This window comes from Xiphophorus maculatus, chromosome 9 (genome assembly GCF_002775205.1).
Source record: "Xiphophorus maculatus strain JP 163 A chromosome 9, X_maculatus-5.0-male, whole genome shotgun sequence".
Lineage (NCBI taxonomy): Eukaryota > Metazoa > Chordata > Actinopteri > Cyprinodontiformes > Poeciliidae > Xiphophorus > Xiphophorus maculatus.
Genome location: NC_036451.1, coordinates 17,931,939 through 18,190,463, shown reverse-complemented (window position 1 = coordinate 18,190,463; position 258,525 = coordinate 17,931,939). Strand labels below are relative to the sequence as shown.

General features: G+C 38.5%; 5 protein-coding genes across 6 annotated transcripts; 2 read left to right on the top strand and 3 right to left on the bottom strand.

Annotated features, from left to right (window-relative positions):
- The first annotated feature begins 3,932 nt into the window (after positions 1-3,932).
- On the top strand, positions 3,933-30,279 carry rgl1 (ral guanine nucleotide dissociation stimulator like 1). 2 transcript variants are annotated; one of them, XM_014471065.2, is made up of 18 exons: positions 3,933-4,385; positions 18,800-18,910; positions 22,712-22,920; positions 23,041-23,100; positions 23,189-23,379; positions 23,505-23,629; positions 24,477-24,692; positions 24,778-24,881; positions 25,069-25,153; positions 25,282-25,371; positions 25,898-25,984; positions 26,188-26,220; positions 26,331-26,452; positions 26,718-26,807; positions 26,926-27,112; positions 28,011-28,262; positions 28,371-28,485; positions 28,675-30,279. In XM_014471065.2, exons 1-18 carry the CDS (start codon positions 4,224-4,226, stop codon positions 28,860-28,862), a joined length of 2,427 nt encoding a protein of 808 aa, XP_014326551.1. In that variant the 5' UTR covers positions 3,933-4,223; the 3' UTR covers positions 28,863-30,279. The 2 variants fall into 2 exon arrangements, with proteins under 2 accessions (XP_014326551.1, XP_023195816.1); XM_023340048.1 differs by lacking the exon at positions 3,933-4,385 and adding an exon at positions 15,207-15,441.
- A 1,970-nt stretch (positions 30,280-32,249) lies between these two features.
- LOC102230086 (protein ABHD17A-like) lies at positions 32,250-41,974 on the bottom strand. The gene is made up of 5 exons (XM_005795620.2): positions 41,212-41,974; positions 39,428-39,792; positions 37,893-38,087; positions 36,910-37,089; positions 32,250-34,643 (listed from the first exon to the last, which is right to left on the bottom strand). The coding sequence occupies exons 2-5, from the start codon at positions 39,784-39,786 to the stop codon at positions 34,418-34,420; spliced, it is 960 nt and encodes a 319-aa protein (XP_005795677.1). The 5' UTR covers positions 39,787-39,792; positions 41,212-41,974; the 3' UTR covers positions 32,250-34,417.
- A 3,555-nt stretch (positions 41,975-45,529) lies between these two features.
- On the bottom strand, positions 45,530-57,144 carry LOC102230349 (AN1-type zinc finger protein 5-like). Its single transcript, XM_005795621.3, has 6 exons — positions 57,024-57,144; positions 55,714-55,912; positions 55,316-55,427; positions 52,902-53,044; positions 51,147-51,254; positions 45,530-49,080 (listed from the first exon to the last, which is right to left on the bottom strand). Exons 2-6 carry the CDS (start codon positions 55,871-55,873, stop codon positions 48,932-48,934), a joined length of 672 nt encoding a protein of 223 aa, XP_005795678.1. The 5' UTR covers positions 55,874-55,912; positions 57,024-57,144; the 3' UTR covers positions 45,530-48,931.
- Positions 57,145-59,109: 1,965 nt separating this feature from the next.
- On the bottom strand, positions 59,110-69,037 carry LOC102237500 (perilipin-2-like). Its single transcript, XM_005795734.2, has 8 exons — positions 68,902-69,037; positions 64,286-64,375; positions 63,871-64,066; positions 63,418-63,500; positions 62,295-62,526; positions 60,968-61,308; positions 60,376-60,594; positions 59,110-59,687 (listed from the first exon to the last, which is right to left on the bottom strand). The coding sequence occupies exons 2-8, from the start codon at positions 64,352-64,354 to the stop codon at positions 59,547-59,549; spliced, it is 1,281 nt and encodes a 426-aa protein (XP_005795791.1). The 5' UTR covers positions 64,355-64,375; positions 68,902-69,037; the 3' UTR covers positions 59,110-59,546.
- A 15,465-nt stretch (positions 69,038-84,502) lies between these two features.
- On the top strand, positions 84,503-257,181 carry sema6b (semaphorin 6B). The gene is made up of 17 exons (XM_005795735.2): positions 84,503-85,319; positions 164,009-164,136; positions 167,362-167,476; positions 175,232-175,292; positions 175,416-175,478; positions 187,727-187,825; positions 189,763-189,853; positions 192,390-192,509; positions 193,043-193,131; positions 193,899-194,116; positions 201,386-201,517; positions 202,819-202,968; positions 204,600-204,779; positions 209,309-209,449; positions 213,383-213,460; positions 220,042-220,100; positions 248,278-257,181. Exons 2-17 carry the CDS (start codon positions 164,028-164,030, stop codon positions 249,183-249,185), a joined length of 2,613 nt encoding a protein of 870 aa, XP_005795792.1. The 5' UTR covers positions 84,503-85,319; positions 164,009-164,027; the 3' UTR covers positions 249,186-257,181.
- The last annotated feature ends 1,344 nt before the right edge of the window (positions 257,182-258,525 follow it).

Genomic DNA, 258,525 nt, shown 5'->3' with positions numbered 1-258,525 from the left:
AATTTCATTTACATCTTTCTTTTTACCCTTCTGTAAAAGCTAAATCTGTGAACTGTAAAACTAACAGATCGCAACAACTTTCTTCACTTAAACTGTGGATCCCTGCATCTTCTCTAAAGCAACCACTGGCTTCCCCGATGAATTATCTTCTGCCCTTGCTGTAAGTTTTAGTGGACAACAGCATCTCCACTAAAACTTTTTCCATCTTTAGAGCTCTGTTCAACCCACTTTCAGTGTGGTTTAAAATTCTGATCCACCTTTAAATTCTTGCACAACTTTATTCCTGAGCAGTTTGGTGTGTCGGTCTTTATGATGCTGTTTAGTCTCTAATATTCTCTAATTTATTTCTCAGACCTTACAAAAACACAATAGAGATTAAATTACACAGTTTCTCTTTACTAACACTGAAGACCACTTTTTAGTCTGAATTAGATTCAGTACCAAAACGTTTGAATACTTTATATTTGTAAGAAAAACAAAAAAGACAATTACGTCCTACTTTGTGTTTGTCTCTTACATAAAATACCAATAAAATATATTTGAATGTGTTACATATTATAGCCTCAATTATTTTTTAAGTTTGAGAGAGAAAATGGGAGAAAGACAGACAAAATTCATGTTTGTGTTGATCCAAGCTGTGAAGAACTTCAGTGCACAATATGTGTAAGAGAGCTTTGGCTTCCCAGCTGTGTGAACTGATGCTGGCCACACTGAAACTGTCAGCATCTCACATCTCAATGGAGAAAAGGAAGACAAATCCAGATGCACAGAGAAAGGTAAGAAGGGAGGTCTGAAATATAAGATTTAACAAGAAAGTCAAGAATGTTCTAATCTTGGTTCCTCCCATTTTGTAAATATGCTTTAGTAAATCCAATCTACCATTTGAGTCCAGATCACTAAACGGGAGAATACAAAGTCAAGACTTTGGAAAATAAAACTCTGCAATGCTGAAGAAACTGTGGAAGAAAAGTCAGTGAGAGCTTCACTGGAAGTCAGACAGCAAGTTGACAGGACAGCATGTTTACTCATCCTTCCTGCTCGTCATGTTCTCTTTCACTTCCAGCCCTCACACAGATTCATGGCAAAAAGCCTCACTCACTTCCTCCGCCTACTTCAGCTGAGCCTGATTTATCCGGTTTGATTAGAGAGGCATTTCAATGCTGTATGTTTCGTTTCAGTTTTTTGCATTCTCAATCTCAAACCATGAATCACGGCTAAATAAAAACATAGCTTAGCTTGAGTCTCATTAAATTTATGAGTAACATACTGTACATACAGAGGAATTTTGCCAGACTGAGTCACACAAATGTTGAGTCACAGCTGGACCCTGTTCAAGTCCCAGTGAGGCTACCTGGTGCCACTGCAGCGGATGTGTCAGCAGGTAATCTTAACAGCAAAAAAAAAGATTGTTAAAGTAAAATGTGATTACAAGTACAGCGACAAGAATAGAAAAAAATGCCCTGATGATTGAAGTGCCGCTGTTGTGATAAAAAAAACGTACAGAGAAATCTTTTCTTTCCATATCAGTAAAACCTCACTTATGTCACCAACATTTTGGGAAATATTTTAGTTTATCTTGCCACCTCACGCTCTACGCAAAGGGATAGAATGAAACTAAAAACTTCTAACAGATTGACAACAAACAGATTTATTGTCTAATAAAAACAATTTGGACATCTTTTCATGCAAGTATTTGATTTATTACTTTTACATTTCTCTGTTAGACATACTACTTGAAAAAAAAGAAACACGGTGATTCAACAGATCAGAAAATTACTGAAAGGTTAATCTATCACTATAACTTAATTGACTAAGTGAACAACTTACACTGGATAATTACAAACTGATGTTTTAAAGACTTTATTTTTGTTAATTATGATGATTTTCTGCATACGGCATAGTAAAATAAAAACATTTAGAAATTGGTTTTTTATGCAGGTTTTTATTATTTTATGTCTCCTGTCTTGTCATTTTATGTTTTTTGTTATGTCATTTTATTACTTTGGGTGTACAGCACTTTAGTCAGCTGCTATTGTTTTTGTTAACATGTCATAGAAATGAATTGAATATTAGCTTTTTCAAGACATATTTTTAAATCTGACAAACTAGACTCAGTATGATGCATATTCTAATGTGTTGAATATGACTGTGCACTGATAAACTATGCAACTAAATTTCTAAATGTCTTAATTATCATTGTTATGACTCTGAGTTTTGAGCTTAGTCATTTGGTTTTCAGTTTTATGTTATTGTCATCTTTCTGTACATTTTGGTCATTTCAGCATTTTAGTTTTAGTTAGTTTGCCAGACCTCGGTGTTTCCTTGAATATTTCTTCTCCGTCAGTAAATTATTTTCTCTCCTAAGCAAGTAGTGAAATTACTCACCTCTTCCTCAATTCAGTAATCACAAGCCCTTTCTTCTAGATTTCTGCTTTTTTCCACTCTTCTCTGGATTCTCTTCATGTTCAATGTGATTTATGGATCCTCCCAGGTCATCTGATTTAGTCTACATTCATAAATAACCTTAAACTAACCACTCCTGCCTCCTGTCACATATTAAAACACTCTTATGCAGGAGGAACATAAACATTTAATTACTGAAGATAAATAATAACACACATTTAACTAATACGCAATTAAACATTTTTACTAGTTTGCTCAGTTTCTTTTAACAGAGGAAGTCTGTCAGCGAATGTGGAAAATATAAATATATTTTTGGCTTAACTATTAATGAAAAGACTAAGCTGAGCAGAAGTGTCTTTAGTCAAACTTGTGACAACTGCTGATCACAAGAAATCTGAAATGAAATGAGGTGAAACCACTCTCAGTTTGTATAATTTAAAGGATTAAGGACAACAGTTTTAGTTTAAACAAACCCCTTTTTGTAGTAGCATGGCAAATGAATGTAGGGAAAATCTTAAACAGAAAGAGTGTGGCCATACAAGACGTCTTGAACGGAGCAAACTGGAGCTTGTGGAGGTTGTTTTGGAGGTAGCGTCTCTTTTGTGTGAGGGGAATCAACTTCGGCGCCGTAATAAGAACCAGCCAAGTGTAAAACACAGAAAAGAGGATTATCTGGGACCAGGCACAGCTCCGAGTCTCTCCCACACACAAACACTTAAACACACAGAAGACTCACCAGTTAATGTTGTACAAGGTGTGATGAAAGTTGCTTCCTACCGGTGAAAGCGTTAGTATAAAATCAAACCTTGCGTCCTGTTTTCGCAGTAAATAAACAGCCAGTGAAAAAACAGTAAAGCCAAACCAGCTATTTATTGCAAAAACGCACGTTTTCAGCTCAGATCAATGAATGGAAGAGAATAAATGAAAACAAAGAAGGCAACGTCGGGTTTTAGTCCCCATAAGGTCTACATATGGAGCGTGTAACTCCACACATGAACTTTTCTCTCTCTGTTCATGATCGTTACATGTTTCTGACCTTTGTGCTGCTAATCAGACTCTAAATAATTCATAACTTTGTGAGGAAGCATCACACCTAAACACATTAGCGTTTAATGTAAAGCCCCCTTTCTTTAGTCATTTGTCAGATAAAATTAGCTCATTTTAATCAGATTTGATTGCAAGAGCATATGTGAACATATCAAAAATACTTTCATAAACCTAAACTCTGCTTGGTGGCTTAAAGTTTGATCAGCGATAGCTGAGCCAGCTCTCTTTTTAAGTAGTTACCATTGTTGTTCATTCTTAGAAACTCTCCTCTAACATCCTTCCCTTTATCCCAGCTTTCCTGCCATTCTTTGCTTTTTTTTCTTCACATTCAAACTCTCCTTGGTCCCTGGTCTGTTTTTTTTATTATTATTTTAAGGCGGGGAGGCAGGGCCACCGAGCTATAACTCCTCCCCCTCTTGTGATGAATGCAGGAGGTGAAAACAGAAAGAGAGACAATAGACTTTAATCACTCGTGGTGCAGAGCTGTTGGCACACTGAACTCCATGTGTGGTGAGAAGTAAGAAGGAAAGAAAAAAAAAAAGCAGAAGAGAGTAAGACGAAAATTTAGAGAAACCCTTGCCAATCATCAGCGGCTACACTGAGAGGAGGACTGACTTATCTGGCAAGAAACTTGTTCGTCCCTAAGGATTTGCATCTTCTCCATTCTGATTTCCAGCCAGTGAAGAAGACCAAAAGCTCATTCCACTCTGCCTTCAAGACTGGAGAATGCCTTTCCATCCCTATCATCCCTGCTGCTGAAGCAGGTGGCTGCCATGATCTCCCACTGCCCTCTGGCCACCCTACTGTCTCTGCCCATCAGCGCCCAGCTAAACCACTGTCCCGACCTGGATAGCACCTTACTGCTGGAGGGGGAGGGAGGTGTCACTCTGCAGAGGTACCAGCCTCGCTCCCCAGAGAGCAGCCCTCACCACTGGGTCAGTACCGCACCTGTTGTCCACATAAACCAAGAACGATTGTGTCTATTGAAATCTTGTTTCCATTTCTGGGAAAGCACAGATCCTTCCTGTCTCCTTAAACAATCTGGCAGACGTTACCAGCTGTACGACTGCCTTGTGTTGTTGCTCGGTATGTGTGACGTGTTGCAGTTTATGCTTTCTATTGTTTTGTTTTATGTTTGTGTGGGTTTTTTTTATGTAGATAGGAAATTTCCTAGAATGTGGGGAGTAAAACATGAATATCTGAAAAAGAAGCTTGGAATTGAAAGCATTTAAAGTTATGCAGTGAGGGTCAGCGATATCAGCTGTGTTTGTAACTTCTTCAAGGTCTGTTTGGTTAGAAGAGCTCGGTGACTTTGAGAAAGTGAAGGACAGTGATGGGAAAGATATCCTAGAAAGAAAAACAAAAACAAAAAAACTATCAGTAGGCACATCTTGCTTAGTTATACTAAAATTAAATTTAATTTGCTAGAAAAATCTTAATTAACTGCATAAAAATCACTAAGCAGCTGACTTGGGGAGTATCAGCCCGTCTCTTGGCTCCTTCTTGATGGCATTTAATGCATTGAATTGACAAGTCACAGTGCAATAATTCACACTCTACAGAAATCTTTGGTGGCACAGACTGACGGACAGCTGGATTCTTATAAATCAGTGATTCATTTTTACCATAACCACCGTTTATTACATGTTTTGTGTGTTTTGGGTGTTGCGTCTTGCTGACTGACTTCACTTTTTCTCCAAATCTATTCTTAGCATGATAAGTGTTGACCAGTTGCCGAGACTAACATAAATGCTGCTAATGCTATTTTCAGAGCTATCATACATGCCTTTTTTAATACTTTAACAGAAATCAACCTGCAGAGAAACACCAGATTATCGATAATTGTGTGCATGAACACACCGTTTTCCATGACCGCATAGACTTTTTCTAAGTGAAGAGGGTGAAATCTGAAAACTGCTGGAAGGCCTTTAATTATTATCTGATGAGTATCCTTTTGATTGGAGAAAAAATGAATGAATTAATTTTTGTAACATCCATGTAATTATCAGAGAAACAAACCTTTTCATGTCTGAAAGAAGAACCCTGCCTGCTTCACACATCAACGAAAGCTCAAACGATGCAGCCTATGACTAAATATGTGATTTAGAAACTAAAAAATATTTTAGACTTTTAAAAAGTAAGAACTGCCATCATGAGAAACAAAGTAGATTTGTTTTTGAATTTAAATGTACTGTAGCAAATTTAATTGCTATTAAAACTGTCAATCATCACCAACTGAGACTCTGCGATTGGGCGTCACAAATAGCCCCAGAAACTGTGTATGATTAAGCTCATACAGAAAAGCTGAAGCATAAGTATATTTTAATTTTAAAACTAAACTCAGTCTAGACCTTTAAAGAAGGAATAAATTTTTTTGTGACTCTTGTTACTCGGAGAACTAATGAGGGATTTTCTGACAAAAGGTTTATCAATACGTGTTAAAAAAGAAAGAAATAAAGAAAATCACCACATCATAGTTTGCCAAATTTTACTGACATTTTGCAACCAAATTTTGCCATTCCATCTTTCCTACTTGTTATATCATACTTCCTTTTTGTCCTTTTTCATACCTACGTACATTATTTATGGTGTATGGGTTTGTGTTTTTCGTATTGTTAAGTATTCCTGTGAATTATGAAGATAAATAGTCATAAAAATGCTCAAATCTCATTAAAATGTGTAGCATTGTCAGGAAACATTGTTTTGCAAAGTATGCCAATTTATTTTGCTTTCACAACCATTTGGACCAGTTTTCATGAAATATGACAGATCATAATCTCTGATCAATTCAAAAATAACTCTGATGAAGTTCCCACTGGCAGCTAATGTTTATTGGAGTCACACAACCACATGTCCTCACAGCAGGCTGATCAGAGTATAGAAAACTACGAATGGGCAGGAAATATCCCCCTGCCGGGGACAAACTCAGACATTGTCTGTATTGACAGCTCCAAATGTTATATTTTTTATTTTGCAACTAAAAAAGTGATGGGAGGGGAAGCTTTTAAAAGTTTGATGGTTTTGCACTACTGAAACACGGTAGAGCTGAATCTGTAGTTCTTTCGCTCCTTCCTCAATGTAGATAGGATCGCAGTCTCGCTGTGATGCGCATATAAGTGTTTTTAAGTTCAGTAGGTCATCCTCCTCGCTGCCTATCTAACATCCTGGCCGAAATGCGGCCCCATCACAGAGCCCTGTTTCCTCCAATTGTTTCAGTGGATGATGAGAGTGGAGGTTAGCTGGCAGGCCCCCTCTAAAGGCTCAGATTACTTGCATGAACTCTGCTGTACGAGGCTCATCCCTGTGACTGTTTTCACTGTGTTGACTTATCATCGCCTCCTCAGCTGGAATGACATTTTGACAGCATGATTATTGAGAGAGCTTAGCTCTTTCCATAAAGTTATGCAAGGATCCAACAGAGCTGTTAGCGGTGTTAATACATTAGCGCCAATTGAAAAATCCAACGCTCTTCTTCTCCACCAAATGGATCACATTTTGTGATTTAAAAGGCACTTTTATGAGTTTACCCTCTGCCCGGTGCTGACGCAGATTACTTTGACTTTACAGGTGTCAGGTGTTTGCCGCCCTCCTCTCTCACCTTTGCCTCCTTGCAGGAGGTTATGAAACTGTGCGACCGACAGAGCCAGTGACTTGCTCTAGTTTTCTCTCTGTAATCTCCACGCCGTGCTGTTGGAGAAAACTGTCAAGTCCACAGTTCAGGTCAGAGACAAAGAAAGAGTGCTGAGGCGTCAGTCATTATCAGAACCAATGTCGGTTCACGCAAACTGCTGGATACATTGATTCAGTAACTTGAGAACTTGAAAGCAACGGGTTTTCCGATACCAGATGCTTTGCAATTAACCAAATAACATTGTCTTGCCTCACACTTCTAACTTCATTTTAAAGCCCCAGAATTTTTTTTTTTTTTACCCACTTAAAGGGCGATGTAATTAAGCCACAAGCCCATCAATAAAAGCTCCAGCAGAGGGAATATCCTCTCCCCCCTCAGCCCTGTTGGTGCATAACATCCAGCAGGGCAGTTCAACAACCTCAGCTGGCCTGTTAACGGAAACACAGAAGTTACTTTATGCAAAGAAAATGAGGAGAAAAGGGAAGAAGGGAAATGACAGAGAATTTTGATGATTCTGTGTTTTCCATTGAAAGAAAATAAGAAAGCTGACTTGGCGCTCCTTCTTCCCCTTTTCTGTCTTGTTGCACCGGGAAGAGCACGTTTCATGCCGGAGCGTTGTGACGTCTCAGTGTTTCCAGTTTTGATGTTTTGGCTCTTTCTGCTCATCATGTGTTTTGATGACTTGTCAACGATTTCAACACTCCAAGCAGGGTTCATTCATCCAGATGCGACTGGTTTACGTAACCTTTGACCTGGTTGTTTCTCAGTTTTGACACTAATACAATGAAGAATAATTGGGACCGTGTCAAAGTTAGGCAGAAACTTCCTTTTGGTCAACTCATTAGGCAAAACTATTTATACACGTTAAACTTTTCCACATATTGCTGAGCAAACTTCACAGAACTATAAATTTGTTTATTTTTTTTATCTTTTTAGCCCTGTAGAAACGTCTTTTGTCTTTTCCGCTTTATTTTTAAGTTTCTGCCAGTTCTAGTTAGAGAACAATGTAATTCAGCTCCAGATACGACAATAAATCATGAACTACTACTCATGAGCTTACTTTTACCTCTTAGTAAAACACCTTAAGCTCAGTCAGATGGAGAACATCTATAAACATCACTTTTTAAGTCTTGCCACAGATTCTCACTTATATTTACAGATCTGTTTTACCAGCTGTATTTGCCTCAATATAAACCATTGGTTGCATTTTTAGTGCTTAATCCATCAATCCATATTCCACTATTCAACTTTGACCAGTTTGCCTGCACCTCAGGAAGTAAAGGTGCACAATGAAGCCACCATCCTGCTTCATTGTGTAATGTGTGAGGATGTGTCATTTTTATAGAAGCACCATTTTATGGATGTATTCTGATCTGGGCATTTTCTTTTTCTTTTTTGGTGAAAGAAATACGTAAAAGAAAGGGGGAAAAAACTAACAAGAAAAATATCTCAAAAACATTCATGATAAATCAATTTACTTTAGTATCATCACAATATAACACTTTCAGCGTGAATCACTTGAAGAAATGTAATAAATTAATTCCATAAAAAAACGGAAAACCTGCATATCTGTATTTAAAAATAATGGTTCATTCTATATCAGTTTTGGCCAAAGTTATTAGGAGAATTGAGGACAGTCCAAAGAGCCACATGTGGCTCCGCAGCCGCAGGTTGCAGACCTCTGCAGTCTCTCCATTTTGACATGATGGACTGAAAGGTGTTTCCTGGAAATGTAAGAATTTTTCATTTTTAACCTAACCCTGGATTAAACATCTCCACAGGTTACTCATTCAGTTTTCTTTGCTGTTTGTTCTTCATGATGATCCTGATGTCACTATTGTTCTCTAATAAACCTCTGAGGCTTTCACAGGATTTATTCTCATAAAAAACAGTCATCAGCTGGACTCTGTTTATTATTTTTGTGACTTCTGGAGGTAGCTGGTTGCGGACAACGTTTGCAAGGGATGCAAACATCCATTTCAAGTTGCGAGACAGTCAAGGTTTTTTTTTCTGGAAATATCTGTTGTTTCTCATGTTTCGAACTGCACCACTGACAAAACATGACCTTCTTAATCAGTTGAACACTTTAGATGCTGTTTATTCTCTTAAGTGACCTCCTGCTTGTGAAGCTGTCTCTGCGCCTGCAGCTCGGCAGAGGTCGCGATCCTGGACCTAATTAGTTCATATAACAGGTCTTGGTGTGAAAAGTCAATGCTGCTGACACTGTCGCTGTCCCCCTTATGTTGTCTCGGAGTAGCAAAACAATAGCAGCTCGCTTAACTGGGGCAGAAATTCATTGCACCATATGGTAGTGCTAGTGTTCTAGATGGTGGCACGTGCAACTAAGTATATGTGTGTATTTCATGGGTTGATAGCTACATAAAATGATCTGGGTGTGTGTGTGAGTGTGTGTTGGGTTGGGGGGATTTATGGTTAGGTGTCCCCTCCCAAACACATGCACACACTTAATTCTCTCTTTTCCCGCTCAGGCAGCACATGCAGCTTTAGCCAGGACGCATGACTGGGATCAAGCTGCCACTGCTAAGTTTCTTCTTTTTTTTTTTTGTTGCTCAGGACTTGTGCAGTGCTCTTTTTAATGTGACTGGTCAGCATTCAGTCAGTGCCCGTGTCAGCAAATGCCCATGAGTAAAATACTGTCCCTGCATCATAAAAAGGATGTAAACAGAAAAATACAGTGCAGGAAATCCAGCCATGCATTAGTTTCATTTAGCTTTATATGCTGTTAAACTTTACAGTGTGTCACATTTTGGTCAACGCTATGGTAACGGCTGTGTTGTTGAAGTGTGTTTCTGTGCCACAGTTGAATTACTGCCCTCTTTCCGTTGCATTGTGGCCTCTGTGCTTGGCTGCAGTTTCATTTCCTACAGTGATCATGAGCTGAGTAAACAAACTGCATCATAACATTAAAGAAAAACCCCAGAACTCCACGATGCTTAATGTAAAAAAAAAAAAAAAAAAAAGTTTTAGCACGTTTCCTCCTGCTACATTTGTGTGTTGCTGTGGTTTTCCAGTGTTTTGAGTTTTACAGTGGCAGCGGTCGTCACTGGCTTGCTGCTTGTTTGATTGACGCCGTGTGTTATTATTATTATTTTTGTTGCGAAGGTGACAACTTCGGGTCTGCATCTACTTGCTGGGCAACAGATGGTCCAGCTCTCATTAGCTGACGGGGTCAGACAGACAGACATCCAAGCCAGTTCAGGCCGATTCATTCCAGGCTTAGCAGGGCTTAGATTCAAGGGGGGTCAAGGCTCGAGGGCACATGCGGGGGAAGGGTTTTCTGGAACCATTTAGTGTTTTTTCTTTTTTTGGCAATTCCTCTAAATACAAAAAATAAAATAAAATAAAACCCTCTAAACTTATCACCATCTGAATCACTCTTGAATCCTCCTAGGTTTTCAGCCCACGCAGAGTCTGAAAAACTTTCAGTTTTATTTAAGCTCAACCTTATTTGGCAGCTGTAAGAATAATGCAACACCTGGACTTAACATTTTTCCTTTAAGAGCGCTTGCATGTTGAGCTCGGAGGAGGAGCAGGAGAAGAAGAGAGGAGTGTGTGTTGGGGGGGTTGGGGGGGATGTCTGCAGTTTTGGACTTTACTGGAAAGGAATGATGTCACCCAACCAGAGACAGCTCAACAACAACCCAGACAAAAGATCTAAGGGGAGTAATAGAGACGTGACATAAGAGAGCAGAGGAGAGAGAGAGGCAGACTGAGCTTTAATGCAACTCCTTCAACAAAAGGTTCATTCGACCGAGACTGGAGGAGAAGGAAATAAAGGACTCAAATCCAGATAGTCTCAACTTTTAATATGCAGCGTTTTATTTATTCATGCACTCTCACTACCGCTGATTATCTTTCACTTAAATTCCCCATTTCAGCTTTAATTGTCTCATTTGTAAGGTCTGTGAAGCTAAGACACATCACTGCGACCCTGAGTTATAACTCGAGTGCTCTTTTTCTCTTCCCTCCCGGCCTGCCTGCTCTCACTAAAATCTCTGCTGACTCTGGATAAACACTTTGGTTCTTAAACTCTGCCCTCTGCTGGGAGGCATGCTTTAGAAACCCAAAGTCATCAACCACACGCAAACATTCAACCAAAAGCAAAAGCATCATGCATATTCCTTTGAATACACACACCCAGGCACACAGGATTTAAACGATTTGAAAGCAGATATTATTTCAGGAGTGTGCATCGTTTTGAGATTTAATAGATTTCCCCTGACAGACACTTCCATTCTCTCTTACCGTGTCGCTTTCCTGTTTGAAATTAAGGAATTATTTGTTCTCTCCAAGCCAGGGAGAGATTGTCCAGTTGCGTCACTCTTGTCTTCCGGTCAGCGTGGTTCTTCTCAGTTTCTGTTTGAGCTGTGAACTCCTCGGTCTCTCACTCCCAAACTTGAGATAATGTTCCTTCAAGCTAATCTCGACAGTGTGCTGCACTTTGTCTGATACATGACCCCCTTATCTCGTATATAAACAGAGATGCTACAAACGCAGCTCAGGATTCTCACAGTTGCTGTCTTTATCTTGCTGTCAAGCATCCCTCTCTTTTGCTGCGACTACCTGCTCCGTGCCTCTTTTGGGTCTCCTTTGCTTCCCCCTCATTGGTCAGTTTTTATGGCCTCGCTTCAGGCCAGCAGAAAGACTCCCCAGCCAGTCAAGGTATGAGGACAGCAGCCTCGCTGGAGTCAGGAGGCTGAGGGCAGGAAGCGGGAGATTTCCTGGAATGTGCGTTTTTTCCCCCCACTGTGGTGCAATAACAGCACTCGCAGTGCTCCTCCTGTTTTTGTCCCCTTTCTGTGGGTATTGTAGCTTACGGTGCTGTCTGTGGAGCACAGGAGAGAGCGCTTGAGAGGCTGGATAATGGCAGGACTCCTTTGATGAGGAATTTTAAGAAAGGATCCGCTCTGGTCAAGGACTTTCCTGAGTGGAATTACGTCACTAGGCATCCACAGAAAGGAAAACCTGGACAGGGAAATGGTCTGAATTACAATGCTGGACTACTGCTGGGGTTTAAACATCCAACCTCACTGAACCCTTTGGCTTTTAGCAGTTACAGACAGACTGAAACAAATTTATAGAGAGAAGTTGCATAATATTGAATTTTCCGTCCACTCATTTTTACTGTAAAAACAGTGCTGAAGGAAGAGGATGAAGACAAAAAGAAAACAATACATTTATAAATCCAATCTTATATGTTCTCCTTTTGACTGATGTAGGGATTCTTTTATAGTTTTCGTTTTATCAACCTTTTGGAGAGTCCCACAACCTTTAAACCTCAAAGACCTGAAGCACCTTTTTCCATTCTATTTGAGAAAACTAAAATGGAGGGTGCTTGGGTTCGACATCAGTCCGGTACACCAATCGGTGTGCGGCACCAATGACCTACCTTATGACAAATACGACCCAGAGGAATGTCGAAATTTTAGGCAAAATGATTCAGCCTAACTTTATTAAACTAAAATGACAGAAAACCTATTATTTAGTCACCACCGTAGCTTTGTAGTTGAAAGAGGTTTATGTTTGTTTAGATCCTATTGAAGGGTCTTTCAACTACAAAGCTACGGTGGTGACTAAATAATAGGTTGATTTAGGATTTTTTGGTGGAGTATTTAACTATAGTAATTTATCTGCAGCAATCTGAAAGCAAATTGTCTCTTGAAGAAAACAACATTTTGTTGCCAGAGACTCTGATTCATACTACTGTATTTTAATGCTGCTTATGTTAGCCTAGAAATGTTTTTTTTGTTGTTGTTTTTATCTCTGTAACAAACATTTTGTTTCTCTTTACAACTTGTTTCACCCAGGTATCCCCTTACTTCCCCACAAAATATTCCTGTGGTCTGGAACAGCTTACAATCAGAAACTACAACACTGGTGATCAGAAGCAGACAATAGTTGTTCAGTTGAGAAAATAGCAAAAGTGTAAATAGTTTTAAATTATATGAGTTGTAAAAAATAAAAAAGCAGTTATTGTGAGCTAATTTGGCTTTGAGTTTTAGTAACTGTAAATCCAGCTACAGTTTTTAAGTGCTCCTGGTTTGAGCAGCAGCTAAGATTTCTGCAAGTTGCGTGTAAAATATTAAGTCATCATACGTCCTACATGTCAGAGAAGCTGAACCAATCCCTTACTCAACAATAGCAACTCATAATAACAATAAAAGCAATAATAATGTCCTAAAATCTGACAACAATCCTATATAGTGCGTCATGAACCTGAGGAGAAAAGGTTGTGTGTTGTTCCCAAGTTGAAGGATGCACAGACTCATGTGATCATCCATTACACAGTTGCAGCCGTCACATTTGTCCAATGCCTTGTTTTCTGTGGACATGTGACATTAGTCCCGCTGTGAGACCAACACTCCTAACCCCTGGGACTGGGCCAAAGGTCTTCTGGGGTTGCAACCTTCCCACTGCCCCTCTGGGCTTCCCAGAGTTCCCCAGACCCGAGCGGACACCGGGGGCAACTTGGCCTGGGAATTGGACACAGGCCAGATTTGCAGTGCAATGAGGAAACAGAGAGAAGAGAAACTGATGCTGGTTGATACCACACATGGAGAACGACTGATGGAGATGTACAGCAGGCTTCTCTGACCTCTTGGTGACCTTTGAGTCAAGATGTTTGGGAGTACTGGTGGGCACCTCGTGTGTACGAAGATGGGTGATGGTGTGTTATAGTCACTGACGCTGAGTGTGACGTTTAGGTTGTGTACTGACGCGATGAAGGTCAAGATGGGAGGGTATTCCAGTCTTATAAACTGAATATTAAAATTATAGACAATGCATCATAATGTAATTCAAGCCTTCACAACCTCAGATCAATCAGTCAACTTTAGATAGATTGGGTTACAGTGTGGTGAGTCAACTTTTTTTGCCACACAGGAAACTTGATATAGACACACAGTGAATTAAAAGTTCCTCAGTAGTTTAATACTTTAAAATATAAAGTCGAATTTTGGAAACTTAAGGCAACAGGAACAAAAACTGTTTCTTTTTTTCCCAGGAATTTTCCTTTGTCATTTATCAGCTCATGATAAATTTATGGGTCTACTTGCTCACATTTGCTTCATGTCTGCGATACAAAAAGACCCCTCACGAGCTCAGAGCTTGATTCACATCTTCCCGTTTACTCACACAAGTGGGCCGTTTGAGTACGTGTGGAGACACATTCACAGTGGAACAGTACTGCCCGTCCTGACACACTAAACCCATTCTCCTCCTGCTGCCATCGACAATGCACAGTACCAGTGACGGCATCCACCGCTTTCCTTGTATTGTCCCACACAGGGGCCGAGGGGCTGCAGATGTTCCACACACAAGGCGGCTGTTGGGTGGAAGATAATAATCTATGTGTAGATTATTTGCACCATTTGTGTTTGAAACGTCAACTTAAACTGAGGGTGTGGTAGAGTTAGTCGGTTGAACTGTTACCTCAACAGGTAAAACATTATGAATAATGTCTTATTAACCAGGACCTGCAGCTACTTTTAACTCTAGTCTAATATTAAATCAGCTGCAAAAGCATGAAAGGTTTTCTGTAGTATGGGTGTCTCTATTTTCATGAAAAGCGTTACTACACTCTACTGTGCACAACAGCTGCAGCATGGAGAGACTTTTAATGGCATAAATAAAGGCACAGGTAGCGATAAATGGAGGAAAATTTGATCCTCGACGTTCATCACAACTTGAGCATTATCTGCATCATCAAGTCTGACATAGGCTATATTACTTTTTTTTTTTTTGCTTTTGTTTATATATTATTGATTTTGCAACTACTTTTTTTCCATGATCCATGCTCAGCATCCAATAGCAATGAGATATTCCAAAAAACGTACTCATTGAAATTGTGTTTTTTTTTTTCCCCTCCCTCATTTTCCATAAGCACCCCTTTTGTTTTCGAAAATAACTGGAGGGGAAATCCAAATGATTGGACATGAACATTTCCTTCTAACTCGCAAAGAAACAGGTTAACAGTGAAATTGCGCGAGCAGAAATCACAGCTCCGAGTGCGCACATTGCTGTCAGTCTGATGAAAGTCAGACAAAAAAGGAGGAGGAGTTTAAACCGGACTGTTGTGAGTAGAGCAGGAGGAGGAGGTCGGTCATTCAGTGGAAGAAGGGAGTGCTTGCTGACAGACCAGAGAAGCAGGAGTCTGACTTTAGAGAGAAACGTGTGGAGGAATAAAAACACTTTTAAAGGATTTTTATTTCAAAAGCGGAGCACTTTTTCTTTTTTCTTTTTTGTTTTTCCCCCCTGATTGGATTGTTCTGGAGAGCTGATGCTGTCCCCGGATCATGAAAGAAACGCTAACCATGAAGTTTGCCTGGAAAACTAAAATGGTAAAAACAAACAAGAAAAAAACAGGCTGCATTAGTTTTTCAGTCTGTGCTGTGTTATGTGCGGTTTAGAAAGCAGGGGGAGAGTTGGGTTAGGTTATAGAGTTGGTGGTTTGGCGGAGGAGGAGGAGGAGGAGGAGGAGGGGTGCATATGCTCGGGAAAGCTGTTGATAACGGGAGAAAGAAGAAAGAGGAGGAGGAAGAGAGTGAATATGGGGGCTGGGGGGCGCAGATGAACACTTTTGCTTTTATTGTGCTTTAAACCCAGTTTAACCCACATGGAGCTGCTGCGTAAAAATGAGGCGCAGACTTTGGAAAAGCGACCTCTGATGTAGCCTAAAATCCCCGACCCGTCTGCTGACGCCTGCATAATGATGGATATGAAAACTTTTGTTTGGTTATCCACAGTGCGACAGAGACAGGGAACAATTGGCGCAGCCCCCGGGGGCCAAAAACAGCCTCTCCACAGGTCCCAGCTGCGTCCTGGAAAGAATAACATGCAGGAGATCAGCGCCGCAGATTTAACACAACTGTTGTTTTATTGTGGGTATTGTCTCAAACCATCGGATAATGATGGATCGCTGTTTTTGAGAAGAGATGCTAATGTGTACCTCTCTGTATGATATGTCCGGATTTTTCAAGTGAGGTTCTCTGATTCAGCTATTAACAGAAAATATCTTATCTACATTATAACGCCCTTGGTATGTTCATTTAGTATAGAGTTTTGCTGAACCTGGAACCTGAAAGCTAACAACTGACTGAGATCAAATCTGACTTTTAAAGCCTCAAAACAACGGTGGAAACATTTTTATTTTATAAACTATTACATTTGCGTTGAATTCACTTAGAAGCCTATAAATCTTTGCATTAATGTTAGTTGGAGGTTGTGCACCATCACTGATGCTCCTGTGTGAAACAACAACTGAAAATGATAAATGTAAAATATCCTTGGTCAGAATAACTTTCTGATATGAAATAAAGTGGTGTAAATATACCATAAATAAAGTTTATTTCACCACTTTATATATATATATATATATATGTATATATATCGTAGAGGTCAAAGTACATGGTATTGTATTGAATTTTACACCTAGTCCCTTATGGTTTGTTTCTGGTGAATGTTGCACACAGGACAATTATTTGTGGCGCGCCACAAATACCAGCTATGGTTTTTAAATAATAATTGCTTTCTTTGTAGCTAACCACCAACCTTGAGAATGATTTAAAAGTTTGCATAAAAGTGCTGGCATAGAGGGGGTTTTTTGAGTTGTTTTAAGAAGTCAATCTTCACCACTCTCAGGCTGTTAGCTTCAACTTCTGAGTTCAGCTTATCTAGATTAATGATGTGGGATCTTTATACTTTCAAAATGAATTTAATGAGAACAGCAAGAACATCCCCTGAAGGCAGAATTACAATTTCAGGGTCGCGGCTGCTTGTTTAGCATTCAATATGGCTGCTGGTCACATAAAATGTAGCAAATGTTGCAGGTAGCAGCTATTTATTAGCACTTTGTGTCTCATTAAAAGCACGAACATACATAGTGCTGTGTAGTATCTATTTATCGGCATGTTCTTTTAATGTTTGAGTATGTAAAATAGAGAGAAATATCCATTTTTTATTTCCATTTTTATTGATAGTCAATGCTGAAGCAAATAGCAATCCCGCTCACTTCATGACTTTCAACTAGAAAATGCTCAAATCGAGCTCAGATTCAAGCTCCAACTCCAAAGACAAATCAAACCCACCATTACACTAAATGAAGTCATCAGGAGAGTTGAGTCATAACTGTTTGATACTATCCTCATATTTTCTAACAAAGAGCTCACCTCTCTGTTGGGTTTGATCACTTGCAGCCTCTGTAAATTCTATCTACACTGTCGCTGTTGTCGAATAGCTACACGTGTAAATGGAAATGTTTTGGTTTCCATTTGTGTACAAAACTCCAGGAATGCTGCCTCAAAATGAGCCTTCAAACATGTCGCACCAAAACACACCTCCATCATGAAAAAACAGTCGGCGTGTGTGTGTGTGCAGGACTGTGAGCTCAGCGGGACCAAGACCTCCCGCTATTGTTTTGGGAGTGTGTGGACTGCATGAGTCATCCACTGATGTATTTATCTGTCTCTGCGCCAGTCGGCCGGACAGCCAGAAGCGGGTCAGGGCAGTCGCGAGGGCGGGGACATATTTCTGACTGTCAGACGAGAAGCAGATTGCTTGTTTGCAAATCATTTGTACTCTTTCTCTTATCTTTTGTGTGTGTGTGTGTGTGTGTGTGCGTGTGTGTGTGTGTGTGTGTGTGTGTGTGTCTGCTTTTTCACTTTCACATCCCCATGTTTCTGCTAAAACCCAAACACAGCCCAGTCATGGGCCTCCTAGACCGACCATTGAGCCTGTTAAAGGCAACATTGACCCTTGATCCCTTTACCCGCTGGCCCTCTGTTTGGGGAGTAGAAGCGGACTTTGCCACAGAGTTGTGTAAATGAGAGCGGGAAGGATCTTGGCTGGTGTTGACTTTGTATTCTTAAGGATTTCTTCAGAAAGTGCAGCGAGCTGATTGTTTATATCTGGCCAGTGCTTCTCCTTCGTAGCCAGCCCTGCCTTTGTTTTTGTCTCCGTATGCTGATGCCTCAGCAGATCTCTCTCCAAGCAGGAGTTTTGCATTATGACTCCTCTCTGCTCGCTCTGTGTTCTTATGCACTCTCGTGTTTGGAATTAATTTACATGCAGATACAAACATATCATTCTTTGGCGACAAGACCAGAACAAATCTATTTAGTCTTAGCGCTCTTTTCCTTCAGCGCACATTTGCAACCACGCTCCTTTGAGCTTCGCCAAACAGGCGTCTGCGTCGGCAAAGAGGAAAAGTGAGAATCTAGGTGTTTGTTCTGGAGAGTTGACTCGCTTAGCCTGTTATCTTCTGTCTGTCTGAGCTCTGAGGAAAGCAATCCAAGCCAGATTTCAACTCCAGAGACAGGCGGTGAAAGAGATGGATGTGGAATAAAAGAGGGAGTAAAGAAAAAGGGAGGGAGGCCTGGCAGGCTGCTGCGCTGGTGGGGGCTGGGGGGAGTGTGGTCCTTCTTTATGTTTTACTGCACTCCTCTCTCCCTACTTCCTTTCACTTTATGCTGTGTTTGTTTGTTTTTTTTTTTGTTCAACCTTCTGCTTCTTTTTCTTGCACCAGTCTCTAAAGAGTCAAGTCCTGCTTTTTTTGGTTTTTTTAAAGTCATCGTATTGACATTTGTGCAAGTGAGGCTGCTGCCGCTGCTGCTACTGGAAGCTGTTTTATCTCTTAATCCTCAACATGAGGTCCCTCCTCTCCTGCAAGAAGTTCAATAATATTTTTCCTCTTCTTTTCAGAGCTCGGTGCAGGACTGGGGGGAGGAAGTTGAGGAAGGAGCTGTCTACAATGTGACACTGAAGAGGGTTCAGATTCAACAGGCGGCCAACAAGGGAGCAAGATGGCTGGGGGTGAGTCTGACATGAGGGGTTGCATCTGGTCAAGCTTTTCCAGTGTCGGGTCAAGTCGTGCCTTTACCAGTTTATGCGGTCATTTTGTTCCCTCTTACCTTCATTTTGCACCCGAATCAGGCTGATTTTTTTGGGTAATTTTGATCAATCCAAAAATGTACATATATCATAAATTGCTCAGATCTCGTAAATTGTTACATTTAATTTTATGTTATTTTCTAAAGATACTTTTGTTTTAATGTTGTTCCGATGCCATTCGTGCCAGTTAACTCTTACAAAATATGAAAGCTTATGACCCCTGACCAGAAGGAAACTTTATGTTTTCTTGGAGTCTCAAAATCACATTTCCTACTATGCCGTAACCTTGTACGTAGCCAATAGATATCAGCTTCTCTTTCTCTGTAAGTGAGCATTTTCCATGAATTGTGGAAAAAAAAGAGGCATGAAATTCCCTCTCTTATGTATAATTTAATTTAGCTGTGTAATATATCTTTCTGTTAAACCCTTTTTCCATTTATTTTGGCTCTGGGCATTGTTTGGGCCAGTCTACTCTTATGAAACATGACAGGTTACGACCTCTGATAAGGGCATAACATCTCTAAGTGACCTTCTACTAACACCTATACTGCAGTCATATAACCGCATTCTTTACAGTAGACTTTGACTAGATCGTAAAAATATGACCTTATATAATCGGTCGTGAGCGCCGGCTCAAAACAAACCTTAGCAGACACATGAACTCCTGATGCTTTCCTTCCTTCCCGGCTTTCTGCTGCAAAAATGTAAAACCCGGGTTTTTGTTTTGCTATATTGAACTGCCATACATTTGATTATATACAGATGGTTTGCTGAAGCTATCTGTTGTTGAGTTTAAAACCAGAACGCCTCGACTGACCCTTTTTGTTTAAATCAGCCGTTTGACACCACTGTTATTGTTTTAACGTTTTAAGCCTGCTTAACTTAGGCAACACCTTTCAGCTGCTGGCTAAGAAAGAAAAAAAAAAAGCAACAGTTTCACTCGACTTGGACTGTTTTGCTAGAGCATGTGATTTCCTGACTTGTCCAGCTCCTGGTAAAGCTGCTTGTTTCTCAGCACGGGGAAACGCGTTCTACCAAATGCTGGTACGGAGGAAAAAACAGAGTATTAAACGCTTTTCCAGAGAATATGAGGCAGTGCTGTTTTCCTCTGCTATTATGCCCTGCATAATAAGATGCTGTGGACTGCATTATTATGCAGCACAGAGGGGACAAATTATAGGGCATTAGCTTGCTTTAGGCGTTTTCACAGAGTTTCTGTTTGACATAAATCAGAGTCTTGTATTTTGTCCCATTGGTGTTTTGTTTTTTTTGCATGGGACATGTTGGGGAACTTGGTGAGTAAGCTGCACAATAACACAAAAGCCCTGCAGCTATAAGGGCCTATTGATATATCGACAGTGGCGCGAGGCACCTACTGCTGTGCTGCAGCTAATTAAAACAAAGCGGGTGTTTTGATCAGTGCCAGCTACCGAACACGGACAGCAGGAGAAAATTCCAGCTGACACATCAGCACACTCCCTGGAAGTTATTGATTGTCAGCGAAGGAGAAAGCAGCTCTAACGAGTTCAGTTGCATTTACAGGATTTCAAACGGGCAAATCTTGTTTATTTTCATGCACTGCGATTTGTGACGTTTAAGACTCTGTGTGACCCAGCGGTGACTCAACTCGCATAGATAGAAATCTTACTTGTTACACGTTTAGGCTCTTATCAGAGGGGAGTGGTGGGAGAGGTTTGCTCTGCCGCTGTCCTCCTCTGTGTCTGGAGGGCGGGTGGAGGAGGGGCTTCACTGTGATTAAAAGCAGATCGGAGCGTTTCCTGTTGCAGCGCTCTAACTTCACCAAGGTCTCCCTCCTCTCAGTGCGCATATGTGCCACCCTCCCACAGTCTCTCCCTGCCTGTTTTTTCGCTCGATTCCCCTTCGGACACAATAGTCGGACACATCTGGAGAAACTGGGATTAAAAATAGGTCACGGCTATCGTTGCTGTTTCCTCCTTATTCTTTGGTTATCAGAGATGGATTGATTTTTTTATCTCGGACTATAATTTGTAACCTTGTGTCTTATTGACATGTCATGCTCTTGTTTTTCTGAACACGACAGAAAAATATGTCATGAGTAAAACTCGCAACCAGAAAATACATGTTCACTGTTTCCTATAGTGCTAAATTTAGACAGTATCATTATTGTCTGAGGCATTGTAGTACAGAGCATGCTAATAAAAAAATAAAAATAAAAAATGTATTTCATTAAATACTCCAGATATCAGCACAATATGTAGCAGTAGTATTATAATAACTTGTTGTGAGATCATGATAAGGCACTTATTGGTGCAAAGATAAAGGGATGGTTGTTCATCCCTTTGCTGGTTTTTATGACAATTTCATATTGTTTTGCAGCCATTTTGTACACATTTTAACCATAAGCTACAAATTTGTTTTCCTTTGTACTTAAGCATCTTCATATACAGCATAAAAGTGATAATGAAAATGTCAAAATCAGAATTATAGATAAATGTAATGGTTCCTTATATTGCTAGAACTTTTTATTGAACCCTATTTAGACTTTTCTTGGTTTTGATCCCTCTAATTATGTCTATTTCCGAAATGTGAGACATGACCTCTGATTGAAGTCAAAATAGCTCGATGGAGTTACCTCCAGCTGGTAGATGTTTTTAGCGGAGTCCTTTTACCCCATTTGCTTCCAGTCGACTATGAGAAAACTATTAAAAATCGCTTTACATCTGTGACTTTGGACGGTGCAGGACGTCCTCCTGGGGTAAAAAATGATAAATGGTTGGTACAAAACGTCCTGTGGTTCAACTTTGAACCCAAAAAAGTTGGTTACAATGTAACCAAGGCAACAATGCTAAATAATAACAAGAGGGGGGGGAGAGACCTGCACTTGAATTTACTTCAGCATGATTTTTTTTTTTCTCTTCAATTTCTTTTGCATAATTTATTTAATGTTCCATTTTTTGTCATTTTAATCATCTATCTTAAAATAAATAATTGCATGTTTTATTAATATGTATATTAATTTCTGTCACTTCCTTCTTTGCTTTTTTTTCTTTCATTATGTCTTTTTATTTATTTATTTTGTCCTTTTCATATCCCGGGCTCAGCTTTTTCACATCGGTATCCATATTTGATGTTGAAGTTGGGTTTGGTGAAAAATCTCCAACTTTCCAACTCAAAACGTCTGGAGATATTCGCCTCAAATTTTCAGTCTTTAAACTTTGTTACAAAAATGAGCAGGTTTGGAGATAAGCAGATAAAATTAGAAATCTAAAATGTTCACAAAATCTATTGGCATAATAGTTACAAATTCAGATTTTTTAAAGTTTTCACCAGGTTCATTCCAATGTGTGGCACACTGTAAAAAAAACAGCCTTCCTCGACTACGTAGTGAAAAGCAGCGGCTACAATACTCTAAAACGTAGACGGAGGAATGTTAAAAGGAAATGCAAAAAATAAATAAACTTGCGGGGAAAAGAGCGAGGAGAAAACACAAGAAGGAAACAACGCACAAATAAAGGACTAATGGGTTCAAATGCTGAAAGAAAAACTGTCATGGAAATACTTTTATGGTGAAGATATAGACTGTTTGTTGGAGTTTTCCTGCAGAAAATAGTAAATTATTCAACCTAAAGTAAGATTTTCTGATATCCTTGTTCCACCTGAGAGTGACCAAAGCAAGACGCATGTAGCAGGTGTTTGAATGTGTTCTGGTGCCGCAGTCTGAAGGTGTTTGTTTGTGTTTAGGCGGAGGGCGATCGCCTGCCTCCCGGCCACACGGTGAGCCAGCTGGAAACCTGCAAAATCCGCAGCATCCGCGCTGGGACTCTGGAGCGCCTGGTGGAGACGTTGCTGACGGCTTTCGGAGACAACGACCTCACCTACACCTCCATCTTTCTCTCCACCTACAGAGCCTTTGCCAGCACCCAGACTGTCCTGCAGCTGCTGCTGGACAGGTAGGGCGGACACATTTTTTTTCCTTCATTTTTTATCTACATAAAAAAAATGAAGAACATGATATACGTGATTGTGAATGGCTGCAAGTTTAAATTGAGTTTTTTTTTTTTTTCTGGCAGGTATGGGAGTGTGGAAGAAAATCATCAGGAAGGCACTGAAAGCAGTGAAGCCATTAGAAAGTGAGACTCAGTTTTAATACGTCACAGTCAGTTCCAGCTGAGCTCCTATTGGCATCAGTCACTAATTACACACTCTGTGCACCGATAGCGCCCTGGCTTCTATCCTGCGTGCCTGGTTGGACCAGTGTCCCGAGGACTTCCAGGAGCCTCCGGACTACCCCTCCCTCCACAGGCTGATGGAGTACCTGCGCAAAGCTCTGCCGGGTTCAGAGGCTCTCCGACGTGCCGAGGGTTTGCTGGAGCAGCTGCAGGGTCAGGCCAACATGGACGAAACAGATGGTATCTGTGTTTTTTTGTTTTGTTTTGTTTGGGTTTTTTTTCCCCCAATTATGTTTAATTTCCTCTCTGCTTTTCATTAATTTATTTGGAGTCTAATAATTTATCTATTTTTTGTCTGTTTTTAGTTGGTTTCCAGGGAAACAGCTCCTTCTGCCTCGGGGAGGAAGAAGAGGTGGAAATCGAGGTCCAGGAGGACTTCCTGTCATTTGAGGCTGATCTGGTGGCCGAGCAGCTGACCTACATGGACGCGGTAAGAGGACGCAGAAGAAATGGAAACATTGCACATCTCTACGATGCTTTTCCTCTGAAATATCCCTCCAGTTACAGCCATCGTTAGAGTGTTGAATCAGATTATGTTTCTGACTCAACATAATCAGAAAATTTCAGAAATATTTTAATGTAATGTGCCCACAAAAAAAACTTTGGAATTTCATACATTTGCTTCAAATCAAAAACTTGAAAAAAAATTTGATTGATGTGCCCTAGTCAAGTCAGAGAAGCTCATTTTATTACGTAGATCTGAAAAATTTTTGTTACCATTTCTGAAACCAAATCACGTGTAACAAAAAAGCAAATTAAAAAGCCTCACAGAAACGTATCTTGTTCAGATATTTTAAGAAAATATTTTCTTAAAAAATAAGAAAATACTTTTTGATTTTTAAAAAAATAAGAAATGTGTAGATGTATTTCTCTCTATATATAAAGTGAAAGTTTTGCTCGGCTTTCAATTCTGGCCCCCTTTTTCACATACTTTCCCGCCAACTCTTTGACACCTTACTTTGACAAGTAAAAGTAAATGAATAAAAACTTTGGGACTTGACAAAAAGAAAGGAACAACAAAGGGAAAAGTTAGAAACTTGTTCAAATACCTATATAATCTCATTTGCACAAGTTGTGCAAGCAAACGTTGAGCTGTTAGAGCACCAAATATCCATTAGTGCCACATATACTGGCTAATTTGTGTTCATATTTATTGAGAAATTACTCAAGCTACTTAAACTTATGCTGCTCTTGTATGAAAATTCAGCTACTTCTGCGCTGGACTCACCACACCTCCGGCCATACTCAGCAGCAGTTTCTGTATCTTTTCTTTCCAGCTGTTGTTTAAGAAGGTCGTCCCCCACCACTGCCTGGGCTCCATCTGGTCCCAGAGGGACAAGAAGGACAACAAGCACAGCGCGCCCACCATCCGCGCGACCATCACCCAGTTCAACGCCATCGCCGCCTGCGTGGTGAACACGGTGCTGAAGCACAGACAGCTCAGACCGCATGTCAGGGCCAGGGTCATCCAGCGCTGGATAGACATCGCCCAGGTCAGGAAAAGTTCCAGAAGCATCCCAGGTACAGACGAAAAGTGGTGAGCCACGTTGTGACCGTTTGTTTGGTGTCTCGGCGCAGGAGTGCAGGATACGCAAAAACTTCTCATCCCTGAGAGCGATTGTGTCGGCACTGCAGTCCAACCCTTTGTACAGATTGAAGAGAGTATGGGCCTGTGTTCACAAGTAAGCATTCAGCGTCTCAAGTGTGCATAATAATCTATTTTAAACAAATCAGACTTTTGGCAGAACTTCCTGGAAGCAAGTTACTGCGTTTTTTATTTATTTATTTGTTTTGGGGATTTTTTTGCACGTGTAGTTTAGCATCTGTTTCTGATCCTGGTTGCTGAAATAAGCCTGTGTTTTGATGCAGAGACAGCATGCAGACATTTGAGGAGCTCTCAGACATTTTCTCTGACCACAACAACTACCTGACCAGCAGAGAGCTGCTCATGAGGGTAAGTCGGATCTAGATTGCCTCCCACCGACCCAGCTAAATTCTAAAATGCATTCCTATTTGACTCGCGTCAAACTTCAGGTGAAAACCTTTTTCATTTCTTTTTTTTTTTTTTTCATTCATTCACAGGAAGGTACTTCAAAGTTTGCCAGTTTGGAGAGTTGTGCCAAAGATCACCAAAAACGCACCCACAAGAGACTGCAGCTGCAGAAGGAAATGGTGAGAGAATCCCTGGTGAAGTTCAGAAACAACAATCAGACAAATGGATTTTTTTTGTCCCTTTTCAAAAGCGGCTGACACGAAAAGAAAAATGCAAACAACACATTCTTCCTGAGCAATGTAGTGAAAGGAGAATTCTTGCCTCTCCAGGATGCTGAAGCCACATACTTAGCTTTGTTTATGCAATGCACTGTGTGCTGTACGCACATTAAGTCGGGGCTGTAATTTACAGGCCTGCCTCGCCATCTGTCAACAGCTCAGTGTAAATTAAAGCTGCAAGCAGCAAAATCAAACATTTCCAGCAGCATCAGGGAGAGAGCTAAGAAAGAAGACTAATGCGCCGTTACAGAAGCCACAGATTGCTTTCTGTCTGTTCACTTTCTACAAATTAACTGACGTTTGTCAAATTTGAGAGTTTTTTTTTCTCTCAAATATTAAGAATACATATAACCAATATTACAAGATCAAATGCAATATCTTATTTACTGTTAAAGTGACCAAAAAAACAAAAAATATTTTTCCACAGGGCGCAATGCAAGGGACAATACCGTACTTGGGGACGTTTCTGACTGATCTGACCATGCTGGACACAGCCCTGCCAGACATTGTGGAGGTAAATAAAACAAAATCCACCAGCAGGTTTAGACCCTCGACTGTTTGCTGTGAGTGAACAGAACCTTCCAGATGTGATGTTGGTGCCTGTGTTGCTGCTGTACCAATCGACGAGCTCCACCTAACGCTGTTTGTCTGAGCGGTCGCCGATATGTGATGCCCCCAGGTTCTGACCGTAAGCTCTCTGTGTCTTTGTGTCCACAGGGGGGCCTGTTCAACTTTGAGAAGAGACGCAGGGTGAGGGATCCACCTATTTATTGGCTGACATAAAAGATCCAAATGGCTTTTCTGATGTGAGGCATTTTTCCGCCTTTGATGACCATCCCTCTGTCCTTCTGTCTCTGCAGGAGTTTGAGGTGATCGCCCAGATCAAGCTGCTCCAGTCGGCCTGTAACAGCTACTGCCTGACTGCAGACCAGGCCTTCCTCCGCTGGTTTAAGAACCAACCTCAACTCAGTGAGGAGGAGAGGTACTGCTGCTTATCTCTCACAGTGTATCTTGTGTCCTTGACTAATGTGTCAACAATCAAATTGGTGCGTGAGCTATGGTCTGTTGGATCTATTGCTCATGCTCAAAAACACACGATGAGCTTCTTTCTCCCTGTTTTCTACCATTTCTTCACTCCCCACTGATCTATTGTGTTGATTTTGTCTTTTGTTTCTCCTCTCTGCCTGGCAGCGCACACAGCTTATTAAAGTTTTATGATATTCAAGGTTTATTGCTCTGTCTTACAGCTACGCCTTGTCTTGTGAGATCGAAGGGCTTGGCGACAGCAGCCCGACTTTACCCAAACCTCGAAAGAGCATGGTGAAGAGAATCAGCCTGTGAGTTCACTCACAAAACAGATGAATGACCAAAGATCTGAGGGGGTCAGGGGTTACAGTCACATCTAAACATATCTTTCTTTTACTAAGATATAATTCCCATTCCTCCACTGGGCAGATTGTTTCTTGGGCCAGACAGCAGCACACCCAGTTCACCAGTCAGAGAGACGTCGCGCTCGCCTCCTGCTGGCAGCTCGGGAGAGAGCATGGACTCGGTCAGCGTGTCGTCCAACGACTCCAGCAGTCCATCTGACAACGAGGGGCTCGCCAGTCCGACTCACAACGCCGACTCCAGTCAAAACAAGGTGAGTTACAACCGAACTGGATGTCAGAAATAGAACAAAATAGGAATATCCGTTACTGTCCCACCGAGGGCAAATGAAAGGTACGGTAAGTGGAAGAGTGCATATTCACACAACATAAAAGATAAGAATGAGATACAGTACAGCAACGGTAAATTTAAAACATGAGAATCAAACTGTACAGTTTTTCAAAAAGCTTACTCAGATTAAGAGAAATATGCAAAGGAGTTGTGTAATTCAGAGAAAAAAACAAGATGTGAGTGTTAATTTTGTGCATAAAAAGCAGACTATTTACAAGAAGTGGGGAAAAAACTGCAAACAATAATATACTACAAATAACAGCACAAATGTTATTTAAAATTAGATACAATTGTAAATAATAGGAGGGATGCAAACATTTATCGAGGTCAGTGTGCAAATGAACAAAAACTTAGAATAATTAGACATGTTTCATGTGGAGTATAAAAATGGCATTAGTGGAAATCTGCTAGTGATTGTTAAAGTTTGCAGTCAACTTTTTCTTAGAGACATTTTTCAAGAACATAAATTCTAACTATTAGTAAGAAACAAAAAAAAAACCACATCACCCCTCCGAAAAGAAAAAGATAGAGTTATTTCTTATCATTTCCATGAATGTATGACTTTGTTATCTGACACTGTTTTGCATTTAAAGTAAAAAGCTGGTGCAACACATTGCTGAGCTGGATGTCATGATTCTGTGCTTACTGGAAGGAGGAAAGGGAAAGGAAACAAACAGAAAAGAAAATAGAATGCAACTTTCTAATGAGTTAACTATCTTTACTTTTTAAAACTTGCGAAAGTATCACTTTGTTTCAGTTGTTCTCTCTTCAGCTGCTGCCTCAAATAACATTCGTACATGACCACGGCTGTCTCTCCTCAGCTCTCAGAGTCATCGTCCTGCACCTCGCTGCACTCCATGGACACCAGCTCATCGACCGCCAGCGGCTCCATGACTCCAGCCTCGCCCTCGCTGCCTGGGCGTCCCGGCACCCACAGGCGGTGCATCTCCCTCACGCCCATGTCCCCCTGCTCCCTGAGCCAGAGCCCGGCGTACAACACCCAAGCCCAGGACGCGTGCATCATCAGAGTCAGCCTGGAGCACGGCAACGGCAATCTGTACAAGAGCATTCTGGTGAGCAAAAAACACAGGGTTTGTGTTTTCAAAAGAAAACAGCTCGGCATTTTGAGGCAATCTGCGATGAAGCAGGCGTAACCTGATATGTTTGTTGTTGTTAAATAGCTGACCAGTCAGGACAAGACCCCAGCTGTGATAGCTAGAGCCATGGCGAAGCACAACCTGGAGGTGGAGCCAGAGGAAGGATTTGAGCTGGTGCAGGTCATCTCTGAGGAGAAAGGTAAAAACATGGCTGCCAAAAAGTGTAATTTAAAGGCAAACAAATTCACACACACAAAAAAAAACAAAGATTTCAACTTTAGTGACATTTTATATTCTCCGCTGATTATTTGACCTTGCTCTCATTTAGAAATACATCACTGACAGCTTCTTAAAACTAAGTGTTTGTCTTCTCTTTAATGTCTTTCAGAGCTGGTGATTCCTGACAACGCCAACGTCTTTTACGCCATGAACACCTCAGCCAACTTCGACTTCCTGCTGCGCGCTCGAGGCTCGGCCGGTCGACCCGTGCAGCTGAGGAGCCGCTGCAGCTCCACTCTTCCTCGCGCTCAGCATCGCTCCAGCCTCTCGGTCAGACTCAGCAAAGTCACGCTGTGACCTCCCTCTGGTCCTCCCTCGGCCTCTTCGCTAATCCAAGCCACTTTGGATCGTAGCAGTGGGAGAATTTATTAATAAACTAAGAGCTCTGAGTTATTTAATATGGACCAGATGCATCTCAGTGAGCTCTCCGAGACTGTTTTCAAACTCTTCCCATTTGGGTCTCATCACAAACTGTGCCATCATCACCTTGTCAGCCTTGATGTACAACTGTGCAACTGTGCAACAGTGACCCCAAGTGGCCTCTGACAGATTTTTGCACAGGCGGGGAGCAGCAAAACTCCCCGACCTCCAACAGTATTGTGAAAATGAGTTATCTGTGTAGATGAAGCTTTAATGTTCTTTGAACGGAAATGAAACAGCAAGTTTCTGGTGTTCAGTCCTGTTTGACTTTGTTAATAATGACTGAATGGACCTTCAACAGTATTCTGAACCATATTAGCTGACTGAAAGATATTTAACGTCAGTGTTTTTTCCCCAGTTGGGCATCTTGAACAGCCCTTGTCTGGCTTGTGCACAGTGTGCACAGTGTATGTGTGTACATATATATGTGTATATGTTTGTGTGTATGCGTTCACCCTCCCCTGCCCCAGCTCTTCCCTCTTATTGTGAGCTGTGTGACGAATGCTGTGCTGGTGCATTCTGATTGGTTCCTGTACTTGGTTTTATCAAGTCATTGGCAAATACTGAAAAGGCCTTACATGCCCTGTCTTCAGGGTGAAGAGGTACAATTAGTGCTGCTTTCTGATGCAGATTTATCTTTTCGCATGAAAAAAGGAAAAAAAAGGTGTGAGGACCGAAAATGAATTTAACATCCTACTGAAAGAGAAAGCAGATAAATGTCTCAGACTGACGCCAGTTGACAGATGTCAGTGTTATGTGAATCTGAAGGATGAATGAACCACTCTGTAAGTGGTTTTACTCCCTCTTTCCTGAATGAGTTCATGTTTTTGCTCGGGTTTTTTTAATGTTTTTGTATTGTTTTTTTTTTCATTCAGAATTGTATTCACCAATGTGAGGGTAACAAGAGATCTTCAACACGAGTGTTAATGAACTCAAATTGTTATAAAAGACCATCTGTGCCAGATTTAACTTTGACTAATTCAGAAGGACACTTTATTTTATTATCCATCTGTGTCATAAAAACTCTTCCGATCTGCAGGCCAGGCCAGTTTTCCCTTCAGACTAAATCAGATCAGCATCGGCAGGCGCCTACAGGGTCGCGGTCATAATACGACGCTGACCAGTCTGACCAGTTATACTCCAGCAGCGCACAGTTGGGACTTGTGTCGCCGTGCCAGACTGTTTCATGCAACACTTCACTTTGAGATGTTTTCCGAAAAACCCATCCTCATTTCCTGTTCTCCACTGCCAAAGATTCTTATTCTACATGAATAAATTATTGTTGTTATTATCAAACTTGTCTTCGACGTTTGATTTTGAGATACAAATATTTTGAGCACATCTCTCTGAGCACATCACAGCATATTTATCGTCTTGTGATGCCCGGCGCTCTCGTTCCTGTTTGGAATAATAATGTGCTGTTCTGCAGGATAAGCCACGGATATTTATTGGAGTGGAGGACATTTCTGCTGACTTGACTGCAGCAGTCAGGGCCTCTTTCCTGAATCTGTGTTTGCTCAGATCAACTTTGTAAAGCCTGTTGTATATATTTAACAGCAAAATGTTACAGTATCGACAGACAACTGTAGACCAGCTAAGTACTGGCTCACTCTTGTGATTGTGGTCATTCTTTGAATGGTGGTTTCTTGTTTCCTTTCCAAAGCATTAGGTGTATTTTAGCTGAGCAGACTATCATTTTCTTGACTTCTGAATCTCTCCAATCAACTATTAAGTCAAAGTATGTTGTTCTGAACAAAGTCTGAACTGACCCATCTGCAGGGACAAGACTTTCTGCCTTCATCCTGTTTGACACTTGTTTGTTTCAAGCCAGTTTGTTTATAGAACGAAATGATTCACTGTTTGTTCTCCACTGTTATAATTTAACCAAAATCTCTTTAAATTAATGATTCAGTCACAGAGAGCAGCATGCATTTGTCGACTGTTGGGTTTTTATTTCTCCTATTAGCAATTTATTTTCTATATTTCTACCAAAAACAGTGACTGATCTGATTTGTGATGTTGCAATGCTATTCATTTGAACCCAACTGTATGTTATATGTTAATCTGGAGATATATAGATCACAACATCTGGATTAAAAAAAAAAACCTTCTTGGAGTCCATTTTGGCACATTAGGTGGTGCTGGTGGAGAGGAAGAGGAATGCTTGAGATGAGGCCGTGGGCTAGCATCAGTCAAGCAGCATCGCTGACACACCGTAAATATGATTTGTCGGTCCGGGCGGATATTTATTACTGGCATTTGGCAGAAGCTGCTCTGTCCTTGAATGTTCACCGAGTGAATCCGAGCAGAAACGTCAACCCACAGCAGAAAACAGCCAACAGGAATAAACTCAAGATCAGGGGAATACGGCATAAATCTGTGAACAGGCACCATTGCAGGAAGGATATTGAAAAATCTTGCTTGCATACAAAAACGGGGAGGTTTCTCCCGTCTCTGCATCACTTACTAGTTAGATTTGAATACGGTAAGGCTTCAGGGAATCCTCTGCACTTTAAATGCCAATTTGGTGCATATGAGTTTCTCCCTGAATGCAAAACCAGCTTTTAGACAGACAACTGCTGTGATCTGTGAATGGCAGCGAGCTGATTATCTCTGTCACAGGTCAATGGAACATGGATGATAATCTGTCTTTCTTGTGCCTTCCGCCAGCAGCTGTCAGACTGCTTCGTCTGACTCCTCCGTTGTTATGGCTTGGCATCGTTCAGCAAGAAGGCGCGTCCGTGTCAAAAGGTTGCAGATTTGTTTTCGTCTGCAGCGGGTCAGCCTGCACTCGCTGTGCCTTGTACGCGGGGGGACATGCCACTGCAGTTGCACTTGGTCTGAGCAGAAGAAGGAGAGTAGCTGGAGCTGACCCTCCATCTGTCTCCGTTTCCCACAGCTCTCACCGTGACAGCAGACAGAGGGGAGGCCGGGACGCACCACAGTCCTTGTACAGGTTTAAATAACAAAACCTCATTTGAGCCTTCTCCTTTGTTCAACACAACAGCTGAAAAGCCAACAAGTGATCAAACAGCGCATCTGAAAAGTGTAAATGAAGACCTATTTACTTATCAGCCATTCATTCAAGCCATTCTGGGATCTTCCTCATTAAACCTTGGTAGGTATTTATTCAAAGAATGCCAGAAAAGCCTCGAGTGAAAGACTTAATTCCTTTAAACAAAAATAGAAAAAAAAAGACATAGAAATGTATCTTCTGACACCCTCCAGTGCAGTCTTGATGAAAAAAGGAGAACAAAACAGCTATTAACATCTGGGTATGTTTTATTGAGTCATTCTTTTCAACTCTTGGAGAAAAACAAAATCTTTTAAACCTAAAAAAATCATCAGTATAATAAAGAATTGGAGCATTTACATGAGATCTGCAATTTGTAAGAAAAGAAGCCATTTACATAAAGCTCCCGTGTCATGGTGTTTCATCAGCTCACATGGTTTAATAAAGATTCAAACTGAAACATGGATGCAAACTTAGAACATAAGATCACATAAATAAGAGACAGGAAAAAAACAAAAAAACAATCAACTTTGAACCTTTCCCCCTGCAGCATGTGAAGACAGAAAACATCAGCAACAGAAAGGCTGGGTGACATTTTGGTTCAGGAACTGATGAAGAACCTTGAAAATTGCTGCATTGCATCTCTCAGAGCTCAAAAAGACCCCATAAGGGTAAACAATGGTGTATTCTTAGCTTTAAACACAGAAAGTTTCATTACGAAACTTTGGTAGTTTGCAGCCTGCGGACAAAATAAAGAAAAACAAAGCTAAGTGGGGGGACATTATTACTTTTTCTTCCCAAACTAAGCTCAAAATATCAGCCACATTAAAAAAACCTGTTTTGTAATATAAAAAATGGAAAGGATCTGCAAAGAAAAATACAGACTGTAAGAAAATCAAGACTTGTAAAGATGTAGAGCTTCTATAATTGTGCACAAATATTAGAGTTTACAGATCATTAAAAAGACTGAAGAGGGAAACCCCTGAAAACATCTTTTAGCTTGATATTGATAAAAGGGTAGTGCTTCACAATAAAAAAATTACTGTACTCAGATGCTGCATCCCTCTGTATTTAGTGGGAATTATTATTTTTTTAATCAACATATTTCTTTAGAAAGAAAGTTTTATTCACAGTATGATGGTAGAAATGCATCTCAGCAGTATCAATATCAAAAAGATGTTTACAGGCTTGAAGTAGATGATCCAGGCCCGTTTAGTGTTAACGCTAACCTTCCTGTCGCAGAACAACGTGCAAAGGTGAGCGGGTGTGAGAGAAAAGATCAACAAAAAGGAATAACTTTAATGTTTCACTTAAAGAGATTCTGAATGTTTTTCTTCTGTCCGATCCCACTCCCCAACTGGGATCTACACGAGTTGCTAAGAAGAAAAGATGGAGGTCAAAGTTTCACCAATCTTTGCTGCAAAGAGTACCTTCATTTTTGGATCAAAGTTTGGTTTATTACTTGGTTTACAATAAAAAAATAAAAAAAAGGACATGAAATCACCTGTAGAAATATTCAGCTTATTAAAATAAACAGAATGAATTTGAAACGCTCCCATCCAAATGTCAAAAATAAGTTACCTGAGGAAAACATTGAGTACAGTGAAGACTAAATCAGAGACTCAGAGTACAAGCTTAAATCCGTACAGATGTCCCTTTCCCACCCGAAAAATTCAGACCACAGTTCACGCACAAGACAGGAAACATCCTCCAACGCAGTGCAGTCCAATGCGACAACAAACAAAGACTAACCTATTCCGAGTCTATATTTATTAAAGTTTGCACTTGATTCTAGAGGTGTGTTAGAGATTAAACAAAAGTCCCATGATTACTTGATCTAAAATCCGATATGGAGTCTCATTTAAAATTTCTGTTAAACAAAAACGGAAAAAAATCCCCATTTTTAGCATGAAGACTTTTAGAACAAAAGTGTTTCCCATGCTCCAATATTATTCTGCCAACTTTAGTTAACAGATTAAAGTTTCACACACAGAGACACACACGCGCACACCCACGCCCACACACAAGGTATAAGTAGACTAGAAAATCTCCATGGATTCTTAGCAGTATCTTTGAACATCATCAAATGCCATTGTTCTGTGGACTGTGTCCTTGTTATTGCACAGAATAGAGATACATTATCTGCCCTGTTAAAACATGATCAGTACTACTTAGGTTTCTGCCAAGTGAAACCGTCTAAACGTCATCTTCCACACTTAAACATATCTGACTATAAAGATCTCTTTGTGCCTCGTTGGTCCGTGGTCTTGTAGAGGCCTACAGTAGAAGTATGGGACACTGTAGTCCAGCGGGCCATGATGGACAGTTAAGAAAACATGATTTCCGTCTTCCACACAGGGAGGCAGCGTTTTAAGTGCCATAGGAAGAATAAAATGACATGATGATGTTCTCGTGAAGGTCAGGCGTGCTGAACAGCCAATTCTTGTCCAATGAAACGCCGGAGGCGATCCAGATACTGAACGTACAACTCAATGTCATTGTGTCCAGCGCCCTCCACCCAGAGGGGCTCCACGGCCTTCGGGCAGCGCTCGTACAGGGCCAGGCCGTGAGAAAAGTCGATCACCTCGTCCTCCGTCCCGTGGATGATGAGAACCGGAGAAGTGATTTTAGACACTTTTTCAATGCTGAAAAGTTGAAGACAGAAAGTTTAGTTAGGCATCACTGAAGTATGGTTAATATTCACTGAATGTTCTTGTGCTAAGAGCTAGCCGGTCACAGTATAGAAAACACTCTTTAGTGTGGAGGTTAAACATTTCGAGACATTTGTATGTTACTCAGGGTTAAAGCGACCGCAAGACTTTCATCTGAAAGCAGGAAAGCTGAGCAGAAAAGATCTCATTTTATCCTCGTCAGCTTCCTGCCCCATCAAGGAACATGACAGATTTGGGAGCTTTTAGAAATGTCAGATTTGAGGTAAGGGTCAACATTTTAACAGGACATGCAAACAAAGACTGTTTTTGTACTGTTAGCTATGCTAATAAAAGCATAGCAAAATAAAAGCTGGTAAAAGACACTAAAGACAACTTAAAATATGAACTAATGTTGCTTTTATTTTCAACTAATGTCAAGTAATATTGTAAAAAAAATCCCTTGTTTTAAAGTGACAGTTCACTCACAGATGATGTTAAAAATCACAAACAATTACTATGAGAAATATAGTAATCAGAAATATAGTTTTTAAAGCTTAATGGGGCATTATCGGACAACTGAAAATCACACTTTCATAGCCAGCAATATGTTGATGTACAAAACCTATGTTGTAGCAGCGCAAATATGTATCAGATCAAGCAGGAAAAAATGCAAATTGAAGTTCACATGACTGGTTTTACTGGTTCAGTCTTTCATCTCAATAATGTTTGGCCTGATAGTATTAAGATGTTTGGGAAGTCGCCTCAGCATGCTTCTTTCCTGGTGACTTCTGATAACTGGGGTGTTTTCCGGAAAAAAATAAAATAAAATAACTTTTAGTGACGCAACAGTTAGTTGTATAAAATTCAATCAAACATGGAAAACTGCAGCGGTAAAAGTGTGCAACTCATATACGTCAAGGACTAATATGGAGGTCTGCTGCATGTATTTCCCCTCTCTCACAACCCGCTTTCCTGTCTGACAACTGTCAAAGGCAACTAGAGCCGACAAAAACCTAAAAATAAAGTAAGAAAAACAAAAAAACACTGTCCGTACTAGACTATTTTGCTGCTTTGACTGTATGTAAATGCTCAATGCCGATTACATATACAACACCACATTAGCTTGCTAAGCCTTAAACCTCATTCAACTTGGGCCTATCCCTCACTCCTCTGCAGAGTGCCCTCATGGGATCCTATAAGGAATTTTCAGTAGCTCTGAAAATAAATGTTTAGGTTTATGGTTCAGGGGAAGGTTATAAAAGCCTCTCAGAGGTTTAAAGTGTTACTTCAAACTGGAAGCAATGGAATCAGGAAATGCAACATCACAGGCAGAGCAGCTGGTAAATCCAGGTCTGCTGGGCCAAAAAAGAAAGTATGCAGAGGATTTTGAGAATTGTTGCAGATTACCTGTGAAGACCTGCAGAACATCTTGCTGCAGAAGGTGTTTCACTACCTCATTCTACAATATAGCACATAAACATCTGCTAGACAAGGTGATGAAGCCCTTTCTGCCCTCACGCTACAAACGCAGTCATCTGTTGTATGCAAGAGCTCATTTAGACGAGCCAGATCCTCCTTGGAACAAATTGCTTCTCACCCACCTATAGAATCTAACACTTAGGTGTGAATTATCACTGGGATTCTCCCGCTCCATATTCAGCCCCTAAAGTAACAAAGATAACAGGAAAACAGCTGGAAGCTGTTATTTGACAGCGCTTCTCTTCCACTGAATTTATCTTAGCTCTCCTCTCCCTACCGCTGCATCATATTGACTTACTTTTATTTTCTGTATAACGACAATAAATGTCACGTTAACTATAGAACAGGCCTCTACATTCCAGTTCCAGATGCAAACATTCATTATTCATTCTTTTAATGCAAAAATATTTCTGGGGGTAGCGCCACTGGCCACACTTTGGACACCCTCAATAAAGTGCTAAGAGATAGGAATGCACAATATATCTGCAATAAGGTCGGTATTGGTCCGATATTATCAACCAATGTTTACTTCCATCTTGCTGCCTTTTGCATTTCAGTAGGGGAAAAGAGGTTGTTTATGTGTATTTGTCTGGTCATGTGACAGCGATGCAACTGGTGTCTATTTTAATGCTGTTAAAAAGGTAGGTATAGAATACACATTTATAAATATTAGCCATAGTAACAATATTAATGTTGCATATCAATACTGGCCCAGATTTTTATTTTGGTGTATCCCTAGAAGGAGACGTGTAGCACTGAGCAGAGGGTGAGAAAGACTTACTTGGGGAAAACATCAAAGCAGTAGGTTTTCTTTGTGTCAGGAAAGGCAACTCTCATCCCAGACGTTAAAGGCGAGTGAAGAATGACGGCGGCACACTCATACCGTGAAGCCAAGTCCACAGTGGGAACCGTGCCGATGCTCTGTCCGTACAAGATAATGTTCTCTGGGATTATGCAATACCTACATAAAATAAATAGAGTAAGACTCATTAGTAAAAGGAGTGTCAAGATGGAGAGCAGGACAAAAAAATACAACCACTTAATAATAATCGCTTTGTTCTGAATCTATTTCAGTAAAAATTTGTCAAAACCCTGAATTTACCTTTTTTTCTAAATCCATTAGTCCTAGTAACAGAAGTGTACAAAATCATATCTGGGCTTTGCAGATGAACAGGCATATTGAGGCACCTGCACCAAGGTTTTTCAGGTAGATCTGGTATCAATACAGAACGGTTGTTTGGTTGAACATTTATGCCATGCATTTAATTGACCTTCATGAAGTTGAATGATACTGATGTTACCAAAGGTTCTGTTGAAACTTTTGAAAACAAAACCATAGCTTTGTCCTGCAGTATGCAATCTCTCCAGATAAACGGCGTATCAAAACACAAATGTTTCCACCAATCTTTGTTTTTCCCAAGCACAACTTTTGCCATTTTAAGCGCCATCTTCTCATGTTGATCTGAACAAATTGTACCTACAGTCATGTAGAAAACTGAGGACCATATAAAAGTTTCAGGTCTTTCACAATAGATGTTCAAAGAACAATATCTAATCTTTTTTTTTTTAATCATCTTCAGAAAAAAAGGGATTCAATTACATTTTACCAACAGAAAACAGAAAAGGTATACTTTACTTTATAATTGCAAAATAAAAATGTAGATTCTCACTGGGGAAAGAGTTAGGACACCATATCCCCTAGTTAGGACATAACTTAAGTAAAATACAGTCCAGTGAGTCTGGGACGATTCTAGAACAACATACCGCGTACGCAGGGCATGCCAGGCAGCGTCTATGTCTGCGTACAGGTTTTTCTCGGTGGGCTTGCCTGTGCTGACTCCATAACCTGAGTAGTCGTAGGAGAAGATGTTGCAGCCGATACGGCTACCGAGGCCAATGTAGAAGCTGCTCATCTGGCCCAGGTCGACTGCGTTGCCATGGGAGAAAAGGACGGTAAATCTGAGAAGAGGCAGATTTAAAGGAAATGTTGGTAGATGTACTGAAGATTCCTGAAATGTCATTATGGTAAGAAATGTCAGCGTAGATTCTGACCGATAAGATTTCAGCTAATAGCCGAGAACTGTTTCACTAACAACAAGAATTTTGTTATAAATAAATATAGTAAAAACCGCTCTAATGAGATCAGGTTTTCTAGTTTTTGCCATGATGAAATAAAAACATGTTGCTCTCCTTACCGATATGCATCAAATATATATGTTTCTGTATTTCTGCTTGCACAAACCCAGACAGCTATGACTGCTGAAGATTTATTCTTTAACTGAATTTAGAAGTTAATAAGCAACTGCATAAATTAGCAGGGTTGGTCCTTCAATTAATCTAAATTATGTTTCTATCTCATAACAAACTGTTTAATGTTTAAACCAGCATCATAAACCACGTACCGATTCCTGCACAAGGCGTCAACGACACAGACCTGTGATAACTTTGTTTCCGACTTACTGGAAACTAGCATCACTGAGTGCAACGCTGCTTATTTATGATTACAACCATAAAAAAATAAACAAACAAGAGAAACCAAAACTTTACATTCCTATAAAGAGTCAGAAAGAAGGAAGAAAGTTTAGACTTTTGGGGAAAATGAATGTTAGTTGACAGTGATCAATTAGAAAAATCTAAAATGAGGAAATTTCTGAGTCAGTTAAGTTAACAGGAAAAAGGGGAGGGCAATAACCTGAATCAAATATTTTCAGATTTCAGTTTCTTTTTTATACTATTCAGTTTTCTTTCTTATACTTAACCTTAACAAAAACAAAGATCAGGAATCATTCTCTCTGACTGGTGCATCTCTACATTAAGATCAACAGCATGAACTCCAGGGCTCAAGAACCGGCCACCAGCAACATTCAAGCTTCGTTTCCGCTGAGTGGTATGGGTCCACACGGTTCAATTAATTATTTTAAGGTCCAGGATGTTTGGGAAAAAGTCTCTAGTTGGAGGTAGAGACTCTAATTCACACAGGTGCTTAGGCTTAATCTAAGCACCTGTGTTGTCAGACTAAGACATATGTGATACAATAGCATGTCTCATGCTTGTTGCTTGTTTCTGTCCCACCATAAATGGACGATGTTGTGCGACGCCAGTAGATCCATCCTAAGCATACCATATTATTGTGGTATGGACAGTAATACGACAATCAAGTTCTACAGATACCTGCTGTCTACATATTCGGTACACGTCACAGCCCATGATTTAGATGCATTTGAGGAATGGAGACTAACTTTAAAATTAAAGACAGAAGAAATCTCAAAAAACAGTCGAGACTGTTTCCAGCTTCTCACCTGGCATTCCCTGCAACGCGAATGTACATGCAGCCAACTCTGTTTCCTCTGCTGGAGCGAGTGTAGAACACTTCGACCTCGTCGAGATCTCGCTGATTGTACTGAAACTCTGCTCGGTCCGTCAGGTGAAGCTTCCACTTTCCCTCCACGCCACTGGCTCCTCCAGAAACCGAAGCCGAACTCCTTGACCGCAGGCTCGACGTCCCGGATGCGCCCAGTGTGGGGGGGTCCGCCTCAGGGTCTGGAAGAAAGGCGTATGTAGGCTCCGGAGGCAAGAAGGCCAGCTTGGATGCGATGCGGCTCGGACATGGTGGGCAGCAGAACAGGCAGCAGAGCTCTTTGAAAGAGAGGCCATTCATCCTTCACTGTGGTGCAGGAAGACAAGAGGGTCACTGTACCAGTGAATATACATCAGCTCCATGCTAACACAACAACAGCCTTATGGCAATGTCATGCGTGAGCCACTTTGCCTGGAGGTGACAGTAATGAACATTTTTACATCTCTGGCAAGTTTCTCAACAATAGAATACATATAATCCAAGTCCACGATCCTATATTAGAAGATCTGGGTACAAAATGTGAATTGTAGTTTTGAACTTCTATTAAGATGAATATGTGACCAATTTAAGCATTTGCCAGCTATGTAAATGAGTCGATGTCAGCAACTAAAAACAAATGATAAAAGGAGCTCTAGATATTAAGGGTTTTGCTTTATGATGACTAAAAATGTGTAGATTTTTTTCAGATTAAATAGGAAGATTATTTGTTTTGTACAAACATTACTATAACATAGGATCCACAGCACTGTCCAAAGGTTTTTTGAGTTGTTGACTAGAACTGGTCAATATTCAATTTGACCTGCCCTGACCGATGACCAGACTGTGAGAATTTCAATCTATCAATAAATTCTAATCTTTTTCTGGTCAGTGAACGCACCACACAGAAGCTCTACTCTTTATTGCAACACTCTTTGTTGGGGACAGAGTTACTGAGGAAAGACTGCTCAAAGTTAACAATTTGCAATATCGAAAAGGAAGCATAAAAAGGTGTAAGTAGCTTAACAAAATAAAATTTAGCTTGTGACGACATGGTTTTTTTTAAAGGACAAGTAGGCTAAATGGAGTACAGCATATTTGTGTCTTTAGTAAATCTTACTGTCACGGTAAAAATCTAAATTGTTCAAAATATAAGTTATACAAGTTGCCAAAGGAGGTTATCATTTCAAACCTTGACCCTTTTATCTTTGTTTTCAAGCACTTGTTAAACATGGTTACAAAAACTGCTCTCGGTTGAATTCTTAATTAAAAACAACTGTTCTGGATAAAATCTAGTACTAAATATTGTAAAACTTGTGTTTATTTCTCTCTTTTACATTACATGCCGTAATGTAGCAAAACTGGCTAAAATTGGGGTTGGCGTGTCAAAATGTTTGGTAGCAAAATTTTGAAACATCTCTTGCTTTAACTTATTCCTTAATTCATTACAGCCTACTTTTAAAAAACTGATCCATTTCAAGTGGTTTAGACTCTAGAGCAATAATTCCTTTGTCTTTTCTAAAATGTTATTTAATTTGCCTCTTTTGTCACAAATTATCCATCTAGCCAGACACTTGTAAATAGACCACTGGGCTTAAACATGATTGAGCTCTTCATATCCAATTTTCAAATTGTAAGTACCTAACTGCACAGTCTGCTGTCATTGTCAGTGAAATAATAATTAATACATCAGGCAACCATGAAAATCTGCTCTAATTCACATTATGCTGAGCAGGAAAGCTGACGTACCTGTTGAGTTGAAGATCTCAGCGTATGAAATATAAACTTTCCTTAGACAAACGAGAATAAATAAATAAATAAAAGATCTTCCTCTTCAGTTTCCAACACAAGTTGTAGTTTAGGTCCTCTACCAGCAGAACAAGAAAAAAAGTCGTGGAGCCAAGCAGCTGACAGGGAAGCACTATTTACAAACTATCAGCTGGTTTTTCCTGGAAGAGACTGAAGTCCGGGGTCCAGCCATTTTGTAAAGTTCTATAAATTGCCTTTAGACTCTATTTACTTTTTTAAACAGCAAACCCGATGGGCTCGATGGGCCAAAATCCTCGTCTTTTGTTTGCTTGATCACAAACCCATTGGCTGTGTTTTAAGCTACTACGCTTCTAGAAAACAACCAAACCCGCAGACAGCTGCATCCCGCTGAACAGGGAAAAGAGGGAGTGCTATATCAGGTTAAACGGCAGCGAGTCCGATTATCATCTCACAGAGAAGCTGGTTGTCTGCGCACCCGCTAACCGAGGCTTAAGCTAGCAACTCGGAGACATAAACACTCCGTAAAAAAACAAAAACCCAAACAGCTCACATGAAGATTATCGTAACAAACCGTCTGAAATGACTTAAACTTCCTACATGGGTCCCATGTGAGCTTCGCTGGTAGCTCAGCTAACTGCACCGACAGCGTCTTGTCCTTTAAATTAATCCTAGTAGGAGCGGCGTTTCCCTTCGTCTTTGCTATTTCACCGCATCCGGAAGCGTAGTTGACCGGATATGACGCGAAACCTTTTTCGTTACGGAAGCTCCCGGAGTTGGTTTGACAAATCCCACGCCAGTTTATTTGCATATTTGGTATAAATAGAGATACGTCGCACAAGAACCAAGTGTTAACGAAGGAAAAATATCAATAACTGGTTCAAGCTCGTATGTAGTGTTACAAGCAGAACTGGGTAGTAACTTACACTTCCTTGTGTATCGTTTTGTTACACCGTATTTTTCTTACTTTTACTTGAGTTATGAAAGTACTCAAATAAAAGCGCCTTTATTTGTATTTTTATTTGAGTGCAGTAGTGAGCATTATCACTACTCTTGAGTAAAATTTCTGGCTCAAGTAACTTCAATTAATTAAAAACAATTAACTGATTGTTGTTTTTTTTTTTTAATTAATTGCACCACATGATTTCCACCAAACATTTGGTGGAAAATGGTTTGTACATTTTCCGCCAAAAATGCAACAACACAGATACACAGTTTATGTTTGCGAGACTTTTTGTTTGCAAACGGGCTTGGTTGAATGTTATATTCTGATAACCTGTATTGCTTAAATATAGATTTAATTGCAACTTATGTATCATTTTCTACAATATACATTAGAGAAACATGTGAGTATTGGTTTTACATGTTAGATGTTGAAAAGATTTGGTTTAGAGGTATTATCGTTCTTTTATGGATGACTGTGCTATTTACTGTATCAATAGGCTTAATATTCTTTGTAATCTTTGATTGAACCTTTCATTTAACCATCACAAAGTAACTAGATAAAACATTTTTCATCTGTTATGTTACTAAAATTAGACTAGGTCTATTATTAGAGCATGTTCAAATCTTTATTCATGCCTTTGTTTCCTTCAAGATTAGATTACTGACCTGCTTTTATCAGTTTTACATGGCCTTTAGATGGTTCAGAGTGCTGCAGCTTGTGTTTTACTTTTGACAGCTAATAAATATTCTCATATTAATCAAGTGGTGATCGTTTTGGACTGGTTTCGCAGTAAAAGCTAGATTGGATTTTAGGGTATTGCTGTTCACATACGTGCTCTACAATCCCCACTTAGCATCCTGAACATTTACAGAAAAACTAAACAGCTACAGAGAAAATGTTTTTTTTACTCCAACCATCAACGTTAACCTCCAGAATCACTTGATGTTAAAACCTAGTTAGTCCAAATGCTTTCAAAGTTTTTGAACTATACAGAAGTTGGTTTTAGTAACAACTTATCTAATTAATTAAATACAATAAAAATAACTTTTCGTTTAAAAGTACATGACAAAAGTGAAATAATTTTTTTTAAAGTGCAATTACAAAGTCAAAAATTAAAACTCTAAGCAATTTCTACAAAAGAATCAAGCGCAAAGAAAATAAATGCTTAAATTCAGTTTTAGTTGATGAATAGTTGTTTTCCTCATATACAGATATGCCTGAACAAAATATAATTTAGTTTCTGCACAGGCTTTAAGATGCTTGGTGCAAATTTAACTTGTCTGTATCACATTTAGTTATTAAAACAGAAGCCATTTTGTCACAGGTCAGAAACAACTATGGGATGCAGTTTTATACTAGAGAAGATTGAAAAACATGTCGCTTCTTGTAACTACTTTGCATGTGCTAAAGCAGTAAAGCTATAATTAGAACAGCAGTGACAAATAGTTTGGAAGTAGAAGAAGACTCAGACATGGTTATTATAACACAGTTGTCCTCTATACCAGCAGAATGTTGCGTACGCTGTGTTAAACATCTAATTTCTTTAGGCCTGCAGGGCTTCTGTGAGCACTCATTCCAGATGCTTGAATCTTGAGCAAAAATGAATGACAACCATAGCTGAAAATAGGGCACTAAATTGATGTCACAGTGTGCACAGTCTACCAATAACATTTAGATTTCTGCCACAAATATTCAAGTACCTTTGTTCATATTCTGTTTTTTATTCTGGATGTTTTAGTAAGTGACAGTACCTGCAATATTGCTCCACTTATTTATGTGGGCAACTTTACATAAATAAAGTGGCCTTTATTTATGTAAATAAATACACAAATAAAGGTATTTTATTCATACCTTTATTTATAAAGGTATAAATAAACCTTTATAAATAAAGGTTTATTTATAAACCTATATACAGTATTTATAAATATTTATACCTTTATCTATAAAGATATAGATAAAGGTATAATCTATGTAGATATGGATAGATATCCATATCTATCAATGGAAAGATATACATATATCTATCCATATACAGATTTATATGGATTTATCCATATAAATCCATGATTTATAAGGATAAATCATATGAATATATGATTTATCCACATAAATCATATATTTATGTGGATAAATATATCCACATATATATGATATATTCATAAATCATATGACTATATGATTTATCCACATAAAAATGGATAAATCATCCATTATTATATGATTTAGGATCCCACAACTAACAGCTGTTTTTGGTGTGAGTCTTTGCAATGCCATCAGAGAATGCAGTTTCAGCAGAGTGCAATTGCTTATGTAATTATACTTTTACAAAATATTACAAAACAACAGTAGTCACAAACAGACAAGCCTCTTTCCTTTGGGCAGGCTCTTGGTGTTGTTAAACATTAAAACACATGTGAGCTGAATGGTAGCTTTTGTGCCAACGGCATTTTGTTGAATCTCAAAACAATAAGTACAAAAGCAGACAAGAGCGCCAGTTTATATCGGCAACGTAACATTTAGAGCATGAGTGCCTCGCAGAAGCATTCACGTCCATTAGTCTTTCTCACATTGTTAGTTACAGCAAAAAGTTTTATTGCTTTGAGTAACTTTATACAAAAGACGAGCAGTTTGTGCATGAGAAAAAGGATAGTTTACAAAATTTGGTTAAATATAGAAATCAGAGGAAATGTGGGGTGCATTTGTTTCTGCCTCTCCCAAAGCAATGTTTTGTACAGCCGCACATCTCGGGATGCGTCAGCCATGTTCATTTTTATTTTTCAAAGTCGGCTAAGACTGAGGAGAGAAGGTGTTTGAACAGCAATTTCCAACACTTGGCACATATTCTCAATTAAACTTAGTTGTGGACACTGAATAGGCCAATCTAATATACTGTATATAAGAATGCTTTGACTTAAACCCTTCTATTGCCTTTTTGCAGACACCAATGAGCTCTCTTCAAAGATTGTAATGCATTTAATTCCATCCAGTTTTCCTGCCCTGAAGAAAAGCATCCCTACATCTTCATGTTTCTAGTTAGATCAAATCTAACTAGATCATCTTCCACATGCATGCTCTTCCCCCTATCTGACTGGAGGCAAACCACAAAAGTGACCTCTTTTAAAATCAATGCCTTTTTCCTTGCGAAATCTGTCAATTAGTAGCCAGGAATTTCCTTAGGAGTGCTGGAGTAAAAAGGGGGCAGATCATTTTTATTTTATCAAAACATAATTATGTTATTTTGTGTTGCTCTACCACCTAAAATCTTGATAAAATCCAATGTTTGTAGTTATAATGTAAGAAAGTATATAACAAAGAAATACATTTGTGCATAAAAATGAAAACAAAAGACAAGTATACTTTAAAATAAACTTTGTGATTTTATTGTTTTATACTTAATCTTACACATCATACAATCCTAACTCTTAAAAGAAAAAAAAAGGTTATCTGGTGGTGTCTCTGGGGGACTGGAGTGCGAAGGGACAGGAACTATATCTCTGAACAAAAATTTAATCTGAAATCTCCACAATTAATCTTTAATGACAGTGATCAAAATAACCTTAATCTGCATTTACTCCTGTGGGGAAACAGAACTTAAACAAAACGTAAGATATAGATTTATCAATATCAATCAAACCTCCTGTATGATCAAGACATTTATTATCAACGGTGACGTTAACATTGAATTGAAGACAGCAGAACATAATCAATACACAGAAAAAAAAGAGAGGCTAATGTACTGATGGAATCTAGATTATGTAGGAATGCTAACTCTAGTTGCTGGTGCCAAATCACAGTCTAAACGATGTTAGTGGTTCAACTGACACTTGCGTAAAAATGACAACTGGCTATCCATTCTCTCCCTGAAACAGTCAAAATAAAATCCAAATAGTCTGTTAAATTGACATCATAACATGTTGTGTGAAATATCGTGGTTTACATTCAAACTGCTCGTAATTATTAGAAAAAAGCCTGTTTACAGGGTCGGGTTACTGATATGAGCAGTCGTTAATAAGCACAAATCCTGGGACCCCCATGATCTATGCAGCCGAACAATCTTATTACAAGTCATCTGTAAAGCAAAACTAAATGTTCTGTATCAAACAATATTTTAAAGTCTGGGAATTATGTTTATATATATATGTATGTATATTCAGAATTCACCAGCTATAAGTCTTCGTAAAGCGAGACTGTTATTTGTCTCATCATCACCCAAGATTCACCCCCATCTGGATTTCAATTTTCCACTAGATGCAAAACGGCAGGAGAAATTAATCACAGTCAGGGTTTATAGACGCTCAGCCTATCACAGGTAAATGGGCTCGGTATTGGCATGCCAAGTCCTCACCCCAGCAGCCATTCAGACATGTCCATCACCAACACAGAGACTTCAACAGGAATTCAAATCGAGGAGTTAAAGCGGAAACTCATCTCAGAAGAAAAGCTTCACATCGATCACAATCTGCATTAGATTCTTTTCGGGAAAAAAACAAACAAAAATAAAAATAAAAAACACCTTTCAGTTTCCTTTCAGCTTTTCTATAAATACTTAATGATCAAGATCAAGCGCCGTTTACGGGGAAAGCTTAAATAATGAAAACGTGAAACCTCAACTGCTACCTGAACGTCACGGGGGCCTTTATAAACTTTTAATCTCAGTAACAGGATAAAAGCATGGATCAGAATACAGAGTAAGGGATGTTAAATGCGTAAGGAGGCTTTTTTTTTAAACATTATGATTGTAAAAAATAGAAGATGCATGGCTTGGTGAAGATACAAGTAGCAGGTGGCTTACAGAAAAGACAAAATTTTACATGTTATAATTGTACATTAAATGGGGTAATAAATTGGTAAAATTGTCAGTGCCAGTAAGGGCACTTTTCTTTTTTTGGATAATTATGAAAAGCACTTTAATACACATAGTACTATTCTTCACCTCAATCCATCACCTTAGTTACCTGGCAATAATCTACATAAAGATTATACTATATGAATTGGAGCCATATGTTATTTACATTTGGAAAAAAAAAAATAATAAATTGTTGAGTCCTGATAACTTCAGCCCCAAAGGTTTCAGCCATGCATTGTGCTACTGCTGAGGGTGGCCTTTCCAGACTACAGCTCCAACATTTCCAACTATGCAGTCAACTTGCAACGCTGGGCTTCATGTCCAACTGCACACATGCATCAGGTCAGAACTTCCTGAAAACAAGCTAGCTAGAAGCGATCTTTGCATAAGGACTCGTCTGAATCAGACTGCTATGTAAAAAAGAAAAAGAAAAAAAAGAACAGAAAGCACAGCACGGCGACAATCTTTGCTGTAGCTGAGCAGAACAATGTTTTTGTGTAGCTTAACTGCGACCCGGGTCAGTTTTCATTCAGCATGTGTCAGTGGTCTGCTGGTGGTTAGAGAAACGTGGAGCCTCACTCCGACTCCAAAAACAAAAATGCACACACACAAAAAAAGGTTTTCAAGGAAAATCTCCTATAGTACACCTCATTACTAAAACAAGACATTATTTTTCATCTGAGCCTGTTCTATAGCTCAGATAAGAACTTCAAATGACCAAAATGCTGAACAAAACCAAGTAGGGTTGGCACATATTTTGTGCTCTGCAGTTGATATCCATTGTTGTGCTTTATTTCAAAGAAGAAAAACAGTGAGAAAAAGGCAATCTTAATGCACAGATTGCAGTGAAACTGCACTCCAATCCATATGAGAGGTTGTATTATTTTACTTTCATGGTTATAGAGTAAGGATGGAATTCATTAAATAAAACTGCAAAGTGCAAATCCTAACAATCTGCTGACACATGCCACCAATCCTCCAGCACATACCAACCAAACAATATAAAATAAATAGAATGCAATCACACAATTCAAGCTAACTAGAATATATTAATATAGATCTTCTGAAGTCATACGCTCATTAAAACAGAAAAAAAAAAAAAAACAGGATTCAATCACTCAGTTAAGTCGAGGTTCTCCAACAGCTCTGACCTTTCTCTCCCCAATCAATAGCTGTTCATGTACCCAGTATCCATGCATGTCAACCTAAAGAAAGAAATTTTGAAAAAAATGCTGAGCCTTCGGACTTCAACATGTGGTGATCCAAAGAATGAGAGCTAAAGAGAGGGGGAAAAAGCAATTTCAAAATGAAGGTTACAGAAATTTTAAAGTCTAAGACAAAAAATATTCCAAAGCCCTTAAAAAGGTCTGACACATGATTTTTTTTTGTTTCTCTTTTTGAACTAACACCTTCTGAATAATATGGTTTCATTATCCAGGCTGTGGCACATTCCCAAACTGCTTATACCCATTTTATTTCAATGACCCACAGGGATTGTACAAATAAAAATGACTAACACGATCCCTCTAAGTTGAGAAACAAAAAGGTCTAAAATGAAATCCCTTCCCTCCCCATGGCAAAACAAATGTCCATTAAGCCCCTACTACTCTCTCCCTAACTCTCAAGCAGATGTATGCAAACACACGCGCACACACACTTTCATACAAGCCCAAAACACTGACACTCAGATTTAGCTGCAGTCACTAGCAGCGAGAGAGAGAGAGCAAGAGAAAGAGAGGGAGGGAAATACTAGTAAGGGGCGTGTCTTGACTTTTGCTGCGACCACGTCGCTCCACCCCGCCCGCCTTCGACTACCTTGAACAAATGAAGCCACGATGTCGGGTGTTTTTCATCCAAGTTGCCATTGTTCAAATTCACAAAGTCGTAGAGACTTTTATTGCACTTAGTCCTCATAACTTCTGAATTTTTTCAGCCACCACGATGGGGTTCTCCTTGCGTATGCGTGCAGCAGCTGCACTCCGGTAATCGTATGGACAGTCGTGTTTGTCAGAGTAGCGATGGATGGCACAGAACAGGTTGCCACAGCGACAGTCAAAACCTGATTTAAAAGAAAAAGAAAACTATTTAATTAAATATTAGCATAAAAAATATGAATACAAACTGATGCTTTGGGGTCTTCTGGACTTAATAAAACGCTATGCAAGTACAGGCCATATCCAAACAGTTCTGCTTTATGTGGATTGTTGCACTTAACTTTGAACCGTAGTTAAAAGTTCAATTAACTACAGTTTTTTTTTTTAAAGTACTTTCATATAAATCTTTCAGACAGTAAATGTTTTTCCATTAATAGGAAATTTAGCTTGATTGGCAGCTCAAGAATCCCTTTTTCAGTGCACAAGTTGTTGCATGTCAAAGACAACTCAAAGTGATTAATAAGGGCTAAGATTTGAAGTAAGAGGAAATACTAAAATGGAAGAAGCTATTTTAAAAAAACAATTTCCTGCTACCTATCTGCTGTTCATTCAGGCTGAAAACAGACTTCAGATAAGAGGAAGGAGTGCAGCAAATTTGTTCAGGTGTTTTCAACCTCCATCCATCCAACATCCATTGGGAGTTGTTGGCAGCATTTTAGTAATGCTTAGTGCTGCAGTATGAATTCACAATTCCAAAGGGTTACACGCTGAGAACGGTTTTTGTAACGCCAATTGTCCTAACTGAGCCAGTAAAGTATATTAAAGACAATATTACATAATAGGATTCTACAGTTAAAGTTTTGCCATTTCAAGGAGAGTAAAAAAACCCTTTCAAAGATGTTTCTAAAGTCAGTAATTTGCAAAAGAAACCAGCAAAATATGTACCAGTTAAAACTGGCTTGAGCAATATGAAACCCCCTGACAAATGAACATTTAAACATCAAATGCAACTTCCTGCACATCAACAGCTATTGTGCTTTTAATATAACAGATAAGCCTCATCAGAAAATATATTGGAATTTATTGAACATGACTGTAAATGTTAATGTGAGATGAAGATTATTCATACTGTATGGCGCAAAAATAAATACAATATCCAGAATGCGGAGGAGTTTAACGTTACCTGGGACATTTATAGCAGGGGACTCTGAGCTCAAAGCTTTGATACGTTGCTAAGCAATACATCAAACACTCCACATTTGTACAATATTGGTTGTATGCAGTGTGGTCAACTGTAAGGATGTTGGAGGTATTTCCTCCTTTTGTTGTGATTAAAGTTTTGAACATGTTGCAACTGGCCCTAGTTTCGTCTTTTTTTGTGTGAAATATAAATATATTTTGAGTGCTTCTGGCGTGACACCATCTTGGATATTTTCTAAAGCAAAATATGGAGCGTGTACAATACAAACATCCAATCAGAGCCAGGAGGAGGGTCATAGTGCTGTGAATTACCCTTGTGTATGTGCTGCTCACAAACCCCCACTTGTCCTGCTGTGCTGTTCACCATAACAGAGCCTGCCTTGATTGCCCAGGAGAGTTAGCATGACTGCCAATACAACAAATAAACAGTTTTCGTGGAACAGCAAGTTGTTTCTTCGCCATTTCTGCACTGAGCAGCACCTATATGAAGTTGACTGAGAGCACTATGCCCTTCCTCCTGGCTCCGATTGGCTGTTCTTGACCAGGAGCAATGCATTTCTTCCGATGGCAATAGGAGCACAGGAAGGAGGCAGAGGAGTTAAATTTTTTTATAGATTATGTGTAAAAAATAAAAACAACAGATTTTTGTTAAAGTCACATACTGTAGCTTTTTAAAACAAAACCTAGACTCCTAGAGGAAAGATTATAATTTTAAAAAACTTTTAAAAGGATCCAATACAAGTTCAGTAATCTTTTAAATTCATAATGCTAAATCTAAAATGTTTTGGTAGAAGTTGGATAACAGATTGGATCTCCACTTCTACATGGTTACAGAGATAATGCAATAAGATTGTGGAAGATTGGAGATTGGGTCTCCAATCTTCTACACGGTCAGAGAGGTCGAGGGGTCTACTAAATGTTGGGCTTAAAGTAAAGATTTGCAGCAATCCCGGGCCACAAGTTGGCCACAAGTTGCAAACTTGTTGAGCCCAACATCACGGCAGAGCTTAATAATTACCCTGAAAGTGTGGAAACTGCTCTCCCTACTTACCAGTAAGGCCCACTTTCTTCCGGCAAGAAAAGCAGCGGTTCTTTTTCTTGTTCTTATCGGGGGTTTGGTCACCTTCAGAAGAAGCTTGTGCATCATCACCCACAGGTTCTGATGTTAGAAGGAAAACAGCATATACTTAGATGAGGGAGGACCCTTAGTCATTTTTCAAAAGAGGCAGGCCAAAAAGAAATCCATACAATTTAAGAAAGACAATTGTGTGCCAAAGTTATAAGTCAGGAAATGGTTAAAAGGAAAATTGCCACATATTCAAGCCTGCTCTTATCTAAGGTTTCAATTAACTGGAGCGATTACAAGCAAGGCTAGATGAGGATCCAAGTTTATCCTGTTAGCACACAGTACGGGTCTGCTACCTGCGGCTCCAGAGCCACATGTGGCTCGTTGGATTCTACGCTGTGGCTCTTGTAAAACCAAATAAGATGTTTTGTAATTATAAAGGCAACTAGAAAGGGTGGCTATTTTCAGTTTTTTATGTTTTCTTGAGATATCGGCATTGAATACTTACAAGAGCAGACCATCGATTGTATGAGGCTTTAAAAAGTGATTTAATGTTTCTTAGCTTCAAACTATGTGCTTTAAATTTTAAGTGGGTTACCCATCTTTCACAATTATATGGAAAGGGTTCACTTAGCTGGCTTTATTACACAAAATGCATTCATTTTTTGCCCCTTGTAAAGATGAGAAAATTCCTTTTGTTTTAACATCTAAAAATAAAAATACATTTTAGTTTAAATCTCCCTAGCTTTCAAAATACAATTCATTTAGTACATATTTATAAAAATTAACACTTTATGTGGCTCTATGTTCATTTTGTAGCAGCGGGTGACAACATAGCTCTTTGAATTAAAAAGGTTGCTGGTATTCGCTGAGAGGAAGATAAGTGAAGCAGACAGCAGTTTGTTAAACAAAGCATGATGCAGTGGGAAATCATGTCCACTGTTAAGAATGGCAAAGGCTCTGTGATGCTGTGGACTGAAGATAAAATGCCCTTTGCTAGTTATATGGACCACTTGAATCATGTTGAGGGAATAACCACATTCCCCCAGACAAGTTCACACAATGGAGGAAGCTGGAATCAAACCCAAAACTTTCTCACTACTCATCGCACTGCAGGAGTGGAAATATTCAACAATAAATAAATGTACTCAACTTAAAAGTTAGCTTTTATTTTAATGCTACTGTGATGAAAGATTAATTTATTATCAAACATTTCACACATCTTTACCAAAAGCACCATGGACAGCTGAATTGTTGTGAAAAATTAGCTAAAATCTGATATGAAATTTAAATAGTTCACATTCCTTCATTAGATTACTCATTTGCAACAGGATCATATTTGAGGTGAATAACCATAAAACATTTATCTAGTAGTTAAAGCAATCTCATACTCCAATAATTTCACAAATCAATACCGCATTTTGTAGACGTGGATATTTGTTTTTTTTTAAACTGAAAATGGTAGGAGCTTAAACAGATCACTAAGCATTAAAGCAAAGCACCATAAGAATTTAACTCTTCTCCACACAAATAGTATGATGATGACTACTAACAAGTTTCAAAGAATATGCATTAAAGCGCTAGAGTCTGAAACAAAAAGTGAAAGCTAAGAACTACACGTTTATTTTAACCAAAGACTGAATACTAGGATACTAAAATAGTGCATATATTAAGAGACATGTTTTACCCATTTACACTACTATAAGGACTTGTTTTGGAAACCCTTTATGTGATGCTCACCTGCGCTATTGGATGTGCCCTCTTCCTCATCTTCCTCCTCCTCTCCTCCCTCAACCACTGCTCGATCGGAGTCTACGGCCCCTGAGTCTGGGGAGATGCTCATAGCTGTCATCTGTTGAGTTACTGGGCTCGGAGAGCTGGGACTAACATCACAAAACAGGAGCATAGTTTGAAATTAGACAGATCAAATAGTCAAAAACAATTTACGGAAAAAGAGTATCTATTAAAGGGAACAGAAAGATGAGACAGATAAGACAGAAAAATGAGGATGAAATGAAAACCTGAGTAAAGCTGCAATTAAAGTTCATTGCATGAAATCTGATAAGGGCCGCTGATAATCGTAAAGTTATACATCACGTATCAAACTCGAGGCCTGTGGGGCAAATAATAATAATAATAATATTCCTTTATTTAATCAGGTAAACCCCGTTGAGATCTAGATCTCATTTTCAAGAGGGACCTGAAACAAACTTCACTCCCCATCAGGGAATCGAACCCCGGTCTCCCGCGTGACAGGCGGGGATACTCACTACTGTACATCTCAAAAAATTTTTATATTGGCAAAAGTGGAATATTTCTTTCCAGTCCATGAAACAGTTATTTTATAGAGGTATTTCAAGCTTTTATTTTTTTGGCATTTTAATGATTATGACTGATGGCAAACCATCACGGACCGAAAATATAACACTGGACCTCTAAGCAACATGGAGTCGGTGCCTCTCCATTCATCCTCCAGACACTGGGACCTTGATTTCAAAATAAAATGTAGAATTTATTTCAATCTGGAAACAGGACTCTGGTCCACAGTCCAGTTCACTTTCTCCTCAGTCCAGGTGAGACGCCTCTGACGACGTCCATGGTTCAAGAGTGGCTTGACACGCAAATGTGTAAGAAATAGTGCACTTTTACGTCACATTCTAACTTACTGAGACATACTAGTATTTCTGTAGCTCTTCAGAGATTAGAGAGCCACAGAAATAGAACTTTGAGATAATGGTTGTTTGATCAAATATTTTGCGTAGGGACATATTACAGCATTGTGAATAGAAAACAAAAATTAGAAGTGTAACTCAAATGCAGAAAAAGCTATAATATTGTATCAGTTTGTAATTTGGTGATTTTATCTATGCATTCTGTCACAACTGTCCCTTTGAGGACATTCATGGTCTTGATGTGGTGTGACATGAAAATTAGTTTGACACCCTCCAATACATCCACCAAACAAAGAAAACATACATTTTCCCTACACTGTAACTATTTAGATACATGTAAGCAATAAGTTGACAACAGGACAAAAAAAAATCCAAATGTATCGCTCAACCAATCTAAATTCTGCTTAAATTTGATTTTCATAAGTAAGTTTGCTACTAAAAACATTTGAAAAGGCTGAAGCACTAATGCAACCACGTTTTGAAAAAGAAATGTGCAGAGTAAATTTCTGAGAAAGAAAGGGCAATTTTCCAGACTAGAGACATAAATTTACAGCATTAAAACTAAGACATCCTCTGACATTATGAAGTCAGAAGTTGGAGTAAAAAAGTTCTGAGGTTTACTAAGGTCAAACATTTCTGACATCATCTAAGACTGAAGTAGCAAATTAAAGAGGTGCACATCTGGATATTTTCCAAAGTGTAAATAGTACATCCAGGCTCTTCCTGTACCAAATGACACGTCCCAGGTGCAGAATCACCATGAGCGCCTCGAACGGGATACGGATAGTCAGGAAAGCTGCAACATGGCTGTGTCGACTCTGCACCCGAGAGATATTCTGATACCGGAAAAGAGCTTGGATGTCCCACTTACACTCTGGAAAATATCCAGATGCACAACTCCAATTTTTCCCACTGCAATCCCAGGACTTTTGTCATGTTTTGCTGCAAATGTCTGACTTCATAATCTCATTAAACTTCTGAGTTTTCCTCTGATCAATTCAAGATATTTTTTTTCTTACAAATTTCTTAGTTTTAACATTGTACATTTTTGCCTTTAATCAATGAAAAAAATATTGTTGTTTTACAACAAAAATTTACAACTTTTGATAGAGAATATGTAACAGTTTTCTAGTAAATATTTGAAATTGATCGAGAAATCAAGTTTTTGGCAGAAATTTTGTCATCTCTGGTCATATTATTTTTTTATTAGGACCTAATACCCTGTCGCACGTTACTTTATAAAGAGCAGAACTAAGAAAAAAGGTAGAATATTCTAAGCAATAACCAACTCAAATATGCTGGGTTTAAAAAAAACAAAAAAAACACTTATTCTCAATCTTCATGCCAACATTGTTTTACCAATTTTTATGCTTACATTTACCTGTATTGGTAATCAAAGGAACGGATATTGGGCCATGATAAATGAGACAGATTTTATACATGTAAAAGACAGAGAAATGGTCCAGGAGTTTGTCAGCATACCTGGTTGTTTGTTCCTCAGCTTGCGTTCCTGCTGCTTCTGTACTAAGCTCTGAGTTTGTGTCTTCCACAGTTACAGTTGCTGATGTTGGTGATCCTGATGGTGATGTAGCAGCTGTGTGAAAAGAAAATGGTGATAACACAGAACTTACAGAGAGATTTAAAAAAAAAAAATCTTATTTCAAGTGTCTTGATAAAGAAAACACACTGCCCTGGACAAAAAAGATCAGATGTAAGTAGAGTTCAGGTTAAACAGCACATGACAATGTCACTCTGTTGCTTTCTTATGCCACAGTGTAGGCAGCTGTTCTCCAACCCCTTTTAGCAAATTTAGCAGCTCTGAAGCCTGAAAGCGAACCATATCAGACTGAACCCAGTTGTTGGCAGGTTTTCTGTCCTACCTTTCTCTCCGGGAGGGCTGGATCGTCCCCCTCCCTGTTGTCTCTGCAGGTGTTCCTTGTAGCAGACAGAGCACATGCCATTGGTGCGAGGGTTACCATAGAAACCACATCCCATAGTGCAAAGCATTGGCACTTGCGTCTGATTGGTCTCCTGAGCCATGCTCTGACAGAGGGGGAAGGGGGGTGGGAGAGGATATTCCTGAAAATGTGGTAAAATCAGTTAGTCAAAATTGTCCAGCATTTCCCATCTAACCAGATGAGTTTTTCCATTTTTCAGCTAAAAGAGCTTGGAGGCTGGCATTGCGGCATGAGAACAGAGCTGAAGCAAATTCAAGGTTTTAGATGGTTGTGGTCCAATATTACTTTGTAATGTTAAATTTCATAAAAGTTAGCCTAACAGATTTATATGTTCAGCGAACACAAATAACCGAGTGACAAAGTCCAGTTCACTCTTTACAGCATCAAAGAACAATAAAGCAAAATCTGAATCCAAACCAAGTTTTAAAAAGAAAGCAAGCAACAACAATAACATTTTCAGAACAGGTGACAAATATAATAAAAGTACAACAGAGCTACGTTTTCACATATTAAGGCAAAGCATGAAAAAGTGCTTATCCTATTAAGCTGAGGATTTATCAGGAATGAACCAGAAAGGATCAACAAACAAAAGCTACAAAAGAGTCGTTCACCGCCGCCGTTTAAAGGGGGAGCGACGGTATGCGAAAACAGCAGCTAGTTGATGGATTACACTTTCTTCCGCCGCAAAGCAAGATGTAGATCAGGAAAAAAAGTTGCCATAAAAGGAACAACACCGAAAGACATGGCAACTACGAAACCAACTCAAAAACATACCCAAAAGTCTTACATAACAAAATATTCAGCAAATACGAAGGGAAGATTGCTTCAAATTAAGCTAAGCAACTTCCCACTGACAGGCTGTTGTAGAAAACAACAGCCGTCCAGTGCTGGCTTAGCTCAAAGCAAACAGCAACATTAGCAAACAGCCGCGATGGCCGTTTTATCCGTCTGACTCTACATACCAACGCGAAAAGAAGAACAAAACTTACACGTTTACCTTTCCTTACAAAGGAACTCACGCAGATAAAAACTCATGTATCCCTGGTAACAAACAACAATCAAATCCGGGTTGTTTTTAATCGAATAAACTCTAGCTTTAGCTGGCTAACGTTAGCCGCGCTACTAGCATAGTCAACCTAAACGAGTGGGCTTCCCCGACACTCTTCTGGCGAGTTTAAAATTGGTGGTACGCAGTGAAACGGTCCTATGTCTTTCTGAGATACAAACAGTACCTGAAATCCAAGGTACCGGAGGCTGTCAACGACCTTGAGCTTTAGATTTGAACAAGTTGTGTCCCCAGCAGAACGCGCGGCCTCCTACCCAGGGCGCGTTCCCGACATTCGAAACAGGGACCATGACGTCATCCTCATCGATTCAGACCATAGGAACCAACAGAAACCACAAGATTGTTGGACCGAGGGGCTGTTAAAGCTGACTAAGGGATGGATTTAGAAAAAGTAGAACTACAGCAACATATTTTCCTCAAGTAAAAAAAAAAAAAATTAAAAAAACAGTACAAAGATTAAAAAAGTAATTCTTAAACAACTAATTAAGCAGGCTACTGAATAACTGATAACATCTGATTAAATATTTTTAAAATGACGTCAGACAAATATAAGGTAGTGTGCAAATTGCGTGTTTTACAGACTGAAAGAAAAAACACAAATAAAATGGTAGCAAAATATAAGCAGAAATACTTTTACAAAAATGTTTCAATAGAAAGCAATATATAGGTTGAATATACAGTATATGTGCTTGCTAAATAGAACAGAATAGAATATACTTTATTAATCCCCAAGGGGAAATTGCTTATTTGTTGACAAGCTACTCCACCTGACGTAAAAATACAAAGTTTATAAAATATATACTGTATATACCTAATGCCACAAGAGTGTGAGAACATCAGAAATTTATTTATTAATGTCTTCAATAGCAAAGTTTACATACAGAATGACTACTATCTCATTAAATAATAAAGGGAAAGCCCAGATGATGATGTTAAAGCTTTGAAAATGTCTGATAGGTTAATTGAATGCACACCTGTGGATGTATTTGAAGGCCACACCTGGGACACATTTCTTTCTTGCTTGACACAATAAAAAAAAAGTCAAGAGAAGTCAGCTAAGATATCAGAAAGACAATTGTGAACAAGTCTGGTTCATCCTTAGGAACAGTTTCCATATGCTTGAAAGTGCTTCATTCATCTGTCCAAAGTACACAAGTATAGATATGATGGGAATGTCCAACCATCACACTACTCAAGAAACAGTTGTAGGGTTGTATGTTCTAGAGAAATACGTGTATTGGTCCAAAAATGTACAAATTGTATATCAGGGGAAAGCTAAGGATCTGGATGCTGGATTGAAAAGTCACTTGGTAAGGAAGAAGCCATTACTCAAAAAGAAACATAAAAAAGACAGATTGCAGTTTGCAAACACACAGAGGGACAAAAACTAATTTTTGGAGACCGGTCTTGTGTTCTGATAAAACTAAAGTTGACTGTTTGGCCATAATGACCATCATTACATTTGGAAGAATAAAGGGACCCATTTCATCTATTAAGTATGGGAGTGGCAGCATCATGATGAGGAGCTGTATAGCTGCAGATGTACCATAAGGAAAGGACATTTTGAGGACATATTGAAGCAACATCCAAAGATATCAGTAAGAAAAGCAAAACTTCAATAGGTCCTCCAAATGGGCAAAGATTTCCAATAAGGTCATACAGTTCAAGGACAATTGTACATAATACAATTGAGTAAATTTATGCAACTTCAGATTTTGGAGACTTAATAAATGGATCAAGATATTCTTTCATTGTGGAATTTGGCAAACAGAAATAATTTTCATCATTCTAACTGACTGAAAGCAAGAGAAGTTTGGTCTGATTTTACTTCAGACAGAATTAAAGGTGTGTGTGTCTATTTGGTGTATGCAAGGATATGAATACAATTGTGAAATAAAGTTAAAATACAACAGCATATTTTGTTCAATAGTAATAATAGCATTTTCACACATTTACAATGTGAAGGAAACTTAAGGTGTTTAAGTTTAAAATTAATAAACACTGATCAGTGAGGCTAATTGGAGAAAATTGGCTTCAGTTTCCGAGGGGGCATAAAGATTGGAAACTATCCGTCCACTGGATAGTGGTCGGCATACCGTAGTTTGGGTTTTGTGTCAGTGAAATGTGTTTGCATTCTATGAAGTGTCTTCAACAAAGATTTGACAGGCTGAAACTGCAATGTACAACACTTATCCAATAATCCCACTATTAGCTAATAGATCAGAATAAATACTAAAGAGAAACACAAAAACAGTCTTCTGTTCAAGATTTATTGAATACTTTTTAGTGACAGCTTATTTACATGGAACAATCGTCAATGTTATAAACTCGTGAAATGTGGTCTCAATTCCTCCTCTATCTTGTTCCTGGTTCTGTTGTTGGAATGACTGGAATGTCAACAAATGTCCCATCTTAAAAAGGGATGGGTTATTACTTGATAGAAAGAAAAGAAACGTACAAATGTAAAAGATAAAGGGAAAACCAACTTTTTATGTCAACTGTGTTAAATGCTGAGTGATCAGTGCAATGTCAGTTTATTTTAAGTTTAATTTATAAGCAACAAAATAAAGATGTGATTAAATGAACATTATGCAGTGTTTTAGAGAGGATATGCCTTGAAAAAAAACTTCAAAATACTGGAAGCTTTTGTTAAAAAGAAACAAAAGTGAGGACAAAAAAAAATTGAGTGCTAGTTGTTTGAGCTAGCCTGTTCCATTTGCACTTCCCCTTGTTCACTCTCAGTCTTCTGAGCACCAAAAGGTCCCACCAGCCAGTTGAGCGGCGTGTTGTGTAGCAAAAACTCCATGACGCCATCCAGTGAATGTTGAACCTACGAAAGATACACACCAACAGCAGTTAATTTATAATTACAGGCTAACCTTTCTCACGAGAAAGACTAATTGTGACATGCTTAGTCTTATCATACACCTTTAGGATGCAAGGTGCATCTCAAGAAATTAGAACGGCAGCAAAAATGTAGTTTGTTTGAGCAATTCAGATCAAATGTGAAAGTTATATCAATATATATTTATTACACTTAAAGTATCTGAATATTACAAATTTTATTATTTTTTTATGATTTCAAACATGTAATGTTCTGTTTTGGCATTTGTCAGTTGTCTAGAAGGCAGCCACTGATAATCTCCACAAGGTGGGTTAGTTGCATAAAACTATTCAAATATATATGGTATGACTGGAATTTCAAAAAATGTCCCATATACATTTTTTATTGGAATACTCAAATTTCCTGAGATCCATCATTGACATGTTATAACTACCAATATTAACAGAAAAGACCATCTTATCTGTGTAATACATTTAGATTGGAGTTTAAACTGAAATACTCAAGTCCTTTTGATGATATTCTAACAATACCCATAAAACCCTGTGTGTGTGGAGATAGTAGAAGACCTGTACTCATGCAAAGTAAGGAAAAAAGTTGAATAATAAGTCAGACATATCTTCCAATGCTGATGCATCCAAAAACTGTACTTAAAACGGCATGGAAAATTTCATACTTGTTTTAGGTGATGTCGGCTTCGCTCTAGCAGGACGGGAGTGAGAGTGCTGGCGTTTCCGAGCGATGTCTGCAGTTCTTCGGCGGCTACCTGGGCACTGGTCAACTGTTCCTGGACTGTTCCTGGCAGACCCTGAGCACTGGAAACCACACTTGAGCACGATGCCCTCAGTTGGTCACTCAGGCCTCGTACCATAGAAAGGGCGCGGGATTCCAGCTGCTGTCAGAGTGAAAATAACACATTTCAGTATGCAGCTCTATTGCAGAGTTTTCTGCGGCAGAGTGAGCAAAGGGGTTTCAGACAAGTTGATAACAAAATATCTGAATGTAAAAGATTTAAAATCTAAAAAGTAAAAGTAAATATGAAAAAAACCATTGAAATATAAATATAAGATGCAAGTCACAGTAAAGTAGGAAAAGACTGTGATCAAAAACATTTCAGTCAATTAAAATCAGTCTATAAACTTTCAAATAAAGATCCAGGCTTGGCACATAAAGTCAGTGTCAGTATCCGAGGATGTAAATTTTACATACAGAATGTGAGATTACAAAACCAAACTATGAGTTACACTCCAAAATAGTTAAATCCTGACCTCAGATTCATCTTTGGACCCATCTGGTTCTGACTCAGTCAGTCCCTCTCCCTCCCGTTTCTTCTTCCATTCGGTCCAGCGCTGCAGCAGCTGTTCTGGAGCTCCTGCTATTTGGTTGCCTGCTGTCCCCAGACTGGCACGGGCGCTCTCCACCAAGTCCAGGGTGCTGGTAATCTGAGCCACCGCAGCGTAGGTGGCATCTCTGGCCTGGCGTGCGCGGCCCAGGGATTGCTCCAGAGCTCGCTCCTGCACCTTGGCAGAGAGTTTACCCAGACGGACAAAGTAGCTGGGGTTGGCTGACGTAGTCGACACCTCAGAGTTGGCAGGCTCAGCCACAGCAGCTGGAAGAGAAACATAATAATCTCTTAGTCACACGCTTTATTTAATGGTTACAAATGTAAGGTAGTACTGTTAATTCAGTTTTTAATAGTGTTAAAAATTGAACAGTTCAGATTTAATATCCCCACAGTCGGAATTTAATGCAGGCAATATTATAAGACCTTTTTGGTGTCATTTTTCTTGCACACACTTCATATTTGGGGCAGCAGCTGGATATCGTTATGTCTGCTATATAATATACTATACACACAAGTTTTTTTATTCTTAATTTTACTACTCTGCAACATAGTTTGAGGGTGCAATTATTTAATGGAACAAATAAAATTCATTGTCTATCACATCACTACATGTTCAGTTTGATTTGAAGAGTTTTAATTTAAAGCACATCTAATTTCAAACTTTGTAGATTAGAGAAAAATCTCAATTAAAACTTATATCGTTTTACTTTGTTTGTTGAATAATTGCATTATACCACCTCCCCAATAAGAAATGCTTAAAATGTTCAAATTATTGACATTCTTGTTGTCCATGTTGACTGAAGGTAAACTGCAGAGTGCTTTTCTTCTGCTGTTATGTTCAGGGTGCATTTTCACAGCGCACAATCACTCAATGTCCCCATGAGCATCATTTCTAACCTGGAGTACTGCAAGTTGTCACAAATGTATGACATCACAGTAGCAGGTGTCAAAACTGTGTGTTGGAAATTACAGGAACTATGTGAGCCAAAGGAACAGAAGGTAAGTTCAAAGCAATGCCCCGACTTCCTCTCTATGAATAGCACCTAACTATTGATGACATCAGCTCGTAGCATAATTAAATCCAATAAAATCCCATCATCCGTCCTGTGTACAGTCCTATTTATCACATTAGGATGCCATTATCATCAAACCGTCAGACCACTCCTCTCTGCAGGGGCAGACAAGTGGAATCAGTGGTTCTGTTTTTGAACAGAAACACGATCATTTCCTCATTTAGCATTGGTACTGACCCAGCTCCCTCTCAGTAAGTGGCAGGTTTTGATCAACCCAGTCCTCAGATCGGCTGAGGGCCAGACCCATCCCACTGCTGACCATCTGGCCCATCCTGGTGCCCATGACGGTGTTGATACTACCACTGACCGCCGCCCGGGTCAGCTCGACGCCACTCATCACAGCGCCCAGCACCGCGTCTTTGGCCCCCGTCACTGACTGGTACACCATACCTACGGTGTCTGACACCACCTGGGGGAATAATGAAGAGACAAGGTGTCAGAGATTATGATTTTTTTTTTGCATATGGTTCCAGTAGAAAAAGCAAAACATAAAAAACAAAGACAAACAAATTCACTGCTTTTTAAGTTAGGGCTCAGATATATTCAAGATAATCAACAAATTAAAGATGCAGAATGATAAAAGTTAATTTATTTAAATGTTTAACTAAAGCAAACAATAGAAGTCCCAGTCAGACTAGAGAGCAAGGTGACAGTAGCGAAATAAAAAGAAAACCTGTTCATAAAAGCTCTGGATTTCAGATTAGGGTGATGGTTCATTATCTAATAAGACAGTGATGCAAAAGCAAATTGACAAAAATAGCAAAGGAGTGTCTTCAAGAAAATGTCCTGTATAGAAAAATGAGAATAGCCTTCAACAAGTATGCCAAGCTCAAACACACAAACTCAAGAATATTTGAGTAAATGATTTCTCCAAAGGTGTTTTAACAAAATTACAGGCCATTAGTGAATATTAATTAAACACTGGATAAACAAGCTTATTAAAAAAAAAGCAGCTTTTTTTTGGAGCCGTTGTAGTTTTGTCATGTTTTATATATATACATCTATAATATAATGTAAGGCTATCTTGTCAACAAGATGAAGCTCGACAGAGACTACATCCTCATCAGAACAATGACCCCACAAACACTAGCAAAACAGGATGGCTGAAAAGAAACAGAGTCATAGTGTTTCAAAGGTCCAATCAAAGTCCAGGCAAAAACCTGACTGAACTGCAGTTCAAGATCCAGTATAGTTTTCACTCCAGCCTCTCAGGGGATGATATGCTGGTTTATAAATTATCTACTAAGAAGAGGAGAAGAAAAGAACTGTATAGACGTTATTTATACAGGTTCTTCTTGACCTTGTCAGCTGGTTGATGAAGAATCGGCAGCGTCTCTTCCATCTTATTGAGTCCTTTCAAGGCATACTCATTCACTGTGGCAACTGAAACAATATGCAGAATAGAAACTTACTTGAAATATAAAAATAAGAAGAGCTACTATTGTAGTCAGCACAAAAATAATGACTCAACTAATGTGAATGGATACACATTTTTGTTTACAATAAAACAGCAGCAAAGAGCTTCAGCAAAATGTATGGTGAAATATGTGCAAAGTTTGTTTTTAGCCGATTCGGGAAATTATTTTTAAAAATGACCATGAAACTCTCAGGCAGACCAACCTCAAGCTCATTTCACACTTTTTTTCTATTTGAACTATAGTCCCCATTTAATTTAATGGTAGATTTCAGAGAACATTTAGGAACTTTAATTGCATACACATTACACCACACTTTGGAGAGAGGAGAACCTTACGTTGTGGTTCGATCATGCCCAAAACAGGTTTGGACCCCGTGCTGGCAGCTGCTCCAAGAGTGCGGACCCCACTCTCTGCAACATCCATCACCCCCTTCAGCAAGGGTACGTTGTCTTTGGTGCTGCTGTAGGCATTGGAAACAGCCTCACAGGCTGAACTGACCAGAGGCAAGTGGCTCACTCTTGTAACAACATTCTGGAACCAGAAAGAAACATTTAGGGTCGCTTAGAAAAAAAAAAAGAAGAAAGAAAGAAAGGGAAAATACACCTTTTTCTAAAACAAATTGGATTTCTTATGCTTTCATTTACATTTGGTTGCATTACTACACTGACTTTTTTGAACCTGGAGATGTTACAAGCGTAAAATAAGTTATAATTTGTATTAGGTGTGGCGGTGGATTTCTGTGCTCCTCACCTGCTGCTCTCCATTAGCTGGTTCAGTTGCTGCAGCTCCAGCCTCATTAGTTTTCCCGCTGTCTGCCATTGTGACTGCTGGGTTCAATCTCTGACACAGAATACAGAGAGAGTTAGAAATTGAGATTCACCTCACTTTGCTCCGAGTGCATGATGAAACACAGCTCCGTCTCTGGAAGTCTTTGTTAAAGTGGCTGATGTACTTTATCTAGCAGGAATAGCTGTCCTGTCAGATGGTTTAAATGCATGAAGAAAGAAAGTTCAGCCATGTTAAATCCATTAGTCAACGCTATGATGCAACAAGGATGAAACTGGTATAAAACAATAAAACTGGGCTGCCACTACAAACAGTTCAAGCCTCCATAGAACTCTGATATTTAAAATGTTTAACTATATTTTCTCATTGACTTTGCATATCTCTATTTTTTTTCAAATAATATAAATATTATTGGGATGTTCCTGGATATGAGTCGCATGCTTAAAGTAAGAAATATATTTTAAACAGAAAGAAGAAATGCTTTGAGAAAAAAGTAAAACAAAATAGCCCAACAATTAAAAAAAAAGCTTCAAATCTGCACCCAGGACCAGAAAAATTGTTCAGTCTAGCTGTGACCCATCCATTATATCTGTTGATTTAAGGTAGTTCAACTTTTCTTAAAAAAAAAAAGGAAAGAAAAGTTTGGTTTTTGTTTAAATAGAACAGGAGATTTCATAAATACAATTCAGTTTAAGTATTTTAGATTTTAAACAAGAGTTGTTCAAATGCAGTCCAGAGACTTAAACAAAACAGTAAAACACGACTTCCCTTCAGCACAAAACTGGAAAATGTGAAATGGATTCCTTCAGCATCACTGCCAGGTGTAAGCAAGATTTCCTGATAGTTACTGATAGATATTTTAATAGTTACTGCATGAATAACTGTCTTTCGGCTGGCAACAAGTTATTTAACCCCAACTGATGCAATGAGGTGCTTCTCATTTCTTAAACAAGCATGTTGAAAGACACAGCCTGTGGTTGTGGAAAAGATGTTAGTGAGAAGGATCAAATCACTGGCATGCATGAAGCAAAAATTTATATATATATCTCAAAAGGATATTGTAGAAGTTATTAGAACTGGGTTAACAACTGTCCAATGCATTATTAAAAACTGGAAGGAAAGGAAAAAAATAATCAATTTCAAGGAAGAAATGCGGCTGAAAACTAATGATCACAATTGGTGATTATTTCAAAATTTGGTGACATCAAACTGGAGAATAAACAGTAGAACTCAGAGTTATGTTAAACATAAACAAGGGAAACTCAGGGTATCAGATTTGAAGTCTTGTGTAGCCATAAGAAAACCATTTATCAGTGATGCTAAACATCCATGTTCTAGAAGTTTAATGAGATGCCATTCTTTGCAGACGTTCTCCAACAGTGAGCTTTTCAGCTAATCTTAACCAGTTTTGCCATTTTTCTTGCACTAAATGCATTCATTGACTCACTTCTATTGGGGATTTGTTCCAATTTCTTCTGTATCAGGTTACTCTACTGAAATAAAATGATTTACTGATTTATTTTTAAGGTAAGATGATTTATTTTAAAGGCATGTTTGCATCTTAACCTGTGGTGCAAATACATTTGTCTGCATCTGAACGTGTGAGGTAACGCGTCAGAGCAGGTGGTTTCTGATTGAATTACGATATGACTCACCACTAGGCAGTCAGGTGTTGAATCAGTTCAGCATTTCTGTCGAACTAAGACCAGAAAGAGAATTTGCCTAATCGGATGACCAACCTCAGCAGGCAATTCCTTCTATTGATTAATTTCCTCTTTTCTCATCTCTGCCCAGCATTGGGTCACAGCAAAAAAAAAAAAAGGGGGAAGGAAAGAGGAGAGCATCCACTGCAACAACCTTATGTCTCTCTGGTGCCCAAAACATGTGGATCACATCTGATTTTGCTCTACCAGATGGCACATAGAGACATAAATGGACTCCACCTGTCTTCACCTGTCTTCGGAGACAGTTAACAGCTGCTCGACAGGCTTGTCCTGATGTTTTTGACAAATAAGTCACAGAAGGACATGAGTTTGAGCCTGAGCTGGGAGCAGAAAGAGTGGGCTGACCAGCTGCAACATGTAATCAGCCAGAAGAAAATGCTCTCGTAGACCTGTTACATCCACCTGACAAGAGGAACTGTTCAAGGAGAAGGCAAATTGTGCTGCAAGAAGCTTTAGCTGATTTTAATAAAGAGATACTCTTTAATCATTTCACATATTTGAGATGTCAAAGGGAATGAAATATTCCCTCTGATGTTTTCACAAAACTGTAGCGTTCCAACAGCCTCCGTGAGCAAAGGAAGATTACAATTTATTGCAACAGCTTGGTTGAGCAACAGGCCTTCTTCCAAGTGTCAGCTGGTGACATCTTCATTGACTTTATTATAAACCAAAGTCTGACTTTATAAGCGCTGAAGTCGAGCACAAGATAAATCTGAGATAAATATTCTTGAGATACGAGAGACGTCCAGGAGAAAAGAGGTTGTCAGTCGTAGATAAATAATCAGCCCACTGACAACAGATTCCCATAAAACATTCACAGGAATCCTGCCAAGCACTCTGGCCAGTGAATTTTAAAAGTCCTTACAAAGCTCACAAACAATCGGTCAGAAAAATAATGCTAGACTCCGTTTGAACCCACAACTCAATACGACCTTTGATATTATTGCTAGTACTGATTATGAGCTCCATTAGGATATTTGATGTAGTAGGTCTGGTGGGTATAAAACAAAAGACACTGACCGATTTTGCAAGTTAGTGATTCTCTAACTCTGTTAGCAGGTTTTTCTGTATTCTGTCAAAAAAAAAAAGATTTATAGAAAAATATATGTTCTTAGTAATAGACACAGTTTGATCTGTTAGAAATTAAGTCTAAATTTTCACTTAATTAAAAACAAAAAATCTCCAAAAGTTGGGATTCAAGAACGGAGAATCAGTTTTTTCCCCAACCTGAAAAATCCAACATGTCTGTCTATCACAGAAAACTGAGTAATAGGCACTGTAAAGAAAATACAAATAAACTTTAATAATAAAATATTTTACAGGTGGTACTATTCAATAACCCTCAGTGAACATACTTCTACAATTTCTGTGCCAAATACAGAGAAATGCATTATTAGCTTATATTAACCATACTTACTGTAGCTTGATCACTAAGAACATCCATTAGTAAATCCAATTGTCATTAAATTTTTAGTCAGGTTTAATGTCATTCCAAACAGCATTCGGAGGCAACTCTGACAGGTAATATGGACGCAAAATATTGCAATATTTTGTGGTATTTATTGAGAGTACAATAAAAGTGGTGACCAAGAATAGTTTTGCTAGAAATCTACATAAAGAGTCAGGCCCTCCCAAAAAGTTAAATTTTATCATCAGAAGCCCTATTTGCTACACTTATATCACTAAGTAGCAAAGCTGTGTTGTTAAAAACGGCATAATTGTGCTTAATCATAATTTGAAAAGCTAACAAAAGTCTTTCAAAAGTAAATGCCAAGAATATCATAGCATCAGAAACTCCAAAGATATTTTTTTTATTCTTATGATGATGATAAATCATATGATAAATGTCTAGTCCTAACTGTGGTACTGGTAGCCACCAGTGATTTTTGTAACATAATCTGGAATTTTTTTTTTACATCCATTAATTTTATTGTGATCAGTCAGTGCAATATGGAAATTTATTTTTGCTTTTTTTAAAATTATTTTCCCATCTGCAAAAACAACAGGTACTTGACACCATTAGTTTTAAAATTTGTGAAAAGTTTGGAAACCAATTATAAGGAATCAATGGGGGTCATTTGCCGTTTCTTCAAAACTACCATCCCCATCAAAGAACCTGTAGCACATTGTTGATTACATTTAGTTGTAGAATTAAAACAACATTTCCACAAATGAGTTTTTGTGTGCAATAACTTTCAGGAAGTCAATTGCAATTATCAGGCCTCAAACATAATTGGACATCATTATTAGCCAGTAAAAGCCTGATCGGTGCCTCTTTATCAAAAACAAAAAACTACATTGTACAAATCCATATTTTACCACAGTCATGGCATTCACTTTTGAATGCCATAAAAAAATTAGTATGTATTTGAGGCTAAGATATTTCTGTATAAAATAAACAGAATTTGCTAAAAATTGAGATTTCTTTGCTTTAAAAAAATAACACTGCCACATTCCTGCCTAAAACAATATTAACATAATCTTTCTAAATATTAATAATAATATTGACAATAAGCACCTCAGATTATCTTATTATTGGGGTTTCACTGTCGCGCCTTTCACTTTGTGACTAATGAACTTTAACCCAGATGAGGACATAGAATTGGTGCTGTGGCTAACATTGCTCATGTTGAAATCAGCGTTTTAGTCATAACCCCAAATAACATATGTTAGGGAATATTAATTGGAAAAAATTGAAGAAAAAAACCCTCACATTATATATCCGGGCTGAAAACGACAAACGCCCTGTTTGTCACACAAGTTGGCGTTAGTATAGCTAGCTTAGCATCAGCTGGCCATTTGAGGTTTCTGAAGCAGCTTTAAAAACATAACGAAGCAGCGAAATAAAATACCCACCGTACTGACGGACCGGTTCCTCTCTGCCCTGCAGTGACCTGCGACGTCAACGCTGTTCAATGAATGGACCCAAGTCTTATCAGAGTCTTTCTACTTCTGAAGTGTTGAGCAACTATTTAATGCTGGAAAGAGGCGGGGCCTTGCAATGTTTTAGCAACTTTCAGCCAATTAAATCACAGCACGGATATGACACACACTTCACATATGGTACTTCCTGTAACTTCTGATTCAATGTGTAATTCGGTTAAGTGGGAAACGCTAAAACATCACGTTAGATGCATTTTAAAACTATTTTGTTTTAAAAAGCCAGTTTTTAAAACAAAAACTGAGACAATTTGTTGTATTTGTTGTAAACTGACAGTCTGTTAAGTTGTAGCATCTCAAGTAGATGTAATTCTGGAATTTGACTTGCATAAATTACTCGATTTCTTATTTCAATGATCCGATAATGCATGCATTATTTTAAAGTGTGTACGGGTGTAGTTGTTTAATGCAAACACAATTTCTGTTTTGTTTAAAGAGCCAGTTGATTTTTGTTTTTGCTGCTCACTATTTCTCAATTTACTCACCGTTCAGTTTGTTTCAGCTTAAATTTATTGTCACAAGCAAAAGTCCTAGCAGTACTTTGTACTTTTGATAGCGCACACATTGCATGCACACAATACCAGCGCTAAAGCATGGTGTAGCTCTGCTTGCACTGTGGTGAGACTTGAATACTTATGCTCTTTGTTAACTGAAAGCATCACAGCTCGATACTTGCTCTCTGACACTGGAATATCACCCCTATGTTGAGATTGTTTCCATTATGGTCTGAAGCAAAGAAAATGAGAGCACTTGTGGATACTCCAAGCCGACCTTTTTTGGCTCAATGAAGAAAAAACAAAGACTGACAACAAAATCCCTGTTTAACACAATGCCTAAGTGTCTGGATAAACTCTCCAAACACATCACACTGAGCAACTTTCTCAGACAAAAGAAAAAACTAATTCACCCTTAGGATATAACACACCAACACAATTTACAGCTCAGTGGAGTGGGAAATGTAAAGACCTTTTTATGAAGGAGTCTTACAGGTCAAGACTCGCAGTCAGACTGCATCCAACTGATAATGGAGTTTACTTTGTGAACGGCAATGCTTGTGAGTGAAAAAGGCCATCTGAGTTAAGCTGGGAGATCATTGCTGTACAAATGTAACACTAAAATCCGCACACAATACAAAACAGTCATCTCTGTCGCCACCGGCGCCTTGATATATGACATGCTCTGTCTCACATAATATCTGAGTTGTAAAATGGCCAACATGTGGCCTTAATGACTTCAACAACCTGCAACACTGCTGTTTAGGTCAAGAACACAGAGGAGCTCTTTGACTATCAAGGTTGAAGGCAGCAAAAAGTAGACAAATGAATAGAAGCACTCTGAAGAGTCAGATATGTGAGTATGTCCAGTCCATGCTGAGTTGAGTTAATGTGTAAGGCCTATAGAGGGCAGTCTTTACACATTGAGTGATCTTATTTCCACAGCCTCACCCACATGGAGATTAAATCTAATTTTCATTCGTAGGATCTCTTTTTCTGCAGATGCACCACAACTTCACAGCAAGGAGCTCATTTTATGTCAACAAATAAAATATTTAAATATATGCTTGAAAACTGGGGGTATGGAAAACGAATGAGGACACACTGTAGCAAGTACTGCATTAATTACAACCATTTCCAACATGCACTGGGATGGCGTTAACTCACAGAGCATTGAAAAGCTGCAGTGACTGCCCTGACTGAGGACTTAATATTTTCAACAGAAGAAGACTATCAGCTTATGCCTTTCATTCAGAGGGATTTTTTTCTTCTTTCAACTCATTACAGAATTCATTATTTGTTCAGTTTAATTTTTCCAAATGCTCCTACCAGACTTCTGGAAAAAGAAAACTGATAACATTCACAGAAACGGCGCTGTTGTGACTTTGTTTTACAGGTTCATTTCCCAGGTTATAAAACCAGACCAGGAGGCTAGACTTGGCAGAATGAGGGGAACAGCATGAGGAGGGCTGTCTAAATCTAATTTGTGTGTCTCCTTCAGGTTTCTAACACACAAGACTCTTCACAATTTGTCTGCATTTCTGGTGTAAAAAAAACATTGAGCCTCTGCGCCCTCAAAGCGCAACATTTTTGCTGCAGTTCCCTTTCAATAACCTTTAAAGAAAATTTTCCCTCTTACACCATAATCCTCACAGTGAATGATGCAAGATAAACCTGGGTCCTTGTCTAGCCTTGTGTGTCACAGTTGCACTTTTAAATGGTTTAAGGTTATTGCTTTCACTGTATACATGGCTAAATGTAGGCGACAACTATTTTTGTAGACTTATGAAGATTTACACATGCATTGGAATAGATATTTTCATCGTTAGAGATAGGATGATTTAAATATCTTACTGCTTGAATGTGAATCTTTCTGGATTTCTGTGTTAAACACCTTACCTTGAAAGGTTTAAAGGCTAAATGTGACATTTGATATTCCTCATACATTTTCTATTTTATCTCATTTTTAAGTCATATATTCTGATGCATGTGACTTGTGTGCTCACTTTTTATGAGACATCTCTATTGTGCTGTGTGTATATATATTTTTAGATATTTTGGTCTGGTGTCTAGTAACACATTATGCCAATATGACAAGTTTTTTTTTTGTTTTAAATAATCTAACGCATTGTTATTTCCAAACCACTGTTTAGGCACAGTGACTTATCCAAGTCACTGTGCCTAAACTATTTTAAGATGAAGCCTTTCCTGGTTTAGGTAAGCTAGGATGACCCAAATTATTAATTATTAGACCTTGGGAAGATGCTGGATTAAATGGTAAGATAATACCATTATTAACACTGAAATAACTATTGAACCAACAAGAACTAAAAGGCCACTCAGAGAAAAAGAGGTCATTTTTGTGGCAGTTAGCAAAGAAAATTATTTTAATTGACTAACGATTTGTCTGATTAAACTTTGACTAAGCTTTGTTCTTCTCTCAGACTTCAATTAAAAAGGTTCTTTTCTAAATATAATGTCACAGTAGTAAAAAAGACATTTACTTTTACATTTTTGTTCGTGACGACACTAAATGTCTGAGGTCTCCATATGTGACGGACTAAGCAGTTCAGCTTCATATGATAGATGCCAGTGCTCCCACACTCCTTTCCTCTGCCAACTTTTGCCTAAAGGTTTTCATCTGTTCCTGCTTTACTGATAAGTCTGCTTCAATGGACCAGCTGATTGGAGGCAGAATTGTTCTAGTGAACTGGTGACTGAAGATTAGCGAATAACAGGAAAACCCCCAATCCCGTAGAGTATAATGAACAGTCCCCACTGTGTCCACTCTCCATTTTTTTCCTTCAAAGACCTACCACTCAGGAACAAAGGATTAGATTGTAAATTCAATAACATTTGTCAAGGAATTGAGACAAGAACATAAAAAAATCCAATTTGTATAGATTTCATCACAAGGTGGTTTGTGCCTTCTTTTCCAGAATAAATAGAAATTGTATTTTGTAGCTGTAGAACAGCATTTACACTAGTTCACATTGATCAGCCGAACCAAAATTATCCATGTTCTGTTTTAGTTGAAAATAGATTCTCAAAAGCCTCAGTAAATTGAAGTGAAGATTTCTAAAGGAACGTTTACTTTCAAGATGATCAAATTCCAGATGTGTTTTTAGGCCTTTGAAGAACTTTGAAGTGATGATTAACCCCTAACCCTTTCAACAAGAAATCCATCACCATTAAGAACCACTTTTGAAATGCAGTTGGGCACAATCAAAGAAGCAGAACAATTATCCTCTAATGAAATCCACTTGTTCCAGTTCATGTTTGCTTTATTAATCTACAGAGTCTAAGGTGTTTTGGGAATAGATCAAACGGTTCTGATTGACTCCACATTTTCTGTGCTCACTGCTCCACTTACTGATCTCTATCGTCACTTACCCTGTAACCATGATACGTTATCCAATAACAGCTGACCAACATTGGTTTCATTGACATTACACAGTTGATCAGAATCTCATTTCCAACATCCTGCAACAAATTTCCTGGAGGGTTGCAACACGAGGTATCGGTAACATGCAACTCAGTGGCAGATTATCAGGGGGTTGAAAGACGATATGGACTTCTGCATTTACAACTCTCCACAAAAACATGTTAGCAAGGCATCACAAGGTCAAGATGTGAAACTATGTCCATATAAGAATAAGAAAAGATAGATTCTTTTCTTTGCAGTAGTAAAATTGTTAAATTTTACTACTGCATAATTATTTGACCAATTGCATTGTTATGTTTGTCAATGAATAGGTCAGTCAGTCTGTCAATTACACAAATAGACACCTAACTAACCATCCATCCATCCATCCATCCATCCATCCACCCATCCATCCATCCATCCATCCATCCATCCAGCCAGCCAGCCAGCCAGCCAGCCAGCCAGCCATTTTCTAACACCCTTGTCCCTAGTGGGATTGGGAGGATTGCTGGTGCCTATCTCCAGCCAACGTTTCGGGGGGGAGCCGGGGTACACCCTAGACAGGTCACTAACTAACTAACTAACTAACTAACTAACTAACTAACTAACTAACTAACTAACTAACTAACTAACTAACTAACTAACTAACTAACTAACTAACTAACTAACTAACTAACTACTTATAAGAATTACTTGGTAACAATTTAGTTGGTATATAATAATGCCCTCACTATGTCTGCTGTCTGAGGAGAAACAGCAGTCTCCCTGTCTTTTGGAACTTGCGTCTCTCATCAAGCTGGCAGCCAAAAGAGGCCTGTGCCTTATCTCTCTCTGTCAAAGGATGAGGCTTTGCTCTTAGGAAGAGGATGTGGCAATTTAGTTTTGTTAGGCAAACTTGGATATTAAAGAATCCTTGATAATGAAACACAAGGTCCTAGGAGTTTAAGTGGAAAATGTGTTGTCTTAGGTACTTATACATAGAGAGTTATTAAAAAAGACAAAACAAAGCAGTTTTGAAAAACAGATTCGCTTGACCCAGATGATCAGGGAATGATTTGTAGAAAGCCATTATCCCTTTCTTAGATGTTCTGGTCGTATTGTCAGTGTTACCATCATGTGGAGACATGAACAGAAGACAATGTGTGGGAACCTCCGATTTGCATGACTACTCTCTAACATTAGTAAGGAGGAGATCTTCTCTCCCACAAGCCCTCAGGAAACAGAAAAGATGAGTCCTTTACTACAAAAGCCATTAAGTTCTTGAACATATATCTGAAAGAGCATAAGTTATTTTTTCTGACAGCAGGCCCGAAGCAATAAAATCTTTCATGTTTATTTGAGAGGATGTATGAAGTTATCATGTATTTAATACACTAATGACCTGAAACTAGACAAGCTCTGTTACTTTACGATGATGACAGATTTAAATTTATCATGTCAATTGTTAAAAATAAATATTTAAACATTTTCTCATCTACGCATTCACTGAGAAAACATTTTCATTTGGGACTGCAATGTCCCTAAATCCTAATACCATTACAGTTGAAAAATCTATTCATTTAGCATCAAGAATATTTCTTGATTTAGATTTTCAAACAATTCTCCAAAAATGTTGACCCTCACCAAAACACAACCCAGTCCAGCAAAGCCAGCAGTGTACATGACAACTTGACCCTGAGGTGAAATCCTGGAGAATAGTGCAGTTCCCTGCAGAGTGTCAGTGCAAATGGGCCATTCTAGCAGACACACAACCCTTTAGTTTGAAATACCTTGTTCACATGCTGTTAGACCATCATTTCCAGGTAACTCTGAATGTTTCCTTTCTCTTGTCCATAGCTCCTCACACATGGTTGTTGCTGTACTATTTGAAGAGATGACAGGGGAAAAAAAGCACATTTCCTACTGAGTTGCCTGCTTTGTCCTTTGGTGGGAAGACTCTCAAAAGCAGACTGCATCTTTGACCCCCCCAAGGATGATGAGAGCAGATACTGAAGATGCTGATTATTAAGGTATATCATTTCCGCAGACGTACTACAGACATACATCAGGTCAGGCTTCTTTTATTATTGATATTTTCCTGTTAATTCTGAGATTTTGTATATATATGAGAATGTAATTTAATATTTTTTCCCGTGCATTGAATATGTTCTCAACCTCAAGCACAGAATGCATGTAATTAACTATATGCTCTGTCTCTGCAACCCGAACCATAAGGAGGTCCTGTATGTTCATTAAAAAGTGGAAGAGTGAAATGAAAGCTCATAAAAGACATTAAATCACCTTCCGTCTTTAATCTTTAAAATTATCTAGAGAGGAAAACCTAACTGGCTGCAGACCTTTTACGACTTTTGTGCCTTCAGCTTAAAGGATATTAAAAAAGGTGATTTGTGGCTAACCTCTTGCAAACCTTGAAGTATATAATCTAAAAGATTTGTAGGCACTGCCAGGGGACCTAGAAAACAGCAGAACCCATATATGTAACACACAAACTAAAAAGCTACATCAACAACAAGCGAACCATCTCCCACCATCACCAACAGGCTCCATTTTCCTAGTGCTGTGTTTAATCACTGTGGCTTCTTTAATACCCACAGCTGTCAATGTGTTTCTTTGGGTCTCCACTGTTTATTTTAGAGAGCCTGGTTCACCCCGGGGCCCTGACATTGAATCAGTTGACTCAAAGGAGGTGGAGAGAAAATGTGTCTCTCCCATTGAAAAATGCATGGTTCCTTAGTGTTGAGATAGTATGAGTTTTGACAGAAAAACACAAACTTGTCATCACACTAAAGGCTATGATGTTTCGCTACCTGTTTTAACCTTGAAGGGTAAGTTAAAGTGCATAAATCAACTATTTATCCATTCTGCTACATATCCTTATTTGCCTCTCGTAGTGGATCTATCCAATGTTAATTAATTTCTTTAAATGTTTTAAATTTTATACTCTAAATCTCTTCTTAGTAGTTATGTTCTTCTTTTTCTGGCATTAACTCTGAATGTTTCATTAATTGCCTGTTTTAGATTGACAGCTGTCAATTCCTGAGCGCTTTTGTGACTGAGACAATACACCATTTTTCAATTGTAACTTCATTAATGTTTTAAAACAGATTTTCAAAACTGGATCTAGAACAAGAAATCTATTCCACTTTTCAGTTTTGATTTAGTACAATTTGGTCTGCTAGCTGAGGATGAAGAGTTAAATTATGATATTAACAGTTTAATCCTCTAAGTTTTTATTCACAAATGCCGCTTTCTAAAAATCACCTCCATTTTTAAAGTGAAATAATTTTATTTAAGTGCTTAAATGTTGCAACATCACAAAAGCCTATTTTTATACCAATGTGTTAATAGCTTCATTTAAGATTTGAAATTCCTCTTGCATTTGTAACATTTTCAGATTTACTTTCTTTGCGGTTCGTTTGTAACTATTTTTTTTTCTTTTTTTATGCCCAGTTCATCACATCAAACTTTTTTTTTTGTCACTGATGTGTGCTTTGTCATAATATTTTCTTTTAATTTTAAATAAAGACAAAAAAGAGAACAACAAAGCAACAAAAGAAAACAAACATTGCCATATTCTCACCTTTTAACTGAAAACGTAACATGCTGCGATGGATTGTGGGTAATACACTTTACCGAAGTCCGCCTGGATGGAGAAGGAACTGGATGTGAATTTAGCAGAAAGGCGGAAACAGGACCAAAAAGGGGCGGGGCGAAGGCCGGATGTGGAGAATTGGGACACCCAACGCACTCAATCCCTTCAATATGAACATGCAGACTTTGAGTTATTTGTACAAACAACTGATAAAGGCTCTAAGACATATCGTTACCTTTGCAAGCTAAAACCAAATGCCTTGCCCACAGTTTTTTTTTATCCACTAAGCACCTAAACACCACCGCTGGTGGTTCAGAGAGCGAGAGACGCTGGGAGAAACATTGACGGCAGGCAGCGCTAGGAAGTGTCGGAAATGATAACGGAACTATTCCTACTGCCGCCGAACCCTAAACAGCTGTTACCGGACCACACACAGAACTACAGAACTACTTACCGGATCACACAGTCCACCAGAGGCAAGGGTCATTCATTGTTTCATTTATGAAGTCGAAGGTGGCAGCAGCAGCACAAACACCAGCTTCTTCAGCCAACTCTTTCCTCTTCCTCCGTTTGGTCCTCCTCATCCTCATTCCTTTTTTCTTTTTTTTACATTCCCATTAATTTCGACTCTCTCTGTTTCAAATTGGAAAGGCTTAGCGATGTTTTGGCTGGACAGTTACCGCAATCGGACCAAGCTTACCTCATTTACCCAGAATGCATTGCAGTGTAAACAACATGTGACAATATTTATTTTATAAAAACTAAACAGCCTACATTATCACTGTATTGTTTTTACATCTAAATAAATGTTTCTCAAATAAAGTCTATTGTTACAGCGAAATGTGGTTACTTTTAAGGAAGAAAACTCAAAGCTGCATCCCCCCCTTGAGACACACAAAGGCCTGATTACTACCAGACTATCAACATATTAAATAATTATTAATAGGAACTGTCTAACAGCATCAAATAGGCCATAAATAATCTAATTTGCTGATCTAATGAAATTTAACAACAGATGAGAAACAAAATCAGTCTGGAAAGAATTACAATGCATTTTCTAAAGTTTTGGGACTTCAACCAATAACAGTGAAAGCATTTGTCCATAAATTAAGAAAACATGAAACCACTGGTACCTTCCCAGGTGTGGCTAGTACCAAAATTACACTGAAATTACAACAGATCAATATCTATAGAGCACTACAGTTCTCACTTTCCTCGCTCAGTATTCATGATTACGCAGCAAGAAAGCTTAGTAAAAACATCCACGGAACAGTTCCAAGACAAAAATGACCAGTGTATAAAAGTAGCACAAAGAGCCATTTCATATTTTCCCAGAAAAATCCAAAACATCTTGATAATGCCCTGGACTTTTAGGAAAATGTCCTGTGGACTGCTAAAACAAAAGTGGACTTGTTTGGGTGTGGGTCCTAAAGTAGCTTTTCAGAAATAGAACATCACACCAACTATTAAACATGGAGGTTGTGGTGCAATGGTCTGGGAATGCCTTGCTGCTTCGCAACACTAAAATGTCAATGTAGTTTAAAGAACCGTGAAGTTTGTTCTCTACCATAAAATCATAAAGAAGTATGTCCAGTCACATGTCACTGTGGCAAGAAAGTAAAAAACAAAAAAATCTGTATCACGACAATACTTCACAAAATATCTTACAACTAAGCGATAAAGTATTATTTTGTGTGAGGATCATTAAGTATATGTGTAGATCATAAAATGTTAGTCTATTAACTTCTTATGAATGAGCTAACAAGATGTATATGTTTAAGTCAAAGCAAATAGGATGATATGTATTAACCTGTGCAATGTAACATTACTGCCAGTTCCACAAAGTCTCAAATATAGAGCAAACATCCATCATTAATGAAAAGGGACTCTCTTGCTCTGACTAAAGGATTACTTCTACACCCTGATTGCTTCGCTGTTTACATGCCATGCTGAGAATAAGAGCCATTTACCAATGAGCTCTCTGCCTTTGCGATCTGTATTAATATGCAACTGCTCACACACAGAGAGCTGAAGCTAATTTTACTCATGTGGCTACCAGCTTGCATGAGGTCAGTCTGGAAAATTGGGTAAATTAATCTAGTGCATTTGTTTACTTGCGAGGAACCACTCTGCATATATGTACCACGAGAACAACCGAGGGGTTAAAGCTTAGGCTATTGACTGTGTAATAATAAGCTAAAAAGAGGTAAGTAGATTCAAAATTGTATTTTTTTTTCATAAATGGAGGCTGTTAAACAGGAGAAACATAACAAGTTTACTGTTTGCCCTTTGGATTAGGTTCATGTTATATTTGTGCATCTTTGTGCACACACAGACAGTTTATTTTTGATTTAAACAAGCTGACAGGAAATGAGTAACTAAATTTAACTACAGAAGAAGAGATAAAACAACATGCGAAGGAAAACAAGGATAATGCATCAATAACATTCACATCATCAGTTTTCATGTCTTCCTTTTTTGGGGTCAGATCTTTGAACACAGAGAATTTAAATCCAGCACGGAATTTATTTAATTACTTTTTATTTTAAATTTAAAATGCCTTGCAAAAGGATTTACATCGCTTAAAACTTTTTAATATGTCTTCATATTATTAGCATAAATTTTAATGTATTTAATGGAGATTGAATGGATAACTAAACATAAAACAGTACAAAATTGAGAAACAGAAGGAACATTACAGACAAAGATCTGAAAAGGTTGGCTAATTTTGTATTCAATCCTTTTAGCCCTCATATCTCTAAACAAAGTTCAGTGATACCAGTTTTCTACAGAATCACCTTATTAGTAAACATAGTCATCTGTGTGTAATTTAACCACATATTACATATTCACAGTATATCAGTAACAAGTTGTGCAACATTGTTTTCCTAATTGCCATGAATTTAGTGCCCATCTCCAGAGCCAGTTTATGTCTAAAGCTACAACTCACATGGATCAAACTGAGGTGTTTAGAAACTGTTTCACTAACCCTAACCTTAACCCTTCTTCGGAAAACGAAGGAATTTGACTTAAATACTAAAATGTGGTTCCACTAAATGAAATTATTTCACGAGTCAGAATGGGAGCTGAGCCGGCATCTGATCACATGAGCTCAATACCCTGTCTCCGTCTCTGTCTCTCTTTGTGTGTCTTGTTAGTGAACCATGTGATTACTGTAGAGAGACAAAAGTGCTCACACTAGAGCAGGGGTCTCAAACTCCAGTCCTCGAGGGCCACAGTCCTGCAACTTTTAGATGTGCCTCTGCTGCACCACACCTGAATAGAATAATTAGGTAATTAGCAAGGCTCAGAGAACTGATCTACAGGAGGAGGTAATTAAGCCATTCCATTGCAGTGTTTTGTACCAGTGGCACATCTACAAACTGTAGGTCTGCGGCCCTTGAGGACTAGAGTTTGAGACCCCTGCACTAGAGAGTTAGTGTCTTTATTTTACATACATATTTCTTCTAATATAGAAGATTGAAGACTTTATCTCAACCCGCATCAACATTTCCTCTCGTACCCCAAGTCACATATACACAATGAGGCTCCTCAGCTTAGCTTCCCCCATGTTATTGAATGATTACAAAGTTCATAAACCATCAAAGGTTGTGGCTTCTGTTGTGTTTTGTTTACTTTCTTGTGTCAGCCCTTTCTCCTTATTTTTTTCCTAATTATAATCAGGTCCGCTGCCTGGTTGCTACAACACACAAGTAGGATGAAAGAAAAAGCATGAACAAAATGAGAACTTCTTTATTTATTTACTGTCGGCACACAGACTTTGACAGGAGATGAAACGGCAAAGTTCTTTTGTTGAACGTAGCTCAGAATTTTTATGCAAAGTAGCAGAAACAGAATAGTAATGCTAATCTGGGGATTTTGAGAAAAGAACAGAACTCTGGATAGCTCTAGTAGAAGAGTACATTTTCAGAAGTATTTTTATGAATATTAAGAATGACTGTTGAAGTTCCTCTGCACCTCTTGCATTTATTAGTAGCACAGCAGGGATATTCCATCTAAGTGCTGTTTGAGTTTTTTTTTTTTAGGATTTTGATTTGATGCAAATTCATTCTATCCACTTCACATTTAATCTCTGAGCTTGTTCCAAGCTTAAATCATACTATCACTTCTTCTTCTAGACAATATTTTTAATCTCCACAAACTTCAGAGGAATGTGGTTTCAAAGGAAATGTGATGTCATGAAAGAAACTTTAATAAAACCCCTCCACAAATATGAAGTCACTTTTATACTAATTTTTTAGAAACATGCTTTTGGTTAGGAGAAATTACCAAATCTGTGGCCAAAAGGTGAGACTGGTCAAACTTTAACACATCAATTCTTGCTTATATAAATGCAACATCTACAGGAGTGTAGACAGGAACACATCTTGTATTTTAAAAACTGTTAAGTTAAAAACAAACCAATTTGGCCAGAGACCAAAATGTGCCTGAGGTTGATTTAACACGGCAGGTTGATTTAGTTTGACACAATTGACTGATTTTGTTTTTTTCCAGTTCTTTATCATGGCATAGGTAGGTTACCAGTGTGAATGTCCCAGTTTTTAAAATACATGATTTCAAAAACCACCAGACTTGGGTTAGTTTTTGCAAACTTTTCCCCTTCCTTAAAAAAACAAATTAAGAATTATATCTGGTCACACTTGTTATCTTTTGTTACTCAATAAAAAGGACAACTTCAAAAAGGTTAAGGGACGGATTTGAACCTAAAACCGTATTACCAACTGCACAAAGCTATTGGTTTGACAAGCTATTAATCTTGGGTAAAAAATGCACTCAATATTTAAAATGGAATAAAAAGTCCCTAACTATATTGTCTCTATGATCAGTTCTTTGAGCAGTCTTTTAGTTGTGAATATACTCTATAAAACCCTCCAGAAAAATGGAAATGTCTCTTCTTTTTTGGTCATGCTTATTATGACCTGAGAAGCTCCATTGGCAGCATCTTGTGAAAAGGAAAAAAAACCTATTGGTTTAAGTTCTTGCAGACAAACGAGACATTCAGGTGAAAGCAGAATTCAAGGAAGGAGAAAGAGCTCACCAATATTCCACAGTTTTATGGGGCCTGAATGACGATGCCACTGCCAAAAAGAGGTGTCTTCTGTTCTCAGCATGTTTTTTCTGCCATAATGCAGTTTCTGTTTTAAGTTGTAATTGTAGAAGTGGCAAAGTTAGAGGTGGTATTTGGCGATAAGCTGGATGAATAATGTTAATGAGTATTACACTGCTTGGGAACACAGAATGTTGCCTGTGTAAATAAAGATAAGAGGGGGGGCTACCAAATACTTAACAACAAAACAATGTCCTCCAAAAATATGAAAGTCAGACAAGAATGGGACATTTAATCAACTTCACATTTAAGACTTTTGAAGTTTGTTTCTTGCTGCATGACTAAAAAAATCATGCATGCATATAATGAGTAGGTCATTATGTTAGGTTAGATGATATATGGTGCGGTTTTCTTGTTTGCTTTTTGCTGTGTCCTCCCACACACACACAGAGGCTGAGCTGTCTGATTTACCACAGCTGATCTGCAGCTTGTCTGAAGGCTGACAGGCTGCAGTGGAGCAGATTTGTTGGGATTGTGAAGGGAGCACTAGGCACAGGAGCCTTCAGCCAGTCGTAGTCATTATTTCAGATATTAATTATTCATACATCAAATCTTAAAAGTGGCTTCTGCAATTTGATGGAAGGGTCCAGTGGGCTGTTGACTGCTTTTGCACATGAAGCACCAGACTTATCCACTTAAATTACCCTTATGGGTATATATATATATATATATATATATATATATATATATATATATATATATATATATATATATATATATATATATATATATATATATATATAAATTTTGACACAGTCCATCAGGAAACTGAATTCCTTTTTTAATAATCATTAACCATATATATATATATATATTTTTTTTTTCAGTGTTCAGTATTTGCTAAATTCCAACATCAACTAAAATCTCTACCTAAAGATCCTGTAAAATTTAAGTGAATACATTGGCTCAGTCAAACGTTGACTAAATACAACCAAGTGATTTTTATTAATCAGTCATCATGACAGAAGCTGCTATAGTATTTCCTGCAAGAATGGCACCATATGTGAGCCCCTCCTTCTGTCACTCCGTTTAATCAAGCTGCAGAAAATGGTTAAAGTTTCTTGTGAGGGGTACAATGCAAACAACTCTGAATGGGCTACACAAGCATAAACTGAAACTGAAGGGTAAATATCTTTTTTTCCCCTATCTGGTACTTCTGGCCAATGCTGATCTGGGCAGCTGCCCAGGTGTCATATGTCAAATATGTCAAAAAGGTGTTGGTTGTGGCAGTTTATTTCTTATCTGGCTGATATACTATCTGTCGGTTTCATGCTGAAGGAGTTTTCTATTTTCACCCTGGTCTCTTTTGGGAATGGGTCAGAATTAGATGTAGAGGTTAAGGTTGGTTTAGGCGTTAGGGCATGAAATAAACAAATTTATGAACCAGAAAAAGACAAGAGAGAGCTGGGACTTGAGATGAGGGAGTCCTGAAAATGGTGGTTGCATTCTTCTTAACTACAAGGCTGCTACTGTTTTTTCAGAAGCCTGCTGGATTTGACCACATGTACTTCAAAATTTGACTTGGTTCTTTCCACACTCCAAATGCCAAGAAAACGCAGAGAATGCTCTTTTTGAATGTTTTTTTTTTCTTGCAGACAAAATAAAAGCTTCAGAAATATCAAATTGTGTTTTAAACAATCAATGCGAAGTAAAGAACAAACATAGGCCAGTCAAAGTTGGGCTGAATTGTTCAATATTGATGCCAGAATTGTGTTTTTTAGCTGTGGTTTGTAATTTTGTAATTTCCACTTTCTCACTTTAGTGAAATTCTCCACTTCTCATAAATGTAACAAAATCCATACGTTCTAGTCCTCACTAGTCATCTTTAGTTTTTAGGTCCAAATTTTTAAAGATTGAGCTCAACAACAGCAGATAAATAATTATATGACGTCAGATCAGAAGGACCTTTGAGTTTGTTAAAGTTGGGGGAACGATGGGAGAGAATGAAAAAGAGTTCATGTGTCAAAACACTTCTATTCTGCTGTTCCTGATAAATTGAAGATTGACAATAGAAACATTTAATAATTGATAAACATGTTGGTAATCAAGTGTTGCCGCAAGCCGTATGGAAGACATTTAACATGTAAAAGAATGTGGTATGGTCAGATAAGACTAAAAAGACTCTTGTGACCAACATGCTAAATGCTAAACTGATTCCTCACATCAACTGGGACACAGCATCCTGACAATGAAACATGGTGATAGCAACATCTTGCTGTGGAGATGCTTTTCTGCAGCGGGGACAGGAAAGGTGGTTAGGGTTGATGTGGGGATGTACAATGCTAAATTCAGGGCAATACCAGCTGAAAAGCACTGGGATGCTGCAAAAATTAATAACCATCTTAAATATTCAACCAGGACTCCATAAATGGTTAAATCAAAGTGCATTCATCTGTTAGGATGACCAAGTCAAAGTTCTAACATAAATTCATCAAAAATTCTGGGGTAAGTCATAAAATTTGGTGTCCAAAGATGCTAAAAAAGTATGGCATGCAAAAAAAAAAAAAAATTACTGCTACAATAATTACAAAGGTTGAATGAAAAGGTAACACACTCATTTATATTTTTAATATAAAAAATTTTGAAAACCATTGATTTTCCCTTCAATTTTCAGATTTGAAATGTGAAATTCATTGTAATCAGCCTAAAATAGATGGTACACCCAAGTTTCCTGGTTAAGCTGTGTCTTAGTTTTTACTAAAATTAACCTAAAGTATTTCAGGTCTCCAAAAGAGTCCACACGTGTTTAACCTAACTTTGACGTGGGTGATATTTTTGGCAACGCCAACACTCCCAATTAACCCTAATTAGTCCCTAATCAGTTCCATTCCAGCCGGTGCGTAATTCTGCTTCAGGTTTTGGCACGAACAGTCTCCAGGCGTCTCGGGGATGACAGCAGCGCTGTAGATGCTGGTGCTCAGAGTCTAACCCATCGGTCCTCCCACCTCATCGAAGCTCCGGAGCTCAGCTTCAGGGAGCAGGAACTGTTTTTTTTTTTTTTTTTTTTTATCAGCCGATGAATGGGATTTCTGCCTGTACGTGGAAGTGGAGAGAGCGCAGTGTTTTCCCCCCAAACACTGAGAGCTGAAGTGGAGAGCACGCCGCAGAGACAGAGCACCGGCGGTGCGCAGCGCGAGAAATAAATATACCAACTATTGTTGGGTACAGCAGAGACATGATCTCACAACGGATGAAGAGGCAGATGTGATTTCCAAACGGATGTGTTGTCCTTTTATTTTTAATTGTTCCGTCTTGCTGTTCTTTTATTTTCTTTCTTTTTTTTTAACCGACCACTACAGACTACTTTGAGATCTCGGTTCGAGGGAGTATATTGCAGCAGAGACTGACCATGTGTCGTTGCGCCACATAGGCGCTCTTTGTGGGCTGCTCTGCACCGGGAGGGACAGGTGGTGCATGTGTGCGTGCATATGTGAATGCTGAAACCCATGAAAGAGGGTACGGACACACACCAACCGCTGAGACAGTTGTCTTATGGATGTCGCGAACAGTTTTTTCTTTCTTTTTTTTTTTCTTCGCCAGAGACAGGTGCGACAGGAAGGGACACTTTCTAAAGCCCAACGCGGGATCTGATAAGGCTCTAGATCGCGCTTGGATATTTGGTACCAAGTGGGACAGAGACAATTGAGTCATACTGTTGTTGCCTCGGCGGCGCTTTTTCTCTCCTGGTAATCAGAGGTAAGTGATCCGAGGGGTCCGGTGAAGGGCTGCGCTGGGGTGGTGCCGGTGGTGCGCTGCTTTCGCTCTGTGTCCTCGCCTTAATGTTTCAGATGCATTGATTAGCGGAGGGAATCTAGTTATCTAAATTGAACCAACTCATCTCGTAGTCAGTAGTGGGTGCAATCTGTGGCATCTGCGCGTCCAATTTCATACTGCGTAGCTTGCAGCCGCACTGAAAACTAGACTTGAGCTTTCTCCATCCACATATCAAATATATCATGACGGGGGATTTTTTTGTTGTCCACAGTCAATTGAAACCAATAAACTCAGTTTCTTAAAGAAGCCGTGTAATTTGACAAGCTCGCACTTCATTGGAGCTTTAATTTCATTTTTAAATTGTGTGTTGCAGAATTTCACTGGAGGTTTTTCCTCGTATCTGTCGTCTATTTTAACAGTCCAACCTTCCGGATCTCTAATGCCCATTATAATTACGCCTGAAGGCTGTACCATGTCCCTCTCCTTTCTCTGCAGGATCTTGTCTTAACACTGTACAGAGTTTACGATTAACGCCCTACTCCTACCCTAGCTGGCTCCAAGTCGCCTCAAGTTTTCCCATTTGGGACTTGCACATTTTTTCCTGTGTCCCCCTCTGTTTCAAATTCAAATTGCCTTTCAAGCTGCCTTTTGTCCGGTGCTGAGGTTTGTGGACTGGAAAAGAGAGATAGAGAACTAACTAAAGCCCCCAGGGGAAAAGGGTTCTCTTAAAAATGAGCCCCAGTTTGTGTGAGAGGAGAGAAGTGGAGAGTTACGGGGGGCAAGAGAGAGGCTTCTAAAGAAAGTGAGGCAGTCCAGTGTGAGGATAGAAGACCAGCAGCTCCTTTAACCTTGCTGTCACTCTTAACAGTATCAATCAACCTTGGTGGAAAAGAGGCTCTTTAATTCCTTTTCCTCTGGGGTGTCGCCTGCTCTGGCAACCGCGGAGCTCAAGGAGGCGGCTGGAGGTTGCATATAGGATCCTTTTCCCCCTGCTGCTCACATCAGGCAATGACGTGCTGGATCAGGCTTGGTCTTTTTAAAATTAATACACGGTGCAGTGTCTTAAAAAAGCATTCACATTTGTTCATCCTAGTTTTAGTTCAAGTTTTTTTTATGACCAACATAAAGTAGTGCCTTGTTGTGAAGTGAAAAGGACAAGATGCATGGTTATGAAAAAAAGGTAAAAAAAAAAAATAGTGAATTAGAAAACTGTGGTATGAGTTTGTATTCTGTCTCTTATGCTCTGTTATCCCTAAATAAACACACAGCACAAGTCAGGGATGAGGTTAAGAAATTTAAAAACGGGGTCAGTTTAAACCATCTTTGATTTCAAAGAGCACACCCAACATCAGAAAATGGAAAGAGTATGACGCACCTTCATAGTTTTGGCCACTCACCTAGACTGACAACATTCACCATAGGAGAACATTCATACGAGAAGCGGCCAAAAGGTTCATGGAAACTGGAGGAGCTCCATAGATCCAAATCTAAGTTGGAATGATCTGCTAACAGAACAATGAATATATTTTTTTACTCCACAAATGTGGCCTTGACAATCATGCAAAAATTAAATAGCCACTGTTCTAAGACACAATAGACATGTGAAAGAAGATCATTTTGTCAATTGAGATAAAAATGTAAAAGTGCAAAATACAAGCAAAGGTCTGCCTTGCAGAAAACAATAGGTACTACCCAGAACACATCGAGGTGACCCCTGGTGGAGCAGGACGTTTTGCCTGATCTTGTGAAATATTTAAGTGTGATGGAAACACAAAAACAAAATTTGTAAGGTGGTAAGTAGCTTTTGGTAGCTGTATGTATTCATGAAATCAACATCATAAACCATTTTGAGCTCACCATCTACATAGTGACCGTATTGGTGGCAAGGTCAAGCTGTTGGACCTGCTTTTCTTTGGCAGGTATAGAAAAGCTGGTTAAAGATCACAGGTTTGGCTAAAGATTGAATGGTTTACATCAAATTTAGTCAAAGTCCAGACCTATATCTTGTTGAGAATGTCAGACAAGAATAGGAAAAAGAGAAAACTGACATTCCCAGAATCTTTTCATTTGGACTCACTGAGCTTGAGCTAATTTATAAAGGAGAATGGGCAAAAATGTTTATAGTTTTGCAAAGCTGGTAAAACTATAAAGTGTTTTTCAGCTGAAATTGCAGTGAGTTTCTAAAAGGATTGACTTTTAATATACACTGCTCAAAAAAATAAAGGGAACACTTAAACAGGTGTTTAGCACTTAAAGTGTTCCCTTTATTTTTTTGAGCAGTATATTATACATTTGGAGAACCATATGCTATTTTCCTTACCCTCTGCAGTTACGCACAGTTTTTTTTGTTGGTTTATCACATAAAAATCCTACTAAACACTTTGAAGTCTTGGGTTGTAAATGACAAAATGTTAAAAAGTTTATAGGGGCTATGAATGCATTTGCAAACCACGTTAGATCTAAGGAAGTGCTCGCTGGGAGATGGGATAAGTATTAAATGAAACCTCAAATGACCATATTTTTGTGTAATCATCTATACTTTGCAGCTTTCTTGAGATAACTGTGAAAGAGAAACAAAATAGTCTTTCACTGATATGCTCGTCCCACGTCGCCTAGCAATTGTATGAGAAGTGCTATCACAAGCAGCAAATTAAAAGACAAAAGAGGAATAATCTACATGACTTGATCTATGATCTGTGTGTGGTAATCTAATTTGTTTAGTGGCCAAGTTTAGATTGAAGTATGTTCACTGTCTATCCTTAGAAAAGATGAAGAGGAAGGGTATCCAAAGTAAAAAGCGGCTGAAGGCTCCCTTTAGTTTCACTTTGAAAACATAAGCTGCTTTTCTTGATATGCTTCTCTTGAAGGTTCATACGATATCCAGTAACACTGAATCAGTGATGAGCCTTAAATCGGTGAGGAAATTTGCTAGAAGAAGTGATTATTCTTATCTGCTGTTCTTCTGCATGTACAGGAGAGGGGATAAATGTTGTGCAGGTCCATGTATAAATAACCTCACTGTAGGAAGCATTACTCCTTCCAAGAAAAATGACTCAGTTGAGGCAAGACGGTGCAGAAAAATATTTAGGGCAAGTGTAAGGAGAGAGCACTTTGAAAAACTGGGTACCTGAGGGTAGAGCTCATGTTCTGGACAATAACTGTTTAGTCTAAAGTCCCCTACAGAAGCAAACACCATAATTCCATGTAAAGGCTTAATAGCACTGGGATTTTGTGTCAGCGGAGAACTCAGATAACAAGGCTAAATGTGTGCCCAAGAAACCAGGCAGCATGGGAGGGTTTACTGTTCCAAGGTCCTGGAGCTGATGTCAGTTTTGGCGGGCCTCTCTCCATCCCCAGTGCTTCTTCTCTCTGCAGCTTAACAAACTGCTCGCTGGAGCTTGCCTAATCCTTGGCTAGCAGTGCCCAGTGATTTATTATAAAGTTAGCTCATTTAAGGAGATCTGCAACATCGCTTCCCATACACAGGGCCCCTGACAGATTCCCGCTGTCTCGACTCTGGAGTCTGAATTGGCAATTAATTTGAAGAAGTCGATGTGTGTGGGTCGGGATCAAAGACACGGCAGAGAACGGCAGGGTGAGAGTTTGTTCGTGTCCATCAGAGAGAAACATAAGGGTCGGTGTCTATCTTGTTGTGTCTGTTTGCCTTCCTGTATTGTACGGACTCTGTATGTGTGCACATGTGTGAGTCAGTCTGTCTGGGCCCGATGTGAGTGTGATTCAGCACTGCCAGCCTTGGTTGAATGGGTGCCCTGTTTGAGCCTTGCTTCTGACGCTAACAGCCGCTCCAGGCCTCATGCTTCGGAGCAAGTGTTGTGTCCTGTGTGCAGAAATAACAGGTGCCTTAACACAGTCACTTAATCCCTCGTCTTTGCTGAATTGGCGGGGGGTTAACTTCACCTGTGGGCCTGGGGCAGTTCCCACACGGTAGGACAAGTCGTACTGTGGTTTAGCTCTGATAAGGTGACGATGTGCCTAAAGTCCTACCCCATCAATTTTTCAATGTATTTTCATATGAGAGCAATTAACAAGTCAGGTATTTATTATTAAAGTACAATGAAGCAGTATCCTCCTGTAGATCACACAGGAGGGTAGCACCACCTCTCAGAAACCTGGGAGCCCAAACAGCAGGCGTACTCGCCTATAAGAAATCAGTGTGATTGCTTGGTCAGCAGTGTCTCCTCTCCAGCCTTGGCCCATTATAGCTAGCTGCTGCACTAGCTGATTGATATCAGTAATTTCTACCGCTACTATTAATGCTTTGACTTTTTAACTAGGAGTTGTTCCACAGATTTCGGACAGGCAAGTTATGCAAGATAACCACCATTCGACTGTCTGCCTCTAAGGATCGATGTGACAATATTGAAAGCAGACTAAAGAAATCAAAACTTTTGGCGGTAACATTTTGAGGTCTTTGTTTGAAACAAATTTGTTTGTGCTTTCTGCTGACATCCCAGTCTTTTTACCTCCATGTAAACCAGGGGTCAGTAACCTGTACAGTACAATTTTGTTTTAACTGAGTATGGTTAGTTCAGTTAAAACATATCAACAACCTAAAAAGATGGGACTAATCAAAGTAAAATGAAACAATATCATCAGATGTCCTGTTGCAAAAATATGAATCATTGCATAAAAGCGGATGTTTGAATATATTTGTTCAAAACTTTTAAATGCTTGTGTCATTTTTGCCATATTCATTAAAGTTGGGATATTAAAAACATTCAGTAAACATTGATCTGAAGTTTGTGTCGAGGGTGTGTAGTTCAGTGTTCAACTTCGTCAAGACTTGGTTTGTTAAATTTGCTGTCACTTTCATTTTATTTATTTATTTTCAGATTACAACAGTTTAATTGTTCTGTAACTTTACCACTATAGATAAAAAAACCTCCCAAATCTCCATCAATAATTCAAAATTTTTATTGCCAAACTTAACACTTCCCACTAAAAACAGCAGGGTGACTCGCACTTGTCACACTTTAGAAGCATTTTTGAAGGTTTTCCTTTTCTAAACTTGGCATTTGGCCGCCACCGTCAATCAGCCTGATTAAACAGGCTGATTGACTAGCGATGCACATTTCTGTTTAAGGCATAGTCTCCCTTAAATTATCACATTATTTTCAAGGTAAATGAGCAGCACATTGATTTGAATTAATGAAATAGCTAATGTCACTGTATTGACCGGCAGACACCATCCATTGACTGTGCAGTATTTAAACTCAAGGTGATGCTTTTTGATTGAAAGCCTGTCTGGGCGATCAGAGCCAAGAAGCTGGCAGAGGCACTCTTAAAAAGTCCCTCACTGGCCTTATGTTTTAAACCCAGGGTTTGTTGTTTTTCTTTGCAGTGACCTCTACTGCTGTTGACATCTTTCTGATTGGGGGTAACTTCTGTAGCTGTTGACCTGGACACAGTCTCAAACTAAGGAATGGCGTTTATATTCAGGCCACTGTGCTGACAGAGTTCCTACACAGCTTAGATCTATGCAAATGAACATGAATGCAGAACCATAAATCATGCATTTAGGTTTTCTTCTATGTAAGCAATGCTGTCATCACCTACTGCATCAAACCTGGGATTGATCGACAGCTTTGAACCAACCCTGAGCATAATCTCGGGGCTGCATTAAACTAGGGACCCCGGCCTCGTTTCCTTTCCCTCTGCATTCTTTTGCTGCAGCATTCCCCCCAAACTTGTTTTCCTTCACACATTTTGTCTCCATTCCAGCACTTCCCTCATCACCTCTCCTCACTAATTTCTCCCTCCCTTTTCTTTCCTCTGCCCTGTGCTTTTTTCCCCCTCCTCCTCCTCATTCCAAGCTTGCTCCGGACCTTGATGTCAAGGCCTCTCAGGCAGTGTGGTCTCTGTCTGCAGGTTGTCAGGGCAGGGACACTGCCCACCGGGACCCTGAATGGGACAAATTGACCGTAACAATGTTCCCACTTAGCATGTGGAGCTGGAAGAAAGAGAAGGTGAAAAGGAGGAACTGATGATTGAAGGTCGATTTTTTGGGGGGGGGGTCAGCTGGGTGAAGGGAACATGGTTGTTGGGGAAAGTAGGAAAGCACTTTGAAATGTATGAATTAAAGACGTAGATTAAATTGCGCTGCTCGTATTTTGAAATCCTCTTTGACACACACACAGATGCTTTGGTTGTTGTTGTTTGCCCAAGGCTGCTGCTTGAGATGCTGTGGAAGGAGAATAAAGCCATTTCTTGTGACCCTTCAAGGCCTCGCACAGCTCACGTTACTTCTAATGCCCACATGCCCTGCAGGTTGGAGGTGTATCAAGGAGAGCCGTTTGCACTAAACACTACCCCTGCCTCAAAACGGGTCAAGGATCAACCCTGTCGTCTATTAAAATGCAATAATGGCTGTGGTCCAATGGGATCACCTCTGCCATTTAATCACACAATGCTGCTCCCTCATCATCTGCTCTTTCCCTTTTATCTTTTAATCACATGTTTTTTCCAGCACCGTCTTCCTTTCACTCTCATCTTTTCGTCTTCATTTTTCCTACACATCCACTGCAAAGCCCAAGCAGTAGATGAGAGTTCAAAGACAGAAGCTCGATGCAGTCAGTAATAAGCACGCCTTCATTTTTCTTTGAAAACTCTTTTTCTTTTCTTTTTTTTTATACAGTTGCTCTCATCAGGAGCCAAAGGCTAGTCTCTCCTCTGTTTTCCTAAGGAAGGCTGTGATTTCAGTATTTTTGCCAATGCACTTTAACTGTGACATATTGTCTTGGAGAAGTTGGAGCGGCATCATGTTGTGTAAGCCCGAGGTGGTGCAGTATGACAGGAACAGAGAATGCAGCTGCTATCACCAAAGGCCAAGTGGCTGTTGAATAAAGATGACTCTGGTTGGGGAAAAACTGGCATTCCATGTAGGCTTAGTGTACTTCCACAGGCAGGGCTTCTTCCTCTCTGCTCATGTGTATGTAAAAGTGTCTCTTTCCTATATCTGAACAAAAGTCCCAGAGGGAGGGAGTGGGAGAGGTAGGTGTTCTCTGCATTGGGAAAGAGACATTTCCATGTGTATGAACTCTTGGCAGCGTACCATGGGCATTACAGGTCAGAATGAAAAGACGGGTAGACACGATGGAGACGGGCACCGATGTTTACTGCCTTGGACACAAATTAACAATTTGTGAGTGTGGGTTGAATGTCTTTTATGGTCAGTTTGCTTGAATTCACATAGATTCCCCCCACCCTCTCTTTTGGTCGGTTTCTCTTTTTCACAGATCCTAACACTCTGTTTATAATCTCAGAGGCAAATGACTCTCATTTTCTGACCAAAATAGGACTCTAACAAGGCCCAACATAACCAACAAGCTTATACAAACTGCACATTTAAATGCAGTTTGCATATTATGCTGTCATGCACAATTGCACACTAACAATCCACTCTAAGTCTAAGCCGTTGAGCTTTATATTTGATGCCAGCAGTTGCACTGAAATTATCTTACTTCCCTCTGTTTTTTTTTAAATTTATATTTAATTTATTTTTTGTTTTGGCAAACAAAATTTCTTTCTTCCTCAGTTTCTTCCTCAGTCTGGTGCAGCCTCCAACATATAATTTCTTTAAGCTCCATCCGTTTTCCATTCAGCTATGACCAAATTCCCTCTTTTTTTTTTTTTAATGAAAATCACCCCAGCAGCATGATGCTGATCCCAGTTGGCATGTTGTGTTTAAGGTAATGTGCTGTGTTGGTTTCCTGGTTTCCATAACATTTTGCAAGTAAGGTAAAACTGCTAGTTGTACATTCTCCCACATGTCCTACATCTTGTAGGTTTCTTTTAACAGTAAATTTTCTTCAGCTACACTTCCAAAAGACTCCCAGATTTGCTCAGTGCACAACTAATAATTGTCTTGTCAAAAATATTCCTTCTGAACTTCTTGTGGCTTAAGAAATTACATTATTTTCCTCTGGTGTTATAAAAATAGCAGCACTTGTTTCTGACCCAGCATATCCCCAGATGTTTTTTCTCTGTTTTAGGCCCCTGTCTACTTTTGACAAGCTCATAACTAATAAGTGTGCAGGTTTAATTACCTTATTGGGGGGAGACATAACAGAGAAGATGCTGGCCACACACATCCTGAATCACTTCCCGCATCAGCACAGCATGAATCTGGAGAGATCGTGCCCTGCGGGGCAGACTACAGTTATCCCGCTGCGGATTTTATAGCTGATTCATTTCTTAGGGGAACTTTCAGCCAAAGCGGCTCTTTCCTGTGGTTTTATGGTCGTAGAGATGCTGCGAAAACAAAATGAGAAAGCTCTCATTGTCATATTTTTGCTCTTGACGGAATTGTTTGCCACCCGTAGCTTAGCTTCTGTTGATGATCTCTACTCATAGTTTGTGTAATCCACACTTTATGTCTGCTGCGATTCCACTTATTTTGTTATTTGAGTTAATTATCAGCTCAGTACATTTAATAACTTGTGAGGATCAGTCAGGCTGAAAAAAAAGAAAACTGGCTTTTTGGCAGGGAGTGCTTGCCAGTTGGCGAAGGAGGGAGAACAGTGCAGACGCTGTGACCTACTGTCCCTTTGCTCAGTAACGGTGGTCGAGAAAGAAGGGGAAGCAAAAGGGGAAAACATGTTTGTGGATTAAGCTGAATTGTATGGACGGAGAGGCACTTAGCCGACAGAAGGCCTTGAGAAGAGGTAAAAAAGTGGATGAATCTTGAGGGGGATGCCTGTTCAGCCTCTGTTGCTGTTGGAAAGTGGAGGAAAAGTGGGTCCTTGAACGTACTCTCCCAAATTAACGGCTCAGAAGCTGCAATTAATGTACGGCCCTGCCGTGGGTCTCTACTGCGCCGCATCAAAGAGGCCTTGCTGTGCGGTGCGTCTGCTCATCTCCCTGGCACCGAGCATGTGAGCTCATGCACTCGCACGCCCCCGCGCACGCCGCACTCAGGAGGGATTTTAGCCAAGAAACTGAGCCAATGAGTATGATTTCAGATGAAAGCCTCACACAGAGTTAAAAAGCCGTGCGTCAAGGTTAAAGAACAAAAGAACGTTGGCTCGGACTTTAAGAAGTGCTGAAAAGATGGAGAAGGTCAGGTTTGATGTCTCTTTTTTGCTGGTCAGGATAAAAAAGGGAGATGAAATAAGGACTAGAGAAAGAAGAAGAGCAGGAGAAGGACTACGCCGCATGCTCTCTGAGAGTGCGAATCACACGGACAGAGCCGGGACCCATCTGGAGGCAACAGGTCTGATGACAGCAGGGTGGTTTTTGATCCAAGTATCTTGCGAGCAGGAGGAATCTGCTCTTGCCCAGAACCCCTGGAGACCCAGCCAGTCCATCAGCAATCTGTCCTCTATTAACCGCATTGGTGAGACGGCGGACCCATATTTGTTATGAGCTCTGGATTCCTAATAGTTCAGACTGAAAGAGTGTTTGATTATGGGGTGCTAGGCACAGCTGTCAGAGACAAGTGGGTCCTGTGAGGATGGTAGACGATCTGTAAACTCTCTGGGTTTATAGAAAGGACTTTAAGCCTCTTCCCCACACATCTGTTAATGTAGTTGGTAATGTCACAGTCTGAATCCTTTCAAACTAATGTCACTGGACATGGGGAGCACTAGCAGAAGTTACAAACCAATCAAAAGTTACAAAAAGAATTGATAATCTACACACATACCACTTTCTTCTATAGTTTGTGTTTTTACAATGGAGCCGTTGATTGGCAAGCGGATTTTCTGTCATTGCCGTGCTTTGACAACACGGCAGCCAGTGCGCTCGAGGTAGCCGGTGGGTCATTTGTATTTGCATGTAAATGTTTTTCGCCCCCTGGCTTGACTGGTGGGGTAATGAGAATGGGGCTCTGTCTGCATCACTTAGAGGGAGACTGCAATGAGTGACTGTGACATTCAGAGCTCGGGCCTGGCGTCACCGCTTACTTCCAGCAGGGCTTGTTCATTTACAAATTTATTTCTGTGGGAAAGAGGAGGCGAAAAGACAGGAAGGGAGTGCATCTATGTGTGTGTGCGGATTCAATCGAGACCAGATATTTACACACGATGTATAAAAAGCGCGTAACCTTTTTTTCCTCCCACTGCCTGACATTAAATCAGTTTGAACATTTTCTGTTTTAGATTAGTTAGAATGACCAAAATCATCTCTATTCATTAGATACCAGAATAAAGGAAGAATTTTAGATACTTTCTTCAAATTCAGAAGTTCACATACATTTTAAGGCATCTTGGTGTGCATAAACGTCTGGCTTTGAAGAAAGTTGTAAAAAAAAAATAAAAATTCCATTATTTAAAAATGTTGCCAATTAAAATGATTTTGACAATCCTAATTGACCTAAAACAGGAAGCCCAGTCTGTTTTCATGTGAGATGGTGAGGGGGAAAAAAAAGAATGAGTTTTCATGAAATATATGTAAATATCTGGTTCAACTGCACCATATAAACACATTGATTTGTGATTGTTTTTATTCTTCCTGAGTCAGGGGAACTTAATTTCCATTCCTACTTTCCTCATTATCAGAGTCTGGACTTGGCCTCCTTCATTCCTCCATAAACTAAGATGGACAGTTTGCATGGTTTTTCTCACCCAGGCCAGGTTTTGAAAACACATCCACATACACACACCTCCTACATGGCGATGATGGATACATGTGCAAAAGCACATCTACACACGTCGGAGGAGTGTTTGTTCTTGACTCATGTAGCACGTCGACGGGTTTGGCAGTCTGTCAGGCATCTATCAGCCCATGTCATCAAGTGATGCATCGCTCTCTGAGTCTCTGAGCTTGACTGGCTTCTCTGGTAGCTGAGCAAGGCAGGCGCGAGGGGACACTGTGGGGCATGATATCTCTGGAGGGAAACGGTGTTGGAGTAAATGAAGGGCTTGAAATGGGAATGTAAAGGAAGCATTCACTTCCACAGTCTCAGATGGAATCTTTATTTACAGTGCTCTGCTGAATTCTCAGCCACCCCTCATTTCAGTTTGTTTTGCTTCAAAGGAGCCAGACTTTCTTGTAATCTTCTAAAGTGGTCATGAGCAAAAGTTCCCAAGGCTTTTATCTTGCTGATCTTTTAGAGCTTTTGTCTCAACCATTTTGTGATGCATATTTAGTCTTGTACAAATGGCTCTGTGCATGATTCGTTTTATGTTTAGTTTTCGAAGTGTTAGACTTTAATGACTCAGTTAAATAGCTTTTCTTAGGATTTACATAACAGAAAAATACATTATTCTAGAAGAAAGTTTGTTTCAAAATAATTGGCAAATAAAAACCCAAAGTGTGTTTTGCATTTATAATAGCCCCCTTCAGCCTGATACCCCCAAATAAAAACCAGCAATCTCGAGAAGCCACCAAACAAAAAGATTCCACATGTTTGTCATGTACTCAAAGTGCAAATGAAGATGTTTTGTGAAGGCATTAGAGGTTTGTCAGAGAATATTAGTGAACAAACATCTTCATTAAAGGTCGAGGAACAAAGCAGGCCATCTGCCCAATTTGATTGGATTTAAAATGTTTTTAGGTTTGAGAAGTTTATAGAAACATGCTCATAAAGAGTTTTCCACAATATCCATGGAGATGACTAGGTATTTATGCATGTCATGTCTTTTGGTCTTTTGGTCATAAGTTTTAAAATATGTTTTCTCCTAATTAATTATACACAACTTTTTGTTCTTTCAAGAAAAAAAAAACCCTCAATAAAATACATTGCAGTTTGTGGTTTTTAATGTGAAAAGATTTTAAAATGTTTAAAAGGTTGCAATATTCTCCAAGTGCTAAAATGAACATGTCTGTCAGGTCTGCTTTGCCACTCAGTATTTCTGTTGCATATTTGTAAAAATCAAAGTTTGATCTTTCTGCCCTGGTGGATTATTTTTCAGGCTGTGTGAGTCCGTCTCCGCTTGTGTGGGAAATTGTGTGGGTATACATAAATAAACTGGAGGAACTATTTTGAAAACCTCTCAGTTTACATGTCTGTGTATGACCCTAGTCTGGTGTGATGTTACTTTAAATGGCTTGTGTTCAAAAATATGACAAAAAAAGTCCAGTTGTTGCTTCTTTGTTGTGTTTTATTCTGTATAGTCTGTGGATTTGTGCTACGTTATAGTTTGTGAAGTCTTTGTTGATGCCTAAACATGGTTGGTATCTGCTTCCTTTGTAGCTTACTGACATCAGATTCAAACGGTGCTCTCTCTGACCGTGACTTTCCCTGCCGGCAGCATCGCCTCCTCATCCTGTTGTGTGCATCAACACACGGCTCACTTGTTACCTGCTCTAGCTGCGCTAACCTTTTCAACAATTATCCTGCTTGCTTCTTATAAATAGATTTGCTTGTTCTGTCTGTTCTTTCAAAAGCAGCCACGCTCTGCCCTGGCTTTGTGGTTCTGTGGCAGCAGTGAGACCACTGAGAAGATTGTATACCCGAGTCTAAACTGGAGGAATAAACAAGACAGAAAATGTCTGAACCTGGCACTTGAGTGGTCTCATGTGCCATGAACCATTAGGAGTGAGGCAACAACAGAGATGAATTGACTTAGTGAGTTTTTCCTCTTGCATGTCGGAGAAAAACATGAAAGCCTTGTTGTTTGCTGTAACAGCAAGAGACCAGGAGTCGGAATAATTCAAAGCATTGTGAAACATGCATTCAAAGAGTAACCTTTCATGTCTGCCCCCCTCCCTTCCCTGCATGCCTCCAACAAGAGTTGAAAGTTTTGTTTTTTTCCTTTCTAATTTATTTCATCAATAACTCAGTGTGTTTTTTATTGTCCATACCCATGAGAAGGGAAAGCTCTGTGTTTAGTGACAGAATAACTTAAAGCTCTCAAGCTTAATGTTAAAAAATTAATTTTTTGAGTTTCTCCACTTGTCTACCATACAACGCCTTCTTTTTGCAGCTTTGGCTTGTGCCATTCTACCTGGCACAGAAATCCTCTGTGCTGTCATCAGTGCCATTAATGGACACTATGAAGTGGCTTTGAAGCTGTGCTGGGCTTAGGTTGTAATAGGACAGCTTTGGGCTCAGGATATAATGGAAGTAAAGCATTGGGGGCTCTGCCGTTTGCTCCTTAGCTCAGATTTTTATCCCCCTTTCCTAAGATAAAGTTTTCAACACATCTGGACCAATTATGTCTGTTTCTTTGGCAGCTTCTCCTATCTGCTCACATATCTGCTTGTTTAATCATTAAATTCGACTTTGACAGGTGCAACAAGATATATCAACAAAGATTAAGTATGCCAAAGCAGAGAATACATGACAGAAATAATTTTCCTTAAGGCTTTTTATGAATCTCTCTATTTATGTACATATTTCTGTCTCTAAATTGGATGTTAATTTGTTTTCTTTTTTTAATCTTAATCCAATTTCTAATTTACTGTTATCTTTACCCAGTTGGCTCCAAACATAGACACTTTTCATCTTCCTTCCACTCCTTTTCTTTGTTTCCTGAGCCTGTCTCTATGGTTTCCTTGGCTTGTGCAGTAGGGGATTTGTGTGTCAGCCCGTGTGTATGTGGCTCTGCTTGTATGCGAGGATGCAGCAGGGAAAATAAGTACTGAAAATGTCAACATTTTATCAGTAAGCATATTTCTAATAGGGCTGTTGATGTGAAATTCACACCATATGTTAATTATAACCTAAGCGATTCACACATCCTAAGAGTCAAACTCAAATGAGTCGATAAATGAAGTTAAAATGAATTGGGTAAAAAAAAAAAACAATCACAATGTCACAATGCTGAAGACTTCAGTGTTGGTTTGGGGTTTTGTGAGTGGTAATCATTTACATCCAAAGAGTTCAAAGTCAGTTCAGCTATTTTCCCAGTACTTCACTGATTTGCTCAAATGGCTTGCATCAAACTTGATATTAAATATGATATACTTTTTCTTCTACTTTTGGAATCATGCAGTGACCGTGCGTAGATTCTGTGCTAGCATTGAGAAGTCTAGAAATCTTAAAGATTGAAAACACTACCATCAGTGTGTTGAAAATGGCATTGAGAAAACCTTTAAGGTCTATTACAGCTAAATGTGATGTTAACCTGCAGTGATGGGATATACTTGATTAGTTTCTGACAGATTTCAGCTGTTTTGTTCAGTTTATGTGCTTTGTTGTGCTTCCTTTTTTCATGCATTTAACTCCATTCTCCCTCTGACTCCACTTTATTTGTAAGAATGTCAAAGTGTTCAATAGTTATTTTACCTGCTGTGAGCAGATAAGGTAAAATAACAGCATGCCCTGCAATAATAGAATGACACTAGCTAAAATGAGGGGGATTATTAATGACCTATTGGAATCAGTCCAAACCATAAAAGAAAGAGCCACCCTGAGTAGGATTCTTTTATGTAGTGGCTCTTCTTTGTTGATGAGGCTTTACTGGTTTACTGATAAAAAATATCCCAATGTTTGTTGAGGTACAAATACACAAGCATTCCATCTGACCACATCACTTTCTATTCACTTATTTGACACTGAACACAAAATTCAGACCACATAATGAGGTAAATGTGATTATATTATCTGCTGTCACTTCTGCCTGTGGTTTCTGAGCCACCAGCTCAGCATCTTTTTTTTTTTTTTTTTGCTATTGTGAACTTTCTTCTCTCGCACTGATAAGGAGAAACAGCAAGCGCCGCGGCTGACAAGATTTCTCCATGAGAGCTGCCATACATACAAGCTAACGCAAATTCTGAGACACGTTTTGTTCCAGCAGAAAAGTCTATGCGAGTATCTTTGTCTGGAGGTGGAGAGATTTAGTTTGCATCTGATAATCCCCTTTCACTCCTGAAAATTAGTTTCTCTTTCTTGAGGCTAGCATGCAGGAGCAAAATTACAACTGAACAAGGCTTACAGAACAGATAGGAAAATTAGTGGAGAGTCTGTGCGCATGTGTGTGTGTGTGTGGGGTGGAGTATGTTCATCTAGGAAGTCTTTATTCAAGCAAAGTGGATCTGATATGAAGTGGTTCCAGGGTTTCTACTAAGTGCTGAAAAGCTTAAAAATGTTTTGCTGTAGCTGGATGATTATGAAAAATATATATATATATGTTTTGTGACATGCCATTATTTTTCTGTTGTCATATCAGTATAATAAAGCATCCTTAAAAGCAAGTTGCCTTAAAAGCTTATGTCCTTGATACAGTTGTGTTCTCAAGTTTTCTTTTATTGATGCTGATGTCATATTAATTTTGAGCTTTCAGTTATTTATGTAGATGACTTTTTAAAGACACAATTATAATTTAAAGTGAATGTTCTTAAAAACAAGTCTTGGGTGCAAATGTTTGAACTCACTGAGAACTTTATCTAACCCTCTCTTGATCAAAATATTCAATCAAACAAGTAGTTGTAGGCTACACTCAGGTGAAGCTGACAAGTATGCCAAAATGATTTAAGCTTCACTTCAGGCGTCTTTCCTACTTGGGATGGCCAGAAGGCCCGGTGGCACCGACTGTATAACAACTTTGCTTCTGTCCGTCTTCCTCAGGGCACCTGTGGCTACAATGTTAGTTACCACCATCAGTGTGTGAATGTGTATATGACTGGATGAATGTAGAGTAAAGCTCCTTGGAGTCCTGAAAACTTGACATAACACAATAAAAATGTAGACTATTGCACCACTGACCATTCATAGAAAGCATGTTCTGTATGCAAACATATTAGTCACAAGTTACAGTCATCACTCCCCTCACCCCTGAAAAAACAAAAAAAAGCCCTAGCAAATGTTGACTTAAATCTTTCACAATTTGAGCTTGCAAAATAATGAACTGATGATTGTCATCTCACTCCTCTCTAAGAAGTACAGATGTATAAACCCTAAAGCCAACACCCCACCATGCCCTGGTATGAAATATTACTGCCCTTGCAGAATCTAATGAAGAGATGGAAAGAAATAATGAGAACAACAGAGAGAATGTTGAACATTATTGTGCCCTATCACATAATTGTGCTCTATCACTTGTATATACACAGTCTTGAAAATTAGCTCAACAAACAACTTGTGTTAAATGAGGAGCTGATGTTTAGTTTGACTAAAGGTTTAGAAATGTCTGCGTTGGTGGATGAAGAGATTAATCTCAGAGCAGGACATTCCCTGTGAACCGGCGCTTTATTTTGGGGAACTAGTTCTCTTCCATCTGTGTCCCAAGGGATGCAGACTCTCATGGGAAGCTAGTTATAGAAATAGCCTTAATTTGTGTCCATAAACACAACTCCACCTCCTACCTTACAGGAACAGGAATCAGTGTTGTTTTGGCGAACTTGCTCTCTTTCGGCTGTCTGTGGGTAGGTGAGTCCCAGGGCTCTGTTCATTCATCTTGCATCAGTATTATTAACAAGAGTACACTATTGATTTTGCCAGAGCACTTTCAGCAGTGAATTATTGTTATTTAGAGTGTGCATGCGTTGGGATATTTTGTTAATAACGCCACAATTAAGACAGCTTGGTGCCGTTTTTCAAAGCTCAGTGAGTTTATGGCCAAGGCAACTTGTTTCTCTTCCAAACCCCTCCTGAGACTCAACCCCCAGGACCTGTACTAATTCTTGTGCTTCGCATTACAACTCTCATTAATGTGACTGATTATACACTTGGAGAGAGGAGGCCACAGTCGTGAGCCAGTCAGCCAAAGTGTTTGCTGGCTCACAAGTGTGAAAAATCAAAATGTCTACTCATGTTGAGTCATTTGTGTCTTAGATCATTCGGACGGCTGCAAGGAGGCGTCTGACATCTCATCTTCTGTCTGAAATGGATTTTCATCTTATTAAGGCAGTATTTTTGTGTGTGTGTGTGAGGCAGTGTTTGTGTGTGTAAGTGCTAGCCTGGCAGGCTGTTACTTTTCTGTAATGTTGTTTTTGAGCTTATGAAAGTAAAATTTGCTGATGTAAACTTAATGGATTTTAGTGCTTTGATCATGTTCTTAATTAGCATCTTTTTTATCTAATGCAGCTGAAAAAAGTGAGATAAACTTAATTTATTGCAAGCGGATATTTTTAAACATGGATAGTTGAAATGTTTACTCTGGAAAATAAAAAAAGATCCACTTTCTTCTTTGGATTTCACAGAAAAAATCCAAAGCTATGGGTTGTAGTCAAAGTAGAAGTTATTAAACCACAGCTCTAAAAGGCAGAACATTGTTTGCAAATGCCCACAGGAACAAAGAACTTAGTCCAAAGACTCCGTGACAGGACATGTCACAGAGTCTTTGTGCTCCATGATATAGTTTGTTGTGCCATAACAGGTATGCAGTATCGGTGTGTGGTTTCTGTAGACAAAGCATAGTAATACAAACTAATTAGAAACTAAATTGCATCATCAACTTAAATGATACACCAGATCTGTACTTAAATGCAGTTTATAACAGACTGGTTATGTAAACCTAAAATCAGTCATGATTTATCACACAGCATCCAGCTACGAAGGCAACCACACACTGTTTATCCTCTGTTGCACAGAGAACAGAAACGGCAACACAATAACAACAAACCTATCTGCTAGGAACTAGTTAGCAGTCACATCTATCATGCTACTTAACTGCCACTTATGCATAACCTCATTTAAACAGAAGCAAGAAAACCCACTGGCAAGTCATTAAAATATACTTGTGGCTAAACACAAACCTGAGTGTATCACATCGAACTTGGTCTTATGAACGGACACATTGCTACTGGTCTAGTTTTTGTTTGTCTCTGAGCTGAGACTGCTGATATGCACCTTTGTGGTTAATTCCCATATGGAGCCCAACCTTTTTATATAGGGGAGGCCTGCACCATGCCAATTGTGAAGAGCAGGGGTAACAGCATAATGTAGGGAGTGTTTTGCTGCAGGGAGGGACTTGTATATCTCACAAAATTGATGGCATCATCAGGAAAGAACATTATGCTGTAATATTGAAACATCTCAAGACAAAAGCCAGGACGCTAAAGCTTTGGCAAACATGATAACAAAAAGGGGCGTGTGTGTGTGTGTGAGAGAGAGCTTTGTGGCCTACAAACCCTGACTCAGTTGTACCAGAAAATGGAGGAAGGATGCCCAAAACAAGTCAAAATACTATTGAAATCTGTGTTCATATGGTCAAACTTCTGTTTAGTTTGGACTGATATCTGAGAGGAATAAAAAAAAAACGTATCCATATTTTATCCAATTTCTGGATTTAACTGTATACTAAGGTTTCAAAAAGTTAGAGTTTTAAAACACAGAAATACTTTTCAGTGTTTTAAAGTCTTTTCAATTAGATTATGTAGAAATTGCCAGAATGACTTTTCTCTGGCTGTAAGAAGAAACACAGCAATGCCCCTCCTCCATCTGTTGCTGTGTTCTGCCTGTCAGTTGACTTGAAGGAGGTTACCATGGTTAACCTTTGCATACAAGGAAGATGAGGAATCTCTGCATATCTGCTATTATAAAGCATAGAAAGTCCTACTATGGAAACTAAATTAGCACCACACATAATTGGTATTTAATTAATGCAATTCATGCATGCAATTTTTTGCACAAGTGGCAAAAAATAAAAATACAATTTTATGGTGAAATGGTGGTGTTTTCAGTCTAAGTTGTCATACTGAGAATATCTTGTGACAATAGGAGCTTGTCCTTCAAACATGCTTTCTTTCGTATTTATTAATCAGAGCAGTTTGATAGTGGAGGTAAAATTTAGAAAAACATGTGACTTTGCTCTGTAGGGTGCTGTGGTCTCCCTGAAAGTATGAAAACTTATAGATTGAATCTCTAAGCCTCATAATTGTAAGCTATTCTGCTAATGCTTCAACTGCAGAGACTTGAAAGGAGAAGACAAACACTGCTCCCCAGAGTGATCCCACTGTCCCAACTACAGCCATTATGTGTCTCATTATAGCTGTAACAAAACATAAAAAGCCTGTTATTTTAAGAAAAGTGTCCATTTGTGGACTAACCTCCAAGGAGCGATCTAGAAATCATTCTGGACCTGAACATCCTCACAACTTAAATGGCACATTAAGTCAAAGCCTGGCATTAACCATACATAAACACATAATAAGAGTGTAACTACTTTAATCACTCCCTAAAGGAGTTCTAAGACTGGCCAGAGCATCAGGCTTCAAAGATCTATTATTCCAGGAGAACTGAGAAAATGGGCTGGGGTCTCCCCCCACCAACTAATGTAATGGTGTGTGTCAGCGTGTGAAATTCAGTCTGGCACTTTAACTGGCCAATAATGGGGATTCCACTTTAAATGGCGGCTGCCTTTTGTGATAGGGTCCCAGATAATATCAGATCAGGCTTGACCACTGCATGGTCCCAAATTAATCATGTGGATATAATTTTAGCTGACTTGCATTATTTATTTTTTTATTTTTCCATCCATCCTTTGTCTAAACCTGCTTATTTGCTAACCTGTGGGAGGGAGGCCTGGTTTCCAGTAGTTTTAGGGTGAGAGTCAGAGTGACCAGTCCATCACAGGGCATAATATTTATTTTGTAATATATCACAGGGATCAGGACGTTAAAAGATATTAAAAATATATGTTGCTGTGGGCCATTTTATCTCCGTTAGGCCCTACTAACATTGCTACAGCACAAATAAAGAGCATTGATTTTCACTAAGTTTTAAATATAGGGAATCCGCATTTGATTTTGAGGTTGAGGCTTGTGAGAAACGTCAGACTTTCCCCATCAAGAATTTTCACACCTAGATATTTCTGATGATTCTTCCAACTGTAAACTTGGAAATATCTATATCTTGGTAAAAAATGGAACACGCAATTAAACTGCATTCCTCTACAAATATCGCAGTGTCGAGGTATATACATTTTTACATTTAGTTTTAGTTTTTATGGCACAACACAACAGACAAGAAAAGTCCAACTCTGTCAATGCAGAGAAACTTAGATAACTTTAACTTTATTTAGAACAATCTAGTGAAACTGTTCAAAGAGCAATTGTCCAATATTCCTCTCTGTGTTTTCTGACATTGTGAAATGGTATAGAAGAAGCCTAAATGCGATCAACAGAAAGGGGCTGTTTGAAGCACAAGTTATTGGCAAAAAAGATAGCACCCAATATGCTTAGGTCATAGAGTGTTGGAAACATAACGATGTATGAGAAAAACCATGGAAAATGTAGGTTTACGACAATAATGTAACCCCAAAAGTTGTGTGGGTTGTGGAGGCCTAATGGACTCATCCGTAATTACACAACCTGCTGTTTTCAAAGGAAATGTCACTCAAGACACCAACCCTAACTTCACACCTCTGATCCTGTAAAACCTGTACCCGTTCCACAGGAGGAAGGAAATTGCTTCACCTCTGTTTTATCAGTGTGAATCCAAAACAATTTCCCTATAGCTCTTCTTTGTACAATAACACAACAATCTAAAATAGAAAGAAAAAAACACAAGTAAAGCTTGAAATGTCACTAGGTTTACCATATGATGGATTACTACAGGATGTGTAATGGAAATCAGTGTTTTTAAGGGTCATAATTCATCTAAGTTGATCCTTGATGGAAAAACACTGCACAGCAAGGCAGGACAGACCATGATTTGCCTTTCACTGTTGCATATGACCATGTGGTTTGTGTGAAAGAGGTGAGAGTTAGCTCATGTCCTTTGCAGTAGCAAGAACCTCCATAAGGTAAAGTACTTATTTTCCTCCTCCTACAAGGTGTTGTATTTCCCAGATTCCTGAGAAATAAGAGGAAAAATCACCAGAATTTAGTTCAGTTCTCCGAGGTTATGTGACTTAAGAAGAAACTAAATTTTGCATGTTTTTGTGGTTTCTGAGAATGTCATAATTGCAACCTATTTTCCAGGATGTTGAGTTGCCGAGACATCTAGTTACTGTAAATTAATATAGCTTGTGTGAGAAAAGAGGTAATTGAAATTGGTGGCGCCAATGAAGGAGAAGTAAAGGTCTTCACTACTGAGAACATTGTGTGATTTCAGTTAGAAGACTCCTGTTTCATCTAAAGAAGCTACATACCTTTTCAAATGGAGCTTGGCAACAAACTCTGAAGGGTTACGCTTTCAGCAAAATCAAAGTTTGACTCTGTTTATACTGTATATAAGTTTGAGTGTACATGTGTTTTTGTGCTTTTCCTACCCTCGGCCAGCATTTGTCCTTTTACTTGTCTGTGGGTATCTGCTGGGGCACAAAAAGGAGAAGAGCCCGAGTCACTTCCAGAACAACTTCCACTGCTCCATGAGAGCCTTTGGAAGAATGCAACTCGCTACCAGCCAAGAAAGCAAAGAAATAAATGACCATAGAGAGAGAGGGAGCGCTTGAGGAGTTTAGTCTGAACGAAGTCTGGCTGTCTCTTGCCAAAGCCCCAGCACAGGGAATGGAAGGGTCTGAAGGAGTGGAGAGGAGAATAAAACAGAGTAAATGAGAAAGATTGCTGGAAGAGGGTTCTCTGCACTCTCAAGTGAGAGAGCCAAGGATATAGTAAATCTTTAAGTAGAAAGCCATAACATTACCACAGGGAAGAGGGGAGAGAAGATAATGGCAGGGCACAAAGTTTTATGTACAGTCTTGCAAAGGTATTCCCATCCTTTTAATTTTTTGACTTTTTTTTTTTTTAGGTAAAACTACACTCACTGTTTATTCATTAATGTGTATTTAGGGGCAAACAGTGATGCTGATGAATAAAAACTTGTTCAGTCGATGGCTTTCAGAAACGGCTGAATGTGGCTCAGAACATTAGTGAACAAACATCATAATTCCCACAAAGAACAATAATATTCTTTGCATTGAATTTCTTACAGAGCACTGTTGTATCCATTTTCGTCTTCCGAAAGAGGATGGCACAAAGGATAGGAAATCTGTTAATAACAATTAATAAGGCACTCCATATACCTGACAGTTATAGAGGGTCATGAAAAAATCATTGTTGATAGAAACCCACAAGATGGCCTGTTTCCAGGTTGGCTCAAGCCATGGAAGAAGGTTGACTAGTCAATTGAGGAAAATAGGCCCGTCTAAAAATGCTATGTATGACATTATAGTAACATTGCACATTCTCTTGAACACATTTGATGTCAAGATTAATGAAGCTAAATAGAAGGCTGAAATAAGACCTGTTGGAGACCTCAGTGACTGGAGACGGGTTCTCCATCCATCCAGTTCTCCAGCAGTAAATATACTGCTGGTGCTGCAATGTAGTGGTTAAGGTCAAAGCAATTTCATGTGTTGCAATGAACTAATCAAAGTCGTGACGTCAATCTAATTATCTGTCAGAAGACTTGAAAATTGTTCTCCACAGACTCATTATTCAACTGGGCTAAGCTTGAGCTATTCTGCAAAGAAGAATGGGCAACCATTTCTGTCTCTAGATGTGCAAAGCTGATAGAGACAAATCACAAAAGCCCTGCAGCTGTAATTGGAGCAAACTGTGGCTCTACCAAGCATAAACCTGGGCTGACATACCACATTTTCAGATTTTTATTTGTAAAAAATGTTTGAAAACCATGTATCGTTTTTCATCCACTTCACAATTTTCTTCTAGTTAATGTTGGTTTGTCACATCAAATCAAAATAAAAGACAATGATATATGTGGAAAAATTCAAGAATTTTAATACACTGTGCCAAACAGGAATATTAAGCTGAATCGTGACAAAGCAGTTGAAATGGTAGGTGTGAGGAATGGTAAAATCAGGAGCTAATGGGAAAGTAATAATTGTTTCAGTGTGTGCATGCTCACTCTTCCCCCCCCTGTTGCTTTTGCAATTATCATCCTGAGTCCAGGAGCGATCTGCCTGAGGTTAGAGTGTCTGAGACAGTTGGGTGGCTTGATGGAGTTTGGCAACGAACAGTGCACAAATATGGCCTGGAGACACCACTTAGTTAATTAACCAAAAAGACTAAAACTGATTCTCTAGCCTGATAAACAGATTGAGGTGAACTCCCTCCCTGTCTTCCTTCGCTCCCTCCTCATGGGAGGAACATTTAGGAGGAAAAAAAAGTGCAGCAGGTAGATTCAAGCTGTTTACTCGTCTTCCCAGAAATAACAGCTGGGAATCTCATCATGAGAGAGAAATGATGGCAGCAGTTCGATGAAAAATCTGTCTTACTCTGACCTAGTTTTTTTTTTTTTAAAAGCACTCCCAATGACGCTGCATTTCTCCCCACTGAAGTAATTTCCAGACAGAAGTCCAGTTGCTCTGCAGCTGTGCAGGTAAACACATTTTATCGGTGTGCTGGTAGACAGAACATGCTGGGTTCTTGGTGGGAATGATTAACATTCACACCGTCCACAAACAAAGCGTAACTGCTTCTCTACCTCCTTGTTTGTTCCCACTGTCGGGGAGCTTGTCTTATTTTCGCCCTGGAAAGAAGATATCACTCCACTGTCCTAAAAGAACAGACGCTGTTTCAAGCGTTCGAACATATTTCTTTCTTAATTACTGTCGTCTTTTTTTTATAGTAACTTTCTCAAACTCATGTCTTCTCCTTTCTTGTGCCAGCAAATATTTTTGCCAAAAGATGTCCACCTGCTGTTATTTATCTGTTGCACGGTCTGTTTCCTTCTCCTTTTCCCAGCAGATATTTGCTGAGTATTTTCTAAACTGTATCCCATGGTTTTGAAAGGCAGATAATGGTCCGACTGCTGTGTGCTCCATCACTGTTGACTCTAGCTCACAACATGGAGACTGCACACAGATCCCATGACCCTTTCTTCCCATGCTTAGTTTACCTTTACCGTTCTAGTCCTGTATTTCACTCCTTGTGACCTGACAATTTGGCTTTGCGCTCATCTTGGTCCCTTCAAAATGGCTCTATCCAGGGATGCAGGACTTATATTTCTGTTGAAGGTGCTCTCACATTATCTTAATTGCTGATGAAGTCCAACGTAACCTTTTTGTCTTCTGTATCAGAGCATTGTTGGTTTTATTTCTCTCCTAAAAACAACTTTGGGATTCTGAATAAGCTGTTGACATACATTTACATTATTAGGTTAAAATTATTGAATAGCTCTTTGACATGTTCTACTAAAAAATTTCACTTTCACAAAAAGTGGCAATTTTTAGTACTTACTTTCACTAAAAAGTAAGTGAAAGTACTTTTTGTGAAAGTACTTCTCAAAAAGTGAAGTACTTTCACAAAGCACGTACTTTCATAAAAAGCTTTAATATGCACGGTTCCTACAGATTTCCTACAAATTTTATGCCAATATTCTTTGCATTATTTGATTATTTTTTTTATTTTTCCTTCATTCTTTTCAACATTGTGGATATTTAAAATAAGTATGCCTAGTTTTATTATCTGTGTGTTGTTCTGCAAATCATAAAATGCTGCTGATGCAGAAATTGGCTTCAGATTTTAAGATACAAAGTGGACCAAAATGTCTAAAGTTATTATCACTTTAATTCTTCAAATAAATGTTGCCTTTCTTGCTGTCAATGTTGACATACCACTATATTTCTTGCTAAAGTAAAGTCAGGTATCTACTTTCTGTGTCATAATTCAAGTTTGTCCAAAGAAACATGTCAAAATTTTTACTACCAACCCAGAGATGATGATTGTATCTTTAGCTTCAGTTAGTAGTTTATTTTTTTAGGCTCTCATTTTGAAGTAGTAAGGGAAGTAGTTCTTGAGTTGCTCTGTTGCACTGAAAAAGTCCACTACACAAACCACATGGGACTGACCAAGAATAGTCGCATTATAATATTGAAAAATCTTATAATTTGTCCTGCACCATTTTGGGTTAAAAAAACAAGCAAACTGAAACAGACAATAAAGCTACAAACAATTTGTAAGAGATTTAAGAAATTATAGGCATATGTCAGTGCTGGGTAAGTTCTCCAGTATTGATATCTGATTCATAACGTATCGTCTTTGGCTCCACCAAAGGGTTTTATATATATATATATATATATATATATATATATATATATATATATTATATAAATCTGGACTGCATTTGATCATTTGATCATGTTTAGTTTGAAATCTGAAACACCAAATATTTGTGTTCAAACAGGGAGTGGAATGTGTTATTTTTCTTCCTGAAAAAACCCCCCATGAAGTTAGAAACTTGACGTTTCTAACTTAAAGTCAAGTTAGAAATGTCTAACTTTTTAACACCAGTTAGACATTTATCAAACTTTCAATCATTCAAATGATAAAGAGCATTTACAGTTCTGTGTCTGGAAGCACCTTAGGTTGAGACGACGATGAAAACTGCAATATTGGGTCTAGTTTGCATGCAGTTATTTTAAAATGATTAAATATTGTATAGATTCCCTAAAGTATTAAAATCTCATTTTGTCAATTTCTTTAAAACCCCAAACAGTGTTTCATCTCTTCTATAAAAAATAACAAAAGCCAATAATTGGTTTGGTGTTTCACAAAGATCAACATTCAGATCTGTAGAGCATATTTCATTATAATGTTGACTTATTATACTCCCAATCCCAATACTAGTGTTGATTTGTATGTGTAAGTCTTTGCCTCCCAGGAGTGTCCAGGCAACAACATTGGGAACCATGATTCATTCAATCTATTCTGGGCCACAAACAGAAAAAACATGTTTTCAGTGACCAAATGTGGTTTACTTAAGAGGTTATGTAATGTTGTTTGGTTTCTTAGTGATTTGTTTTTGTTTTAGCAATTGCTTCTTGTTGTTAATTAAGATAACCATTTTTGAGCTATATTCTCTTCACTATAAAGTGAATAAGTGCCCTACTAATAAATCAACGTGGAAGAAAAAGTCTGCTTAAGATGTTTTAACTGACTTTCCTGTTTCTGGGTAATTTTCTAATTTGAAAAGGAATCTAGGCATTGTCCAAAAACACAATGCTCCTCTCTTCCACATTCCTGCCTCTCTCATTTTGCTCTCACTCCACGCTGAGATGTTGGGCTCCTGCTGAGGGGACTGTAGTATGTGGTTGTCGATGTAAAAATGTTCCTTCATTAGGCCGGGCTTTGTTGCAGTTCCTTTGCAAATTGGCCCTATAGAAATGAAGGCTGTGTTGTTCATTGAGCTGCCATTTCAGTAATAGATGCCTGGCAGCCGCCTTTGTTCCCCTTAGAGATAATTGCAAGTGAGAGGATTAAGTAATGATACGACAAGGGTGAGGGCATAGGCGTGCCAGCTGTCATCCATTTCTGAGTTTATCGCTAACGTTAAAGCAGCTCTTGTCAGGTGCAAAGTAGCATTGCTTGGGTTACATGTTGGGGGGGGGGGGGGACTTTGGCGTTAGTCATTGTCAAAGTGAGAACACAAATAGAAATGCAGTTTGGATCAGCTGCATTAGAGTTCTGCTAAAAGTTTGTTTTCTGAGCGATTTGTCTGGTTTAGTTGTAAAGTACTTTTCCTTGGATCTGCTTCATATCAATTCGTCTCCTGTATTTTAAATGTCAGCCAGAAAGGTTTTCATTGAGGGCTCCAGCAGACAGAAAAACACATTCAAAAGATATTCATAAACCCCAACTGTTTATTTACATTTTTCCACATTTGAATCACAAAATGTACTGTATTTTGAGATTTCATGTGATAGACCAATACAAAGAATATAATCAGTAGAAAGAAAACAATACAAGGTTTTCATTTTATTTGTCCACCTCTAATTTGATACCCCTTAATAAAATCAACTCCGCTGTAGCTTTAGCTGTATGCTTAACGTCATTCACTGCAGACCCAAGTCTTTTTCAACCTCTAAAAGGTTTACATAAAATATTTAGCTCTCATTTATATCCTTGCTAAGTCCTACTGAAAAGAAAAACATCACTGCAGCATCTTGAGGCCACCACCAAGTTTCACTAGTGTCCGCCGGGTGATGCAAATTGTTTTCTGACAGACTTAATGTTTAGCATGTAGGCCAGAAAGTTTCCTTTTTTACTCACATGTGACAAGAACATCTTTTTCCACATGTTGGCTTTGTCTTTGTATTGCTAAAACACCACTTTCAGTTGGTTCACAGACAAAGAAAGCACTTTCAGAAACATTGTATTTTTCAGTGTATATATATACAGTATATATATATATATATATATATATATATATAAATTTTTTTACAGAAAAATACATCATCCAAGCATTGCTGCAGCCTAAAAGCTTGTTTTTATTCTGGAACAGGCACAGTTTCTTGGCCTGCCAAGTGGTGCGTAGCCAGATCAAGGCCCGGTCCCACCTCTTTGAAGACACCCACTGTACTCTGTGTCTCCTGATAATGAGATACTCTTGACATCCACAGATCCGAGTCTTCACGCTTCTTCTCAGTCTCTGTGGGTCTGACTCGCTTCAGAGAGTGGCTCTGAAATGCACATTTAAAAGGTGCCATACCCAATCCTCTTTTTGATGGGACTTATCTGGTTATCACCGGGCACCTTCAGTGTATTATCACTCTGTGCTGGAGCTAAAATGTAAGAGTCAGGAGCAGAGGAATGGTGTTTGACTCTGTTGCGATCTTATTTAACTCCATGACCCCCGTACTGGTAAAGCATAACATCTGCTGCTTGCTTCTTGTCCTCTCTGTGGCAGATGAGAACGATTGGTTGGAGGGTGCTTCACTGCAGGGCTACTTTCTGCTTGCATACTCGCCGCTGTGGTCCCAGTGCAATTTACAGTGGAAATGAAAACACTCAGACGGTGATGATTTTGACAGGGCAGTAGTGCTTTTTAAATATGAAACTGGTGTGATGAAGACATAAAGCTGTGTTGACTTTTACATTGCAATCATTGTTACTAAGAAAATCTGTTCATGATCAAAAATTTCTTGCAGTGTGTGTTTACAGTTTGGCTTTTTAATTGATCTCTGTTCAGACTCCTCGTGATTGAGTTGTACTAATTAGATTTCTATGAAACCAAGGCATTTTGCAGCTCATTTTGCTGGCAGCAAATGAGGAAGTCTCAACATCAGACAACAGATAGACTGAATGTAGCTAGACTGTAACCGGGTGTCCTGAAATTAAAAATCACCACACCTCCTGAAATGGTGCAGAACCGGAGCCTCCTAATTGGCCTAACAAGCAGCGACGAGTGTGCTCACTTGCTTCCTGCTCTGCCTCATTGCAGTCAGCTGTTTAAGCACTGATGCTGGACTCAGGAAAAGAACAACCATCTGAGTCCACTTGATTTTTCTTTTTACGTTGATGGTACAACGGGTATACCTATACATCTGACTCATTCAATGACATTATGAAATTGAGTTAATAAAGACAGATTTTAGCAATATTTCTGTTAAAACTGAGATTAACACACCTACCCTGAGTGGAATCTGATCCTACTTGACAAGGGCAGGATTGATGGACAATTTTTGTAATGCTCTTCCTGATTCATGGACTTTGTCACTGAAATTTACAGTATCAAGTGTCAAGATGAAATACATTTAATACATCCAATTGGCTAAATGTATTATTTTCAAGTGTCTTCAAGAGTTTTAATACATGGCACCCAAATTGATCTGAGTGAAGTCATCCAAGCCTCCCCCACACACGCCTTCTTCAAATTGAATAAAATTGGTGTCAAACATTATTAGTGTTTCCAGAGGTCATCAAAGGTCAATCAGGCCCCCTACATTTACAAGATCAAATAAAATATATGCATTCCAAGTTTTGGATTGTGGATCTACTGAGTTAAGGTTTCAGCAAACATAAGCTGTGTTTTAATGAATCTTAATTCAATGTAAAATGCTTTCCAGTTCAAAGCGTAGTCTTAATGCTAAGAATTGAAAATCCTGTACTTTTTCAATATAGGTTTAAGAAACACCTACGTAAATATTACCCTGTAGCTGAGTTTTTCAGTCACAAAAGCGTCCCAACTATAAGGTTGCACTCAGTTGTTGTTCCTGACCATATGGATCAGTAAAATCCATATGGTCAGGATACTGTTGATTAATGAGAGCAGCTCCTACTTGTGTCGGTTTTTTTCGTCATTATACCCTGAGTTTGTCTCATTGCATTATAAAATACACTTGCAACACAATCCAGAAAAATTTATTTAGGGAGCATTTTGCTCTACTACTATTTGTTCAGGATAGCTCTGACGCCTTGTGGTAACACCGTCAGCCAGTACCAATAAAGTGGGATCACAAACCTGGTGCTGCGGCGATCAGGTTCTGCTCTCTGGGTTTCTTTTTAAAAGGGGAGATTGTGTTGTTTGGCTTCTGCACAAGAATCAGAGGTGTGGGGACTTATGCCAAAGAAACACCAGTGGACCTTCAGAGAACTGCCAAAGGACGGGGCTCTGCTGTTCAACAAAGCTTTATAACACATGTTTTATTTGGCTTCTCTGTCCAGCAGTAAATATGACTCTCATTTGTCCCTTTTCTCTCACTCTCCTTCTCTCCTGCTTTGTTTGCACAGGATTTGTAGGATGCTCTATGGACGGAGCAGTTTCTGATTAAGAAAACTAAATCAGTCTCAGACTGCCTAGGGCACAACAGGGAGCAGGCAATATAACTGAGCCACAGGATGGCCCAGCCTTTTCCCTCGCCTTCCTCTATTATAGGAGTTTTTTTTTTTGAGTGAGGTTAGGACTGAATTTTCTTTCCTCCTCTTCCTTCTCTTCCTGTCCCTGCTTATGAGATTCTCGTCATCCCCCAAGGAACCGGCTCAGGAAGATTGCTGTGTGTCTCAGAGCCATCAGCAGCATTGTATTTAGATGTTTGTCATGCTGTAAGGCATGGGAGCCCGCAGTCTTCCTCCCTCTCCATCTCCAGTTGCTGCGGCTCCAACTTGAGGTGGTGTGATGGAAACGTCAGTTAGCATTAGCTGCATGTTGCGGAAGGAGAGGCTTCCCAACTGTCTTCCTGGAGGAATATTGAATATATGGAGGTCAAGGGTCACGTTTACGCAGCAAATCCTCCATTTCCTTCATGTTATGTCAAACGGGAGATGGATGGCTGGCAGCGGAGGAGAGGGGAAAGCTTAAGATGATGCAGCATCGCATTGACTTTCGCTTTATTTCAGAAGCTGTCAGTGAGGCCTCTCACCGGCTCCTAATCCTTTGCGTTTGTGTCTGGACTCACAGAAGTCTCACGAAGTTGAACTCTTAATGTCAGAAACTTCCAGACACACCACAGCTATAGTGTTTTGTAAAAAAAAGAAAAGAAAATAATACTTTTTTAGCTCTTACATATTTTGTCATTTTAGAGCTGCAAACTCAGTGTATTTTACTGAGATTTATTTGACAGACCCAAAAAGTATTCCACCCACATGAGTGAATACTTTTAGTCCCACCTTCCACTTCAATTACATGTAAAATTCTTTTGGGAATTGTTTCCACATATTTTGTATATCTACATTATTTCTTTGCCAATTCATCTTTGCACCATAGCTTGAACATAGTCAGGCCTTAAGGTACATTTGCTATGCCTTTCTTTCAACAATGGTTCCCTTCACGCCTCACTTCCCTACAGGCCAGACTTGTCTAGTTTACGACTTTGGATCTTTACAACTCCTCCAGAGAAATACCTCTTGGTTGCTTCTCTAATCAATCCTCTACTGTTTTAGTGCTTATTCTTCAGAAGCAGACATTAACTTCTTAGCTCTATGGAGTCTTGAAGGCAGAAGCTCACCACCCGGTTTAAAAAGAGTTAACTTTGGAGGATAAACTTCTTTTTTTTTTAAAGACAAACTTTCAGCAAAGAACCTGCTGCAGTCAGCTGAGCTCAGCACTAAAGATTATGCAGCATATCTATGTTTTTTTCCCCTTCACTGTTTAATCCCTCTTTCAGGTTAAGAAGGGGAAGAGCTTTATCTTTCAGTGTGGGTTTGTGTGCGCGAGTAGGAGAGAATAAAGCGAAGAAAGCGAATGAGTTGCACAGATCAAGGTCACATTACGGACTCCTCCTGGGTTGCTGGGCTAAGAGTGACCTTTGCTTCATTAACTCCATGATTCGCTTGGAGCCTCTGCCCTGTGTGAATGTGTGGCAAATTTGTGCTTTGTTTGCTTGCATGTCGAGAGGGTGTGATGGAAGGTTGTTTTTAATGAGCGAGACAGCATCGGGGTGGATGTAAGAAGAGCAAAGTGAGCAAGAAAAAGAAGCCTTTTTTTTTCTCCATGTCAGCTCCTCCATGCAGACCTCCCCTAGCATCCCCTTCTCCGTCCTGTTCCCTCTTTCCCAAACGAAGAGGAGAGGAGTGCTGCAGGCAGAACAAGCAGACAGGGCTTTGATCTCCAAAGTGATGGCTGCCAATCCCTCTCTGCCCTCATGTTTTCTTCTTTCCATACTGGAACAAAGTCTTCCACAGTTTTGCATAACTGAGCCAAGCAGTAATGCACCCTACATCTTTAATTTTTCATTAGTTGTGTGTGGATGCACGGGATTAAATAGTAAACTTTTGATGCAATGTATTGGCTGCTGGTAGAAATTCAGTGGAAAGGTTGATGCAACCCCTCCGCTTGCTTTAAAGCAGACTTTCACTGTAAATGCTTGCAGGCAGGTGGATTTGAATTAAACATCGGATGAAAGAATTAACAGAATGCTCATTTTAATATATTAAAGTAAATTCTACTGACTTATATGTTTCTTGAGGGGGGAAATGGTAGGACTTCTTCGTTTTGATACATTTAATGAATTGGGAAAAACATACATTTTTTTTTATCAATTATCAAAGTCAATTTGATTCAATTTATTTTTGTAGAACCATTTCACAGCCAATGTTTAAAGGCACTTTTACAAAAAAAAAGACTTTTCAGTTCAATCACACATGCATTCCAGTTGATCCTGGTTATCAAACGGTACATTAAACTCAGTTAATTATTCAAATTGGTTTAGAACGTTTCTAAACCCAGCAGATTGCATCGAGTCATTGACTTGCAGCATTCACTCCTCTACAAGAACATGGTGACAGCAGAAAATCGTTTGTGGTGTGTTGACTTTACACCAATTCCTCATGCACGGAGCGACGATGGAGAGGAAAAACCTCCCTATGACAGGAAGAAACCTCCAGCAGAACCAGAACCTGTCTCAGTTAAAGCTACTCTATGGAAAAATGTTTGATTCCAATCTCTGGTGAATTGATCACTCCGTCTCTGGTTGCAATCCCAAATAATTTATTTCCTTAAAAAAAAAAAAAAAATAAATAAATAATAAAAAATATATATATATATACTGCATATATATATATATATATATATATATATATATATATATATATATATATATATATATATATATATATATATATAAAGGTGCATGCAAACTGCTGTTCAATGCAACTTTTTATAGAATATTAAAAATATTATTCTTCAAAGTCAAGCATTGTTTTTAACTTTAATTTAAAAATCACGTAATGGATTAATTTCTAAATGTACTTTTGTGGAAAAGCTTTAGCCTTTGACCTGAGTAGTTACAGTACACAGCTGCTTGTTAACCTCTGTTTTAACTATTGATTTGTGTTTAATTCATCCCTTATTCCTGGCCGGTTGTTGGAGCCCAATTATTACATTTGCTGGTGCAACCAGCTGTAAGTAAGCAGCCTTTCGGAGGGCTCGACTCATACTGAGCTCAATTTTTGCATTTGTGCTGCACGTGTCAGTAAGAAGCGCCGAACAACTGGGAAGAAACTGTCCCTTTTCTAAAACGCAGTGCCTTCAGCCATTACAGAAATAATAAGTTCAGAACAGTAGCAGGTAGCACATTTAACATTTTTTAGAGTCATTAAAATATTCCTCGTCTCCTAGTCCACAAAGTGACTTTCACATAAGAAGAACAAACATTTTGGCCTTTTTTCAGTGCAGTTTTAATCCTTCCAGACATTGTGATTAGGTCTTTGTGTTTTATCCAAAGTTACAGTAACAAAGCACTTAATACTGACTTTAAAATTAATTATTGATTCTTACACTGATTACCAGGCAGGACCATTTAGAAACATTAGTGAAAGAGGACTGAGAACAGTCACTCGGGGAAAGTGGCAGCAGCGGCGCTGTTAAGTGCTTTAACATGCGTAGGTACAGTTCTACTCATATTACTTTCATTCACAGCCATAAAACAGGTTACTGCTGTCAGGACTGAAGTACAATATAGGAGATGGTGTCCTTTACCCTTAGATCTTCCTTTTTTTCTCACATTTTGCTCTAGTTCTTTTTTCCACCTCTGCCTAGCCGATTTGTTTGTTTTAGACATGACAAAGACATGATTGCACCATAAAACAGCCAACATGTCTTCCATTTTTTTTCCTGGTTGGAGATGGACGTTCAGAGAAAACACTGAAGTGAAGATAAAATGGGTTGTTTGAGATGACAGAGGCAGCTTGGACAGAGAAGTGGACACTTTCCGATGGCAGCAGGAATGATTTGAAACAAGTTATTCACTTTATATCACTTTTGAGCTCACATTTCTGCTGACATAAAACACCATCTTGTGTTTTTATTGTAATGAGTGGTACTATGATTGGTATACATTGTAGGGAATTCTGCAAAAATATTATTTATTGCAAGACGCATCAGAAGAAATTCTGCTTTCAACTCTGATCAGTTTTCATGACATGACTGAGGAAAAGCATCCAATAGTTACTCTACCTGTCTAGTATGTTCCCTAAACAACAGGATACACTTTGCGCTCCAGCAATCTTTTGCAACCACTGAGGGATTCTGAGAAGAACTGCCTGCCTTTATTTATTTTGAATTTGGTGGAGACAGAAATTGGTAACTAATTTGGTGCCTTCTGAAGGCAACTGGTTGCATTTTGATAGGGTGATAATAGTGTTGGGATCTGATCCATCTTGACATTTGAAATACATGTAAGATTCGTTCCACTTCGCAGTTATAGGCAAGTTTGTGTTGGTCTATCATAAAAATCCCAATATAAAACATTGGACTTATTATTGCAAAGCCTTTTAAAGGTCATGTTTAGTCAAAGCCTGCATGTGTAATGCCGTCTGCTTTTAGTCATATTAAGTTGGATAAATTGGAAAATTTGTATTATCTTCAGTGTTCACAAATGACAGAATTTTCATTTTCCATTAATCTTTATGGTTTTGCATGAGGTGACGGCATGAATGCAATAAACTGACTTCTGCTCGTTTCCTGCCTTTTTCACTTACATTTTTACATCAGCCTTCACTACAAGTGTAGAAAAACGAAATGTTTTCTCTAGTTTAAAGTCTTTACAAAAGTTAATATTGCTGCCAAATGTATTTAGCCTACATAAAATAAAGTCAACAGACATGTATTAGTAATATGACATTATAGATAGACCTCTAAGGTTATTTCTCAATAAGGTGAGTGTGTGATACAGATACTTCTAATGTCTAATGTTTTGCTAATGGCTTCCAGCAAATGGAGGGATATTTCAGAGTCAGCTTAAAAAGTCTATTATTATTTACATTTTTCATTGTCTACTTAAATAAGGAACCTTGAGGTAAAGATCTTGTAAACTGCAACTTTCTTAACACACAACACTGATGTGAAGAGATGAAACTATTTCACAGTCGGCAGTGAGGGCACCGTGGTCAGTGAGCAATATATCTAAAAATATTTAACATTTTTTTCTCGATCAGCCTTTAGTGATTTGAAGTATCTGCATAAGAGTCAGATTAATACCACAGTCGTCTGATATAGATAAAGATTGTTGAAAATTAGGTGGTAAAATAGACTGAATTTCTAATTCACTCAGGCATGCACACATCGTACATCAATATGCAGATTGGTAGGCAACTTGTGTTTAGGTGCATTTTTTTTCCTGGGGGGACATTGAAATGTGATGGAATTTAACCCACAATTTTCACAAGATGAATAATTTTCCCAGTGGCTGCAGCGGCAATACCAAGAGGTCTGAAAGCAGCAGCCAGAACAGATGACCTGGTTTGGGGTAAAAGACGGGCAGCAACAGGTGAAGCGACTGGTTGGATATTTAATATGGGAAACCAGCCGCAAAGTTTTGCTTGAGTTGAGGTGGGACGAGCTGCTAGTCAGAAGCAGCAGCTCGTCCCACTTAGGTTAGACTAACTATGATAGTTGAAAAAATATATCATACAAACTGACAGCGAGGGAGTGAAGAAGCAGGTATCCATTATTAAGAGTGCAGCAGTAAAATGGTCTCCTCAAACTTTCTCCACCTCTTAGTCACAGCTCACACTTTCAGTAATGAGGAGCGATGAAAAACCTAGAGGTAAAAAGATGAGCAGATGGTCTGGATTCACTTCCTGACAGATTATCTTTTATTTTCCTTTCCTGTGTCCCTTTGCTTAAACAACTCTTTCTTAATGTTGCCTTTTCCTTTACATACCTTTCTCTGTCATCTAGTTTGCATTGTTTTGTGTGGGTAGTGAGGAGGTTCATAGGGAATTTTTGTACTCATTCAACTTTAATTGAATCTTTTTCATTTTACTACAAAAGAATACCAGCATTCATCATTGAGTGTGGATGTAAGGAGGAAATGAACAAAAAGCATTGTCACTTCAAACTGCCTCACAGCTGTCTTGCATTAATACCAAGCAATAAGTTAAAACTAAGACAGAAGTATGTTGTTCTGCATTTGAATCATGTTCAAAGCAATCACAATTTATGCATTTCTTAAACTGGGAGATTATCCACAGTGGATCCCTAAATCCCGGTGATTCGTTTCCATAAATGGGTTGTTATTGAAAAAGGGACATGCAGATATTAGCATCTTTACAGCAGTGATTGTACAATAAATTAATTCCTTTAATTCTGTAAAAGGGTGAACCTTCCCAGGTGGAAAACAAATGAGGTATGCAATAAATCTGTCCTGTTTTCCCAAGTGTCCCTCTCTCCTCTCATAGCTGTACCTTGCAAGTTTAAAACATTAAACTTCAGTTGTTTGATGCAGTGCTCTGTTTACATCCAGCAGCATCAGTTCTCTGTTGTTCTCCTTTGCTTTACAAGCCGTAAAGCAAAGGTTTTAAAAACAGAAATGCAGCTTCTACAGGAATAAAATTATTTCCGCTTTGCATTTGGAGGTCCGAGAGGGATACTTTCTGTTAAGCACGTATATAACAATCTTAAACGACAAACTCAACCCACATGACAATGGTGTTACAGAATATTAGGAAACAAATTGTTTATGTGAAGATAAACAGTAGTCATAAAATTTACCCACCTCTAAAGGCAATTTATAATTACACTTCAATGGAATGATCAAGTTTATCTAGTCATCATCTATAAAAAACAAACAAACCATGGGATTAAGGCGTATCTTGCCAAGGAAAATTAATCAAATATCAGTAGGCATATTTTAATGTATAATTCTGACATTGCATGAATTGGAGAATATTCCCAAGGAATACAAACCAGTGCAATCAGTTCTACATTGTCCCACTTATTCTACACTTATTACACTACACTTATTAAGTAGAATAAGCAATAAACATTGCTTATTCTACTTAAAAAAAACAGCTAAAAAGAAATTATGAAAAACTTCAAATTATTAAGATATTTAAGTAAATCTTCATTTCACAGGAAGTGTCTCTGTGAGCTTTACTGAAGCGTGATTTTTTTATTTTTTATTTTTATTTTTTCTTTGAGAATATTTGCTACTGAATTGCGTTAACCTTGGTGGGAAATTGCGGCAGATGAGAAGGAAGATCCATTACGAAATGTTGGCTTTAATCTGAATTTCCTTAAACCTGTAAAACACAAACTCATCTACTGCAGAGTGAAGTGCAATGGTCTATATCACAAAATCAACAGCTTACTTGTCTTAAAGATTTTTTTTTCTTAAGAAAAACTCTTAATAGGGCGATAAAAGAGTTTACAATAAATGTCATGTAAACAGAAAAACAAAGTGACAGACTTGCAGAAGGACTGTACATCAGCTCTACATAATATGAAGAGACTTTGTTTGAGTTTTTACACATAGTAGCTGTCAATTTTCTGAGTCCAGCTTTGATGTAATTTCAAAGTTGTCTTTCTTTCAGCCCTGTTTATGACCTGACTCTTAAAAGACATGTAGGAATCACATTTCCCCAAGAAAAAAATGTCTTTAAGGGCCAGACACTTTAAAGCCTTAGGACTGACCCATTTGTATTTCCATTGTTCAACTTGGAGTTGATTACACAAAAGCACTGAAATGGATTTAGGTAGCGTAATGTGACCCGTGTCAGGTATTACAGCTATAGGCTGTGACTGCTTTATGGGCTAGGGTAGTTTATCCCAGAACAAAGTAAGCCAGGCCTAAGCCAGCTCGTAATGTGATATTTCTATGCAATGATTCCCAGGCATGGAGGGGTCACACAGACAAACAAGTTTCTCTGGGGCCATGTCACATCAGAGAGAGACCTTTCCCTCACCGTTAGCTAAAGAAGCGAAAGCTGATACCATTTCCACGAAGACTGGGAGTGTGAAAGGGACAAGACTTGGTTAAGTGTAAGGCCACTAAAAGAGGCCGTGTGCTCAGCATTGATTAGTATATGATCCCTGCCATTCGTTGGTCTCTTGTGTCCGTCCACTCTGACCTTCCCTGGCTTGTCTGCACACACCCCCACACACCCACCAACACAGCAACCGGACTCCGCCTCTTGCCACGAGCGTGGTAATTTACCCTTGATGGAGATGGTGTGAGACAGTGTGGGGGTGTAAAAAAATAAAAAAATAAAACTAAAGAAAAGAAAGAAAGAGAGAGGATTTGGCTTTGGGCATGTTGTAGAAGACAAATGGAGTGACTCAATAGATCCATTATGAGTCGAGGGTAACTGTGGTGGTTGAGGGACAGACGGGGCTTTTGATAGGATGTGAATAGATGCGTGAAAGACGCGGCCAGATCACGCAGTTTGCTTAACTAGCTTATTGCTTCTGGCCCCATTCCGTATTCGCCGTCTCCTCACACTTTCCATGTGTAATCAGACGTGCTCTGATAGCGGTTATTATTGTGAATCGTGCCAAGTGTACATTAGGATTCTACCCTGTATTTTTCTTAAGTAAATGTTAAAACTTCCTTACATTTCTGCAAGAATTGGGGGATGTCAGAGGATTGGACGCTATCTCCAGCACATTGTTTTTATATTTCCTCACACCTCTTTTGATCTCTCTCACCACCTCTGATGCCCTTTCTTCTTTTAATCTTTGTTCAACTCTTGCTCTTTTTTTTTTTCTCCTTTCCCTTGCGGTTTTCATCTTTGCTTCCCCTCGTCCTTTCTTAACCGTTAAGTTACGTTTTATGGTTCTATCTGCTGGCTGGTCGTATCGTCGCTGTAATAGAATTGCTCCTTCCTACATGGACAACAGTTTCCAGGGTAACAGAGACGGGGGAGAGGAGGCCACAGAGTGCGCTGTGGTGTAGTCAATTTTATCAGCAGAATGTTTTGGCCCATTTCTGATTACACGCTGCCTGCATCACTGGTAACCTGAGAATTGAAATGAAGATGTAGGACAGTAATGTTTCTATCTGACAAAAACATTATTGGAGTTTTTCATTTAGTCTTTTTTTTCCAATAGAAGGCGATAAGTATTTCTGCCAAGATTCGGCTAGTGGACGTATTCACTACAGTCAAAAGTTACAATGAATGGCATTTGTAAGGAAAAGGAGTGAACCAAAATGCCTCACAGCAATTCACTGGCATTTCTCTAATCACTCCATCTCATCTTTTATTACCACAGAAAGTCGTTCTCCTCCAGGGTGCAGGCACTGCAGATGTTTTTACTGCCTGCAGTATTGGGCATTTTGTCAGCCGCAGAATGGAAAGGAGAAAGAAAACATAATATGACTGACAGTAATATTCCCACTTTGCTCCAAGGAATTAATATTCTTTAAAGGATAGTTCCTTCTTTAATGGAGTTGAAACAAACTCTGAGATTTGGAGAAAAAAAAATACATTCAGAAAATTTTCGCCTGTTGAATCTTTATGCAGCTGCTGGTACTGTGGACAGAATCCCATGGAGCAGATGAGCTGCTTTCCTGTTTCCAGAAGGGAATCATTACCTTGAGCCTTTATTAGACTTTCAGGAGGAGTGCAAACACCAGACATAGCATGAAACAGGGAGATTGATTGCTTATTACAAACTTATAGGGAGCGAATAAAAGCATTTAGGTGATGCAGCACAATGAAAACTAGACTGAGTTTCTCTAAATGTTTCAAACAGTATCAATGCATATCAAGCACCCGTAACTATCTTGCGTTGTTGACTCCTATGATTTTTTTTTATGGGCAAACTACAAATTTGCTCTGTGTGTGAAAGAAAACTAACTTTGTTTATTTTCATAAACACGTTGCAATGGTGAAACATGGTCATGGCAGTATAATGCTGTGGGGATGTTCAACAGGGATAGGGAAGTTGGTCAGAGTTGACAAGATGATGTATGGAAGAAGGAAACCATCCTGCAATTGACAGGAAAGGACTTTCATCAGGTCAACGCGTTTTGTTTTTTCTTTGTTATATTGTAACATGAAGTCTAAATTCAAATGCATGACGCATTTGTAGAAAATAAAAATAATAAACACGCAATCTTCCTTTCACCTTGTGTTGATCTGTCACATAAAGTTACAATGAAATGCATCAACATTAATATAATTTTGCTATATACTGTATATATATATATATATATATAATGTTTAAAGGGTATAAATATACTAATAAGGCAATCTAAGTGGATCTGTTTTTGAGTGTCTTTGTGCTGCAGGGATTAACACTCATGCTTCCTTGTAAAACAGATCCAGATATAAAGCTGTCGCTCAGTCGGGTATGTGGTTTTTTTGGCATGCGTACATTTGATTTCGAGGAGGTGTAACACCTTTTCACAGCTTAATGCATCACCTTTAGGTCAATCAGGTGACTGTAAAGTAGCTGGAAGCTTCGAGCTTGCACATGTCTTTCTCTCTGGGTAGTGTTGGAACAATAAAAGTGATTCTTTGTTCTGGCAGTAACACCTTAAGGTCAGTGTTTCATACATTTATTGGACTGTTTGGCACTGACATATTAATCAAAAGCTGGCCTGCAGTATTAAGCCATTTACACACATTGGACTGCAGCAGTAACTATTTGGGTACTACCACGTGGTATATGCACACTTGATCAAATGTATTTAGTTAATGGCCCATCATTACAAGTATAAAGGTAATCAAAGTGTCCATTAGAGAAAGCCAAAGGCTATTTGTTTCCATCTAAATGAGGTTTTTGTAATTGAAGCACCAATGCTGGTTATGTTAAAGCACTTTAGGTGCGGACTGTTTATGGTAGAAGGATGCACTTTATGTTGCAGTAAACCATGTCCTAAAGATAGACAAGCAGCTGAATTAAATGCAATGCTGATGTAAGAGACTAGTTACATAAACACAAATAATATGAGCTTTGTCAATGTGCATCTGAAATATATTGACCTAAACTTAATCTCGAGACTTTTACCATCAAGATGTAACCATGTGGAGCAAACAGGTTTTATTACACTATAAGACCTGGCCAGTCAGCATTTCTTGTCATTTTGTGGAGGACTATGCAAGTCTGTTTGTCTTTGCTAAATGCTTGTAAAGATGGATGCACCCTTGCGTGTCCCACCAAAGTGTATTTTCTGTACTTAGCGGGGAAAATATTTTGCATTAGTTTGGGTATCTGTTGCAGATATCTTGAAGATTGTAGTCATGATGGAATAATAATAATTTGTGCTGTTTATGAAATTAGCTCTTTAGCCGCTTTTCATAAATATATACACAAAATAAGTCATCAAGGCTTTTTGTATCTTGAAAAACAAAAAAACATTTTGCTTTTAGTGAACAAAATGTTCTCATAAAGTTCTGTTCAAAGGAAGAAGAAATTGCCATGAATGAAACTTCAAATTATTTTGTATTTATCTGTTTTGTTGCTTGTTTTCATAATTGATTTCCTTCTGTCACTGTGATTTGACGAACCTGTTCATAAAGTTCTGTAAAGACGAGATCATTTACTAAAACAAAGAATTTCTCCAAAAGCAGACAAGATATAAAGTGTCTTAAAAGCATTTTTATTTTTCAATTATATGGCTTCCAATGGCAAAATTTGAAAAGCAAACATGCCATGTCTAATGGGGCAATGCAAAATTCATCAGAACAGATTGAACACAACCAAAATTTTAAATGATTATAAAGTAAAGAGTTGAAATATTTCATAATATTTTGTTTTGCTTGGAAACTAACCGAGCATGACTTTGTTGTGCTCTAAAGATAGTTTTATGAGAGACAGACTTCAGTCCAAAAATCAAATTGGGTAATGCTCGATGGCCACCTCCCCGATGCCATTCCTGTCCCTGTTTGTCATTCCTGCCCAACTGTAATGTCATGATATTTCTATAAAAGGGGATGAGATGAGAGCCGATGCGACTCTGTTGGCAGCGGTGCCTCCTGCACCCAGTTTGCTCCAACCGGGAGCTTTAGCAGGAAGGGGCGGGGTGGAACGAGCTGCTGTGCAGAGTAGTGCAGCGTTGGGGCAACAGAGAGAGGCAAAGAGGGGGAGCACTCCTATATTTAGTCTGACCTGAGTACTCATGTGCAGAAAGACAGGTGCAGCGGCTGGTCATTATGGAAGAACACAAGAGCACCACAGTCCGAGGCTCATAATGGGACTTCATCTGACAACTACCGACGGTCCTACCTCACCGCCTATATTTAGTCTCGATTTGAGACCAGTGTTTGGACTCAGAGCTGTGCATGTCTTTGTATGAGTGTGCAAATGTCTCTCGGTCAGAAAAATGACGGGCGTGGGGGTGTCTGTACAGAGACCGTTATCTGTACGAACACAACATAATGTGTTAACAATGTTTGCTTTTGGTGATGCAGAGTTATAGAGCCGTTTCCAACCTTCAGGGCGGTGTGTTTTGGTGTTTCTTAAACACGAGGCAACCTTGCAGATTGCGACGTCTGTGTGTCATCTGCTAATGTGTTCAAAGTGTGATCTGTACACGTTCAAAGAGAATCTGGCTGTTGCAGAAACAACTGAGCAGACATTTTTCATTTTGGTGTGGCAAATAAAACAATCAGACGTAGAAGCTGTCAGCAAGTGACAGGGGACGCAAAGGAACTTTGTGTGTGTATTTTTCTCCTGTCGTTCTCTATTTTCTGACTCACAGAGCTTGTCTCTCATAGCAAAAGCAAATATTTGCTGCCATGTATCAAGTGGAGTCCATCTGTATCTGCTGGCTGTCTGTGTGGGAAGACCCAGTGCCCTGAGGGAGAGAGACTGACAAACAGGAGCCAGCTTTAGGACAGCTCAACCTTGGGCTGCTATGTGGAGCAGAAATGCTGCGTCACCATATAAAATCACATAAAAACGACATTGCTTTAACTTTACAATGCAGAACCAGTATATATGGAAACTTTTGTCACTACATGTGTCAGTGCAGCATCGGAAAGTTGTTAAAATTTTTTGTAGGTCTAAAGCAAGAGCAAAAAGTAATAGCTAGTTCCATACTAGCAACTTAGAAAATGTAATCTTCTTTATTAAATCCCTATAAAACTGAACATGCACTTTATATGCCAGTCTAATAGCTTGCTTGCCAAGTGTGTTTGAGTTTAAGGCGACAAACTGATATTGAAACATTTTCCTTCAGAATTTTCTGTCATAGAGCAGAAATCGTAGTCCCACTGTTTAAATAATTATGTTTTCACAAACAACTAGGTTGACTGGGATATATTTTTCCCTAACAAAAGAAACCATCATTTCAAAACAGTGTTTAGTAATTAGCCAGGTTGTCTTTGTCTGGTATTAAATTGGTTTGATGATCTGAAACATTTGACTGTGACTAAATCCAAACAAAGCTGTCTGACAGCCTTTATCTTTATGGCATTAGTAACAACCCAAAAGGTTTCTTCAAGGTCCAAAGAAATAACTTGAACTGCACTGAAATGAACTACAAGACAAATTATGGAGTCCTATCAAAATAGATAATAAACATGTTAGCTTAGGTAGCACTAGCATGTTGTATATACAGAGTTAACTGCATTCTACAAAGTATTTTATTGGGAATAGAAGTAACCAGCCAATATTTGATTTTATTTTGGGGCATCACACCCTAGGGAAGTGAATACAAATGCTTGTTGCACTTTACAAATTGAATTTTCTTTTTAGCTGAAAACGATTGTTTTCCAAATTTTCTTCCAGTTCAAAATGAAATCTGTTGTTGTAATGTTGCAAAATGTGAATAAGTTATTTTTGAAGGCACTGTAGCCTTTTTTCATAACACCAATAGGTTGCTGCAACGTTGATTGGGATGACATACCTGTTTCATGCATCCAATGGTTTTACTAAAGTTCTAGACTGAGACTCTCCATGCATCTCCTAATGCAAAATCCACATTGGCACGTGCCTTGTACTCGCATGTTTGACTTGTAGTATTCTTTTCAATGAAATGGTAAAATTGGTGTGAAATGTACCAAAGTATCAAAACTTCTCTTGTTCTTTTAGGAGCATCATGAACAGAACCTCACTGCTGTCATTAGAAGGCGCAGAAGTATGAACCCTGCTCCAATGCAGGAGAACAGACAGCTCCTGAACAAACTGTAACACATTGGCTCTGACACAGAGAAATAATATTTGATTGCTCAAATTACAAATTTTCCATCTAGCAGATAGAGAAGGTACACTTGGGCTCTTTTTAATTTCACAGAGAGAGAGAATGTTTTTCCACAGCACAGTCAAAAGAAAAGGTTTCTACACATTCACTGCTTCATTTTTTTTCTCTGCACAACAGTGACAGAATCAGTGGGAGTACATCTTGTCATAGGAGATACCATTTTATCTAGCCCTGTCTGGTGGCTGGAGATTGCAGTGATGAATAATTTTTCTTCTTTCTGATTTGTGTTCCTTTGGGGAAAAAAAATAAAAAATTCATGTGTGACATATGAATTCATTTGAAAAGATGCTGCACAACTATGTATTGGTGAGTGCATTTTTGTTTACTGTTGCTCAGAGAAGCTTCATAATTGCAGAGCAAGGCTTACCAGTGACCTTCAGTTGACTCATAAATTGTCAGCTGGACCCTTCACCCTGGCCCCAGTCCGCCCTGGATCTCAAGGGGAATGTACCATTTAAACCATTAGAGTGTCATTTGAGAGGAAGGAGCAAGGCTACATGAGTGGGTCGGGGAGATTGACCCAATATGTCTTCTGTTCCTTTCTCTTCCTTTCATTTAGTCTTGTATTTCAGTGAAGGTACTCCAGGTTATCATTTAAAGTTGCAAAACTAGTCATATCTTATTAGCCTTTTCACAAGTTCTTATGTGACCCCAAACCTTAATGGATTTTATTTGATTTTATGTGACTGATCAACGCTAGGTAGTGCAAAATTTTTTCTTTCACATTTAGAGGCTATACTTCTTGTCAAGCCTTCTTGTCAAATTAGCTTAAATTTAATCAGATTGAATGGAAAGTATCCAATCTGATTAAGTTATTTTGATTATTTGATGATTTGTTGACTGTCATGCCTCTAAACACTCACCAAAAGTGTATTTGGTGTCTCATCTGACCAAAACATCTCTTCCACATGTTTGCTGGGAAAACTGCAAATCAAACCTTTAATGGCCGTCTTTCAATAGTGACTTTCTTCTTGCCACTCGTATAATTGATTGCACTAGATTTCATTATGGGGTATAAGAATAAAGGGGTCCAACTTTGAATGAATAACATACTTCAGACTTTTAGTATTAAAAACAATTATAAAACCATGTCCCATATTTGCTCCATTTTGCAGTGGAGTAATAAAAATCTAAGTGGAGCAAATAAAAGCTAAATAAAATTCATTAAAATTACTGGTTGCAATGGGATCACAGGCCAAGCGATAACATATGAATGCTTTTGCAAGGCACTGTAAAAAAATGATTAGCTAAGTATGTTTTGTTTTGAAGATTGACAGGATTGCTGGGGCAGCTAAAATATCTGCAGCCTGAAAAAGAGCAACATGGATGGTCCGGGGGAGTTTCGGGATACAGAGAGGCCTGAAACATGCTGGAGGCAGAGATGGACCAGAGCCAAGATGGTAGAGGAAGCGGGAGGTGTGTCTGCGAGACTTTGTAATTTAATCTCTGGATAAGAATTTAAAGTGGGAGTGCTGGGCAGTCAAGGCTGACTGATCATGAAAAAACATTCATATCAATCAGGTCAATTTAAGCAGTGTTCAAAGATTGTAAAAAAGAAAAACTTAGGATGGGTCAGCTGAATATAAAATCTGGTTCTGGTCAGTGTAAAGGTTAGATTTTAACTCAAAAACTGGTGCAAACAGGAGGAGGAGTACTAGCTGGCACCGAAAGCAGTGTGCTAATCCTCAAAGCATCTCACTGTAAAAGTTAATAATAATATTTCCAGCTTGTTAAAATAAACCTGAAGTTATATTTTGAATCATAAAATGGGGTTTTATAGGCAAAAGGAAACCAGTAAATCTGTTAAGTTGTTCGTGGGGAGCCAAAGTACACCATCAGAATTTCCTTATATTAGATAAATAGTTGCATCTGTTGGTTTAACAGACATGAGGCCAATTAATACAACGAAGCAGCTGCAGTTTATTCATTCTGTGAATGTGACTACATGGATTTCTTACTGTTTATAGTATTGATTTAAAGAGCTTACGTTCCAAGCAATGAAGACTTTTAGCTTGTTATAGATTTCTGTCTGTGAATCTGTTCAAACACACATTAACGTCTTTGTGGGGACTCTCGCTCAGTGTGGAGCAATCTTAACCTTTGCTACCCAAGTTCAAACCTACCCTCGAGCTTAACCGCTAGACTCGCATAGCTTTAACCATTTTTTAGCTTCTTGTAGGGAGGGCTGAGATTAAATTTAAAAAGAAAAGAGTAACAACAGTACTTAGTTTGAAGCATGAAAAGACATGAAGATGATAAATCATTAACAGGCATTTGTTGCTGAACAACAAACATGCGTTAAAGTCTTAAATCTATAATTTATTACAGTAACAATAGTTGTACCCATTAAAATGAATACATTTATTCAGTGGGGGAAAATGAAGTAACAGTTGTTGGTACCTTTAACAATCCATTTAAATTTAAACTTTGTTTAATTTATACTAAATTCTCATGGTATAATAACCTTGATTAGAAATACCATGGGTTCACTGTATTGAAACAAACTCTTAAAACCAAAGTTGCATCTAGTTTTTTTTTTATTTTCATGCGCAAGCTTGAATTATTCCAACTGTTGCTAAAGTAATAAATTTAGAATTTTATAATTATGTTCTTATCTATAATTGTTGTAATAGTTTGCAAGTGCCTGTTATACAGAATTATAGCCTTTTCTGTTCTACAAAGATAACAAGCTTATTAGTTTTTTAATTAGTCAGGCTGTCTTCTCTGGCTGCTAGCCTGCAGTCTACTGCTTAACAAATATTTGGCTCTTAACTCGGTAATGTTGTGGTTTTAAAACAGCTTTTCCTATATGAGAGTAACTTTTCCAAACCATTTATTTAGCTTTTTTTTTTTTTTTTCTTTTAGTAAGCAACCAAAACTTCTAGAAGTTCTCATTTTGCCAGTAACCAGAGTGTGAGGGACATTGTTGGGTTGTTTTTGGTAGAGAAAACTGACAGCTCATTAAAAACCAAAAAACTTTAAACCAAAGCATTGGTTTGACAGACTTGTTGTGAAACCGTAACAGTTTGACTATGGCTAACATAGTCAAATATTTAAGTCAAAGTTTTTCCTGCGGGCTGAAAATTTTTTTTTGTTATTATTTTGCCAAATGTTTGCAGTGAAATGTGGTGAAATCACATAAGGGTAAAAAGTCTATAATGGTGATTTTAATTTCAAACATGTTGCAGGAAGATGGGTTCAGATCAGTTTTTGACCCTAAAAACCTTAAGAAAAGTTTTTGACCCTTAATAAAAGCCATTTAAGCTCATTGGCTCCAGCAATTAGGTCCTCAGAAAAGTGCAAGAGTCTCCTATTGTAATAGAGTCCTGATTAGTCTCCTTAAATATAGTAAAACAAAGACCCAAAGATACAAAGATAAGTCAAACTCAGTACTCTGTTTGCATCGCTTTAGTTGCACTTCTAGCTGCAATGAGAAGCTGACTGTTCTGAACTCATGATGTTCCGTCCCGCTTTGCTCCCCTGCAGGCTCTCCTCACCCCATGTCCAGCACCAGTCCACCCATTTATCAATCTGCATTAGGCGGCTGTAGGGAGACAGGCAGGTCAATCCACATCCAGATGGAGCGTTATTACAGACTGCGTCTGCCGCTCCATCCAGTCTCCATCCCTGTGAGTGAAGCTAGCTTGCTTGAACTGGAGACTCCAAGAAATTTTTCAGCATTTCAAAAATAGTCTAAAGAGATGTTTGGTGCAAAGATGCATGTGAGGATAAATAAACGTATGTGCCTCTTATACATTATTCCTTCTCAAATCAGTAAAAAAGTTTTCTTCTTCCCATCTTTGGCCTGTCTTTGCAGATGACTCTTTTTCTCTTTCTGTTCTCTCAAAGCTCATAAAAGTCTTAGGTCTTTTTTTTTGATAGGAAGACAGAAACGGGTGGAGGAAGTTTGTGATGTGGCAGAGATGAGAGAAATGATGAAATTGAGATGGATTATGGAAGGCAACCACAGGTGACGGCTCTCATCTTCTCATCCTTCTCCACCACAAACTTTGCAAATCCCACTCTGCCTCTTGTTCCTGACATTTTTCCTCCCTACTCTATTTCCCTTCCCTGTGCAGTCTCCGTCTTCTCTTTTCTTCTGTCTGTATATAGGACGGGCCTTGTGTGGAGCAGTGCTCGGATAATTAGCAGCGGTTTATTAATTATAAATTTAAGCGGGTTCTGTGGGAACTGCTGAGAGAGACTCTCATTGAGTCTCATCAATTAAACAACAGAATTTCCCAGCCTTTTGATTAAAGCTAAAGAGAAAATACAATGATCAATGGAGACCTGTTAGAGCAGAGCAGACGAGCAAAATTCATGCATGGATGGACAGGAAGAGAGTGATAGACAGATGAGTAAAAGGAAGCGATCCAATCTCTGCAATGCACAACAAACTCCCACCACGTAAGGGTTTGATAGGCATCGTTGAAAAGTGGCAGGATGGATTGGAAATTAGAGACGTCTCTGCGTGTGAACTTTGCATGTGGCATTTAGGGCACAGTGGAAAAGCCTTGCATCAGTTGGTGCCCTGCTCACACAAACTAGCGCTTGGACCGATGCCAAAGGGAAGCTGGCCTCATAGACTAGTTTTCTCTTTCTGGCTCTGGTTTCCTGTTTTCATCTCCCATCCCGTCCCTGGGTTTTATTGTGAACTTCAATTTGATGGTGACAAAATATATGTAGACCTGCATAATAGTTTATAACATAAACTAAATATATAATATTTAACACTTTTCTTACACAAGTTAATAAAATGATAGGGCGGAGTTCCTTTTACTGATTATACCTTTTCCCAGATGTGGCCATAAATGTGAGTGGTGCTCGCTTTTTGAAAACTGTTAACTGAGCAACGCTGATTTTCTGCCTGAAGAGCACAGCTACTCCTTATGTTGTTGGACAGTGTTCTACTCGGGAGTGAACGATAGATACTCTGCATTTTTCTCTCTTGATGCTTGATGTAAAAAAAAAAAAAAAAACATTTTCCCTCTGAGGTGGGAGCTTGGTGAATGCTGTGTCTAAGGATGCAGTTCAGCTCCTACACACACACACCCAGGCAGTCTACGCAATACAATTTTCATTACGTGTAACTCTCCCCTCATTTCAGACCTCAGAAAATAAACGTACTCCTTACTTTTATCTCAGACCATCATACTGGTAAATGAAATCACAACTCAGATTTTTTTTACTTCAATATACTGCATGTGGGTGAGAATTCTGTCAGCTGATGTATTTCAAAAGAACCAGGACTTTGTAAAAGGTTTCAAAAACATTGTGCCCTAATTGTGACAACTCAAACTTAGTATTATTGAACTGCTTCTCAGTCAAATTTCAAAATCATTTTCTGACAATATACAGTTGCTTTATGTAGGAAATGTAAATTGGAATGAAGGGTGTGAAATCTACAATGTGATACTGTGCCAGCACATTTTGGAGAGTTCAGTGATGCATACATAATCCATGAATGCCCCAGGTAGTCATACAATTATTAGCTGAAGTAATCATAAAATGATCCCAGCTTCCCTGCTGTTTCAGCCACTCAGAGTATTGGAAGACAGAGTGGAGAGAACCTTTCTAAATGCAGCACCCTTTCTGCAAAATATAGCATGCAGTTAAGTAATCTCATTATTGGAGTGTCATTACAATATTTTCTGTTGCAGTGGCAATGTAAGTGGCATAAATCAGCAGTCTCCAGCGTTTTTATGGTCTTTTGCACTCTGGTGCTAAACCTCTCCCACCCACAAATCTGTACTGGCTTGACGGATTCATAAATATTCTAATCCAAAGGTTAAATCTACAAAATTAAATAAGTGTTCTGTCACCTAAATTTCCATTGGTATGGAAAAGATACAGATCAAACTACACTTCTTCAATTATGAAACATTTGTTGGTTGTTTGTTGTGAGTCTATTTTATTGCATTTCATTTAACTGTCTTAAAATAAAATATTAAATAATTTAATACTCTCCAAAAGCCTTTGTCAAAGTGTTCATTTTCTTCCGATCCCACTGCTTTCTGGTCTTTAACACATCTCACCTGTCAGTAAAGTTTCTGTATCCTTGAAGAGATTTAAGGCTCCAACCCTTTTTCAAGGCGGTTTTCTTCACTAACGCTGGAGCAAAGAAGCGTAAGGGGTCAGATTTGACAGCACAGCGGGGCTAGCTTCTGAGCTTCAATCCCTGTTGTTTCAGATCACGTTGCTCGTTCACCAGCAGGCACAGCCATCAAGTCGACCCCACACAAATCAGGAGATTACACCGACACAAAAACTAAAAAAAACACACTCTTCCCCCCCCGCTGTCATGTCGGTGAGCATATGGCCTGCTCGCACGGTCCTACACATGTTCCCCTCTTTCAGCAGCCTTGAAGTTCGGGCCAAGTGTGCAGTGAAAGATGGACTGCATGTGCTGGCGCTGTTAACTGACGCCATGTCTGATTATGCTCTTACAGCGTGGACATGAGGCGCTGTAGCCAGACTCCCCCTCCAATGACTGGCTTTAAAAAGCTGCTGGGCAGTACTTGTCATGAGTGCACACATACATCTGCAAAGATTTTACACCAACATCCTGCCTTATAATGTAGGAGGACAATTAGCTTTCTTTAATATTTCCGCTTCAGTTCCTGTTGTAACTGAGATTTAAAGGTGTCAACTTGTAAAGATGTGTCAAAATCATTTGCTCAGTGAAGTTGAGGTCTGACCAGCCTGCAAATAACATCTTCTGTCAACATATAAGTTAAAAGCTGCAATAAACAAATTCCAGTTAGTTTTTTTTCCTCTTATAGAAGCATTCATTAATGCACTTAAAATCAACTCAAAGGAAGCTGCGTTTTCATCAGGCTTTTGCAATAATATACTGAACCCTCCCCCCACTTCATTTAATATGTAGCAATTTCAAAATCAGCAGGGAAGCTGCCTTTAGTGCCATGAAACCTAATTATATTTTATTTAGTTATTTACTTTTATCCACTTCCTTTTACCCACATCAGTGTCACTTGGATCAAATTTAAATCTTTGAACTGATTAACACCAAGAGACATGTAGAGTTTATTTATAAAAATCTGCACCCTCCTCACTCCATCTCATTATCCTGATTCATTTTTCCGCCCATCTTCCATCACTATAAACTGCATCTGGTGCTTCCATAATAACAAGATTCCTGTCTACCTACATTAAGAGCAGCTAATAGAAAATGCATTCCAACATCTGATCCCTTTTACTCTCAGAATAGCAGCTTCATCCTTGTGCTGCAGGAAGCTAAAACTAACAATTGTATCTTAACTCAGTAACACATGTTGTTGTGGTGTTTATAGGCTCCAAATGTGTCATCCTCCTTGGCCGACTCCCACCTTCACACCCAGGAAGCTCTTGGCAACATCTTGCGAGATTACAGAACATTTTGCTTGTTATTCAAGCCACCACTAGTGCAACTTTACCTGACAAGGTAGTTGAGGTGTGAAGTTCAGTTTAACAAGCCAACTAGTCTTTGTTAGAGGCTCACACTGTGGTTTACTTTAGATCTGTAATGGATTGTAGCCTATTTCTTTTGCAGACTTCGTAGGTTCAAAGCCTTTTGTTTCCTTCTCTGAAAATTATCTGGAGAATTCCTTGTTTGTAGAAAAGAAATGTTTGCATATTCTCAGTCTTTTATTTCTTTTTTTTTAGCGCCTTCCTTCACCTCCTCAGAGATAAATTATATTTGATGATTCTTCACTTCTTTCTGAGGAAAGTTTTGTAAAATTGGAAGCTTTAATTCTTCATGACTAGATGTTTTCACAGAGAAGCACAGCCGGAGGCTGACATAAGCTCTGGCCAGATGATGCTGAAGCTGAATACACAAGGGCTTAACTTATTCAGTTTTTGTTTTCGTCTTCTTTATACTGTAATAAGGATTTCAGAGTGTGCCTGTGTTTTCATTCCCCATTGAAGCCACTTAAAGTGATGCTCATTGCACATAGAAAAATCCATTCACGCTTATCTTGGGAGCATATTCTTTTTAGTGATCCATCTTATCTGAGCTGACCATTGTAAGAAAAGAAACTCAAAATGAATTAAAAACACTGCAATGTTGATGACTATTTATACCCATATGAAAAAAAAAGTATCAGACTGCCATATTGGAGTAAGGATATTAGTAATAAAAATTTAAATAGTTAAGTAACTTAATTTGCTTTTCCAGTATGAGCTTGTTCATGTTTCAATTTGTTGTGACATAGTGTCCAAAGGAAAAAGCTCCTTTTTCTTTTAGATATTATGGTTATTTGACAGGTAGCATATTCTTCACACCATCATTCTGTATTTGCAATCTGGCCAGGGTCATCTATGCTCATTTCTTGGCTTCTTTTATATTTCTTTACCTCCTGTATTTGAATGTGTTGACAGAAAATGTAATGTAATTTATGTTTCGTATGTTATATGAAAACACAAAAAGACATGAAGTTCTAACTCCAAAGAGGTCCTCTGAGAATTTGTGTCCAATCTGTTACTTTGAAGGCACCATGATAAAAAAAAAATAAAAATCTAATAATGGAATGAAATGGCAACATCTGTGATGTTGTTGTTGTTTATTTCTGTTGTTACACAAAGGAACATAAAGACTCAAATGGATGGATGAAGGCATAAGTACAGAGATAAAGTAAAACCTTAAAGACTGTTTTTGAAAGGATATTTGAGGAACTGCTTTTAGTTTCTCTTAAGTCTTTGTTTACCACAGATCTTCACTCCCAAATAAGTCATTGTTTGATGTAAACACTTCAAACCATGTTCAGATTCCTACATTAAAATAAGTTGAACAACCTTGTTCAACAAGATTACGTTAGCAGCTACACCAATGACTAAGTAACTGATAAGACAACGTTCAGTGAAGAAAAAGAGAATTGACAAATCAAGAATATTAGTGATCTTATGTAATAGTGCTAAGATGGATGTGAAGAGAGTGTGATACAGCAATGAGAATAACTCCTGTACAGTTAAAAATTTAAGGAAGATGTGTAATTATAACATGATGCTGAAATATCCAAATTACTCATCAAGCAGTGGAAGTCTATCCACTGAGCCAAACATGTTATTGGCATGCAGAATTTGCATCTATAGTATTTAAAATATAAAATAATGTGCTCATAGAATTTTGCTAAATGTAATTTGCTGTAGGCAAATATTATCTTTAGATTCAATGCCTTCTGATAGTTCAAACGCCACTTGCTGTAATTTTCTAACTTTTTATATTCTCAAGATGTCTTCTGTCATCGTTTCCAAGCCTATGTGTTCCCAGGGCTCTGTGTTTCCAATGGATTCAGATCACAGCCATCAATGCAGATTATTTAGATTGAATTGATTACCATTATCTTCTGATCCGGACTCCATTCGTATCAGGATTCAATTCTCTTTGGGTAATGCAAGACTGCAGGGTTGCGATTGTGATGTTTGGGTCATTATTATTCCCATAAAACAAAACAAGTTGAAAGGATTAAATCTGAAAGCAAAACTGCAGAAAAAATGTTTTCTAGCTGCGTCGTCGTTTTCTCTTCTTTTATAGCTTGAAGTGAAGAGTATGCAGAATCATGCATGAAGTCAAACTGGCACACATGTTGATTCCCATGTTCACAGAAACTCTGCAGGAGTATCTTGTTGCCATAGTGCCCGATTGGCATTGACAGTTCCAGCAAGGCTGAGTCAAAGAAAGAGGGAGCCAGTATGTAGGACATACAGAGGAGGAAATACTCAGAGGAGATATGAATTAGAGATCAGCATGTGGTGGATGCCGAGCTTAATGACCAACCATATAGATGAAAGGTCGGTGATTTAACCTGCTGTTGTTGCTTCTTTGGAGAATTTTTGCCTTCCTGCTACAGATTTTTCCCCAGCATGACTCATTCTGTTTGGCTCTGAGCTGCCATCTCAGAGGACAGGGGCTGTAACATTTAGAATGAAACAGAAGCTCCTCTCCTCTTCGGCCAGAGCTTTGCTAACGAAAAGGAATAGACACAGACGAGACGTTACAGGCACAGACTCATAAAACCAATAGTCCGATTCTTGTGTGCCCAGATTGATGGTCCATGCCTGTCCCTTTGTAATAGTCTTTTAATTTCATTCAAAGCAACTGAAACATTTAATGAGACGTGTCTCTCTCTGTCTCTGTGTGCAGTTTTTAAACATCTGCTCTAAAACATGTTTCAGGAGTGTTATTGAGCCACCAGGTGGGAGAAGTGGAAATGCAGACTCAGGTTGTAATGGCTCGGCTTATCTTATCACGAGCCAAACTGTTTCACCAGGAGAACACGACATTACAACACCGCTGGCGAGGCTGCTTTTCAGATATCTTTCCATTTGTCTCCAGCCAGTCCCAATCCGATCCCCTATTTCCGTCTATATCTGCCTTTGTCATCTCACTCTGACTCTAAAATTAATTTAGGCCCTCTTACTCTGAGATTACCCCTCTCCTTGTTGCCTTCGCTTCCTGTTACATATACGTTCTTTCCCTACGCTTAGTATCAAACAGATATCAGTTCTCTTTCTAGTTCTTCTTTCTTCTTTTTCTAAAGACTTTTAGCTTTCCTGGCATGCCTGGGATGTTTCCATGACCATATTGGATGCACGCGGACCATGTGTGTCTACAAAGCTCCTGAGTTAACATAGCTACTGCACACTAGAATGACAGCTTCAGTGTAAACAGTCTGAGTGTAGCTTTTCTTTTCTGGATAGCTGAATCTGTAAAATGCTGTCACAGATACAGTGCCTTGCAAAAGGACATGTTGAACCTCTTTGAAAGGTTTTTGGGTAAAGCCACAAACCTCAGTGTATTTTATTGGGAATTTATGCATTAACAAACCCAAAGTAATGGAAAATTGTGACGCGGACGGGGAAAGGATACAATTATTCATGTTTTAAACATAATAATTCAACTAATGTGATATTCATATGAATTCTGCCCCACTAACTCTGATACTGTTAATAAAATGTGGTGCAATCAAGTGAATTCAGAAGTTCATCTAGTAAAGCTATTTAACTAGGCAGGCTTTGGTACCCACCATTATCACGTATAAACAAACTACAACTCAAATCATGGACATTTTTCAATTTCTCAGCTATTAAATGAAAAAATGGTGGAAAACAATATTGGTCCAAAAACAGTTGAATACAAAGACAAAAACAAGTGCAGGAATAAATCAAGACAACCAGTGCATCCCGGGAAAACAGCAGCGAGTATTATTTTACTTTCAATTAGCCACATATCAATGAAAACTAAAATGCTTTTGAAACCTCAAGTTATTTTTTTTTTATATAAAGGTACCGAGTAGTACGGTAGTTCAAGTATAAAATATCTTCCGTTAGCTAAGTAGTCACTCACTAGAGACTACAAAATACTTCAAATTGGGGTTGAGACTTTCCTTTCAGCAGAAAAACATACAGCTACCATGGAATGGGACTTTAAAACACATTTATCTTTTAGTTGGCTTAATTCCAGGCCTTAGAAGGACTTGAAAATGGATGCCTACAGATGCTCTCCATCCAATCTGAACAAGTTTTTGGTGTTTTGCAAAGCAAAATCTTGCGTTGAAAGTTTGTAGTGACATCAAGAGTAAATCTGGTATTGTGTGCCAGAGGTCAGCTATAGAAGGAGTTGACCTTCTATAGTCAACTCCTTTATCTTGATATTTGATCTTGATATTTGATCTAAAGCCTCAATAAAATAGGTTTATTACCACATTAGTTTGTGGTTATCATCTGACAAAAGACCAAAGGGTAGAAATACTTTTGAAAGGCAGTGCTCATGCTATGTGTTCATGTTATGGATTTACTTGGGATCAGAATAATCAAAAATGTCCTAAAACATTTTTAATAAACTGCTGGATTGTTCAAGTCTTATGTTTTTACTTCAAATAACTGAAACAAACTCTTAGTAGCTGCAAGACCATTTTCATGCTCAGGAAGCACCTTTGGTTTAGTTTACAGTTATAAGCCTATGACATATAAGAAGATGGTTAGTAGCATAATTTATAAATAAGATGCAGATGTTTCAATTTAGTGAAAATGTGAAGTAGAAGCAGAGTCAACATATTTCACACACCTGCCTATGAAATTAAACCTCCTGCTGTGATATTATATGGAGTGTAAGATTAAAAAGGCCTTTTAAAAGGAAAAATGCGGTATAATATATTTGAATTATTGATACATCTGTAATAAATAATAATGTTCTCGCATAAAAAAAAGTTCACAGTGGAAAGTCCACCTTTAAACAGACTCACAAAAGGTTATTTCAGATTCATCTGTCAAGGAAAAAAACTTTTTTTTCATTAAAGTGCAGCAAAGAAATCATATGAAAGCCTAAGGAGAAATGGAAATTGAATCCAGTCTGAAATGAAGGTTTCATTAAGCATGGTATGAATCACAAAAATGAGGAGATTTTGCCCAGTTGCTTGAAACTTTTCAAAAGAAAATATTCTGCAGGATAAATGAGGTATGAGGTAGTGTACTCATTTGTGTAGCAGCTGAAAAAAAATTTAATTGCTATTTTATGTAAGCACAGAATAACATATAAAACATAATATAATGTAATACCAGTAATAGCACAATTTTCCCTTGCAAGAATAACTTTAACAGACGTTTAATCCGCGGAGACTCAGCAGCTTTGTAGCTAACTCAATGTGATTTTAGGTTGAATCCGAACCTCTTAATCTGATTGATTGTCCACAGTCTGTAAAATTATACCTGCTGTCTTGAAACTCTCTGCGGTCACCTCTTGGTATGAACAGGAGTCGAGAAAAAGTCTCTCAGAAACAGAGGACTTTGTGGCTGATTTGTATGGCTTTGATTTGCCCTCTCCTCTGATTATCTTCAAGAAAATATATTTCAACATATAATCCCACATAGAGAGTATGGATTAAATCAGTAGGTATGGGCAATTACCTTATTAGTTGTTGTTATGAAAAAAGTGTATTTTTTCATTGATGATGAAACCAGTGAAGAATTGTGATAACAATACATTAACTTAGGATATTTGCAAACCCTAGAAATTTATTACATACACTGAAATACTTTCATGTTTTTTTTTGTTCTGAATAGACAGTTGACAAATCAGCAGATTATCATCTGCCTTCATGATCTAGAGATAAATGTAGCTCTGTGGGGAATGCTGTCGTTCATTTGGATTAAAAGTAGTAGGTACATCAGTTCACTTTGTCACTGATTAATTGAGAAATGTTTCATGTAGGAGACATGAAACTGAGCTCACTATTGGAGCTCATTATTGTTATATATTATTTCTGAGCTCATTATTGGACAAATTAAACCCTCAGAAGAAAATATAATCGATGTTCGTCCAATTATTAATCCATTATTGAGATATCTTACCAGAAAATCATGAGATAAGATGGAGTACAAATTAATTCTGGTTTGAAAATATCAGTTTTGTTTTTCACTGTTCAAAATCTTGGTCCTAAATTTAATGGCAGTCGGTGCAATTATTTAAAATCTTTTATTCTGCGGCAGTGCCGGCCGCTAATCTAAGGATGTTTAGATGTGCCTTGATGGCTAAGTGAACCATTATCAACAGTAATTATGATCAAAGCAATGAAACATCTTAAGTAATACTGGACATTTTAATTTTATTCTTTGTTCATTTAAAACCTCCCCAAGATTTTTTCAAAGATGGTAGTTCGAACTAAACGAAGTAATTATCTACCAATTAAACACGCTTTGCCTCAAACTCCTCATTTGGAGTCTCGGCTTTTTTGATTTACCTGTGTACATATTTGCATCTACTTTGTCACATGTCAAGGCAATAATTAGGATAAACAATTTTTCTGTCCGGTTTGACCAACCAAAGCAGATTAAATAGGCATTTTCAGACAAAAAAAAGATGTCAGCCTGTTCTATGAAACCATCTAAAAAGAGCTGGAGCCTGTAAATGGAGGCTTGTCAAATGTTGATCCGGATCTGGCACATTTTCAATATTTAATAATGTTTGTGACAGAAATGTTATTTGCACATCATATGAATGCAAAATGCACACTGAATTAAACTCAGGCAATAGGAGACAAGCCCATGCTTCCCAAAGCAGAAAAGTCTTTATCAAAGTATTATGCCAGGAGAAGAATTGAATAATAACAGTCTTCAGGCTCTGAGAGTGGATTTCTTTTGTTGATAGGAACACCAAGCCTGACACCGCTGAGGCACTGGTGAATAGTGCTGCTTCTCACATAAAGAGTGAGCCAGTGGGAGCGAAAGATGGAGGGGTGGTGGGGGGGAGGAGCTGGAGCCCAGCAAAGTGGCCTCTGGGCATGTGTGCATCAGTGAAACTCCAGAGATCTGTCAATAACAGGCAGGTTGTTGTTGCTGCTATTGGATCAATCCAGGCCCCGACCATAGCTTCACTTATAATTGCCATGTGCGCTGACAATGGAGCACATGTTTGCTACTTTTTATGTGGGCCAGTCTTCATTGAGCTTTGGCTCGATATTCTTTAGAAATGCACACGGCCTAGTTTGACTTTTAGAAGGTTCCCCAAGCATTTCTTGAAGCATGTTTGAAAATCTTACATTTAATTTTTTATGTCCATCTAATTTTAGATTTTGTTTTATTTCTGTTCAGATGCACAAAGAAAAAAAAACATGTCAGGAAAATGACTAAATATTAGGGAATCTGCAATACAGTAACATTTGCTTGTTGAGCGGATTTTAAGAAAACACGGTCTGTAATATCTCAGAGGTCGGAACAACTCAGCTTTGAGTTAAATGCCAAATTTATTTCTGCATTTGGGGACTCAGGGCGATGGCTCTCCTCTAATTGTTCATTTTGATTTTTCACTTTCACAGAATGATGTCTTTGATTTAACTCAAAGTGTATAACAATTACCTTTACTTAAATCAGAAAAGCAATAACTATTTCTATCCTTGCTACAAAAAATAGAAAATATTAATTTTGACATTTAAAATAATGTTATCTGAAGCAGTTATTGTTATTCTGACATTGAAACACATTCATGAGAATGTTAATGAGAATACTTGAGAATACTTGTTCTGAAAAAAAAATTTAGTAAGGAAAAAGCTGCAATATGACTGCATTGATTCTTTTCCCAGATTATGTCATTAAGATACAGGAAAGAACGCTGGATCTACCACTTGCGTTTTGGAAAATATACATTTTTTTCTTGCAAATTTTGACCTCTACAATGTTACAGAATAATCTAGGTTTGGTATTGTAAAATTATGCCTATAGTCAATCATGATTTCCAAGTTATTTACATCCATGCTAAATCAGTCATTCAAATAGTCTTTTTCTCTTTCGGTATTTCTCGTTATAAGGTAGGGATAGTTGGTTGGAGGAAAACCTCACTTTGCTTCAGTGCCTTGGTGGTTCTGCTTATCTCTCTGTTTCTTTTTAATGGCAGCCTCTGTCAGCAGATGCAGCAGGGGGTTCTTCTCCTGTCTGCTTGGCTTTTCATTGTTTTACCCCCAATGCTCAAGAACCAGAAGAAAGACCAATCAATGACTAAGTCACTTAGCCCTGTTACACAGAGAAAACACTCATGTCTGCATGGCCCGACCTGCCAAAGAACGAAGGGTCCCCGTACCGGATCCTCGCTTTATTTAATGGGGAGAACAGACAGAGCTGATGGAGCTGTGTGTCGGATTCTTGTTTTTGTTGTGTGGAATTTGGAAAGCCCAGATGAGCTGCCTCATTCCTCTCCACTGGCTTCCTGACAGGTAACACTGAGAATAGCTCCACTGTGTTTAGCCTATCCTGGAGCCTGCTGTGTGTTCCAGCCCTCACGATCAATACCGCAAATGTCCCGCATACTTGCTTAAATGCTTTTACTTGTGATGGCCCCATGTCAGATAAGTGAGAGCTCACGAGTATTTTTCTCTGCTCTCAATTTTTTCATCTCTGATTTTATTGGCTCAACCTGACAGCTGAAGCGGGGACCATTGACTTTAAAAGGAAATGGCTTTTATTGACTTAATCTGCTGTGGAAGATGCCAGGTAGCGAATGAAATTGCAAAACATCACTCCGATGGTGGGCCGACGAGGAGCTGGGGGGTGTTTTATGCTAATAGGAGTGGATGTTAGTGGGTGACTGAGCAAGGGAAAATCCCATTGAGATGTTATCTATGAAGTGTGCCATGTGAATGCATTTATTTTTAAGCGCAACGCCATGAATAGAGGCCAAGTTACATGGGGTGAGACGAAGAAAAGAGGCTTTCAACCATGACACGTCTTTATTGACGACCCGTCTGAGTCATTCAGGTCAAGGAAGAAACATCTCTTTTAATTTGGGCTACCACACCTTTGTCTGATAAAGTTGAAGTGCTTCTTTTGTCAGTGCATTTTTAACATGTGGCATGGCTGAATGGACACGCTCTTCTCCTCAACCCTAATGCATGTTCTTCTTCTGTTCTAATTTACCCTTTTCTGTCTCCTCTGCTGCCTCATCATCTGTCTCACCATTGTTATCAGTGTCTGCGCTGCGACGACCAACACCACTCATTTCCTGCCCCGCATGAATTATAACTGAGTGCTCGGGCTGAAATCTCCTTAGGAACGGCCTCATATCTCTCTCTCTCTTTCTGCACAACGGCCTCTCCTCTGGCCGTTTTTCCTTCCCCTTCCTCTTAGCCTTGCAGCTCTCAAAGCTCCCCCCTTTGAAAGTCGGCCTCTGAAAGTTATCCAGCATCCCACAGCCGCCGACCGCCTTCCAGACACCGTGACCGAATAGGTTTTAAAAGCACCACAAGCAGAACTCAAAGTCTTAAGAGCAATGGGGGTTCAGGAGGACGCTGACCGAAGAATGGGGGGGAAAAAGATCAAAAATAAACAGTGTTTCTTTTACTGCAAGTGTTTTCTCAACCAAAGCTGTAGGACATCCACAGACAGTGTGCCTGCTGCTTCACCATGAAATAATTTTTGAAGAAAATATTAAGTTTGGAACGTTTGCAATAAAGACCATATCTAAAGGAAAAGATTATTAGAAACACCCTGCATCATCTATTTAAAGTTTGCTGTTTGTTCCCATCTGCAACGGTTTGCTGGATGGCTGGGTTGAAAGCAGATTTTTGCAACCAGAAAGAAAAACTAGTTTACTAGTTTGAAAAAATAGATTGAAAAGTTGGAGACACTTTTTCTGATTAAATACTGTGTGAGAACATTGGTTCTATCTACAACTGAACAAATTCCTTCCTAACAAATCAAAAACCTCAAACAAAGCTTCAGTAGGATTTCAAGCTAAATTTATCCTCTTTACCTATAGTTTACGCACAGCTTACAAATGCTCTTATAGACATTTATAAACAACATGCTTTGCATTTCCCACGAAATTTATATATTTTCATTTAAAATGTTAGTAAATAGACAGTGGAACAGAAGTCAAATTCATTGTGTCTATGTGTACAATCTTGGCCAGTAATGTTGAATCTGTTTTTGTTTTTGTTTTTTGTTTTTTTTAATGGACTTATTATAATCAGTTATTCTTAGTTTATCAGAGGAAGTCTGAAACTAGATAGAATGTGGCAAGGCTGAGAAATATTGTGGCATTTCAGTAGAATGTTGCAAAATATTATTTGTACTTGTTGGCTGGATGCCAAAACCTAGAAACACACAGGTATAGAGAATCATGTCAAAGCTGTCAATCAAATAGTTTTGTTGGAAAGCAGATATTTTATATCCAGATAAAAAAAGAAGAAAAATATTCATATTGAACTCACAAAAGAATAAAATCAGACTGGATTCTATGACGCTCTCTCCAATTGCTGTCCTCTGTTTACTCCAGCTTCACTACAACCCTGAAATGCTGGACTGCCTTCTGGTGAAGAAGATGCAAGCTCATACATATCGAAGGAATTGGTAAAATATTAGTGTGTTTGGGAAATAGTTCTTTTACCTTACCCATCTTTCAGAGAACTAAAACTCTCAGTGAGAAGAGGAGGAGTAAGAATGTGAGATATAACCAGGAAGTCAGACTTTTTGCTCAAACTGGCAACAGAAGATTGAGACTGAAGCTGAATTATGGACTCATAAACGATGGCGCTTCCAGCTTCCTTTGCTGATTAACATGCTTCTCAGACACAGTGAGGAGAATCCAACTTGCACACAGTCAGGTCAGAGGGTTTTTGCTGTGATGCCCTGAGAGACTGTGTGTGTAGGTTTGTGTATTCAAAGCTGTTAGTTTGTTTGTACTCTGGATCTATTGCTTCGTACACATGCGCGAACGCACCTTTGTTCACAGCCGTCTGGTGTGCACAGTGTCAACTGTAGACTTTTGCTAATTTGCGCTGAGGTGTGTGCATGTCATGGTGTGTCTGCGAGCCACATGAGATGTGACAATCAAAGCAGCGCAGAGGGATGAGGCAGAAAACGAAAACCGAAGTTAATGCAGTGCACAAGCTTGTTTTGAAATTGAAAGTGATACAGGTGGAATAGATCTAAATGAATCGAATGAGCAGGTGGCTGATTTGTGGTGATGGAAGACAGAAATGAAGGTGAATGTGAATGCTGAAAGGAGAAAAGAGGCCGAGAGGCGTCCAAGCCGATGACGTGTTGAGTGTGAGCCTGTGCGCACACAGATGAAGGCAGATAGGATGTGTATGTGTGAAATCAAAGGACTGGTGACTTGCAGGTACATTTTTCTATTTATTTTTTTTACCTGCACCACTCTGCTCTGTCAGCCTTCTGCTTTGGGAAGATACAGCACCATGCCTCACTGTCCCTGTCAAGACAGAGAAAACTGCTGTTAGATACTGTTTATGATTAGGACATTCACAGCGAAGCTTGTGAAAACATGATTCTGGTTCAAAATTCTGGACTGTGAATGTAACAAATCTGGACACAGTTAGAGGGTTATTGTTTTCGGTTTTAAAAGTGTGTGTCTTCTGCAGCAACAGGACTCTGTGAATTATTTCTTCATTATGTTTATGCAGAATGTTTTGAAAGCAAACAGGAGGGTCTGGATCTGTGCAAGAGTGAGCAGCTGGAAAGAAGCAGAAGATAAATAATATCTGAGATATTATTTATGCAGTATCTGTGTTTAACTAGGGCTGGTGCTACATTTGCAGCTCTTACTTGCTACAACGTTGCATCTTTACAACAAATGTTTTGTACTTTGTATTTTTATTCTCAATTTTTGTGGATGATTTTAGGAAAGAAAGAGTGGGCAAAACGTACATTATTTATTTCTGCATTCAAAAAAGTAGACGTCTCTATACATAGGTGCTCATTTGATTTTACTCAGAAATATTTTTTAAAATAAACTATACATATGGGTCTTGCAGATAAACATTAAAATGTGTCCCACCATTACTGTAAACTAAACTTTCCACTTATTCATCAGAAATGATAATATTTTACGATCAGTTGTGAAAAATAAGCAGCTGTTTTTTCTCAGTACATTTCGTCTGATCTTGTAAGTTCAAGTTTTTTTAAGTACAAGTTTGACATGACTTGACACCTCTTTATTGTTTTTTCCTTCCTCCCTTAAATGGTGTAATGGTGGTTGACAGACTACAGCACAGGTGCTTATGTAGCCCACAAAACAGGAAACAAAAACAAACTTTAAATCGTCAAAATAAACAAGCAGTGTAAAGTTCTCCAGCGTTCTCATTCAGCTGCTCTCAAACCAGCAGCAGCATCTAATAACAGATTCTGATATTAGAAGACTAACCATGTATAAAACTGAGTCGGAAAAGGCTTTAATGGATTCAGCTGAAAATATTGGCTGTGACTACAGCTCTGTGTGACCCTATTGATTGGTTTAAATTCAGTGATGGGTCACAAACAGCAGGAAGCTGCATGACTGATCCTATGTTGTTCCACTGCTAATCTGACTTTTTTTTTATTATTATTATTCCAAGAAACTAAAAGTTGTTATGCTTCCTTTTGTCCTGAAACAGACAGATTAAAAGAGAAGCCAACCTAAGAGGTTAAAACTTTGTTGTCATGTCCCAGAACCAGAGCTGGCAGAATGGCTCTATTATGGAAAAAATATATTTTGGTCATGATTAAAATCCTGAATATTTTAAACAGTTACATGTAAGTTTTGAAAAAAATATTGGAACAACTATAAATTCAGTTGAAAATTATTTTTCACAGTACCTTAGTTGTTAAACCCTCCCATTATCAAATCATTCATCCAAATGTAAACAACCAATTTATTGTTCTTCAACAGTCTCTGGAAAACAAAAGACTAAATTGAAAAAAGTCACATAGGCTCATTTAGTATCATGAAGTAATTCAGTGAATTATAAATAATACAGTTTAAAATAGGTAAATAAATCTAAAATGCTCACATTTGGAAACCCTAAGCAACTGAAATTTTCTATGCATGCATTTAAATTTTTACTTGAGGGAATCTTTCAATAAGGTTTCCTCAAGTAAAAAGACTGTGCAAGACTAGAGCATTCTAAACAGAATATGTCAAAAATAATAAACATTTTTGTGGGGTTTATGTGGTTTTTCTGATGGTTTGGATTCAAAATTGTTCCTGCGATGAAAACACGGAAAACTGGTTGCATCACCAATGGTGCCCGAACCAGTTTAGTTGAACACAAAACACATCTCTGTCTGTTAAGCCTGAATTTCTTAACCTCCTGCTATTCTTAAACAGAATTGCTTTGGCGGTTACTTTTTATTCTCCTGTCACATAAAGTGCATTATCTAAAGTTACAGAGCCTGCACAATTATTAGGCAATATGGCACCGGGGATTAATTTGCTGTCTACAATGTTATCAAAGCCCAGACCTGTTTAACACACACAGAAAATTGTTGTGCTCTGTCTTTTTCAAAGAAAGATAGTTGTTTCTGTAATTATCACACTGCTACAGGATGCTGACTTATACAACAAAGGAGCACCCACAACTTCTCAACAGGGACTTAAATTAGCTGAGAAATCTGTGAAGTCAGTGTTGCAGCTTAGGAGGTGGAGTACTTGGATCCAAGTGACTGAAGTTGCTTACAGATCAAGGACTTCTTAAATGAGAACATTGGATTGGTAACTTAAAGCATCTTCCAGGTCCTCTGTGCTTTACCATTTATACTTAACCTCATAATCGGACTATTCAAAAGAGTTTTACGGTCTGCAGCTTGCATCTCACTGGTTCATTAAAAAGAGAGAACCAGCAGCTATTCTACAAAGAAAACACAACTTTAAGGAATCACAAGAACCCAGTTAGAAAGCATTGCACTCATCCTTTGTCAGATGTGAAACCTTTGTTTATGTCTCTGTAGTATTCTGCACGTAGCAAATTGCTTTTCATAAAGCTATTACCAAAAACTCCAACACATTGTACTAATGAGCACAACTCATCCCGGCACTGTCTGCAGATTGTTTTCATCTTACATTGTCCTCCTTCCTCCACAAAATGTTCTGTTTCTGTCTGCCACCCAACTCCTACACCTCCTCTGGTAGCCACCTGTTGCTATTATAATAAATTCGCCTCTCCTCTTGATTTGCAACCAAAAAGGTCAAACAGTCTCTGGACGGGAACATATTGACCTATTAAGTTACCTCTGAGTATTTATTCAGGATAATGCTTGTTGTCCTCAGGGAACATCTAGCTGAATAATCACATCAAGAGGGGTCCTGTTATGCTCCAGAACCTCTTATTGCCATTAGCAGGGTTTCTATATTATTTATAACCATGCTAAGGATTATCGCCCTGTGTGTTTTCCCCTCACGGACTTTATGGAGCCTCTGGCCACTGATGAATGGAGTAGCTTTTAGCCTCCTGTCAGTCTTGGAGTGTGTGTTCTTTTCATTTTTAGTGCAGTGTAACTTGGTTCCTCCTACAAAGATGGTTTGAGTATGATTTATGGACTCTGCCCTGATCTCTGTCCCACTAATGGCTGCTGTAAACTGGAGGGAAGTCAAAGGTCACAACTATCTCTGCTGTTGAGATGTAACATGATGTTTCTGCTCGTTTCAAGAATTGTTTTGATGATCAAAGCCATTCTCTCATTAAGTCCCAAGTTCCCCTGTTAAGATATTTAACACACAGCAAAAGAAGACGGACGTGTTCTCAAGTCTCAAAATGCTCCAGTTACTTTAGGGAACTAAATATATCATGACGAAGCATGTAGCTGGCAAGATGCAATGATGTTTTAAAAAATAATCTTCACAATGCTGAGAATGGACGGGCAATATGTAGGAATACATAAATTTCCTGTATTTGACACAAATATAACTTCATTGCAGTCAAAATGAATGAATACTTCAAAATTGACGTGTTCTCTAACAGCGCTCAACCACCACATCTCACAATACTGTTTTATCAAAAGAGTGAGCAAAGTGCTGACACAGAGATGGAAAAGATTTATTATACCCATAATCTCAAAGCTAGTTTGTATTATGTGTCAAACGACCAGTTTTTGCTGCACGTTGAGTTTGGCCACAGTTTTTATAGAGTACAATAATTTTCCTATTCCCTCTTGGATATTAATTCCGACCCAATCAGGCATTTAAAACTTTTATAAGGGAGATGGCTAGCACACACTAACATCTGCAGAGCTTGTTATATAATCTACAACTCTCCCAAGAACAATTTCTTACAGCATCAGCGATGATGGAGAATCACTGTGATAATGTGCTGAAGCTGTAGGTTTTTAACAAAACGGAGACCAATTTTAAGGTGTCGGATACGTCTAAGTCAAATTTTGTTTAGTTTTTGATACATGCAGGATTTTCAAACCAGCTTTAAGGGCACATAGTTACTTAATTTTGTTATAGTTATAAAATGCCACTATGTGCTTGGAAAATAAATAATACTCGCCTTTAAAATCCGACTGACCTGGATACCTGCAGTCTTACATTCCTCCTAGTAAAGTTCATTTAAATTTAGGACTGCATGGAAACGGTTCAACACAGTCAGAATTCCTGATAAGGAAAGGTATGTGGATTATTAAAACATTAAAGTGGAACAAGACAACTCTGACGATAAAAAGGTGTAGGCTTTTCAAAGAGCCTTCCTGAAACTCAGACCCATAATTAACATGCATATATTGTCAGACAGTACTATTGTGTCTTTGTTCTGGCTCTTTCGGATTGTGACTAGAGTCTTCTTCCTCTTTTTGTCCTTGCTGCTGCAATTTTGGAGGAGTGTGAAGGTTAATAACAGGGACACAATTTCACATAGAGCTTTGGCAATTCTCAAATATATTCAATCAACAATAAGCTATCACAAGTGTTACATTAGCACTCTTTAATCTAGCACTCTGGTATCAGCCTTCTTTTCACATCTTCAAGGGACCTTATCTGCATTTGTGATGAAAGAGATTGTCTTATACCAGCTCCATCCTTTAATCCCTACTCTTACAGTTCATTTCAAACGTACCCCTTGGTTCACAAGACAACTATTAGTTGTGCACTGAACAACTCAGGTTTCTGTAAAAAACTGCAATACAGTGCAAATACAATAATTGTAAGTGCTTAAAATTGTAGAAGTTTCGGGCATAAAACCTTGATATAAAACTCCCACCACTGTTACCTCTACACAAATTGAAGAAGAAAAAAAAAACTACAAAGACAACATAAAAATGAAGGAACAAACTGAGGCACACTGAATATAAAGACAAGCTACTCCTAACTGAGACATGTCATGATTGAAACTCAGCTGTACCCAAAAATAATGAGACAAAGAACAAAGCCCAGAAATCAAAGTCCAGTGAACAATATACACAAAGACCCTATCAGCAGTACTCAGAAAGTAATGATGTGGTAGAGAGTCTCAGGATTTAATAACAGCAAAATGGGGAAAAGAGATGAATTTCTGTTTTGTTACCGAGGTTGAACATCTTTCTCACAAAGTGCGTCTTTGCTATTTCTCCATGCATGGGAAAATAAGCATTCTGTGCAAAAAGGTCACTCTTCATCCTTCATTTACCATCCACTCCTCCTTCTCCCTCTCTCCTTCCTGCTCGCTCCCCTCACACGCTGTCTCTCACTTTAAATATGTGTGATGTTACTAAGGCTCCAGGATTTTATGCTGATGTAAATTTCTAGTAAACAGACCTCGGGTCACTCAAGTGCCAGGCAAAAGGGATGAAATTGTGTGTTCATAACTTGGCGGTGGAGGGAATTCCTAGGTGCTTTTTTTTTTTTTTTTTTTTTTACACTTGGCCCTGAGAGAGATGGAGGGAGACGATTATGGTTTAACTTAAGTGAAGACACAATGCCCAGAAGAAATGTTTGCTTGCACTGGTTTACATTGCAAGACAAATATGCTTTTTATGTAATTTATTCCATTGATACAAGAAATAATATTTTCTCCAGTTAAATACAGAAAAGCCCAAACATTCACATGGAATAACTATTGCTTTAAATCTCCTAAACAGTTGCTATTTTGCAGCAGATTGTTTTTCTGATTTTTGTATTCATTCCTACTCAGTGTATGGGTACATATCACCCATTCAAAACATGGCATAGGCTCAATTCATATCTAGTTATGCAGAGTCAAATCTGGCTCCAATTCAACCCAGATCTTTCCGATGAAACCAATAAAACCCAGTCACTCTGTGAGATTCATGTCCAATTAGATAAAAGCCAACCCTGTCCTCTTTGTAATATATTACACTCAAATTGAGTTGATCATCTTATGCCAATTCGTAAAGAGTTATTTATCCAAGGAAGGGTGAGCCAATTGCATAAAGTCGTTGCCGTTGCAGCAGTCCTTCATCCGGACCAAGCATCTGGTGACAGTGGAGAAGAATGATTCCCTTCTGACTGCCTTCCTGAAACATTTTTTGCTGCATTAAACAAGAGACATCACCAAATATATTACAGGCATAGAGATGCTCAATACAATTAAATAATTATATTGATATTTATTTCAGCCCAAGTAGCTCTTTGCTATGCTGATGTTGCATACAGGGATAGCACAGTCATCATGAATATGACATCTGTATACATACATATATATAGTGTACATGTGTTCTGTGATGAAATGCTTATAGAGAAGAGCTTTGATGACTTTCTTGATTAATCATAGGGCTTTTTAGGACCATTTTTCCTGGAGGCCTCACTCTTCTACAGCACGCAGCCTCAAGAACAAAACAAATGTTTTGTTATTAAAGCCTGTCTGAGGGTAAAAAAAAAAAGAACAAATCATATATAGTAGATTTCAAACCACTCATTCCTTTAACAGTCATAACAATGTAATTTAAGTCATCTGTCAATGTGATTGCCAGTCTTTCTTGCTCCATGCTGTTATTTCTCATGCAAGAATTTCACGGAGGCCTTTCTAAGTGCAAGCATTACCAACATGGCCCAGTAAGAGTTCACTTAACGTCTGAAAATAGAGTAAAATAAAGGCCTCCTCGATTTCTTCCTTTATTGTCCTCGGTGAACAGAGAGCTGATGTCAGGCGGTATTAGATTTCTACCAGTTTTGTCCATTAATCAAAGCAGAGATGTGCTCTTTTTAAAGTAAAACTGAAAACGCTTGGATTGAAAAACTGAGCTTGAAAAACTTGGGGGTGATGCATTAAACTAAGATGTTCAAATCTTTGTATTGAAGTTTTAATATATGCAAAAATGAACAGATTTATAAAGTTGATTCATTGGCAACATCATTCTGGAAGACAATAACATCAACAATATCATTGAGATTTATTTCCACGGATAAAGATTGTGATACCTTTCCTGCGGCAGGAAGTTTTTGATTTACCCCAGCAATTATTTAAATATACAATCACTGACTACACAAGGAGTACACGTTGGATAAGCTGCATACCAGGCGAGTGATGAGCTTGAAGGTTCTTGCTGCTAGTCTGCTCTTGGCTCCTGGTGCAGATAAATCTGGCAGCACACGAGTCCTCTTGGCTCCAAACTCTTCCTCTTCTGAGTCTTTGCCTTTCCGTCTCTCTCATTCCACACATATTTTGGCTTTCCCCTCTGTATTTCCGCTGTGACTCCTTCTCTCTGTTTGGATAGCTGGCTTCTCATATTTCACTTTGATTACACTTTATTTCTCCTTGTGTTGTGTCCGCCTTCACTTTTCTCGCCCCCCGATCTTTTGTGGTGGTGTTTGTTTAATTCTACGTCCTAAATCCCTGTTCCCAGGCTATTTTTCACACTTTTTTTATCCCCGTTCATCATCTTCTCCCTGCAGTTTCTTGTGTCATTGCCGAATGAAGGAGATCCGAGGAGCATTGGGCTTTCACCTGTCATTGATTTTACTCAGTCCATAAAGCAGCCTCTCCCGTCTCGCTAATAAGATGATTAGCCCAGTCTGCTGGAAATCTATGAGCTGTCTTTTGGTCCACATGGAGAAAGTGGAACAATCATAAAAATGCTCACATAACATCCTTCCTCGTGTTCCTGCACAGTTTCATGTTCAAAAGCCTGAAGGTCATCAGTGTCTCCCACTCCCTTGCCTGCTGGGAGCTGTAGTTTATTGGGGTTTTTTTTGTTGTTGTAATAAAAGTTGCTAAACAGTAATATGCCTTGTCTGTCTTGACCTCAGTTCAATATATTTTTAATTATCCACAGAGCATGACTTTTTAAGGTGAGCTAGACTTGAAGTTGAGATAGGGGTCCTATCTCCCCTTGTCAGGCATTGTACCTGCTGGTTTAATTCTCTTTTTTATGAACCATAATCACATTTCATTATGTTACTTAACATTCGAACCAAACTTTTAGTCAACAGAACCAAAACAGATGCAGCAAATACATCAACTCAACTCAATTTCAATGAAGTGTATTTAATGGAGCCAATTCACAACAATCATCTCTAGGCACTTCACAGGAAATGTTTTCAACTAAACTATGCATACCTTTCGATCAATCCTAGTTGTCAAACAGTACGATAAGCTCAGTTAATTATTCAAAGTAGCTTAAAAAGTTTCTATCTAAGGAAACCTGGAAGATTGCATTGAGTCATAGACATCAGATAAAGGTCAAAATCTTGACCTTCTCCTCTGATTGTCTTACGCTTCTCGTTCTTCGGCTCTAAGAGTCGGGTTGTTCATGAATGAATCAAAACTGCTGCGCTGATTGCTGAGCATATACTTTGATTAAACCTGTTACAGAAATTAATGCAATTCCAAGGAGGTAGATCTCACTAGGAGAAAAGCTATCAAAATGACTATATGGGGCAGCACATGACCACAGTTCAATAACAAAATAAACTATTTGTCAAGCAATTCTCAGAATACACCCCGATGATCAGAACTATCCAAGATATAAACTTCAAGCTCCAAGGTCAAAGCTTTTTTTTTAAACGTATTGCAACTATTGGCATTGGTATGAAGTATAATATAGTACGTAGATGGGAGGACAATGCAGTTTTTAGATTTTGGAAAAACTGTGTGCGATCTAATTGCATTACTACCAGGGTGAGATAAAAGTGTTAAATTATGAACATCACGCTTAATTATAGAGTCGGTCTGTTAAATGTTCAAGTTAAGTGAATATACATTTTAATAAACAGCCTTTTTTAGACTGATGAGGGTTTATCTAGTTTTGTATATTTTCATATCGAGTATGAAGCTTTTGAGCCGAATCTTTACATAAAAGTGAAACTACTTTTTTCCATAAAAATCATCAGAAAGTTATTTCTGCCCTGTACAGTGAATATTTCATAAATTTTGTACATTAGAACTATGTCTAAATAGTTTTTCATCTTGAATAGTAACAAACTTTGTGTCACTTTCTTCTTGGTACAACAGGTAAATATCTATGAAATTCTAGAAAGAATCTGAAAAAGGACACATCATAACAAGGTTTTACAATGTAGCAAAAACCTTTTCAAAATGGAGTCATGCATGACTGCCTTTCTGATACAGGAACATCCATGGATTGTGGACAGTTTTGTGTATGTGATTTAAAATTAGAAGTTATTAGCCAAGATGTGTGGAGCTTATCTAAAGTGCTAAATATTGGTGCACAGTGGAGAATGTTTGTATCTGATTAGCTTTGTAGGTGAGGCATTCAGCTTCCAGGAGAATATCAGGTTGTTTCTGCTTTAGGGAGCAGCATGAGTTTCATTTGGGGAAAATAATAAAAAATAAGCTGTTGTGCTGTACTACGCTCTGTTGGAGTCACAAAAAAGCTGCTGTTTTTCAACCAAGTTCTCTTCCCTTGTTGGGTTCTGACTTCTAATAAAAGCAAGATTTTTATACAGCATCAACCATTTTTACTAGCGAAATTACAAACTGCCTTAAAGCATTAAATAAAATGAGAGACTTGGAGCATAGATCTCTTTGAGAATGTTTCCACTCAGATCTTTGCAAAATTCATAGAAACCAAAGAATGAGTGAAGTTGTAAAAACTTCAAACCTGCACTAATTATGCAAATCATCTGCTTGGAAGTGCAAGAAGTTGTAAGCCCAGGAAAGCTTCACTTAATTATCGTCTTATCAAAGTAGGATTGCTAATATGTGGTGACACACTGCCATTTCATCATCCTACAGCAGTGACAATTTATTTTGAGCTCTCTTAATTCTGTTCTTAATGAATATCACTTTTGGTTTGCTCTCAGTTTATGTTTTTGGTATACCTTTTTTGGTAAAAAGGGATCAAAATATCTGTCTCTTCATCCACTAAATACGAGACGCATTGTTCTGACTTGCTAGCATTTGTGCCAAACATATAACGCGTACAACTTTTTCCTCAGAGATTTTTCACTGAAATAATAGACTTCTGCAGCTGGTAAGGCTTTCACAATTTTCTGCCAGACAAACCTATCACAAGACTTAAAGACCGGAAGCTCAAGCAAGTTCATTTATGAGGTTAAGTGCAGAATTGGAGTTCAATTTGTGGGTTGTCTCCTTTAACAGTGCACCATTTTTTTTGTTCCTGTGAGTTATTGTTATTATGAAGCATATGTTAACCTTGATGAAGCCAGTTGTAATAGATATGAAATCCACAGAAGAAATAGCAGACTTTTATTTCCTGTGAACAGAAGGGAAAAAAAACACTTTGCACTGTAGAATAGTGATAAACGGATTTGATTGGAAATGGAGGATGTTTACATTCATATTTCTTCTGCACAGGCTTTCTGAAGCAAGGCGGCAAGTGTGAAAAAGGATTATATTATGCACTATTGCATTCTGATACCTTTGCATAATAGTTGAAACCATCTTGTTAAATATTTTAATCAAAAATTTTCCAACCTACACCACCCTACATTTCCCCCCATTAATTTGGCTGCATTTCATTACCAGGCTCCTATATCTAGGACATGCATAATCTTGGCTTTCTTTAAACCCCCATTTTAGTCCAATTTTTCTTTTTTTTTTTCCCTCTTTCTCCTGCAAGTCCCTCACAGCGGTGTTACAAAAATACATCATCAAGGCTGAGGGTTAAGGCACAGTCAGAGCCAAACCGCTGCATAACGAGATGGTGCTGAAATTTTAAAAAAGACTGAACGAGAAGAGAAAGCAGGAGACACCATGGCAACTGTAATAAGTAACAAAAACATTTCAGAGCTTATCAGTGTTTTCATTTGATAATGGTGTGTTCTTTTTTCATGCAAAGCACCAAGACCTGTGAAATACAGGGTCACCGTCTGTAAGCAGCATCTAATTTAACACCGGAGACATTCTTCAATCCAATTATTTCCATTCATCCAATATAGCTGTGTGCTTTAACCTGACTTGACTGTGTTTTCATTGAGGTTTTACTTAATAGAGTAGACATTATAGATTTTTCAGCTAATTTGTAATGTAAATCAGCAGGAATGAGGAAGAATTTCACTTAGTGGTACTTAATGATCTCTAACAACTAGGGGTCACAACTGGCTTAAATACCAAGATATTTTCAATTTTATACTGAACTAAATTGAAAAACATAACTGGTCCTTGTTTGTCCTTTGAGCGGGGATGTCCTGTTTCAAATCTAAGTATTAGTTTGGGGTCCTGATCGCTGCCGCCTTGATTGATTTATTTTTTTTAAGTAGCTGACTGTAATAAACCTCTGATCTTGGTTGTTGCAGGTGTGTCAGTTCCAGTCCTGCATGTTTTAGGTATTTCCCTTTCCTAAAATAGTTAAATAAATAGCTGAATTACAGTATGTAATGTATGTAATGTTCTATCTCCTAATTACCATCGATTTGATTCAGGTGTGTTAAATCAAAGGACAATCTAAAACATGCAGAACATTGGTTCCCAGGAACGGGAGTTGCCCTGCTAACCCCTGTCCCCCAGAGGCTATAGTTTTACATCAAAACCTGTAATGGTATCAGATGTTTACATTATATCACTACGGAACATTTCAGAAAGTGTTCCTTGCATTTTCTAATTGAAATAGTTCAAACTAAACAATGTAAACTAAATAAGTTGGTATTTATCAAGGTGGTAGCGAAAGAGCTCCATAAGCAATGTGTTCCTCTGGCTAACTAAGCCTAAAATGAGGCACTTTGAGGAAAACGCTAAGCAGAAAAGGCTTCAAGGGGCAGCAGTAAGGTAAAAAGGGATCAAAGCATTGGTGACTTACGATGTGTTGTGTGTGAATATCTGTAATAAATATTGCAGATGTAGAATTAAGAATTGGTTTTGGCAAATGCTAAATATTAAATACTCCTTGGTATAGGGAGGATCACATTCCTATTGTGGCATCTTGTGCTCCTGCTGGTTCAAGATTCTCATTTTTATATTGTAGCTCAAGTTATGCTCGACAAACAGTTGTTTGCGATTTATTTTAATAACATCTAGCAGTAACTTGGCAACCTGGCAAGTCTTATAAATGAAGACCTTCCCTGACTATGCATGTTAAAGCTCTGAAAACAAAATCCCTCCTCAGTTGCTCCAACTGTGCATTTACCTCAGACAGCGTCGTTTTTCTGCTGATATTTTCCATGTCCTTGAAGCTCATATTGTGTGCCAACTTCCATATGAACAACAACAACAAAAAAACCATGTTGACATTTATAGTTTGAACACAGAGGTTTGTGACACCCAGGTGTTCAATTAAGAGTTTTACTTCAAATGTTAAATTGGAGCCGCAATGTGCTGTGACCAGTGTTAGTATGCTGAAGTACAGCTTTTACCTCACATAGATGCCTCTGAAGAGACTTGGCTGGTGCTGTTTGTGATAATTACAGTTTTACACATGCACACTAAATATCTCCCTCCTGCATTTGGTTTATGACTTGTGTATCTACTTATTCTGCTGGCCGGCGAAATCCTATAGCCCAGGGTGTCTAATTATACAAATCGAATGCATACTGCCTGACATTTAGTCATACATTTTTAATAGGTGAAACAAAAGATTCTCTGATTGGATATACTATCTCTCTGACTCCTCATCTTCTCTTTGTGTGTGTCTTATTCAGTCTCACTTATCTCTCTCCAAATCTATCACTTTCAAGCCAATGACTTTCTTTCTTCTCAGTGTGACTCTTTAACCTTCACCTCCTGTAATTTTGCTTGTGGGTGTTGAGTAATTAGCATGCCTCCCACTTTTATTCTGGTGTCAGTCCAGGGAATTTGAGAAATGTCCCATAAAGATTATGTGTCTTGATAAGGTTATGTCTGTGACTCCATTAAAGAGATGGGCTGCACAATGGCTGTTTGTATCCTTCGGGGAAGACTGAGAGCATTTGAGAAAGAAACTTAAAAAATGACCTCAGATGGAAAGCACATTTCAGTGGAGAAAGCTTTTATAGTCTTTACTTAGATAAAAGAAGGAACATTGCTAGGATTGAGTCTTGCAGTTAAAGTAAGTAAAAAATATAGATTGTTCAAACAGGACAATCTTGCTTTTTTAAAGAAGCGAGTTTTAAAAAAAAGTTGATGTTGTATTCATCATAACCCGTACATTTCTTCTTCTAATGCTTTTTATTTAGTAGTTTTATTCATTCTGTTACTGGTGAATCATTAAAGACTTAGACTTAGACTTAGACTGACTTTATCGTCATTTTGCATGCACAGGGTGTATACAGAACGAAGTTTCATTGCATATGGCTCAGAACAATGTTTGAGGTTCCAATGTTATGAGGTTACTCCAGAATAAAATAAAATACAATATAAAATGTAAATGTAAATATAAATATAAAGTGCAGGAATGACAGTAAAATAGAAGTTATTTAGCTCTGTATATGTGCAAGGTATGAAGTGGAGACCAGTTTTTTGAGTGCAGTCCAGTTCAGCAGTCTGATGGCAAGTGGGAAAAAGCCGTTTCGGAACCTAGTGGACCTGCACTGGATGCTGCGGAACCTCTTTCCAGAGGGCAGCAGGGAAAACAGTCCATGGTGGGGGTGTGATGGGTCACTGATGATGTTTCGGCCTCGGGACACGCAGCGCTGGGATGAAATGTCCTGAATGGAGGGAAGGGGGGCCCCGATGATCCTCTCTGCTGTCCGCACCACTCTCCTCACGTTCTTCCAGTCGGAGGCGCTGCAGCCTCCACACCCCACAGAGAGGCAGCTGGTCAGAATGCTCTCTATGGTGCTTCTGTAGAACGTCTTGAAAAGAGATATTATGGATGTACAAAGTATTCTTGAACTGATTTAGTAGAAATAAAAACTTAATTTACTGAATTTTTGATAAACTAAGATATTTTTATCAGCAATGCCTTTTTTTCCATTGACTAGGACAACTCTGTATGTTTCGCTAATAAGCTGGAAATGGTGTGTTAGAGGATTTTAGTGTTAAAAAAGGTCAGAAAAACATTTTTCAAATATGGATGCTATTAATGGCTTATCTGACAAACCAGATGCGTGGAGATACTTAAAGCCATCTAAGCAATTATCTATGCAAGCTGTTTGTAACATCAAGGTAACTTCAAAAGCATAATTTGTTTGTCATTTGATTGTTCAGATTGAAAAATAAACATATTTTTCAATATAAACCTTTAATTTGATTGTGCTCTGAACCTACAATTCACTATAGCCATTAAATTATTTAGCCAGAAAATTGCATTTAACAAAACAATGAATGAAACTAATGGAAAACGACAAGCAAAAAGTAATGGAAAATAAAGAACAGCTGGTGTCATATATGAAACTCTGAAGTATTTGACTTTTCCAGCCAATATCATTCCTTATTACATCTTTCTTTGACCATCCACAAACAGTAACTAATAGGGATCATTGCTGGGAATTAAGACAAACCAAAGGAAAAGCAACAAACAAAGCTGCATCATTTTATAGTCAGCACAGATTGCTTTAGGAGTCACAACAATTGTCTGTTGCCACCTAAAACCTACTTGAAGTAGCCAGCATAGGATGATGTTTGGTCTAAATCCCTTTGCCTCTGTTACAAATGGAAATCTTAAAGCCAGGCAAGATGTAATTATTTTTTCTTTTATGGCTGTGAGTTTGTGACTCTAGCTGGAATTCTGCAGCAGGGCAAAAAAAATGAAGCAGCCGCTGCTTGTATATTTGTTATGCGAAAGAATGTGCTAGCACTGTTCAGTGACCTTGCAGATGCTTTCATCGTTGCAGGCTTTCTATCTTACAGCTGCTGGGGTCCATTGATCGTGACCTACAGATTTGATAACCACTAATGCATTTTTTTTTCTCTATTCAGTCATTTTTGTTCTACTTGTGTTTCCATAACTGAATAGACCAAATAAAATACTTTTAACACGTCTCTGGAAAAAGACTCCACATTTCTGACTGTGCCATTAATTCAAGCGAGAGCCTACTTTCACCATCCAGTGCTGCATGCAAACATGGGGCCTGCCAGCATTAACTTAACTTAAAATCTAATGTAACAAACAAAAATATTAACATGAACATGATTTTTCTTTTTCATCTTTTTGCTTGGTAAAATTACTATTGTATTGTTCTGAGATTATATCATTAAGAAAATAATGTAAACTTTTCACCCAAATAAACAATAGATGGTGTAAAAGAAAAAAAACAAAACACCACATTACTTTACAGCCTGTGGCAGAAGTACCTATTCTTTATTCTACATTTTGATTGGATCTATGGCCTAACAAATTCTAATTTTTAATTTTCTTAGCAAAAAAAAAGAAAAAATGATGAGAATAATTATTTCCATGAATGACCAGTAAAGTTAGTGAGACCTTAGTGATCTCCTCAGTAATTGGCTTGAGAGAAAAATAGGACAAATTAAGGATTAGGATAGAAGTAAGAGAAACAGAACTTATTGTCAGTGGCAAAGTTTCATCTGGAATTGTCTAAATATTTTGAAAATCATCATGATTTTACCTTTTAATGTAAACCTTTTCATAAGCTGATTACACCCCTTGCGTTCAGCAACTCTCCAAGTTATCCACTGTTCAGTAATTTGCATAAATTCACAAAATGCACATCTGTGACCACAGTGAAATGCCTCTGCATTTTGCATAAAGAAATTCAGCTTTGGCTATTCAAATTGTGAGATGTTGCAATTGTGCACGACTGTAAGAAATGTTTTGTGTTTCCAGTGGTTGGAATGGAGACTTTTAAATCTTATTACTCGATGAGAGGAGGAGTGCTCATTTTCAGGATTCTTCAAATTACTGTGTGTGCAGTTTAAGTGAAAACACAATGTGATGCCTGCAGTGGATGATAGACCTGACACGTTCTTAAAGATGAGTCAGTAACAGCTTGACAAAGTGCCTTTTGGAAACACTTTGAGTCACACATGTGCTTTTGAAGCAAAATTGCAGTATCAGGATGTAGAGGCTGTGGTCAGCCACTTTATATCCTTTGAGGTTTGTGGCTCAAGTCAGTAGCAATCCCAGAAGCTTTTCTCCAAGAGGCAGAGCTCAGGAGTTATTTTCTAGATTGATGGTGGATGGTAGCTTCATTTAGGCATCATTTGTATTTCCACATGAATTACATCGCAGAACCTATATGTACCTCAGTGCTGCTTGATAAAAAAAAATAAAAAACCACCATCAGTTTAAGCCACTCTGACAGAGGGGTGTTTTGTGTCGCTGGAAGGCATTTAATTTAAGTAAACCACCTCTTCTCAGTCGCTTTCATATCCTAGATAATGCCTGACGTCTGGAGCGCTTCACTCACTCTGCTCCTTTGGAGATTTGGTTTCATCCATGTAAATGGCATATCTCTCTCTCCCTCCCCGTCTCACCCGAGATCTTTAGCCACTCCTCTGCTCTCATGTGTCTTACTCAAAGATGTGTCATATTGGTATGATGTTCGATGCCACAGTGATCAGGCTGCATTCAGAGCTGACTAGACTAGTTCCACTACAGAGGATGTCTTAATCCCTGAGTTGGAGTGGCCACTTATCTCCCTGCACATCTCAGCATGGAGATAGAGGAGCTTTGGGGGTACAAAAAAAAAGAAACGTCAGTACGGAGAATTAGCCTGATTGTGTTGTAGCTCAGTGTTGTGTTTTACTCATTTATTTAATTTATTTTCTTATTTGTTCCCAGAATCCGCAGTTGTGTTGCGATGGCGGCAGGGATCTCTCACTCCTTGTTCCTGATGTGTTGGATCCTCCGAACAGCCAGCCTGGCATTCCCAGAGGAACCCGGACCCCTGAACTTCATCCCCACTGAAGGTAATGACCTCCTGGCTTTTCTGTCTTGTAGACTCTTATTCCCTTGTGTGCACTCTCTCACAAGACACAAAGTGGGAAGCTCTGGACTGCAGCCAAACACGCATGGTGATGAATAGAGGGGGGTAGGGGTACCAAGAACGTTCGTGGTGTAGGTCATGCAGGTCACAGAAGCTCTCACACGAAGGGTGTTGACTGCTGTCCAGGTCAGGAGATTTGGGGCCACGTTCAGGATTGAGACCATGCGTGTAAGAAGGGGTTCTCAGATTCATAGCTTCCCCTCACCAACATGCGTAGATCCTCAGGAGACGCAGCTCCTTCAGCGCTCAGACTCTGCGTCTCCACGGCAGCGTGGCAGTCTCCAGCTCTGACCAGACTTTGATTGATTATAGTTCGATAATGGTGACTGATGGCTTCCCAACCAAGTCCAGACCCTTCCCAAGCATCAATACAGAGCAAACATTGTCAGGCTACTGAGCTCCACACTGGATCAGCTGAATTATAGTGGGCGGCTTTCATCAACAGCTCAAGTCTGAATAAAACAGTCAAAGAGAAACATACATTGTCTACAAAAGAGAGAAAAAGAAAATACACTATTAACTTACAGATTTGGAACCAAACTGCACACCATGACCACGTTGCAATTTATCTGAAACAGAAAGGCAAAATTTGCTAAAAATCAAATTTTTAGCAATGCTGCTAGAATAACATACATTGCTTATGAAAGTTACAAGAAAACATTTGTTTATTGTTGTTTTGTGATAGTCTCTTTTGCTTAAGTCTACCTATCTTTGCAACACCAGGATAACACATTTTGATATTAGGTGATTAAAAGGCCAAGCTTTCTGCTCAGATAGTGTTGCATTTATAAGGATGGTTACCTGCCAAAACTATAAAGGTCTGTGTTTCTTTTTTCTTTAATAAATACTTCCAAACAGCGAAATCTACTTTTTGTTTATTTTTTAAGGTTCTTGGACTTATTTTTAACCTTGGTACATGTCGTCCTATATCTTGCATAAAACAGTACAAAATGAAACATAATGATAGAAAAATATATGCTATAGCAGTTTCTAACAAAGATGTTGTAGAAACTATTTTCCTTTTGATTGTAATCAGAAGCACATGTACAGCTGCTTCTCAGTTTCACATGAGAGATAATGTACTTTTTAAGGTTTTGCACAGAAACATATTACGTAATATAAGTAACATGTGAGATTATACATCATTTGTAATCTTCAGCAAAAAAAGTCACTCGCTTTTACATGGAAACCTTTTGATCAAGAACTATAGCTACATGTGCTGGTTACAGGTTGCAGCATGTTGCGCAATGAGAGATTGCAGTCTTACACATCTTTTATGTTTCCCAAAGTTATACCTCCTAATCTTGATCTAATGAAGCAATGTAAGTATTAGAAATACATAAGGGTTTGTCTTGTGCAAGTGGAAATATACCGTTATCATGGTTAGGAATGATGTATTCATTCATGGTTATTCTGCCTCATAAGCTACATCCTGGTTGTACCAGGTTGGACACTATTTTGGTTCCAAAATTACGTTTTTTTTTTTTTTTAGTATTTATCACCTTTGCTGTCATGCTGTACATGCTAGTATCACTAAGCCACTGCAGATTTGTTAACTGCACATCCATGGTGTGAAGCTCCTGGTCCTCTATTGCTAAGGTGCTGTGTTGCAATGAGATCTGATGACTGTGGAGGCTACTTGAGCACTATGAACTTATTGTCCGGTTCAATAAATCAGTTTGAGATTAATTGAGCATTTTGACTTGGTGCGCTTTCCTGCTGGAAGCAGCCATCAGGTGATCGATATTTGGTCTGCAAAATATTCTGAGGTAGGCTGTTGTGTTTTAAAGGTACTTGGTACTGAGGAGTCAAAAGTGTGCTAAAATATCCCCCACTCTATTACACCACCCAAACTATTGCTACTGAACAATAGATAGATTCATGGCTTAATGCTGTGTATGACAAATTCAAATTCCAGCCATTCCAGCTGAGTGTCGCAGCTGATATTGAGATCAGGCAACATTTTTACAATCTGTTATTGTCCAGTTTTGGTGATCTTGTGCAAAATGTAGCCAGAGTTTCCTGCTAGTTGAAACGAGCAGCACTCGTTATTGTCTCCTGATGTCGTAACACATCTGCTTCAAGGTCTAAGGTGTTTAATGGTGATATCCATCCATAGTTGTAACAAATGGTCACTTGAGCTACTGTTGCCTTTCTATCAACACAAGCCAGTCTTCCAATTCTCTTTTCACATCTGGCTATTTTCTCCCTTTGTTCCATTCTCTGCTAAACAGAGAGATGTTTGTGTGTGAAATATCCCATCAGATCAGCAATTTGTGAAATATTCAGACCATGACATCTGGCACCAACAACCAGTCCAGTCAAAGTGACTTCAATTCTCTTCATTTTCAATTCAGATTCATTTTCAGGTTTTAAATTCAGTAAACTGTTTTCATGACATCTAGGTGAGTTCACAGTCTTAAAAACATCATACGGGTTTGTTTTGCTCAACAATGGCCTTCAGTGCATATTAAGTTATATCTAGGCATACAGTTTATGCATAAATATAGAAATGGAAACATTTTGTATCAGCAAGTGATACCCATCTTTGTGATAAGAAATTTTGGTAAACACTCTAAGAAAAAGGATGAAGTAGAAAGGTTAAAAAGATCAAGAGAGATCAGCTGAGTGTAGAGGGGGATATAAAAAAGTAATGACGGTAGAGCAGAGAGATGATGAAAGGATGTCAGATGCAAACTTTCTCTCTGCATCTAAGGTGAAGGTCAATGCACATAGCTGTACAGATTCTTAACTGCAATCCAACCTATTTAAAAATAGCTCCCTTATTCTCTGACATTTTGTATCTTTTCTTCCTTCATCTCACTACAAAGTAATTTTTCCCCTCAACACAAAGAATACAGTGTCCTCTAAAATACAGAAGATGTTGATGTTTGCACATTCCTTTCTCAATCACCATTCAACAAAACATGGAATAAAAAACTGAATCTTGGAGTAAATGAACCATTCCTCTAAAATGAATCACCTGCCCAAGCCAGTAAATGGAAAGACGCAATGTTCCATTTTATGATGAATATTTCTTAGAAATGCTGAACTTTCAAGCCAAGCCTTTTATTGTTCAGTTTTCATTGGCAAAACTGAATGTTACTTTAAAATCAATTATGTGTTTCTCCCTGTTGTTGACCAATAGTGGTAAGAAGATACCCCGTGTTTCTGGGTCGACCGCACCAAACGTGGCTCAGACAAGAGCCTCTGCACATCCAAAGGATCATCCAGGTCAACCGGACTCTCTACATTGGTGCCAGGTACAAGAAATGCCAACACACACACGCACGCACACACACACGCACACACACACACACACACACACACACGCACGCACGCACGCACGCACGCACGCACGCACGCACGCACGCACGCACGCACACACACACACACACACACACACGCACACGCACACACACACACACAGTTCTATGTATCCAATAACCAACTCTATTTTACGGTTATACTTGTGAAATTTGTGGGACCTTTGACATACAACACAGTGACTTGGTAAACCTTCTACTCATGTTAAACTGTGTTGCATTTCCACTGTGTTACATTTCCAAATTTCTATTCATGCTATTGGGATATTATGTGATTGTACAGGAAAAGATTACACAAAGTTTCAAATTAGTTTTACAATTTAAAATTCAGAAAACTGTGGCAGTTTGATCTGAATCATTCCTTTGAAGCTCTGGCGATGTTTTTGACATTTAAGGGTCATTATTATGCCAGAACCTCTGCCAATACCTTTTGCAAGATTTTTTGGGGGATGGCTTTTTTGCTCCATCTATTCTCTTATAAACTCTGACTAGCTTCTCTTCCCATGTGAAGAAAAAGTATTCCCACAGTATGATTCTGCCACCACCAACTTTCACCATGGGCATTTGTGTTCAGGGTTATGTTCAGTTGAGGTTTTCTGCCACACTTATGCATATGGAAGGAGTCTACATGGCAGCACAGAGTGCCTTTAAAAAGTTCTCTATTTTTGACGTTCTTCTGTAAAGGCAGTTTTGAGTGTATGACTAACTTTTTGCTGACAAAATATGAAAGCATCCTTTGTCCGGATGAACACAATGGCTTTTTATGTGGCAGAATATGTGCATTACATTCTGCACTGCTGAGTTGTTTATTTTCACAAGGCTTTACTCTTTGAGTTTTGCTTTTTCCCCCCCCTCTTCTTACGTTTCCTGTTTTCACTACTGTCTTGAGTGTGTGACTGCAAGTGTTCTGAAATGTTTCATCAGTTCAAGTCTAAAATATCTCTGACATCTGACTGCACATAAGTTTCTCCAAATCAAAACTTCTTAGGCCTTCAAAGAACAGCTGTATTTACTCTAAGATTAAGTTATGCACAGGTAAAGTTTTATTTATCTTATTTTGTGAAAGAACTTGATTGAACCGGATTTTATTTATGGGGATTGTTAAAGTTGGTTTCAAACGCAAAGCGCTCTACACATGTAAGACTGTTTATTAAAACCATTAATCATTTTCCACCAATTTCCCACTTATGTGCTGCTCTGTGTTGCTCCTGCTACGTTAAAATCCAGTAGCGTACATCAAAATTTGTTGTTTTAGCAACAAAAAACTGTGAAAAGGTTCAAAGGCATGTAGATGTTAAAGAAGATGTAACTCAAATGTTCAGTTTCGTGCCGTGATTAAATTTTTCAGCAGGTATGTCAAGTATCAATACCTCATTTATTGGTATTTTATTCCTCACAGTCATTAAATGTTATTGGATTACCCAAACACTTAAGCAAACTGCAGTGTTAGCATTTATGTGAAAGCTTTATGAACTGTTAAATCTTACCCTTAGATCCACCTCTGCACAGCATCTTGGTCAATCTGATGTGAGAAGGCAAAACCATTATTTTTCTACAGTCACACAGCTTGTGGAAGCCCATATGCATGAGGTTTCAACCCTGCTGAGCCAGGAGACTTATGTTCCTCCCACCTTGTCAGGCAGTGACGAGGTGTGACAAACATGCAGGATTCTAAAGGGCTGTATTTTACCTCCAGTTGTCATCTTTTCCTCACCCCAAGTATGTTATTCTCAGTGACCAGTGATCCTGCAGAAACACAGTAAGTTAGACTAAAAGGAAAACTCAGGCAATGTTAAGCAAAAACATAGTGGTGCAATGCGAACGACTGTAAGTAGGAATAGTCAGACAGGCTTAGGTTCTGCATTTGAGCAATATGTAAAACTGCACTGATTTAATCCCCAATAAAGAAAGGTAATGGTCGCTAACCATTCCTTAGTGACACGGTTCTTAAAGTCACAGCTGTTGTCAGACTCCTCTCACATCCTCACAGTAATAGAAACCTTGCAGCCTTTAAATGTTAAAATAGGTGTTAGGAGCCAACTAACCTTTCACACGTCTCATAATCTGTCGTAGCCTATCCAGAATAATGAGTGCGGTCCTTTTCGAAAGGACATGTGTCTCAAATCGCAAATGCCACTCCTCATTTACAAAAAATCTGGGCCAGTCCGGGTGCACCTTTTCTTTGACCAACAAATGGGAGGTCAAGTATGTTCTTGTTTTGTCTCAGTGGAATGATGTTCTCCACATGTGTATAAGTCTGTGGAATGTGCTGATCTTGAGCAAACCGCCGCCATGGTGGTCAAGACTGAAGGCAAAGGACAAACAGCTCATTGTAGTTTAAATGTCAACAGTACATCTTCAACATCTGAGAAAACAAGCATCAGCTGGACTAAATTTGACTGGATAAATGGTATTATAATTCAAACCACGATCTACTTTTCCTGATCAAGAAAAAGAAGTTGGTGTTTTCCAAAAATAAAGAGACGCTGTGGTTGAGGAAATGACCCGGTCCCCTGCCCCCAGCTGGTCCCACCTCACTCCTGGGACGTGGTAGTAAATTTATCAAACTATGTAACATGGTTGCAGCCATTCTGTCTGCACTGAGACGGCCCATGAGCTAACACACGCATGTTTTTAAACAGACTGCTAATAAAACTGTCTGAGGCAGCCAAAGCTACTACTGTCTGAAGCTCTGTGCTAAAATATAACCAGAACCATGAACCCTGTTGCAAAATGTTCACTTTGATTTACAGCAGTAAAATTTTTTACTAAGCAGGTAATGGGATATCAATGTTTCTACCAAGCTCATGATAGTAAAATACTCTACTGCCTCAGCAGCAATTAATATGAGGCAAGAGGGCAAAGGTATAGTAGTTTTTAAAAAAATACCTGGTTACGGATTTGTTCTTTTTTTTTTCCATTTGGTCACTTAATTTAGCCACATTTGTCGATGTTTAGTCATGAAGAGGCTGTTAAAGGTCACACCAAGGCATCTCAATCTGATTTAAGTACAGACTTTTACTGAGTTAATCCAACTCTTCTTTTTTGTAGCCATTTGTTGCAGGATTTGCTGCAAATCATTGTTCTGCTGCATTTATGTGCAAGTCCTGCGGATGCACATAAACTTAAGGTCACAAACTGATGACAAGACGTTCTTCAAGGATTCATGATTCCACCAATAACAGCAAGTTATCCAGGTCCTAAGCAGCAAAGCATCATTGCTTTTGTTTGTTTAGTCCACAGAATACTTTTGAAACATTTTGCGGATTATTAAGGTGTCGTCTTTTGTTTGTTTGTAGATTTTATTTGTTCTTTCTGGTCAGAAGTGGTTTTGGGGCTCCCACATGGAAGCTTTTTTGCCCACCCTCTTTCTCACTGTTCCGTCATGACCTCTGACCTTAACTGAGCGAAGTGAGGACTGCGGTGCATCAGATGTTGTTCAGGATGAGCTTTTTGTTGGCTCTTGGTGGTCATCAACCCTGAGAAATGTAATTTCACTTAATGTGGTTCACTGGAGTCCTGAAACCTTAGAGGTTTCTCTATAACCCCCTTCAAACTGACAGATGTTAACTTTACTTGTCATCTCTTCTAGCATATCTTTGTATTAGTAGATGATGTAATACTTTTTGAGATGTTTTTGCCTACTTGATGTTTTTAAGCAGGCTTGCTTTGAGTCATTTTGTTATTCTACAGGTATGGAGATACCAAGAAAGAGAGAGAAAACCGTGACCTATTCATTTTTTTAATTTAAGCTTGAAAGAAACAGATACATGTGTGAATGTGTGTGTATGCCAAGACGGCAACAGAGTGTTAAAATGTATAATGCATATATAAGTATCTGTAGTGGCAGGGTATAGCTGCCAAAAGCTCCCACAGAGAGCACAGCCTGATAAGACGCCCCAATCATCCCTGAGTCCTGTCACTGTTAGCATAGCTGCTCCTGAGACTGCAAGCGGAGCTAAATCCCTGCTGTAAGCACCTGCTGAGAGAAGCTACCCCTCCCTGCTCTATTTCCAGCCTTCCTAAATGAAATTAAACTATGTATTTGCCTGCTGCCAGGTGGGAGTAAGCACCTTGCTGCGTTAAGCCCTGTTTCATTGCTGTAAAGATGAGCAGCTGTGGATGCTGTGGGCTCCAGCTCTCACTCAGATCCGAAAGGCTAATCCATGCAAATATTAGCCACTTTAAAAGTGTTTATATTTGACAATATAAAAGGACAAAGTCAACTACTGTTCCAGTTGTGCAATGACTTTAACTGTGTGTGAGTCTGCTTGAACTGCTGTCTCACTTCCAGGTTGGAGGTCAGTCATTAGCCCACAGACGTTGACCTCAGATGTCAACAGGGGTCCTGCTCTGGTCACAGTCAGGTCAAATGCTTCATGGCAGACGGCTACAATGAAACTTGGTTGGTATAAACACTGGAAAGCCAGGAGGTCCCAGCTGCCCGTCTGACGGCGCTGACAGACTAGACTTCTAATGCAGACAGTAGTGTGTTTGAAAGACAGACTCACACAGGTGATGTGAGGACGCCCACATTTTATAGTGTTGAATTTTAGCAACATGGATGTTTTGTGTTCTTTCAGGTTTGGCATCACAATCAGTGCTGAAACTCAGGATTATTTTAATAAAATTCTATAAATGAAAGTTTTTCAATAGCATAGTCTTTAAAGACTGCAAATACAGCTACGCTGACATCAGCAATACTTATTTTCTTTTTTAGTTCCTTCATCATCAAGAAGGTAAAGACAATTGAAAAAAGTCGTAATACTAAAGGAAGGATTGGAGTATGGTTGTCCTCAAACATCACCTAACCCTTTATGTATTGTTGTGAATGTACTGTATGTATTGTGTTTTGGTGCTTTTTTAAATTAGTTTTTATTGTTGTTGATAGCTTCGCAGAATACAAGATTCTGTCTAACAAACAATTCAAGACCTAAAATTGAATGATTTTTATCTTCAATTTTAAACACAACACTGTTAGTCGGTCTAACACAGATTCAATCCATCCTTGTTCTATTCATTAGAGTGACTTCTTCTCCAGTGTACTAGAAAGTATTTCTGCAGCTCACACACTGAACTTCAGTGCAGCAGCTACTAAAGACAGGAGAGCCAAAAAAGAAAAATGTGAGGCTTTAGAGGTCTTGACCTCAGCTCTGCTGCTGTGTGGCTGAGCTAAAAGAAGAAGGTTCATGAGGTGGTCAAGTAAAAATTTAGGAAATGCTGACAGTTTATCTGGAGCAAATGTTGACTTTCTAATACCGAGGTCGGAGGGGTTGAGGCCATTAATAATGTGAGGCAGGTAATGGGGACACGCATGTTATGAATACAAAAACAAGGTCTGACAGAGTGAAATATGAAACTTGGTGTAAAATCTTAGACCAAACTGAGCTAATGAGAATGAGAGGAGCCAGGGGCTCTTCCAAGAGGGAAAGCACGTCCTACCTGGGCTTAACTAAACATCTGGTTAATAGCCTCCAAATACATAAATACTCAATGGTTCAACAAGAGGGCCTTAAGAAATTATCCTGCAGTATAGTTAATCTAGGTAGGACTGGTTTAATTTTCTTAAAGACTAAAACAAGGAGTTTCAGGGCATGTTCTATAAAGTCCTTTTGGCCAGGAGACACTGAGTTACTTTCTTGAAAAGGGAGATTACTCTCTACTACAATTTATTTCTAAGATGTCTTTTAAACAAATGCTCACACAGTCTTTCTAATTGAGATTCAATTACCAAACAACTTAGGTGAGCCATTTGAATCCCTGCTCACGTAATGTAGTGAATTTTTGCTCTTTTAGAAACATACTTTCATTTTAATCAAATGTTGTTATAGGGGCAAAAACTCGCATCACAGTTAAGTTAATTGGTCAGATTATCGTTTCTGTGATTTTCTTGCCTTTCATTCCCTTACAAATTTGTCCCCACTAATTTTCATAATAATTACATGGCGTTTTAAAATAAGTTTAAAGGAAAAATAATTTAATAAAGATAAGAGGAGTTTATTTTTTTCCCCATTCAATTCTATTATTTAACCAGACCCAGAGTTTGTGAGTCATTTGTATTGTTCAGACAGCGTGGAAAAGACTAGAAGAGCTGTCTGAGGGTGATTCTGCTATGAAAACAAATATGCCTTGCAGTTTAGAAGAATATTATTTTTTGTAGATTGACACATGTGATTTTTCACACTTCCATTGACTACTTCACAGATCACAAAATGTTTCTTGGTTCAGTCTTTAACTTAATATTTTTAACATTTTCAAACCACAACGGCTGCATGGTTTTACTGAGCTCCATTCACTGTATTTATTCAGATGCAATGCTGAGGCAGCCTTGGAGAGATTAGCCCCGACTCTCGGCTCTACACCATTTTGAGACTTTGACCTGTTAAGCAGGGGGTTCACTGAGCCAACACATCTTTACCCCTGAGCTCTGCAAGGCTGACTAAGGGTGGTAATCTTCTAACAGAACAGGAAATAAAGATAAATTATTCAGGAGAATGATGGCACCTGCAGACTCAATAGAAACTCCTAAAGTTTTCTCATTTAATTAAATCCGGTGTAAATCCACACATAACTCTTGATGTTCGCTCTCAGTTTTAACAGGATTCACATATGTAGTACACAAAGATAACCTCTCCGTCTGTCTGAGGAAAGGTGAAAGCAAGAGCAAACATGCAGCACAGATGAGAGACAGCGCTGGATGAGAAACGGGATCGATACCGCAGCACTAACATGGCTATTGGAGATTTACAGATAAGGCCATTCGGAGCTCGGCCTGTGCTCAGCTGAAGCCCACACTTCAGATCCATCCCAACAGATACGAAGGGCTTAATCAATATGCAAACGACGGCTGTTATCTGCCCAGCATAACTCTTGTTTGGTCGGCATTTTTCACAGGAACATCCAAGGTTGCCATACAATTAGCTAGGGATTAAAAGTGCAATAAAGCGGCATTTGGAGTTTTGTGAATTTATTCATGGTGTTAGGATTTTAGGCTATGTGTGGGCAGCATGTGAGGGTGTGAAAGCCTCAGTGTAACCACTTGATTAAATCATTCATTAATTCAATTACAGGCTTTTCAGTATGACTGATAAGTCTGAATTGGGAGGCTGAGCAGAAAATTCAAGGCAGTGAGTTAAGTTTAATGATCAGAGGGAAAAGTTGAGAGACGAAAAATGAGACTTTGCAACTTAGTCTGGTATAATTTCTCATATGATCGCAGACAAGTGGAAGACCATAGAGCTCTGATCTGAAGGTCTGTCTGATAAATTTGATTTAATAAATAAATGTTGCTGATTTCTGTGCTTTGCAGTTGTGCAAAATTCTGCAGAACTTATAAATATTCTCCTTCTAAGTTTTTATGCACATTAGTTTCAGAAATAACACCTTAACCTTTTAACAATTTGTCACATTGCAATCATCATCTTCACAACACAGACTTGTACAGTGGCTGAAAAAGGATACACAGCGGTAGCGGGGGGACATCATGCTGTGAGTTTGTATTAAATGTGTGGTTTGGAATTATTCCAAAAACACTAAGATACTGAGCTTGCAATAATATCCATTTTCTACTCTTGCATAGACAGGAACGTTTGATGGTCTGCTTAATGTAGCCCTGTGCCTTTGAAACCGTGGATAATGCTGTACTGACGAACTCAGCTCAGCCACCTTCTCTCTCTTTGTCTTTCTGTGCAGGGATGATCTTTTCCGGGTGGAGATGGACAACAGTGCTGGGGATGAGATGTTTTACAGCAAAGTACGTCTCCTGGACAGACACACGTAGCATTTACAACCTCTGTAGAGATATTGCTTTATGTCTGCAGAGACATGCATGTGAGGCTCACGAACTGAGATAATTTGGGCCTCTTTTCCTTTACAGAAAAGAACATGGGAGTCGAACAAAAATGACATCAGGATCTGCAGGATGAAGGGCAAACATGAGGTAAGACAGTTCCTTCATACATTTCTCTTATATTTATACATTTTAAGGTCTCGCAGGGATTTTGCAGTCAACTGTTCACAAATCCAACCACTAATGAGTCTCATCAGAGAGTCTAGTCAAAGTTAAGCTCAATTTTGCTTGGATTCATGATGAGCTATCTGATATAGTACTGTGTGCATTGGTCCAGTTTGTTCTTTTCCTTATATTTACAAATAAGTCAATATGAGATTATCATTTTATAGTAACCATGAGTAAAGATTTTATGGCCCCACTGTTTTTAAACAATGGATTTTAAACAAAAATGATTTGACTACTTCTATTTAAAACCAAACAGAAGCAAATAATCCTACAGCTGTTCAAATAATAATGAAAAAAATATTTTATTGTTATCTAGATAACAATTTAACAATAGATTGTTATCTAATAACAATCTATTGTTATTAGATTGTTATCTAATAACTGTTATCAGTTATTAGATAGCTAATAACTGATAACTAGCTAAACAGCGTGATGGATGTCACTTTTTTCGTTTAGTTTCCTCATAAAAGAGTGGTGTAGTCTTGTTTGAGTCGGCCCACTTTCTTCTGCATTACCACACGTTGATCACCTTCTCTGGCATCTCATTGAAAAGTCTTTATCTTGTAGAAACAGCATGATGGACATTTCTTAACCTATTTAAAATTTTTACTTTTTAATACCTTGGAGCTGGAAATTGGTCTATGCCTAATTGAGGATTTGATTTCTGCAATTAAATTCAATCTCCCCAGAAGATGCTACATTCCTAAATGATGAGAGAGAAAAAAAATCTGTTCTACTTGATTTAATGACATGCCTCGTGCTAAAGGCAATCCTGCAAATGTAGAAAAGATTAGTAACTAGTGCTTATTATAAGTTCTATTAAACTAAGGTGTCTGTCTAAATTAAAACTAATAGGGATGAAAAATTTATGCTAAAATAATAGCAATTTTGGAGAAGACTGGCAGGCACTTAATTTTTTCATTATGTTTAATTTGGCATGCTGTTTTACCTGTCAGCAAGCTGTTTCTTTAGTGGAACAAGTTTCTAATTTATTGATTGTTATCTTGCACCTACAAAATAAAAAAAAACTTTTGTGTAAAAAAAAAAAAATCAGCTTTCATTATTTTGTTTGAATAATTTGTATAATGCATTTGAAGAGAAGAGTGCCTGTTGAAACCACAGCATGCATTATCCATACTAAAAAACACAGTTTCAAGTGTAAATTGATCTATGGAAGTCCTATTTTTTATGAGCCACTCACTCACACAGGAAGGAAATAATAAAATAATTTTTTTCTGCTTAAAACTTGTCCCTCCATCGTGGGTTAACACCGCGGTTTGTGTCCTCACTAAATGTACGTGGGTGTCAAAAAACCAGTGTGGCGAGGAAGAGACGGGTGATATGTCCCAATAGCGGCCAGCAGCCCACGCCTGAATACCTCTTATATTTCCAGCACTCATAATCCGCTCTGCCGTCTGCCACACATAAACAGCGTATGTTAAGCTCATGTGTGCGAGTGGTTTTATGCAGGGGTTGATGAATGTGGTTGAAGGGGGCCACATGGGCTGTCTCCCCCTCAGGCACAGAAAAAAATGACTTATTTAACACAGCGAGAGAACACCTGACATTAAGTCTGTGTGAGACAGTGCCAAAAGGAGGCACAATGGAGGATCGAGGGACTGAGACAAAAAGCTGAAGCTCAGAGGAGGGAAGAGGCGGGGAGGGTGTGAGTCCCTGCTGGCCGACCCTGAGGAGGGCTGTGGGGCTGACGGAGATATGAAAGGTCTTCTTGCCCCTAATGACTGGGCTGCCTGCTATTGCCGTGAGTCACACAGCAACGCGAGGAAGATAAGAACACTGCCAGGTCCTTTCAGTCAGCTCTCCGAGGGCTCAGACGCTTTTCAATGGTTGCCCATAGAAATGCATAGATTTATGTAAACCTTCAGTCACTTTAAGGTCAACGTTTCTTGCTATTTTCCACATGAAATCTTTCTTTTAAACACTTATGTTTGATAAAATACTGCAGAAATATTCACATTTAAAAACACAGCAAAAAGAAAATATGTTAACAATGAAAGTCATTGTTCCTTCCATAAAAGATGACGTGATTAAATTATGTTGTCACTTTGCTGAAAATTTTAGACTAACAATATTCAGTTCCAATTTCGGAGTGCAGATTAAAAATGTATTTATGTTCTAAATTCACCACTGCCACCAAAATTTAAATTTACCTCTTGCATGTTTTTTGAGAAAATTGTGAATTTAATTGTTTATTCAGTTCACTTCAACTTAAGAAATACCTTATAAACCGCAAAGGAAAATGATTAATCTAATAGGTAATGGCTGATATGTGGATATGTAATATGTCGAGATTTAAGGCACAGTATCAATTGAGAAAAAAAGACCTATTTATTCAATTTAAAGATAATGTCTGCTCTCTAAATGCAACTACAATAAGAGATAAAACTTCACAGTTAACATGGAGTCACACAAATCCAACATGAATCCTACAAAATGGTACAAACACAGCAAAGGATTTAAGCTAGAAACTGTTCTTAAAAAATAAAATTGGTGACTCTTCTGTATGAGGTAGCTGAAGTTTATTTAAAAAGTTTCCAGCTTGCAGCAGCTGTTCACCTCCAGATAAGACACAATTTAATGTTGCCAGAATAAGCTCTGCTCAGTTCATTAATGTTCAAACCAGTCTATTAGCTCGCAAACTTCTCAAAACATGGTAATGGCAATCGTTAACGTTTTTTATTCTGAATGGGTTCATGCAAAACATGTTTACAGTTAACAAGATCATTTTAAACCAGATATTTTCTCTCTGATTGAAAATGGGACAGGAAAGATGGTGAAAAGATAATATAATTATGTAAACTTTTTTATTTACATTTTTAAATATAGCCTGTTGAAAATGTGTATAGTTCTTAAAAATCAATCAAAAATCTTTATTCACATTACGACAGTCAAACTTATAATTGCAGGCCAGGTTTCGCCAGGCTGGAAGGGATCAGGGTCATCACCCTAATCTTTGGCTCCCACTATACTTTCTCTATCACATTCAAGTTAGGACTTTTGCTACATTCTGGTTAGATGAAGCATAGAAGTCAAAGATTAGTGCCATGCCTCTATTCCAGCCTCTCTGCAATGGCACCCCATATTCACTTTGCCTGCCAGCATCTTACACTCAGCTATTATGTACTGGACTGTCTCAGGGGAATCTTTGCACAGTCAGCAGCACCTATTGCTTCTGTTTCTGAGTTCCTGCTTTATGTGGCTCCATAGGCTCCTTAACTTTAAACGCTTATCATGATAAGCTTTGGCAGTCCAATATATGTATTATAAGGGCTTAAATACATAGAGTTACTGTGGAGCAGACAAATGACGATTTTACAATCGATTCAGTTTTACAACAGAAAGTATAAAAGTTACATTTGTCTACAGCAAAGCATGTATGTTCAATACACCTGAAGCCAAAGGTTCCAGGTGTGTCCAATAAATATCTGATTGTTGCATAAGGTGAATCTCAGTGTATTCACATACATGACAAAGCATATGAGAATGGTTTCTACTCTACAGACTTTGAACCTGGACAGCCAAATTCAACAGGTTCTAAAATACTTTCCTAGGACTTTTGAAAATATGCAAAAATTATGTAAATATGCACACAAAGAGAACTCTGACGTTACGTCAGACAAATTAAGGATATATGAAATTTATAGGTGAACTATAAAAAATATGTTTTTTAATTATGATTTTTCTTGCACAATTACATAAAAAGCACAATGTGTGCAGCTTTTACATTATATTAATGTGAGTATTTAAATTTCCTGGAAGCTTTATTCCTTTTTATAAGTATGTTAATTTAAAAGACAAAACAGTCAGTCGTACTTAGTGCATACACACAAACAATATGCATCCTCTGTATTATTACAGTTATCATAAACTATAACACCAAAGTTCAAGTATGTATATATTTGAGCATTTATACTTCAAAGTTAGTTTTTCTAATACTCTTTCTCATTCTGTCCATCCTAAACAAGTTTTTTTCTCCTAATCTCCCAGAATCAAGGCTGTCGTTTTATTTATACCTTCCTTGTCTTCACTCCTCCTTTTCGCCCTCTGAAAATATCCTGTTCTGCTTGGAGGAAGGTTGTGTCAGATGTGATACACTTGCCACCTCAGAATTGGTTTTGTAATTAAATATTTCTGCTTGGCTGATCAGGAAGGACACAGTATTCTGCCTTAATTAGGCTTAAGATTCAATATCCTATGTCTCCTGCTGTTTTCCTCTCATTGTGTTGACCAAAGGATTGTTGCCACAACCGGCCTCACTTACCATTCCTACAGATCAGTTTGTTACATGTCACAGTCTCCTTCTTTTGCATCACTGGTATTTTGATTGTCTCTTCTCCTTGTTTCATTTCTTTCCCCTTTCACTCCTATAGAAGCAAGAAATGAAGTACAATGGCTCAATGCCAGCATCAAGCAATGGCGGCAGGCATTTGCATGCAAACACAGTCATGCACTTCTAAAGAGTGGTTGGGCATTGCTATAACCAGCACTTAGCAAGATTGTTTAATCAATATTGCCTTGATCAAGCTCTTGGGTTTTAAATTGTCAAACCAAAGCACATTTTCTTGGTTTGAGCATGGAAAAACAAATCAGTTTCTTTGCTGTTTAATGGCCGCTAAATAATAAATGTTGCCTTGCTGCAAGAAGGTTCAAGGTTTGAGTTTGCATGTTCTCCTTATTGTTCTCTCCAAGTACTCGCACAGTCCATAGACATGAGATTTAGGGCTATTGGTTTCTCCTTCGTCTTACTTTGTTCTTAGATATCAGTGTCTGTGCCTGGTTGTTAGTATGTCTCCAAGTTGCTCTGCGAGCGACCGGTGACCTCCAGGGTGAACCACGCCTCTTACTCACTAACCACTGGTGAAAGACCCCACCACGTCCTCTTTAGTAAAGTGGGTATAGACGATGAATGGATATTATGAATGCCCTACCAGCTCATTATGTTACTTTTGTTCGAGTGACACCCAAGTCAGAAAATGTTAAAGGGGCAATTGTGTGTTTTTCAGGCACCTAGTGTGATTTTATAGCACAATATAGTAACTGTTACCTTCAGCTGTTATGGAAATGGTGTATATATTAAACATGACGTAAAGGAAATTTTACTTCGTAATTTGACACCTTGAAATTGTCCTTTCTCTCTTTAAGAAGCAACTTCTTTTTCCAACACTCCACCTCCAACATATCATTATATCAATTCTCTGCCAGGATGCCATTTGCAACTCAGGAGCGTTGGACTGTGAAATAGTTTGCATGATGAGCTCAGCAGACTCGAAGTTTCACCAGGTGTTTGATAATTGCTGCTGCTGCTAGTCTGGAGGAGCTGAGTGAGGGAGTCATGAGGGATGTGTGCTCTGTGAGGCGGAAGCTCGATGGGGGACGGCAGCTCAGAGGAGGAGCTTTGGGTAAATAGGCAGCATATTGTATGACCAAGCGGTAAGACCCCCAAAGGGTTGTCATGGGAGATTCAAGGATTTATCAAACATGCATGAAAGAATCAATGCAACAGTCCAGGTACGTTTTTGATGAGACTATAACTTTATAACATGAAGCTCAAAAAGTTCAATTTACACAACATCTTCCCCCATTTAATGAAATAACTTTTACATTTGAATTAAGATGTTTACATACACTAGAGCTTTTTATTGTCATTGTCTGACGTTACATCAGACAAAAGGTGTCCTGTTTTTGCCCAGTTATGATTAAAACGCTTACAAAATGGTGATGCTATGACATTGTAAGCTTCTGAGTTATTATCCACAGTGAAATCAGTTCCGTACTGACTGTAGTTTAACTTATGAATAAATAGAGATGCTATAAACTCATATAAACTCACTTCATGTTTTTTTCTTGAGCAGCTGTATTTTATCTGCCATACATCCATTCCAAAGTTACAACACCAACTCCAAACAAAATTTAGACAATATTATTTTGTCTGTAGTGCAGTGTTGACAGTGTTACAAATCTTTAATGTGTCTCAAGTGTTTTTGCCTCATTAGTTCTGAAAATAAACCCCGAGGAATATCAAAGTTTGTGGATGCTATTATTCTTGTTCAAAATTCTAGAACCTTCTCTATTAAATACAGGTGAGAATGGCATTCCAATATAATATATGTCCTCTTATTTCACTGCCTTCTTTCTGTAATGTGTGCAGAAAACTGTTTTGCTCTGTCTTTTTAAAAATTGCTTTGAAATCCCTGGAAAGCATGTCATCTCAAAGGCAGCTTAACTTGATCTAAAATCTCAGCGTGCTTTCACGCAATAACACCACAATTACAGAAGTTTAAACTAGCTTTGCCAAGGGCAAAGAGAGTCATGGAATACTGATTTATTCTTTGTGATGGCCCATTACAGATGCTCCAAAGTCCAAGGAAATCCAAGCCACCTCCAGAGAAGGTTAATAGGAGGCTTTTTCATTGCACAGGAGAGTTTTAAGTAATATTTGTGGACATGACTCCATTTCATAGCTTAAAGGTATGAAATACATAGCTTGTATTTGTATTTCCTTCAAATTGTTAAAAAAAAAAATCAGGTTTTCTTTAATAATTATTGCTCATAAAACTGCTTAAAATCTAATTAATGATGTGACGCTGCTTGCAAAATTAGAGATCACTGGTGTCCATGTTCTGTTAATCCTTTTTCCATTTTGTTTTTATCTCACGCTCTGACCTTGTGTATCTGAAGCATAAATATAATATATAATCCATGTCTGGTATTAGCATCTGCTGCAGCCAGACTCCTGTTGTCATGCAACATGTAAACCCATGAATATTTTAGTAAAAATGTCTTTAAAGAGCGCTTTGTGACACTAATAATAAATTATGACACTTATATTGAGATGACAATATAGTCGCAACATATTAAGGAGTATTAGTAGAGCTTTGCACTTTGGTTCTACGTATAAATGTGCTGCAGGTTTAGAATCAAGCTGCATTCTTTCGGTGCACTTGAGTCCCAAGTTGAATGGAACATATCAAAAATGTTCAGTATTGTATTGTTACACCCACATACCAGAACACTGTCTTTTTTTGAGGTTTTTGAAGGCTCTAAAGCTTTAACAGTTGGCCTTTCTTTATTTATACAAGTACTTTGCAAAATTCTTCTTTTACTTTTATGGGATGGATGTTTGTTTTCAACAGGAAGTTTGGCCATTAAGGGTCTGGCTGACCTACCTGGAAAACTCTTCTGATCCCTTCTCTTTTCCCTCCTTTTCTTCACTTATCATCACATCTCCACTACTCCGTCATTCCTCCCTTCTCACTCTTCCTCTTGTGACTGATTGTTTGTTCTTGGCCTGTGGTCAGTTTAGTCAGAATTACTGTCAAACAGTAAAAAGGGGTTTCAGAGGGATGTAGATTAGCTTTAACATGCTGAGTAAGACCACAGCACTTGGAACAGCACATTGCTGCTAAATTAGTACCGCTGATAATCTATCCCCCACCCACGCCCGTACACGCATAGACTCACGCTGTGCTCCTGCGACAGAGCGTCGCTCTGTTTTCAGTCAGAATTATGCATCAGGGATTGTTTTTTTTTTTTTTTTTTTCTTGAAAATGACAAACCTGTCCTTAATGAGCAGAGAAGTGGTTTTCAGAAAGGGCTTTGTGTGTATGTCTATTGTGTACACAGTATGAGTTCATGTGTGTGGGAGAGTTCTGGCTCATAGCTGCTCTTGGGAGAACAGCACGCACCTTGAACGTCAGGGGACCAGCCAGGCATGTAATGGAAACTTTGGAGATTTAGAGAAGCTGCTTGCTAAAAAAAAAAAAAAAAAAAACCCCGCCAATGTTCTCCCTCAAATGACTCCTACTGTGTGGGGTCATCATGATAACGTTGGGACATTTTATTATGTTTCATCACACAACAAATATGTAGTTGTTACCCCCTAAAGAGTTAAAACAATGTAAGCCAAATGTTTTACTGTCATAAACAGTGTTGTAACTTTGTTACTTTCAAAACAGGAATGCTGATTGCCGCCGTAGGTAAAACACATAAAGGTTCTTTTTCTTTCTTCTCGTCATTAGGACAAGCTTCAAGTCCAGGCTTTGGTCAAATGAAAAGCTGTTTATCATCTAATAGCAAAAGGTTTAGTTCCAGACAATAGATGAGAAGCAGATGCTAAAGTTGGAGCCCCCTGAGTTTTTTAATGGTGTCTCTCTGCTGCAGGTTTTTTTGGAGACAATGTGTTGTAGCAACAGAGAGCTCGTTGTCAGTACCGGGATTTTGTGTGCGTCAGCCGCATTTATATCCCCATAAATGCTTTTTGGAAGAGTCTATTTTGTGTGTGAGTGAAAGAAAGATGGTGGATGTGCAACTTTGCTGGGAACCTCACTTGCTCACTCAACATCTGCAGAAAAAAAAAAGAAAAGTGGCCTGGTTATTATCTTTCTCCAGAGCGAGGAGCTGATTTGAAACGTGCTACCTGTACAAAGTCTGGCTAATATATTACTGCAGATTTGCATATCCAAACATATCCTCGCTTATGCATCTTTCCACTCATCTTCTCTTAACATTAACAGCTACATCAGTATTCATGCTGAGGAATGTTCTTCTGTATGAAGGTACAAAAATTCCACAAGCCACTATAGATATTCAATTTGGACTTATCACAGTATTTTGTTGTATTTATTGGGATGAATATATGATGTATTGGTCATGAATCTATACATGCACACAGTCAGAGGCTCAGAAAAACAAAGAAGTTAAACTTACCCTTAATCAGAAAGGCTATTCTGCTACAGCAACCACCTCAAGCAGTTTAACTGCACTGCTTAACATCATGCAATAATTGTAGTTACTATTTTAAAATGGAAAAGGTGTAGTTATTAAAAATCTAATCAAAATGACAGTGAAAATAGTTCCTCAAGTATCATACAAGTAGTTCAGGGGATTTTTAAACAGGTTTAGGGTCAGAAAAGGGCAACTAATATTTCTGCAGACACCACACATTCTGGACACAATCTGTTTAAAACTCAACCTTCAGATCAGCTCTACAGAGCACTATTTGTAAAAAACAAACAAACATGCAGGCAGTTTCTTCCTGTAGGCTGTCTCTCTGATGAACACAACGGATACCTAACAACTAGAGTGGTTAAGTAATTTGTTTTGAAAAAGAAAAATTGCACTGTCTTAACCTTCTGTTTTTCCTTTTTATTAAAAAAGTGCTTGCGAACATATTTCCATACTTCACATTATAAATGAATACATTAATTTAATTTATTGAATATATAAAAAACAATCCAGAACAATAGATCAAAAATTATAAATGAGTGTATTCTATATTAAATATAAGTCTAAAATATGTTTCCGTAAAATTGTTTGAAATGTCACTGTGACTAGCCAGATTGATCCCACCTAATTTAGTTATTATTTACAATTATTAGAAACAACATATAGATCAGTCTTTTGTTTTCTGCTCTTGTTTATTCATTTTTGCTGCAGGTTAGCTACACAGAGAATGGGAGAAGGTTTGAAGTCATTTGAGTCTTAGGAAACTTTGCCAGCTTGTAAATGTGGCATTTTGTCAGGATTTTGCACAAGCAAGTGTGCAAAAAAGAGAGGAATGCAGTGGGAGAAAAGGCAGGCAACAGGACACACAGCCTCTGGATTATTTAAATCAGTGATTCACTGTTTGATCCTTTATAATTGGTTTGTGATTTTGTGTGGAGAGCATAATAAAGCTTTAATTTTGTGTGCAGAATTGGGCTTTGAATAAAGACTCATTGGAAGTACAGAATCACTTCCTGGGATATTTGAATTTGGATAAATTGATGCTGCACGTATGCAGCTCTGCATACATTTCGATGATGGTACCAAAGTGGGAATGGCAATCAGAGCTCAATTGTTGATGCTACAAAGGCTCTAAGTGTTGTTTTTACCCTGCAATCTTGAAATCGCTCATTTTATTTGTACAATCAGTACCAAATGAAGACATTTTGTGCAGTGGTCTGGTTCTTCTTAGTATTCATGCCTCTCTTTGAGATGTTGGCAGTTGGACTGGGTTGTTATTAGGAGTGCTTCATCTGACTATGTCATTGCCGATCAAACCAAGCTGACAACCCAACAACAAACAGCATGCAAATGGTTCCCCAATGTGAGCTTACATCTGTGCTCTGATAAACATTGCCAGATGAGTTACAGGCACTGTACGAAGCGCATGCCGCATGTATGTGAGTGGCATGCCCTCAGATAAGCTGGCACAGCCTCAACTCAGTTTGTCACATATTGCTGCGGCATTAGAAATAACGTCTCGAACTTGACACACCCCAAACACCCCAAGCACCAGAGCCCTGCATCCTCGAAGATGAAAACACTTCCTTCTTTCCTGTGTCTGTTTTTCCGGTGAAAAACGAGAACCCTGCAGGGAGCAAAGTGGGAACGCGGAGTAGAGGGAGAGGGGTAGGGTGGAGCATCTGGAATAACATTCACTCGTCTCCCATATCACTGCTTTCTCTCTGATCCCCGTCTCACACACACACTCACACTTTGCTTTGACATATCAGCTATCACCTCCTCTGCAGCCTCTGCTTCAGCCCCGCTGCTCTTTCAGATGACATCAGTGCAGGTGTTGGTCTTGAAGTAGACCCCATTTGGTGTTTGTGTATCGGCGTGTGCATGTGCGTGTGTGCGTCACTTCTGGTGCCATGCTGGCTGGGACACTTGCCATTTGAGGAAGAGGATTTGTTGGTTGTTGACTACCATTGATGTGCTATGTATCACCACCCACTTACAGGTGGCTTGCTCGTCTTTGCAAATGCAAGCTGCTGTCACAAATTTTTGACATTTATCTTAAAGTTTCAACTGAAATTTCTTCCCAGTGCTTTTAAAAGATTTCTTCAGATAATCTTATTTTTTTTTCCACAAAAGTATATGTACTTGTTAACGTTTTCCCATTTTGCCATGCTGCATCTACAAACTCAATGTGTTTTATATAAAAAGCAAAGGAAAAACAGTGATATTTAACCTATCACCTCCCTAAGAAGATTCAGAGAACTTGACTGGGGGAATCTGTTTATTAGATGGGCGAACATTTACTCACATTTTAATACCACTAAATAAAATGTAGTCCAGAAATTGACCCTAGATGGCACTTAATTAGTGAGGCAATAAAATTAAATTTAAACTCAAACTAAATTTAATCACCCAGAACCTTCTATCCCCATGGTAAAATAGGCAACACATGTTGGTGGCTGCATTGTGCTGTGTGGATATTTTTTTACGAAAGGGATAGGGAAGCTCGATATGCAAGAGTGAAAACAATGCAAGCCAAATGAAGCTAAACACAGAATGATTATGAAAACCTGCTGTAAGAATTAAGTGTGGAAAAATGTGAATTCTTTCTGTAGATTTTTTTTTTTTATTGAAAACCTCTTTCAGGTGACACTTTTCCTTTCACTTCACAGTAATCTACTACTTCTTTTTAGTTTATCACAAGAATTCCTAATGAAAAACTCTGATATTTGTAATTGTAATGTCACAAATTGTGAACATGTTCCACGGGTATGAATACTTGTGGAAGGAACTACACAAATACAAGCGCAACACATCATTCACGTTGAATTTGATACCAGCGTGCCTAAGTACGAGTTTATCTGTGTTAACATTTATTGAGGGAGCAGAATGAAAAGGGATTAACTTTCATTGTGCCTATATTCATGGCTTCTTGCTGCAGTGGGGGAAAGCAGCTCTTATCTGGCGCCTTACAAACAGCACGACGACTCGTTCTGAAGAACAAACATGGAACGAGGATACTGCGACACAACTTGATTGAGTCACCCAGCTGGCTTTGAGTAGAGTTTGATTCCTCATGTTGAAATTATCTTAAGTCTGTTGCTCGTTAAAAAAAATCCTGAGGCTGGTGTAGATTATAGTCTGTCAATCAAAAACAGCTGTCTGTGTGCACATGTCTGTAGCAGGTAGGCACTTAAAGTTTTTGCAGACTTCCTTTGGTGTGTATCAATATGATTGACAGTGTTAATGGTGTAATAATTCCTCACATCAGGCAGCTAAAAAGCGTCAATTCACACAGTTTTTTTTTTTGGATAATCAGTTTCTGTATTTGTTTTTTTCCCCCTGCACCACAACTTTGTTCTGTTTCTTAACTCCTGCCACACATTAAACTCTCCCTTCTTTTTCTGTCTTTTTCCTTCCTACAGGATGAATGCCGCAACTTTATCAAGGTGCTGCTCAGCAGACAGGGGGGCCTCTTTTTGTGTGGCACCAACGCCTTCAACCCTCTCTGTGCCAACTACACTGTAAGCAACCGCATCACATCTGCTAGCTCTACTGTAACTTTGTCAGACGTTTTGTGGGCCAGCCAATAACTCAGTTATTCATACAACTGCTTTAACATAATTGATAGATAGCTTATCTATGTTTTGCAATGAGAGAGCTTGCTTCAGCAGTGCAATTAGTACATCTACTCAGGTGAAAGCTTACAGGTTGATTTGGGTTGTTTGGCACTTGAGGAGGTGTTGACTTCCTCCCAAGTAGCTATTTATCCTTTCTGTCTGGCAGTTTTAGTTCCTTGTTGTTCAGGGGAACAACACTTATTTCTTGGTGGTTAAACTTTCAGGCCTGACGTTAGAGTCAAGGCAGAAAATCAGGGAGAACAACAAGATGTTGAAGGAAGTGGCCTAAGAGGAAAGCTGGAGACATGACTTGTTTACTTGGTTGAATTTTTATTTTTTGTTTTGCTAGTGGTAAACAAAAAAGAGAGAAAGAGAAAAACAAATTCCAAATGAAGTGACTTGCAAAAGTATTCAGCCTGTTGAATCTGTTCACAATTTGTCACATTACATACACAAACTTTGGTGTATTTCATTTGGATTTTCTCTTTCCAGCTTTCCATCAATTTTAATACACACTCCTACATTTAAAAAAAGCATACTTTATTATTTATATGTCTTTTGCAGGCAAGTGGTTGCACTGCGTTTTATTTGGGGTTTGAGAGCAAAGTAATTTCAAATCCACATCACACTTTTTAGATTTTGGTTTAAAAAATGTGAATTATTTTTCTTCCGCTTCATAGTTATGCACTAATTTTGTTTTGCTACTACGAAGAGCACTAATAAAATACATCAAGGTTTGTGGTTGTAACGTAGCGAAATGCAAAAACGTTCAAGCGGCATGAACACTTTTGCAAGGAACTCTAAAGAAGCAAACATATAAAGACTCAAAGATTAAAGCAACAAGTCAAATGCACTGATTCAGCTAATTATCTCACATTTTCAGAGCATTACGCCAACAGTTTGTCCCTAAAAAACAATTTTCAGAATCTGAAGGTTCTACCCATCAAGTTTCAGCTCACCTGAATCCTCCTCCACACAGCTCATTCCACTTTCCCAAGCGATCCCTGTCTCACTCAATTACGGCAACAACCCGAGACTCGCTGAAGGGGGGAAAAAAAATACATATAAATATTAATAATGGGTTCAGCTGATTTTGCATCATTCTGAAGAGATTTTGAGGGAATATATGCAGCCTAGTAGTCAGAGCTAGAAAAACAGTGTGGATAAGGGGATCTTCCATCAAAGATTTTATTATTTTTTTTGTATCAGTGTTATTTCCATTCTCTCACATTTCAGACTTGGTGCAACATTGGAACATAGAAACAAACCTGGCCCATTATCTGTCAGCCACTAATGACGCCCTACAACACCTGTCTCTGCCTGATAGGCTGTCTGCTTCTCAGGGGACTAGTTAGCAATGCAAGCTGCTCTTTTATTTATAGCTCTGTTTTAATGAAATGACATTTATAAATGATTTTGCTCTCGACGGTGGGTGGAAGGCACTCAAAGTTGTGTATTTTTTTCTCCAGAAACGGTTGAAATAGGTGCTTGTGGCTACCTTTTTAAATATACATGTGCTGTAATTGACACAGACCCAGAGATTTCACCGTATAGATACAGAACGGTATAATAATGGGATGAAAACTTGTGTGAATTGTTAACTAGACTTCATGCGGGTGCCTGTATGTGTGTGTTGGTCTCTTATTTATGTATGAGAATGTAACTCTCTTGTTGCCTAATTGCCACCACTGAGTCATTAGTTTGCGCTCTCCATAACACTGTCTAATTGCCATTCTCTTGTGGCTTGTTTTCATGATGGTGCCATGGATGCATTTATATTGTTTGGAGTGCAATGATTGAAAGCTGTTTTTGCCCGCCTGTCTGTGTGCGTGATTTTCAAGGGCGACACTCTGGAGATGATGGGAGACCCAGTCAATGGAATGGCGAGATGCCCTTATGACCCCAAACACGCCAACGTTGCTCTGTTTGCTGGTAAGATGCTCCCTCCAGGCTCCATGCACCTCTTCTGTGTTTCTTACAGCGCTGTCAGACAGGGATGAAAAACTGAGGAATAACCCGGTTCCTCTATGAAACTTAATGCATGACACTTCAATATGCTGTATTGGTTCAGCTTCAATTAGTTTTTATCTGCAATTTTTCTGTTTACTTCACTTCACTGATAATGTGATCATCAGCTCTGTGAAAACAAACTGCAGAGAGCCATTGTGGTGCAGTCATCATGTCTTTTTTATTGCAGTAATATTTTAGTCTTGTCAGCTGTCATGTCTACGATAACAAACAGTTTTGCTTTATTGTGTATCATTACAATGGCCTGAATTAGTTTAGGCTGCCATCGTTTGTCTCTGCAGATAGTTAGGTAGATGATGCACAAACAGTGTTAACTCAAAAACAAAGCTGTCAGCTTTCAGCATTTTTCAGCTTGATTACAGATTTCTACTAATGTGTCACTTCTGTTATGGACTTGGGTTTGCGGCGATAAAGTACCACTATGAAAAAAATCTATAACCTAATTTAAGTTTTGTATCATTGCTGCTGCTTATGCCATATTTCTGAAATACTGACTATGTAATAAGTAAAACAAGATATGTGTGTTTAGACTATTATAGATATTTAAAATGAATGGGTAAATTTCCCCCTCAGTGTTCATTTAAACGCCATGAATCCTGCAGGCATTTAACAGATGAACCCAACAGTTGAAGAAGTAAAGAAATATATATATTCAATTAAAGCTCGCTAATTTTAGAAGCATGCAGTTGTTAAACATTGTCCTGAGTTGTGGTGTCCAAATTATTAACTTTTAGAGTAATCTGTCCAAATAACATCGTTTCAGATCTTCTAGTCTTTGTCTGTTTTCTCTCTGGAAATATTCAGTCATGCTTTTCTTTGAGAGCAACAGTTGTCTCTTCTATGAAAGTTAAATCTGAAGAGCCTTTTTTTTGACTGTACAATTATACACTTTTATAACAGCCTTGGAAGGAGATCCTGTGATATTATGTTGAAGACTTGTTTGCAACATATTACCATATTGTTAGCAAGACTTGTATCTTTCTGTCTGCTTTCATAATGAACTTGCTTCTCCACTTGTAAACTCTACTACATACAGTGAAATGTCTGATTTTAAATGATTTTGAGACTTTTTTATGTCTTTTATCAGCCACTACAGTTTTAAAACAGCCTAAAACGTGTCTTTCGATCTCCCTGGTGTTCACTCTCACTTTATCAATCCTGCAGATTAGCTTATCATGTGCACCTGAGGTGATATGTCTGTGTGATTTAAACCATTTATAGAGATAAGAAATGTGTGGGTGTCCTATTGTAAAATATCTTTTTTTAAACAATTCATATGATATAAATTGTTTATTTAAAGTGTCTTAAAACTGAAATCTGGCCCATTCGTAACTCCAAATGCTGGTAAGATCTTTAAAAGTCAGTGTTGTTGTTTTTTTGTTTGTTTTCTCCATTTGAAACTGTTAAGGGTTTTTAAAGGGGAACCACTTGAAGACTGAAATGTGAGGAATTCATATCTGAAGAAAAGATTGTGTGAAGAGAAGAACCTCTGAGTTTCCTATTGATGAAATTAGTGTCATGATAGATGAAGTTGGGTCTGACTAAAACACCCGAGTTTGGTAAATTTCCTTATTTTACACTGTTGCAGCTCTGGTAATGTTTTTCCATTTTCTAAAAAGAGCAGTCAGCCACCTGATATTTCAGCTTGTATAAACCTTTCCCTATGTGGTTCTGTGACTGATGAATATCTGTCAACCAAGTGTGTTATTTTGGTTTGCTTATTTGTCCTAATCTCACATTACAAGACACATACATGTGACCAAAACAAAAGAAAATAGCAATTTTTTTGGTACATGGGTACAAAATGGTTTGTTTGCAGTAATGAATTAAAAATAGGAAGCAATGAAATGGCTCCAAATTGCTGTATTGACCAAATTGACCGAAAGATGATTTTAACACAGGCCACAGCATTTTTGCGACAATTGAACAGTCCCTAATACGTCCAGCATAAAAACGTAATTGGAAAATGTGCACAGCGTCCTTAGAATCAAGCCTCTCCAACTCATCAGTTCAAGGATAGATCAGTCTTGAAGGTGTAGCAGGAAGTGGGGGAGAGGATATATTGTAGAATGGTTCCACTGAATAGTGCAACATTTATATAACTTAGAAAAAGAATGCATGAAAATATCACATCAAAATAAAATGAAAACTGACTCAAGAAGTACATAATGAGAATTCTACTATAGGCTTGACAGTCCTTGAATCACAAAATTGTCCAAAAATACATTAAATATTCTAATGAGAATAATAGCAAAACAATCAATGATCTCAGAGGATCAAGATGTGGCAGGAGGAAATAAATAAAACAAACAAACAAACAAAGCTGACAGAAGTACTTTCAGGGTGACCAGGGCTCTGTCAATTTTTGCATTTCTCTGTTTATAGTTGCTTTTTTATTCTGTTCAGCTCACCAGTATCTGTGTGTGTTTGTGTGTTTCAGAGGGGAATCTGTTTACAGCTACGGTGACAGACTTCCTGGCCATTGATGCGGTGATTTATCGCAGCCTTGGGGACAGCCCCGCTCTCCGCACCATCAAGCACGACTCCAAGTGGTTCAGAGGTACCAATACATGCCTGTGTGAATGCGCGTGCTTGCCAAGATGCGCTTGCATGTTTGTACTCTTAAGCGAGTCGCTCCCCTGCTGCAGTCTGTCCTGTGTTCAGAATCCACGCCCTCTGTTCTGTGGTCAGAGCTGGATAGGTTTGAGTGAGCGTCCACGTTACTCAGGAGGCTGATGGATGTGTCAGCAGCTGAGGTTTGACTCAGCAGACTGATTGCGGGACACAAAATCCCTCCGCATCAAGTTCGATGTTACCGTTAACACGTGTTGCAGAAAGTCCTGGCTGAATTATTACCAGAATCAGCATGAAAGTCGTGTCTCAGAAATGCCAGTGAGACATAATTCTCTTATTATTTGCTGTGAAATCCCCTTTCAGCATGTAATGAAATTAGGCCTGGCTGGTGCCTCTGTGCCCCTGCCCTCATGTTACTCCAGCGTTGTGGGAATTAATGCTGCATTCACAAACGGGGATGTTTTTGGATGCGTAATTTCTCATGAACCATCTATGCGTTCTTTCTCCACAACAACACAGAGCCCTACTTTGTGAGTGCTGTGGAGTGGGGACCTCACATCTACTTCTTCTTCAGAGAAATAGCCATGGAGTTCAACTACTTGGAAAAGGTATAAAAGAAAATCAGATGAAAATGTATTTCCTCTTTTGTGTCTGAATTTTTCATGCAGGGGAGGGAGCTGTCTTTTCATCGCACACTTTAAAAGGACGTCTGTGGAATATATGAATGCATTGTTTAGAATACAAACATGAAAGGTGAAGCTGAACCAGCAGTATTGTTTACATTTGAGCGTCAACACTTTTACTCACTGCCACAATGACCTTTTATTTTCACTTGTTTGCATGCATATCTGATCTAACAAAACACAGAACATGATTCTGTTACCCTGAAAAAGATGTGACTGTTATAGTCTTAATGCTATTTCCTGTACTGATACATCTTTATTAAGAAGTAATTTCTTTCTTTAAAGCGCATTTAAAAAGCATGTGAAGTGCCAAATCTAATAAATGAGCAATTCACATTCTGGGGGATGTGTTTACAGAAGGTTTCTGGCTTTGACGTGTTTACAGAGAGCAGAGTAAATGGATGCTCAAACAGCGACAGAATTGGGTGTTCAAAGAACCAATTTTGGGATTCACTGACATTTTCATGAATAATTGATGCTGATTTTAGTGTTATTAAACAATGATCTGTCAAAACAGGGTTATCACATTGCAAATAGCATGCAAACGACTTAGCACATCGGAGCCGAAGAGCTTTTGAATGTCTCCTTTTGGAGATAAAATGCAAACACCCCCAGCTTATCACTGGGGTTCGAGGGTTTTATCTATATTGTGAAGTCCCATCACAAAGCCAGCTATGGCCTGACTTTCACAGGTGGTGGTGTCGCGCGTTGCTCGCGTGTGCAAACGCGATCAGGGTGGCTCGCAGCGCGTCCTGGAGAAGCAGTGGACATCATTCCTCAAGGCCCGGCTCAACTGCTCCATTCCCGGAGATTCCCACTTTTATTTCAACTTGCTGCACTCCACCAGCCCCGTCATCAGGATGCACGGCAGGGACATCATCCTGGGCGTGTTCTCCACACCAGCAAACAGGTACAACACGCACATACAGTATAACCCCCCCTCTCATAGATTTGTGCCCAGTTTTTTCCCATTTAGCTTTTCAGAAAAGATAACACAATTTAATAATTTAAGAAGAATTTTAACTGCAAGAGTGAGGCTTTTACCCATTTCACAGTTACTTTGACAACGTGCTGCATCTCATTTGTTCATATTTTTTAACTTCTCAGCATTCTTCCAAACTTTTTGGAACATATCCTTGCTGATTCAGTAAAAATACTGTGTGTGTTTATTTTAGATTTGTTTTTATATTTTGTCTTATGATGCAGGTTGATATAACTTAAACCATTTCCATTAATAGATAACTCTCTGTGTTGTGTATTTAGCTTAAAGTGAATATATTTCTGTCCATATCAACTTCAGCATCACTTGCTACGTACAGTTATGTTTTGTTGCACTGAGGCACTATTTCCATTTTAATGGAAATGGAAACGAGCAATAAAAGAAAACTTGTTCAGGGCTCCACTGACAAACAATGTTATCCCTTGAGAAGAGACCCTTCTGTGACGAGCCATGTCTGACACATTTTATTTCTGTCTTTTAGTCATTCTTTTTCTTCCTGGTGAGAAAGAAGGCTTTACTTCCCACTGCTTGAATAGTCACGTTTTTGGTAATGCAAATTTATGTCTGACAGACACGATTTCAAAAACTAATTACTTGTGGACATTGTTTGCATCAAACTTAGCATGGGGTTAGTGCATTTTATTTAAACATCTAACTATGGGGATTGGAACTGCTCCAGATTTTAGGAAGCTTTGTGTTTTATCAGCATCTTGAAGAAAGTTGCATATCAGGTTAATGAAAGGGGAAAAATCTGAAGAGTGAATATAGCATCTTATCTAACCTAGACTCTGTTAGAGCTTTGCTTACTTGATATAATTAGTAACTGAAATCACAGAAAATGGGTAAGGAAAACAGCTTCAATATTCAAGAGCAGCTGGATCCACATGAATAAAAACACATTTTAGCCTCCTTCAAACAGAGACCAAGGCAGATCCCCCTGTGTGTAGCTGCATTCACATGGTGCACCTTGAAATTTTATTGAACCGCTGTTGTTTGTTCGTTCATCTATGTAGCTAAAAACAGCTGTAAGAAAAAACAGCAAATCTTCCCACAGGCCCCAACAGAGTTCCAGAAAAATCTCAGTGGCGATGTCAAGGTGCAGAGGTCAAGATAGGAAGTGGGTGTGGTGGAGGGTCAAAGTCGAGAGGAATTTAAGCCACATAGAGCAACATGGAGACTGAGGGGAATTTAAAGGCTCAAATACAATACAAGCAGTAAACCAGAGGAACTGTTTAGCAGAGGAAACAAGGGAATGTGAGACGATATTATTTATGTACACCTCATGATAAGCTATTTATAATCTAAATGTAGAGCTATGCTTTAATTGCAGCAACACTAATGCACACAGATGAATTAATTTCTGCTTATTCTTTGATGCTCTCAATACTTATTCCCCCCTACACCCTTTGCTCTTTCATTACAGAGTAATCTCTTTGCCACGCATTTTTTTGGTATATTTACACAAATCACTTCACATGCCGTCATGCTAAACCTAGTGTGGTCCCTGTTAAAGATGTAGAAACTTTTTGTTTCCCTGCAGTAAAAATATTGTTTGCCACTAGATACTGAGCTGAATGAGGATTGTAATGGAGGTTAAAAAACTGAGTTTTTCCAGAGCTCAGTGTGAGAGATCTGCAGCACAGAGCAAAGTGGTATGTTTGGATCACCATAACAACCATATGACTCTTAACATGCCAGCTGGTGTTTGGGAATGATGTGAGAAAAAGCCTTTTCTGTACTTGGATCACAAAAGTAAGCATGTGGAATTCAAGCAATTCATGAACTCTAAGTGGAGGCATGTGTATCAGTCAGCTGAAACCAAAAATGCTTTTACTGCCTTGCCAAGTACGACTCTGTTCTAAAATTTGGGTCTAACTGTGAGAAAATTAAGGGGATTTTGTGGACCATCAAGTGTTGAGTCTTTGAAGTTCGTGTGAAGTTATTTTGTCAGTGCCTCTATTCACCTTAGTGTCTACAGTAGAGCAGAGACAATGAGACATAATTCACAGTGTTATGATATAACATAACAAGGTACATTACTTTTTGGGAATGTTGCCATCTTGTTTGTTTATTTCTTTTTTATATAAAAACATCAACTAACGTTCTAGCAACAATTTTAGAATACCCCAAGTGATGCAATAAAAGCCGAATCACTTGTACCATAAGAAACTCCATAAATGTCACTAATTCAAATAAAATGTCTTGTAGAGTTATGGTTGCTGGAAAACCTGCCAAGCTTTTTTTATTATTATCCCAGCATATTAATGTGTGCATGTTTTTTGGAATATAAACAAAAAACATCTTCCAATACATCATTTAATAGCAAATCTTTTGCATCTTTGCTACTGACATTAGAAGAAGAAAGAAAAAAAATTGATAGAAAAGTAAAAGTTGAAGATATTGAATAGTAAAAGATGTGGTGTGAACAAAAAGGAAGATGAGAAGTACGATAAGTCCAAGGACAGGGAAGTCGGTAATGGACAACACGTGTGCCTCCCACTCCCTGAAGCCTAAAACTGTTTCATCAGCTGCATCTTATCTGCGTGTTTGGAAGAATACGCTGCGGGAGATTGGGCCGCTACCTGCAGAGTCAGATGGATGCCTCACATATGCAGACTCATACACAAATAAGCACATTTTCGAAAACAATTAAAACAGTTCCCTGATAAAAGCTTTTACTTCTCTGCACAAAGGATGGGAGGACCACCTGAACACACACAAACAGTCAACCCATGCTCGGGTAAGCTGCCCTTGGGTCTTGTTTTAAATAACCGCCAGGCAAGTCAGAAATGGAGGTTCTCAGGGAAAAGGTACGGATACGTAAAGGTGGAGGAAAATGAGCAGGAATTATCGGAGAGAACGTGTGAGGCGAGCTGCAAAAACTCCTCATAGGCCCCTTGTGGCCCGCTGCGGCACACCGGCAAAGTGCTTGCCAGACAAATTGCCTTGGCTGGCAGAGTGTAGTGGAAACAGCATGAAGCAAGACCTTGGAGGAAGGTAATAGCTGTTCACTCCTGCCACTTGGCTCACTGCAACATCCACCAGTCCTCACCGTGGTATGGGAGTGACGAAATGAAGTCAACGATTTATTGTTCTACATTCTGCGGGAGCTCAACTCCTCCTGTGCCCACACTCTCCAGGGGTTATTTTACCACCACATACCAGCTGCATTCACTGCATGTTTTTTGGCCTCTTTTTTCCAAAATATACCATCGAGATTTTGAGTACGAGAGCAACATCGAAGAAAAACAAAAAAGTTTTCAGCTTAGTATTAGCTGGTTTTTGTTCTGCCAGTTGAAAATGTCATTTGCATTGACTGACGTGGGCTCTTTGGGCTTAATAGAGCTGTATAATTTCCCTCGCATTGTAAATGAAATCGTGTGTACCCTGAAAGCAGGACGCCGTCTCTGGCTTTCCATGTGGAGAATTCTGCGTGACAGCCGGATGTCCCTCTGGGAAAAAACACAGCAGCAACGAGGAGAAGGAGGAGAACAGGTTTATGATGCCATGAAGAATGTGGCACTGGGGAGATTGCACAGATGTGCAGGGTAAACCTCCTGCACCCCCCCGGGCCCACAAACAGACTAGGCAAAGGAATACATAATAAGGTCACAAGCTGCAGTTACAGAAACTGGTACTGGAGAATGATGCTCCATGTGTCCGACTGGAAACAAGTCTCACAAGAGAAATATGCTTTTTACTAAAATATTTCTCATCAGCTTTTGCCCTTCGTTGGGTCCTCAGGTCTGTGGACCCAAAAAGCAGGTCAAGGCACCAGTGGTAAACATTCAAGGAAAACATCTTTAATTAAAATATTAAATTATGACTCATAATTTTAATATAGGCTTTTGTGCAGTTTGTGTGTTAGGTGAGATCATGTTTCTTGCACTTTTTCACTGTTTACAACTCATCTATCAAATTATAGAAGTTTTTTTTTTTTTTACTGTGGTAGCTAATAAACTATGAACAATGAACAAACATGAAACTTTGCACCCCCACTCTGACTCTTCAGAATCTGCAAAGATCAAGATGATCTTTGCAGGAAGTGGACCCATGAATGAAATTCTGCTTAGGCCCCAACACAACCTTGGGCTGGCCCCGCCTCTACATTTATCTGAATAACAAATGATAGTTGGTAGTTTTGAACTCATGAGTTGAAAAATTTTTTGTTTTAATGGACATTATTAAATATAGTATCACCTACTGTGCTTGACCAATTTGAGCTGTTTTGGATATGTATCCTTCCTGGAGATAATTGATTTAGCAGATCTTCATTTTAATTTCATTGAGGAACGTGGAAAATAACTAGCTGCATCCTATAATTAAAGGATTAGATTAAAGATCTCCTGACTGTTATTATTCTTATTTTTCTCACTTATCTCTGGAACCCATCTTGTGACTGATAACATGAGCAATTTCATGCTGTCTGAGAGTTTTTAAACAATAGGGCTGCTCTTTCAAACAGACGGCATATGCATCCAGCCTGCAAAACTTTATCTCAAAATAAAAACAAAGAACGTTGAAGAACCACAGAGGGGGGGAATCAACAAAAGAAATAACTGAAGGGAAGCAGAAGAAAGAATCTAAAGCATGACTGAGTAGCACAAGTGAGAGAAACTACTTTGGAAATGAGAATAATAAAAGACAGTTGTGAGAGGAAAACAGCTCGAGGCCTTTTGGCTTTCTTCCGTTAGATTTAGAGTCATGCACAGGGCAAAGCCAGTGACCTGCAAGCAGAGTGATGGGAGGTTGGTGAGGGTAGAGAAAGCTGGCAGAGCTGGCAGACATATCGCATATAACATCTGGTGCCTTCCGTCCTTGGAGAGAAGCTGCATCGGACACATTTAAAGGACTGTGAAAAAGTATTTGCCCTCTCACAGACTTCTGTTTTTCTTTTTTTGTCACACTTAAAATGTTTCTGGTCATTAAGTATTTTTTATATCAGTAAAAAAAAACCCAGAGTAAATACAAAAATTTAGTATTCAGATAATTGTTTCATTTATCACAGGAATAAAGATATCCATGTCATCCTGACTCGATGTGAAAATGTAATTTGCTCCTGCGCTTTATAACTAGGTGACAACAGCTGCAGTCAGGTTTTTCCAAAAAGTCATTTTTGCATCTCTATGGTAATTTCAGCATGCTATTTTTTTCATGATTTGTAATTCAGCCATATTGGAGATTTTTTGAGAATAACCATCCTGTTTAAGGTCATGCCACAGCATCTCAGTCAGTCTTGTTTGTTGGCATTCACAGATGGATTTACTGGAGTGCTTTGAATCACTGTCCTGCTGCATAAGCCAAGTGTGCTTCAGCTTAAGTTCACAAATAGACATCATCTTTCAGGATTTTGTGTGAAAGAGTAGAATTTATTTCTCCAGGTTCCGTATGAAGTCCACATCTTAAAGGAGCAAAGCACTCCATACCAGCAGATGGCTACCACCATGTTGGACTGTCTGCGTGATGATCATTTGCTTTTTTTTTCAGCTCTATGCTACCTTTTTGTGATACTAAAATTTGATTTGATGATCTAAAACACAGGTGTCAAACTGCAGTTCTGGAGGGCCACTGCCCTGCAACTTTTAGATGTGCCTCTTCTGGACAACACCTGAATAGAATACTTAGGTCATTAGCAGGTCTCTACACAAGGAGGAGGTAATTAAGCCATTTCATTCCAGTGTTTTGTACCTGTGGCACATCTTAAAACTGCAGGATAGTGGCTCTTGAGGACTGGAGTTTGACACCCCTGATCTAAAAACATCAGTGTGGCAAACAAGCAAATCAATCAACACCTGTGCAAGTTACTGCACAGGTGTTGCTAGGTAGCCAAAGAGTAAGTGAGTTAGTTGATGCTCTAACCTTATCTGCCTACAACCCCCAGAGTGCTGTGCAGGTCTGGCTCGGACGATCAATATTCTATCATATGTGTTTTTATTGATACTGGTCACATGTCTATCAAGATAGATGTATTTCTATTGCCTCACCCTATTAAGGGGGTAAATGCTTTTCCCCATCACTCCATGACTACTACTTCGCTGCTCTAGCCAGGCTTCAGTCATATTCCTGCTTGTAAATGATAAATACGGAGGGGTGACCGCTTGACCCGATCAAATAGCACGTCGTGAGAGCACGGTTCCCAGCTGCAGCCAGAAAATCCAGCCCACAAACGCAGCTCCTCCACCCACTCCTGGAAATCAGCTCAGAACATAAACCAAGAGGGACTAAAAATCAACAGCTGGACATTTATTTTAAAATAAAAGTCAGAAAAAGGAACAAACAGCTGAAACTCATGCAGCAGCGGATAACAAGTGGTTCAGTCTCTGTGGATATTTCTAAAGTAGTTCGAAGATTTCTCTCCATGTACGTAGTTACTCATTGATGAGGACACTTTCAGAACAGAGTGGAGCAGCAAGCATGATGTTTTCTTTGTTTCTTTAAACTCATCTCTTATCTCATCCTGACAGCTCTTCCCTCTTTTCTCAGTGTGCCTAAAACGCACAAATGTAGCATCAGGCTCAGCAGAGACAGCCTGACTGTTTGGGCGCCTCTGAGTTTGTTGTAAATGTCTCTGTGTGTTTATTTGCACGGGGGCACACCGGACACTTCTCTGAGCGGCCGGGTTCATGAGCGGTTAAACAGCCTCTGAGGTACACCAGGCTTTTTACTGGAATGTTTTTGTGGGTTCATTTCCTTTATGAGAATCCTTCCCTCCTCCTTCTTGTGGGGAACTGAATTTTGAGTGACTCATTTCCTATTGTAGCTTTATATTCCAGGAATTTCCGCCAGGATCTTTTCTCGGACCTAAAATAGCTTTTCTATCTGCCGAATATCTATATACGATGGCCCAGAGCTGATAGGGTCTCTCCTTTCTTTATTCTCAGTGTGTATCAGTCATTATTTCCTTTATACTCCGCTGTAGGCTCCCAAAAAATAAAAAGCAGAGTTCGTCATCTTAGCTGGGCTCCGAATTCTTTTACAGTGTATACATCTGAGTTTATTTTTATTTTCAGTTTTTTTTAGTGTGGGTTTAATCCTCTTTCTTTCCTTTTTATGTTATTTTTTTCTCTCTGCTACCTTGTTGGAGAGTAGAGCCGGCTTGACACCGGCTGACAGTCATTTTGTGTCAGCTCAAAGTGCTTCATCTGCCTCTGTCTCACCATCCCGTCTCCTTCTCTGCAGCATACCGGGTTCGGCTGTGTGCGCTTTTGACATGGAGCAGTTGGCTGCTGTGTTTGATGGAAGGTTTAAGGAGCAGAAATCTCCGGAGTCTATTTGGACGCCTGTTCCAGATGAACTCATCCCAAAGCCAAGGTGAAGCCAGATGGCAGTGCTCAATGCATGCACCTGTGCTTTCAGATTGTTATCAACAAGCTGGGAGAATGACGATGCTGTTCTGAAACATGATTCTACTGCAAAAAGTGTCTTTTTACAGAGCTTTGCAAAAGTGTTCCCACCTAGTGTATATTTTCACGTTTTGTCAGTTTGGAAAAGGGGAGGGCGGTCAGACTCCAGCAATGAAGGGCTGGTGCCCTGCAACTATTAGATCTGTTCCTGGTCCAACACACCTGAATTAAATGGCTAAATCACATCTTCAGCAGGTAGTCACCTTTTCCTAAGTCCTGCCAATGACCTAATTATTTCAGTGAGGTGTGTTGGAACAGAAAAACATCTAAGATTTGTCGGACTCTGGTCTTTGAGAACTGGACTTTGACACCTGCGCGTTAAAGAAACAAAGTTGAGTGTATATAACTGGGTTTTTATTGAGTAGACCAACACAAAGTCCTTCACCGCAGTGAAGAAAAAAGGAAATATGATTACAAATAAAACACCAAATAGTGCTGTATGAATAGGTATTTAACACTTTCAATCTGACTGCCCTTTGTTAAATTTAATCTTAGTACCAGTGCAGGTGTTCTGTGAAGGAATTTTGAGAACATTAACGATCAAACAGCCTGATGAAGACCAAGAAAAGCAGCAGACTAGTTGGGAAGAAATCTGTGGTGAAGACAAATGCAGGGTTCAGTTAGAAAACAATATTCTCAGCTTTGAACATTTTACAGAGCACTGTGCAGCCATCAGGAAAACAGGAATTATGGCTGCCCTTTCCACTTAAGCGACAAAAAGCGTACACTGGATCGATTGTGGCTTGTTTTTTTTTCCGCTTCACAATTTGTTGCTACTTTGTTTTGGCCACCAAATTAAATATGTTGAAGTTTGTGAGTGTACTAAAACAAAATGTGAAGAAGTACATGGGGCGTGGATACTTTTGCATGTCACTGTACCATTTGTGGCATTTTCACAGTCAGGCATTCATTACATGACGTAAGTGTCCTCTGAGTTTTGCAGACATTTGTTTTAGGTTTTAGTAAAAAATAAGGGAGAAACATATTGATAAATGTTGGAAACTAAAGAGTAAATAAGGAAAACTCTGTTTTCATGGGAGTTTTTCCAACAGTAGCGATGCTATTAAAATATTTCTACGTGAATGTGAGTCACTCAGACAGTCTAGACTGTCCTTTTAATAATATATCATTACGAAGACGTGAGTGGTTTGATGTTGTCAGATAAATTCGCTCCCCTCTTTTTGATGTGCTCCATCTTGTTGTCTCCAGACCTGGTGGCTGTGCCGTTCAAGGATCCAAGTTTAATTCCTCCAACTCGTTCCCCGATGAGATGCTGAACTTCGTCAAGACACATCCCCTGATGGACGAAGCGGTCCCATCACTCGGACAAAGACCTTGGATTGTGAGGACCATGGTCAGGTGAGAACTTGGTGAAAAACTGGCTTGGCTGTTTTGCTTCCTATTTCACAGATAATTAGATATAAATTGTACATGACGTTATGAAGTGGTAGGTTGGTATATTTTCAGGACATTAGATATGCAATAAAATGAAGAACATAACCATTATTACCTGGCCTGATTTTTAATATATCCTAATTAAACACAACCATCCACAAGCTGTCGGATCCAGAAATCTGGAATTCATGGAAATCACTGATTCGTTTCCTGCTTCATAATTTTTTTGCTGGACAATTATAACATGATTTTTCAGATGTTTATGTTTATATTCTCTGTTTTTTTTCTGCACCTTTATCTTTTCTTTACCTCAAACAAACTTCTGCCAAATCGTATTTGCCTCAATGTCTATCTTTATCTTTGAATCAGGGTCCATTCAGTTTTTGACTAATATAACCACTTAGCTCAGATGTTTGATTCTGAGCTAAGTGATCATATCCATGGGTCTCCTCTGCCTTTTTCTTTATCAAATCATATCACTGGATTATGTTTACATGCATCACAATATTATTAAACTTTTAAAGATCCTGTCATATTGTTCCACCTGTTTGCCATTCCAAATTTTGCCACTGAAACTTTTTAAGATTTTTAATAGAAATATGGATGGCTGAATAGACGGCGTATGGGTGGTGAAAGAAAGATCTGTTATGTTTGGGTTGATGAACAAACAAATGAATGGATGACTTTTGTTGAACACCCATTTATAGAGAAAAATCAGTAGAACTTATACATATTTGAAATACTTTCAAACTTTATGTATATCAATATTTTGTATTGTGTTTTACAGAGTAGATGTCAAGGAAACACAGATGAATGCACAATGAGACATGAATGAGCTGCATCATTGCTGTCAGTGCATATGATAATAGTCCCCATTCTTTTAGATATTTTCCTGCTCTATCACAACTGATTCAAATCCCCGAATTACCTCCTCAGCATGTCACCAATCTCTGCAGGGGCCTGGTAATCAAGTATCTATTTGATTCAGGTGTGTTGAATCAGGGAAAGATCTAAAAATCCGCAGGAGCCCATCTCTTGATGGCTGACTTTGGACAACACTGAGCTATAGTGTCATCTATAAAAATTAATGGATGCTTGTTGTGTAATGCTCCACTCATTACCTTATAGATGGAGTCCACCATCCACCAGGGTATTATGGAGACAGAGGTGTATTGAGAATATTATAAAATATTGCACAATGTGGCTTCTATTCCCATCTATTCACTCACTCAGTCAGGAGTGTGTGTAGCTTCTCTGTGCTCTGCTATTGTTTCTTTTTAAATCAACTCACTTGACTGAAATTATTAATGACTGAAATGTCTGGTTTAATTAGTTGATTATTCAAATTTAATAAGAAGTTTCTACTGTGGATTTCACTTCATTCTCCAGCTGCTCAAGAGAAATGACATATTTTGATTTCACTTCACGCGGCTCTGTACGTTTCACTTTAGCCAATCTGTTTTAATGGACTTGAATCATACAGTGGCCTCCAGGAGTTTCTTGACAACACTTTTAGCTTTCATAAGTGGAAGGTCTTGAATGAGTTGCTTCACTCTGTGCCATTAATGCAGCACCGACTCTCTCTTGTGGTTCAGGTACCAGTTGAATAAGATTGTGGTGGATACAGAAGCCGGGCCATACAGAAACCGCACCGTCCTCTTCCTTGGGTCAAGCAGAGGAACCATTCTCAAGTTTCTCATTATGCCAAACCAAGACAACACGGTGACCAGCAGCAACATCTTTCTGGAGGAACTGGAAGGATTTAACCCTGACAAGTAAGACCACAGAATAGCATGGGGGATACTATTCGTTATGAATCACAATTTTGATTGATAGTCTTTGTTTTTTGAAAACTTTGACCTGCCAATACTATTTTTAGACGACAAATAATAACACCTTATGTTAGTGATCAGTCTTCATAGAAAATTGTATTTGTTATTAAATACAATTTTGTTTCCCCCAACTTTCTTTTTGAAAAACTTGACTATTGCTTGAAAGAGCTTTTGAGTCATTTTCCCCACATCAGAGTTTTATTGTTAGCGTGACCTGATTGCAAAAATATCAGATTGTTGAAGATCCAACCAGGCAGTCTGCTTGGGTCAAGCAGAAAATTAGTGGATTATACTTACCACAAAATTTCTCAATGAATCAGAAGCTAAAATTAAAGAATGGAGATATAAAAAAAATACTTGAGAAAGTAAAATAGATTCAAAAAAGTGGAAAACTATTCACATATTCTGATTTAGATAGCTTATCCATTTCATTTGTGTATTATAAATCAAAAAGCATAAATATATCACAAGAAGATATTTTTTATGTATGCTGAAGGTCATTAGTTTGGGCATTTTCTAATCAATTCCCATAATTCAAGGAGAAGGCTTTTGAACAAACAAAACCAGCAGAGTGATATATTTTAATATAAAACTGTCTAAATACAGAGATTAAGATCTTGCTTTAAAACAGCTTAGTCATGCGAACAAACCCACAATGTTTTCTTGACAAGTTTACAATTAAATTTACCTCAAATTTCATTTCAAACTGGTAACAAGCTAAAGTAATGGTTCCAGTGCTTATCTAGTGCTGGTGCCAGTTTTCAACTGGTTCTGCAAGACAATAATTGTGCTTTTCCACCACCTGGGGGACGAGTTGTAGACACATCATAAAGTCATTGTAAGCATTTCCATCAGTTATTGTTTGATCCTCCCTGTTCTGTGTTTCTGTGAAGGAGCATGGTACATAGACACAGCTATACAAAACAAATTATTTTATTCATCCCAATATTACAGTAAAAGAAAACCCTTTTCCACAATCACTAGCTTAATTTCAAATTTCAGTTCTAAACAACAAGTGACTGAATGCTTCACAATCCTAATCAGCTGGTCCTTTATTCACATTTGCAGCACTGAAATGCAGAGTTAGTTCATGGATTCAGTGGAATATAATCAGCTGTGAGCTCAGCTGTAAACAGGACATTGACCCACTTAAACTTCAGCATAGACAATATGAAGAACTGTGGGAAGATAAGAGAGTGTTATTTTGGTGCTAATGCAATTTTGATGCAATTTTCAAAGGTGTTTTTTGATTGAAATTTGACAGATCAAACCAAACTGAACTCTGAAGTCTTAAACATTGTGCTCAAAATGTTTTGATTGTCTGTCGTATCCTTTATCTCCTGGTGAAAGCATTTTTCTCTTAGTCCAGAAGCAAAGTTATGCTGGTATAACAACCAGTTTTTGGATCCAGAGCTTTTAAAATTAGAAACGCAAAGAACTGGTTTGGTAGAAAAGGCCTCAAAATGGTAATTTTAAACATTTTAATGTTGGTGCCCTACTTCAAAGGTGCTTTTGATTTAATTGATGCTCAACAATATCTAATTAACACTGTGTCAGGAAGATAAAGTATACAGTGAGAAAAGTTAAAAATGGTGCACTTCCTGAAGATCTGCGCTTCGTACTTTTTGTCTGGGTGAGGGTTTGGGTTAGCAGGAACCCTTCCAGCAAAACCCCCAATCTAGATGCAATTCAACATCAGTTCACAGTTGTGACTGCTAACTATTTTAAGATTTTATAGGTAGTTTACCATAATGAACATGATGTATTCAGTAAGGGGCTGGGCAATAAGTTAAATTTTTTTTTAATATCTATTTGATGGCACTGCACCATCATCAGACAATATTCTTCCAATATTCTTCCTTTAAAGAAAGAAATATTAGGTATATTTTTATTCAGCTGCTCCTAATGACTGCTGACTTGTGCTCAGTTTGATTTCCTCAGATAAAAAGTTCAAAATTCATGTAGAATATGACCACTACTAATAAATGTGTTCATTTGAATGTGCCCACTAAGATATAAATCACTCTGCAGTGTCTGAGACAATCCAATAACATACAAGAAGGAGAACTATGGTAATTAGATGAGACTTGAATTAGAGCCTAATAATCATTATCACAGAATCTGACTGTCCTCTAATGAGGTTGAGACAAACTGTTATGGGCAAACATTAGAAAATAATGAAAGAGACGTGAAAATCCAATCATCCTTGATCTTGACCAAAGTTATTGCCAGGAAGGCAGACCCTCAGTCTTCAGTTTGAATTGAATCCTATTCCTTATCTGCATCTTAACAAAAGACTGGATTGAACAGGGCCTCTTGTGCTTCTGTAATTAGCATTTTGCACAAGGCGCACAGCTTTGAGACTTCACTTGATCTAGATCATTACGTAGTGAACACTGGATGCATTTTCTTTTCACTCCTTTTTCTGTTTTGTTCTTCGCTGAAATGCAGTGTTCCAGTGGGGAGAGGGGATAATTGTCACACAGATGCATGCAGCTTTGGATGGTGATTATCTTTCACTAAGGATAATTAGAGGCATTTAAAAAGAAAGTAGATGTTTCTAAACAATTTCTGTTGTGGTAATTGGGAATATTTCTTGAACTGACTGGCTAAAAACAGACTTTTTTTTTTCTTTGACTCCTTTCTCATCTCTTTTAACTCATGCTTGTGATTTCTGTCACAAATTTGACAAAATGAAGGGCAGTGATTGGTAGAGAAATGTGAGGGAGACAGTTTGACAAAAGCTGGTGAGGCCTGGAGCCAGTGTGTTAGGAATAATTTGGTGTGCATGGTGAGCTCACCGGGAGGTTGCTGACAGTCCAGCTATCACAGCAGGCGTCAGTCTAATCAGACTACAGCTGCATCTTCCTCTAGGCCTTCATCACCCTAACCTGTTCATCAAAAACTGAAACAAAAGACCTCTAGAGACTCACAAGAGATTTGAGATCTCTGGTCTTCAAGCTTTGACCTGCTAATATTAACTTTAGCTGCTTAGATTTGGTCAAAATGTTTTTTTTTTCCTAGACTACTAGAGAGATGCCCCTTTTAAGACAGGATGATCATCATCTTTTGCTTTTTTAAAAAGACAAAGGATTTGGAGTGACAGTCATCTAAAAATAATTTCGCACCTTCTATTACCGATTAAGTTTAGCATCACAAACTGTAAACAGCAACAGTCTTCATGTTTTTTTCTTAAAGAGTGAAGATACTCAGTTTTATTTAAAAGATTTCCAAAAGATTTCCAGATCTTCAAAACTTCAGCATTTAGGAGGTTGAAAGCTTAAAAAGCTAAGAAAGAGAACTTTGTTGGTACACATTGAGCCTCCCAAGTATTCTGCTGTAGTCGGCTCCAGGTCAGTCTTTCCTTTGCCAATTTCACAAACCGTTAAATTGTCAAACCACTGATCAGAGCACTGATAGGAAAAAAGATAGGATTTCTGAGTTTCCAACCCACTGATCATTGTTAAAGGCTGAGCAAGCTGAAAATCTTCCCATTCCAATCAAAAGTCAATTTCTCTGTGCATCTCTTAAAAAAAGGAAAAAGTGTGATAAGCCCCAGATTACACAAAATGTCACTTGCCATTACTAATTGCAACTTTACCACAAAAACAGCAAAAACTTTTGAGATGCTGTTTTCCAAAACAGAGCCATTACCCATTTAAAGACACAATGACAGATAAAAATAAAAGCACAAAATGACACTTTGACTTAAAATAGCAGAAAAATTTTAGGTGCTTGTTCAATTTTTTGACCCAAACACACTGGCTTCCTCTACAAAGGTAACATGTTTTAGGTATACTGCAACCTTCCTAAAGTCTGCTGTCAGACAGATCTATATTCTCAAATGCACCATGCATCTCCTGCTATTTACTTCCCTCACCTGATCTTACTTCTTTAATGTCTCTTTGCTCAAGGCTTCTTTACTTTTTCTCTCCCTCCTCATTTCCCTGCATTTCATGATTCTGGCTGTGAAGAATGACTCACAACTTGGCCTTAGCAGAATGATATATTCTTCTTAATGACTGTGGGCCATCCACAATCTTATTACCATAAACCATCTAGATATAACTAATGCATGGATGCACATGTGCATAATATGGTGTAAATCTGCTGCATGAAGGCAGGTTGTTGCCAGCTCTTGTGACTCTAAGTGCCAATTAGAGGTGATTTGGATCCTGGCCGCTGTTTTTGAAGGCCAGTCGACCCCTTGAAGTTCCACAATCAGCCTGTTTGGGTTGGCATTTTAACATCAGGCACTTGTCGCTCTCGCTTTTATTACAGTTTTTTTTATTTATAGAGCACTTTTGGCTTGTTTGTGTTTCACAATGAGTCAAGAGAGACATTTTTGCCCTGTTGCTATGCTCAGATCAAGGTCAATAATGTCAATAATGCGCGGTCGCGAGCTAGTAATTGAAATTGGTTAATGCAAATTCTTTATGTTTTGTGTGTTTCTGCCCGTTTCTGTGATGCAGGTGTGCTGAGGACTCTATACAAGCCAGGCAGCTGCTGTCTCTCACTCTGGACCGGGCGAGCCACACACTGCTCCTCGCTTTTCCCTCCTGTGTGGTCAGAGTGCCGGTGGCCCGATGCCAGCTCTATTCCCGATGCATGAAGTAAGCTTGCGAAGCATAAAGCACAAACCATACCTTAAATGGGCAGTGAGGTAGAAAACGAAAGTTGGTGACCTTGGAGGGACCATCCAACATTTGTCTTTAAGGAGGGTGAAAAGTAGAGCTTTGTTAGCTGCAGCAGACGAGCTGTGCTGCAGTAAAAGAGAAGCTCAGATTGAAATAATCTCTGGTCTTAATAAAAGGAATAATACCTAATTATTTCTGAAAACTGAATAGAGTCCCATTTAAATGATTGAGGTGGTGGGATTGTAAAATATTCAATAAAGGCTTTTAGTTTTGAAACTTTTAAGACCCATTGGATGTGTTTTATCCCAATAATATTGAGATTTTGGTGCAAAAATGATTGAAGGGCAAGTTGCAGGAGTGGCTTTAGATGTTCTTTACTGGCAAATAGTAGAGTGGATTGATTGAGTGATTCATAAGTTTGGTGACCATGGCCATACCACAATCATATTTCTTAATGGTTTTTTGACTCCCTTCACAGTGTTCAGCAGAAGTAATGAACAGTAGAGGATTTAAAAACCAAAGGGTTTTTTAAAGTGACCCATCTCAACAAAAGATCACTGACGATTACCACACAGCTATAGTCTGAAAATGTATTTTCATAACAAACACTACTCTCCCAAATCACAACTCTTCAGTTTTGTCGTTTGCAATTGGGGTTGTGTGGCGTTAGCCGTTTTAATTGGAGAAACAAAAACTTCAGGCATGACATTATCACTCATTATCTCTCTTCACATAATACCATAGCAAAACAAGGCAAAATTTTATTCAGCCATGTTCAAAGGAATTTTGGGGAAATGTAAAGAGTTGCTTGTATTTCTGTAAATAGCTGCAGTCTGAGTCTAAGGCATGACTTGGAAGATGAAACTGATTCCATTGCTTCTGATCACTTGATGTTAAAAGATTATAATTTCCTGGTTCCTGTGTGCAATTACACTGGAGCAGTTATACTTTACATTAATATAACATCTGTTTATGATCTTGTGTTTTTTTTTTGTTTGCGAAAATGTTCATGAATAAATCAGTCAAGACTCATGCAGTAAAAGACTTTAATACAGGGGTTTTCTTGAGAAATCCTGAGCTTAGTCAGATCTACGTTTGAGCAGAACTTACTAATAATTATCAGACACAGAAGAACTTCCTCTGCTGTTCTTCAAATCAGCATTGGCATTACGATGTATACACAATCAGAGAGCTGTCATGGAAAATGAGCATATCTTTCACAAGTTACTAAGTCACAGCCTTCCTTAAAATTGTTCAAACACATTTTTTTGACTGTGCTCATATTTGTAAGATGATTGCAACTAAAACTAAAGCCGTCTTATTTTTCTGCACTTTATGCTACACTGCTACACAATGCTAGCCTATGCTATTTTGAGTGTAGCTTCACTTCTATTTTAATGAACAACATCAAAACAAAAAGGTAAAACGATTGGCACTCTTCTCTGATCATGCCCAACTTTCTTCTGACAGTCATTAAAGTTCAATAATGTGTTGAAACATTAATTATTCAAAGGAAGTCATAAACAACTCAAAGGAAAAAAATGGTGATTTTGGAAAATATGGAGAAGTTCACCTTTTCATTTATTAGTGGCATGACTGTTATGAGTTTTTTTAAATTGATAGTTTTCTTTTTTCTTTTAACCACTATGCTCAAAACATGACGTGTAATCAAGAGGAAAACCCAAAATGATTGACCCAGGCCATTTGGACAGCTTTCTTTTGTTATGGTTAATTTCACTCCTAATACACAAGATGCATAAATGCGATGTAATGACGTTCCACCTGCTTACACCCATGCAATCAGAGCAACACAGGAAACACTCCTCTCTTCACGAGACCTGTGGCTGCGGCCTGCTGGGGTCCTCCAACCACACTAACACAAACCAGTGCACACCCCAGCAGCACATGTGTTCACTGGAGCAGGTGAGTCATGCAGGCGTGTAATCCAGACCACATTTGGAAACCACTCGTATGCTCCCTGAGGTGTGTTTAGCATGTGTGCTTATTATATTTGCGTATCAGGGTTCTTTTTTTGTGCATCAGTAGGTTCAGGATTTTTTAGTCACGTTTCAGTGGTTCATGCTCTATTTTTTTTTTTTTTAACCCATTAGCCGTGATTTTAAGTATTTCTTTAGCTCCCCCTCAATTAAGTTGTAATTGTTCAGTTAAACCTTTTTTCAGTATTTAGAAGAAGTTGAGCCCGCACAGAACATGCAATTTAGACTTTTACAGTCTGACCTATTTGAGGTCCATAGAATGTTAATATAGATTAACATCAGAGGATTTAAATGTTTTATAATTAGTGACTGGTCTGTAATCCACTCTGCAATACTTTACAAGAGAGAATATTAGTTTTTCAAACAATTTTATTGGGCAGTGGTTACTGTTACCAGGAAAATTTTGTTACTCATCACTACTAAATGCTGCTTGTGGCATTTGATGTACTGTACTGCAGGGTGGAATGTTTTTACTTTTTGTGTTTGTATGTCAAACATTGAAAAATAGTCTTTGTATTTAAAAGCCCAAATATGGTCAAGCATAATGGATCAGATTTGATTTAAGCCTTGACGTCTTCAGTGTTTGTGGATGCGCAACACTAAACCTTACATAAATAATCTAAAAAAAAATGCAATGAAATTACAAAATAATTTAGTTAGGTTTAATTGATTTTAATTCGACTTGGTGGATTGTTTAAAGGAGCAAAGCAATTGAATCAAGTAGTTATAAGTCATTCAGTTCCCTTTTAACAAGGGACAAAACTCCCAGATTCAGTGCTGGAGGCTGAAAGGACAGGAAAGGGAGAATGACAAACTCAGATGTTCTGGTTGTGGGAACGTTTTTGGGGGGGAAACAAAACCCATGAGAATCTGTAGGTATTTAGATCAACATCTCCATCATTAGGAAAGAGACAAACATAAACACAGGATTACTCAGCCAGCTGGATTTACTGTGAAAATAAAAACACTAAAAACACTGACCCATGGCAAACGTCCAGATTTCCTTTGGAGGTGGAAACGATTTTGCGAAGATGATTGTGCACTCTGTTTTGTTATTTTAAACTTATAACACTGCCATTAAAAACTTTTCCAGCAATAAAATACTGCACTTTTTTATTTACGTCATTAAAGTATTGCTTATTACTTATGGTTTATTGTCATAATAAACATTGTAACCTTAGCAGTACACTTAAAATGTCCTCTACAGGCTGTAGATGGAGAATTTAGTGGCAGTCAGCATCTCTACTGCATTTGTGCAGCATAGAGAGCTGTGAGAGCCTTTTTCTGCTTTGTGAAGAAATCTATTCAAATATTGCTGAAAGGCCAACCAGGTATTGCTGACTCAGGTTACATTCATTTTCACTGGATGACGGCCTGATTGACAGTTGGGAAACGTTTCAGTTTTACACCAAAACCAATCAAAGCCAAATATAAATCCATGTTTAACTTAATGGAGCCTCTGTTCGTAGCAATAGAACAGTTATTTATTGTTCTTTATTAGTCTTTCAAACACATAAGTGTCCTTTATAGCTTTGGTTACCCTGAAACTAACTTTTTCACCAAAATGTTAAAATTGAATGATTGTATTTGATGTTTTTTGTAGGCAAATACATAAAACAGGTTTGTATTTTTAACTGACCTTAAACAGAAGACACTTAAATTTTATATTGCAGAGAAGAAAAGCATATATGCGTTTTCAATGAAGTGTATATAAATATGATGTTATCCCTATAAGTAAAAATGTTGTACTAACTACACTAATTAGTGAACTGTGAGCCTTCATGTTTGAGATGACTATCCCTTTAAGTTGCTCTCATCAAGTAGATCAGAGACTAACTTTGAGGCCTCCTTAAGGGAACCCAGTTTAATCTTTGAGGTTGAGGTAATTAATTTTCCTCCGCTTTTCCTTCAGGAACTGCATCGCCTCCAGGGACCCATACTGCGGGTGGACAAGAGGAAGCACCTGCTCCTTTCTCAGACCTGGAACCAGGTGGGACGCTTTTCCTTTGTGGCTACACATCCATGCAAACACTCCAAATACTTCTATTTCCTGTCTGCTCTGTGACACTGTTTCTTTATCCTCTTTTGAAGTTGTACATGGTTTATTACCACTTTCTGTTTTCTTTCCCTTTGATTCTAAAGATTTGTTTTTGTGTCGATTTATTTCATTATTAGTCATCCCGTGGTTATTTCTGCCTTCTGAGAGCAGAACTGGCACCCTTAGAGATATTTCATGCATTATTTATCTACACTGGGAGTTTTACATTTGATTCTAGTCTTTAAAGTAATTTTTTTTTCTCCCTGTCTCATCTATGACATAGTCTTATTTTAGTGTACTTATGGCTCATCCTAAATGTTGCTTTTTTTGTGTTTACCTATTGAGCTGTCACAAAACATTGCGTAGGCGTCAGAGATGTCGGGTTTGTATACTAGAGTGAGACCCGTCGCTGTTCCTGCTGCACTTGTCTGTCTTCACGGCTCACCTCCAGTCTTGATCGTTTCCCTCCACTGAAATCAAATCTCTCATAGATCAAGCTGCTTATTGAGTTAGACTTTCCAACACAAGTGTAGTGCCAGCTGAACAGACAACATAGGCCTTAAATACCACCTCGGGTAGGCTGCTTATACTATTAAAGGCTTCTGTGTTTGTCTTGATTAGATTTACCAAGGGCGGTCAACTTTGCAATCGAATACATATCGAGTTTCTGAGAAGCTCCTTTTTGTGGAATAATGCAACCTTTCTCAGGTAGCCATCGTCAGACAGTATCATGCGACTAGAGATTGTGATATGGAAAACCACCAAGGAAGCTTTGTATTTTTAATAGTAATTTTAAAACCATTAGCTTTATGAATTCATTTGTACTTTTATAATTGTGCTTTCTTGATTCTAGCATAAAATCAAACTAAGTATGTAATATGGTACACAGGTTCTGTCAGAAGTTTACCATTAACAAACCATTGACATGAATGTCATATTAGGCTATGTGCTTCTAATGATTTATTTGAACTATTAATTTGCAATGTTTTAGCACAATTCTGGCCAAATTTAACATTATTCTTTAAAGAATTGGTATACATTATTTAAACTTGTACTTCTTTTCCTCAGCTTTTAAACATAGGTCATTTATTTTCAATGGGGTTGCACCAGAGTATTTGGAGAAACTTTATGTTAGCCAGCTTTATCCATTTCAAAAGTGGATTGATGTGTGGTTGGGAGCACTGCCTTGCTGGAACTATCATTTCTGTACAAGTTTCAAAATGCTGAATGTTTTATGTGAGGTGAAGTACAAGATCTTAGATTTACTACTTGGCTAGTTAGTGGGTCGTGCAGTGGGACTTACGAAAGAGGATTTATCCAAACACTGTAATAGTGAAAGATACATGTATGTCATTAAGCCTATGCATCTTATTTTGAGCATGTGAATGAGTTGAAATTGTAACATCAAACTTGTTGCATCCGATATAAAAAAAAATGAGGTGGTGTGCTTGACCGATAACGAGTGACCACAGGCATGTAGTGACTTGTGGAATAACGGCAATGTGTGCATCCCATATACAGAGCCTGATCACCAGTAAAGTCATCTGGTATGCGGTTCTCCATCTTGGGATCCTTACTCCCCTTTTCTCTCTTTCTGATTGCCATGATCAAAGGCCCCTAATGTCACAAAGTCTTAAGAAAAGGGGAAAATAAATCGACATTCATGTCCTTGAGGACCTAATGTGAATGTCTGACTGAAGAGTACTTTCCAATTTGTTCCACTTTTGTTGAAGGAAAGTGTACCTTTCATGACGTTCATGATCCTTTTCAGCTTGAATTTTTAACATCTATGTTCTCCTGCCAGCACACTTATACTTTTAAATATGGTGCAAAGTAAAAGTATACAGATGTTCTGTCCGGAAATTATAATAATTACTTGATATATTATTTTTCTTTTGTAAGAATGCAATAAAGGTAATCAGCACCTCAGCTTTGGACACCATGTTGCAACACTTTCAACAGCATGTGCCATGGAAATCATGTGGTCTTTATTATATCTTATTTTGAAGGCTTTAAATGATGAAGTAGTGTACCTGGACAAATGTACAAGATGTAAAAAAGCAACATTGTCAGTCTATATGTAGTCTAGCAGAGAGTATGAGGCGGTCAGCTGAACTCAAGACATTATTCTTTGTTATGATATCTGCCATGCGTCTACCGCATATTTAAACTCATTTATCAATGTATTTCAGTGGCATTAAAAGGCCAAATAGTTACTGTACAGCAAGGTTTTCCAATTGTAAAATCAAACTTTCAAAGGCAATCTAGTAGTCTCATTTGCTCTCATTCTTTAGATGTTGTGTGCGGTTAATATATTTGCTTTCCATGGAGCCAGAAACAAAACAACAATCTGACATCTTGAAAGAAATGTCATAATCTAGATTGTATAGGAAAGTGCAACGTTAGGATTTTCACCAATTATGCATTGAAGGTAAAAGAAATTCTGAAATATGAAAAGTTATTAAGACATATGTTTAAGATTTGGGGGAATGCACTCTTGCCATGAATTATATTAACTCGTGCCAAGACATTGTTCCTGCTGCTAAACTCCACAGTGAACCACTGCTCAGGCTTTGGACAGCGTCAGGTCCACTGCTCCTTCCTGTTTTTGGTCTTTATGAAAGCCAACTTGATGGTCTGTTGCCCGAGGCTCCGATTTAATGCAATTACAGAATGTTATCGACGACCCCATCTACCACTAAGGAAGAATCTGAACATACCCCCCTATATCTTTCAATCATGCTTTATTGTGAATGTTAGAGGGAAAGGTACTGTAATCACCACTCAGACTGCAGACATATCAGAATGTGTTTAAATCTTAGTACAGACTTTGTGTAATGTTGTTTGCAACTCACCTCATTGTTTTGTTTGAGACGCTCTGTTGATATTCTTCCTTTCAGCTTCACCTGACAAATTGAAGCCCCTTTTCCGCTGATTCTTCTCTATAAAGCCTGAATTCTGCTCAATACTTTTGTCACTTTTGATTTTTAAATGTCACTGTGTGTTGCACACTTTGTTTTGCAGCTGAAGCGTAGGAACCCGAAGTATCTGTAGAAAACTAATCAGAATGGCATTTCAAACCAATTTCAAAGGTCATTCTGATACTCCTGCCTACCTGCTTCTTTTCTAGACTAAAGTCTAAAGTGAAATCTGTTTAGACATTTGTTTGTAATGTTTTTTTCAGTGGTATTTGTGTGTGATGATAATACTGCATTGTTATGGTTGTTTACATTGATTACTAATCACCAAACAGTTCAGGTACAGCGTCTTGCAAAAGTAATCATACACTAAACTTTCCCCTTTTTGTCACAATGCAGTCTCAGAACCCATATATTCTATTTAGTTTTATGCAACAGACCAACACAAAGCAGCTCATTTATATAAATTGGAAGATAACGGTTTAGAAATAAAATTTGGAAAACTGTGACCAATCCTTTTCAGTTTGATAACCCTAATTAAAATCCTGTTGAAGTAATTGTTTTTAAAGGTCAGACATAAAATTGTAGAGATGTTCAAAGCAGCTGAAAGTTATAGAGCAACAAAATACGAGTTTAGCATCTACAAAGATACAGCCATTCGCCTAAACTTTCTTTTTAAATATTTTGTTCAGTAAAAAGTTAGAAAACCTTGCATAATTTTCCTTCCAATTCTGCACCATTTTTTGGGGGGTTGTAACATAAAATCCCCATTAAATAATCTGAAGCTTGTGACTCTTATTTGAACAAATGGGAAAAGCTCGAGGAGCATTATATAGTTTTACAGGATGCAGCATGTTTTATTTTGCTCTTGAATAATTGCCAAAGCAGAACTTTCACATATGTTCCACTTAAATCACTAAACAATAACTTTTTCTTTCACACGAATTTCATTAAACGAGCTCTGCTCTAAATGAAGCCTGCAGGCAAGTACATTGTGCTCAGACTAAACCACACAGTCTCGTTTGTCTCTGCGCGTTGCAATGTGGAGCTGTTCCCCTGACACGAGCCGTAACCAAAAGCAGTTGTGTTTTTCTTTGAGAGCACCTGGCCTGTGCCGAGCTGCTCTCATTTCCTCTGGACTTCCTCGCTTCGTTGTAACTTATATAGTGTTGAGTTTTCTGCTCTCCCTGTTGCCCAAATAGGAAATTAGTTGCAGAAATACTATAAGTTACATTTTATTGTGAGATTATTGAAAAAGTCTCACAATTAAAAGTTTTTTTTTTTTGAGTAACATTTGAATAATTTGACAATATTCTAGATTTTTATGAATCATAAATAGTCATGGATGTTGACCTCCTGCTTGAACAGCAAGTAGTTTGGTTTCAATGTAGAGAGAGAGAGAATATCAACCAAAATTGTAAAAAAGGGAAAAAAAACACATAATGTAAGAGCTAAAAAATGTGTTGCATGCCATTGAGATAAAGAACAATTTGATCACCAGAAACACAACCTACGTTCTGGGTCCAACAGATTGGTTCTATCAGCCAAATAAAGACACTCATGACCTCAAGTGGCTGTGTGTATAAAACACACCTGTCCTCAAAATCATGAGATTCTCACGGTCCAAGCCTTGGAAATAACAAAGAGCTTTCAAAGGATGTCGGGAACAAAGAGTAAATCCAAAGGAGGGTGGAATGTTGTCCAGAACCATCAGCAACAGCTGCTGTTTCATTCATTCAGGGACTGTAGAAATATTAAATGACCATCGGGCACTCTCTGCCTTCGAGCTCCATTCAAGATCTTGGCTCATGGGTGAAGATGATCTGGAGAAAGTTGAGGAATCAGCCCAAAGTTAAACAGGAGAAATGTGTTAATAATGTGGTGGTAGTTTGAACCAATAAGAATTGGAAACATACTGAGCTGCATGGATTAAAATCTTTCTGAGATAGAGGAACATGTTGATTCCTAGCTTAGGTTTGCATGAAATGATTTTATGAAAACTCAACTCTCCATGTTTGGATGAGGAAAAACGCCGATTATGACATGAACTTTTCATAGTCCCTACAGGAAAAAACACAATTGGAAAAGTTATGCTTCAAGCTTGTTTTCTAGAACATTTTTATTTTTGCAAGTACATAGACACGTATGTTATCTTTTAAGATATTTTTCTACTCAGAATATTTGCCATGTAGCAATTCTGCTTGCAACTAAGCCTGTCATGTAATGTTTTCACAGATTCACTTTTTGAAATCTTCTTGCTCACATGACTGTCACGTGTTATTAAAAATGCAGCTTTTTAAATATTTTGATAAAGAGCCAAATGTTTGAAACTTTAGCTTGGTACTGCAAAGTGTTGCAACCAGCGGAGTCCTCATGTGTGCAAGACTTTTTGTTCATTTAAGATATTTTTTATTCAGCAACAGCAACATGAGCAACAGCCATGTTTTATTGGGGTGCACATGTGTGTGTTTCCTGCCATAGTTCTTCTATTTGGAGAATTAAAAAATGCTGAATATGACCCAGTAATTTTCCCCACAGTCAATTTGGAGCAGTTTCTTCTAAAGACACAGAATAACTTCAACCCTATTAGGGGAGGAATACAGTAAAGTCTTGGAAAGGAATCTTCTTAACTGAGCCAGAATCTTGCAGACTGGCTTTAGAGCAACAAAGAAGTGGCTTAAAAGAATCATATAAAACTCATGAAGTTGTCATGAAACGTCAGGTTTTTAGAGACTTTATGCAAAGAGGAGTGGGCCAGGATTCCTCCTGAGATGTGTTCAAACCTTGTGGACAACTTAAAAAAAACACCTGCTGTGTTGGCAAGTAAGGTTTTTCTAAGAATTAGGTCACATTTTGCAAATACCTACTTTACCTAATGATATGCAGATCATTTATTAATTCATGCATTGTATTTTTTAAGAATTCTCGCTGATGTTGTCATTCTTAAAAAATGAAAATATTATACAAATGACAAACTATTCACTTCAGTGTGATCAGATGCCTATTTCAACCATTGAATACTATTGGAAAAAGAGTCATTGTGCCTGGAAGAATGTACAAGGAGTAGAAATGCAACATTGTTGGCCTACATGTAGACAGACAGAAGCAGACTAAACAGTATTTGTTGTTTAGATAACAGACTAGCATGTTTGACTATGTGCATTTAAAGTAAATTGATATTTGCCAGCAACACAGACTCCTTAATCCTTGAAGACGGGGAGTTTATATTTAGAGCCAAAAACTTCATGTGAAGACTTGCATGCTGACCTAGAAATATTTGTCATCCAGCTTGAATAAGCTTAATTATGGACACAGCTGCAGGCGTGAATGGTTATCTTTAAAATTGGAATGGTAATTATTAGGGAGCATTAGATACCTCAAGGGCCTCTTTAGTTGTTTTTTTTTATTTAACGAATTTTTATCCACTTTCTCAAAATAAAAACGAGTTTCTTGTATTGAACCAGAAGAAAAAAGCTTGTAAAGATTCCCACAGTCCTTACCTGTAATGTTGAGATAGTGCAGCCCTATCAGGGGCGATCTGCTCTGTGTTTCAGTGGCTGGCTTGCTGTGCTTGTGTGCTCTCTGATTAATGAGTGTGCCGTTTATCCTCCGCAGACTGCCATTCGAGCAAGATGTTGAACATGGAAACGTGGCCCACTTGGGTGACTGCGATGGTAAGAGGACCGATTCTTTGTCAGTTTACATAGACATGTGAAAATAAATGGCATTTCATGTATTTCCCAGATGTTTGCATGACTTTCTCAGTTCAAACAAAAAGACAACAGGAGGAAATTTGGTAACACTTTATTTGATGGAAATCATGATCTGACATAAATTTGTTATAAAAGTATTACTGATTAAACTTTAGCTTTAACAACATAAAGCTACACCATTTTTAAAGTTGAATCAGTAATACTTTTATAACAAATTTATGTCAGATCATGATTTTTTGGTAAATGACAAGTTGTCATAACAAAGACATTTTGAATAATGTCAACTTTGCATTAAACGTTTCATGATTTACCGAATGACACTTTATGACAACAGTCATAAATATTCATGAAGACTTACTCATGTTCATGACAGGTGTTATGTCATGTTTATGACATAACACATATTATTCACTATCCGTCAAATAAAGTGTTACCGGAAATTTTAACTTGGCTAATGTGGTGTGAAAATGCACAAATAAATTTAAAAACAAGTTCCAGTTCTCTTCAGTGCCTTGTAGTGCGTTGTTTCTCTGCAGAGCAAACATCGAAATTTAACATAACACCCTTCTGGTCTCAGTTTGTCCTATAGCATAAAGAACAGTTTTGCTTTTATTTTGTTGTTTGTATCTGCTTTGTGCCAGGCTCTACTTTATCTACAAGTAATTAATTATGTAAAACGCCAGCCTTTTTTTCTTTCTTGTGCATCGTTATGAAAATAGAAGCTGATTTAAAGCAAAGCATAATCTCTGCTGTAGATACGCAGAGGTTTTTAGGATGCTCCCCTGACATCCTCTCTCTTTGATCTTAGTGCTAATTCCAAAGCATGCAAATTAATCCATCTCTTGTGAAAGTTTCCTGAGTTTATGTGCCATGCTCCTGGAGAAAAGAGAGATAAATATTTCAGAGAGGGTGCTCGTGTACAAGTCTAATCCAGCTTTAGATGGGTGCTCCTTTTGATGCTGTGCTCTCACTTCAGATCTGCTGACCACTGAACCACGGGGGGGGTGAACCCTGTAATAGAGGGTCGGCGCTCGGTCTGCATGTGGTGAAAATTGACTAGTTTTTCATCTTCACTAAGCCCACGTGTATTCATTTTACGAAACAAGTGAGGAACATTAATAAAAATGTTGGCCTTACTTCTAAAGAGCTGCCAAACGGTCTTCACCCTGTGTCTAACACAGATAGTCTTATAAAAGGTTTCAGTGCTTTTAGCAATACATTTAATCCTGATAAAAATGTGACACATTAATTTCTACACAGATGAACCTCCAGATAAACAGATATATATGCAAAACTTATTTAACTCTTAAGATTTGTGGTATTTTCACTACTACAGCCATCACTGGGAGATGGGCGTAATTAGGCTTTAGTTATTTGTATACATAGTCCTCTACAAATTCAACACTGGAACAACCTCTTTTTTTTCCTTTTATAGTTTCATCCAAAGTTTGCATATATAACAAAATGTAATAATTATGTTAGAAAAGCATTCTCTACATTTTATAATATGGTGACACTGCAACTTATGATTTAATTTTAAAGACGGGTGAATTTGTTAGATATAAACTCAGAACTGCTACAATTTGTACCGTAGTATCATTGGTAGGTCAGTCAGTATTCTTGATTTGCAACCTTACATGTTTTTACTGTAGCATGTCGCTATGCAAGTGCACTCTTCACAGTGGGTAGCTCTTTTTTCAACCAACACAGATTTAACTACAGCAAACATGCGTACATTTACTTCTCAAACTTATCTTCATTGATAAATTTTTCATGAGATAGAGACTTTTGCAAAATACATTTCAATACATTTACTGTATTATTTTTTAGAAAGTCATATTTCAATTAAATTTTAACATTTATAAAAAATGCATCATCAACACTTGTGGTTTTATAGTCTCCATACTTGTATACAAATGTTACAATAGTTCAGAAAAGTAGTGGCATATTTAACTTTGTCGATGTAAGTGTAATCTAACCGCGAGAGGATGCAAACACAACAGACGACCAAGAAACACGAGAAAAGACAACTCTTACTTTAGTAGAAAGTTGCTAAACTTCATCCTGTGAATCTAATCACAGCAGCTGTTCAGTACTAAATAGAGCACAGTTTAAAGGCTGAATGTGTTTGTGTACCTGTAAGGTCTAGCAGTGGAGCATGAAAAACACCTCAAGAAGAATAATTGTTTAGGGACAGACAAGCATAGGAAGATTCCCAGAATTAAACAAAACATGTTTCCCTCTTGTAACATGCTTTTACAGTGCTTAAAATTATTTATTTCAACCTAAAAGTTTGTTTCTAAAACAAAATGGGACAGACATCTCTCTAAATGTTTTGTAGTGTCTTAGCAAATGAGCCAAAAAGTCATGAGAGTTAAAAAAAAGTTTAAATAATTTAAGTTGGTTGCCATATAATTAAATGTTTATTGGTTCTACCTGGACCACTTTTCATCTTTACTTGATCTAAAAGAACAGATTAACGAAAAACAGTAAATACAGTGAGGAAACCTTAATGTTCAGACAGTGGAGGCAGATATAATTGATCAAAACAAAGGAATGTGAACTTATTATTTTATATCTGCTGTAAAATATACCCTCCTCCTGGAGAGGAGGGTCCGTCGGATAGTCGAACCTCGGATTCAGGAAGAGCAGTGTGGTTTTCGTCCTGGTCGTGGAACACTGGACCAGCTCTACACCCTTGGCAGGGTCCTGGAGGGTGCATGGGAGTTCGCCCAACCAGTCTACATGTGTTTTGTGGACTTGGAGAAGGCGTTCGACCGTGTCCCTCGGGGAGCCCTGTGGGGGGTTCTCCGGGAGTATGGGGTACCGGGCCCTTTGATACGGGCTGTCAGGTCCCTGTATGACCGGTGTCAGAGTCTGGTCCGCATTGCCGGCAGTAAGTCGGGCTCGTTTCCGGTGAGAGTTGGACTCCGCCAGGGCTGCCCTTTGTCACCGATTCTGTTCATTACTTTCATGGACAGAATTTCTAGGCGCAGCCAAGGTGTTGAGGGGATCCGATTTGGTAGCCTTAGGATCTCATCTCTGCTTTTTGCAGACGATGTGGTCCTTTTGGCTTCATCAGATCGTGATCTGCAGCTCTCGCTGGAGCGGTTCGCAGCCGAGTGTGAAGCGGCCGGGATGGGGATCAGTGCCTCCAAATCCGAGGCCATGGTCTTGAGCCGGAAAAGGGTAGAGTGCCTCCTCCGGGTCAAGGGGGGTGTCCTGCCCCAAGTGGTGTCCTGCCCCAAGTGGAGGAGTTCAAGTATCTCGGGATCTTGTTCACGAATGGGGGAAGAAGGGAGCGAGAGGTCGACAGGCGGATTGGTGCAGCGTCTGCCGTTAAGCGGGCGTTGTACCGGTCCGTCGTGGTGAAGAGAGAGCTGAGCCAAAAAGCGAAGCTCTCGATTTACCGGTCGATCTACGTTCCCACCCTCATCTATGGTCATGAGCTTTGGGTCATGACCGAAAGAACGAGATCGCGGATACAAGCGGCCGAAATGGGTTTTCTCCGTAGGGTGGCTGGGCTCTCCCTTAGAGATCGGGTGAGAAGCTCAGTCATCCGGGAGGGACTCAGAGTAGAGCCGCTGCTCCTTCACATCGAGAGGAGCCAGTTGAGGTGGCTCGGGCATCTGGTCAGGATGCCTCCTGGACGCCTCCCTGGTGAGGTGTTCCGGGCACGTCCCACCGGGAGGAGGCCCCGGGGAAGACCCAGGACACGCTGGAGGGACTATGTCTCTCGGCTGGCCTGGGAACGCCTCGGGATTCCCCCGGAAGAGCTGGAAGAAGTGGCCGGGGAGAGGGAAGTCTGGGCCTCCCTTCTGAAGTTGCTACCCCCGCGACCCGACCTCGGATAGGCGGAAGAAGATGGATGGATGGATGGATGTAAAATTCCACCTCTGGGTTCCTGGTCTTACATTTCTGTTGCTGATCAAAAGTAATGGGTTTATAGCCTTGTTCTGATATCCCAAATGTAAACGTGAAAATCCTTCCTTTCTGTACACAATGCTTTTACTGCTGGAGAGTAACACCTGTCAATCCTCTGCAGTTACACCTGCGATAAAAGTAAACGTTTCTCAGCAGTTAAAACAATTTTGTGAACTGAAGGACAGGAAGCTTCCTGATAAATTCTCATAATTTGGAAAAATTGGCACTGTGAAGGAAAAACGCCCCAAAATACAGAATCAAACGGACCTTCTTGCAAACATTTTCACATAGCCCTCAAGAAAAAATGTCTACAGTGGATCGGCAGGTGAGACAATGTGCAAATGATGTAATTTTCCAGATCATTGACTCAGAACAAGCAAGTGGGCATGCTTCTAAGAACTGGCACTCATATCTCTTTCTGTTTTAGTTTCAGATTTAAGCACATAAACTCTTCTTGACGCCCACGAGCAGGTGAAGAGCTCTGCTCTCTACCGGTCTTTTAGCAATAACACCATAAGATGTTCTGCTCACTGGACCTCTGTTTGAGGAATATTCAGGCTCAGTTTGCAGCCATTAAAAAGGCTTTAACTGAACAAAATCTACAGCAGTATGAACTATTGTTCACAACAGCTTCTGCTTAGTTGTTGTGAGATATTATAATAACCTTAATCTCATGGGCTATGACCCATTTTCACGTCAAATATCAATTTAAATGTGACACTTCGCCTTGGATGCTCATGTTCTTCTTGTTAATGCTCTCTGTTTGGCTGAGATCTTTACTGCACACACAATCTTCAGTCAGAGGAAGACAGAGGCACAGCTTCAAGAAGGTTGTTATGACAGACTGTCACTGACACCACTAAGACTTTGAAAACTGTCTGCTCTCTCTCTCGAGTCTGTCTCTGAGCTCCTATTTATTACGGGGTTGTTCTTCATGCATTCAGGACACACATACTCTGCATCTTTGTACCTGTAAACACCTTCACACCAGATTTGTCCACATTAGCACAAGCTCTTTGAAATATTTCCTGCTGAATATTTCATGTCTCCTGTATTTGGCTCATTTCACCTGTCTGTATCTTGACCCACCAGATGAAAGCAGAGTTGTGGTCTGGCTGGTTTATCTCTCTTTTGGAAAATTTCAGCAAACTCGTTTTCCCTCCGTTTGCAAGAATTTTTTTTTTCGTCTGTGACTGACTCTGTCTGCCTCTCAAACTAAATTTTCTCTCCCTCTGGATTCCAGTCACTATTCAAAAGCTCAGTATTTGTAACATAAAATAAGCCAACTAAAAACAAGCATCAGTCTCCCAAGTTAATCACTTAGCAAAAAATAGGTAAAAAATAAAAGCAATTAAAACATTTTTCTACTTGATACATATATCCAAACTGCAAACATTTGTTTTAAAATCTTTGCTTGGTGGCTCTGTAGGTTGTTCATTATCAATTTGATTAATATTATATTTCTATTTTAGCTTTGCTTCCTTTATCTTCAGATTAAAATTTTATGTGGTGGGATGTTTCATTTATAAACATGAGAACCTTTGGTTGAATCCACTTATTCTTCCTTTGAAAACTCTACTTGCAACTAATATACAAAAACAAAACCAAACCCTAAAGATTAGGGATTAGGTACCAAGTCGCAGTCATGCATTTTATTGAAATAAATGTTGTGGATATGATTAAAAACCCAATCATTGGACAAAGGCAAAACATTTAATCAGTTTCATATAAATCTAGATTAGTATTGGGATTGTGTCCCATTTCACCAGTCTCCTATGGCTGCTTTGGCTGTTGCAGATTTTGCCAGAATCAGGGTTTCTAAATGTTTGCCTCAATATGTTTATAGCTAACAGGTCAACATGTGCACATGATTTCCAACTACCTGTCATTTAAAACTAATTTTTTTTTAAAGAAAAATTTCACTTGACACATACGGTGGCAGCTCAAGGTGAGCTGACATCATCCTGCTGAGCATGTTTTTATGCTAACCTAAAGCTTCCATGTTCGCACTCCATTATGACTCATTGATAACCGGCGTCTTCCTTTATTTCTGTGGTTCCAGGTAATGTTAAAGGTATGGGGAAAACTTTCTGAAAAAGCTGTACGTAATAAACTTAGTGTTTCGCTTTGAGTGCCGTGAAATTTAATGACTGGAGTTTCCTTTTCCAATGCAGTTAGCATAGTCACATCACACAGACAGAATGGCAATCACAGCAGTCAAGAGTCTCCCTTCACTGTCATTGTACAGGATGCAAAACCCTACGATAAATTTGGAGAACTTCTTAAATATCTGTTGACTAATTTTGAAAGCTGTGCACAAAAAAAATCGTTGTGACCTTAAAAGGATGCTGTGCACAGTCACATTTTGGGTTTAAAAAACATGAAATAACACAGAGTTCAACTACTGAATGTTTAGGAGTTGAGTAAACCCATTTAAACCCACCGGTCACAATAGTTACCAAGAAATTAATTTTATTTTCAAGGACACCAAAAAGCTTACTGATTAAATTTTCAGTTGACGTTCAGCAAATATTGAAAGTTTAGAGTGTTTAGATAAGGATTATCACAAGGTTTTAAGCTAAATTTTAAAATGAAACTTATTGCCAGATGCATGGTCACCATCACAGAGGTTCTTTTGGCAAGTAGTTCTTGTTTTTCTTAATAAAGTCCTTGAGGTTAGGTTGGTTATATTTAAGTTTTGGAACTCATACTTATGTTTTTTATTGCAAGTCTATTACTGCAAAATGTAGTTTTGCCTCGTTTGCTTTCCCTGTGCCTCTGCTTTTACTCATTTCTCTGCCATCTCAGTCGGGGCTGCACTGATTTCAGAGCAGTCTTGTCGTCGGACCACAAAGGGAGATGGATGGACGGCCTTACTTAGAGCCCAGCTAACTGTCTCCCCTCTCCCTTTAACCAGGGAGAAGCAGTTGCTGGAGGGAGAATCGATTTTCATCTCCTTTCTGGCTGATGGCAGGCGAATAGATTTCAAGGGTGATGCTGCAAGGGGAAAGGAATGGGGCTGAGAAGAGCAAGAGTGGAGAGGGAAGGGTGGGTAAATCAAATCGAAGAGTAAAGGGCAGAGCAAAAAGGAATGAGGAAGAGATTGAGAGATCATAGGACGAAGGAAAACTTTGAGGTTTGAAAGTGGCTCAGGTGATAAGATGTGTGAATATTGAAACGAGGTGGTGAGCGGACAGGAAGAGCGAGGTTACAGAAAATAATACGAGGAAGTCGAGGGATGGATGAAAGATTTTCACTTATCACATTTGTGTGTTTGTACTTTTTGCTCAGTTTTCATATGTAATTATAGATTACTGATGGTACCATGAAAACTGAATCTTCTTTCTGAAATGTGTCTTCTTTCGTTCAAGTTTGACGAAAAAAATTGAGAGTACTTTTCAAATAATAATTTTTTAAGGGGAACATAAGCTATCTGATTCAACCTGAAGAACAAAAGCAGCACAACATACCCCAATTTGAAGAAACCCAAGAATAAGAAACAGAAGTCATTGACATCTATAAGCTCCACTAGGGGTTACAAATCTATTTTTAATGCTTTTGAGCTCCATTTTACTCAATGTTCATTTTACTGAAACATATATATCTATGAAAAGTAAAATCAGAGAAACTAATCATTTTAAGTGATGTATATACACTCCAATGGGGTCACAGCCAGTGAAAAGGGTTGGGGCATAAAGATTTTACACAAAGCAAGGTTGGTTAAAACATATGATTTTTTTGCCCCACTCAGGTTATCTTTGATATTAAAATCTTTATGACAATTTAAGACTTATAAACGAACTAAAACCATATGAATTCTATGGAAATAGTTTTTCACAGCACTGTAATTAGTTAAATGCCACACTCTTCCTCAGCATGATGTCTGTGTTGTTAGCCAGACGACTTTTTGTACTCTTGGATCAGCTTAGAAAAGCACACGGTTTGCTTTTGGAACCTGCCTCCCGACTTCTAAGAGTAAAGAAAGCTGCAGGGAGGCGAGAGCAGCATCTGTTTTCAAAACCATTCAGTCAGGGCACAATGACAAATGGGCTACGAGTGCCACCGCCATCTCCTGTGTCACAACACTGCCACTGGCCTCCTCAGATGGCCTACTGCCAGGCTGTAACTTTGTCAAGTCGGTGTAAGCCACCTGCTTCATCTCCTCTTAATCTCCCACGTTTGCTGCACCTCTCTTTATTTCTCTCAAATTGTGAAGGTTGCATCATTCAGTTTTGTTTAATATTTCACAAAAAAAAATGACAATGCTGTTCTTTACTACATCACTGAAGGAATGTCTTTCTGCTGCATCAGAAGACCACAGAGAAGGATCAGTTTCATAATGGGAAACTGAGGGAGTTGGATATTGACTTGTGGTTACAAGCGGCGCTAATGCATTTACTGGACGCTAAAGCAACTCGCCTTACCCCCGCTTTCCAACACAGCCAGATATTAGGATGTAGAAGACATGCCCTTCCTCTAAACCTAATTTGATCAGAGAATACTTTAGAAGCATAAAATCCAGTTGAGACAAAAGGTTGTGGGAGTTACAGTCCTGATGAAAGAGAGAAGTTTGGTGAAATGTCTGGATTCAATTATGTGCGTGTTTGTGCATAATGTATTGTAAGTCTGTTACTCTCTGGCTATTGCATCGCTTAAACTACTGGGAGCATATTTGGTTGGTATTATTGTGGTCCAAACCAACATGCACACATGGCTATGAATGAGGTAATATAAGCAGAAATGGCAAACTATGTTTTATTTACAGCAGTAAAGACTCAAGAAGTTCAAAAATATGAAAAAAGGCAGTTTTGTTTAACAGGTTCCCTATAAAATGGATATAAAAACTAAAACTAAATTCAAAACTAGTATTTCTTTTTTCCCCTTCAAGGGGCTTTTTTTTAACACCCGGAAAAAAATAAAGAAACACCTTATGATTCTCATTTACTCCTGTTGACATTGTTTTTCTCCTTCTAATAAAATATTAATCTTTTAATCTATTAATCCCTTTCCGTAATCAGGTCTGGGCTCTGCGTGGACCGTTCATGTGTTGAACACTTTTGAATGTAGCACAAGTTAGTTGGTCAGCTTGTTTGGATTCTACATTTTCAGTATTATGTGTGGGAGAGTTTATTTTCATATGTGTGGATGAAAGGTAATTCAGATTAATGTCCCCAGCATCACCTGATACAATTCACCCTTTGTTTGCTCAATAAATTACATAATTTGTCAAATGTAGAGTCAGAAAATCTGCTAATATTGGCAGTTCTAACTTAAATAAAAATCAAGTTACACTTCTCATTCTTTTTTGTACGTAACATTGCGCACTATAAATTAGAGATAATAGATGTGAGTTATTTCATAGTGGCTTCTTACAAAAATTAGAAAACAGAGCCCAACCAAATTGGTGAGTTTAACAATCTTACAGCAGTGTAAATAAAAGATCAGGAGTAGTGTAGTTTTCAACACTGAAATGTATGAAATAAATGACCAAAGAAAAAGGACGCTGTAATGATCTGACCTACATAAATACTTATGAGTCAGTACCTTGTTTGATTTTGGTCGTCTTCCTCCACCAGCTTCATTTCTTCCACCTTGTCTGCAGCAAGACCTTCGATTTGAATTGACAGGGTGTGAGTCTTTTGAATCTCTGATCTAATGGATCATCAGCCTTTCAGTCAACTTGTCCCATTTCCTCTTCCTCGTACTACTAATCTTCATCATATGAGCTATTAACTTTGCTATGATTACTTTCTTTTTGCGAGGCGATTGTGTTGTGCTGCATAGACACCAGGCCTTGATATCCCAACCTCGACCTCGTTACTTTTCTGTAACGAGAGAAAAAGAAACGGTGCAAAAATCCCGAAAATTGCCATTTCAATTTTGTATGCACCAATAAAACATGTCGGTGTCACCAGTTTTCTAAACTGCACCTTTTATTCACACTGGATTTAGTGTCACCGATGGTACAGGAGTCCCGACTTTGCTAACAGAAACCTCCAAGCTGTTTTTTTGTGTGTTCACACCAGCGATGAGCAAGTGTGAACATGCATGTGACAGGTGGCGTAAACTGTTTACATTGTAGTGAGTTAGCTTTGGTTCAACCATCAACAGACCATATAGGATGTCAGATCCACTTGCTGCATGTTATTGCGACATGTCGATTGGCTTCCTTCAGCTTTTGCATGTCACGACCTTTGCTGACAGGCCAATCAGTTACAGCCTAAACATGGACTGATTCCTCTGTCACACTGCCATGTTCACTCTTTTGATTTACTCTGAGGTGATAATAATTATAAAAGATAGATTTGTGCATGCAAATCTTTTATTGGGATCCTGCAATGCTACATTGGCAAAGAGCTTCATGTTCCCCGTTTTGTAGTTTAGCTGTTTGTAGTTGAAGGAAATTGTCAAATTTGGTTAAAAATGTATGTGCCATTTTTTTTTAGCTTTTTCCACACTTAAATGTTTCACATCATTGATGAACTTTTTATATCAAACATAGATAAACTGAGTGAACAAAAAAGCTTTGCAAATCAACCAGGTCCTACATGAAAAATTAATTGCTCCCTAAACCTCACAACTGGTTGGCCCACAATTGGTGTCATCAACTGTCCACAAAGTATTTACAACAATGAATCACTTGCAGCAATGTGGAGTAACTGCGTCCCACTTTTCTTTGCACAGAATATCAACCATTGGAGAATTTTTGACGATTAATGGCCCGTTTAAGGTCAAACCACAGCATGCTAATTAGATTCAAGTTCAGACTCTGACATTCAAAAAACCTGTTTATTCGTTGTATAGAGGTGAACTTGCTGGTGTGTTTTGGATAATCATCCTGCTGCATTACCCAAGTTTCTTTGAGCTTAATGTCACAAATTCAGGATTTATCTTGTTGAGAGTAGAATTATGGTGCCATCGATGACAGAATTGTGTAGATCCTGAAAAACCAAGACAGCTAAAAACCATAACACTACCACTGCTGCTTTTGAGTGTAGATATGTTCTTCCTCTAAAACTTGCTGATTAATGTTCCTCACTTTGGTTTGCGTGAATCCCACAGCTTTTAAAAGGGACCTTGTAACCATTACCAGACTGATGGATTGTGGACTGATGTGTTGCTTTTTAAGACCTCATAGATTATTTCATGTTGCCCAACAGGTTATATTTAAAGAACCAATGAAAGTGAACTAAGTTATCCAAAATATGTGGTTAGTTACTGTTAATCATTCATTGTCAAAGATGGACAGTCTCTTAATCAATAATTGGAACGCAAGTGGTTAGTATTCATTCAGGCCATCTTTGTCTGATATAGTCATTTGTTTATTGATGTGAAACTTCTAAGTGAGACAAAAAAAGAAATCTGTAAGGGGGAACATTTTACAGGCCTGTAATTTGCTAACCCAGTTGTATTAAATCAGTCTTTAATTGGTAGTAGGAGCTGATGTGTGTTTAGGAAGTGTGACCCTATAGCAGCGGGAGCATCGCAACACTTTCCTCAGATCTTTGTTGCCTCTCAGCTAATAAAAACTGAGTATAAATCACAATTGAGCCTGCCACTAAAACCCTTCCAGTCACACATTTGCCACCCGTTTGGTTTGAACTATCCGGGCTGTAATGACACAGCTAGTATTGCTGCAGTGTGGCTACAGATGGAAGCAATTATGGTGCTGTGAAAATATTTCCTGAAGAAAGGCAGTGTTTTGACTGGTTGAACAGCGGGTACGCAGTTACTCAGTAAATGAGGTCCACTGAAACATCAATGAGGTGTGAGCAGACTGGAGATTCCTTGTGGCATCACTTCAGAGCGGGTGACGATCACCACAGAGCCAGGTCACATTTTGGCTTTCTGCTGCGTGGTTTTTAATGCGTGTGGGAGGCTTCCTATAGGAAAGAAAATTAGTTGGCAAATTTACGGCAGTGGGCTCATCTAATTCCTCTCTAATTGCTGCGGTCTGGGGAGAGAGGCTGGTGCTGAGGTTTAGGAGAGGGAACCGACAAAACCTACACAGTTCTTTGGATTTACATCCAAAGAACTGTGGATGTAAAGTTTTAGGTTTGCTGGTGATAAATGTGTTGTGCTTTAGCCTGAAACCCAACAGAGATGGAGAGGAAATGAAAAAGAAACAGTATAGAGGAGTTCCCCTCTTAACAAATGCTCCTTCTTCAAACACATTTGCTGTTTCACCTTCTTTTGATCTTGACTCCCTAAACTGTCACTTCACTAAGACACAACAAAACAGATAGATGGACCTGAAGCAGAATGGTTTGTGTTGAAAGGCCACAGAAGTTCACTTACAGTACCTTGAAAATGCATTCGCACTTCTTGCAATGTCCACATGTTTTTTATGTTGCACAGACTTTATTAAAGTTTATTAAGGTTTTTGTGATTGACCGACACAAAACACTGCGTAAATGTGAAGTGAAAAGTAAAGTAGTGTGAAACTTTCTTCATTGCCGTATGAAACAGTGGCCTGATGAAATGTGTCCCATTTACAATTTTCTACAAGCCATGTTTAAGGGTGTAGCAAACACATGGAAGAAGACAAGGTGGTCACATGAGCTCAAAATCAAATTGTTTGGCTGACATGCAGAAAACACTGTTGATGGCAGAACAGTAATATTACACATCACCCTGAACACACCGTCCCCATGGTGACACGAGGCGACCTTCGCCTTGTATCAGAAGAGAAGAGAAGTCGTCAAGTTGTCTTGCATGTAAGATCTTAGTATTGTCATGTTCTGGATGATGGAAAAATCTACACTAATGTTTAAATTATGTGTTGGAATGACTCAAAGTGCTGACCTAAATCCAATTCAGAATCTTTCATTTGAAAAATTAAAGTGATGTTCAGAGATACTCTCCTTCCTGCCTGCCCGAACTTGACCTTTTTTTGTAAGAAAATACATTGGGCAAAAAGCTTCTAGCTGTGAAAAGCTGGTAGAGACATTCCCCAAAAGACTTGCAAATGTAATTGTAGTGAATGATGGTTTTAGGTAAAGGTATTGCCTCTAAGGGGATAAATACAAAATTCACATCACACTTCAGATTCGTATTTTTAGAAAAAAAAAAAAAAACTTTTTTCCCTACTTTACTACTTTGCATTAGTCTTTGTTGATCTGCCACACAAAATCCCAACAAGGACCATTGAAAAATGTTGGTAATAATGTGACAAAATGTAAAAATATTCAGTGTGGAAACATTTGCAAGGGTCTGACCTTCATTTCCATCCCAATGAGCTTCAGAAAGTCTCACGAGACAAACCTGATCTTCCCCTCACTGAAACTCAAAGACATTATAGCAATCGACCTAATTTTGCTCTTTGATATATTTCTGAACCTTGTGGTGTGTGCAGTTTCTTGCATAGAGGCTTCTTTTATAAGAAAGCTGAAAAGAAGAGCAGTGGCTTGAGCTCTTGGAGAGCTTGGTGAGGTGCAAGAATTCCTGAAGGCTTCAACTCTTTCATCTGGTCTGTTCTTCTGAGTCCTTCCTTTCTCTTCACAACTTTCTCTGCACAGCATGCAACTGAGAGAACCTTGAAAAACACGAGAGGCTTGGCTTACCCTTCAGGAAGCAGCAGCCCCTTGCTGATAGATGGGTGTTTTCAAGGACTTTGTTGAAATGAATTTGTGTGTTTTGGGCTCTGCTCAGAGTGGCCTACAGTTGCAACTCATGACCCTTAGCTCGGGTATGTAAATCCTAAATGTGATCTTGTGATTGTGAAATAAATCCTGAAATTATTGGAATGTCCCCACAGTGCTTTGTAACTTTTCAGAAGAAAGAGTTTCAGTTATATCACATTGCTTTCATAATATTTCATTTGTAAAAGCAATCATTAAATGCCTTAAAGAGTACCTTAAGGACAGTTATCAGGAAAGAAAAACATTTTCTCTGATTGCAATGTGGTAGATAAAGCAAGTTTTTTTTTTTTTTTATCTGAACCAAAAACATAGTAGTTGTTTCCTATTTGTACTTAATTAAAAAGAAAAAAAAATCTCAATTCCCTACGGGAATGTTATACTGTTGGTGCGCACATAATTAACAGAATATACATTTTTAATTAAAATAAAATAAACTAATGCTTTTAATATTTTTTCAAAAGTCTTTAGGGCCATAGCTGTGGGCAGGAATGACCATCTGGGCTGTTTTTATTTTGCAGCAGAGCTAAACAGATCTGCAGCTGAAGAAACGTTCATGGTTTTATCATCATGTTGTGTGGAGGTTGTGCAATGTTTTCCACAATGCTTGCCAACTCCTGCCATATTCTGCTTCGAGAGAGCTCAAGGGTCTCTGTGCAGCTGTCCACACCACAGACTCAGCCTCGTTTACCTTCCGAGATTTTATTGAGTCATCTGTTCTGATGTTGCTCCACTACACAGATTATGATGAGAGAAAAACACTCAAGACCTGTTGAATATGTGCAACATCTTGCACTAAGTTTCTAATTGCGTTGAATGTTCTGCATAGACAGAACTGGTCTCTACTTGTAGCACCATTATGCTGCTGTTTAAGGCACTCTCTACACTACTGCATTTTTTAGATTTTTCTGTCCAAGTTAGTTCAAAATGTCCAATTAAATGAGGATTGTGTATTCTAGAACCCAAAAGACAACAATGCCACACCAGGAGATGAGCAATCTGAGCATGGCTTGATATCAATAACAAGCCCTGCTTCACATTGTTGGGCCTTCTCTTCCTAATTCCCCAAAACCCAATAGTCACCCTGCAACAGTCCTACTTTAAATACTACTTGTCCTACTTGTAGCAGATGCTAATAGATTCTGATAGGGCTCAAATTACTGCATCAAAAATAAATTAGGTTTCCCATTATTAATATTTATTAGTTGAACTAAATCCATTTAAATAGTTCAAATCTGCCAATATTCTACCCATATGATCTCAAGTGTCATTTTGTTTGTTGGCTTAAAACCACCTGTTATTTTATTTGATGTGGCTTTAATTAAACAGTTTGTACTAGCAAAGCTTTTTCAGTTCCACACTGCTGCATCGGTCCATAAATTTCTTCCAACACCAGAACCTCCTGAGTTAAGCATTAAGCTGTAAGCCGAGTTCATCCTTCCCAGTGGCCAACCAAAAATGTCTACAAGTCACAAACTAAAAAGCAGCTTATTCAGTCATAATAAAAAAAAATAATATGCATTCCAGTGAGTCCCACTTGTGAGATTAAAAGTACATTTTGACATTAATCAGCTTTGTTAAAAATACTTTTTATTAAGCCCACAATTTTGAATTAAGAATGTTTTTGTTGGTCTGATGTAATATTCAAATCTTAAATTTTGTGTTTTCAAGCAGAAAATCATCACAAGTAACAGAAATATGCAAATCTGAAAACATCAGTCTATTATTAATCTGTTTTCTCTTAGTGAATTGAGTTATCATAATAAGTTGACTTTTCAGTAATAATCTGATTTATTGAATATGACTGTAGTTTGCAAATCTTTTCAACAGGTCATTTCTTTTTATGGATTGTCTTCAATTTGAAGTGACAGCTGCATCTCCTATAATAATTGACTGTAAACCAAAATATTATTGGCTGATCAGACCATCAAGCTGAATTTACTCTGCACTTCAGGGGAACAAGAATAATACCCCAAATGTGGCCAAACTTTGCCTTACACCCACAGACAAGAACTATAGATCTAGATAACATGTGCTTAAATATTTTTATGTCACACATCAAAGCAGTTTTTATGAGCATACTGCCAAATTACATCAATGTGAAAATATGTTCAATATTATTTCATTTTAAGAAGTACTCATTAAACACAGAGACGGCTATATATTCATATTTAAAAAGTTTTTTTCAAAATCAGTTTTGTCAATGCTTTGTGCTACAACCGGCCCTTTAAGGACATTCGTAATCATCCTTACAAAGCAATCACATCATCACTTGGAATTTTCCAAATTATTTAAATGCATTGCAGTCTTACTGTATGTAAACTTTAAAAGTTGGATAATGTTATAAAAACTTATCTTAAAACATCTCTAGAAATACTGTCAATGAGCAAATGATTTTAGACTGTAGCACCTACCCAAAACCCATTTTATGCTAACCTAAGCACTCAGAAGCTGTGATATATCCTATTTTCATTTCAGAGATTTCTTTTTACCTATCTATGATTATAAACCCTCCTGGGTGACAGATGTTGCACAGTTGGTAGAGGGTAGGTCTTGATGGCACTGGGAAATAGCTTAAGAGAGTCCTTTAATGTGATATGTAGGGTTCTAGGACTCTTTTTCACTCCTGTCGCTGCCGTAATGTTTTTCTATCACTAAAGCAAAAAACCTCCAGATGAGTTTGAATAACTCTGCATTAAGTAACTCATCCCTCTACTCTGCAGCATATCAACAACACTGCCATCCTTCTTTCCACACTTCCACTTACTCTCAGGCTTTCACTCATTCTCACGAGTCTCACTCTCTTTCCTCCACACTCTCATTGGCTTTCACCACGTGCATGCTTCTGTTCTCTGTGGCACATCCTCTTCAGTCCGTCTGTCACTTCTCCTGATCTTTTTTCCTCTGTTCATCTTTCCATCAGCTCTTTCCTGTCAACTTAAAACCTCGGAGTTTACCAGTGTACCTCGGTATTGATCAGCTGAAGCTCTGTGTAGTCCCAGGTCTAGACAAGCGCACTGATCCTGAGCGATTATTGAGCTCAAGTAGCACACTCTGATAGCATGTCCACTCAAAGGTATCTTGGCCTCAGGTCACAGAGGAGAGATCTCATTAAAAGTGATTTGTAAATTACCAAAGGTGGCGGGCAAACAGTGGAAAGAAGGAGGTGAGAGCAGTTCAGTCAGCCAACCAGATGGCATGCCTCCTGTTGGCATGTGTGTGTTTTTGTTGTTGAAAGTTTTATGATTCTGACTTTATATGTGGTTCTAGCAGGTGGGAGAGATCATGTTGAAACTTAAGTCCTAAGTCAAGAATGAGAAAAATGTACCCTAGGGGGCAGATCATTAGACTAATTTGATGCAGACCTACATTTTAATTCATTCCCTTAGACATATCTTAAAATATTTATTGTAGCTCTACACCATATGCATTCACGTTTACACAGCCAACTATGTAATTCTTGCATCATTTTATATTTGATAGCTTTTAAAAGGGAGACTGTGTTGAATCCCTTCAAACCTTTTTCCACAAATAATCATTGATCATGAAAGAAAGACCTTTAAAAAAACCCACAATAACCTGATTACGTAAATGGTCACTGGGCTGTAATGTAGATTAGATTTGACTGTCCTGACGTCAGCTCATAAGTGTGATAACTTCAACTTATGTTCAAAACTGAGGAACAACTTTAAGAAACAGGAGAACTGTCGACCAGCTGCCTTCTGGATAGCTTGAATATTGTTCCCTTTATCTGTGCAACTTAAAATTTTAAAGTATTTTATCCAGCCTGGATGTTTTCTTTGAAAGAAAAGCCCTTTATGCAAAATACAGAGAAAATTCAAGATTTTCTCTCCTACAGAACAAAGTCAGTAATTGGCAGAAATTCCTATGAAGCACTTTCATCGTTGCTATTGGTCTCTTGTTTTTACCCATTTGGAAGAAAAGTCCAGTTTCACCAATGTCATTGCTTTGCAGCATTTTCTAAATTTTCTTTAAAAAAACAAAAAAAAACATCCTCACTATTTCTTGTGATGCTCTATAATTTTTTTATGCCCTTCTTCTTGCTGATACCTTTGCATGATGAGATGTTCTGGATATACACAATATATATATATATATATATATATATATTTACCTTTTTGCAAATTCTGGCTTTAAAAATATGTAAATTGGTAAATATAAAGCAGAATCTTCTTAGACGGTTTATCTTAATTTCTGGATAATCAGATTCACTATAACTCATGTTGGGGGTGTACCCAAAAAGAACAAATGTTGAAAATATTCAGTAGTTGGTTCTGTAAAGCGTGAGTGTCCATACTTTTTCAAGCAGGTTATTATATCTTTATTTTTTACACACATTCCCCTAACAAATTAGTTTAATTTCAGTATGATTTAACAGGATACATTCCACAAAAACAGGTAGGAGGACATTTGAAATATTTTGTATTTGTCTAGAAACCCGGGGTTCTTAAAAGAGTTTGTTCACTTTTAAGAGTCACTGTAAAAAGAAAAATAACACTGCCTCCCACTGAAAAAACCCAATCAAAGTTTTTGCAAATATGCACATAAAACAATTTCTTTCACCACATTGCCCACCACAATCTGGTGGCTTTACTTGGATAAGATTCAGCTGAAACTACTTGTTAAGACTCCCTTTAAAAAGATTGACCAGATTTGGGAAAACAAACTAAAAAAGTCTGCTGATATAATTGAATCCACATATTCCTGATTGCAGGCCAGGCACTGACAACCGGTCATGAAAAGCCTTCTAAAGGGAAAAATATAAAGCCTTTACCTTTTGTTTACATGGCTGACCCCCCTCCGCGATGATTTTAACACACAGCCTGGCCTGAAGCAAATATGTAATACTCTCTACAGACGAAAAAGAAACATAAATGAGGCTGAATTAATAATTAAGCTCTTCTGGGTAGCTGGAATAAGTGAAATATGCTAAAGAGGAATGTAAGGGCAATAGGAGAGTCATGCAGGTATGTGATTATGTAGTCATCATAGCAAACCTTGACTCTCAGCCTGATCTACCCCTGCTAATAAACCCTGAGGAAGACCTGAATCTATCAAGACTGTGTTTTTCTAGTGCAGATTATACAGAATTTTAATTATAAACACATGGATGGCTGGTGTGCATAAATGTTTCACCATATTGATCAGCCAAGGCACGTCTGACAGGATAAAAGGCTGAATACATTTTTTCTTTACCTTATTATTTTTTATTTTATTTTATGTATTTTTTTTGCTAACAGACTACTGCAGAACTCACCAGAAACTTTTTAAAGCCCAGCTCTAAAAACGCTGTCAGCGAAGGGCCATAAAGGGTTTTACCGTCATCCCGAGAGTCAACACAGTTTATGTGCAACCAGGGATTTGTCCAAGTAAGGAACTGAGATAATTTTTTTTAAAGCAGCTTTATTCTTTATTAGTTTGTTTCTGTACTTAAATAATACACATCAGTCTTAGTTTGACAGATAACATGAGAGGAACTGTCTGGTGTTGTGTGATGGAGAAATAAAAGTAGATGGAAAATATATTTACAAGGCATGTTGAGACAAAGAAAGTAGAAAGGACAAAAATGTGGCCAAAAGACCAAGAGGCAGCCTTTAAGCAAAGAATAAGGAGAGGAGGATAATGAGCAAAGTCACTCAGCCGTGGAAACACTGCACACTCTTACTTATTAACACACTTATATTCCTGCATCAATGCAAACATATTCACAGTGGAGAGCACGCGGTCTGGCATGTGCATCCCTCTTCCACTCCGTACATAAACACATTAGCATTATGCATGGAAATGGTAGATTGTGGAGATGAAAGCCCTTCAGATCACTTGCTGCTCCATGACACAGTCGTAGCCTATCGAGCTTAGAAGTGTGTGCTTATGCCACCGACGGGTCCGCTGGGACGCTGTGAAGTCTCTTTGTTCGAGTTTGATGTGCCCTGATTGTAATACATGTATTCTAGCTGTGAAAGTGAATAAAAGTTTCCAGGTCTGGCTTTTGATTAAGAAACCTATCGAACCGTAGGCGGCTTCAGAATAGCTCTCAGATTAATTAGTTAGCACCTGCCCTCCCAATCTGTAATCAAAGCCAAAGCAGTGGCCAAGCAGGTGATTTCACATAACCTCACCCATCTACAAAAAATGGATTTTAAGAAGCTTATTGAGTTTGTATGCATGCATATGTACAAGAAGTATAAGCAGTTATAAAACAAAAATAAGGATTTTATTATTATTATTATTTATATTGGGAGCTCAGATGATGACACACCACATATGTGATAGTTATTTAAAGCAAAAACAAAATGATTTCCTTACCTTAAGTCTGACATTTTAAATCCATCAGTTTACTAAACAGACAGGGGATGAGAGCTCAAAGTAATAAAACACAGAAACTTTGATATACAATATTTAGTCTGTTATCTGCTTTAAGTGTTGCTCTCTCTTAATCTTCCGCAGTCTAAATGTAATTCATTCATTTAGATCTTCATATCTTAAGAAATGCATCTTCCTTTTAAATAGTTTTTCATACCTCTGAGGTTCCTTTAATTGACACATTCCCAATTCTATATATTGCAAACGTTGAGTCTTCCCACTCAGTAAGCATTCACAGTAAAGGGTGATGTTGTCAGCCCTTGAGCAGGGCTGCTTAAGTCTGGTTTAATGAGGGAAAAACCTCACAAGAGCTTTTAAAAAAGGTCACACACGCAGCTTCAACTTGAGTTATACACTGCAGCCATGTCAGATATTGTACTAAGGGCTTCTCAGAAAACATTGACTTTCTATTGAAAATAAAACCTTTGAGTAGATATAGTCTTCTTCATAAGGTTTTCCTTTATATCACCAGCTGCTGGGTAAGCAGGTGACACATTTAAGGGATAATGGGTATTAAAGATTTATTAGGTTATATGTTGTAATCCTGAAGCTATTATTTGCTATGGGTAGAATACGCAATAAAACCAGTCAGTGATTTAACAATCGTATCACATACTACAATGAATCAGTTTTGTGGGGAATTTTTATGTTTTGAGATGTGAAATATGGAGGCATATTAAAAGTATAATGAAGTCCTTTTTCTGTTTTAAGTTATTTGTACAAATACTTATGCTAGTTTAACAGTTTAAATCATGCACTGATTGACATGTGCATGTTTTTGGAATGTGAAATTGTTCCCTTCGTGCCAATACATTTGGTATCAATGGGCAGGTGGCTGCAAGAGCGATATCAGAAGAGACGATTTAGAAGGTGAAGGTGGAAACAACATACATAGAGAAAAGTATTTCAAGAAAAAGGAAAAACTAAACTAGGTACTAAACTACAGAGTCCTTGTGCTTTAAATGTTAACTGGTGTAAAACTATACTTACGCAAATTGACGTTAGGTATTGTTTGTAGCTATAGAGCTTTTCGAGCTCTTGTGCTTTTAGTCCTTTTTGCTCGTGTGTTGCCTTTCTCGCTCCATTCACTGCTTTAATCATCTCCTATCTGCTCTTTTTTTTGCCCGAGCTGTTTTCTTTGGCTGAATCCTCCTCTTGTACTCTCAACTCTTTTGTGTCATCTCTTTTGTCTCATTTCCTCACTTGTCCTCCCAATTCCTTTCAGCACACACAGTGTAAAAATCTCTCTCCTCTCTTTGGCTTGCCTCCCCGTTCCTCTCCTCTCCTCGTTATGTTGTAATTGGAGCTAGAAACCTCGAGACAAACAGCTCAGTGTTCGTCGGGCTGACAGACAGCCTGTTGGCTTCCATTAAGCTTTAACAAGCCATTGGGATTGGGAAAGAAGTTGTGGAAGGACAGAGTGCCCAGCCAGCGGTTTTTATTGTCACCTCTGGTAGCAAGCACAGAAATGTGTCACAACAACAACAACACACACACACACACACACACACATGCTGCCAAATATCTGTGCATGTTGCACATAACTTTTAGCCATTGGCTATAAATGTTTGCTTAGATTTTGTTCATCCAAGAAAAAACATAAGTTTGGGATAATGGGGTGTCCATGCACAGGAGGAAACGCTGAACCAGTTTGTCTCCATTTTAGTCAGAACCATCCCCCCTGTGTGAATGTGACAGCACTGTTATTGCAGTATGCAGAACTTAATCAAAAGTGTCACACAGCAACCCTGAACTACAGTGGAGATAAATGTCATCTATAACCTCTGCAGAGCATTTCCAGATGTAGTGTGTATGTGTGTGTGTGTGTGTGTGTGAAAGACTGCAGATTTGTGGTCATTAATTTTCTTTCTGAAATGGTCTGTGCTTTTGGCCTTTTCATTTTGGCTTAGAAAGTAGACAAAGCTCTAGTCAATCAGTTAAACCTGACACTCTTTACGTCTTTTTATTTGTATCTGTCTTAACCAGCAGATGGATTTTTTTTGTGTTACATCTGCAGATTTGGGGAGAGAAACTTCTAAAACGGGATGTTTTAGAAGCTAAAAAAAGCAACTTTTGAGCCAAACTTATAGATTTTAAAATAGAATGATGGCTGCAGAACTATTAGAAAAATAAAAAGCATTTAGCCAATGAGGCCCAGCAACCAAGAGCTGACTTTGTGATCATGAGGAAAAAAGACTGAGGGGGAATTTTAAATTAAAGTTTAACAATATTTGGAAACCATGATATTTTTCTACAGAAACATGTGAAGTTTTAATACGCCTTGAACCTTTTCACAATTTTTCACGTTGCAAAAATGTTGACGTGTTTTATTGAGACTTGATGTGGCAGAACAATAAATAGCAGTACATACATGTGAAGAAGAACGATAAAGTGATGGATATTTTCCAGCTCCACAAATAAAAATTCTGAAGTGTTTTATACATTAGTGATCACAGAAGTGTTCTCTGCACTACCCTTTAAGTAAAATCAAGTGTAACTAATTGCCTAGAGAAATCACCTATAAAATAAATAAAATCTTCCTGCGTGTAATTTAATATCAGTATAAATACATCTGTTCTGTGATGGCTTGAGTTTAATTGAAGAACATTAAAGATTATCATGAAGACTCACTAACGTGAGTCAGGACATCAGTCAGGAAGAAAGTTATTAAAAAGGTTAGAAGAGATTTCAAAACAGTATCCCAAACTCTGAACACACAAAGCACTGTTGCGCACGTTATCTAGCAGGAAGGTTTGCTGCAAAACTGTTTCCAGTTTTTGCAAACAGGAACATGTTTTTGTGAAAGCTGTGTAAAGGGCACAGCGGAATGTGTTCTTGTCAGATTTGTAATTATAGCACTAGGTTAGATTTGTCAGACACCAAACTGCACATCACCATTGCAAAACAATTCTTATTGTGAAACACGGCTGTGGTAGTATCATGCTGTGGTGATGAAGCCTGTATAACATAATGGTTTATATTAAATTATATTCATGCGTTAGTGTGGTCCAGCCAAAAACCAGACTTGAATTTAATTGAAAATTAGAAGCAACACTCTGCGTCCGATCTGACTGAGCCTGAGCAGAAAATTCAGTCTCTACATGTGAAAACCTGGTAGACTCAAGATGTTCAAAGGGTATGAATACGTTTGCAAGCCCCTTCACAGAAAGTCTTTGCTCATGCCAAGACTCTACTGAAATTTTTAAAGAGAAAAGTAACACTCAGTTAACCAAATATTTATCACTTAAGCTTAAATCTATCAAATACTTAAAAAAACAAACACATTTTATCTGCAAACAATAGTGGGAAGAAGTTGCCATACTTTTGAGCTACTGTGAATCATGCCGGTCAGAAAAGGAACCCTCAGAGAAACCTTTTACTAAATACCTTAAAGCACATTTTTAAATCTATTACCCTGGGCCAGCTTCAAGAGGAGTTCATTTTTTCTTCTAAAAATTAATATTCAGAAGTGGTGCCAAACTTAAAGGAGAGTTGATGTGAAAAGAAATTAGGGAAGAAAGGGTCATGGCATCACACAAAAGAGTGAATTAAAAGCAAATTTTGCATAAATTCATTTTAATCCCCTGATAAAATATGACTGGAAATATAGGGCAGGATTCCTCTGATGAGGTGAAGAACTAAAATGTTCTTGTCATGTCAAGCAATAACTACAACCCACTTTCATGCAGATCCTCTCTTATCAGTCTGGTAATAAAGGAGTAATTAGAGCTGGAAGGATATTGATTCACCAACATGGCCTGTTGATTTACGGCAGGTTTCGATCAATTGGAAAGGCAAACTTGTTGAAGATGTTGATTTGCATCGACAGCGTTGAGGATCCTTTGTCTGAACTCTGAGGTCCAATTGTTGGTGACACAAAATGGATAAAAGGCTTAAGAAATGTCTGTGTCATTGTTATCTTGGCTTTTAGTGGGCAGTTATGCTTTTAGGTTCTGAATAAAAAGCTCAACAGTGAAATTGACTAAAGAAAAACAGAAAATGTTCATCCATTTAAATTTCCTTGAGATGACACTAATTAAAAATGTTGACCTTTTTAAAAATAAATACTTGTAATAAATAAATACTAATACATTTAATGTCGTGATGTTTTTATGCCCCCTTGACAGGAATGCCAACAACGGTGCGGACCTTTTTAAAAAGATGCCCAATGTTTTGTTTGAGGACTAGCGATTGAGACATATTTAATAACACCATCTCACTGAAATGTTCATTTTTTTTCTTTTGTTACTATTTAGCAGATGCAATCATGCTGACAGGCTGGAAGCTGTGCTTCTACCACACAAGCTCCAAGCATTTTGTAGCAGAAGGAAAAGTGATAAATAGTGTCCACATTCATTTCTTACCAGAAATGACACATGTAAGATTGTCCAAACCACTTGACGCTGTTTTAAGGAGTAATAGTTTGAATGCTTAATCATGTGCTTTGTCCAAATGTGAACGAGTCTGTAATGGAAAACAGGAGTAAAACAAATGTGTTCCTTCAGATTCTTGTTTTTTTATTTTATTTATTTATTTTTATCTTCACAGGCATGAATTCCTTAATAAATTTGTACCCAGGTTTATTTAGCAGAGCATCCAGTGATTTTAAAACAAGAACGAGGTTCACATTTTGAAGTCAGTCTGGATTTTCTGTATTCTAACTGTAATAAAATGTTTGCATACCTGCTTGAAATCACCGGCAGTAGAATCTTGGTAAATGTTTCAAACAAGTTACAGAGAAACAAAATGCTCGAAGCCACGAACAAGCTTGTACAAGTCTTCTTATGAGAACTGGTAGAGTTATTTTAAATCGATCGGCTTCGAGTGAAAAGTTTAGCCAGGAGAAGAAAAACCGGAAGAGTCACAGTGAAGCAACTGATAAAATTCAATTGAAGGTTTGTAATTAGATGTGAAAAGGATCTTCATTGATCAACTAAGATAGTTGCCACTTACAATTGAAGTATTTTTGTTTTTCCTTCACACTCTTTGAGTTTAAGGATAGGCTTTGTTATTTTGATACTTGCACATTACACAAGAACCCTAAAGCAAATGAATGTTTTTAGCTGAAATCATAATTGCCTTGTAGTCTTGTAGACAATGATTCATGATCTTTATTTTCCATAATTGACGAACTGTGATTTTTAGCTAAACTAAGTTAGATTAAAACCTTCAGTTTAATTCAAAATCCAAATAGTTTTCATTTATTTACTTGGTGTTTCTCTTATTATTAGAGGTACTTATGACTCTCTAATCCCACAGGATGCAGCTGTGGTTTGAATCCTAAGCAGGGTTACTGTATGTTGTTGTGCTGCCATGGTAATTACATTAAATTACTTGGGGGGAGAAACATTTACATTTCTTGAATCTGCTTCTGTAGATTCTGGCTTCCTCCTTCACCGTGTTATTATACCTGCTGTGTATTTTTCCCATCACAGTAATTGCTCCTTATAGAATCTCAGGTCTGAGCCCAGACAAGAACATATACAATCGGCATTAATTCTTAGTTTCCTTCTTGTGCATATTAACAGCTTAACATGTACAACATCACCTCTGGTGCGGCGCAGCGGTTTAAGGGTTTTTTCACAGGGTTTAATCTACCATTCCTTAGCTTAATGCCGATGTGTCTAGAGTAACACTTTACATTAGAAAGCCACAGGCTACATTAATTACCCACCGGGCCAACTCTCACTGCAGGATCTTCTACACAAACAACTTCCTGAGTCCCCATTAAAAAATAATTCATCAAACCATAAAAAAAAGAGGTTTGTTTATTTAAAAAAAAAATTATGGCTATTTTCTTGAATACTTTCATTCCTTCTCTCTGCCTGGCTTTTTCTGCATAGGGTTAGTGAGTAAGTGGTTTCCAATTCCTATTAATGATATCCATTAATTTTCTGTGAAAAAGGATTTATTTTCCTGTCCTTGTGGAGACACTTTGCCTCTGCCACTATTGCTGCTGTAATTTAACAACTATTACTACTGTTTGTCTAAGCCCCCAAATGCTCAAGTTTGCTTTAGGCCACTCTCTGTCTTTCTCCCTCTCTTTATCTCTCTTTCTCTCTTTGTAACTCATTCCTCTTTTCCTCATCTGCTTTTCTCCAATCTGCTTCCCTTGGCACAATTTCATTGTATTCACCGCTGTTGGTCCCAGGAGCTTGTGGAGCCAAAAAAACAACTTTTCTTCTGGCATTTTTCTAATTGATCCTTGGCAGCCTGTGCTGTGGTCTCACTGTAGTCTTATCTTCAATAATTCATAAGCGTTTTCACAGAGAGGGAGTTCATTAAATGTACTTGTGTAAAGATGATATAGAATATTTTCATTTGCACATGTGATATCCTTCATCCATAAACACACTGATAAATGTTCAAGACATGAAAAGCAGACATTTGTTATTCCAGTGCAATGATTTAAAAGAAAAAGGTTTGCATATTTACTAGAGATAACACCAGCCTATAATAAAATAAACTAAATGGTAAAGATAAAACAGTGGACAAAACATTAGTGACAATATAACGAATGTTCTAATAATGGCATTTCTCAGATGTTGCCTATGCATATCAAATAATTCAAACTGTCAGCTCACTGTCAGCTTGCAGTATTTGTAAATGATCTTAATGCAGCAGTATTTCTGTAAGCAGACATTTGTTGTTTCTATACTGTTTATATTCTTCTGGCAGAATCAGTTTTCCTCAGCATGTTTATTTCCAATAATCTAGTCAGGTAATACTTTTGCATATCCATGATTATTTGTGTTGTGATCTGCAAATGGTTTGATACATTTTTAAAACATGAAACCCCATCCCTTAACCTTTTAAGGTCGACGCCCGCCCTGTGGCGGGCATGACGTCATGTTTCTGTGTGTGTTTTTTGCTCCAATGTGATAATAAATTTTGTCAAAATGAAACAAACACTAAAATCACAAAGTTTAGGATGTTCTGAAAATAATGATACCAAACAAGGTAAGGTAAATAGTTTTTATGGTGAAAATATAAGGGTAAATTCAAAATTAGACCAAAACGGCTATTTAGACCCAAGACTCATTATTATTATTCCCCCACTTCTGGACTTCACCTTTGGGACTTTGAAGTTCTTTCATTCTGACTCAGTTCACTGACAAAAATTTGCTTCTGTTAATATTCATTAAAATGAAATGAGCTCTTTTACTATTGTGTCGTTTTCCTAGAAATTATTTTTGCACTGTCTTATATTTTGAATTCTTCTTTGTGCAAAACAAAAATCCGATGATGCATCAACAAAGGTTTTTGATGTGTGCTTCATCGGTGGGACTATGAAGTCATTGCCTCTAATTCGGCCTGGTTCAACCCCATTAATCAGCTTCTTTCTTAAGATTTAGTTAATTAAAATATTTTTTTATTCATTTGTCATTAGAATTTAATACCCTTTGCACTGTCTGTGCTGCTATTTTGAGAAAATCACCTCAGCTGCTCAAATAAGTGGTAATGCTGAGTATAATTATACTGACAGCTGTTTGTGAGGCCACAATAAAGAAAAACAGATGATTCGTCAGATGATTCATTACCTACGCAGCTCTTCCTTTAACAGGTCATTTTATATTAATATTTTTGCAATTAGTGTGCAAATAACACATATGTCATTTAGACTTATGTGTAAGAACCAATAAGTGTATGTTCACTTTTGTTCCAAAGTGTTTTTCAAATATTTAATTGGGTGCCAAAGTAATTTGTCAGTTTTTCAATTTAAATGTAATTCAGTTATAGAGCGATGATGCAGTTTTCCGTAACTGAATTTTTGTAGATGAAGTTGCACGTAGTTGCCCTCACCTCTGTTGTTTACTGTAAACATTGCAGATTTCATGAAATGAAAACATTTGATTATTACTCACCATTACTGCCAGACTTGGCTTCTCCCTGTAAAGCTAATGTTGCAAAACATGTTACGGTTGAGAGCCATTCTCAATCAGGAAGACAGTTATTATAGCCATTAAAATCACTATCCACTTTATGTAATGAAGGCAATTAAACAGAGCTACCTTGGCTGGAAAACATATGCTCATTCCCACCCACAGTGGGAAGGGAGAAAGTAAGTCGTTTTATTTGGCCGTTCATTAACTCCCACAAGTTTAATACAGGAAATATTTACGCCATTAAGATGGTTCCACTAGTTGACTGATAACCCTTCTGTCTGTGTGTTGTTGCATCTTTCTCTGCAGGAATACTGTTTCAGGAGAGTTTCATCGAGGAGCCGGATGGCCTGGTGTCTGTAAATCTGCTGGTGGTGTCTGCCGTTTCAGCCTTCTCCACAGGTGCCATCCTCTCTGGTCTCACTGTCTGCTGGATTATGAGCCACCGCCATAGGAACTCCCGCGGTTCTGGAGCCAACGGCGCCCGTCGCAAAAATGATAAAGAGCAGACCATGATAGGCCAGGGTCGCAGCGGCTCAGTGATGAGCGTGACCAGAACGAGCGGAGGCGAGAGACGGCGCTCGCAGCCAGATAACCTGTTCGTGATGCCCAACGGTTGGCCTAAAGGAGAGATTGACCCAGGTTTACTGCCCACTCCTGAGCAGACCCCGCTGCAGCAGAAACGAGTCATGCGCCTCCCAGACACCGACTGGGACCAGAGCCAGACCTTCCTCACCTCCATGGGAAACCCGTGCCCTGGCAACGCTGTCATCTACCTGAGCTCCAAGTTTCTGCATGGAGGCGGCGGAGGAGGGGGTTTGGTACGAATAGAGGATCCCGGCGAGGTGGTGCTGCCCCCACACTCTGATCGCCAGCGTTACCTCATCCTTGCCACCCAAAGAGGGGAGCATGGAGGCAGCCGTCCCACCGGCAGCCTGAGGAACTCAGCAGGAGAGTACATCTACCCTGCCACACCACAGGATTCGCCAGATCGACGTAGGGTGGTCTCTGCTCCCACCCCACATGTGGACTACGGAGAGCCTCGTTGGAGTCATGAGGCGCTCAACTACAACAGCAACAACGGTATGCCCTATTACGCCCAGCGCCAGGGTCTCATCAGGCCAGACGTGCACGGACCTCGAGGTCTGGGAGAGCTGGCTGAATTCAGCCACCTTCTGGGGAAGAACATGGGAGAGCACGCCCCCAGTGGCCAATGAGGTGAAGTCAAGTGAGCGTTGATGCTGAGCTCTCTGGAAAAAAAAAAAAAAACATTCCTGCCAATAGAAAACTGGAAAATATCCACCCCTCAGACTCGCCGTCCTGATCCGACCTTATCCTTTCTGTCCTCTCTCACTGTCATTCAATGTTCTGACGTCATTCAGCAAACTGCAGAGAGAGGCAGAGAGAAAAGAGTTGAAAGTTGAGATAATTCTCAAACCATTGAGTTTCTCTGTTCATAACCTGTGGTGTGCCACCCACAGTTCATAGCTCTGACACAACAAGTCTCACAGGAAGGTAAAGAGTGGGGCCAAGAAGAAATAGGAACCTTCTTGAAAGGACAACTGAAGGATTTATACCTAAAACAACAACAACAAAAAACAATATTCCTCGCAAGGACAAATGTGACAGGCCCCCCTTGACCACTTTGTTCATTGATCGGATCCTCTTTTGGTAAATTTTTTTGTCTCTGTTGTCTTGTGCCAGTGGCATCCAGCAGACAACGATGTACTTTACTTTGGATTTCAGATGAGACAAAACTGTTGTAGCTCTGCCAGAGGACCTTGAAAAAGACAGAAATCATACATCATGTAAGGGTGTGTGTTTGGCCACAACAATCCCAACCAGCGTCCTGTCTTAACTGTGAAGTATGGCTATATAATGAATTTGGTGATAATATTGTTTATACAGAAATGATTTTATTGTGTGTAATTTTAAGTGTGATTACCAATCAGAAGGTTAAGTGGCTGATCATGGCTAGTTAGGGCTGTACAGAGCCATGGTGAAGTAAGAGAAAGCAATAATTAGCTAAATGAATGACAATGACGAGAAAAGGACTATCTAATTTAAGTATTTTTTTATACAAGTCTTTACAACAAAGACAAGGACAGTTTCTGGCTCTCCACATGCCTGGGTCTGTCTGACCCGACCCAAAACAAGGCCTCCCTGGGATCCGTGGTGCATTTGAAGAAGGGGAAAGTGAGCTGTCTGGCGATCTGACCGAGGCGGAGATTCTCCGCCGCTTGGGAGCTCCAGTCAGTCTCTTTTGCCGACACTGAGCCTCTTTGTGCCCCGGGTGCAGGAAGAAACTGCGGCCACAAATAACAATTAAGAGTCAGGGATCTGACTCACCACAGCGTAGCAGAATAGCAATGAGGAGAGCTACAGCTCCATCCAGTCAGGTTTGGGCATCTCCTGTAGATCAACGGTCGTGGCAAATCACTCAGTCTGCAGTACAGGGAGGACCTGGGGCCTGAAGCTGCAGCGGGGGTCAGTGTCAGGACACGGCTAACCATCACAATGGTCATCCCTGGTGGCTTCGTCCCTTTTTTTTCCCTTTCAGTGTGACTCCCAACAAAAGCTGGATAAAGAAAACAGATGGTCATGCGCACACTTGGGTGTGGAGTTTCTCTTTCACTCCGTTGTCTGATCTTTTCATGTTTTATGGTTTTTTTTGTCCGCTTTCATCCGTTCTTGATTCAAATGTAGATATGCTTAGCTTTAATCCATCTGGGTCAGGGTTCAGTAAAAGGTGGTATTTAGCTCTGTTTGCATCTGTCAGCTTGTGTATGAGAAAGTCTCTTAGGGCTTGTTTACATCACTGTGTTGCTCATATTGAGTGCAAGAAGCAGCTTTGATCAGTTTCGCTCTCACCCCCACCCTTCTTATCTTTTCAACCCCATCCGCCTTACATTTACAAATAGGTACTAACAGTGTCACTGCTTTGTGTGGGAGCAGTGTGTGCTGTTGCAAAATGTAGGCAAAAGGCATCAGATTGGGCCTAAAATCCTGCTGTAATAGAAGAACAAGTTGGCTCTTTTTCTTTACATGATTGATATTGTTAATATAACAAAGCCACGTGTGTTTTATGATTTACAGCTTAGTTTAAAAGGGTCTGGTAAAGTCACTGAGATTAAAAAAAAAAAAAAAAACTCAATAATGCACACTGCCTTGCAAAATTATTTATGCCCTCTGAACTTTTCCACATTTAGTTTCATTACAATAGCAAAGCTTTTGGATTTTATTTCATAGACCAATATCAAGTAGTGTGTTACTGCAAAGTGGAAGAAAAATGTTACATCATTTTCAAAATGTCTTGCAAATAAAAATCCACAAAAGTAGGAAATGCATTTGGATTCAGTCCCATGACTCGATACAAGTGTTAGAAGCACCTGTTGCCTTTATTCTTTGAGCTGTGTCTCTACCAACTTTAACATTTTGTTCCTGTTCGTCTTTAGAAATCTGCTCAAATTCAGTCAGATTGGATAGAGATCTTCCTACTCATTTGGATTTAGGAGTGGACTTTGACTGGACCAATCTACCCCAAAGCATTTCATTAGATCTCTTGCTGTATGTTTAAAGGTTTTTTTCCCGATGGAACCTCTGAGCTAGTCTCATTAGCTCCAGCCAGCTTCACTGTGGAAAAGTCCCATCAGATTGACGTTCAGCATTAGTTTTCCACCAAGCATACCATGTCTTTTTACGTGGCTTATGGCAAACTGCAAACTAAAATAGAGGTGGACTGAATTTTATTTAGTGATATCAGAATGAAGGGGGTTGAATAGATTCTCTCTTGTTTATACAAACGCATGAGAAAGCCATATATCCTCTTCCTTCCACTTCACAGTTTTGCGTTACTTTGTGTTTGTCATAAAATCCAGAAGAAATGCACAAGAATTTGTCTTAACATGATGTGAAGAATCTCAAAGATTATGAACATTTTCTGGAAACACAGAAAATATGTTTCTGTGTTTCAGGACTAGTTGTTCCCTCTGATTTACTGCACATTTGACCCAAATGTTGAAACTCTTCTGTAAATTAGGAAATGTATCATGTTTTCAGCCACTGCTGTTTGGTAATATGATGGTTCACTGAACTGAGCAAAAGAGCACCGGACCCCCAGGCTGAGTTATAGTGGAATTAAAATGTAGAAAAATAACAGTCTGGTGTAACATGCAGAGGGACCAAAATAGCTAGAACAAACCATTTTATTAGTGAGAAACCTGGTGACAGAGACAGCCTTGTGTCACTCTGCCTCCTCACCAATTGGTACTATTAATATACCAATTTTATTTTGCCTCAACCTCTTTCAATTACATTCATGTAAGCAAACCAATTTTTCCCATGCAATTAACCATTGGCATAACCTATCAGTTTATTTTTGTTGGCAGTAAAGTATTTTTTTGTGAATAATACGTAGTTATGACAGAATCCTCACATTTCACATAATGTAATTAAATTTTCCAGTTTTATTTTCATCTTAAATCACACTATCGACTGGTGGCGGTTTTAATTCCTCTTCAGGCCATTTGATGCAATGAAATGAGACATTATGACGTCAGATCAAAGAACAATAACTACACACGTTATTTTTGCTAGTAGCCATAATTTGTGTGAAACATCCTGTGGCAGGTTTAAACTGATGCATGGCTGTTATGAAGAATCATTTGGATAATAACCTAAAAAACGTTTGATATCAAATGACGAAAACTACAAAAATAAAAACTCTTGAAAGGGTGAAATGACGAACCCCTCGCAATCCACAAAGAGCAAAGAAAACCTAGGCCTTTATGAAAATAAAATCACATCTTTTGTTTCCTTTTAAGAGTTTCCTCTTATTGCATGTGTTTTAGGAACTCATTTAGTTGCCATGTGTTATCTTATGCATACAAAACCTAATATTTCTTCTAAATATACAGACATTGCTCTACCATTATTTTCTCATTTGGAAGTAAAAAAAACTTTTCAAAAATGTCTTACGATTCGCCGTGTTTACTTACCTGTCATTTTTCACAAACAGGCTGAATAAACCCATGGATCACAAGTCATTCATTTATAATTTCAAGAATACTAAGAAACTGACTAAAACAAAAACTGTATTTCTTTTGTCTTCAGGATATTGATAAAACATTGTCTTCCTTTAGAACCGATAAGCATCCAAATGAGGAGCAGCACCCGTCAAATATCTTGATGCCCAAGAAGTCTGTTCAAAGCCTTTCTTCAGTCTCCATAGTAACCATCTGCTGTACTGGCCAAAAGGTGGTGGTTGCCTTCACCACTTCCCTTGTCACTTCATATTTCAACTAAAACGTAAACCACAGCATGAGGACAATTGGAAGCAAAAAACACATCGGTCTCTTTCTCGCTGTTATACACATTTAGTATATGCTTGCTGCTCTAAATATCCTAAGTTTATTTCTCTATTTAAATAAATCTGTCGTAATAAATACATGGGAGTTTATTCTTATCTCTGTCAATAAATTAAGCATAAACTCTACTTCATAGAGCAATGCGAGACTCTACAAATGTATAAAGCAGTCATTATCAGACTCCCTGTATAACAAATCACATGACAAATGTGTGTGGCTGATTCTCATACTGTCTGAAATGATCAGCTCTCAAGAATGGAATGGTTTTGCTGACATCGTAATGGTGCTTAATGTTAAACTCTCTGTCTATCCATTACACTTACCAGCTTTCTGTGAGGAAAGTCATGAGCAGTGTAAACACATCTTTGGTAAAAGGCAGGAATAATGTAACCGATTTCATACTATATCAAAATAAAAACCCTCTGAAGAAGAAATTTGCACACTGTCAAACTGGCTAAATAAGTTTTGTAAGACAGGGTAGGCTTACCTGCTTCTTACAGTGAGAGCTTTAAAAAATGTACTTTGAAAATTTGAGCTTTGAAAATATGTTGCTGCAGAAGAGGTTAGGACCTTGTGAGGCAACAACATGCATTGCTGTGAGGCATACAGCTTGAAGATGGCTTACAGAAACAGTACTGCCAGTGTGAAACTATGATAAAGAATGCTGAAAGAAATATACGTTCATTTATCCAGAACACAGACAGCAACAACAGTCTGCTTGGGAAGAAGTCCAGCTTCGGCTGTAGGATGTGAAGTGTGGTTCTTCAACCTGTCCAAATGCAAACCTTTTCTCAAAATGTACTCTGGCACGAGCTGAGAGAAAGATTTTCATTTGATATGCAATGAAAATGTGTGGAGAAAAAAAATTACATGAGGCAGTCCAGTTAAAAAGATTTATAAAAGCAAGACCAAGCATAGGAGGTCAGACAGGCAAATGTGATCTTAATATATTACTCCCTCGCTACATTAGCGCACTGTATGCTTTACACATTCGACCCTGAAACGGGTCATTAGTGTCGAGGACCGCTCCACTCTGCAAACCTCAGCCTCTCATCCTGATCCCGTGTTCCCATTTCTGGGTCTTTATATGCGCGTTTTTGAATGTGGCCTCTTTATCTGGGCCCGGCGTGCCCACCCAGCCGTGTCCTCACTCCGCATCTCTTCTGGTGTTTCACTAAACATGCTTGATGAGGCAAAGTACACGCCAAGCCCCTCTAATGGCTTGATGTGCCCCCTGAGAAAGATTGCTGCAGACAGGTTGTCTCTGAGAGGGAGCTACTCGTTCAACCAGCGCTTTCTGACCCTTTACAGACCGCCAGCCACACACGCACATGCACCCCCACACAAGTACCCCATTTGACAAATTGGGGAATGTAATTGAATTAAATCAGAAATGAAACTGGAGCCCGACACAGGCCGGTTCAAATAAAGGTAGAGCACTTCATGATGTTATCTTACCGACTGCACAATTTGATTACTTTAGTTCAACATTACAAGGCAGCTAAAGTATTCAGGTATAACCTCATAGAGGCAAGTATGTTTATTAAAGCCCTCATCCTCCCTCATCTCTCCATACTTCATGTAATTCCCATTCCTCTTCCTTCTCTTCTAGCAGCTGCTCTTTGTGTTTTTAAGCCCCTTTGACTGGGAACCCATTCGTATTATCTCCACTAAGCAAAAGCCGGGGTTTTCATTGTGTTTTTTCAGTGTTAAAGGTCTGCAGGTTAACTTAATGATTCAAAAACAGCATTTTTTTTAGTAACACTCCCACCCTCCTTTAATTCATGTCAAATCCTAAATGCTAAGCTTGTTCTGTTACATGTTTATCCAGCTTCTCATGTGAGAAATTGCTTTTCTTTGCCGTCACTGATTGAGTTGGGAGTTTTTTTTCTTGGCCCATTTTCAGTGGTTTGCATAAGTATTCATACCCTTAGGACAATTTGTCATAATGCACCAACTTCAATGCATTTTATTTAACAGACCATCACAAAGTAGTGCGTAATTGCGGCTGGATTGTGAAGGATATATCCTTTTTGAAAACCTTTACAATTTACATTTTCAACTGTAACTACAGCTGTGGGTTTTTTCACTTGCAACTCCTCTAGTTCTGCGAATCTACAGGAATGTGTTATTTGCCCTTTCTTTCCTTCTTTATTTCTTCCTTTTTTCCAAAATAGGAAGAAAAGGATCTCCATAATTTCACCAGTGAAACATAGTGGTGTCTTTATTGATGTTTGGTGATTACATGTTGGAGGTTACATGTGCTAGTCTTTCTCCACACAGAGCTGTGGGATAATATTTTTAATTCTGGACATTTTTGCCCCTGTGGCAGTGAAAGATTTTCCACTTTAGCTTTGGGCCAGATTTGGTCTAAATTATGCTGTGTGTTTACTATTCTGAACATTTTTAACCAAACTCCAGTACAGCTGTATTTTTCACTTAGATTAAAACTTCTGAAAGCTATTTGAATTAATGTGGGAGTATTAGAATAAAGGGGACAAAGTGAACTGGTTGCAAATGCACATTGAAACTTTCAGATATGATTTTTTTTTTTAAACCATGTGTCATGTCCCTTTTAGTTCACAGTTATGCACCAATGGATTTGTCTAATACTTAAAATTCCTGGCTTGTGGTTGAAAACTAGCAAAACATGAAAATCCCCAACTGGTGTGAATACTTCTGCAAGGCAAAATAAAGAGCTTCTCTGTTTCACATATGCACAAAATTCCCATTTACACACTGTTATCATCTTGTGTTTTTGCTCTCATTGAACACACCGTGCCGCTGTGTGTGTTGGGTTTGGGGGTTTTTTTCACCATGTGGCCCTGCAATGTGAGTCCCCAGCCGATAACTGCCGTCTTGCCCCGTCTGCATGTTCCTCTTCGTATTAAAGGTTGTTCAGAGACGGGGACTAAATTTAAGAAAGGCGCGTCATCAAGCTGCTCCCATCCAAGCCAACGTGCAACAGGAATAAGCACAAAAGCAAGATTCCAGTTGACATTTGCGTTTTTGTGAACTTATATGTGTTTAGTCGGCACTGATGATTTGTTTGCCTTTTTTTTTTTTACTTGTTTTTCTGTGGTAGACATTTGATTTAAATCTTCTGTGGGATGTTTCAATTCTCTCCTGTGCCGAATTTTTTTCAGTGATGACAATGAAGCTCAACCTGATGACTATCATCATTATTTTTATTATTATTATTATTATTATTATTATGAAGCAGTACTGTGAGCACCGAAGTGTTGTGTCCTGTTTAAATGATGAATTACAAGAAGAGAGGAAGTAATTTAACTTATAAAGACTAATGTGGAGTCTCCTGCTACTGTGAAGGATCCCCGTCATCCTGTCGCCCCGACCAGAGGCTGAACTCCCGCACTCCTAGTCAGCCCAAAGGCGGGGTGTTTGGGTGCAGTGGGAGCTTTGAGATGGCTGTCATCAGATGGCAACACATGTCCCTGCTATGTGTACATAACCTAAATGCTTACATGTAATTTCAGTGCAGTAGCTGCATGACAACACAGCCTCCGTGTGTGTGTGTGTGTGTGTGTGTGTGTGTACTGAAGTAGCGATGTGTGAATTTGTACCGTACATGCAGGTGTGTGCGCTCGTGTCCGCAAACAAACGTGTCTCTTGTCACACAGAACGCCAAACACATGCATGCACCCTCTGACAGCTGCACAGCACACACACGCAGGCACATGAAAACCGGACTCACTCCAGCAGTTGTTCACCATCCACCACAATGTCCCGAGCTCTGCCTGTCACTCCGCATGGAGACTTTGCTCTGTGTTAATTTTCTTATTCTAATAAACCACTCAGACATTCTTGTCTAAGTTGTGATCATTGACTGCAGTGTCTTTGACTTTTTATTTACTTCCTGTATTTAGCTAAAGCAAAATGTAAAAACAGTAGCACATTGAGTTCCTCTACAGCGATGTATGGATAACGGATTTTACAACACGCCTTTTTTTAAAAGGCGCACAGCAGAACAAAACTGCTAATTCTGCAAAATATATCTTATTTAATGACATTACATAAGGTACATTAATCAGGTGAACCAGTTTATTTACAAAAAAACAACAGATGAGACTTTTACTAATTTTGAAGTGAATCCTGAGTCATTCATTTTAAAGCTTATTAACTTTAATATTAGTACTTGTTTTACATACATTTTGCAAAGTAGAACATCCTTTCTCAGATGGAAATACCTTTCTAAAAGTAGCCATCATTACCTGTTTAAACCAACAAAGTAATAAATGGCAGCTGTTGGAGCATGGCAAACTCCACAGCCACCACTCAAAGCTTTGTCAAACACAAAATAGACAGAACTTAGGAAACAGTGAAGCTAATATGAAAATCTATGCAACTGTAATTATTGAAGCAAATGACGTAATTGCACAGTAGCTTTGTTATAATTTACTGGAGCAAAAATTACAGCCTGGAATTTTGTTCAGGGGCTTTGGTTTGGATTTTTTCTCCTTACAATACAGTCCATAACTGATCCACTTTGAGACATTTTTGAAATTAGAATCATGCGTTTCGGCTCACATAACGTTTATCTTAAAAGAGCCATTTAATAGAAAAGCGTAATTTACAGAGTAAAAAGCAAGCTAAATTATTGAGCCGAAGAGACCATATGTCGCTGATTTAAATTTTAATTTAATAAATATCTTCATTGTAATGACCAGACTTTAATATAAGCCAACAAACTGAGAATGTACTGACTTTTAACTTCAACAACAGAACCATGCTAAGACTTTATCAGGGATGTTTGATAAAGTCCCTAAGGCTTTATAAAATAAGAATATTTTTTTAAATGTTTAGAATTTGGATTTGTGAATTATTTTCACATCCACAGTTCACTTATATACACAATATTTCCACTTTTGTGGGTAGAGATTACATTATTTGTAATAAAACTGAAGAGGCATCATCTGTAATGTACACTGCTCAAAAAAATAAAGGGAACACTTAAACAACACAATATAACTCCAAGTAAATCAAACTTCTGTGAAATCAAACTGTCCACTTAGGAAGCAACACTGATTGACAATCAATTTCACCTGCTGTTGTGCAAATGGAATAGACAACAGGTGGAAATCATTGGCAATTAGCAAGACACACTCAATAAAGGAGTGGTTCTGCAGTTGGGACCACAGACCACTTCTCAGTACCTATGCTGTCTGGCTGA

Excerpts from the sequence above, each read along its gene's own strand:
- rgl1 (XM_014471065.2), top strand. The coding sequence starts at position 4,224 with ATGATCTCCCACTGCCCTCTGGCCACCCTACTGTCTCTGCCCATCAGC. Across the intron at positions 26,453-26,717 it reads CAACTCAGTGAGGAGGAGAG|CTACGCCTTGTCTTGTGAGA; the intron begins GTACTGCTGCTT and ends TCTGTCTTACAG. Across the intron at positions 28,263-28,370 it reads ATCTGTACAAGAGCATTCTG|CTGACCAGTCAGGACAAGAC; the intron begins GTGAGCAAAAAA and ends GTTGTTAAATAG.
- LOC102230086 (XM_005795620.2), bottom strand. The coding sequence starts at position 39,786 with ATGAATGGCCTCTCTTTCAAAGAGCTCTGCTGCCTGTTCTGCTGCCCA. Across the intron at positions 37,090-37,892 it reads TGGCATGCCCTGCGTACGCG|GTATTGCATAATCCCAGAGA; the intron begins GTATGTTGTTCT and ends TATTTTATGTAG. Across the intron at positions 34,644-36,909 it reads TGCTTTGATGTTTTCCCCAA|CATTGAAAAAGTGTCTAAAA; the intron begins GTAAGTCTTTCT and ends TCAACTTTTCAG.
- LOC102237500 (XM_005795734.2), bottom strand. The coding sequence starts at position 64,354 with ATGGCAGACAGCGGGAAAACTAATGAGGCTGGAGCTGCAGCAACTGAA. Across the intron at positions 64,067-64,285 it reads CAGCTAATGGAGAGCAGCAG|AATGTTGTTACAAGAGTGAG; the intron begins GTGAGGAGCACA and ends TTCTGGTTCCAG. Across the intron at positions 59,688-60,375 it reads GCCGACATCACCTAAAACAA|GTTCAACATTCACTGGATGG; the intron begins GTATGAAATTTT and ends TATCTTTCGTAG.
- LOC102230349 (XM_005795621.3), bottom strand. The coding sequence starts at position 55,873 with ATGGCTCAGGAGACCAATCAGACGCAAGTGCCAATGCTTTGCACTATG. Across the intron at positions 55,428-55,713 it reads CAGCCCTCCCGGAGAGAAAG|CTGCTACATCACCATCAGGA; the intron begins GTAGGACAGAAA and ends CTTTTCACACAG. Across the intron at positions 51,255-52,901 it reads GGGCACATCCAATAGCGCAG|AACCTGTGGGTGATGATGCA; the intron begins GTGAGCATCACA and ends TTCTAACATCAG.
- sema6b (XM_005795735.2), top strand. The coding sequence starts at position 164,028 with ATGGCGGCAGGGATCTCTCACTCCTTGTTCCTGATGTGTTGGATCCTC. Across the intron at positions 189,854-192,389 it reads CAACGTTGCTCTGTTTGCTG|AGGGGAATCTGTTTACAGCT; the intron begins GTAAGATGCTCC and ends TGTGTGTTTCAG. Across the intron at positions 193,132-193,898 it reads AGTTCAACTACTTGGAAAAG|GTGGTGGTGTCGCGCGTTGC; the intron begins GTATAAAAGAAA and ends TGACTTTCACAG.